Source organism: Colius striatus, chromosome 5 (assembly GCF_028858725.1).
Source record: "Colius striatus isolate bColStr4 chromosome 5, bColStr4.1.hap1, whole genome shotgun sequence".
NCBI classification, from domain to species: Eukaryota; Metazoa; Chordata; class Aves; order Coliiformes; family Coliidae; genus Colius; species Colius striatus.
In genome coordinates, this window is record NC_084763.1 from 4,526,060 (window position 1) to 4,767,738 (window position 241,679).

Here is a 241,679-nt window from a genome sequence, read left to right on the forward strand (position 1 = left end):
GTTAGAGGTTAGAATGCAAAATGATTAAGACAGCCAGAAAGCAGCTATATGCTGGGGAATCAACATTTTAGTTGATAAAACAAGGCTGTGCTGAAGTCTGTGAACACAGAACATGCTGTTCTGTCAATAAACCCTTACCCTCTTTTCCTTCTTAACTCCAGCTCCATTACAAGCTCACAGAATGGATGTTTCGTGGTAGCGCAGCTTTATCTATCAGTAAGTTGAGGTAATCAAGCTCAGGTTCAGCCATGAAAACCTCTGTGACTTCAATAAATTGGAAAAAGCATAAGTCAAAACAGAACACGTCCTGCATTTGTTGTTGTAATGTGGTTGAGTTGTAAAGAAACCCTCATTTAGGCAGCTCCAGATGCCAGGTTACTTGCAGCAGCCGACAGGTTACATCACAAAGAAACACACATTAATAGAAAGTTTCAAAAGCCTAATATAGCTATGGTCTGTGCATTTTAACAGAGCAGTTTGTGCTGTGCATTCACCCTGCAGTAGCAGATGCCTTCTGTAGGAAGCTAGGAGCTAGGCAGCATTCTTCAGATGAAGGGCATGCTATTATACAAATACATACTCCCATAAAAACATGATCTGGGACAACTAAACAAGAAATTAAGGAATAACTTGTAAGGCTTATAAATAATTGAAAAGAGAATGTTCTAAAGTTCTGATGTGCCATAAAAGCTGAGTTTAGAAGGTGAAGAAATTATTTCAATTAAGCAGAACAAATGTCAGCAATGAATGCCTCAGCATTTTAATGAATTCATCTGTAACACCACGGTGCACGCTGAGGCACAGAGCCAGTGGGGGTATACATATACAGACAAGTTATTTCTGAATATAATTTGAACTGTATAAGAAACATCTACTCAGACTGGGGAAATGTTTCTTGAAACAAAATCTGCAAGAGCTCCAGAAATTTCTGATACTAAAGAATTATGATATACAAAGGTGAAGCAGAAAATGGATCCAAAACCAGGGAACCAGTTTGGTCCGTGCATCTGAAAACCACTCCTTTAACTTGATTCCTAATGTATATAAAGCAGTTTGGCAACAAAACAGTTCCACTCACAAAAGACAGCACTTAGCATCCCACAAAGGAGACAAGAACTGAACTTCCTTCCTGGAAAATGACGTGTTAGAAAAGTTACTAGTCAGGTGAAAGACAATATGCCCCTCTAGCAAAACAATTGAGAGGGCAAAGGAGCCCTATATGCAAACATAATGGGTAAATACAGCTGGTACCAAAATTATTTCTCCTCAGCAAAGTGACTGGAAAAGAATTAGAAGACAGTAAGTTTTAATTGAAACACTATCAATCTGCTGCCTGTTCATAGCAGTACCTGCATTTCAATGACTATCACTGCTAGGACCCCAAAAATCCCTGTCAGTGTTTCAGAACACAACTGGTCACCCACCAGTGGTTTTACTGCTCTTGAAGCCATTTCTTATCCTACCTCTTTCAACAAACCTGACTGCCTCAACCTTAACTTATGACCCATTTCAATTCAATATTGGATTTGTTGTTAGCTTTGGTAAGTAGCAAATACATTACATCACTGGTGATTAAACAACCAGTGACGGTGTCCAATACTCCAGCACTCTGAATCCAAGGAAGCCAAGGTATGGGCTGCATCATATGTATGTTATCAGTACATCGTATTGCACATTGTTTATTGGTTATCAGCTACAATAATTGTTCTATTTGGTTAATTCTTTTCCTGCATAAGAAAAGCAGCCTCACATGCTCCAATGATCAGCAGCACCAGACACAGTTCACGTTATGAGCTGTTGCCTGCAGATGTTACACTCGGCCTTTTCCCATCCACGTGTTCTCCTTGTACAGAGCCATACAGATCTTCCACAATCTGTGTGTAGTCCTTTGATGGATTGTTGACATCGTACTTAACCCTTTATTTAACTATTTGAAGGCCTCTATTACCTCAGTTGCACATCTCTACTAATTAGATTTTGTGGGTTTGAAACCTTCAATTATCATGTACAAATAAAGCCTTAATTAGTGTATAGCTGAGATGTGAAACACATTCCTGTGGTTGGTTTAGGTCAAGATTAACAGAAAATATAAAGTAAACACACACACTGTTTGAAATTGTTAAGAGATGGAATCTCTCGCCATCTCCAGCCATGAACCAAACCAGCAGTACTTCAGAACCGGCTTACAGGCAACTTTGTGTTCTTACCTGCACTCCTGGGGAGACACCACAGGATGGATCATGTGTCTGGCAGCTTATGGCAATTCTCAAACTCCTAGGAATGTTAAAATGGGTTTTGAGTTAGGACAATCAAACTGACAAAGAAAATCTGTAAGCTTGAAGTACTTCAGAGGAACATTTAGCAGTATTATTTAACCTTATTTTTTATCTTGTTATTTTCTATGCAGTTTGGCAAAGCAAAATTACAGTTTCTAGATCACAAAGATAAATCTCCACTTTCTTGCTCCACAAAGAATTCAACTGGACCATGAGGACATAGTTTTCATAGATCTCACACCTGTCCTCAAAAAGACACTTTTGCATGACTGCTTACTGTCATAGTAAGGCTCAGGAGAACGCTCAGGTGTCTCCCTGTGTCCTTCAGACACAGCAGAAGAAATGTCTGCAAATAATACCTTTCTACTAAATTATTTCAACAAGTGAGCAATCCACAAGAAGATATATGTAAAGAGTTCCCCCAGGAGACTGTCAGGTGAAAGTTAATTCATGAACTTATGGAAAGAGATATTCACTAGACAAGATTAGGTCTGTTGGAGGCTTCATATGGGACAACTAGAATACCAAAGGCTTGTAGAAGAGAGAAAACTGAACTCTGACTGGAAAGCAGACTACAGCAATGACAAATAGGCAATGGTAGAAGCTGATAGGAAATCAGCACAACCAAAAAGCAAACAAAACACCGTGCAGTTGCTCAGCAATTTGTAAAACTGCAACTTCTGGCAAAGAAAGTGAGCTGTATGGACAAATATTTTGTATGGATCTGGCAGGCTGCAAATCAAACTCTCATTCTGAAGATTCAAGTGGTGAACAAATCAGTCAAATCTTTGAAATAGAAACCAAGAGAAGGTTTAATTACTGCACAGACAGAAGAATCAATTGTGATGTTTAAAAACACAGGGCATGAGAAGCATAGAAAAACCAAGACCAAAAGAGAGACTTTTAAACAGTAACTGACACTGAAGATCACATTTAGCAATCCAAATTCTAATTAATGATTAGTATTTTAAGTGATAGTAACACAAATGAATAAAATTTGAAGTGATGAGCAAGCAAAAGGGAACAGTGACCCACGACTTCACAGTCAGCTTTCTACCAAACCAGAGTACTTGCATGAGAAAGAGAGAAGTCATATCTGGGCAACAAGGTTTTGCACAACTAGATGAAGCACTGAAGCAGAGAAAAGCCAGTTTGTTTGTCAACCTGAGCACTGGAAACAAGAGCAACTTGTTCCACAGAGCCTGGAGAGTCACAGCTCAAGTTGGAGTTTAGAGACCAACAAGCCATATTCAGCTCCTGGTTGTGGAGCAGGAGAAGTCACAGAAAATATTCCAGCAAAAAAATGGACTAGCTGAAAGTAACATTGGAGCTAACCTTTTTAAAAGAGTAGGGAAAAAAATCATGATTTCAGTAATCATAGAAAAGTGCAAGTTGGAAGAGACATCCACAGGTCATCTAGGCCCATCCCCTGCTCAAAGCAGGGCCAGCTTCAAAACTAGACCACGTGTCTCAGAGTCTCAGTCCACCAAGATTTGTAAGTCTTGGAGGTGAGAGACTCCACAGCTTCTCTGGGCTCTGTTCCCACGCTCGAGCACCACTTCTCGTGAAGAGTTTTCCCTTAATCCCACAGGAATTTCCATTGCAGCTACTTTTGCCCATTGCCCCTTGTCCTTTCACCATACATCTGAGACAACTCCATCTTCTCTACAGCCCCCCTTTAGGGAATGGAAAAGATGCAAATAGATCCCTAGATTCCACATGTTGACTGTCTCGAGGCTAAACCAATCCATGCCCTTCAGCCTCCCCACTACATCTCATGGTCCATGCCCAGACTCTATTAATGGCCCTCCACTGTCCTCACTCCAGTCTGTCTCTTAACACTGGAGGGAATGGGGAAACACTGACACTAGAGACTAATGGTATGGTAGTGTTGATCTCCAAGGAGTAAGGCTTTCATGGAGGTAAGTTACCAAGTACAAGTGGTTCCCCTTTATCATCAATAGAGACACACAGGTAAAGGAAGCAGCATATCCAGTGGTGTCTAATCAATTCACATTTGAAATCCCAGTTGCATTGCCTCCTGGCACAATCACTCTTTACACAAGGATTTCATACATTGCAAAGGCAATTAGTAAACCTGATACAAGTGGAAAGCACCTCAAAGCCTCCCAGTACCTAACTGCACTCAATATCACATCTTAAAAGCCACAAAACCAGAAAGAAGAGCTGGCTGGTTTGAGGAATACAGTGTATGGGGAGATACAGGATAAAGGAAAAATAACTTACACCTTTTCCCATGTATCATGGATTTAAATTCTAACAAGAAAGAGGGAAAAAACCATCTATAAAGGACTTAGTAAAAGTTGAGTGACACTGTTCTAATTATACTGGATAATCTTAAAGCAAAGAAGTCTTTCCATATTATGCCTTTAAAGGGTTTAAAGAAAAGAAGAAAGCCACAAATTACCTTAAGAACTGAATCACTCTGAAGATTAACGATATTTAGCCAGAAAAGACTTCAAAGACACAAAGCATCCTTCCCAAATCCAATTCACTCTGCCACCCAGGAACAAGCAGGTTGGTTCTGCTGAACAACTGGCAAGGAGAGTACAGATTTCCTTGTTTATGGCAGTCAAACAAGCTGAAGCCAGTAGATTTCCACAGCAATTCCGCGGCGCTGACTTATCCGCAGGAAAGAAGCGAACTGGCACCTGAGTGCCAAAGGAGTGTTCTAAGGACAATGTTAAAGAACTCTTCTGAGTTCAAATCCCTTCCCCAACATCCTGCTGCAAGTCAAGGAGACATCACCAGGAGGCTGCTCTTCTCCACAGACAACAGGAACCAGCTGCTGGGCTGAGAGGCACCTGGTCGCTTTGGATCTTCTGGAGGATCAGCTCAGGATGCTGGGTCTCACTAAAGCAGTTCAGTTCCCTTCCTTAAGAAAGCCCATGAGAACAGTACCAAAGCTTTGGTAGTTGTCGGTTACCTTGACACCACCCATAGTATAAGCCAAGTAAAAAGCAAAGAAATAATTGACTTACTGAAATCTGGAAAACAACCGCCCCGTTTCTAATGTTGTGAAGTGAACAGAAATAGAAGTGTGATTTTTCTCTTTTATCCCCCCATCCTAGAATCAGATCTAAGAGATTTCTCACTCTTTGTCACACAGTTTTAGATGAGAACTTTGTGGTGAAGGCTCCGTTCTTTGAACAAGCCTCATAGAATCATAGAATGGTAGGGGTTGGAAGGGACCTTTAGAGATCACCCAGACCAATCCCTCTGCAGAAGCAGGTCCCACCTAAGTCAGGTCACATAGGAAGGTGTCCAGGTGGGTCTTGAAGACCTCCAGGGAAGGAGACAATCCTCACATTTGGTTGAGGACTATGTTTGTTATAACATCCATCCCTCCTGTGTGGCCTCCCACTAGATTCCAATCTTGGGCCCTTTCTGACCCTTTAGGATTACTGCATTTAACTTCACTAAGGATGCAAGTTCAGTGGGCTTCCCACATCATTGCTCTTCTCCGCTTTTTCAATGACTGTCCTCACTTCTTCAGAAAGGCTTGAAGTACAGATTCATGATGTCCCCCGTGAGAGAGCTATAAAGAAGGAAATAATGTTTCCACAGGCAGATTATAGACTGGAGAAGTTAGGGCTGGATGAAAAGTACCTCTGACTTCTTAAATCTGTTTAACAGCCCACACCAAAAATCCTGCTGCTCTGAGCCAGCCAACCAAAAGATATATAAAGGATGGAGGGGAAGATACTGTAATCACTAAACAAAAGAAACCTGTAAATACAGCCATGGAGTGCCTCTCCAACAATGCACTTTCATGCAGATAAACTCATCTCCTTTGCACAATAACAATCCCTCGAGATTAATACTGCAAACGATATGCCACTGTGGGAATAAACCAGCAGATTAGAATCAGAAAGGATTATTTATGTAAAAGAACTACATTGTTTATTATTTAGTTTGTAGAGTAGGTTCTGGAAAGTCTCTGAGGAACGATAAACTCTGCACCTTTATGCTAATTTCTTATACCACTGAAAGGCAGACACCCAGTGACTGCTCTGTTTCAGGCATTTTTATACTGTGTGGCATTTTCCTTCAAGTTATGGCAGCAGTTCTCATATCACATGGAGAAAACTTTCTGTCCTTCAGAGTAACAAAACACTTGAAAACATAGAATCACAGGATCGTTTAGGCTGGAAAAAAAACCCCTCAGGATCACATCCAACGGTTGACCCAGCACTGCCACATCAACCACTAAACCATGTCCCTAAATGAATGCCTCTAGAGCAAAAAAAATACAAAATACAAACCCAAAAGACTCACCACACCACGTACTTATTCCAGCTGCAGGAGTGCAACAGCATAGCAACACTGACAACTGGCAACCTCCTCTCCAGCTATTTCACCAAGGACCACACAGTGATCAAGTACTGGCTCTCAGTCTTGGTACAGGCAGGTACATCCTGAATAGGTTCATGTCACATCAAATATTTCCACAGAACATAAGATATGTTCAAACTGAGTTACAAGAAAGGCCTCAGATAGAAGGGCTATTTCAAGCAGGGTCCCTGAAACAGTTTTCCAGGGATGGAAAACCGGCTCCTTATTAAAAACAAACTGAAACAGACACAAAAGGCTGATGTTTCTCATTAATGGGGCTAAGGACTTTCAACACTGAAAGGAATGATGTTTTCTAGGATCCTTGTTTTTAATTCAGTAACATTTCAGCAGAGCCTGAGATGACTTTGACACAAAAGCTCTAACTTTGTGCAGTACACGAGGCTAGAGATGGCAATATTGGGTCTTTAGAGAGCTCCTTCTAAAGTTGCAAAATTCAATGAAAAATAGTGCAGTTCTTCCTTTTTGATAGGCACAAGTATTCTCTTCCATCCCTAGAAAAAGCTATAAAGTGATATTCTGTGACAATACCTTGAATTGATATTTCAAAGGGCTTCCTTTGAAAGAATGATTTATAGTTCACAAAGAGCAACGGGTCTTTTATCAAAGAAAATGGATTCCTTTTCTGAACCACAATGAAAAGATTGATGATATCCCAGACCACATCTCCATTTTTGAGAGCTGTGTAGTCTGAAAGACAACAGTTACAGTCAGTACTTCACTGCAAATAACTCACATACTAATTAAGAGTGAAGTTCTCATAGTGGCTCCTGGAGGCCAGAAAGGGATATTATGACACAAGCGAGTTTGTGATGTAATATATCTTATCCCCTCGGTACATATTAAGAATAACAAGAATGGTTTTAAGCAGTAAGTGCACATGACAAAACAGCAAAAATCACATAGATCAAAGGATCTCAAATGTGTCAGTGTGTTGGTTTCTTTTCTTATCAGGACTAAGAAGATGCATATATGTAAAAGTGTGCTCCGTGTATGAATGTGAAGATGCTTCTAGCTTGATCATATCCCCTTCCTCAGTTCAGTAATGAAATGTCTATCAACTCTTCATTTGGACCACAGACTGTATGGACAGGCTTTCCAAAACTACTGGCCAGTCAAGGGAAAAAACATGCAAATTGTGTTACCTTCAGAGCCATTTAGGAGGAAAAAAAACCCCAAAGGAAATTACCTTTCTTTGTCAACTGACTCCATCATTACTGATGTTTCAAAGCAGTGTTTTCCCAGACAGTCAATAGCTAATATCTTAAGTGATAGATAACATTTAGCTAGCCTCAACAAAATAGAGAATACATGTGTTGTTACATGTATAGAAGAGAGGTAAATGCAAGAGGGTACGGAAGAAAGCAGCCAACCCACATTGGCATTTGCTGTTATGTCGGCACACATTGTCCTCAAGACACAGCAGATCTGTGGAGAAGCAAACAGCTTCCCAACTGGATGAGACTTGCTAAGGGTGGCACCTCTCAATCCTCCACATAACCAGTATAATTGATCTAGTTTCATCATCTTGTGTCCATCTGCTAAAGCCTTATAAGTTACCGGAGGTGGGAGACTCCATCATCACTTTCTTGTATATATCTCCTCCCTCCCTCAAATCCCAAACCGTTTTCTTTGGCTTGTGAGCTCATGGCCAAGGCTGTATCATAACCCCTGGTACTGAACAACTGAAGAAGATCAGACTTAGCAGGAAGCCATAGCACTTTATAAGAAAATAACACACAGGTTTTTGTTAGCTTAACCAGCTAGACACTGAGAAAGAAGATAAAATTAAAACGGAACACTTTTCCCAAGCTTCTCATACCCCTAGAAGATCCAAAGACAATGCTGTTTGTTTACCAGTGCCTGTTTTTATAATGCTGTGCCACTCTCATTGTGCAGGGGCAGAACCACAGGGGGATCAGAATCCTGCTTCTCTACTGTTCCCTTTGTTTTCTTGTTCTGTTGTTGTTCTTGTTGCCATCTCTGTGCTTTGTTCTTTTGGGTTAATGTGGCATGTCTCCAACACAGCTTTGGAAAATAACTATAATGTGATTTGGGTTTAGTATCATTAAACCTGATTAGCAAGGAGAGCTCATGAAAATCCATAATTACCTCATGAAACAAAAAAGACATGGTTTTTTTTTGCCAGGAAACTACAAAGAACTTCACTTCCATTTAACTATATGGGCTACTTGAGAAAAGTTCTTGTCACGTTGCTTTCCCTCTGCACTTCTCTGTGCCTTGTAAATACCATATAATACCAAAATCTGCTGAAAACATCAATCTTCTCTCAAAGCTGATTTCTAATATAAAACCAAATATACAGCCTCTGTTTAAAAATAAATAAGGAGCCATGGAGAGCATAATGCATCTTGATGGATGTGCTGGTGCTTTGGGCACAAGGCTGGACTGTGTCACTAAATCTATAACAATAAAAACAAATTTGCAGCTGAGCAAAAGCACAATGTGGCTAACATCCACACAGCTAAACTGTTTAGCATCCTTAAACACAGGCATTGCAGAGGGTATCTTCCAGCAGTTTCAGGACTCTCCCCCACAACCCCACTTCACTGTGGATGTATTGTTTCTTGAGAAGGGGAGACTACTGCTCGGAACGTTGGGAGTAGAGGCATAAGAAACTTTAGTCCAAGACGTAGACCAAAACATGTTCTTCCACACACTCAATTTCATTTAACTTTTACTAGAGGACAAGCTCTGCCTGTAGGTTTTTTGGTGTGTTTTTAGTTGCAAATTAAGCAGAGATCAGCCTTTGCATCAATTGCTGCTTGAAAGGCTCTTTCTTACCAAGGTTTTGTCCCCCACTGCATCAGGAAAGGGTTTGGGACATCTCCACTGCTGTGCTCCATGGATAAGCACTCCCACAATCCCATCTTTTGAGTTTTGACAAGCCCAGCAGCATTCTTGTTTGATTTTTCCAGTAATATGGTCCTGAGAGAATGAGCTTGCCTGGAGTTGGCGTAAGCAAAACCTGGCTTTCCTTTGCACTATTATTTTAAGACATTCCCAGCCTCTGTAGAGGCTTGTGTGTCCATAACCCTGGTTTTAAGCTAGTGGGTGTTCTTGAGCTACAAATACCATAGTCTTCTTACCACAGAGCTCTCATATCTGCTCAGCACAAGGTGAATATTTCCCCATCTTCCAGACAGGGACAAATCAGCAATGCCTGCGCAATGCTTGCACCTGTGCACATGCTAAATACCATCCAGGAGCTTAAGTGTCCTCTCTTCCTCAATGACAATTGGGTCTTCAGCCTGGAAAGCTGCCCTTGAAGTGCCCTAACATGTAAATTTAGAGATGCAGGTGGAAATACATGCTGTAAAATAATGTTTGAGGAACTCTCCAGCCCTAGGCAGTGAAGGTAAAAAACATTGACAATTTCAGTAGTGAAATACTGAGTTTAGGAACTGGACCAAAGTCACCTTCATTGAAGAAGTAGTAAGCAAACTGTGTTGCTTGTCTTCAAAGCAGGTAAAATTCCACTCACACATTTGCCCCCTACATGCAGCATGATCATGATATATAAATCATATGAAAATAACAAGCTTACTTCAGAAGGTCTCAGGCTTGCCTCTCCTGCACAGATTTATAGGGGCACACAAATACAACTGATAAAATACCTAGTTAAAACCCTGTGCTCTTCTCCTCCATTCCAGTCTTGATTAACCAAGGAGAAACTAAAACCTGCATATTAACACTCTGGCCAATCTCTTTTTCACTCCATCATATCAGAACCTTACAAACTGGAAGCCAAGTTACAGCTTAGAATCATGGAATACCCCGAGTTAGAGGAGACTCACGAGGATCATTTTGTCCAGCTTCACCTATGACAATAACCCTCCATTTTTTGTCCATGGAGGTGGTCACAAAGTGAGGGATAGGCTGGCCTGGTCTCAGTGATTCATCTAAGTACAGATGCATCATCATCTGCCTCATCACATCCCTGTCCTTCCAGTTTCAGGCTTGTCATCTGTTGTCTAAAGGCTTCTGGGGAGGCAAGGTAGGCAAGGAGGAGCTTCTCCCACTGTCACAAGCAGACACTTGTTACCCTCTGTGCCTTAAGTCACTACCTTCTACCTGGTGGGGAGAGGGTACAGGTGTTCTACCTACTTGACATTTCTTCTCCAGAGAGAGCAGAGTTAGCCTCCTCCTCAGAGCATCCTCCCAGATGCTCTTCTGCCTGTCCCCTTCCTCCTGAAGCTCAGCCACCAAGCTGAGCAGATATTCTACCTGGGCACATCTCCATTAGGCCTTCTACCTACTGCCCTCAGACACCAGTAGAAACCCCTGGCATACCCTGCCAGACAGAGACCAGGAAGACTGCATGTTTGTTCCCTCGGAAGCTCTGTCTGGGTAGCTGCATCACTCCCAGGGGGTGTGAATCCCACAGAAAACACAGAGGACAGTTTTCTGCTGGGTGGTTACCATTGCCTGAACTCCCTGTGGGTGGATAGTGATTGGTGCCAAGGGACTGGAGGCAGCCTGGCTGGTGAATCTCCCAGCACACTGGTCTCCTCTGGCAGCTAGTAGTCCTTGCTTCCACCTGGCCTCTCCACAAACACAGCCCAAGGGCTTCGGGCACCCAGAAACCTTTTCAGACACCCTGTAGGTAGCTCCTAAGTCTTGCACTCCTCTCAGCATGCAGCTGCTGGCATCAGCTTCTATATTCACAGAGCTGAAAACTCTACCATCAACTAACACAGGAGTTGGACAAGCGAGGCAAAGAGTGTTTGTGTGTTGAACCACCACTGAACAGCTCCACAGCCAGGACAGAGCTGTTAAAGATACCTTGGAAGCTGTATGGACACTTATGCATTAAAGTACCTAATACTTAAGAACCTCCATCTAAGTTCCAGTGAGACCAATAGAAAGATTGCAAAGTAGAAGCTGAATCAGGCACTACTTCACAACATTCAAGTGCATGTTACAAACCTGTAGAGCTTTATCACACAAACTCAGCTGATGGAAACATCATTTACACTTGGCACTTCCCTGTCACCAGGTAGTAGTATAAACGAGTGAAAACCCCACCTACTAGATTAATGGTGAACACAGACAAGGGACAGTCTCTTAATTTAGTAGCAGTGGAAAGTCTGAAACAACCTTCAAGTGTCACCAGCAAAGGCAATGCAGGAATTCTCCCTCCTTCACGACACAGTTCTGTCAGTCAGCTGCAAACAGCAGTTACCAGTCCTTTTCTTTATTATTTGTGAAGAATCAAAACTTTCTGAGAATGATAAATGCCTCCTTGAAAAATGCAATGCTCAGTTCTGCTCAATTTGCACTGTTGGGTGTGGGGTTTGAAAGAGAACACAGAGCTTCTCATTTAATTCACTGACCAGGGCAAAGACATATGTCCTCACACCTTCATTGAAATAAACAGGAAAGTTAACATTGTTAGCAACATTAAGAAACACACTCACACTCATTTAAATTGTTCTGAAACAAAACAGAGGCAAAAAAAGAAGATGCATTCAGAGGCTGACCTTTGAGAATTCTGGCTTCATTAACATTTCAAACAGCACAGCACAAAATTAAGACAGGAAATAGACCTGCAATGCTATTTGACTGCAGCAATATATATCATTAACATGCCCATAATTAACAGGATACCAATGTTTGTCCCATTGTCTCTGCTAATAATGGTGCAACACGCAAATGGGATTTCTCCTGGCAAAACTGGAAGGGATATTTAAGTTTATTCTACCACTTCAGCATACTGAGTAAAGTCAAACGAGCCCCTTTGTGCTCTTTGAAAGGAATGTCCTCCATGCCTATCCTCACAGGGTCACAGCCTGTATAGGGTTGTATGCAGGTTTGGGGTGTTCAACATACACACACAGAGATGGCATTTCTGCTACTGTTTGCCCAGATGTTTCTGCAACCTGTTAGACCTCACTGCTGGAAAGCATTGCTGTGATATTCAGTGTAGACTCAATATCTATCCTTTGCGGTGTTTGTATTCCCAAGCTGTGGCACCTGTAGGCATCTTCATCATAGGCTGACAGGTTGTAGGGCTTGCAATCTGGTAAACCCTAGCCCTGTTTTCTAATAGAGATATGAGATGCAGTAGAAACTTCTTGACAGTGTCCTGTCTCTTCCCAGTGTGCAGCAAAGGGCTGGGTGTGACAAACTCTTCAAGTGTCACTGCCAGAACTCTACGGTTCTGTGATTAGATTTTCAATCTTTCCCCTGTTACACCTTTTCTGTGCAGAGAGGCTGAACTAACAGGGAATGCAGTTTACTGTCTTGTAAGGGACTCTTTGTATTAAGGCATCATTTACATTATGAGTTTGCTTGCAAAGTCACAGAAGAAACAGACTTAGGTGGTTGATTTCTTCATCATACAACAAGCACACACAAAAAAGTCCCACCATCAAGCCATTAGACAATTACTGTTGTGTCACTGATTATGCCACCAGACTACTAAGGGTTAAGGAAATAGGGCTGAAAGACTTGGTAAACAGAAGTTCAAGTGTGGACCAGATTTGTTGATCCCAACAGCAAACCACAATTAAGATGTAATATTCCCTCAAGTTTTTCCTCCCCTCCTTCCTGTTTATCAGCATTAAAAAGGCAATTTATGCTTTGCAGCTCTCTAGATCAGCCAATGTATTTCACAGCAGGCAGGTAAGATTAAACTGTCCATCACAACAAGCTGTCCTTCTCTCTTCTTATATTATCAAAGCCTATTGAGATTAAAGTCATAGGAACTGGGGGAAATGCATTCATTTGCTTCAAGTTTAGGGGCTTAGGAAGTTAAATTCCTACACATCTATAGTCATCTTGCCCAGAAAAGGCAAGAAGTTGTCTCAATCGTAGTGAAAGAGTTAGACAAACGTCATATGCATTTGCTGAACTCATGAAAACCATTAAACATTTCTCCCAGTGTGCCCTAAAACAGCAGAAAGAAAAGAAACCTTTTTGGGACTGATCTGTTTAAAGACCAAAACTCTTTACCCCAGCTGCCAAGATCAAGGCAAAGGGGCTTTGAGCAGCTTTTACTTCCACTGGGCTCTTGCCCACCTGTACTGCACATATCAGTCAGCACAGTGGTCTGAAGGTGAGAGAGACTTCAAAGTCATCCACTGCTCCACACACCAGTGCACAAAAAACCCATTTTTGACTAGGAATTGATGCTGTATCGATTACAAATGATCAGTAACACTGATCTCAATAGTACATGTGCAAGGTGCTTCTAGATTCATTGTTCATATGCTCCTTCTTAGGTCTGAAAATAGGAAAAGCCACTGTCTTTTGCAGTCACTTCATATTTGTTCTCCAGACTGATATTCCTGTTGTCCAGTTCATTAACACCCTTCCAGCACCCATCATACAGGCTGTAAATCCTTAGGACCAGAATACATACAACATAGCACTCCTTGGCAATTACTTAAGCTGACTGACTTGGAAAAAAAAGCCTTTGTGCTTTCCTTGAGTTTGAACAGAGACTCCAAAGCCAGGGATGATCACACTAGGAAGCAAACCATAAATACCCCAGGATTGCCAGTCACCTCCATGTAGCTGTTGCTTTTCACAGGCAAGACTGAGTGCTCCAAAGGGATTTGTGTTTATCCAGAAGCAAACTTTCAGAACACAGTTCTGAGTGGTGCTAAACACCCAGGGCAAATCACAAACATCCATGCCCCAGGACAAGGCAGCTAGCTGATAGGTACAGGTAAGTTAGCACAAGCTAATTGAAGTTACAAGACTCCCTGGAGCATCCTGACACCACCGCAACAGGAACAACTGAAACAATAAATGGCTGCACAGAGAAAACTGTTGCTGGGAGCTCTCCATGGAGCTGTGTGTCAGAGCCCAGGTACAAACCACAGTTTTATTTGTAGTGCAAATAAACTCTTTCTTTCCAGAACTGTGCTCGAAAGCAAAGAAGTGACCCTTCCCAGCTCAGAGCAATACAGGCAAAGGCAGCTCTCTAGGATGCCCACATCTCTTTGTGCTACCTCCACAGACCAAACTCTACCTTTGGATGCTTGCTAACACAAAGCCCTACTAACACACAATTGAAGAAATTTAGGAGAGCATTTTCTTAGAAGCCTGTACTAGATACCCTTCATCACTCCTCATCAAAAACACCTTTCTTCTCCATATACTGAAGCCCCCCCCAACTTAAAAAGCAGAACTGCCTCAGGACAGATGTGTCCCTACAAAGAAACCACAGAACGCAAACTTGGTGTCCAACCCTTTGCTGATGAGTCACATCCTCTGGGATATGACAGGCAAATAAAGAGACATTAAAAGCTTTTGTGGCTCAGAGAACAGAGTGAAAAAGCAGAAAAGTGAAAGAGTGAAGGGCTGAAAATATTTGCTCCTCAAAAGGGCCGATTTTTACATTCTCTGCTTCGCTCATATTAAGCAGCAGCATGAAAACTTGTATGTTCAGATGTACGTTTCAGTCGAGAGGAACAGGCTCAGTAAATTCAGCCGCCAGGAAACCGCTGAAGACAGGTAGGCACAATTCTTCTTCCAGCTCCACTCTGCTAATTGATTAAGTATATGACTGCCTGTGGTTCATTTTTCTCCTCCTTTTTACAAGAATAACTCCAGCTACACATCCTCACGAAACTCAGCAGCTTTAGAGTGCGGGAGCTGGGGAGTGAGGGAAGGCAAACCTTCCAGTTCTACAAACAAACAGGAGCTGGGTGAGGATCTAACCTCGACTGCTGTGGCAGTGATTTTTGCAGGGTAAGGCCTCTAGACAGTACCTCTATCTAGATGCTTCCATTTCACAAATGGAAGCGAAAATACACGTCCTTTGGCTTTGCCCCCTCTCCTCTCAGCAACTTCACTCCCACTCTTAGGCCTGGTAGTCCACGCTGGAGACTCCGTTCAAGTCTTCTTCTCTGGGAACAAGCTGCTCCTGTGGCAATCACATTCAAGTTGGTTGTTGCTGTTGTGCTTAAGCTCAACATTGACCTGAGGTGCTCAAATACCATGCCAGCTCCCTCTACAAAATATACTCAGCCTTAGATTTCACTGTCCCTGTAGCAGCAGTTTTCCTTGAAGCTGTGCTCTGTAAAACTCAGACGAGAGCATCTCCCACGGATTCCTCCATCCTAGTCACACTTTCTAAAGGGAGCACTGCTAGGACATGTGTACCCCTGTTGAGATGAGACCAGCTTTCAATACCAGTACAGCAAGATGTTTTGGTGAAAAACATTTTCAGCAGAGGATTCATTTTCCAAAACAGACAAGGTCTGATACTGCAGGAACCAGCTTATGAAAAGCCCAACCAACAGCTAACTATGAAGAACAGGATACTTCTTTCTTGGCAGGGTTCAGCAAGTGACACGTTACTCACTACAGGACATGTAATTGCTCATGCAATTATCCAGTACTCATAAATTCATGGGGATCTGCTACACAGCAGAGGGACACATGAGATGAAGAGAGAAGCTGATGAACAGTAAACCACCTCTTCAAATTCCCAGCAATGTCAAATCCAACGAGCAGGTGCGATGCCATAGCAGCATTCCACATCAAATCACAACAGCCAGAACACAAAGACCTCAAAGATCAAGGGGCACATGCTAAGGGTGGACTGAAACTTACTGCTGATTCTATTTACTCATAGAGTATCTTTCAGCAGCAGCCATCACAGTAGTCAGTCTACCTGGTAAAGTAGACAGACAACAACAGAAGGGAAAAAAAATAACACAACCACCAAAATAAATCAATCCCCAAAAGAAAAATGGTTTCCAGGAAGACATGTTCCTAAAAGAAACCCATCAGTAAGAAAATATATCCCCATCCAGCCCTGTTAGGAAACAGTCCCCATGCAAGAATGTTAATGGGCAATAACCAACCATTTTAATTCCCACAGACTTCAGGTGTTCAACCCTAATCAAATATCCTTACAGCAACATAAGGAGTGAACAAGAAAAACAAAGCCTGTGTTCTGACAGACATCCATAGCACTTTCCTGGTCAGGTTAACAGCTGGGCAACCAGCTGGGATGTAGCCAGGCTTGTTATCCTGCAGCAAAGCTGCTGTAATTTTGCAGGCACCAAGAGAAATCAGCAAGATTTATTTGAGACACCACAAATATTTTGTGACAAAGGAGAAAGAAAATCCTGATTTCTCAGGTGATGAATGGAAGGGGAAGGAGCATGGTGCAAACAACCTGCAGACATCAGCAGCTAAGCAGTCACCAGCCCTCCCTACCTTCTGTGGGAGCCACAAATTAATCCACAAGGAACTCATACACAGGAGCAGGGAATCCAGTCTGAGCTCTCTAGCTCTGAAATGAACTGTAAATGATTAATTAAAGGCCAAATAGTATTACCTTTACTCACATTGCCAGGTATCTTACACCCTGAGTGGTCCCTTTGGCTTCAATTAGTTGCTGTCCTGATGGGTGTTGACTAAACAGCAGATAAACGCCCAGTCCTGGCAAATTCTGACATAGTGAGCAGATACCTGGTTAACTCACTCAAAGTGAGCAACACAGAGCTTGGAAAGCTCTCAATACTACCCTTCTTCTTTGAGAAACTTGCTTTTGTTGCCTGAGATAAATGATGAGGTATGTCAGCAGGTCTCTGCAAGACCTGGAGGAGTGACCTGGGAGAGTTATACCGGGCAAAACTTCATTTTTGTGTGTGTGTTTCAGTCTGAACTTGTAAGGAGGTAAGATAGGTGCCATTGCATCTGTTATGCCTCAGTACAAAGCCTGTTCAGATGCCTCCAACTTGTTTCAAAGAGATATTTTAGAGCTACTCATCTTATACCCACGTTCTGCACCGGGCTGTGTCCATGGCAAACGTAGCAGAAAACAAAAACACCTAAGAAATTTCCAACACCCCAGGAAGGAAAATTCATGGGAATCAGCTGTTATAGTTAATTTCAGACCTTTCTGAGTAACTTCAGTAAGAGGAAAGAAATCTTACTTGTCATGGCTTCTTGTGGCACATCAAACACAGACTGGATGTTTTGTATTTATTGCACAGCCATTCCAATTTGTGCAGAAATAAGACACTGCTTTGCATTATTTCTTTGCCCCCATATCTGTATTTATGCCTAGCATTCATCTGGTACCATAGCAAGACCAGGCTGATGTAATGTTCTAGAAAACTTTATGTCTTTTGATTTCAGAGTTAATAAAAAAGAAGAGAGACCAATTTATTTTAGTTTCCCCTCCTCAATTGACAGAGAGGTGTATCTGTGGCCCCTGCAAGCAGAGGCCAGCAGAAGCTCACTGAGAGAGCAAGCCTGAGGGCAGCAGCATTACAGGCAAAGTTGAATTATTTGATGAGAAGTTCCCCTTTTCATCTGTAACTTCAAGCAGTATCAATTGCTCAAACTGCTTTTGTCACTATGGATGACCTTGCCAGAACAGAGTGGACTTCTTCAGTGGGCGAATGCCCAGGATGGCTCCAAAGGTCCCAACAAAGCTCCAGGCAACAGCTCTAAAGCAGGAGAGGGCCAAGCACGCTCCTGAGAGCTCCCACAGAGACCAGGCGGTCACACACGCTTGTTTCCAGCTTTACCACTGGGTTTATTTGAGAGTTGAGTAAGAGGATTTGTCTCCCCTGTGGTAAGCAGGGAAGCTACACAGGAGCTCAAATTACAGAACTTGTAAATATCTCATGAGCTTTTTTCCAGCTGGAGCCTCAGCTGGTTGTCAGCCAAGCAGCAGGTACCTTTGCTAGCAAGGTTCAGGGGAAAGAGGAAAAGCACCCAAGTGAAATAAAACCAAAAGAAGCTTGGCTTATCCTCTCATTTTCTTTCCTCAAATCTTCCCTGGTTGCAGGTTCACTGTCAGAGGACACACTGCTTATAAACTGGGGACAGCAGCCCTGCTAACCAGCAGCTATTGATTTCTTTCTAGGACTGAGCCAGCAGCCAAGAAACACACGGGTAAAGATCTTGAGGTCACACTAGTGCCAACACCTGAGGTAAGGGGACACAGCTGATAGAAATGTGAAGCGTGGGTAGGCACATCTGCAAAAGATCATCAGAAGTTGAGGGCATGAGAGGGGAAAGCTTGAGTGATTCAAAGCATGAACCAGGCACTTCCTAAGAAGCCAGTCATGAAAATAAACGAGCCCGTTTTGACTCTCGGCCATTTATAATCACAAAGAAGAAAGAAAGCCTTGTTGCTTTTGAAGCCTGGAGCTATTTAATCATGCCAAACCTCACCATTCTTTAAAAAACACAAGAAACCCCAGGAAACCGTCTCCTTTTCTCAGCTGATCCCTCCCAAAACCCTGAGCCTTGGTCTGTGCACATGCAGCTTGGTTCAGAGCAGCAAGGCCCAAACAGCTCCAGCAATGACAGAGCATCCTCCTGATTCACACAGGACTTGGGATGACCCAGGAAAGCTCACAGAACAAGACAAACACCACCAAGATTTTACTAATTAAATGGAGACCATCAAAAGCAATTTAAGTTTTTAAAGAAACCTTACAGTGTTTATAAAGGGAAGCTGATGCTGTTCAAATAGCTCCTGAGAGGACCATACCAACGGCAAGTTTGCAGCTCTGTCTACCAGATACTCAGCAATATATCTATGTACACTTATTAAAAGGGAAACAGTACACAGACCTTGGCAGCCTAGACATCCACCATGGATTTAACACATACTGTTCCTAACTCTATTTATTTGCTCACATGCCTAGAACACCCCCAGCAAAGCTCAAAAGGCTTCAAGCAAAACCTTCTAGGGTGCAATACCGCTGCCACAGGCAGAGGTAGAAAATAAATGACTTCAGGTGCTTTGGGAACATTAGCGGTGCTGCAGGCAGAGGAAAATAAATACAGCTAAACAGTAGGAAAGAGATTACTTTTGCTCCTTCAGGCTTCCCACTGAGGAAGTGGATGGCAAAAACAAGATTGGAAAAGGCTCCCAGAGTTACCAGCACCCCTAAATGAGGAAACTATCCCCTTTCCTTTTAAATTCTTCATCTCACTCTGCTAACACTGTGAAAACCAAACGAGCCATGGTGAAAACCTGCACTGGTGCCATGGCCAGCACCTGAGCTGCCTGAGAACAACCAGCTCCAAGGCCAAGACAGCTTGGTCAACAGGGAAAAGTAAGGAACAAAGTTAAGATTTCTCTGAGCTACAAAACAAATGCAAAAGGGACTGGAGGCTCACAGACCCTTTGGAAGCAGCCAGTCTTATAGGCACTATCATTCTGGACATGGGAGATAGCCACTACCTGTTCTCACCTCTCCTGCAGGGACCTCTGCACCCTTCTCAAAGAGGAACCTCTTTTATCCTGTTATATTTCATACTCAGAGACCAACTTATAAACTCAGTTAGTCTTGACTACTAGCAGCACAACAGCACAACACTTGCTATTTCAGCCTGAGCAGCACATGGTTTTCAGAGAGATATGTAGCTCCTGTGCAATTGCCATCGTGCAGGCATACACAGGCTGAGTGCAACAGAACAAGCAGCCTAACACCACCCATGTAATGAGAGCAGTGCAAACCCCAGCAAAAGCCTCAGATTACAACATACCTGACCAGGTTGTGTCCTCTCCATTTGGGTTAACTGAGCACAGACACAGGGAAGCAGTAAGCGCAGAAATACCTGCATGACCCACAACTGCAGAAACCAGCTACTCCAGAAAGCAAAGTGGGCAGGACTGAGCCAGGGTGCCTGGGGCATGGTCAGGAGTGGGGAAAGACCCCAGGTGAGACCAATTGGGTTCCCTGAGGGGCTGGCGAGGTCCTGAGGGGAGACATTGCCTCCACCTGGTGCTTCTTGTTTGCTGCTCATGGGTTCGAGCTAGAAGGATTCCAAACAAAGTGGAGGTCATTGCTTTTTGGAACTGGGCATGGGGAAAAAGGCCACCCTCCCTGCTCTGTCCCCAGGCTCTGTCCTCGTGGAGGTGGCTGCTGAAGAAAGTTCTCTGTTTGCCATGACTGCAGATTGGGAAGTATCTTATTCAGTTGGTTGTGGTTGCATCCCTCTAACCTCCTTCAAGGCTTTAAATTCGAGTCCCCCAAATTGGCCTGGTGATTCTATTTTACCAAACCTTTTTTTACTTCTTATTAATCAAATGTATCTTCATGATACTAAGAGTGTTTTCCTTTCTTCCTTGCCAACTATTTCCAGCTCAGCAAATGTACTGCACTTAAGAACTGCTAAACTGCTCTAAGTCAATGATAATCTGCCAAATTGCCCCATATCAAAGGCTTTATGAGTCCATTAAGTACCACTAAATGAACAAGAGCTTTTGGGCAGTGCTGGCAGTATGAAAACTCACCAAGAAAAATTCTTTGTGTGCTGATAGCCATCCCTGCCTATCTATCTGAGTGTCCAACACCCTGCCAGGGCTTGGCTGTGCCCAGGCATTCAGAGATTTTTCTCTCTTCAGGCTTTTCAAGTCAGGTGATTCCATGGAAAATTGAACCACCTTTTAGAATGAAAGAGTGAAAACATCCAGCCTTCCATGCCTTAGAAAATATTCCTACACAAACCTCGAAAGCCTAAGCAGAGGGTAAGAAGAACCAAATCGGTTCTTCTCTTATAAACCTCATGCTAGGACAGCTGTAGCTGGCAGCACGCTCACAAGCCTTCAGCAGAGAAGGCTCACTGAGTGCTGCAGCGTGCTGTAGTGCTGTTGCAAGCAACAGAAAGACCAAAGGAAGCACGTGGCCTTTCCTGAGTTTCTTCTGATGCTCCTAAGGTGTTTGGGTGAATCATTGAACCAAGGCACACCAGCAGCTTTGCCATTAAAATCAGAAGCAACTTTGGAAGTTAAGAGTTGTATTTGATTTTTTTTCCCCCAGCCTTCTTTATGGAGAGATTTTTGGAATTGCCCTGTAAAAACACAGCAAGGGATTTTAACAAGTAGCAGATTGCATTATTAACATGAATGAATTTTAAAACTCCAGATTTACTTTTAACTTCTTTGCTTGTCCATTATTAATTTCCCTGCGTGCTGTACTTGGCACAGCCCCGTGTAGAAACACACTGAAGTCATTTGATATGAAGATGCAAAAGGATTGGATAGTTAGGGCAAGTTCACATCCATCTGTAAAAGAAAAATCAGTCTTGCAAACTCTCTGACAACTAGAAATGAAAGAACATCTCTCAGTCTATTCTTATCTGGAGAATTCAGAGCTACTGAAGATCTAGCAAGTTTCAGTTGGCATGAGCCTAAGTCAAAAGTGTGTAGAGCTGTATGGTTCATCCTGCCAGAAGCAGCCAGACCCACCCTTACTCAGAATAAGGTACATCATGGTGTGCAGCAGGACAGCCTCTGGGTATCTGCAGAGGAGAAATGTTAGATACAGAAAGCACTTTGCCTGAGGTCACTGCTCCTCTGGGAGATCTCAGCAGTCACCAGTCCTCGCTCCCAAACTGGCTGTGACTCCAGCTGACCCCTGTCAGTGAGAGGTGCTGGGCTGACACCCTCTGAAGCCTGGAGGGTCAGAGCAGTGCAGTGGTAGGAGCCGTGGGCTGAGAAAGCCCAGACATCGTGCGGTCGGCACCCACTGCTTCCAGTTCAAAAGCTGTCCCCAGCTGTGGAGCAAGGCTGGTTGCTGGAATTTCAGGGCTCCCCAGATGCAGTGTCACAGCAGGGCACAGGCACGTGTGATCATCCAGCAAGGTGCTAGTGGATAAGACCTTCTGTAACTCAGAAAATTAAGGTTACATTGCACCATGTTGCTAATGCTCAGCAGTGATGAGGCTTGATCAGGCTGTGTGCATTTAGGGGTGAAAGGGGTTTTATATTGTTATGAAAAAGAGAGGGAGTACTGAATTTATTACAAGTTTACTGTTAAAACTCATGTAGATGTCCACTCTGCCCTTGTGAGACTGCATCTGGAATCTTGTGTCCAGTTCTGAGCCCGCTCAGTTCAAGGACAGGGAGCTGCTGGAGAGAGCTCAGCACAGGTACACAAAGGTGATTCAGGGAGTGGAGCATCTCCCTTGTGATGAAAGGCTGAGGGAGCTGGGGCTCTGCAGCTTGGAGGAGACTGAGGGGTGACCTCATTCATGGTTACAAATCCATAAAGGGTGGGTGTCAGGAGGATGGAGCCAGGCTGTGCTCAGGGATGGCCAATGACGGTACAAGGGGCAATGGGTGCAAGCTGCAACAGAAGGGGTTCCAAAGAAACACAAGGAGAAACTTCTTCCCTGTTGAGGTGAGGGAGCACTGGCAGGGGCTGCCCAGATGGGCTGTGGAGTCTCCTTCTCTGGAGACATTCAAACCCAGCTGGATGAGTCCCTGTGTGACCTACTCGAGGTGGTCCTGCTCTGGCAGGGGGGTTGCACTGGATGAGTTTTCCAGGTCCCTTGCAGCCCTTGAGATTCTGTGGTTCTGTGAAGCCAACAGGTAGTTGTATTGAAACAACGTGGCTAAGAGCAGGCTGAATTCCTCTGCAGCAGCCAGAAATTGGGTTTTTTTCTGGGTAAAAGAAGGTTTAAAAAACGATTCATGTGGTAACAGGAAGACTTTATGGCATTTACAGAACTAGCACAAAGGAGAAATCTCTGGTTCAGGGTATTTCCAGGAGGGCTACAGAGAACTGCAGGGACAGAGAAAAAGGGAAAAACAAAAGCAATAAAAACATACATAGTTAAGGTACCTAAATAGTGAAAATCCTCAGCACTTGGAAGATATAAAACTCTTCACATTCACAAGGGTTTAAACAGAGAAACTTAAAAAGGTATTTTATACTGGGTATCATGCCAAAGTAGAGTAAACATTAATTAGTCGCTGCTCAAGAAGGGTGCTCTGAAAATGCTAATTAAAAAGGGCTTTCAATTAACAGAACAGAATTTGTAGAGAGATGCTTAGGAAAAAATTAAGCCTTTGCTTTTGAAACAGTCATAAAGTCTCGTCAGACCATATTGCTCAGTCATGATCTGCTGGAGCTCTTTTGTGGGGAAAAGGTGATCCAAGCCTCTCAACGCTGGAGATTTTGTGAAGACCCCTATTACCAGGAATACAACACTATTAAGCTGAACTTGTATCCCCAGGTAAGTCACAGGAGAGAGGCATCAGCATTTTCTAGTCTGAACATTAGATCTGAGGCAGAAGTGTCATTTGGTTCACAAGGGTTTGAGCCCAGTCTGAAATACAACCCTGCCATTCTGCAAAACACATTCCACCCCTCACTCTTGACATGACTATGGCATAGTCATACTCAGGTACCACGAGACTTGAGAAGCAAGTCCATTTGCAGACAAGATGTTCAAGAAGCTACATTCTGCTGTATGCAATGTGTTAGGAGAAAATAAGTTGCAGAGCTAAGTTCAGGCACTGTGAAGATGTTGTAGCTCTAATATGAAGGGAAACAGGACAGAGGAAGAGAGCATCTCCTCTCCAGGCAAAAGCAGTCTCACTGATGAATTAGACAATTAATAGCTAAAAGAGAGCAGATCAAAGGCTGAAAACTAAGATCAAAGTATTAATACAAGCTGCCCAGGCAGGTACCAAAAGCACAAAGCGTAGCACACAGAGCAGGGCAAGCAGGGAAGAGAGGAGCAAGGTAGTTTGCTTTTGACCTCTCGAGAAGAGAAGAGAAGAGAAGAGAAGAGAAGAGAAGAGAAGAGAAGAGAAGAGAAGAGAAGAGAAGAGATCAGAGCATCAGGCTGCCATGCAGAAGGGTACAGGAAGAATCACAAGCCATGAAGTCAGTATGAGCACTTTGCATGCAGGAAGCAATAAGGGTCCTGTCTTTGCCATCTCGTAGCCAACCCCAACGAGAGCCTTGGCTTTGCAAGCAAAAGGCAATTCATGACCTCTCCTGATGACAAAGAACATTTGAGCCTCAGGACACTGGCACGCACACGTACATGGACTTATGCCTGAGAGCTGATCACCTCCCAGGGCAGGCTTTAGGAAGCTTTACTGTGGAAGAGCAGAAAGTTTGATTTCAAAGCTGTCAACGGAATTTGTACCTGAGGGCTTGACACACAAATATCCTTTAAACAATAATGCTGACCTGCACTAGACTGTTAATAACACATACATACCAGAGGAAGGAAACACACATCTCCCCCATGCTGCCAGGGCAAAAGGCTCTATGAATGTCCTCAGAGGCAGCAACAAAGGTTACAATGAAGCATGCACCTCCACAAAGAGAAAGTTAAGCGGGATGTTCAAAGGAGAAAAAATAAACTCACATAGGTCTTGGTTCTGAAGTTCAACAGTCCTGTTTGAGCCAGATGCAGCTGCTCATTGGCCTTGAATTTCATACACAAGAGGAACGACAGCTAGAGTTGTCTTGCCAGGTAAGCATCCCTGCTAAGGAACCCTGATTAATCCATCAAATTATGACAGTGTTCTAAAAGGATGAGAAAGGCTGCAGACTTCACGGTGCAAGGCTCCACACTTGAAGGAAATCATCTCTTGTCAGCTTTCCGCAGGCTCGGTCAACCCCGCAGGAACTGTATCACACAGGTTGAAATGTTCTTTCAGTTCTTGAATGCCCTTGTTGGCTGGGTCCAGAGGAGGGCCTGGGAAAAGTTATGGATGAGGTATCGTGAGCTGACTGCTGCCCTGGTGCATGGTCTTGCCTTGGAGTCGTGCACCCAGGAGAAAAAGCTGACCGATGGAGAAATAGGAGGTGAAGCTGAAAGCTTCTACATGTGGTCTAGGTCAGGAGGGTGTTATGACACGGGAATCAAAATGTCTGCTCAAGGGGATTAGAGAACACAGCAGCGTGGCACATGGGTTGTGCTTGCAGGGAAGCCAATGAGTGTCAGTGCAGCCTGGCCTGGCTGCTGGGTTTCCTCCAGAGCAGCGGTGCAGCCCCGAGCAGCAGAACCACCGCCTGAGCTGGTGACTTGGGGCTGGGGCTGGATCCCCAGTGCTGGATCCCTAGAGCAGACTTAGGAAAAGAAGGAAAAGGTATGAACAGAGACTATCTAGCTGGACTGTACAGAGTTTTGAACAGCCAGAAAAACAGTCTTTGATTGAATCCTACACTCTGGAAAAACTTGTTTTTTTCACAGAAGGAACAGCATGACCCCATAGTGACAATGTGCATGTTTCCCTCTTTGGCCTGGACAGCAGACAACAAAACACTTTTCAGTGCAACAGCCTTTACCTGGGTATCTTTTAGTCCACCAAAGCACGAGCATCCCAGGTTTGTCAGTTGCACTGAAGTTCATGATGAACAATCAACAAACCTTGGAGAAAAACTCAACTTTTTCCTTTTTTTTTCCTGATAAAACAAAGGGGCAAGTTCTTGAGTGACACCTTGGCCATAAAGCCACAAAGAAAAAGCATGATGTGAATAAAGGCAGACTTGACCTGTGCTTGAAATCTAATGTTCTGCCAAGAAATTATTGAAGGTTTCTCAAGACACCTTTTAGCAAAGATACTACTTGTGCCAGAGGTATCAGATGCATCAAGATACAGCAAGGTATTCCTATTAGATATCCTCTGACTACAAGAGGAAAGCGTTGGCCAGCCTGAAGAGAGCTGTTTGCCAAAGGGGACCCTGCTCTAGGCTCTCCCTTGCAGTTTATCAAGGTGACATGTTGAAGCTTCGAAGCGGGACCTGGGTCTCCAGTTTCCATCCTTTCTTGGTAGCCAGTTTACAGAGGCTGATTGCATTTACAGCTTTGATGAGCTCTGTGCACTTGTGAGAGCACAAGCTAAATTATATCTCAACCCCTGAAGAAGCCTTTTTGGCACTTGGGTGATTTACACCCACTCTAACTGGAGGATCACCTCTCCACCTCTCAGATACCTTCTTTCCCAGATGACATGCATGAAGAACTCTCCCCTGGCTCCATTGTAACTTGCACATAATGAGAGATCTGCTCTGGGAGCTCTCTCAGGTTGAAGCTATTTAGCTCCCTCTGCAGTGACTGTGGGACAAAGCAGTATGGGTCCTACACCAGTCCATGTGTGCCCCCCACATAGAGCTAATAGGATGCTCATTGCCCTCCCATCTTATTCTGATGCTGTAACCCCACATCCCTCCATCTACAGCCTCACTCACACAGCCCCTTATCTCCTCAGCAACACACAGACACTTGCCTACACCAAAAGCCCACGGACCTGGGCCTTGGGAGCAACATTTCCACTCAAGTTGATCTGTGGGCAGCCCTTGCTCATGTGGAGAGCCTTCTCCTGCAGCCTGACAGATACAGATGGTTGGGAACTGCCTCTCCTTGTGCTCTGAAGCCCTTTATGAGAAAGATGAGGTCTAACTGCTGCTCTTGTGCTGCTGAAGTAGCAAAACCCTTGGCAGGGTGACTGGCAAAAGGACATCACAGCCTTTTAGAGACCTGTTATGTGAGCTGCCTGAGGCATGTTGGCTGAGAAGTACCCCTTACTTAAAAAGACATATTAAAAAACCCATTAAAAAGGTGAGAGTTCTGAAAAGTACAGAAAAGGAGGTGCAGCAAGACATCTATGACAAAAATGGGGTACCGAGGACAACAGTAAACTCATTGGAGACTGGATTTCTTATGACACATGAACATCACATGTTTTGTCAGTAGAACCTGTCCCTGCATCCAAGCACAAAGCAAACCCCTCAAATCACCTGTAGTGCCACGAAATAACTTCATCCCCTGAGCTGGGATTAGAAGATGCTTTGTATCACAGAAAGAAAACAGAGTTTTGGCACAGCACACCAATGCACTTACATGCCTTGCCTGAAGCCAAAACATCAAGCAGGACTGTGGTAGGCAACTTGTTAGATGACCTTGTTTTGAAATTTGGTTTCCTGGAAAGGATCTGTGGTGCTCTGCAGGAGACAGAATTCACAAGCAACTGCATCAGAAAGTTGCTGAAAACATAGAATAAGAGAATGGTTTGGTTTGGAAGGGATTGTCTAGATCCAACCTGGCCTTGAACATTTCCAGAGATGGGGCATCCACGACCTCTCTGAGCAACCTGTTCCAGAGTCTCACCACCCTCACAGGGAGGAACTTCTTCCTAATATCTAGTCTAAATCTACCCTCTTTCAGTTTAAAGCTGTTACGCCTCATCCTGTCACTACATCTCACACATCTGTCAACTGCCCACAGGTCAAAAGGGTGGGCACCCAACTAGGCTGCCTGATGTTCTCATGACTTTGTCCAGTGAGAAGCAGGGCTATATCTGTGCTTGAGAGGAGGTGAAGAGACTGTTATACTGCCACGTTTGATGTGAAAGAGCCTGAAGCATATCCAGTGACACTGCATTTTGGTTACCTTTAAACTCTGAGGACCATGAAGTTCATGCTGGGAAATAAAAACAGCAGAAGAAAGAAGCTTCTGAATCCACATCAAAACAGTTGAAAATGGGTTTTTTTTCAGATTTTGGGGAAGTAGAGAGCAGAAGAGCTCACAGTGCAGCTCTCTTCTCAGGAATCTTTCAGAGAGAAGTGGATCTGGCAAATTAATGTTACTGGGACGATAACATTTCTATCACACTGGGAAGGAAAGGGAAATAGCCCAGTGGGAAAAACACAGATGGGAAAAGATGTTAAGAGATCTTCACTGCAGCACTTTACCTTCTTGTGATGCTCTCCTCACATCTCTATGTACCAGTGCCTTTTGATCTGTGTGTCCTCCTTTATGTCAGTTCACAGCAGGCTGTGAGGAGACACGCAGCGCTGAGCAAACCCGCCAGCTCACACGCAGACTGGAAGGAGACAGGGGATTCAAACTGCAGGGACCAACACAGCAAGAGTAAAAGGTGCTCTTATCTACTGACATCCAGATGCTATCCATAACCCCAAAACTGCAAACCACATGGTATTTTTAGCTGTGCTTCAGGAATGCTCGTGGATTTGCCCAAGATGTAAAGATCTAAAGGTAGATGGATCAGGTATTTGTGCCAGGCAGACTGATGGGGTATTCATGCCAGCTACTGAAAGGCATGTTTGCCAAAATAATAAGAATCTATAACTGGTCATGTTTCAGAGAAGAAAGAACAGCAACAAGCCACTGAAAGGCCATCTAGAGAGAGGAAGAGGTGCTCCAAACCACCAGCACTCAGCCATGACAGGATCTTTACACAGTGTTTACACCCAATAGCTCAGAAACTTCTTTTTTGTACTTTTTCAGGGGTTTTTTGGTACTTTTCTTATAAACCTGGGAGAGTACCAACCATGCTGAAATAATCTCCAAGTATGCTGCACAGCCTAACCTCACCTGCCTAACCTTTGCCAACCTGTCAGCCTCACCAGGCTGCACAGACATTGCTGTGCAAAGCATCCTTCTCTACTCCCCACCAGCAACCTGCTTCCTGGACTTGCGTGCACCAGGAGGATCTTCTGGGAGACATGTTGCTTGGGAGCTATAACCAACACACTGCACTAACACCCTCTGTCTTGAACCCAGACTCCTGCCTGATACTAAAATATTTGGTACTATTAGCACAGATGAGAACCCTTATCCCAGGAATTAAGGTTCTTGTGCAGGAGGATAATTTCACACCTCACCCTGGGTAGTGATATCCCCAGGTAGCAGAATTTGTGCCATTTATCTCACTATCTCCTAGTGCAAGTGAGCTGCTGTGCTGGTGATCTGACAGGTGACTCACACTGAGCAATGCCTGAACCTGCTCTGCTGAGAAGCAAGTTCCAGCTGCTTGGCTGTGTATTGGCCTTCAGCTTTCCACAAAATGGTGCCCTACATTCTGGTAAAGCTGCTATAACTATGTGAAGAAGAAAATGCTGATGTTTTCTCAACCCCTGATTCCCCAGACTGGCAAAAGAAATGCTGTGGGTTTGCTCCCAGGAGAGCAAGGTGTTCACCAAGCGCTGTCCGAACCCCACCAGCATCCCTGCAGGCTTCATCCCTTTGTATTGGTCTCATAAAACAGTGCTGTAAAGGAAAGAAAGACCTTGTCCAAAACAAACTTCTGTTGTTTGGGGATAAAACAGTCACTTAGATCGAGAAGTATTGAACATTTTTGATAGTTAATAACGAAAGCATTTGAAATCTCATTGCAGCTTCATTGGCTCAGCATCTCGAAGGTTAGCTCAGCCTATTCCTCCAAAGGCTTGCTAGGGCAGAATTAGCCAGAACATACATCATCTCTTTTACAGGCAGCATCATTTCTGGTCTCTTCAGAAACAACCACGTGGATCAGAAGGATTATTGTGGCATTAACTGCTCTGATTACATTCCCTACAGTTTAATAACAAGAGCAGTGAGACTGTAGGTGTATCAACAGGGTTTTGGGTTTGCAAGCAAAGAAAGTTGGGGGTTATTAGAAGAATGTGAGAACAGAAAAGGTTACACACTCAAATGTGCCTCTTAGGGTACAGCTGCCATACTCTGTGGGGCAAGAAAAATGATCTCTCAATATACCATCATGAGTTTTCTGATAAGAAGCTATAGGGAGTTTGTTAGGAAAGCTGTAGATCCATCTTGTCACATCCAGAGTACTTCAGCTGTGAACTTAACTCACAAAATATAAGGCAACCACGTTTGGTAACATCTGCCTTTGAAAGATATTAGCTATGGTCTGTGCATGCTTTATGTTCCCATTTATCTCCTGGTGCCCACAGTGATGGGTTTGGCTGGGATTGAGTTAATTTTCTTCCTAGTAGCTGGCATGGGGGTGTTTTGGGTTTGTGCTGAAAACAGTGTGGATACTACAAGGATGTTTTGGTTACTGCTGAGCAGTGCTTGCACAGCGTCAAGGCCTTTTCTGCTCCTCACTCTGCCCTGCCAGCGAGGAGCCTGGGGGTACACAAGGAGCTGGGAGGAAACACAGCTGGGAGAGCTGACACCAACTGACCCCAGGGCTATCCCAGACCCTATGACACCATGCTCAGCAGACAAAACTAAAGAGAAAAGGAGGGACCCCCAGAGTTACAGCGTTCTGTCATCATCATCATAGTGTGCTGGAGCCCTGCTGTCCTGGGGATGGCTGAACACCTTCCTGGCAAGGGGAAGCAGAGAATACATTCCTTGTTCTGCTTTGCTCATGAGCACAGCTTTTGCCTTATCTATTAGACTGTCTTTGTCTCAACCCATGAGTTTTCTTCTTTATACTCTTCCTATTCTCTCTCTCATCCCCCCACCAGGGAGCAAATGAGTAGCTGTGGGGCTGAGTTGCCAAGTGGGATTAAACTATGACATAACTGCACCAGTTGCTGGATTTTTTTTAATCAATAAAGAGAAACTTACTTCTCATTGGAAATAAAAAGCTAGAAAATGGGGTCTCAGGGAAATGGTGGCTGCTGCCTGTACTCTTGTTCCTTCTGGGTAATGGTTTCCCCAAGGAAGTATCCTCCTCTCTCCATGAAAAGTTGTTGGTTGGTGCTTCAGGGAGGAAAGCAGAGAGGTAGCTGCAGAACCTTACATCTAAAATTACAAGCTACCAGTGAAGTCAAAGGTATTTTTCCCATGCACATTTACTGAAGATAATACAGAGGAAGTTTACAAATCTATTGTTCCAGCTCCCTGTGCTTGTTAAAGTGCAGAAGACAATCTGTAGTTGCTTATTTTGTATCTAAGCAACTGTCAGACTCTATATCTACTAATAAGAAAGGGTGTAATTATATGCCTCTCCTTTAATTAGCAGCAGATGCCTGTGTTTATGAAATAAAAAGTAAGATTTTCTGAAATGCAGAGTCTTGCTTATACATAAATTAGAAGAACACTGCTTTAGGCTCCTAAAAAGCTTTGTCTGGCTGTGGCAGCCTGCTCAGGGCAGGGTACAGGACACCTACAGCCAGCTGCCCGTGAGTGTTACACCACAGGCTCAGAGCCCAGCTGTCCTGACTGCATGGGAGACCTGCAGGGCAAGGATAAATCAGCATTTAATGTGCTTTTTGTTGACACTCCCAGTGCTGGCATGAAGCAGGTGCTTGTCTGATTCCAAGACCAAGAACCACCAGCACAGGGCCTGCTTTGAGTGACCTGTTTCATGGGGTAACTTTCTGCAGGACGTAGTTGCAGAGCAACCAGCACCAGGGCAGAATCCTTAACATGAATCCCTGATCTCAGCCAAGTGCTCCAGCAGCACATAGTGATGCAATGCAGCATTTTTCTTTGGAAGGAATAACAACAGGGGCTACTGCTGAGAGTCCTTCTTTGCATGTAAGGGGGAAAAAAAAAGAGTACCAGCAAAACAAAAGAAAACCCACTCAGAAATGCATGAAGACACATGCAGTCAGAGAATATAGGTAAGAGTAACCTTGTCCAGGGTAGAAAATACTTGTTAGATGAGTCTCTAATTTCCATTATTCAGTATTTTTAGCCTTGTTTCCATGGAAACAGCACTTGTGCTGTGATGCTGTCCTGCAAGGGAGTGAATGGATGCACAAGCATATGTACATCTTGTGAATTCTTCTCCTGGCCTCCAGCAACTCGGAACAAATTTGCCAGAAAAGGTGAGGTTCCAAAGGATTATTAGATGCAAGAAGTTTTGTGAAAGCATCCAGGTTAAGGGAAAAGTGATCTTCTAAGTTGTCCAGCCAGAAGAACTCTCATTAAACAGCAGAGAACCTGCATGAGAGGAGAAAGAGGCCACTCCTGTAACTACTGCACCTCCAGAAGGTGCTTCAGTAGGAAAATCCGTACTTGCTCGGACATCAAACACCCTGATACACTGTCTGCCCCAAGGCACAGATCTGTGGGAAGTCTGTTCTTGGGTGTGGAAGTTGAGGTTTCTGTTTAGAAACTGTCAAGACATCTCCCCTGAAGGTATGGGACACCAACAGAATAACTCACATGTGCCTGGCCATCTTTCAGGGTGCCTTGCCCTGCCACCTGCACCCCTCAGGAAAAACAAAACAAAACAGACACCCAGGTTTGGCCCATCTCTTCACTTCCCTGAAATGAGTTAGCATGCTGCCTCTGAGTCATGTAGACAAGAAAAACAACAGGCTGGATCATCAAGCTAAAGGAGGGAGAACTGCTGAGCATCCATCACCACGTTCCTCCTTTTGCTTACCTTTATATCACTAGTTTTTGTGCCCCTCTGTCACTGTTGGTAATCCAATTACAAGAACTAAGTTAGACAAGACTGCACCCTAGTAGGCTTACAGGAGCATGCAAGTGTGTAACCGGTACCTTTGTCTCCTTGGACTGCACTTGCTCATCTCTAATCCACTCTCTGTGAGCCCTGGCAGCCATTTCTCTGCTCTCTGCAGCCGAGGCTGTCAGCAGAGGCACACACCAGGTGCCCCAGTTTGTTCTCTCCTGGACTCTGCAGCTCTTGACCAGAGTTCAAGGTCACCCCAAGGGCACATTCCTCTAGGTACTTGGTTTTCCCCAGGCCCAGTGTTAATGCAGAGTGTGCCAAGCAGTGCCTCCACGACAGGTATCCCTCAGAGCACGCATGGATGCAGAAGGATCTGGTTGAAGGAGCCACCTGCTATCTGGAGCATTTGCATTTTAAAGCTTTAGAGGTTACTTTATTTAAGAGGATCTTTCTGACAAAGCCTCATCTTCAATATAGTTTATGAAATCATCCATGCTTACGGTTAGCTGTGTAAAAATCACTGTGATCTGCACTAATCAAAGCTGTAGATGAGGAAAAATCTGTGCACACCTACATTTGTTTTCCAAGTGACCTGTACAGCTGCTGAGCACTGTCACAGGATTATCCTCCTCACAACAGGAGCTTTGTACCTCTTGCTACATGCAGAGACAGTTTTAAGAACCTGTGTGCAGGTAACATTTAGTAACAGGCAATAATATACTGAGTGTGCTCCAAAAGCCAGAGCGTTTCCAGTGCTGTCATACAAACGTTATTGCAGCTGTGAGGAAACAGGGATGCTCCAGGGAACAGTACAAGACACAAGAAGTTTTTACTTCTATTACCCCGAGTTTCCATCTCACCTCTCCACAGTGGATGGGAGTCCACACCAAACAGCTGCCACAAAGTCACAGGACATAACAAAATTAACCTAGGTAAATTCATCCTGGGCACATGCTCTTCCTCTGCCATAACCAGCCTCTTACAGCATGTGTGGTTTTGAAGGCTCTACATCAAGGCAAAAACCAGTAAGTTTCCAGTAATATAGTCACCTTCAGGACACTTTGCTTTTGCTACCCATCAGCATAAGCAGCTATCCAAAGTGGTGGTCCTTGGACAGAGAGGAGGAGAGAGAAGACTCCCATACCTGCTATTACCTCCTCTTCAGAGATGAGGAGAAATACCTTCTACTAGCAAGGTTATAAACTGATGATGTAGGTCATGGCCATCAGCATTTCACACAACTCACTGCCCTTCTGCCCCTTAATTAGTGCTAATGGGCATAAGGTGTGATTTCGCTGAAAACTGGGGTGGCTCCATCGTTAAGCACCAGTGACAACCCTGTGGCAAAATACCACGTGTTTAGCACAGCCCAAGGTGCTGAAAAAAACCCCCTCTAAACCCAAACAACTGTCTTCTAGGGACTTGAAAGGGAGCATTCAGATTTCCCCAGCATCGTCACAACCATCTCTTCTTGTAGCACAGCAAAACTTTCTCTTCCATCAGCTTGCATCATTTCATCTTGACCCTTAACAACGCTGTTGAAAATTTTCCACACAAAGCTGATGATGCCGCTGAGAATCAGGGATCTGGCAGCAGGGCAGGAGCTGTGGGACAGTTTGGGGGTTTAATATCTGTCCATAGCATGCCACCTAGTGCTGAGGAGCTGCCAGACACCCTCAGTCGTTTCTTTGCATTCGGGGATTGCAAGTGCACTGCGGAGTTTTGTTTACTTCGAAACAACGAGGGAAAAGATGTTTCAAAGTGGCCATACAACAGCACTGGAAAACAGAAACAAACCAGGCAGGGGTTTTTCCCCACGGGATCTGCATCTGAATCTGTGCTTGATCACATACTCCTTTCCTACCTATGGAAATTAATACTTGCTGGAAACCACTCATGAAAAACTTACTAATAGGACATGAAATGCTCATTCACTAATGAAATACAACTGGTGACAGCAAGAGGAGAAATAGATAAGAAAGCTATTTCTCTTACTTAAATAAGAAACTACATTTGCTTTGAGAAACTCCTGTCTACCACCAGCTCTTGGGCTCTTGCACCTTGACATGCTGTCTCTGCTTCCTATGGGCTGTGAGGTTCACAGACTATCCTTTTAGTCTCCAACTTTGGAGACTGGCATGTAAGCACCTGGCCTAATTCCCCTACTGAGACTGATCACTTAATGAATGGTCCTACTAATTTCCATAACCTAAATTTCCCCTTACAGTCAGCCTCTGCCAACAGTGTCAAATCTACCTGATCTGCTGCAGCTTCCCTCTTCCATCTGGAGACCCTCTGTGCCTATGACCAATTCCTAGCTTGCACTCAGTTCCCCAGATCTTTGTAAGCACTGGAAGTCACCTTCTCAATTAACTCATTCCCTTACCATTACTTTTCCCCTCCCTCCTTGGGTGAGGGGAGAAGTTTGTTTTCTTCACCTTTACACACCTTTTCTGAACTCTCTCTCCCAGCCTGTACAACTAAAGCTCTTTTCCCTTTCCTTCACTGCCATGGCTCTTTCTTCCTGCTGTTAGACCTTAAGCCCTTTCAACTTGAATTCTGTTTTCCTTCCACCACCTAAAATGCTACAATTCATGACTTGATGCTGTACAAGTTCCTTTCTTCCATGCTTCCTCCTCTTTCTAAACTCATTGGAAAAGCTCCCTGTTACCCTGGCAGCTTTCCCTGCCCTTTCCTTCCATTTTCTCCTGGTTGTTTTTCTCTCTCTGACCACTTTAACACCATTCCTCTCTAAATGTTTTTCATCCCCCTGGTGTAACACCTGCTGTTAGGTTTGTAGCTGCCCCACAGTGACAGAGGTGTTACTGCTGACAAGCTTTTCTCCTGCCAGCCACATGTGCTCCTTTTTCCTACTGCTCTCAGAACAGGTCATGCTACCACCACCTGCCATCCACTTCTCTCTGCTCTCACTTCATCACAGCAGTTCTTTAAGCCTAATCAGATAACTTTGCACTGCACCAGGGAAGGAGCCATCTTATGCCAGGTCAGGGGGTGACTACAAACCATGCTATGTAGATTCACAAGGAGATTGTCCAGGAATGCTGACTAAAGGTAGAAAATACCTAAAAGCTATATAACTCCTGCAGAGCAAGAAAGCAATTTAAGATGACCATGAAGTCTTACCTATCCCTTCACCTTTGCAGCACAGCACTCCAAGTCCAGTTTGCAGCTGGTGAGGATGGTGGGTGTGGACGGTGGGTGTGGGCAGCTGACAGAGTTGTCCCTGCACTTGGCTGGTTCTATAGCTCAGGCTCCAGGTCATCAGCCAAGGAGTGTTGATGATACCTAACACACACTTAAAGTTGGCAACGCTTAATTAAAAGCGATTTGCCTGTCCTACCACTAACATGAACTCGGAAAAGAAAACCTTATTGCATGCAGTCACACCAAAAAGATACACTGGCAGTGCAGAGATTTGTGTTAGACGATTCCAGCCTGCCCTCTGCTGCAAGCTGAGCACACAGCGCCGTATCACAGCAAGTCCCCTTCACATAGGTTTTTGTCAGAACAATAACACCATGGCCCAGCCCTGTCTTTCATGAACATACAAACTCGAAAAGTCTTGTTCAAAACAGCAAAAAATAAGAGGTTTGGTAAGGTGTGGCAGTGAGGAGACTTAATCCTCAGTAGGAAACACAAAGGGGAGAAGGAGTTGTGTGGGCCCATCTTCAGACAGGGCTGGCGTTAGTTCTCTAGTTGTTGAAGTAGCTTCGACTGACATGGCAGCTTTCCCCCATAGCACCCTATGTACACTTTCACTGGAACACACTCTGAAAAGCAGGCAAGCTGGTGACAAATCCCAGTTCAATGCAATCACAAGTGTAACCACTGCAGTGCCCAAGACACGGGGCGCTCTTCTACTTCAGGCAACCGCTCCACTCCAGTGGAAGTCAGCTTGAGGAAATCCTGAACACTCCAACTCACACCTCACGAGGGATTGCCCTTCTGTCCTCTGCCCAGGCCTCAGGGTGTTACCTGCTGCAGACACTGAACTCAGCGGGTATGGCCAGGCCTGAGGTGGGCCAAGACAGGCTGGAGCTCAGCGCTGGCACAGGACGCCATTTTCCCATGCTCCTCATGGTCCCCATGGTCTTTCTGCATTGTGCTCCTCACGGGACAGCCTCATGGTCTTTCTTTCTGCCCTGTACTCCTCCTGCAACAGCCCCACTGTCTTTCTGGCCCGTATTCATCATGGAACAGCCCCACAGTCTTTCCACCATCATCAGGCAATGCCATTTCCCCACAAAAACTTTTAAAGCCAACCTCCAGCCTGAGCCCAGACCGAGCTGTGCCGTGAGGCAACTGTTACCTGAGGTTAGAGGTAGCTACTCCAAGTCAAAAGTTACTTTCTACAGAAGATGTCCAGAGTGAGATCAGTCCCATTTTTGTCAGAGGACAGAGGGTACTTGAAGGTAGAGGTTACTGGCAGGCCCATGCCCAGAGGCTGGTAAAATCGCCTCAGCCTCCATGACACGGAAGCTGCAAAGGGCTGCCCAGCCTGTCCCACCACGCCCGGCCCTGGGGGCCAGCCCAGGCGCCAGCAGCTTCCTGGCATGGGCAACAGAACCCCAGTGCCCAGGAGTGCCTTATGTTACAGGTGTAAATGCAGCCAGACATCACCATAAACAGAGCTGAGACAGAAGCAATACCAACACATTCTCATAAGAAAGGTGTTCCAGTCCCCTGATCATCTTAGTAGCTCTGTGCTGGCCTCTCTCCAGCACTTCCCTGTCCCTCTTGAGCTGGGGAGCCCAGACCTTGACACGGGACTCCAGATGAGGCCTCACCAGGGCAGAAGAGAGAGGGAGCAGAACCTCCCTTTACCTGCTGCCCACACTCGATGCATCCCAGGATGCCACTGACTTAGTAAAATCAATGGCCAGCTTCTCCCAAGGATTTAGAAACATCACTCCATGCTATTAAAAAAAAAAATAAAAAAAAAGAGCTGCAACAACTGAAATACAGTTGTTACCATCGGGGACTACCACACTCAACTAGGGGAATTAGATTCAAGACTAAAGGCATTATTTGGGATTAGTAGTAACTGTAACCTTATCAGTAAAAGTTACTACAGTTCCAAATTTGAGTCCAGATTACAAAAACCTCAACCTGGATATCAAGCTTTTGGCTATTTCTCAGAACATAAAAGCATAAGGGAAAGTACTTAGAATAGTTGGGGGGAAAAAAAAGTTATGGGTTTTTTTTTACTCCAGCAGTACTTATCTATCATGACAAACTCCTAAAAATAATAAACACTATCTCAAATACAACTTTCAAAAGGCTAGCAGAGTAGCTACCTCCAAACCTTTCCCAGAAGCAACACCAAAAAATACATTAAAAAAATAAAGTTACATTTATAATTAATAAAGTTAATTAGTTCCATTTAAAATTAAATCATTTTAACTTAAATTTCAATTAAACTCCATTTAAAATGTCAATTTTAAAAATTCAGAGACAAATTACATCTGAAAAGCCTCAAATCCTCCCCAGGAGCAATACAAAACAGCAACTCTGAGTCTTGCTCTGCTGTGATAGCTCATGTTTTCAAGAAACAGAACTTCCAAAACTGTTTCTTTTAAACTAGAGAAACCTTGAAAACTCAGGTAGCTTCATCCACTAGTATAAAGCTAAAACTTAAGCTTAGTCTACTTGAATGTTCTCTCAGAATAAATAACACAGGTTGAGATGTGATCCAGTTGAGAAGCAAGCACGTTTTAGTTAAAAGCGGAGTACAGCGCTCAGCTAATACAAAGAAAAGGAGCTGCTTTCCAAAGAATTTCCTTGCTATTGTCAGCTACCTGACAAGAGGCAGTTTCAGAAGGAGAAGGTCGAAGTACTCAGGGTACTTGGAAATAGCAAAGGACTACCTTCAGTGTAGTTCAAACTAGATCCCACAAATCAGCCCTAAAAGCACTTGAAATAATCCTTTATCCTATTCAGGGATAAAAGAAATAGAAGGATCGTTAGCTGGCAATTTCAAAATAGGGGTTTGGGAAGAAGATAAATATGGGCTGAAATCACATTAAGACAAAAAAAATTGAGGAAAGCCCTCCTATCCTTCAATAGTTTGCTATTTCACCAGTGATCTGCAATTTGTTTGCCTCTTAAGACTTGCTTGCACTGATTTACGCAAGACAAGATAAACTCTTGACTCCTAAGTTTCTGGCAAACATGACTGTAAGCTTTAGTCTCCACACAGAAACTACAGTAAGCATGGGATTCTACAGTCTTTGTCTAAACCAGTATTTTTAAAAACCCCAACAATAAAACTTCTTGGAGTGGCCATGGGGACCATTTACCTGCTGGGAAAAGTTAACTGCCCTCACAATCCTTTACTTGTTTTGCCCAGCTGCATGTCTTCTTAAACCCAGCCCTCGTGAAAACAAACTTTTGAACAGCTTCTGAAGGCAGATGGGCCTCACCACTTCCTCCTCGTGTACTCCAAGGGAGATGTGCTCCATTAGCTTTGGAAATCAATATTTAGATCTGGCTGTTGTGTTGTACCACAAAGCACCTGTGAACACACATGGCAGCTGATACGCTGAGCTCCTTCACCACAGCACCAACTTGGGAAGGGCCCATAACTTATTTCCAATCCCTTCCAAAACGACACTTGTCTGAAGCCAAAGGACTCGAGAAAAGCCATGGACTCAGGTTTTCTAACTTGATTTTTTTTAATAAACTATAGAAGAACAAGGTAACATTTCAACCCGAGCCATGACAGCTGCATGCGTAGAAGCAGATACACACACGTCTCTGGATTTCTCTGTTCCCTTTAGGGAAAAAAAAGGAAGAAAATGGTCATGTGAAAGCTGCATGTAATGCACAGGGTTCCAGACATACTCAAATAAAAGTAGACTAAAGCAAGCACTAACACAAGTGGGGAAAAAAATGTTTTAACAGTGATTCCAGACCTATGAAATATTATGAAGGAAACTTCAGTTCCAGGAATCTTTATGTTGAACCAAGTCACATTTTCATACAGTGTTAAAGTTGTATAAATTGAGGCACTAGAAACAAATGTACACAGTAGCTCAAATGCATCCAATGTGCAAACTGAAAAACCCACCAGTCATAGTGTACTAGAAATTGAGAACTTAAAAGGTTGCATTAGACTCACACTTGCTCACATTGACACAGTGAAATGAGTGGAGAGCTTCAGGTTTTCCAGTTAGAGTAAAATCAGGTTCTGATTGTTGGTCCCAACAGTTATCTTCCTAGCTTTTTCTCATTGTCCTTGCTTGCCTCTCATGTATTCTCATCAGGTAAAAGAAAACGGAGAGCTTCCCGTGCCACCATATTCAGCAATGTCAATGGAGAGATGCAAAGCAGCTGCCCTTGTGCATGGTTATATCTACAGTGCTCAGAATCATGACAGCTGGAAAAGACCTTTAAGATGATCAGATCCAACCACTCACCTCACATTGCCAGGCCCACCACTCAACTCAACCATATCTCCCAGCTGTACTCATTGACTTCATCCTGTCCCCCCATATCATTGGGCTTCTACAGGGTTTAGAGCTAGATATTCATGTTCTATGAGGAATGCTTAATTTTACCTTTTGATATGCACTTTCTGTGGGGGTCAGGGAGTACTGAAGACAAGTAGCCCTCACTAAGTAACTGGAGCTATTGCAAAGCGAGAACATGAGACAGAAAGAAAGGAGCTCAGATGGATATACATGCTGCTTTCTTTAGGAGGAAGAGTACTGAAGATCTAGGAAGCTTTCCACCCAGATGCTACAATAACCATCACCCTCCAAGTAAATAAACCTCAATCTCTTAATCAGGCACTTAAATAGAAACACAAAGCAGTGACATTTAACATTAGTATGGTCACAGCTATTCAGTAAGGCCAGAACAACTTGCATGAAGCAATCAGGAAATAAACTGTCCCAAGGAACAAAGCAACTCATGTCAAAGGCTAAAGGAATGGACAAGAAAAAAAAGAGACTGAAAGATGGTTAGTAAATATTTGGTAGAAGCCACTAAGCACAAACTTCTGTTCCTCACTATCTGATGCAAAATGTAGTGCAAGGTTATTAATCCCCTAAAAAGATGGATCCAAAAGTAAACATTCCCTGTGCTTTAATTCACAAGATAACCTCCTCCCCCTCCCTCTCAAAAAAATAAGCAGCTCCCTGAGGAAATACATTGATTTTTCCAAGGGAGAAAGAAAAAAATCATTTAAAAACAATCTGAGAAGCTCCAACAATCAATAGGTGCCCTATTTTGAGCCATCACATGTTTCTGACAAGCATTTCTTTGGAAAACAAGGGTTAGACCAACTGATCCTCTAAGGAGGACACTGACCTCCCTTCCTTTAAGCAGTATTCTGGAGATGAGAGCAAACATTCCTTTCAAATAGACATGAACAAGTTTTAGTCCAATACACTTACAAGTCATTGGAAAACTCCACCTGTGAGACTTGATGCACCAACACTTCAATGCTTAATTACAGATTGTGTCACAAAAATACAGAGTATCATGGAAAGGAAATGGAAATCCAGTTGTAAGGCTGAACACTTGAGAAGGTACCTTTAGGTATGCAAGTCAAAGGATAAATGTGAGAACATCCAGACACACAAACCACATCTTTATGGCAATGAGAATGCCAAGTGTTGAAACCATTCTTAAGTAATTTATTTCGTTTAACTGATGATTTACAGGGCTTTCATCATTAGACAAAATAGCATATTTCAACTAAAAAATACAAACTGATAGAGTATAGAAGGAAAAGCTATATGGTTCTGTAGAATATATCACACCCAGTGCACGCACTGCTTCGTTTTCCTCATCCCAATCCATTTGTTACTTGTAAGATTTTCGCAAAGAAATATTTTGGTCTAGCCAAAGTGTAGTGTATGGTTTCAAACCACTCAATTAGGCTCTAATTCTGGCATTAGTCTACAGTCTAAACCCACTGCAGCAGATCTTGCAAAGTGTTTAGTGTAATCAAAACCTGATCTAGACATGTTTTGAGCGGTTAACAATAAACAGGTGTTACAGACTGGATACAGCTCAGTATTGTACATTAACCCAAGCTAAAAGTTTTAGTATACTTATTGCCAATTGCTCCCAATTTTTATCAAGCAGAGCTTCTTTGCAGGTACATTATTGCTGAGGGTAATAAGGCTGTTGAGGAAAAGGGTATCCAGGTTGTTGAGGTGGTGGATATGGTGCTTGTCCAGGGTTTGGATACACAGCTGAGGGCGCATAGGGCAGGTTATATTGACCGTACATGTATGGATTATAGCCCATTGGCATTGGCATCTGGCAGTACCTGTGTGGAAGGGAAAAAACAGAAGCACACTTTAGCTGCAAAACACTGAGATGTTAAATTGCAACTATCAAGTCTAAAAGCTACACAAGACACACAATGAATGTGTTCCTTTCATTTTCCCTTTCGTGCAGCAGAACGCTTCCAAGGATCAAACATGAAAACAGTTCTAATGTGTGGAACAGAAATGTCAGCAGAAGGTGGACTAAAGGAAACTTGCTGGAACTAGACCTGATCTAAATTGATCCTTTTATGTTTAATATCATTGTGAATATGGTCACACTTGCTGAGCCTGCTACTGAAGAAGAGAGCAGCCTTCAGTTCCTCATAGTGACTCCAGAAAGACGGAAAAAAGCATCAGGAGAAAGCACACAACTCAACTGGATGTTCTTTCTGTATTTTTCATCATCTTTAGCAAGATCTCAAAAATGAGATATGCCAACACTTGTGAGATAAACACCAGCAGTGGATTAAGCAGGTGCTGCAAATAGTCCAGAAACCACAACCAAGGAACTGCGGTCCTATCTCCCTTCTCCTTTGAAAAACCCCAGCTACAGAAACTTGAAATGAACCTTCCTCCAAATGGCACCAGCAAATGATTCCATGGTTCAAACTAAAAAAAAAAATCCCCTTGCCTCAAACACTAAACACATCTTCAACTGTAACAATAACTGATTTTAAGATGTCACATGCAATAAATGAGTGTGTTCATTTCACAGGACAACAAAGAACTGCTCAAGTACTCCCATAGCTTACCCTGGGTAACCTGGATAAGTTGGGTAAGGAGGTCCCTGTGCTTGTGAAGGTGCAGTGCTTGCTGCAGGGGCACTGGCTCCTGGCACAGGAGCAGCAGCAGGAGCTGCAGCAGGAGTTGCAGCTGTTCCAGAGGGTGCTGATGCAGAAGAGGAACTGCTTGCTGCAGAGATCACTGGCGGCGGCGGCCGTGCTGGTGGCTGTGGTTTAGTCCCCTAACAAGAGAAAATCAATTCACTTGGAGCTTCTTTATGGAAGTCTTAGAATCAGAAGCTGTGGTTGTAGGATTGGTTTAATTTTTACTTTTATATGGAGTATTATGTACTAGTCTATACAGATAATGAAGCATCTAAAAAGCAGTGAGCTTTCCATTTCAAATTTATAGTTAAAGAATACTCATAGTACATAGACATACCTCTCTTTACCTTTAATACTCATACCTCTCATACCTCTCCATACCTTTAAACTTTGCCCTCTATTTTACTTAAACACATTTCCAAATACACCATTAGAGAGTGCTATTCACAAGTTACAGATTAGCATGAACTTCCAATTTTCAAGCCACTAATTCTGTAGCATGTATTTACCACCATGGTCCTGGGTGCTGGAGTAGGAGTTGATGCAGCAGGCTTACTTCCTCCAGCTGATGTGCTCTGATATGTAGGCTGAGGAATAGAGGGAGCACTGGGTTCCCTAGCAATGCTTTGCTGCAAATCTCTATTAAAAACAAACAAGAAAAAGTACAGCTTAGTTGAAGAATTGTTTGTTACACACTTCAGCAAGCTAAGCTAAACAGACACAACAGAGTCAATCTGGTATTTAAAGTACTATCACTGAGCTAGCTCAAACTAACTTTGGAGTCCAAATTCCTTCCACAGAAGTAGTTCTCTGATTAACTGTTACATTTAATTTCTAATCATGACTTTAGTTATGTTCCAGTTCAATACTGGGCACACATCACTGAACTGGTGAAAAATGGGAATAGAAACGGAACAGTCAGAACATTTCACAACATGGAAGCTTTCCTTAGAACCCAAGGAATCCTCATGGCTACCTAAAGAGGCAGAAGTACATTTCAGTCCTTTTGACATGTGAAGAGATGCTCAAATACAGAAGAAAAGCAGTATCACATTGCTTGTAGATTGCCTTACATCAAGTGATATTGCATGTGAATATCATAAAGCTAACATAACTGTGAAACAGAAGTCTGCTAGATATTTCACCACATCCTTCATATCTGGGTACACAATTATCCAAAATCCACTGGCAAACACCTCAGGGGCTCAGGACATAAGCTTTCAAGTTCTCTGTGCTGTTACCTCTACTGTTGGAATCTCTCTTGCCAAGATACTTTGGTACATTACTTCAGTAAGATACAAGGAGGCCTTGTGTTGTGCTCAAGCTGCCACTGAACACTATGATTTCAAAGCCATCTTGCCAAGAAAACTCTAAGGAAGCAGTTCTGTTAAATATTCAGAGGAAGTTAGTGCATTTCTTAATGCAAAGAAAGTTTCAATACATGAGATGGGTTAGATTCTTCAGAGATACTGTAGGAAGTATTTAGAATTTCAGCACTGCATGAAAATGATAAGTGAGCAACATGTGACAGCTACAGCTTGATACCTGATGTTCTGAAACAGAAGATGGGAGAGACTGACAAAGGTATACACTCTAGTTAGCAACAAGCTACAAGCTTGTTTCATGGCATGCAAAGGTGAGCTGCAGAGAAGAGAACCAGCAGAAATTTGGTAGGAAAAATCCCCCAGAACTGAAACAAAAACTGTCCCCACAGTTACCTCTGCAGCAAAAAGGTATGATGCAAAAAAGTCTGGAAATATTAAACAAATTCATTTTCACTACATGAAGATGCAGCCCATAGTCAATCATGTGCAGGGTGAAGCAGAGGGAAGTCAGGAGGTTGGGGCATCCCTTTTTTCTATAGTAGCTAGCAACAGGACAAGGGGTGATGGGATGAAGCTGGAACACAAAAAGTTCCATTGAAACATAAGAAAAAACTATTTCAGTGTGAAAGTGACAAAGCCCTGGCACAGGCTGCCCAGGGAGGGTGTGGAGGCTCCTTCCTTGGAGATCTTCAAGACCCACCTGGACGTGTTCCTGTGTGACCTGATCTAAGTGAACCTGCTTCTGCAGGGGGGTTGGACTGGATGATCTCTAAAGGTCCCTTCCAACTTCTACCATTCTATGATTCTGTGAAGTCAAAAATTACTCTTCTCTCACTCAAACTGTGGGTTGGGTGTATTAAGAAACATGTTTAGTATAGGTACACTACAAATATCCCAAATCCAACCATTGCCCCTAACCCTGACAAGGTTTTCTGTCAGCAAACAGCTAACACAGGAGGTGGTAAAGATAATCTTTAGCTGAATCTTGCCATGTTTTATCAACACTGAATCTACAGCTTTAACACTGAAGGTCGCATTAAAGAGATGCAAGATAATTAGATCTAAGCCTCAGTCAGGCAGCCTACAGCTTCCAAACTGCATGAAGGTAGGAAGTGAAAAAGAGGTGGAATAGGTTATACACAGTTACTAAGAAGGAATTTAACAAGTACAATGCTCAACTGGTCTAAAAAGGATGAAGTTAGGAAAGGTAAAATTTCAGGGCTGAGCATTCTATCCACAACATGGGACATGCACAGAACAACTTCAGTCTCCCAACTGCAATACCAACCAGCCCTTTTTATAAAGAGCTACATGCTTTGCTACCAAACACTGATTAAAAGGCAGGCCTCTTCAGTTATGCTTCCCTCTTAAGAGGAGAGCCTAAACATCACAGCTAAGGCAAACTACACTAGCCTGATCACATATGGAGGACAACATCACCAGATACATTCTTCCACATGAAAGACAAAATCTGCAACCCACATAACTAAACAATGGTAAGATACCAGTGTATGGAGCAGTGGTGGAATACCATTTCATTTTTTCACTCCAGCACACTGGGCACATGGAAGGTGACCATTTGCTGAAGCATTCATCTAATTTCTCAAACAAGAATGACAGCAGGAGCAAGGTGCAGAAGTCAGAAGTTAACCACTCTATTCTTTCCTTTGAGCACCAAACACATGCCAAAAAGGAGTGAGAGTGATAAGATGAAACAACTTCATGCTGAACTGGATGTAGGAACAGCAGAGTAGACTTCAAAGTAGATGTTTCCATTTATTTCTCCCAACTTTCCTAGCTTCTTAGGGGAGAGGAGAGCAGGGTTGGCATTAAATTAGAATCATAGCATGGTAGGGGTTGGAAGGGACCTTTAGAGATCATCTAGTCCAACCCCCAAGATAAAGGTAAAGAAGAGGTGATAGTCTCTACATACCTATTTTCCCTTTCGCATTTCATCAAGTACCATAACAAACATGTCCCCAGAGATTCATTTCTGGTAAATACTTCACCATTCCTACATTGCTTCAACAAAACATGGAACTCTTACTTGAGCAGCTCATCTCTTTCAGTCTTGCGAGCGAAGACAATGTCACTGCACTTGTTTTGAAACTTCAGCAGGATTTCTGTCAGCTCATTGTAAAACTAGCAGGAAAAGGAAAAACAAACAAAAAACAAAGTGCTCAATCAATACTTTCAGACTCCAGGCCAGCATATTTCTATATATTGATCCAGTTATAGACGTTGTACTGTTACAGTGCCCAGAACAACATGTGTGTGTGTGTGTTTGTGTGTGGTTTTATATCAGAGTAGATTAACTAGAAAATGTATTTAAACTAGAAAAAATAGCTCACTTCTAGTGATTAACTATTTTTAAAGGGTGGGTTTTTTTCTTTTTAATTCACTTCATTTGATTTGAACTACCTTCAGCCAGTTCCAAGCATTTCATTGATATAGACATTTCAGAGTTTTATTTTCTTCTTTTTTCCCCTCTGCTGAGCCATCAATACAACAGCAGAAAGTACCTAACACAGAAGCAGTAATGCACCTTCCAGAAGCCCAGATCAAAAGAAGCAGCAAACTAAAAGCCCTCCTCATCTGTCCTCAAATATGCAGTACTAGTATATAAAACATAAGTTTTCTAAGGTGACTAAATACCATGGGAGAACAGATGAAAGAATTCCTCAGGTAAAATGGGTCATCTGGGTACTTGGGCATCAATTAGCTGTAATGAACAACTTCTCCTATTTTAATACAAAGCAATGTTCAGTAAAGTTTACTTTACAAATAGGAACAAAGGAGCATTTCACAGCTGACAATATCAAAACTGAAGCAACTCCCTCTCCTCACTTCAGCAGGTAAGTCCTTAAACTTAAACCAGTCTGCAAAACTTAGGATTTTTGAATCCTGTCTCATTGTGTAAACAAAAAAGCCATTCTTTTGACCTCTGAAGCGTTACCATACCTTTGTGCCTTCTTTTAAATCTGCTACAAGTTCCACAAAGTTGTCGTTTGCTACAGCTAAGTTCTTCAAAACTTCTTCTCTTAAGTTGGATTCATTGTTTGATTGTTTCATCTTGGAGAATTCCTGATGTGCATTCTTTAAAGGAAGGAAAAAATACAAGCAGTGAGAATAATGCAAGCCAGTGCCATGTAAGATTCTGGATGGCTTAGTTTTGTGATCTCTTATTCATTGCTTCTACCCCTTTTTCCCCCCCAATACCTGCTTTTCTTCACCTTTCATCCAGACACTGTGCTTCTGACACTTGCCATGTGCCCAGTGCAGTGGCTATTACAGAAATGTAGGCACATTAGCTCCCTGGCGATAGGTATCAGCTAATCATCTGTTCTGTCTTGGGCTGCCTTCAGCTAATTCTCAAGCCTGTACTGCACACTCTCTTCTTTCAGAGGCTACACTAATTGGGCTCTCTCCAGTAACACCCTCCATTGATACCCAACAAAAACACACTGGAAGTATTTAAGAAGTGCTACTTCAAATCTGGTTGACAGTGGCAAGCTATTAAGAGGACAAGGAAGTTGAAAACTTACAGAAGGGCCAACTACAGCTCCTTAGTTTTGGGTAAATAGATCAATAAGTAAACTTAAAGACTACTTCAGCTGCCAGAAGCAGCCAAACTTGAACTCCAGGACATTCTCGAGACCCAGATGATTTTTGAAGATGATTTCTGATTCTCCAAGACCCAGGATGATTTTTGAAGTACAGTGTGTTAAAAGATATCTGAAACCAAAGTATTTGATAAACATGGGCCATATGGTCATTTAGAAACTATTTTGTCCCTTTGGGAACCCCAGGTTGCAGTCAGAAGTTGCAAGTATTCCTGTGCACAAATAGGATCCAGCAAGGGTCAAGGCACTGCAGTCACTTGTCCAAGCAGTAAGAGTTTGGCCAGAGGTTTCAGATACCTGTCTCCAGTATTGCTGACTAAGGCTGAATTAAACTTTGGGACACGCTCATTAATTTTTACTTGTATGAGCTTTGCACCCACTGGAAGAACATGTAAACAGCAACTGAGAATAAACCAAAACGTACTACAGAGACCCAAAACATCTTCTAGTAGACAATCAGGACAGATATTCCCAGCAGGGGAGTATCAAGATGAAATGAAGGAAAAAAACAAAACAAACCCAAAAACTTGTTAATATACTGTTAAAGCTTCTTTCAAGGGCAGAACTGGGAGAAGGTAAGTCAAAGAATTTACACTGCTGCTCAGTGATTAGAGGAGTAAAGGAGTAGCAACTGGCCTAGGAGAGAGTAACAAGTAAAAGAGTAGAAAGCAAAGTGAGATTTCTAAAGCATTGGACAAGTAGAGGAATCACTGCTCCATAGCTTTATAAGAAGGAAAACATCCAAGGTGTCATACCTGAATGTTCTTGAGAAGCTCTTCCTGCTTTTTTAGGGACTCTTGCACTTTCTGTGTGTAACTTCCATAAATTCTGTCCAACTCAGTCACAGAGATAGCCTCCTCATTTATAGCACCATCCTGTGCAAGGGCTGTCAGGAATTTGCTTGTCATGTCAAAATTAACAGATTTCAGGTCGTTTTCCAGTTGTTCTCTCTCCTTCTTAACTTCATCCAGATTGGCCAGCAAAGTTTTTAAGACATTAACAACCTTGGCAATAAAAATTGTCCAAACTTAGCATGTTTAGAGCAATTACTGCAGAAGTATGTTCTATTATTTGTTTCCCTCTTGTACTCCTCACTGATGCTGGCAACACTACTGCATGAATGCTTGTTTATAAACATGTTGAAGATGACAAACCAGAGCAAAATACAATGAAACAAAGATCTTGAAGCTTTTCTCAGGCGACATTCTTCTCTGAAGATGTGCTTCCACTAATAACACTGAATTACTAGTGATTTCTACATTTAAAGAATATCAGATACCTTCCAACAGGATCTTCTAAAAATGGCAGTAAAAAACTCTGCCTTCAAAACAGTCCTATGAGAAAAATCATCATGTTCTTGTAGATGAGCCAGGACTTCTTTAGAAAAAAAGTTGCTTTAATTGTCTAATACTTTAAAATATTGGGATATGTTTGTTACATTGACCAATTGTCCCAAGAACCTGAGCACAACACCTCACTACCCTACATAACTAAATGCATCAAGGATTGCTCCTTTTATAAGGAGTCAATCAGTTTTTCTGTCCATGGCAACTGAACTTGCTCACACTGAGTGTAATAAAATATCCTCAAGCAGATTTTAAATCAAAAGACAACTTCTGTTCCAAATGTTAGTCACCTCTTGTAGCAATTGTGACATAAAGAGTAGCTGAGGATCAGCTTCCTCACCAATTCATCTAAGTTCACCTTGTCAGATGAACAACACTTCTACTCAAAACAGAGACCAATTTCTATGCCTTACCTCACTCCCTTGTAATGTCTTCGCTGGGTTGGCAGAAGGAATGGCTGCGTTGAGCTCCGCCTCTGGCTTACACAGGAGGGCAATGGTGTCCCGGTGAGCCTGGTAGCGCTCTTTCACTTGCCCGTCAGCTTGCACAGCTTGATTCAAAACGTTGTGGTATTTGCTTCCCTCTAGTGGCAGAAGGAAAAGGGTGTCCACGTCACTGCAAACCTTGGCCTAGGTAAGTCTTGCATCTGAGCAGCGTCATACTTTTCAGCAAGTGTTATTTTATATTACATTATCTCCCTTGTGATGAAAGGCTGAGGGAGCTGGGGCTCTGCAGCTTGGAGGAGCCTGAGGGGTGACCTCATTCATGGTTACAAATACATAAAGGGTGGGTGTCAGGAGGATGGAGCCAGGCTGTGCTCAGGGATGGCCAACAATAGGACAAGGGGCATTGGGTACAAGCTGGAACAGAAGAGGTTCCAAAGAAACACAAAGGAAAAACTTCTTCAGTGTGAGGGAAGGGGCTGCCCAGATGGGCTGTGGAGTCTCCTTCTCAGGAAACATTCCAACCCCAGCTGGATGAGTTCCTGTGTGACCTACTCTAGGTAGTGCTGCTCTGGCAGGGGGGTTGCACTGGATGAGCTTTCAGGGTCATTTCCAACCCTTACAATTCTGTGAAACAGTTGCCTAGCTGATGCACTGTCTTAATTCTCCAGAATAGCACACAAAAGTGTATGACTGAAGGCTGGTGAGAGCTAGTCCTCAGATTTAAACTTCTCTAACTTGGCCAAACTACAGCTGTGGTCTCAGACCCTTGCTAGCTTCAAAACATCAACACATTAAGCTCATAGAAAATACACTATAGTGACTGAAGAATCTTAAAGATTGGAAGGAAACGTTAGAGATTATCCAGTCCAACCCCCCTGCCAGAGCAGGACCACCTAGAGTAGGTCACACAGGAACTCACCCAGCTGGATTTTGAAAGTCTCCAGGAATGGACCTAAGAAGTTTGACTAACTGCTGAAGAAAAAAAAAAACCAAACACAATACCAAATCAAAAGCAATATATTGATGGGGAAAACAAAAGTTGTTAATATGAAAGAAAAATCCACTAAAATATTGAAGATGTAATTGCAACCAGATTCTTAGAAGGGCAGCCACGTTTCATTACATATGGTTTCTGAAATCTTAGCATGCACTTGCACTCTAGGGGTGCAAAACCCACACTAAATTCTCTCCCATCACATCATGTCTCAACCCCGAGCAATGGCACAGATTGCAATAATACTAATATTATGGTAAAATCTCTCCTAAAATGAAATTTCTGTCTTACAAAACAGTATCAAAGAACTAAAAACTACTGCAAATGACAAAATGGAATGAACATTTTCAGAGCATCCTCAGAATGCAAAGCATGAATCATAGAATGGTAGGGGTTGGAAGGGACCTTTAGAGATCATCCAGTACAATCCCCTCCAGGGAAGCAGGACCCACCTAGATCAGGTCACATATGAACATGTCCAGGTGGGTCTTGAAGACCTCCAAGGAAGGAGCCTCCATACCCTCCCTGGGCAGTCTCTGCCAGGGCTCCCTCACTGAAACACTGAAATAGTTTTTTCTTATGTTTCAATGGAACTTTTTCTGCTCCAGCTTCATCCCATCACCGCTTGGCCTGTTGCTAGCTACAACAGAAAAAAGGGATGTCCCCATATTCACATTGCTGGCATTAATCAGATAGAAACATTTCTGGAAACAAGATTTTTTTTGTGCCAATCAAGATGCACTCACTCACCTGCCCTTAAAGGTTTATAGAGCTCATTGGATGGTGTTCTCTGCCAGCGCTCCTTGAATTTTGTTCGCAGGTCATTGTCTGTACTTTCTTCCTCCTCTAACAATCTCAGTGACTATAGGAGTGAAATGTTACATACAGCATAAGCCATTCTAAAGATGAAACAGCTACAAAACATACAGCTAGTGTAGAAATATTAAGAAAGTGTATACATCCTTTGTCAATTTAATGTGGCTAAGAACAAACAAGCACGAAAAGCACAAATCACCCATATTTCTACTATTAGAATGCTTTCTCCTCTCCATCCTTACAAACAAAACACTTGCAAGGGAGCATCCACATGCAACAGCACAATGTTTGTGAGGACTAACCACTTAAATGGTATGTTTTTCAAGTGCTGTGAAGTTACAAGCATCTGGGGTAACTCTGCATTTTTCCCATTGTTACTTAAAGAAAAAAGGTTCAGTGGTGACATTTTGTAAGAATGTTTTAGTGTGAGCAGTTGCTGAGCTTACTTCATCTAAGATTTCTTTGTTCCTTTGTAGCAGTTCAGGCAGATCTTTAATCAGCTGATCAACAGTCTGAATTCCTCCCTGTTCAATCACAGACTTGGACTTGTTCAAAATAGACTGAGGAACGGTATCACCAGACACATCCTCGATAGCAGCAGGAAGATTGAGGGAAGCCAACACACTGAAATAGCCAACGTGTTAAAAAGCAACTTGTTAGTGACATGTGATGGTTTGACCCTCTAAATCACATTGCTATCCAAACAATCAATCACACAGGTAATTAGGGAGATGGTGGATAATGTACTTCCAGACAGAAGCTTCAAACCAAGAACTCTAAACTTATTCCTAAGGTATATAATGTGGTGTGAATAGTGCACTCCTCAGCAAAAATACATGTCAAAACACTTCAAAAGCTAAACAAACCCTAGGATTTCAGCACTTAAACACAGTAAACATTTCCACTACTAACTACCTGGTAGAAAGACGTTCATTTACATTCCTGTCATATTCAGAAGAAAATCCGTATCTTGTATTGACTCACTGGTACAATCAAGCTGACAACTGAAATGTGAAAAACCCTTCTAGATTCATGATATTCTGTCCTCATTTTGCCTGGGACAGTGATTATTTTCTTCCCAGTAGCTGGTACAGGGCTGTGGTTTGGATTTGTGCTGAAGACAGTAGCAATAACACAGGGATGTTTCAGTTACTACCAGAACACTTGTTGCATCAGATCAAGACCTTTTCTGCTTCTCACCCTGCCCTGCCAGCGAGGAGGCTGGGGATGCACAAGGAGCTGGGAAGGAGAATGGCCAGGACAATTGATCCCAACTAGCTTCAGGGTTATTCAATATCACATAACATCATGGCCAGTAGAGAAAGTGGAGGGAGTTAGTGGCAAGTGCAGATGGCTGCTTGGGAATTAGTCAGTGAGTGGTGAGCAACTGCACTGGGCATCATCTACTTGGGGATATTTTTCCTTTGCTTTAATTTCTCTAAGTTAGACTCCTTTTCATGACTATTGTTACTATATGTATTTGTTAGTTATACTTTATTTCACTTTAGTTAAACTGTTCTCATCTCAGTCTCCGAGTTGTACTTTTTTTACTGAAGAAAATGAAATCCTATTTGTTCTCTTCTGCAGAAAAGAAGTTCTAAATGCCCCTGCTAGAGCTTCAGTTTGCCACACAGCAATAAAAAACCCTGCTGCTGTCATCTGGCTGCAAGGAAACCAGCGTTTATATGTTGTTCCACAACTCCTCTGGAGAAATTTAACAAGGAGCCATACTTACCCATTTGCCAGATTTGTGGCTTCTCTCATCTGGGCTATTAACCTGTTTACTAGATCTGCCTTTCTCTGGTTATAAACACTGACAGATTGCTGAACTTGCAGTGGAACCATCTTCTCAAACAGGTCTGCAATTAAAGTAGGATAAATTAAGTTGCACTGTGAAGGTAAAAGGACACAAACATCTTCATAGCTCTTTTATTACAGGCTGTACTACAGAGACTGATCTAAACAGCTTAAGATACTTTCCCCCATTCCCCAAGATGACTTAACAAAAATAATAAATCTATTTCTACAGGTCTTTAGATTAGATTGCAGTTTTGGAGACTGAAATTGAGTCAGAAATAATTTAAAGGCATTCTATTTAAAACAATTGTAGGATCACAAATCAGATGTTCCTGAAGGCATTGCTTGTAATTTTGATCCTTTTAAGGAAGAAAATGAGAAACAAGAGACAGGATCATTTTTCAGAACTCCCCTAAAACCCAAGCAACTGAAATTTTTCAGCTTTATGGAAGGCCAGTAACTAGGTTGGCTAAGGCTGTACAACGTGGTACCTTTCCTTTATATTGGTGCTCCTTCTGCAATCAAAAAGGTTGGTTTAATATAGAAAACACAGTTGCTGAGAAGATGTGAGAAAAATCTCTAAGAGAAGGCACATGGCAGAGAATGATTTTTCAAACTGTGGAAGATAAAAACTCTGGAAGAATAAACAAGTAATAGAACAAAATGGAAAAAGCAAGTAGCACTTTGACAAACACTGTTGTAAACCTCATGCAATTCAGAAAGAAATGTTTCCTTTTACATGATACAAATGAGCTTTGCAGGCCCTGTGTTTCACAGGGTAACTATCACCCTGTGCACTCCACACACTTTGCTTACCAGTGAACTTCTGACTGAGGGGAACAACAACTGGAGTAGCCTTCACAAGACTGGCTTTGCCAATGGACTCCAAATCTTTCAGGTCAGGAACCCGGTCATGGTAAATGAAGTCATTGTCTTTTTTGGCAGCTGTAAGCGCACGGTTGATTTTGTCAACCAGATCTTTAACATTTATATATTCATCATAACGAGAAGCCACTGTTTTCACCAAGTCTGCTGCATGCTAAAAAAGAAAGAGTAAAAAAATCCAATACAGTTACAATAAAAATCATAACTTCCCTTTCTCCCTTTTATACATGGTTAGGGAAACAAGACAAGCTTCCCGGTTAGCCAAGTAGCTACTGTCAAAGCATCACATCAATAGCATTATTTCCTTAAGAGAATATTCTGCCTCTCATGTATCAAGGAGAAAACCAAAAAAAGGAGATTTTACTCACTGAAGCAGTTCATTAAGGAAAAAACCCCAAAACAGTAATCAAGTTAATAACTCAGCATAGCCCCATGATGACTCCCCAAAACCAAGTGAACTGATCGTGAGTCAGAAGCAGTAACACTTCAAACACCCATCCTCCAAAAAAAGCCACTATGTCATTTCCAGGTTGTTTCATGAAACCCTCAGCTTGCTTTTGCAGCTACTGCATTGTTTCTCAAACCTTACTCACTTGGACACATTCATAAAAGAAAGAAGCCAGACTTGTCCTTTTCAAATCTGGCACTAACACTCATCTAACCTTGTGCTCAGAAGCTACAGACACTATTCTGGAATCCCACTACAAACTGAAGTGAAACACAAAGTCTGCCATCTCTTTATATTTATCTGCTCAGCCTACCTGCTCCTCCTACATCCAATGTAGTGCATGAGAAATGCATGACAAAACATTGTCCTTTGACTGTACCTGTTCAATCCTGATCACCTTTGTGATGTGAATATGCAAAACCAAAACAGTAAGAAGCAAAGCTGGTCGAGGTTTGCACAAACTCACAACGCTTCAAGAAATCTAACTGGTTGGGATTGTGAAGCAGAATCTGACATGAGAAGTGAAGTACATTTGAAGCTTGCTGATATTTTTTGCCACTTCCCATTGTGCCATAAATCACAGGACAATTGCTTTGGTTTGGCACAATACTAGACCCTCACTAGCATTTGCCAGAAACAGGCAAGAGAAAAAACAGAGATGTGCATACATAGCTTAATTGTGAAGAATTGACATTAATCTCCACACCTCTCAATTTAATCCATCTTTTTATTTCCCTTTTTACAAGCTAAAATAAATAGAGTATTCCTTCATCATTTTTTAAACTCCACAAAAGGATACTAAACCTCTCAGTTACATAACTTACAGGAGCAATACTTAACTGTGGAGAACAGGAATTAAGTTCCATCTTAGTAAATATATTAAATAAGAAGACGCAGGATTTGAACATACAACTACATGCTGTTCAGGAAGCAGTACAAGAAGAAGTCATAACAGGATAATTCCCCCTCAGGCTTCAATAAAAAAATTAAAGGCTGGTTTTTAGTTCGTAGTTTAACTACTGAACATGAAGGACTACTTCTTGCAACACAATAGAAAGAATAAATCATGGACACAGGCTAATTCACTTAATAACAGTAAATTTGATATAGCCAGACCTGTCCAGGGTAAGCAATAAAAGAAAAACACATTAATATTCTATTAGAGTCTTAGAAAAAGAGGCCTGCTAGGCAGAGTTCAAACTGAAGAATAAACAATAGACACAACCTCATCTCTCACCTAGGAATGTAGTTATAATAAACAATCTCAATGGTGGGTGTCAGGAGGTTGGGACATCCCTTTTTTCTATAGTAGATAGTAACAGGACAAGGGGTGAGGGAATGAAGCTGGAACACAAAAAGTTCCACTTAAACATAAGAGAAAATTCTTTCACTGTGAGGTGAGGGAGCCCTGGCACAGGCTGCCCAGGAGTCTCGTTCCTTTGAGGTCTTCAAGATGTGCCTGGACATGTTCCTGGGCGACCTGATCTAGGTGAACCTGCTTCTGCAGGGGGGTTGGGCTGGATTATCTCTAAAGGTCCCTTCCAATCCCTACCATTCTATGATTCTATGAATCTGTTATTACAAGTGCACATAAGCACTTCATTGTCATGCAAACATAAAAAGTTTCAAGCCCCATCCCTCAACAAGTCAATAAAATGCGTGATGGTAACTTTCACAATGTCAACGTTACAGTCTGACCCAAGTATGTCAACTCTCCTGCATGTCAATAAATAGGTACTGCACATAGATCCTACAAAGTCAGTTGAAACTGCACTTGGATTTTGGGTATTTTTTTTCCAAGGACCAGGAGAAAGTAGGATTGAAGAAAGTAGTTATTTTTACTTATGTTTTCCCCCTATTGTACTTAAAACATGAGAAGACTTCATTCATTAAAACATCTATACTCAAGTCCTTCTAGAAGCCAGACATAGAGGCAAAAAACCACCCCTATAAAGCCTACAAATACAACATTTTTATTGAGATTCGGGATTTTAGAACAGGAGTTAGGTAAGGACCAGGCAGAATGTCAATGTTTGGAGGACTTTTAACTAATATTACTTCAGAAAATCTATTAACACATCTGTTACATCAGCTATACTGAGGTAAGAAGTTTATACAGACCTAGCAAGTCAAGCAGTATTAAACTTCATCTTTGCAGCTGCTCATCATTTGATTCATGTGATAAACCTTCTCTGCAACTGCTGAATATGTTTACTCTTATTGATTTGAATCCAGCTTCTCAGCATTTCAAGTCTCCCTGTATCTTTCAGAGAAGGAAAAAAGTTACCTACCTGTAACCTCCCAATTTCTTCACCGAATTTCTTCTGCTGTTTTGCCAGGATGGATTGATGATACTCTGCATTGGCCTGCATAATGCAGTGCTTTGCAGCCAGAACAGGAAACACCTCCTGGAAATAAAAATACTGACCAGGGGAAAGTCCAACCATATTAACCACCACAGACAACATGGGATGCAGGAAGAAAAAGGAAGAAGAAAAGGAAATTAGAATCACCCAATTAATGGTTTAGATAGGTTAAATATTGCAGGCAAATGTCAGAGACTTGTGACTTCACATGGGTTGAATTCATCTGTTGCTGCAAAGTTTTTAACAACAATTATTTTAGATGAACTACAATTTCAATTCAAGCCATGGAGACACAGCATTTACTTCAAAGACTGGAAATGCAGGCGTGTATTAGAAAGGAGAGTTGCGAGAAGACACCCAAATGCCACCAAGACAAAGCCAAGACAAAGTGTTCTTAAAAGAAGTGGAAGAAGACAGGCCTTTTGGCTTCTTGTTGGTTGGTTGTTGTAAGGTTGTGGGGTTTTTTCATTTAACAAAGCAATTACACATAAAACAGCAGCAGGTCTATCAATAAAGTAACTTGACAATGATTAAAGCAAAGAGTAAATAAAGAGAACCAATAACTACTGGCATGAAAAGCAATTTAAAAGTCTAAAAATGACTTTTATGTGAAGGCACTTGTCTTTGCAGGATTACTAAGACATGAACAGAACATTATGCTTCAGCCCACAACATAAGCACTGATCAAGGATTTGGCCTTACTTTACATCTTAAATCACAGAGCACTGGAAAACCAGAGCAGTTTAAGACCTCCATATACAAAGACCTGCTTCTTCACATCGGTGTAAACTTGCTGTGTCCACCTAGATGGGAGAACTTGGAAGACAAAGCTGTGTGGGAGGCCTTACAACTGGAGTCTGATGCATCAAGTCAATCTCTGTTTCGGACTCCTAAACCCATAACTCTTCTCATGGATGGTGTGAACACGTGGAACTAACAGACCTCATTAGGGTCTTTCAAATAATCAATTGCCAGCTAACTTGGCACCTGGAACACGGAGCACATCTAGGGCTTAGAAAGGCCCACAAGAACAAAAGACAAAGCAATGGCTTTAGTGTATCTCACTGCTGCTCAGAAATCAAACAATACCTGTGAGCAATTGGCCCAATCTGTAAAATGCCACAATGCATGAAACAAGTATGTGCATACATAAAACAATCCATCAAGTTACAGCCAAGTAAGATCTCAATTTAACTTGAAATTAACCATTTCTTTCCATAATATATAAAAAGCTTCTGACTGGTCTACAAAGGCATTTGTGTCATTTAGTGCTTAAGAAGCAAAACATATACTTTTACTTTAGTACAGTAGCCCTTACCCACGCAGTTTCTATCATTATCACCATCCCAGTCTGCATTAGAAACCAGAAGGTGAAAAAACATTATCTGATTCTTCCCCCTCACCCCCACAAGGAGTAAAAGTAGCTGTAGCAAATACTTTGACAAATTACTTAACCAAGGCTGCATATTAAGTTACAGAACTATTTTCATTGATCATAAGTAAAAATACCTTTAATATTCTTTCTAGTCTATTTTGAGGTAACCTAGTGTATTTCACAAGGGTAACAAGAGACACCACTGCAAATTGGAATGATTATTTGACAATTTAGAAGCTACTATTGAATGAAAAATCACTGCAAATTAGCAACAAGGGATGTTTCCCAAGGACATGCACAAGAAAGTAAGAAGTAAGGAAGACAAACTCCGAGATATGAACTAGATACAAATTTCAAGGACCCAACTATACCAAAAGGAAGACAATCTTATCCAACTTTACATTTATAACACTGCACAAAAGCTTTTTCTACTATTTTGTGATTTGAATGTAACTGAGACATTTGATACACTGAAAACTTGCTCATTTTCAAGTTCTTGTTACACAGTATATACTCAGAGCATGACAAAAATATCCTTATGCATCTTCCCCAACCAACAGCACTCAAATGAACACTCAAGACTAACCTGAGTTAACTGACAAGTATCAAGGTGATTTTGGTGTGAAGGAAGAAGAGTAAGCAGCCCAAAGGACAGAAGACACACTGACTTCCTGTCATGTTTTCCATGGACAGGTAAGTGAACAGTACCACTGCGTTCATGCAGCCAACATGAGAGTAAGTTTCACATCAATACATTGAGACTCAAAGCCAATTAAGCCCCATTAGAAAGTGTTAGTTTGAAACACAGATTTTAGTAAGACATTAAGTACTGAGAAGGCATCTTGAAATGCTCTCATTAACATTTCAGGTCCCTTCACATAGAATTCCTTGCAAATAAACACCCTTCATGTAATAGGATCTTTCTTATTTACAAAAACTACTATCCTTTGCCTTCTAGATTCTTCACTGCATTTGAAATGACAGATTCATTTCCCTGAAATGCAGCAGTATGTCACCTCTTCCTGAGGATTAATTTCAACTGTATTTCATCAAATGCACTGTGAACAATAACAGCTACTCACGATACCAGCAAATCCTACTTTACTTCCATGAGAGTTACTAACCTTGGGCAAAGTATCTTTGTATTGACATTGTTTGTAAGCATCACCATAGTAATCTGCAGCTTGATTGGCTAGTTTAGCTATGATACCATCTTTCATTTTATCTGGGAGAAAGGGAAGAAAAAACAGAACAATTATGATTATCATCAGTTTCTCCAAGTAAACAGGTAAATTCATCTTCCAACAGCAACAACTCTAAGGACATAGCTTTGCATTATTTCTCAAAGGTAGGATCCCATTCTTCTCTCTTGACATCCAGCAGCAGCTTCCAGATTTCCTACTTCCATCACAACACTGCAGGTTCAGTTAGTTGTCCAAGAAACTTTTTGGCAGCTGCTGGCATTTATGCAGGAATAAGAATGATGCTTTACTAATGGCAAGCTGCCAATAAAAGCCACAGTCCCAGTCTAATTCTGGCAGCTTGTTCCCAACCCTTCCCTTGTGCCAGCACAGGCATTTATGCAACCACAGTAAAAGAATTTAGCTGAAACCTAGTTAAAACAAACAGTTATTTCCCCACAGATCTGTTCTCTAACTCAACTCTATGTCAGGACTCTCAAAAACTTGCCAAAACACAAAAGAGAAGAGACTGGTCCTTTCCATGGCAGCCTGCACCATTGTTAGGTTATAGTGAGCAGAGTAACAGCCAGTGAACGTAGGAATAGCATTGCTAGACATAAACAATCACAGTCACTCCTCTACTTCCTATCAGACCTGGATGTGCAGAAGCAGTATTCTCTACTTCACATCCTCACCATGTTCCTAAAACCAAAACTGTTACAATAGTCATGTGCTGCATCTATCTTAATCTCCTTTCATAGTCACCTCTGGCCTGCACTAGCAATTCATCCTTCCAAGAGAAGGCAGGCAGTCCATGCTAACATTGTCCATCCACTGCAAATAGTGTCTCCTCTGCTTCAGGTGGTTTTTATGTCCTGCCAGATTAATAAGCTGAGTGGGGGTGTTGGGGAGGTTAGGAAACCTGCAGAGTAGGATTAATTACCCAAATTACATCAAAAGAATCCCCAAGTGGTCTGCTGATTCCAACATATCCACACATCTACCTACATCACTTCAGGCATGAGCTATGATGAAACACACTTACCTTCTAAGAGGTAAATGCATTTAAGGTATGCCAGAAAGATCTTTTCACTGTGGAACAGAATTTAGATGGCAAACGGAGAAAAAGGAGCTTACAAGATGTAGCAATTTCTTTGTTAGAATATTTTTGTCCAATGCACTACATCACTTATAAAACCAAAGCAAGTAAGATGTATAGAAACTGTCCTTCCAGCCCCACCTAGTGTGTGGCTCTTGCATCTTCTTTCATAGAGCCTGAGCTCTAGGAAAAGAAACAAGTGTGGGCATATTAACCATCTTTCCATTAACAAAGAAATGTTGAAGGACACAGATTTGTCCACGCAGACAGCTTGGAAAGCATCTTTCACCATCAGGCACTTGAGTTTTTACTGACATGTCTTTAAAATACTACAACTACAATGCAAGCCTTGAGAGAGAATAGAGAGCACGTGCAGATTTAAAGACACTAAAGAAAAGAATAAGAAACGGTTCAAAAATTTAACTGATCTGTACTTGCTTAGTGGAGTCAGATTCAATTGAATAGCTCAGGTTTTGCCAAACACCTTCACTTTCCCTCAACTTGTGAATAAACTCAGTTCTATCAGAAATCCAGTTAGCTGCTGGTAACTTGCTAAATGGACCATCTCATCTGAGAAAAACAAGGAGATTGCAAGCAATGTAAACAAGTGTAGGAACAAGCTAAATTTGAGTTCTCGTATCAAACTTCGAAGCTTTTCCACTTGAAAAACAGGTTTCTGAACTTAATCATGTTATCAAACATGATTCTTCACAAAATGTCTTTCCTGACAGGGAAGAGAACCTCTACATCTGGCAAAATCCACAGCCTCTATAGTCAAGATTATTATTAACCTTATTGTCCTAACACTGGAACACTTGAGGTCTTGGGAATAGTCACAGAAATCTTAAGTTCACTGGGTACATGTGGGTTTTGGATGAGCCCTGCTTTGGCTTTTTCATGTTTAGGATAAGAACAAATCAAGCAGATGACAGAAAGGTTTCACACTTTAAGGTAGAAAGGCTACATGAATTTTCAGTGATCTTCCCTGTGAAATAGTTTCCCAGTTAAGATAACCTCATCTTCCTCCAATGCATTCCAAACAATGGGGAGAGAGCAGCTGGGGCACAATCATGTGCCACCTTTATGTCCTTCATTCTGCTTTCAGATACCTGAAACTTCTTGTAAATACAGACAGAAGAGCAGAAGCGTGAAGAATAAAAGGTGTTGTACTGAAGCTAGCACTGTTCCACAGGAAAATTCTTTGAAGCACATGGTTTTTTAATAGTTGTATTAAAATACACAGCCTCTGCATCAGTTTCAATCAGTCTTTAATAGCTTGGGATGTAATATTTTGTTCTACCTGCCCAATTTTGCTTCCCAAGTTAAAAGTGGGTGTTCTCAAAGTTAGACTTGGTCTAAGAGTTCCCCTGTAAAAATTAGGGGCGATCAAATAGAACTTGGTTCCCCTAAATTTTTAAGAAACTTAAGAAATCTAAGTTCTCAGTAAACCACTCCCCAGACAAAGCAGAAAGGGAGCAGTGGCAAAACCCTTATGCACCATTTCCACCACTCTCAGCTCTTTTAGAGAAGGTCTTTTGTTGTCAAGGGGAAAAGGAAAAAACCTAAACCAACAAAAACACTTGGTCAAGATGAAGTCTAATGGTTTTTGACATAAAAACAGAGGGCAAAAAATGGAACAACTGCATTGTCAGGTGAAGCTTAGATAAATTATTCAGTAGCATCTGTAGTTTGTGTTTAACCAACTGCAAAGTGATCTGAAACAGTGAAGGCAAAATAAAATATTTACAAGTTATTGACTTAAAACACTTGCAAAAGTTCATGGAAGTTGCAATGAACATATAAACAGACAAATCAAAAGTTAAGATATACCTCTTGTAGCTTTCAGAAAAAAGACTTCTTGTGCTTGAGCCAACATAATAAGACTGAGAGTTCCAACTGTGTCTGGAGAGATGTCCACTGTGGGTTCTCGGCTCAAGGCTGACAGAACTGTGTCTTTAATGTGTTGGAAAGCACCACTTGCAAACTAAGCAAGAGAAAAATCATGTATTATCATTCATGTTTCCAACAGACTTTTTTCCTCTTAGAATAATACACACGACAAATAAAGAGAGCGCTTTTTTGGTACATGTTATTGTTTAGCCCCTAAAAACAATTTCTTGGGATCTCTTCTTGAGGCCACATATTTATCAAGATGGACTGTAAGTGAAGGTACATTGCCTACATCTAACAGTATAAGAACAGGGAAATTCTAATGCATTACACAAAGAACAAAGATTTTTACTTTTTATGAAGTTTAAAGAACTAAAATTATCAAATATTAAGTTGGAAGTTACTAGTGACCAATATGCTTGAAGGAAGTGGTACAGGGAACACCATGCAATGAAATCCTTCACAGCTGATCACTAAAACATGAATTAATGTCAGGTACTTAGCCAACCCACCTTTGCAATAAGAGAGGAAAAACATATATATGCACATACATGAATGGATATATATATATATATATATATATACACACCTTTAAAACTGAGATACTTATTTGATGTCCTAAGATGAGTAATTATGACTTGCTAAGCATAAGCAAGGAGCCATACCTGATAGTGCTTAGCTGCAGCTTTTAGTCCTTCATCGTTATCTAAATTCTGTTCTGCTGCAATCTGGCTTGCCAGTGCTCCACAGTTGAACAACACACAGGTCTTCTCATACCCCAAACTTGCCAGAGCTGCAATCAAGACAGACTGTTACTCATACTGTTAAGAAAAACTCCAGTGCTCTAGGATCCTACAGATGAGGCCAACGCTAGTAATATCTATACTTAGATTTAACTGTATCAATAGTTTAAAGCCAAAAGAAACCCCAATCATATTGATCTTTTAAACTCCAAGTCTTGTTATCCTGAACCCTTACATAGTCTAACTTAGTACTTGCACAAAATGTTCTGACTTGAGGAACTACAGTGGGGCATAAAGCATAGAAGTGACAGTAGGTAAATCCACACAAAACCCTAAATAATTTGAAAGCCTTTTTAACTAGAGAGCAGCCTTTTGGCACTACAGAAACATACATGCTACTGAAGGATCATCTGAAATAGAAGTGTCCATGCATTAATCACTTTGCAATAACTACCCAATAACATGCTCTTAGTGTATCTTGAATGCAAGACTAACTATCCTTCTCTCATGCAGGCCAAAGATTTTTAGGTGCGCTGTCTTATCATCTGTTGAAATGCAGAGAATTTTTGACCTCTCAAAGCTGTTGTTTCAAATGGAAAATGCTGACAAATATCATGGTCAAACATACTGAAATAGCTAAAGATTTACTTGGTTAAAACTTGTGCTTACTAAGCATGGCTTGTTCAGACTCAACTCCTGCAGTACTTCCTAGTCCCAGAGGATGGAGCCCACACTTTTAGAAACAGTAATACCTGAAGAGGAACCATTTTGAATCTATTAATTGCTTTCAAAAGGTTACTGGCCATATAGAAATGCTGGAAGATACTAAAGATTGCAGATACTAGTTTCCTGCTACTGTTAAAAAGCATCTAGACAGTCTTCTAAGAGAAGAGAGTCCAGCACAGGGCCACCAAGATGATCAGGGGACTGGAACATCTTTCATAAGAGGAAAGGCTGTGGGAACTGGGGCTGTTTAGTCTGGAGAAGAGGAGACTGAGGGGAGATCTTATTAACATTTACAGATATCTAAAGGGTGGGTGTCAGGAGGTTGGGACATCCCTTTTTTCTATAGTAGCTAGCAACAGGACAAGGGGTGATGGGATGATGCTGAAACACAAAAAGCTCCACTTAAACATACGAAAAAGTTATTTTACTGTGAGATGAGGGAGCCTTGGCACAGGCTGCCCAGAGGGGTTGTGGAGGCTCCTTCCTTGGAGGTCAAGACCCGCCTGGACACGTTCCTGTGCGACCTGATCTAGGTGAACCTGCTTCTGCAGGGGGGTTGGACCAGATGATCTCTAAAGGTCCCTTCCAACCCTACTATTCTATAATTCTAATACAGAAAACTCAACTAGTGAATTTTCAATTTCAAAAACTCAGGTACAACTTCCAAGTTACCCCTGAAACAGGAAGGTACCAAAGAGACTGGATGTTCATTTCATTTTACAAACATCCAGAGTCCTTACACAGGTACATAATTAACTACTATACCTCTGAAGTTTCTAATGTTACCACTCCCTGCCTTGCACTGTTTTGACATTAGCAGCCATATATCTTCATGCCATTTTTCCACTCTGTCTCCCTGAGTGAGGAGTTACAGTCCCTCTATTTCACCAACATAATAGTCATTTATATAGATCACCTCTCTTTTGTAGTTTATTTCCCAGAACTCCTCTAAAAAGATCTTGTATAACTTACACATTGTTCCAAAGACTAAAACACGGCAAAGAAAATATGGCTTTAAAATTCTTAAGAGCAAAATTACTTATGCAAAATGACTTTCTCCTCTGGACTGCATCTCAAGTGTGATTTACTACCATGAGAACAGCTGGTTAGCAATATAGATTTTCCTGGGCTCATCTGTTTATAGCTCTACCTATTAACTTAGCCAACATATTTCAGATGATATGCCATGCTGTGAACTGGGTCACTTTCCAAGCAGTGATTCTCAACTACACCCCCACGACAGAGGTTTGGGATTCAGGGGAAGATGGGCAGAAAACAGTTTGTCACCACAGCAAGAACCAGAACTCTCAAGTCACATCTCTGCATCTTGGCCCCAAGGAAGTCCAAGTAGCTTTACACTGAATTTCCATCTGGAGATTCAGGATTGCCTCCTCTCAAAACACAACAGAAATGTTGCTCCCTCAGTAACTGAAAACACTGTGTTTTACATTGGGAAACCCCATCACCAATTCTTATCTGAACTAAACACACACATATGCTGTAGCTAACCCGGAGAGCAACACGTGGATAACCAGTGACACAGCACTTTTAATACACAATACAAGGCTCCTTTTTTTACTTCCTTTCCACTTAGTCTACTTTAAAGCTGAAAAATAAGTTACTCCATTGCTTGTTAACTCAGCATTACTCACATCTCAGTTTTCACAAGGACTGTTACATAAATCTCTGTCCATCTGCCTCAGATTATTTAGCCTAGTATATAATTAACATGCAGACAAGCAAGCTTTCTCAAGCTGCTGTTAACACCACATCTATTCCAATTCTCAAGGTAATCATCAACATTATGATTACTAATTCTTCTTCTCACAATCATTATAAATCCCTGATGATTCACAATTTTAAGTCATAATTAAATATCCTGAACTTCACTATGAAACAGGTTCAATCATCACCAAATAGTAGCCCCAAAGAGGACAGGTAATTGAACTCCAAGAAAAAAAATCCTACAGTATTCTCAGGAAGGTCTCCAATTATCCAAAGGGCATCTCCAAACAGTTAATAAATGAAGCAAGGGAAGGTGTGCAGCATCTGCTTAGGCACAGGAATGCAGTGTCTTGTTACACATACAGTTTACAGAAGTGCAACTTGAGCAGGTGCATTCAGAATATTGAAAACTGTGAAGGCTTCCAGTAGTTGCAACAGAGAACTACATAAAGGACAAAAATGTAAAAATGAGACCAAAAAGAGAGTAAATAACACTTTTCAAGCTTTGTCTGGAGCTTCAAAACAGCAATGGTCATCCTGCAGTGCTAGTCATGATGAACACTGAAGAATGATGACACATGACAGAACAGCTCCCCACTTAAAAGAAATTAGTCTTAGTTTCTCTGCTGGTAAGCGTTCCCAAATCCACTTAATGACACTGAATTTGCAGTGCAGAATTGTCACTATATGACTAAATGAAAATAGAGACTCAAACTCCTTATATTTGCAGGAAACAACTACATGTTTTGTTTCTTTCCAATTGTTCAAATCTGTATGAAAACACTTCCAAAAGAAGGGCTAGGAGAACAACCTCACAGCACAAGCAGATCCTCTCACCCTCTTGAATGACATGTGACATCAGATAAGGTTACTGAAACCAGTTACCATCACTACCTTTCTGGAGGAAATGCATACAGAAGCACATGTCCAGGACTTTATTCACTTAAAACAGTTCAAGCTGGCTCACTAAAAATCTGCTACTGAAATTGAATTTGACCATCTCTGACTTATGTCAGTTTCAGTTGCTTAGAGAAAAAGTCTAAGGAGCAGACAGAACAATTATTATTAGACTGTACAATTGTGCCACTGCAAAACAAGTCTCAATTTGATGAAAGTTATTTACACAGTGTCCACTAACTCATTACCAATGTTGAAGTGATTAATCTGTTAGCAATACAGCTGGACTCATTTGAAAGCTACATTAGCAACATAGCTGGAATCATTTGAAAGCTACACTGAGAGTATCAGAAAGACTATTAACACTTCAGCTATATAAACATTCTCAACATTTAGTATCATTAATACTTTTGCTGTTGGTACATACACATACCCAATTTGGCAGATCCTCCAAACAGTGATCCTTTATCAAAAGCATCTTTCCATGTGAATGTTACACAGATCTGAAAGTTATGAAAAAGACTTTTATTGCTAAAATTCAATATAAAATAGCCAATAAACACCCCAAATTCACACAGTTATGTCATATTCCATTGATGTAAAACATTAAATTCACTTGTAACACTGAAAACATTCTGGAAGATTCAGGAAATCAACAGGAATTCATTAAAAAAGGGGTTTTTCTGTTCTGATGTTTGCTCAAAACATTTCAAGCAGACAAGACAGAAATCCTCCAAATAACCTTTCAGCTCTGCTCATCCTCTGAAGTGACAAATGAATTAGTATTTCAAAACCAATACACCTCTCCCAGTGAGTCTGACAGTCAGGAAGAGTCACAGTTAAAGGAAACCACCCAACCAGGTAGTTCACATTGTTCCAAGTTATTAATGTCCTTGGGACTGGTTAAGAATCAATCTCATTTGTTTTTGAGTGAATTCAATCACAGCATTATCAGGAAACACACTCAGGAAAGAGAAGGCAGGTAACAGTGTCATGTATATTACACTTCAGCATGTACTCATGGCCTGTGCAAATACTTCACAGAATCTGCTTTGAAGTTTCACAATTGGATTCCCTATTCAGCTGATCAAACCAGTTTTAAGAAACTGGTATCAGACCAGAAAAGATAACTAAATTCCTTATTCTCCACAAACATTTTAGAACGACTTAAGAAAGCACACAGCACTGTTTGATAAGGTATTTTCCTCTAGCAGCAATGCTGGTTCAGGAAATTCTGGTCCCCAGTTCTCCATTGCTGCTTCCACTGATCATCTGTTCCCTTTGATGGAACAGTTTACAGAGCTGTAGAACTTGCTCCCAAAGTTTTCCGTGTCTCTGAGCTTGCAGATCACCACATCAAAACACTTGCACACTACAAACCAAGTGCAGTTCTTGGCTACAAGTGAATGCAGCTACATGCAAAGCTTCAGTCACTTTCAACTGCATTAAAACTATTCCCTTACTTGTAAACTCTAAATCTGAAAGAAATGTCTTCTTGTAATCATAACACTACCATTTAAATACTATTTGATCAGGAAAGAAATGGATAGTGTGCTATTTATAAACACATCTAAAGAAAATCTACATCTTCTTCCACCAAAATACAGATGGCTAAAGGTCTATTCCAGTCTCCACAGGAGGAAGACCTCAAAAGGCAAGAGTTCGGCTGAATTTCTCCTTAAGAGACAGAATTCTGAAGAAATACAGTAGAAAAAAGCAGCTTAAGAAACAACACAAATACATAAAAGTTATGTAACTTTATAGGTGCAGAGGCAAGAAGAGGGAAGCTTTGAAGGGGGCTTATTCTTTTAGCTTTTGTGAATTAAACATCTGTGCTACTTGCAAAAACAATGATATTCTACCTGTTACAAAAGGGTTTCCCATAGGAACTGTGTTTCAAAAAACCTTTACAACACAGTATGAAATAGGCTTCATGGAAAAAGGGAGAGATGAAGAGCAATCAGCACAGCACAATTCTTTCACATGCAGAGCACAGTGACCACAGCCCAAGCCAAAATGTTTCCGAATCTGTAGTCATGGCCACTAGAGGTGAAGTTTCAATACAGACTGTATGTGAGCACTGACAAGAAAATAAACAGATTAGGAAAATAAGGCTCAAAGAGACTAAATGTCTTGCCCAAGAGAAATACTGTTTACTGGATTAGATGCAGACCTGGAAGTCACACATCATTGCTACCATGATTCAGCTTCACTGTTTGGCAAGTCTTCTTACCTGATTTTCAGAGAATGGAAACTTTGGTTCAATTGAACACAGCTGATCATAGTACCTACAAAAAAAAGGAAAAAACAGGTATTAGATGAATGGAATCAAAGTTTTGGTTTTTACATCTACGGAGAAGGCAGCAAAATCCCCCACACAACTTTTGGGAAGCTCATCTGAAACAACAATGGAGTTGCAGGACAGACAGAAGTTTTGCCTGAAGGGGTTTTTTTCAGCATAGGAAAGAGTTCAATAGAAGGAAGCCTTCCACAGAGAACATGGAAACCCTATCACAGTCTGCAGAAGAGTATCACAGACAAAGCTAATCTCTTCTGCTCTCTGAGGGTGGATTAGAAAAGCATGTCATTAAAAGGGGTCCCAGTATACATACAGAAAGACCACGAGTCCAGACGACATCAAGTCATGGTGCAAAAGTAAACCAAGTACAGCATTTAATGTAATCTTAACAAGCTACACTGCACTCTGTTGATGTGAACATTACCTCCCACTTCCCTAAAATTTCTGACTCATTTGTTCCAACTTCAGTGTCTTTGAAATTGGTGTTGGTTGGCCTCGCACAGCATCAACTGGAGTGCCTAACCTGTGACAAAAGTTTTCAGTTGTAAACTTAGTTTTCATTAGAGTGTATTGTAGCAGTCACAGTGAATGAAAACCACAAGTTTCTCTGTGTATTTTGTCTATTCACAGTGGAATATCTTTCAGCCAGACACATAATACAGCATAGCCACTCAACAAAAACTACACAAGCAACAGCTAAGCAATTTGAAGCTGTACCTGCACCACTTGTTAAAACAACAGGCTGGATGCAGAATGGAAAACCTTTGAACTGCCAACTGTTGAGAACACACAACACGTGAAGCTTGTTTCCTATACCTTTCCTGTAGCACTCATCATGTGACCATACACCCAGCATTATATTGCCCAAATGCTTTTTTAACAATTGATATTCCCCATATCCAAACCACCTTGCAGTACGAGTTCCACAGTCTGTGAAACAGAGGTAATGTTGTTCTCATTTCCTGCCATTACATTTTTAACTATTAATCACTATTGATCTAGACATGAGGCAGATGTACATGGCATATGTTCTCTCAGCAATAAATATCTGTTTAGAAACTCAAGAAGGATTTTCAAAAGTCACATACAACACAGCATATGTAATGTAAATATAACACAGTAGCACTTTCTTCAGTGAATTATATTTGACTAAGTATATAACAGTACAGCTTTCTGGCTTCAACTGAGCCACTGCAATATACAATACACTAAACCAGAAGCTATACTAACCTGCAACAGTAATATAGCAGGACTCCACTAGTAATTCAGTGGAAATAAATTCCTCCTAAGGCAAAAAAAAACACCAAAACACAAGTCTGCACATAGTTAGTGTGACACCTATTGAATCAAGGATCACTTTTACTTTTAACAATTTACCAAATATGTCAGGTACAGTTTAAAAAACCAAAAGGAAACTAAACCTTCATGTGGATTTTAATGCTACTGACAATTTTTTGTCTACACAAATCAATGAATCTGTATCCTACCTTACCATAATTTAACATTAAGGTTGCTAGTACAAGAGCAGCCATTGTGAAGTCAGATTTCAAATACACCTCCAGTGAGACTTAACTTTATGCATCAAGGTGTTTTTCAGAGAGAACTAAAATACTGTTAATGAGTCTGATAATTGGCAACTATGTAACAGCACAGTAACTATTAGCTCCCAACATTTATATAGCTAGCACATGAAATTACTCTTAAAAATAACGTCTATTTATTCTTTAATAAAATATTTTAGTTCATTTTCTTCATCTTTCATTTGATGTTGTCTGAAAAGAGAGAACAGACATAAAGCAAGAGTCAAAAAAAAGTTAAATGATATTTAAGTGACTTCACATCCAAATCTTGACCTATAAAAGTGCAGAACTGCATCCCCTTTGTAATAAAGAAATTCAGCTTTGCATACTGATGATTGCTCATCAGTTTGAAGTTTGATCTCGTTTATCCCACCACCACTTATTTCTTCTTCCCTAACTTAATCTGTACCAGTGGAACTGATTAACTTGTGATTAACACAAGCAGTGCAAAGATTATTTCAATACTAGCACCAAAGATCTCTTTGGCTGATAGACTTCCATGTACTTCCTTCTCTGTCTTTGCCTGGTCTCAACAGTAATTTTCACAGAGTATCTCAAAGAAAAAGAGACTTCTCATGCTGCCTCCTCCTGCTTTGACTTCATTTGTTAACCAAAAGCCATGGAGAAAGCCAAGTTGCCTTCCCACATTCCACAATTACCCTGGCAGATGAGGACAGGAGGGTAGTGGCAAGAAGCAAAGCTTGTTGCACGGCCTTGAGAAGCTGGGCAAGCCTGAGCATCGGCTCTTTGCAAACAGACAATTCTTTGTATGTCAGCAGAGCCACAAAGAAGAGAAAATAAGCCCAGACGCTATATGTGCCTCCCAAAAATACACGTCCCTGCATTTAACATCAGTGAATACCAACAACACAGGACTTCTTGTTTCGTTGACTTCAAACAAGTTCAGAACTCAGGTTACTATTTTCTTTTCTATTTTAAGCATGTGGTGTCATTTCTTCTTATTGAAGCACTTGAAATTCTCCTCAAGATTGAAGAGCTCTGCAAAACTCTGCAGTCCAAAAAAACCTCACATAAAATCATTCAGCTTAGTTTAGCAGTAGCTAAATATATGCAAATATAACGGTATATAAAAATAAAATGGTAACTAAAGATGTGTACCACAGAACAGGGTAAAATCAGCAATGTGAAGGCAGGAAATAAATACTCAAGGAAAACCCACAATCTAATGCACAAGTCAGCCACCCGTTGAAGGACAAAGGTAAACAAAACTTACAGTAATCTAACTATCAAGACACAAAGAACAGCAATTGTCACCCAACAGAGTGTTTGTCTGCTATGGTGATGAACTACAGAAAGCCACACAAACACATCAACTGCCTCAGCTCCAATCACAACTACAGAGAGGGCAGATGTCAGCAACTAGTCCTCCAAGTACAGCAATCTTCTGTCAAAACAGGCATTACAGCCTCCTGAACACCAGTAAAAATGAGTTACAGCAGTCAAATGCGCTGGAAGTCAAGCTTTACATTAGAATTAAAATATATGTATTGCATTAAGAACCTCACATCTTGCTCCTCCTTCAAATAATAATAAAGAAAAATCCCTTCAAATGTACCTAAGAGAGAAGGCAGATCTTGCTCTCTTATACCTCAGAGAGGAAAACCAGAAATGCAAATTCCAGCCCTCACAATATTAGACCATTCAAAACAAACCCACTCACTCCTCTCTCCTTTTAAACATAAAAAAGTAAAAAAATAACTGCAACAGTTGTTAGCAAAATTAAACCAATTAAACTCAGACAAGCACCCTTTCCCTCCAGAACACAGAAATTAAGTCCAGGTTAGCTTTAATGTTAAAAGAGGAGGCAAGGGACCTCTCAAAGCTATAAATATACTCACAAAGAAACACCCCAAACATTAAAAAAACCCAATAATCACACCACTAAATCAAATCTGCTATGACACAATTTAATGGGAAACATCTGTAGCAAACTCACCTACATCACCCTTCAGAGCATTCAGATTCTCACACAACAAAGCAAGCTGGAAAGCAGGCTGAGGTGTTTCCCAGTTACACTAGGTGCCTCAGATACTTCCCCAGGAGCTGCACTGGTGTTCACTCCTCAAAGCTTTACTGGTCAGTGTTTGCTTAGGAAATTTGGCCACAGTTGAGTTAATTTCTTCCATAAAAGAAGAAATTCTGCAACAACTACCCACCAAAACAAGGTTTCTAAGGATTACAAAACCGTGGGCAAATCCTGAGTTAATTAGCAGATGATTATCCCTTCATTTCTTAACAGTTAAATGGTTGACAGGGCTCTACTAGGTACTACAGCCTATAAGATGCCGAAAAGAAGTCAACACACGCAAAAGGCACCCACACTATAATGAGCTCTTCCAACTTGACATCACTAACAGACCAATTTGAACTCCACCACTAACAAAAACCTTTCTGAAGTTGTTAATTAAGCAGAAGACTGAGTAGAACCCTTGAACAGCAACAGGAAGCTACTGGAAGACGGAGAGGTAAGGGCATTTTCAGAGGAAAGGCATGGCACTAGGATGCTTCTCCTCTTTCAGTTATAAGCTCAGCTGGGTACTTCAAGCTTCTGGGTGTGCAGACAGTCTCACTTGTTCTGTGAGGCATACTTATTTAAACAACAGAATACATCAGGATATTTGTACAGAATATGAATAAACTTACTTTCAAGCAACCATCATGAACACAGATGGCCAGACAGAGGCAAAAAGCACTCATGATTTGTTAGAGATAATGGAAAATGTACATCTGATTGTTTTCTTTTCTCTAATTTACACTTAATTCAGACCTTCCTCTTCTCTCACTTCCACTGCAAAGGGAGCAAATATTCTCTAACAATACAATTAAAAATTCTTGTGTTTTATCAGAGGAGCTCTTGTGGGCCACGGATATTGCTTCACGTTCACACATAAGTTGGCACCAGTGCAGTCATTTCAATCCATTCTGACTAACTACTACAGCAGCTGGGCCAGTTGAAGTCATGTGCTGAACACTGATCAACAGAAAAGAGAACAGACCCCTGCATATGGAATTGACTCAAAAGGCAAACTAGTAATTATGCAATTGCAAGTGGTTTCCCTTCATTATTCTCAGACAAAAACATACCAGTTCCATACTATGGCTAGAACTAATTTAATTACCCGCTGGCACTAAAACAGGGAGGTCCTGCTCAGCCCCTTGGCTTTCAGCAACACTACTTCTATCCTCCTTTGCATCAGCTCTGATGTTCATCTGACCTCCCACTGACCTCATTCAAGTTGCTCATCTGTCTGAAATCCATGCACACCTTTTGCCATCAGAAATGGCATATGAGAAGGACCAGAAACCAAGAGAGGGACACCTTCCTTGTTACACAGGCAAGTTCTATAATTCAAGGAAAACTAATGACAAACCTGACTATCAGGAAATGAAGCTCAATCCCAGCATTGAAGGGAAAATAATATGTCTTTCAGTTTGGCTAGCAGAGTCCTTGTCTGGGTTGGTAGATGCTCATTATTTCCCTGACCTTCAAAAGGCATACACAGTAGGTACCTTCAAAAGCACACACAGCAATGAACAGGAACACAATGGGAAACTACAAAGATAACTGCAAAACATACTAAGTACAGTTGCAGCTTTCCTAGCCAAAACACCCAGTGAAGGTTGATAAGCTCAAAACACATCAGAAACTCCTTTTACAAATCTCGCCCTTTTTTTAATAAGTCATTTGCTTGTCATCCACTCCACTTGCAAGTTTATAAGTAAGAAATTCTAGTGAATATCCAATGAATCTCTGCTTGTTCCTCATATTACAGCTGTGTCATGTCTACAAGTATCATTTCTCCCTTGTGCAACCGCATCTGGAATCTTGTGCCTAGTTCCAGGCCCCTCAGTTAAAGGGTAGGGAGCTGCTGGAGACAGTTCAGTGCAGGGCCATAAAGATGATGGAGTGGAGCATCTCCCTTGTGATGAAAGGCTGAGGGAGCTGGGGCTCTTGAGCTTGGAGGAGACTGAGGGGTGACCTCATTCATGTTTACAAATCCATAAAGGGTGGGTGTCAAGAGGATGGAGCCAGGCTGTGCTCAGTGATGGCCAATGACAGGACAACGGGCAATGGGTACAAGCTGCAACAAAGAAGGTTCCAGAGACATACAAGGATGAAGTTTTTCATTGTTCAGGTGAGGGAGCACTGGAAGGGGCTGCCCAGATGAGTTTGTGGAGTCTCCTTCTTTGAAGACAGTCAAAACCCACCTGGACAAGTTCCTGTGGGACCTACTCTAGGTGAACCTGCTCTGGCAAGGAGCTGGACTGGATGAGCTTTTGAGGTCTCTTCCAGCCCTTAAGATTCCGTGATTGTATAATACCTCTTTTTCCATTCTTAAAAAACAATAAAGTTGCACCCACTATGTAAAAACTCACATCCTACTACTGCACTTCTTTGGTCCCAGCTTTGCAAATGGAAGCCTGTACTTAGCATTAATCTAGTGAATGAAACATAGTGACCTTAGTGAGCAGATGAGCTACAAATAAACAAGCTCAAAATATCTCCAACCTAGAGAAACACAACAACAGGATTACCACAGTTAGGAAATACTACTATCCCTAAGTCCTTTTTAGACACATAGGAAAGAGCTTTTGTAGGTGATGAAGCAGTCAGCCCTAAAGCAGGCTTTATGTAGTTTGCCAAGCAGAAAGCACAGGTTAATGTTTTGCTATGATAATTCCACCACAACAGAGGCATCAGTAAACTTTCTGATCACAAACTAAATAAGCAGAAAATAAGGATGTGACTTTGCAAAGAAATTAAGAAGTTGCTTACAGAGAAAGCAGAAGGGAAACATGACAGTGAAAAAAGGCAAAGCTGAAAAGAAAGGTATCAGCTGTAGCAGCAAAATGGAACACTGACAGAAAACAAGCTGTCTTCTGAGAGACAAAACAGTCATTTCTATCTAGACTGAACGGGACAAGGTACAGATACTCGGAAGGGGAAGTTGTAGAGGAGCGTTCCTCCTCTCGACGCCTCACTGGCGGCCCTGTCCTGGCAGCACACGACGCCCAACACCCGAGCCGCCCCGGGAGGGTGGGGAGCACACAGGGTACTGACGGACACCCGCCGGCCGGGGGCGGGGAGAGGGGAACGCGGCCCGCAAGCCGCCGGAGCCGGCCCGGCAGCCCCGGCCGCTGCCTGCCGGCCAACCGTCCGCCGCGCTCCGCCCCTCCAGCGCCGGCCGCCCACACCTGGTGCCGCCCGCACCTGGTTCCGGCTCCGCCGCGCCCAGGGCCTAGGCCCGGAGCTGCCGCTGCGGCCCCTCAGCGCAGGGGGCCTGGGGACGGGACGGCGGAGGGAGGCGCCTGTGCCGGCCCGGCCCGGCCCTACCTGAGCAGGGTCTCAAGCGCGCTCTCGTGCTTGTCGAGCGGGCGGCCGAGCGCGCTCTTGCGCAGCTTGCTGAGCTCCTCGGCGGCGCGGCAGTGCTCGGCCTGCGCCTCGGCGCCCGGGTAGCTCTGCTGAATGAACTTGCACAGCGGCTTCGCCAAGTCCACCTCCGAGGCCTTCTTCAGCTGCACCGAGATGAAGTTCGTCATGGCCGCCGCGCGGAGGGGGGAAGGGGTGGGCGGGCAACCGGCGCCGCCGCCGCCGCACCTCGGCGCTCCCGCTGCTCTGCCCCGGCCCGCCGCGCGCTGCCTCCCGCACCGCCGCGCTTCCGGGATGGGCGCGCGCTCGCCGCGCCGTGACGTCACGCCCGCGCCGTGTCCCCGCCCCGCTCCCCGGGGCCGCGCGCAGCTGCGGCGGCAGCGGCCGGGGCTGGGGCGGGCGCTGTGCCCAGGGTCAGCGGACGTTCGGAGCCCGCGGAGCGCTCGAGGGCTGTCTCTGGAGATGTCTAGCGAAAGACATGACCGCGGAGGCCGGCTGTGGAAAGGGACACTTGGCCGGCCGGTAACAGAGACTGTGACACGGCCCACCGGAAAGTTGGTGAGGTGTCACGCGTTAGAGGAGGGCTAAGGGTCCCATGCCCAGCCCACCCTAAAAACCCAAGGTTTAAATGCATCGATAGCAGATGTTGAAATGGCTCTACTGGCAGTAAAAGTCACCGATTCGCGTGTTGCTGCGGTGACAGATCCGTCAGACGCATCACACTTGCGTTCTGCTGACTCAGCCCAGCCGTGGCTCCAACAGGCGAAACAGGCAGTCTGCAAGGCTGGCTCGTCTGAAGACCAGGAAGGAATATTCAACCCGTGTTCTCATTTCCCCCTTTCTTCTGCCACTCGTACCAGACAGCTAAGGCTGTAAGCCTGCTATTTTCTTGTGACGCAAGCCCCGAGGTGATGGTACCATAAAAAGGAGTGGTAAAAGTGCTTTCAAAGTTATGAAATGGGGTTTGGTCTCGTGTCGTAGCAAGTTTTGCTGTACAGTAAAGCTAGTGATCCCATTGCAAGTGTACTGTGCTAAGCAGAGCCATATTCTTTGTGATCTGATGGACGTCTGAAGTGGAGGCATCAGACAGAGCCCCAGCACAGGCTGCCCAGGGAGGGTGTGGAGGCTCCTTCTCGGGTTTCCAAGCCCACCTGGACATGTTCCTGTATGACCTGATCTAAGTGGACCTGCTTTAACAGGGGGGTTGGATTAGATGATCTCTAAAGGTTCCTTCCAGGCCCTAGCATTCTCTGAACTGTTGCTTCCTCATTCTCTTCCAGTATTAATGGTGCCTGGATACAATCCAAGGATGCTGTTGCAGCAGCAGCCAGCCCTTCCACGGCACAGGCATAGGGAAGGAGTCAATGGAGTTGTCCTCATTCTACTGCTTCCAGTGCCCAGCTCAATTTCCCATAGATCAATCAAAACTACATAGAAGTTGACTTAATTATACATTAAGCAGGGAAAAAAAGGGAGTTTTCTCAATGCATACAGAAAGTAAGCTGTCTTGCCTTACTCATATCTGGATATGTGAGTTCCTCACTGCTTTTTTCTCCCCCCAGGTTTTATTGCCCACATACACTTGTAAGCATTTGATCTCTTAGCCTGAGTCAGCCTTGCACTGACTGCACTTTCCTGTCCCAGGGAACACCTCCACCCTCACAAAGCTTAGATTCTGATCAGTCTTAAGGTACAGTCAGCTGGGTAGTCCCAGGGAACACCTCCACCCTCACAAAGTTTAGATTCTGATCAGTCTTAAGGTACAGTCAGCTGGGTAGCCACCTGCCTTTGCTTCCAATATCAAGACCTTATGGGGTATAGTTAGCCTACACATCGTTACAAGATACATGGCTGTCTATATACGGAAGATGGAAGCCCTCAATACCTTCCAGCATAACACCCATAAACACGGAAGGGGTGTGAACAGGGAAGGGCAAAAACTGCAGCTGTGAGATCATAGTTCTACTTTGGAGTTGTGCTGACCTTTAGATGGCTGTTGCTTAACAAATGCAATGACTGGTGTTTTACATTCCCAGACCATCCACCAACACAAATTTACCTTTGTTTAGAACAAGTTTCCAGAACTTTCTTTCTTTCCCACAGAATCTTTAATAAATCAGTACTCTGGAGACTTTGTTCTGTTTATTACAGTTATAAATTACAAGCACTAATGACTTGTCTCATTGTTACCTCTGACTGCTTAAGTAGTATTTCCCAATTTAGAGATGAGGAAGCCACATAGTCAGTAGTTATCAGTGCAGGAGGCATAATCTACATCCTCTGACTCAGAGTCCTATGGTTTAAACATCAGACTATACTTCCTTCTTCAACAAATTTGTTACAACATATAAGGGAACCACCTTAAACCAGGCTTTCCTTAGAACGTTTGAAGCAATGCAACATTAAAAAGTTACAGCCACATTTAAGTGCTACTGAGGTCACTGATATATTAACTTTAGTATAGACAGATCATTAGGTGTCCTCAATTCTCTTAAACAACCATCATGCATCTGTAGAGCACCACAGCTTTGCAAAAGCATTTCTTGCTCTCAGTATGCAAACTGGCTTTTCTGCATGCTTCATGAGTTTTGCCTACAATTTTTAGACAGAAAACTTGTCACTGAACTCTGATGCGCTGTTTTATGCTTGCTTTCTGTTCACAAATTCTGTGTGCAGATATTTCATTGATGCTAGATTTGATTCTGCATTTGCTGTATCTTATTGTGTAGATCTTGATCACGCTACTTTATCCATACTTTTATCACTGTTTGACCCTTAGTTTTGGGGGTGATTATTGTCAGTTACTAGAATGAGGAAATGTAGAAAACCCCCACATCTTGAGTCTAAATTCCAGATGTGGCACAGCTCAGGACAAAGAAATGAGAGGCTGGAGAGGTTCCAGTCAATACTGTCCTTACATTCAGGGTAGGTGCCTGTAACCGTAAGCTATATACACTTATTATATATAAGCTATATATAAAGTAAGAATAGCAACAACATCTGATTTTTCCTGAAGAGGAGAGTGCTGACAGAATGGTCTGGAATAAGAAGGGCATCACATGTATAGCTAGTGGCACAGAAGAGAACCTTATAGATTAAATTAATGGTAAGCAGGAGCATAAGTGGAGATCAGAGAACGCTAAAGAGAAGAGAGAGGTAAAGTAATAGAAACTTAGATAAGCTATGAAAGAGAGAGAGATTATACAAGCCTTGGAAATTGTTGACCTAGGTAGATAATTTTGCTTGCTGCATTGCAGATGGACTTGAGCAGAGCAAACAAGGAATCCAACCAGCACTAGGGCAGTATTTTCCATACACTGTTACAAGAATATTAGCTGTTAGGCCAGTGCAGCCTAGAATTTTCCTCAGATCTCAGCAGACTTCAGGCTGGGGATCGAAGAGCAGCTCTGCAGAGAGCGACCTGGGAGTCCTGATTGATTAATAAACTGACCATGAGCCAGCAATGTGCTCTCATGGCCAAGGAGCCAATGGCAGCCTGGGATGCATCAAGAAGAGTGTGGGCAGCAGGTCAAGGGAGGTTCTGCTCCCCCTCTGCTCTGCCCTGCTGAGGCCTGATGTGTCCAGTTCTGGGCTCCTCAGCTCACGTGGGATAGAGAACTTCTGGAGAGAGTCCAGCGCAGGGCTACCAAGATGATCAGGGGACTCGAACATCTTTCATACGAGGAAAGGCTGCGGGAACTGGGGCTGTTTAGTCTAGAGAAGAGGAAACTGAGGGGGATCTTATCTAAAAGGTGAGTATCAGGAGTTTGGGGCATCCCTTTTTTCTATAGTAGCTAGCAACAGGACAAGAGGTAATGGGGTGATGCTGAAACACAAAAAGTTCCATTTAAACATAAGAAAAACTATTTCACTGTGAAAGTGACAAAGCCCTGGCACAGGCTGCCCAGAGAGGGTGTCGAGGCTCCTTCCTTGGAGGTCTTCAAGACCCGCCTGGACACATTCCTATGTGACCTGATCTAGGTGAACCTGCTTCTGCAGGGCAGTTGGACTGGATGATTTCTAAAGGTCCCTTCCATTTTTACCATACCATTCCTTTTCTATTCTATTTTGTTTTCATTAAAGGCCATTACTGTGGCTCAAATTGCTTCTAATGTGTGGTAGGACATCCAGAGGACATCAGTCTGGCTCAGACATTGACGGGGAGAGTCTGAGAGACACTGGGTGAGCCAGTTTGCATCATGCGACTGTGCTTCTGTCGACAGCTTTGCAAAAGCTGTATAAATCAGGGCAGTGCACTAGTTGTCATATATGATTCATCCTGTCATGAAGTACCTGGACATAGCTTGACTAATACCAATACCTAAAATGTCACTGTAAGGAATTGAGGATGCAAGTTATGTTCTACAAGCTCAGGAAATTATCCCTAATACTTGCTTCATGAATTCTGAGGTTTCTCTCCCTCTGAAGTTCCAGGAAGTTCTTACTATCACATATGCAGGCTGAAAATTTTGTAGTGAAAAAAAAAATACCCATTTTCTTAACTGGTATTTTCTTCTGTAGAATCAGACACTCAACTGATCTGTTCATGTACGTTCCAGTCACGCTGACAGGTGTGAACTTTAAGGTGGAGTTCCTTTCAAACTGATGTGCCTGGCAGCTCAACGCTGTTTTCTCTCCTTTCAGACACAGAGATGTTGACACAGGCAAATATTTCAAGGAACATGAGATAGTATATTCCTGCTTCAAATATGATGTTTAAATGAATGCTTAATTACCATTCATTCTCCATGCAAGCACTGACAGGCTTATGAGTGGTCACTTTCGCAATCAGCTAAAATTGTGGACACTGCCTACAAAATACTTAGCTAGGAATTTGACAGTGACAAAGCATAACTGACATTCAGTTGCCCTTGGAATCGCTCTAGGACAGCAAATCAATTTCATAAAGTAAAAAGCAAAGACTAAGCAATTGTGTACCGACAGAATCCTTCATGCTTCTGTAACTCTGATAACACTGGCTGTGCGTGGCTCTCTTTCAGGCTTGCATTTTGGTGCATCCTTTCTTTACCCCGATGCCTGCATTTGTTTCTAGCATCTGTTTCCTCCACTTTTCACAAGGTTCAAAGACCATGCTTCAGATTAGGTAGCCAGATGTGAGTCATCATAGCAGGTCAATTCATTTTCCCATGGCATGTTTTGTTCCACCTCATGACTGTCATCCTTTTTCCATTTTGATCTGACCAGTATTACCTGTTTGGCATGGCAGTTTATCAGTGACTAATGGGGTACCTAACAGGGATGAAGCAGCTCAAGAATTTATTCTTTGCTATGCAGATGATTCAATAAGACTTTTTATTCAACATACTTAATGTTTATAATGCTAATTATTTAAATGTCCTGGCTTACTGGCCAGAAATGTAAGCAGTGACTCAACGGTAACTGTCTCCAGTTGGATAAAACTCATGTAAGGTCTAAATAGATGCACATCAAAATACGTGCCCAGAAAACAGCTCAGTGAGAGATGGGAAATTTTCCTTGTGATGTATCATTTGTAAGAGCAAAGATAAAAATTAAAGATGAAAACTTAATGCTCACCAGAATTTTCTTTTCAGAAGCACTATAGTTGTACCCAGTCATTCGCAGTCTTGGGCTGTGACAGCATGTCAATACCGTATCTCATCACTAGCAAGCAAAAGGTTTGCTCCAGTTCATTTCCCCTCCTGTTTTATGTGCAATAATGAAACGTTTGATAATGGTTTATTAGCTGAATTATATGCAGGGAAACGAGGAATTAAGGATGGTGACTCTTTAGGAAACGGAAAAAGGGAATGCTGTTAAGAGTAAATGACTGTGGGCAATTATTGCAAGCTTAAGTGATGACTTGGGATAACTGTGAGAAAGCATCAAGCTCGGGTGTCCTGGTTGAGTGCAAAATATTTAGGGCTTGTACATGTTTCATGAGGAACAGAGAGAGTGTGGTTTTATTTGCTGTAATTCCTAATAAGTAACTATAGGTGCATTTGAGGGTCTTTGCAAAGATTTAAAAACACTTTCTAAAAGTAAAAAAATCATGGAAGGTTTCTATATTAAAAATCCTATCTGAAATCACAGAATCACAGATCTCAAGGGCTGGAAGGGACCTGGAAAGCTCATCCGGTGCAACCCCCCTGCCAGAGCAGGACCACCTAGAGTAGGTCACACAGGAACTCATCCAGATGGGTTTTGATTGTCTCCAGAGAAGGAGACTCCACAACCCATCTGGGCAGCCTGTTCCAGTGCTCCATTTGCCAGAAGAACTCTCATGCCAGACCCAGGAGAAGAACCAGAGATTTCCATTTTAGTAGAAATCATTAACATCTCTGCCATTAGCTATCCCTGTCTCTCCCTTTTTACTTCTCTTCATGTTCCCAAGAATACCTGTACCAGAAAATGAAGAAATTGCTGGACTGGTAGTATTTGCTAAAGATCCTTCTGTGTGCAAGCCAGTGTGAAAGCAGTTCGAGGTGTGGCTGGCGTGTTTTCCTTGGTAACTCCTCATGTGTAGTGCTGAACAGTCCTATGGGAAACATAGCAATTAAGGTACAAGTTGGGGCAACTCTTAGGATAGCTGGAATCTCTCCAGGGACCAAACTGGTCTGTGGCAACTTCAGAATAGAGATAAAACATTTTTCTTGCATTTGCTTTCTGCTCTGTACTACACCTGAAAGGAACTAAGCTGGCTGGTAACTGTTTCAGTTTCCTAGTGTTGTCAGTGCTGCAGAGGAAGAACACAACTGCATGAATTACTGTGCAAGCAAAGAAAAAAAGTGCTGTCTGAAGCAACATGCAATTGTAAAGAGCTAACCAATGAAGACAGATGGAAGTGTGCAAGGTTACTTATCTAACACACAGTGTAGAAATTCCTGATGTAGCCCTCCCAGAACTATTTCTCAGAGCAGAAGCCTCTACAAGTGCTGCCCTAATTAGCTCTGTGTTACAGCACAGCAGTAGCCCTCATGCCTTACTGTACAACCCACAAGGAACAAAATGCACTTTTCACCTTCTCTCTTAAAAATTCACTTAGAGAAGGGAATGAAAACAACTTTTACAACCCATTACCATGTAAATCACATTTCCACACTTAACCTCAGCACTGCCTAAGTGAATAGGGGATACTGATAGAAGCAATAGGGATTTTGTTTTTTCTAGCCACAAGATAAAAAAAGACATATTATTCATGCCATGCTTTTGACTTACTTCTTGAGAGTAGTAGTGTGTCTCTTGACTCTACTACCAACTGTAAATGCCACGCTGACAAAATTCATCTCTCCATATCAAAGGATGATATTTGCTATTATACATTAACATTGGATTTTCTCCTTGTTGCAGGATCAGCTCTCTACTTTGTGGCCACTGAGATATGAAATAAAACACAGTGACCAGAATGCATTTGAAATTAAGTCAGATTTTCTTGTATTATAGGCTTTTATCAAAGTGGGAGAAAAACAGCGCTCATAAAACCAACTGCTAGTTAATGGTTATGGAAAGAAAGTCAACCTGCAATTAAAGTAAGTAGGAGTAATGGTAGCTAAAGTTAATTAAAGCTGGAAATATTTAAAATATCAGTAACAGTTTTATAGTGAAACCATACGCTGAGTTTTGGCTTGATAATTCTCAGGAGGCCCGCTGCTGTACAGCCCTTCAGGCAAAACACCTGCTGGGATCTATATGCTTATAAAGAGAGATTACAGACACATTTTAAAGCTGATAAAGACTGTCTGGATTCAAAGGCCATTGCACAGTTCTGTGTGATAGAGTTTGCATTACCTTTTGATGGTGGGAAAAGATTGTTTGGACTAAATAGTCATGTACATGGACAACTGGACACAGTTACAGCTCAGGAACAGTTTTTGTGGTCATCATGTTCTTGGATTTTTATGTAATGATCATGTCCTGGCATGGAAGGTACAGAGTATACATGAAACTGTTGTGTGATACAGGTTCTGTGATCTCAGCTGCAGTGCATCATTTGACTGCACACTGCCTGAGGCCAGAAACCCTGACTGTCCGCTGTCAATCATTTAGGCACGCTCTGAGGCACTGCCAGAGTAACCCAGTTAAGCAGAGGATCTGTGCCCACCGGTATCTGTAATGAGGTCTGGGCTGATCTTGAGCCTTGGAACAGGCTGCCCAAGGAGGCTGTGGAGTGATTTCTAACCCTGCCTGGGTGTGTTCCTGTGTGATCTGATCGAGGGGAACCTGCTTTAGCAGGGTATTGGACTGGATGAGCTCTGGAGGTCTCTTCCAACCCCGACCATTCTGTGATACTGTGATTCTATGATCTGCTCTTGAGTACTGCTGCTAGAACAAACACAGGGCCACGCTACAGTCTGCACCTACCGGCACTTACCTTTACCTCTGATGTGCTGCTTCAGATATTCCATAGCATGGGTGGGCTATCCAGCTGCCTGTCTGCTAGGCTGACTGCACCAATACACCAACAAGGTACCACAGAGGACACCCCACCATATGCCAGAAGGGGTAAGCGCTTGGTGACTGTTGGAGCCAGACTCTGCCTTGCATCTGCAATGACAAGCAGAAAGCAGCATTACATCTGCAATGACAAGCAGAAAGCAGCATTGGCAGCAGACAAGCACAACCACAGCAGCTATATATGTTTTTTTGCTTTGGCTCCCACCTGCAGCTGCAAAGCTTCCTGCAGCAGGGCCAGCTGAACACGAAACCCCGGGATGCCAAGCAGTGCCCAGCAAGACTCTCTGGAGCTGATTCTGACACTCTGGCTACGACTTAGGCTACTGAGAACAGCAGAAGTATTTTGTACTGAGCAACACTCCTTAAATAAAATTCCTGGCCTGGCCTGGCCAGGGATAACCAGACAAATACTGTGCTTCCTGAAATGGTGCCTTAGAGGCAGCTTCTGGTTTGCACAAACACACATCTTTAAACATATAAGGTTGTACAAGTATGCACTCAAAAACGCTTTCAAAGCCAGAAGGTCTTATTTCTTTTGCTTGACATAACTACAGCATATCCCTATGTACTGACATCCCCCTCACAGCCTGGAAGCACCCTGCAGTGTGAATGTGGATAGAGTGACCTCGAATGCAGCACAGGCATAGGCAGCATGCCTGCTTCATTCACCAGGCTCAAATTAGCGTTTCTTGAAGCACCATCAAGGTATCAATTACATTCTATCAGAGAAGGAACATGTTGCCAGTCTAATCTGTCCCAGTGAAACTCGGAGAACACAGTCTTTGTGACACTTCCAGGACCCCAGGGAAAAGAAAGCAGTGCTACAACATGCCAAGAACATTGTAACTTCTCTAAAAGTCCTCCCAGTTAGCAAAATCTGATGGATCAAAGAAACAAAAGGAATGACCAGGAAGCACTGTCATCACACATCAGAAAAAGAAAACTGGGATAATAATACATTCCTATCCTCTGCTGAAGTATGTCTCAATATTTTATTTCCAAAAATACCTATAACTGGAGCTACTTTTGACAGTGTCATCATGCCCCAGGATTGCTTTCATAAATATGGGGAATTGCAGCCATTGCCAAGCTGTGCTTCAATCCTATTTTTGGGCATACTTCGGAAGTTCATACTTGAGCAGCACTCACTGCACTCAAAGGAATTTGTGCTTAGGTAAGGACTGACACTAAGCCTTGTCAGAACAGGATTTTCTGGATTTCTGAATCCCAGCTCTAGAGGTGAAGTTTTAAAACTAGTCCTTAGACTTATAATGGTCCACAGCAAAACCACAGAGATGAATAAAAGTGAACTGTGGGTGGAAAATCAAACTCCGTGTTGAAATTTTAGATGTTGTCAGTCAGGTCCATCTCAAATTTAAATCTGTAGCTCAGATGGACTGGTTCTACTGCTCTTACTCCTCCTTTACCACGTAGCTTTCTGATAGAAGGAGGCTACAAGTTCTTCTACATTCAGTACCAGGTGTTTAAAACATTTAAGACAGAAGAACCCTGCCATTCTCATACACATAAAGAAGCACGTATTTTTACACTTCAGAAAATGACAGAGTACATATGGAGGTAAGAAATCTGTTCATTTTAACTGCAACCAGTAAATCAGAGACCACAAATACACCATCAAATCCACAGGATGAGGACTCTGGGTGCAGTCCCCCATGCTGGATGGGAGCACCATGGTGTAGCTGCATAACCTTGGATCGGAGGGTTGGGAAAAGCTGGTGGGTGAGAAGAAGCTGTGAGGAGCCCCATTGGGGGCCTCACCTTATTGCTTGAGAGCTGCATTTAAGTCCCAGCTCTCACCCTGGGCCCCTGTCTGAGGTACACTGAGGCTGTGCCTGAGCCCAAGTCATGTACTTCACCGAGATGCATTCAGCTTGACTTGGGACCTCTCTTATGACTGCAGACCCGTCACAGGGGACCTCTCTGCTTGCCTTCCTCCAGCACAGGGTCCAGTGAGGCCCCTGCCCTGACTTGTCCTGTTGTCACCCTTGGCCAGTGGCTTGCCTTCCCTCCCAGAGCAGCCTGTGGTTCACAGGATCTCATGTGAATCTAGAAGAACATCTGCTTGATAGCAAGATCCTTGAATAAAAGTTACATTGTTGGGACCTAAGAATGAAGAGTCCTGTTTTATTAAACAAAACAAGCTACTGCATCACTGAATTGCTAGGATTTTAGCTGAGGTTGCACAGTCTTTTCCTTCCAAAAGGATCAGACTACAGCTCAGCATTTAAACAAGTTTTAAATCAGCCAATATAGTTACCAGGAGCGGGTATCTAAACTGAATGAACTAAAAGTCTGGTTAGAGGTGACCACAGTTAGAGTGTGTGGCATGACATCCGTTGGACACAGCACAGGAAACATTTGGATGCGTAAATACCCATATGCAGAATGGTTTATTTCAATGGGAATTTGTTTCTAAATAGGCTGGTTATTGTCTTTATAAGCTGGCAGTGAATACAAGAAAGCTTCTGCCATGAGTCATGCAATATTAAATAAAAGAGAGAATTAATAATTGAGGCAGCACAGACACTATGTTTGCTCTGTTAAAAGCAGATCGAAAAGAGTCCCCTTCTGCTGCTAGGATTTGCATATTACTTGGGATTTTACAGGAAAAAAAGTTATATTGTTGCCTATATTGTGCCATGTTTTTCTCAATTAGCCTATAGCGAAATAGTACCCCAGACCTGCCATGTGGATAAGTGAGCTCTCTCAGTGGAGTGACAGAGGCTCCAAAAAGGGAACAAAGAAACTCAGTTCATAATTGGACTCTAAGAAACTTTGTCCAAAGTGCCTCTGCATCAAATCTGTACACTTCTCGAACCATTTCCTTCCTAGAATGTAGAAATCATGAAGCACCTGAAAGCTTTTATTAAAATACTGCTAGACTGGCACCTCAACATTGTTTTATGGAAGCCCTAACTGCAATATTACGGATTAGGGTAAATGAATATCAAATTCCTTATATATGTGTGTCAAAATGCATCTGCAAACACCAAACAAGTGCGTGGCTATAGAATTTGCTGGGATGTATACTGAAGATCTACGTGGGTTCAATAAATACCAAAGAAAAGTCAGAAGTTGTTCTGAACAATTCTTTGAAACAGGTGTGGGGTTTTTTAAATTACATTAGTGTATATATGTTTATATAACAATGCATCTTTTCCGTTCTGACCACAGTATTACATTTTAATTACAAGAAACTTTTACTCATTTTTAGTACTTCAATTAAATTATTGTTTCCACGTGCTTTCTTTAAAAGTACCTGTCAGTACCTCAAGCTCTTCCTGCAAATTAAAAAAAGATGAAAAACACCAAGCCCAGTCCCTGATAGTGGTGTGAGCCACAGGACCTGAATGCAACCTTAGTTTTCAAAGCTTGCCTGAATTTGAGTCAGATTCACATGGGTTTGTTACTTGTTTCCCAGCTAGGTAAGTATATGTGACTAAATGCTTTGTTTTCTTCACAGAGTGAGCTATATGTTTATCGTTAAACCACTGTGAATTAAACAACATTGAATGTAAACAGTCAATTTAAGAACAAGACACATACACACAAGGCTAACCTTACCCTCCTCCACCATAACCTACCTTACTCTTCCCACTACTTCACCTGATTTGCAGTGCTGTTATTTTCAAAGCTGTATATATGGCTATGATTTCAATTTTCACTCTAAAAGGGTATAATTCACTCTTGCTTGAAAGATCTGCACAAGCCAGCAGTGTAACGAGGGAGGAAAAGAGCAACCTCCATGTCCTTGGAAGTGACCTTCACACTCCCTCGCATCAGCTGGTGCAGAAGTACCACACAGCATGACTCAGCCTCTCTCACAGGAGGTGCAAAGAGCCAGCCCCAGTGACTCCACTACGTTGCACAAAGAGGTCTGCAGGATTTGTGGCTGCTGCTTTAGCCCCTGACACTGCAGATCCACATCTTTTCGCAGGTGAGGCACAGAAGGTCAAGACTTGCGGGGAGAGGAGAATATCTGAACCTCTCTTCTTCCCAAACCCTTGGTACTCCTGCACAGAGTGGGCCACAGTTCTGAACTACAAAGCAATTTAGTAGTGCATACACCCTTGTATGGCACAGACCTGTAACAGTGGGTATTTTGGTCAGAGCTGGTGAAGGTTGTAGTAACTACAGTCTGCTTTAAACTGCAATTTCAACAGCACCAACCCAAATACAAGAGATTCTGAACTATTCCAGACAAGGACAGTAATTCATTCTTTTCAGAGTGAAAAAAAAAGCATCCATGATTTGTTTTGTTTCTTCCAACAACACAGATGAATGTTTGCTTTTTGCATCTGCATACTCATTTACAGAAATTCCCCCAAAACACCAATTGATATTTGCATCCATATCAAACCCGTAGGTTTTAGAAGGATGAACAGGCAAGAAAAAAAAAATAGGATCTGCAACAACTGCGAGCTTGGCTTCCTTCCTTTGCTGAACAGCGTTATCAGAAATAGATAGTAGGTAAAGTTTCAGCTGCGTGCCTTTGGATGGGAATGCTTGCAAGGATCTTCCACGAAAGTTTACCACGAGAGGGAGCTCTCGAGCAGGCAGACAAGTTTTTTTCATACTATAGCGGAAAGAGCAGGTCAAAATCGAGCAATAGCCAAAAAAAATCAGTCAGCTTAAATCCAGAGTACACATGAATACAATTTTTTATGAAAAAAGACATTTTAAGCTATATGTCTGTAACTTTACGTATGCATTAAACTATATGTGTGTCTGAGAAAGAGTCCTGAAGCTTCTTCTTACCTAAGACAACCTTTCTTGATCAATACTGGTAATGTAGGAGTTGCTCACGTAGTTACTGAATCTGGTCCTATTTATAGCAGGGCTTGCATTACAGGAAAAAAAAACAAAACCAAAACAAGCCAAACCACAGGCCAACAAATCAGATCATACAGGATTTTTTTCTGCCCTTCTAATTCCCATGCAGTGAGAAGCAGAAGTGGGTTGCTTTGTGTCAATGCGGGCAGAGCCTGCTACTGCACCAGCGTTTCTCAGATGAGTATCCACACACCGCCTGGTCTGGAAAGCTGCAGTAGGACCTAGACCATTCTGCAGGGTTTTTCACATTCTTCAGCTGTCTTGCAAGCTTCCTACAGATAATAAAAATGCTTTGACTTGTTTTGCAAGAACAGGGATCTTGCCAGTCCAAGGCCAAATTACGCCCAGCTACACGTCCCTTGATACCGCTGTGGAGCATGCCGCATGCTTACTCATTTTTACTTTCACCTGAATCAAGGTTTTTGGATCCTTTTCTAGTTCTTTCATGCTGCTTTTACAAAGAGTAGCATGCCAGTACAAAAGAAATTGCATCTATATTGAAATAGGTAATAATCTCATAGGTACTTTAACTAGTAGTTGAATCCATTTCTTCAGTTTGCCTGTCTCAAGCCAGCCGGGATTGGGGCAACACGCTGAAACACACTAAACCCACTCAGGCCTGCTGAAGGGGGAGCACTGCCATGAGCAAGTGCTGCCATGCTGTATGCAACTCCCCCATTCATTGTAAAGAATTACATCATCTCTGTTTTTGTTGTTACATCCTGCTGACCTTCAACCTTTGCTTGTTTTCCACTCTCACGCTGCTGGTTCTCACACTGACAACGGGACATTCTGTAACGTTACCTCATTTGCCCACAATCAGTCTCATCATCTGAAGGTCAGTTTACATTACGTTGCCAATTATCAGGTTTTTACTCCCACAAAGTTTAAACAGAGAAATTTGTATTGATGTTGAGCTGTTGCACCCCAAATTTTTCGAGCATGACACAAAAACACATCCAGCAACGTTACACAAAAGACCAGCATATCACATTCCATCACAGAAATTTGAAGACAGGAAAGCATAACTGATCAAGGTGTAGGAAACAAACCTGCTGCCAAATCAGATGCAATCATGCCCCTGACAAAGCACAGCTAAGTACTTCTGCCTCTAGAGACAAACATCCTTGCCACTGTACAGAAAGGCAAGACATAAAGGATATTAAGTTATGTAGCAGTGCTTTAGGTAATTACAGAAGACATGATGGATCAACTAACATGAAGTGGCCACTTACACATTAATTGTCACACCATTCTCTTGAATGTTTTGCATTTCTTCTGCATCTTCTGTAACACATGTATCAAGAAAGCTGGCAAATGAGTCATTAAAAATTTATCAGGAAGAACTACTTTAATGCAGTACCTACATGTTAAAACATATTTGACAATAAGGAACAAATTAATGTCTTGGAGTAATCCAGTAATTTGGCATCAGTCTCACTCCCCTTGCATTCCATTTTTGTAATCAAATTGGCTCAGTATGCAGAAGGAAAATACCAGACTACTAGTTTCAACTTCTGACTGCTTTACAAACAAGCATATCAAAGTGATCTCTACAAAATACGTAATGTCAAGAACATCCATGGCACAAGTCAAAATGCAGCAGAGTTCACCGGGTATATTTTGAACACAGTTCCATCTAATTTCACCTTCAAGGCCTTGTGAGAAAAATGGGCAAAACTAGCTTGGTACATATATTGCAACATCATCAGAAGAATTTCCCTTTGTGAATTGACTGATTTATATTCAGAAGGTATTGCTTCATTCTTAAGTCATCAGTGGCGATAAATTCAGCTTGAAAAGACAAATGTCCTTTTACAATAAACATAAGAAAAGATGTAAAATAAATACTTCTACAACATGGGTAACAACAAATGCCACATTTCAGCTTAAAATAGCATGACATGACAGTATTTTACCTTCTGACAGTATCAGGAAAAACCTTGATGTACTAATCTCCAAGCTGTGAACAAATAAAAGCTGATGGTTACTGCAGAATACACTAAAGGGGGATGGCAGAAGATTGAAAGCTACCACGTCGAAGCTGAACGTTTGCTTCAAGCCACTCAGGGTGAAACACAATGTAAAAGTGCCGGCCCAGCTGCTGAGGAATCAGACAGGAATGCAAGGACAACTTTCTCAGAGATTTCTTTAGTGTCAGCTTAGGTTATGTCAAGTGTAATTTACAGGAACTTTGTGACTCATGTTTAAATTCAGTTTGTTTTTATTATTATGGCCTGCACTTGCTATTTGTGATAAAGACTTTTCAATCAGAGGGTTCTAAAGGGATTTTTAGGGTTATTTCAGTGATGGGATTAGATCTTCTGTACAGGAAGGATTTTTCAGAAGGGGATGCCAGGCTGTGGCAGTAGCTTTTCTGCTGGAATGACTGACAGGCCTGTTACAGAAGATCGATATCTGGCTTGCCAGAGGTCTCAGCCTTTTAAAGCTACTGCTAGGAACGGAAAGAGGGTAGGAGCAGAGCCTGATGCATAGGACATGCTTTCTTGTCGGCCAACGGAATGATGAGTGTGGCATTCTCCTTCCCCAGCCCATTTCTCTGTATGATTCTGCCTTTTTTCCAGAGAACAGGACATTACATGCAGTAATTGTGCAGGATGGGGGCGTAGGAACAGGTTTGGTGTGCAGTTCCGGTTGGGTACGCACCTCACCAGGTACATGTCGTTTAACTCAGCTTCTGCTGTAATCGCTCTGGTTGCTAGCAACTCATACAGAGAAGAGCAAAGGAAACTGTGACTCTGCATTCAATTACTGGTCTTAATTGCTCTATAAAATATTATGCACTGTGCAAACACACAAGAGTAGTGGGTTTATGTTCACATGCTTCCATATTAAAAAGAAGATTGCATTCCAAAGGAATCAATCACCTTAACTCAGAGTAAGAGGCTTTCAACAATCTTTGGTTTGAACCAAAAAATGCCTTCTTTTTTGGAGCCTAGCCCATATCCCTAGGTTTAACGTCTGCTAGGACTTGGCCTCAAGTTGCACCAGGGGAGGTTCAGGTTGGATGTGAGGAAGAACTTCCTGGCTGAAAGGGTTGTCAGGCATTGGAAGGGGCTGCCCAGGTAGGTGCTGGAGTCACTGTCCCAGAGGGGTTTCAGAAGGTGGATGTTGCACTGAGGGAGGTGGTCTAGTTGTTCATAGGGCTGGCACAAACACTGCACTCAATGAGCTTAAAGGTCTCTTCAAGCAAAAATGATTCTGTGACTCTAACTATAAAACCATGTCCTGTGTCCAAGCTGAGGGGCTGCTCCAGATTCAACATTAAGAGTGCTACTCCTGCCTCGCTAAAAACAAAAAGAAATGAGTATCCAGAAGCTCTGTTTGCTAAATCAAAACACTGTTTGTTTGCAGAGGAAAAAAACCCAAATATAATGAGCCAACATTTATTGGTTCCAAAAAAAAAACCCAAAGGGAAATTCTGTTCAGTGCCAGGATGCCAAAGGAAACGGCCTTGATCTTATCAGAACAGTTTGCAACAAAAAGGCTACCAATTTTCTAGTGTTATATCAGTGTCTGTACGGTATGGAAGCACTGCTCATGGCAGGTAGGAACAGGAGGAAATACAACAGTTGGATCCCCTGATTTTACAGCGAGGCATTGACTTGCTCCTGTGTTTTCTAAGATGACCTTTCTTACATAAAATGGAAAGAAAAAAAAGAAAAAAACACGTGTCCCAATGTGGCTTTTTGTCCTTAACATAGCTTTGTGATGTCGTCTTTGGGTTGACAAAATAGTTTCAGCGTTTCAAGTATGTATCTTACTATGCTTTACCATTCTCCTCAGCTTCAGTGCTACTCACAGCAATCAGATTACCTAATCAGTATATTTGCTTTCAATCAAGAACAATTCAGAAAAGTTAATGCCACAAGCTTTACCCCCTGCTTTTGCTTAGGATTTTCTGTCTTAAGGGATTGACATCAACTTGGACTATAATGAAAGATGAACTTTAAATTACTTGAGGTTTTTATTTCAGAAAGTTTGGTGGACTGAAGCCATTTACAGTTCTCAGTACTCCAAGAGTACAGTACCATCTACTCAGTTTTTTTCTATTTAGTCAATCTTAGTAGATCAACAGTTACTTTGGAAACTTTCACAGCAAGAAATGTACTTTTTCAACTCACACCACCAGTGAATCAGATTCTAGTGCACTGAAAAAAATGTAACAGTGCAGTTTTATTTTTTCTCATACTTATTCTCCCATTTCCAGCAGTTCCTTGAGTCCCATTTTCAATAAAAGCAATTAGTAATTCCATACCGAGTTTTCATAGTTCTTTGCAAATGGCATTGCACACATAGGACAAGAACTGTTCAGCTCCATCCAAAATTACGGTTCTTTATATGTGCACAGGGAAATCTATTGTGAAAACATGATGAGCGGTTTATAGTCTTTTTCATAAAATCAAAATAGGCACACATTTCTGTTTTAAAGGCATCTATAATCTTTTTAACCACCTTCATTATTGTAATGCTTAGGGACTGACCAAGCATGAGATCCCAAGTTTGCCACATCACACCAAAATCAACAAAAGGCTGCTTGTAGTCTTGCCTTCTGCTATGCTTGTGGACAGACATCTCTTTTTTTTGCCAGATCAGTTCCATGAACTAGCCCTCTGCAAGGTCACACAGATGTCAGTGCCCTGCACAGAAAGTAAGTGCTGAATTCCTAAAAATGAGACTTATGAGAAACAGGCAAGTAGAACCACTGTAGCACCAATTTAGTTTGGTTTACACTGCTGTGGAACTGCAATTTGCAGGCTTGGTTCCTCAGTCCATTTATACCTGTCAAAATCCTGCCTCCAAATGAAAGGAGTACCTCACTAAGACTCGGTGTTAGGGCTAATGAGGCAAGCAAGACAGATAGACCGTTGTCTCAAAACTTACGCTGAGCCTTCATCACACAATGCTTACCATTGAAAGAAATCCCACCAGTCCTCATCTGCTCCCATCTAGCTTCTGGCTCTCTGCTTCTACTTTCTCTGCACCAAAACTGGCACTTGCTTAACCCTTTAGTGAGGCAATTTAGAAATGTGAAATCAGCAGAAAGCTAATTCTGTGGGGAAAAAAAGTCTCCCTGAATTGTTTACATTGAAGTCAAATAAACTGGACGCCAATTCTGGTGTAAGAAAGGGAAGGATTGGATACATCACAGCAGGGAGGGAAAGGACCATCTGTATCAACAGCAGCTTGCAGTTCAGTGTAAGGTGAAACCTCCCAGAATCAGGACAACAGGCCAACATTGCTGTCCACAGCCATCCACATGGGATGTCACATTTCCCATCTCCTGAGTCCTGTGCCTCTGTCCCTAGGACCTGTGAGCCTGCCCAACTCATGGATACCAAAGCTGTCATTTAGCCCCTTAAATCGACCCAAAGCAGTGAGTGACACCAGGACACGGATCAGGGGACCGGGCCCAAGCAGAGCAGCTTGAGTGCGAGGAGGGGGACAGCGACTGCCGTGTGGAAACCACAATCATGCTGCCCGAGGCCTGAGAGGCCACACGAACACACTGCTAAGGTGAGGTGCGGGACGGGACTGCCTTTCTGCTTTCTAACATCAACGGGGTTTGGATCAGTTTAAACTGACTCTGAAACAGCCCCTCAAGCCACAGCCCCTGCACTAAATGGTCTCTGTTTTAAACGGAGTCCGTTCCTGGCAGTCTGCATGTGGGCTGGCTACGCTGCAGGGCTGACCACAGCCTGCGCGCCAAGCTGCCTTCTCCCCGGGGCTCTCCTCAGGGCTAGCGCCAAAGGGGCTTCAGGACACCGCTTGACAAAGCCGGGAGCTCGCTAGAAAGGCAGCAGCCTCACCTCCGCCTCTACAGCGGGGCTCCGCGTTTTACCGTCCCACAGACCTCTGCTTCCCGCACCGCTTCCTCCCACACGCCTTCCTCGCCTTCCACCGCAGCGGCCTCCGCGCTCACCTCCCCTCAGCGCCGCCCCGCGCTCTGCGGCCCGGCCAGCCCGCCGCGCGGGGCGGAGCGCGCATGCGCGCTCCCGCCGCCTCCACACGACACAACCCGCGGCGGGCCGGCGGCGGGCCCTCGGGAGCGCGCACAGCTCGCTGCCCGCGGCTCGCCGCAGCGCGGGACGGGCCGCCAGGGCGCGCGCCCGGGGCCGGTCGGAGGCGGGCGGCTGAGGGAAGGGGAGACGCGGCGTGGGGCGGGGCTCGGGACGGCGTGCGCCACGCCCCGTGTGGCTGGCTCCGGCCGGGGCGGGAGGAACGCAACTTCCACGGGACGGGCGGGGAAAGGGGCGGCGGAACAGGAGAGTCGTGGGGCTCGCCCGATCTGGCCGCCGGGGGAAAGGGAGCGAGCGGCGCTAAGAACTGGCCGACGCGAAGTTTTGAAGCTGCCTCTCGGGCGAGCAGGAGGGGCCCGGAGGCTGCGGCGTCGGGAGCATGAGAGGTGTACCCCGGCCTCGCCGCCGCTGCTGCGTCCGCTGGAGGATGGGCTGGTGTCCGCGGCGGTGAGAGGCGGCCCGGGCGATCGCTCCTCGGCGCCTGCGGGTGGGAGGACAGAACCAGAGGCGACGACGGTGGCTGCTCCCGCCGGGACCCCCTCAGCCCACGTCTGCTCGGCCTCCGCTGAGGTGCCTGCGAGCCCCTTCTGCTCCGCGGGGCGAGGTTGAACGCTTGTTTTACTCCCCATTTCCCTTCCTCCGGCGGGGGAAGGGGAGGAGCGGTGTTAAAGAGCCCTGCCGGGATCCCCTGAGACGACGCGGAGGCGCCTGGAAAGCCCCGAGCCCGAGGAGGCGGCTCCCCACGAGCCCTCCGCAGCCTGCCCGCCGCGCTTGCCCCCTCCCCGGCTCCCTTTCCTAGTTGAGGCTTCACCTTGCGGGCAGGCCCGTGTGCGCATGGAGGCGGCGGGCGCGGGGCCGGCGCGGAGAGGGCGAGGAGCGGCTCCATGAGGGCAGCGGCCCTGCCGGGGCTCGCCGCCTCGCCGGGCGTTTCCCTCCCGCTGCCGCCCGCCCTGCCCTGGCCGCGCTTCCGACCCTGAAGGCGTTCGGCTCGTCTCCGAAGAAACTTTTCCGCAGCAGCCGAGGATGGAGGCTGCCGGGATGGATTATTTCTGCGACCAGGTGCAGCAGAAGGACGTGGGCCGCAGGATGCAGGTCGGCCAGGAGCTGCTGGAATACCTGAACGACCCGACGAAGTCTCCCGATCTGGAGCAGGACCTGCAACGCCTCGATAAAGTGATCGACGAATTAACAGCGTGGGTCAACTCTAGTAATTTTAAGGTAAGGCTCGTCGGCGAGGCTTAGTGCAGGAAGACCATGATTCATCATGGTAGGGAGGTACGGAGCTCCGCATTACTTTTTAATCAGATACGGGCAGAAATAAAACAACCTTTATACTGGTTTTTATTCCTCTCCCCACACTGGGAAATTCAGACATTCTGGGAGGGATTGGTTAACGTTTTCTTGTTTCTATTCCCGTGTCTTAAAAGAAGCTGCCATGGGGGGTTTTGGGGTTTTGCTTTTATCAATTTTGTGACACGCTTTTTAAGTGTTTTTGTGGCTAATACTAAAAACCCCACACGACTTTTTCACATGTTCGGGTTGTGGTTTTTATACTGGAACAAGATAGGTGGTGATTTATTTTCTTTCTCTTTTTGACTGCCCCTCGCATCTGATGGTCTCTGCGCTTGGATGTAATGTTTTGTGGCATTGCCATTATTTAGGCCTTAAAGAGCGCTTTTTCACCCCTGTTTCTCCTACACCGTGTTTGTTTTCTAGAATTTAAAGAGTAATTTGCTACTCGGAGCTCCCATCGTGAGTTTAAAGTTGTTTATATCGTCTTTAGGTGAGTTTCCTGTACGTGGGAAGTTCTATAGTATCTTTATGGCAGCTCAATGATGACTCACGTTTTGCTTTTTGTGTGTGTTTGTGTGCGTTTTAGACTGAGCAACGAGAAACCAATGCTACTCCTGCACACGGCCCTTAGAATATTTGTAAATATTTCTAGCCTTGGTCAGGTGATAACACGATTGACAACGTGTGGTTTTATTACCAAGGACAATCGCGTTTGCGTTAGGGATCGTATTTTTGCCATGTTTCTTGCCGTGCGCGGCAGGCACAGCTGGGTTCTCTCGCCATCGGGCGGCGGTGTCGGGCTGCTATCCTCCTCTTCCTCTCGCCGTCCTGCTTTGCTAGGTGATTAACTTTCACTTTGGGGCCCTGCAGTTTAGCGTGAAGTTATTGTAGACGGTTTTTTTTCTACTTTCTTAGACTCGAGACAGATGTGGAAGTAACTTGTAAAGGCAACACGTTCACGAAAATCCGTGTGTGTTTTCCTCCTCTCCGTTGATTTCACCGCGCTGTGTACTTGGCAGCGTTTGAGCGTATCACTTCAGGGTTTGAGGTCTGAAAATAACGTGGCTTAACTTTATTTGCACGTATGATTTATTTGTTTTGGAAGCACGTTTGTCGTTAAAGGTCAGGTTAGCTTGAGGAAATAACACGTTGGACAAGATTTTTTTTCTTTGGTCTTAAAATCCCTCATATGAGGGTGAGTGGTTGTTGAGGGATAACTGTTTACTATGAAACTGGCCTTAAAATCCCTCATCTGAGGGTGGGTGGTTGTTGGGGGATAACTGTTTACTATGAAACCTAGACAGGTCTTGAAAAGTACCCTTTTGTGTTAAAGACTAGATACTTCTGTAGTTCAACAAGGAGGTGTAAAAGTTCCTTCCTGTCCTTTTAAATTTACACAATTTGACATAAGTACTTGAAATTTGCTTTTCAAGTTGTGTTTTTCATAGTTCAAGAGGTTCTGCTTGCTATTGGCATGACAGAACTTGGCTGTTAGAACTGCAGAACCCCTGAGTACTCTGCAGTACTCAGTTCTGCAAGAGGAGAGGATTAGAAATTGTGTTTTAAGAACAGCTTGCATGACATTTGCAATCTTTTTGCTACCTGTTCTCTATGTCCACTTGCTGTGGATCTTTGTATGTACAGCCTTCTATTTCAAAGCATATTTATATGATTTACATGAACTAAAGCAGCACAAGGTCTGGGATGTTTTGCTCACGATCAGGTCCAGTCTTCCTGTCAGTGATGGTGACTGCCAGCATTTGCTGCTTGAAAACAAAAATGAAAAGTATTCTGGAGAACTGTGGTTTGCATCTTGCTTGTGTGTTTTAACTCATGCAAGCATAGGTGTTACACGTTTAAATGTTAGATCTGAGTTTGTTGTGTATTACACATTGGGTTGTTAGGTTTGAATTTGTTGTTAAACTCAAGGCCTGAATGATATCATGAAGTAATAAGTACCACAGGCGTACCTGTCTTCTCAAGGAAAATAATCATCTTTTTTATTATTGTATTTCTAACAACTTGTTGGTTAACCTGTCCTCTGTTGAGGAATGGGTATGTAGAGCAAGCAGTTAGACGATTTTTCTTGTCTCCTTCTTCTTGTATCTTGATAAAGGTCTTGCAGGTCTTGGAAGTCCCCAAGTAATTACTTTCTCCTTGTTGACATGGAAGTTTAATTGAACAGCGGTAACGTGTGGCAACTGGTTTATTGGCCAGGACTGCTGAGCTAGATGAATTGGAGTAAGGAGTGGGGAATACTGGAGGAAGTTCTGAGAGGGAGCGTTATTTCCACTGTAGGTGACCAGTCTGGATCGTGAGAGAATAAATGATGTAAGTTGCCTGGGATGTAATGGATCTTTCCTTTGGGGTAAACACTCGATTCTGGCATGCAGTGTGTTATGCTGACTACTGAAAGTGAAGATGTGTGATCTGGGAACTCTATGCTCAACTCTGCTGCATCTGAGAAGACTCTCCATTAAATGCCACCTTGGTTCTGTCTCAGAACCAGGAAGGGACAGATCTGGAGGGAATAGGAGTACGAGAACTGATTTGATAGACTTGATCAGAAGTGAGGGAAAGGAGGATAGTAGATTCAGTAGACAAATATGGGCTTTTTATCAGCAAGGCTGAATTAACTTGTCTCAGATTTTGGCTATCTAAATAGTGCTTTTGCTTTTTGGAAGTTTGCAGCCATTTATAGTGTTTTACTAAACAACATAGCAGTTGTCAACTAAGAAAGCAGGTAGGAGTTCATCTAGTTCATGGAAACAGAAAATGCAATTACTGGTAAATTAAAAAGATGGGATTTAGGAGGTGTTGACTCATCTGAAATGTCAGGGAGTTTTAGTGAAAGTTGGTTGCAGAACACGGAGAGTGACCTAGAGAGAGAGGGATGAGTCATCTTTAAAGGCTGACCTTCCTGCTGTGTTAAGGGAACTTCAGTCACAATGTCTGCGCAGTCAGGGATAAATTTGCTTCCAAAGACTTAAAACCCAGGGAGTACACAGAAGATGTGCATAACTTTAGCTTTTATTTTGGATCTCATTAGAATGAGAGAGTTGCTCACTGAACTGAAATTTAGTGTCCTGGGATTGTGATCTGGTTTATTTCAGATTGGTTGAGACTGGCATCTCTCCTCCAATATAGAGATTTGAGTTGGGTTTTAGGGTTGTTTGGTTTGGTTTGGTGTTTCTTTATTTTTTTCCCTCAAAAATGCTTGTTTTCCCAAGGCTGTGAGATATATAGTGGAGGAAAAAAAGATGAAGACAGTGAGTTCTAAATCCTTAAAGAGCAGCTCAGTTAGTTGCAAAGTAATAATAGTTGGATGACGATATTACTGTTGATACTGGCTGTTCTCAAACTCTGAAGTATTGAGAACAGTGCTACTACTTGCAGTCAGACTCTCAGGTGAACTTCAAACACTAAATTAATTCCCCATTCTGAGGGTGTCAATAACAGTAGACGTTGGCTGGCCTTACTGGGTTAACCTGGATGTTCACCTATGTGTACATGAGTTTTAATTAAGCCATCTTTTATGTCTCTCTTGTACTCAATAGTCACTTGAAATACAAGATTATCTGACTTTGTACAGTAGCTCAAAGTGTTTTGTGTCTGACTCAAATCTGCAGATCTGGTTTGAACTTGAGCTGAAAAGATGCAGGATGGAGAAATGCAACTTGTCAAGTAGAGCTCTGTGAGTCTGTTCTTGGCTGTTGGCATGTGGCTTTTTTTTTTTAAGCCCACCAAAACTGAACAATTACCCTCATAATTTTTTTGTTTTGAGCAGCTTTCTGTTCTTGATGCAAATCACACCTGGTAGGAAGTAATACAAACCTATGACTAAAATTCTGGTTTTTGTAACGTCTGTGATTGTGAGTCATCTTTGGATTTCTTATCTCTGTATTTTAGCTTGTTTTATTCCTCAGCTGCAGTAGGAAAAGAATAATGACTGGTTTTATGTCAGAACAGCAGACTGTTTGCCATGCAAGAGAGAAAATTGGATTTCAGACTACCTGTTTCTGATAGTGTAGATAATCTGTCTTTTAGGCCATTCCTTGGCATTCTTCTTTGTTCTGTGCTTCCTGAAGAGTGAGTTTTTCCTTAGCTTTGTCTCCGTACCAAATACAGAAAGGTAGAAAAATGTAACAACGTTACAGGTACTTTACTAAAATACCTCCCTGGCTGGGAAGTATTTGTTTTGGCTTATCTTCAGTTCAACAAAAGGCCAGCAGGAGGAGCTTTCAGTTTCCAGAAAGGAAGAGAATATTCGAAGTGTAATTTTGCAAATGCCGAGGACAAGTGGTTAGGATGTTTGTCTGAAATCGTTGCAAAGGGAACAGCAATTTTGACAGCATATAAATGTATAAGGTGGAAGCTAGAGTTTAAAATTATTTGAACAAAATGAAGATACCGAGATCTGAAAAGAGAAGTTTCAGAAATAAAAATGTCAAGTCCTGCATTTGAGAAACAATAACTGAATGCACAAATGCAGGATGTGCACCGTGTGATGAAGTAGCAGCCTTGAGGAAAAAAAATGTGTAGGTTGCTTTGGATCTGAAGTTGAACACACTGCAACATTTGCCTTTTGGGTAGCATATGCTGGCTTAAGTTGTAGGACTGTAAGTTCCAGGGCAGAAAAATGGAATGAAAGAGCCACCTCAGCCTTTATATTTTGGTTACTGTATAGATCCTGATATTGCCTTAGTCTTTGTTAGCAAATAGTAGTACTTTAAATGTCTTTGTTGGAGGAGAGGTGTTTGACCTCTGTTGAATTACATGGTTCCTTTCAAGTTGTTTGTTTCATCTTGGCTATGTGGGAGCTACTTCCCATATTTCACTGTAGCAAGAATGTAGTTTGACCTGTCCATATATGGATCCAGTTTTAGTTTTCAAGCTCAGTGATTTTTTTCTTGAGTAATAATTGCGCTTTTTTTTCATGTATTATTTATATTCTGTTTCTAGAATGTTACATAAACTATTGAATGTCAGTCAAGCAGGCCTCCAAAAGACAAGGGAAACTTGCAAGAAGCTTTAATTACTTTCAGTTTAATTAAAACTAATTTTGTTCAGCCTTTAATTAGGGGTGTGGAATACATAGTCTCAAACTCTCAGGCCTCTCTTGCAGAGGTAGAATTGACAGTTCTCAAATTGTTTTGCAGCTTCAGTTTGTGTAATCCAGCCTAACTGTAGTCCTTGTTGAAATAGCACCTCTGCTTCTCCTGTGATGAGGCATCCTCACTGTCGTTCTTGAGGTAATTCATAGAATGGTAGAGGTTGGAAGGGACCTTCAGAGGTCATCTGGTTCAAGCACCAGTTACCTTTTCATTGATGTTGAATTCATTTTCCTGTGTTCAACAAGCTGATTGGACTGATGCTACAGAAGACTTAAGCTCATCAGACGAAATATGCCTGCAAGAGTGAGAACGGGGCCATCCCTTTAGCTTGCAGTTGGGTTGATTTGGGTGTGAGTAGAGCCCCTTTCCAAGCGCTGTGGAGCGCACTAGAGGTTCATACTTTGGAACAGAATTCACCACAACCAAGGCACGTGAGCTGTATGTAGTTCAACATGTGTGTTGCTGATTTAAGCAGATTCTTTCCTTGGCTGGTGAGTTGTGATGGTGTGTTGTGCCTTCATGGCTGTGGTGCTAATGCTTGTGAAGGCTGCACAGTGAAGTGACTCAGGGAAGAGATCAGGCTGAGAAGGTGTTTTCTCTTGTTCATGTGTTGGACTGGTTTCCAAAGGTAGGCTGCCATTTGGCTGTGTGACTACTTGTCTCCTCACAGTAGAGGAGCTGGTGCAGGGGCTGTCATTAACTAGCAGAGAATGGGAATCCCTCTATGTTTAATACTATTGAAATAAGAGGAAACAAGAAAGAATGTGAGACCTTGGGCACAAAAATAATGGTATTGTTTTGGAAGAACTAAGTCCTAAAATAAAGCACTTCTTTGTTTTGCTCCATCAACATGCTTAGAAGGGCTTTCAAGTGCAGTTTTCTTGGTAGGGGCAAAAAAAAGCTTTTGAAAAATTACTTCTTCTAAAGAGAAATACCATACATCTCATGGTCTTCCCACTGAGTCCTGCTTTTAAAGAAGCTTTGTCTTCAAACTGTTTCCACTGTAGCCTGTAAACTTTAAGCCAGACCATCTCAAAAAGACAATATCTTTAAAAAATCAGGTGTTGCTGTACCATATACTTCTTATATGCTTACTGTCCTTGGAACAGTATCTATGAAAATCTTTTGACAGTGGTCAAGGAGGGAACTTTTAATATGCAAATGAAGCAAACTGTAGATATTCCCATAATGAATCAAGCTAGAGGCAGTACACCAGACATGTTAGAGTACTGATCCACAGAAAAATCTGGAGAAAGCTCTTTTAATCTGAATTCACATCAGTTAGAAGATGATGGGAGATGATGAAATTACAGAAGGCTGTAAACCTTTTTCCAACAACCATTTTGGTGTTGCACTAATGTGTTCTTCAAATTTATTAAATGTTTATTACTTAATGTGGGACGGGCAGGAATGTTCCAGTTCCCGTCTTGGGGAAAGGGCAGAAGAACAGACATGTATGTTTTTCTTTAATATACTTCACAGTTTTTATCACAGCACCATGCTTGCTTGTTTTGGCTGCTATACAGGAGAGGTCAAACTAACAAAGACCTCCCAGATCTATGTCTGTGGGGAAGGACCTCTGATGAAACCAAGCCTTTCCAGTGCTGGACTACACTTCTCAGTCTCTAGATAAACATGACTGATTCATTTAGTAAACCTCTGGTAGTGTGGTTACTTGCACTGTGATGCTGAAATGATTTGTAGTTGGCCATCACAGAAGGATTATAAAGGAATATTGTAAGAAGCTTGGTAGCCTGTACCCCTTTTGAGAGAAGTGAGGGTTGCAGCTTATGTGTAGTTTTAACAGTAGCAAAGGTTTTGATACTGTCACGAGAATCTTAGCTGTACTCCAAATTATAATTGTAAAACATTGCTTTGAAGTCAGCAGACTTGCATTTTTAGATAGAGGAGGCTCTCCATTTGCTGAGAAACTTGTGACTCAAATTGTTGAGCTTGAAGAATGTTAGATTACTCCCTCTCTGCTTACCACGTGATGTGATAGACCTTTTAAAAATAAACAAAAATTAAAGATTGTACACATTTGTGTTGTGTGTTGTTTGTATCCTTAGAGATTAAAGGAGCAACAGAATGGAAATAATGTGTTCTCAACTAATATATCTGAAGTTTAGATGACGTGTGTGGTAGCTTCAGCAGCCAGGACTGTGAATTTGGCTGCTGTCAGCAGAGGCAGCTGCCCAACTGATGCTGAGTGGGAGGATTGCAACAATGCATTTTCTTATACATGAGAGACTGAAGTCTGAACGTGACTTGGCTGGGACTGAAGAAACACCTGGGTTGAAGAAATGATCCAGGAAAGTGGAAGCTTCCTTCTGTCTTTTGGAACTGGGAGCAAGTTTTGGTATCTGTGAAAGCTTTTGGGTTAAGGGAGGGAGTGGAATATTACTACATTCAGCCAAGTGGGTGATGTAGAGAGAATTGGGGTGAGAAACACTGAAGAGAGCACGAAGTGATGGAGTATCTCGTGAAATAGAACAAAGGTGTATTCAAGGAGATGAAGAGAAGTAGGAAGCTTTAAGAAGTGAAGCAGAGGACACTGCACCCACATATGTGTTTTAGTTTCATGTTCAGGTACCTGCAAAGTGCTTGTGATGATCAGAGAATTGAGAAAGTACATCTTTGGGCTGGGCTGACAGTACTTAAGAAAAATATGTGATGATGTCCTTGCCTGTGTCTTTTTCCATCACTGCGGCACTGGAACAATGCTTGTTCTTACAGGGCGTAGTTGTTTGGCGTGCTGGTTTGTGTTTGTCAGCTGGTATTTAGTGATACCACAGCAATCCCCATGGTGACAGGAAGTCCATGCTTTAAGTTCATTCTTTTGGAGTTCCGGGTAGTGACCTCTGTAATCCCCCATTAGATTCTCTTTCTAGTTTGCAGGCTGTGATCTGGAGAATCAATGTTTTCATATACGTGTCAGAGATCCTATGACCAAATCCAAGGGCATTCATGTTAAGGTCATTTGACAACTTACGTAACTAGAGATGGTTTCATGGCAGCATCCTGCCTGTAGATGTTATGCACAGGGCTGGGGAATTACAGAATCATGGCAAGAATGCTAGTAAGCATGCTTGGTTAAAGAGCTATAGTTTGAAGAAGAGTATTTCTTTTCCTAGGAGAAAGTTAACTGCTCAGAAGTTGCTCACGAAAGAGTGATGGCAGAAAGTATGTAGGAGGAACAAGCCACAGAGCAAGAAATAGGCTCAATTCCTAATCAGTGGCTCAGTTCATAATCATATTTTCATTAGAACATATCGATTTCAATAAAAAGTCTGGTTCTTTCCAAAGCAGATAAAATATTTTTCAGTTGGCTCGGTGGTTTTGCTGTGATATGAGAAATCATGGATGGTCCTGAACCTTGGCTTGTGAAAGAGCAGCTCAACTCCAGTTCAAATAAGCCTCAATTTCTTTTCCATTGTGAATCTCAAAAGCAATATTTAAATGCATCAAACAATAGTGAGCTGATGAATCACTTTCAGCAAACAAAAGCTCTTTCTAGGCAGCAGGCAAAAGGCTCAATAAATGCAGAGGAAGAAACAGACCCAGTATTTTGATCCCAAAAGAAATACATCAATCATTGAAGCTGGTTGAGCAAGGATGCTAGTGAGAAGTTTTTCTATTGATAGCAGAGAGCCTGCCTTGGTACATGGTCCTACATAGTGACTGAGAGCTTGCAACCTTTATCTTGCCGATCAGTTCTGCCTCAACTTGTGTTTTATTTATTTTTTGCCTTAAATTTTTTGGTTGGCTGCTGCTCATGTGATTTCACATCAGTTGTTGAGGACTCCTTCCAAAGGGCTGCTTGAATACTGCATAGATGATGCCTACCAGGAGATGCTGAAACTCAGAACATTATGTGTCAAAGCAGAGGCGTGTTAAGAGCAATTTACAAAAACAGTGAGAGGTAGTTTTTTCGGTATACTCTATAGTGGTATGCTTCAGCTGACATGTTTTGAAATGTGAAATGAGAGCCAGTTTGGGCCAATTTAGAGCAGTTTCCCATAATTTCTTTCCTGAGGTCACATCATACTTTGTTAGTTTGTACATATCATGACATACCTGTTATCTTTTTGAAGCTGCAAGATCGTAGAGGACTTCGAGCTAAAGAATAACCATCATATTGTAGATAGAAGATTGCTCCTTTAAGATTGTAGTAACCTGTTCCCTTACCTTTTACCTGTAAAGGTTATTGTTTAGTAGCTGTCAGAGATGAGAATTTCACAGCTGTGTTTTGTTACTTTTGCATTTCTTCAGGCCAGGTTTAGTCTTGTATCTTTCTGTGACTCAGGAAAGCTCTATTTGATCCCATGCAGTCTGAACTATATATTTTCATGCAATAAGGGTGTGACTAGACACAATTATTCATCAGAATTTTTGACTTAATAGTATTTACTGTAGTGGCTTTTGTACGTTAATTATTGAAGTAGAACCCTTATAACATTCTTTAAACAGGTCTTTGAAAGATAAAAAGAGCCAGCACCATATCGACAAGTACTTGAATGGTTAATGAAGATAAATGTGACTTGTAAGAGGTGATTAACCTTCACCCATTCACAGTGAGTGATACAAAAGTATGGAATATGCAGTCATTTTCTTAGTGGGTGCTCTTGACCAAAATAAAATCCTTTTACACAAATTAAATACAAGGAATCTGGTTCCTTGTTGGCAGTAACAGTCATGGTAGGATGAATAGCTGTTTCTCTGGTAGTCAGCATGCCTATGACCCTTAGGTCAAGGGTTCAAATAGTGCATCTGGCCATAGTTTTTACTGGGGTGAGGCTTTAAAATCAAACAATCCCTGGCCATGACCCCAACCAAAACCAAACTGACCAATTAAAAAAAAGGCAAGATCCCTTCCAAACCCTAGTTGCAAGGCACTAGAGGAATTAAGAAATACTCTCCATCTTACTCAGAACTCTTCTTTGGGATGTTGAATAGATCTGTATTGAAAACCAGCCATGAGTTACTTGACTTCTTAAATTCTATGAGTGACTGCTGTTTAGAATGGTAGGAGTCTTCATGAGACATTTCAGAAAGATAATCCAGTATGCAGAGAAGAGAGAAACTCTCTGGAAGTACCTTCACAGAAGGAAAACATGCAACTTGTGCATTAATAGACCCCGAAGTACTTGCTTGGAAAAAATGTCTTAGAAGTTATCACTGGAAGACAACTTCAAGGTGGGGCTGGTAGTCAGGGGGCAGAAGCTTAGGAAAACAGCTTATATTCAGAATGAATTCCTGTCTTTCAAACATCACTTTTCAATCTGGAATTTTGTCTTGGGTATCATGTAGTTTGGCAATCTGGAAAAGAACATTAAAGGAAGGAGCTTCTGGGAAGCCTTGACATTAGCATAAAAGCTGACCTTTTTTGTCTAAGTTTTCAGTTACAGTTTTGTTTTCCCATCCTAAGCCATAGATGCAGTGACTTGTTGGCAATACAGTAATTTAAGGTGGTGATGCCATGCACTTCTATTTGCTGTTCTCTGGTTTTTTGTGTAATAAAGTTGTGTACATTGCCAAGTAATTTTTATTAACTTGGACTTAAGTACTTTTTGCCTCCAGTTTAAAAGGAGATCTGTCGTACTAATACTGAATTTATTAAAATCTGCTTAATTATGTGGTTGTTTGAGATCTAGATTTTGTGGGGAACTTATTTGTTTAGTTTCTTGTGGAAACAAGGCTCACGTGGTGCTGTGTGTGTGGGCCATGTATATCATGCATCTCCAGACAAATATTTTTGGCTTCTTGTCTAACGTGGACAATTGTGACAGATAAGGATCTTCAGGAAATGGAGTTGTCCAAGAAAATGTGGTTCCAAGTTTTATGAAAGTAATAGCTAATAGAGTACAGTAATTCTGCTCACGTCTTCCTGGGGAAAAATTTTGCAGTACATGTCATAATACAGACTAAAGAGGAGGAAAAACCTCTTAAAAATGCCCAAGCCTCAGGAGGTCCTTCCTTTGTTACTGACAACTTCATGGGTAGCAAATTGAGGTAACTACAAGGCAAAAAATGCAGGTTGTGGTGTTCATAGTGAACTGTTATAGGAAATGAAGAATCAAGTTATGGAACAACATGCAGGATAGCTCAGGGGGAAAAAAAAAGTGGCCTGGCTTGTTAAAAGAATTAAGCTGATCATTTCTGTTTGTGTGTTTATCTGTTAGTGGATATAGTCCATTCATAGCTGGGAACTTTCTCACAGTCCTCACAAATTTAAACTTCCTTTTATGTCTTGATTTTATGTCTTTCTTAACAGAAATAAATAGATAAGTAAAACTCCCCTAGCTTAACAAGCAGGTGGACAAATGGTGTGGTCTGAAGAGCTAGGGAAGACAGTATTAGCTTCTCGCATTTGCTTTCTTTTGGGAGTTTGAAAAACAATGTAATGACCTTAGTGGATGAGCTAAGTAGCCAGATTGAAGTAAGCTCTTAGCATCTGGGAATCTGTTTAAACCATGTTTTGTTGTTTGTTTTTCTTCTCCCAGTCTGTATTAGTACTTCTGTTTGGGGGCTTAGTTTGTGTAGCATTGTAAGTTACTTTTTCAGAGTCTCTTAACTGCCCTCTCCCCCTTATTTTTCTCTTCAGTTTTTATTGGCGAGGCATTCTGGTTTTTTCCTTATGCACTTTAGGAATCTAGCAGAGGAGGAAGAGCCTATAGCCTTAATGATATCTGTTCCAAAAGAATGTTGGTATTCGGAGTTAGACCTCTAGAGTCCTCTCTTAAAGAGGATGAGGGACAGTACCACAGTACTAAAATATGATCCAGAGAGAAGGAGCTTCCAAACCCTTAATCATTGTAATTAATCATCTTAATTTTAATGATTTGTGGTTGAAAATACTAAGCCATTGTACTTTTAATATTTGCTTTCCTTCTGTTTTAAGACAAGTATTGAAAAATCTGAACTGCTCAGGTGTATGTAAATATGCTTGATCTATGACAAACATATTTTGATAACTTTGAATGAAAGCTTTCAAGAGATGATCAGCTTTCTGATTGGAACTTTAGGTTTAGATACAATCTGTCAGCATGTATATGTCTAATTTATTTAGAAGACATTCTAAAGAATTCTTTAGTGATGTTTTGTATATCTAATGCTTTTGTTTCAACAGGTGGCATTACTGGGATTAGATGTTCTAGGTGCCTTTGTTGACAGACTATCAGGACGCTTTAAATCCTATATAGGAACTGGTAAGTGAAATCTAGCTTTATTTTTCTTAAGACCAGAAAGTAAGAGGTGGTGGGTTTTTTTCTCTACCCCTCCCTTAGCAACTGAAGTGGAAAATACTGAAAGCTTTCTGATCTAATTGTAATTATATGCATCTTACTGCTGTTGGAATTGAAATAATTGGATATTGACTGGTAGATATTAATTTGTCATGCAGTCACTGATTTCTAGGGAGGTGGGATGTATTTAAAGCTTCTAGGAATCTTTTTCAGTAGTTATTTTCCTGCTGTATAGTTGCTTACCAGTCCCTGAGACCGGTAAGATAAAAATGGCATCAGAACATCAGTGTTTCAACTATGTTAAAGGTAGAAGGTTTTATTTGCAGTTGATGTTAATTACAGCCTTATGCCTCTGAAGCCTGGGGTCTCAGAGGACTACGTGGTCCATCTCCCGTTAGATAAGCGGACTGTAGCTTTTAGTAGTCTGACTTTTTATGGGATGAAAAGAAGTATTATCTGTTATTCTTAGGTGAAATATTTACTCAAATTAATTTCAAGTTAATGGATCTATGTGTGCCTGAATGTGAAACAGCTGCTCTGGGACATTAGGAGGAAACTGCACTGTTCAGCTCATTTTGCTGCTGTCCTTGAAAAGAGACAGTGGTACTAGGGCATTAATTTTGGTGTTACATCACTGGCTGTTTTTAACAGAAGTTTCTAGCTTACTGTCCTTTTCTCAGATTTGTGTGAATTATCTTACATTTTGTTCCCACATCCCCAGCCATCCTAAGCTTCCTCTCCTTTATATGTTTACGTTTGTATTTAAGAGTTAATTGTCGAAACTTGCAGCTTTACAAGTAGCAAGTGTAGTTTACTATGTTATTAACTGAATTGATTGGAAGCATATTTCAGGATGCTGTAGAACTACTGTAGTAGAGTGCTGCAGAATGTAAACCTATTTTGTTGTGGGAGGGTTTTTCTTTGGCTGGTTAGTTTTGTATTGGAGCTGTGTAAGAGAACTGGAGGCGTATTGTGCTTTGCAGAATACTGATTTCTGAATAGTCTCTATTTGTAGCTATAAACAGTGCTAGTCTTCAGCCTTTTACTCTGCTTTATTTTACATTTTAGTGGTGTGCAGAACTTATAATTACAGTAACTTTATTAAAGGTTGGAAAGATTTTTAAAATGTTTTCTGGTTTTGGGGGTTTAGGTATGAAATGTTTGAGAAGAGTTGGAAAACACTTTTCTTGGTAATGGATGAGTTTGAGATCTAAGCAAACAGAAGACTTGCATCTCAGTACTTAGTAGCACTTATGTCTTAAAAAGAAAGACTACTGGCACTGGGTGACCATGATGCATGTGTAATATCAGTATACATCTGAAGCTGTGTGTTGCATCAGTACTTGTTAGAAAAGCTAAGTGGTAGTGCCTTCAGCTGAAATTGGTCTTGTGAACGTCTCCAAAATCAAGACCTTGAGGTGCATTATTCTGAATATGCAGGTCTCTCTTGTCCATGACTAGCTTAGATAAAAGCTCAACAGACACTGAAATGTTAGTCTCAGTAAAGGCAGAAACCAGTCTTTATTTTAGATGACTTTTTAGAAGAATGCTTTACAGTTAAAATTATCTTCAGTTGGTAGCCGGCTCTCCAAGTGCTGTAACAAGATTTGGATCACTTTCAGGTTTTATCAGTGAAGCAGTAATACAAAAACTTTATTGTAAATGTCTGGGAGTGTGGATAGTCTGGAGTTTGAGAGTAATTAGAAGCACACTGGTGAGCAAGAAAACTGCTTCCTTCAACAAAACTTAACAGAACGTGGTTCTGTTGACTCCGCAGATTTGGCTTCTGACGTAATCAGACAATGACTCCAGTAAATCACACTGAAGATGGGTGTCTGGCAGTGATCTGTTTGTAGATGCCAGAGAAGAAAAAAAGGATATGACAAACACGCAGTGACAGCTCCTTCAGAATGATGTTGGAGATGTCAGTGGCCTTTCAATTTAGGGCCAGCTGAGGCAGATAATATCTCCAGTGTCTCTCATCACCTTGTTTTCCTACAACTTTATCTTGGTTAGTTTTTGAACTTACATATACCTTTGGCTTCTACAGTGTTCTGTAGTAATGCTCAATTAAGCAAAACACTAATTTTGACTCACTACCTGGTAACTTGATGTTTTCTAGATCTTGTGTTAGGTGTGAGGCATCATTTCTTCTTGACTGCCAGTCTTCATTTTATAGATTTCTTCCATGCCTTTCTGCTGTCCTTCCCTTTGCCCTGGCCCACAGTCTCAGTCTAATTGTTTCTTGTACACAAATGGTTCCATAGTCTTTATTGTTTTCCCCTTTCACCTACTTGAACTAGGAGACAACTTTCTCATAGCTCCATTGGAACTTTTAGTAGTATTTTATATGGCAGGCATTTACTTTATTCTGTTTTGATCAAAGAAATGTGAGTATATTGTTTTTTGAAGACAATAGAGCTTTTCCAGACTATTAAAATATTACTTCAAAATAATCAAAATATAATTAACTTTTCCTTTATTGCAGTAAGTTATTGTAGGTACATTCATTATCACCCAAGGTGAGGATTGCACCATGGATAGAGTGAAGGAAGGAAAATACCTACCTACTGCTTTCTGCCTATTTAAAATACGAATCCTATTTTCTAGGTGAAGTTTCACTTTTATAGATATATTTTGTCATAAAATACTTGAACTTTTAGTGTATTTTAGTCTTGACTAAAAAGCATTACATTTTGATGAACCTGAGATCATAGAATCATAGAATGGTAGGGGTTGGAAGGGACCTTTAGAGATTATCTAATCCAACCCCCCTGCTAAAGCAGGTCCCACCTAGATCAAGTCACATAGGAACATGTCCAGGTGGGTCTTGAAGACCTCCAAGGAAAGAGCCTCTATACCCTCCCTGGGCAGCCTGTGCCAGGACTCCCTCACCTCAACGGGGAAATCGGTTTTTTCGTTATGTTTAAATGGAACTTTCTGTGTTCCAGCTTCTTCCCATTTCCTCTTGGCCTATTGATAGATACAAAAGAAAGGAGTGATTCCCCATCCTCCTGATATCCACCATTGAGATATTTGTAACTATTGAGATCCCCCCCCGAGTCTCAACAAGACTAAACAGCCCCAGGTCCCACAGCCTTTCCTCGTACGGAAAATGCTCCGGTCCCCTTATCATCTTGGTGGCCCTGCACTGACCTCTCTCCAGCACTTCCCTGTCCCTTTGGAGATGGGAAGCCCAGAACTGGACACTGGGCTCCAGATGAGGCCTCACCAGGGCTGAATAGAGGGGGAGCAGAACCTCCCTCAACTTGCTGGCCACACTCTACTTGATGCACCCCAGGCTGCCATTGGCCTTCTTGGCCACGAGGGCACATTGCTGGCTCATGGTCAGTTTATTATGAGCCAGCACTCCCAGATCTCTCTCTGCAGAGCTGCTCTCCAGCAGTTCAGTCCCCAGCCTGTTACTGGTGCTTGTGGTTGTGTGTTTTCATTCATGGTGGAAGTATAATGGCATATTACCCAGCTATAACATGACAAAATAACTCCTAAACTGCTCTCCCCCCACCCCCCATTTAATTTCCTGTTAAGTCATGATGGGGGTAAATTTCTTGAACTGCATAGAAAAACAAGTGATGTGAATGGATATTAATTTCCATGAGTATTATGGGGTTTTTTTGCTAAGTAAAAGACATGAATGCTTCATTATTATTTCCATCTTTGCAGCCTTACATATATGCTATAAATTAGACTTGGTCAAAAGGAACACAATAGTTGCAGGACAGATGCTTTTTGATACTCTGAAGATCACGTTAGTGATCTTTGTATTGAAGTCTAATGCCTGATAAGAGACTTAATTCAGTTTCCTAGGCAACAGTCTCATGATGCAGTAACTTTCTTCAAGGTGTTATCCTTCTATGATTAAGCACATTGCACACTCTGCAGCTGGCATCATTGTTTTGGGAACCTCGACATGCAAATTTGGAATCTTCATCTTAGTGCTTTCAGTGAAGATGCTTTGAAGTACTTTGCAAGCAGTAACTATCAGGGAGTTAGTTCCTAAGACTATATACTGAAAAAAAGTGAAGCAGATTAAGGAGTGTTTGAGTGTTATATCTTTCAGTATTTAAAACTACTGCTTGTTCTGTGATTAAAAGAGATTAGATAAGAGCACATAATTACCCTGTCACAATCTCTCTTCCCAGGTGATGGCATTAATTATTAAAAGATAATATATCAGAAAGAAAAGAGAACTAGTTTTATGGGCAAATGTGGCTGGATGAGAGAGTTTCTGGGCAAAGTCTCTACTCCTAGTTTTGTTTTCTAAAGGGAATTAATGTTATTTTGCGCTCTTGTTATTGTCAAAGGAACAGGAAAAGAGAAAGTATTACAGGTAAATGGAATCTGTTTTAGTTTTAAGGTTGTGTTACATACTGACTTCTGCACATATTGCACTATCCATCAGTCTATAATTGTCACTCACTGTCACATGCAACCTTAGAAGATGTTGCAAAATATATTTTGCTTATCTGCAAAACAAAGGTACTTGACACTCATAAAAGACCACAGGTACATGTTAGGTATGTACATGCATGTATAGATACACATTTTACATACAAAAGCCTCATATGTAAATGTGTGTGTAGTTGTAATAGCAGTCTCAAAGTCTTGCTGTAAAAAGAAACCAGTGGGCAAAAATCATTTTGAAGATCAATGTAGTGCCCTATGCTTAGATGTGAAAACAATTTGAAGTGTTTAGATTTTTTCCCAGGTGACTTCTAGAAGTGGTGGGAGAAGGTTTGAATTAGACTCTTCAGAGTAATTTAAATGCTCTTTAAATTTATTGTCATAATTAAGCATGCAAGTGCCTTGCCTGATTTACTTGATAGCAGTTGTAAAGGACTTGAAATGTGGATTAATTTTCTGAGTGAATTTGGATTAAAAGCATTTGGTACAAGAACTTGGAAAATATTTGTTTAAGTGACATTTAGATAAGTAACACCCAAGTTAATTTTTACTTTCTCCTGCATAATCATTGACATTTTGGGGTGGTAAATCCTCAAATGTGCAGATTAATCAAGATGTGACTCTTCAATAAGTGATTTTAATGATGTATGGAGAAATGCTATCCTTAACATCATGAAAACCACAAAATATTTTAGCATGAGCTACCATGACCATATAGCATGTAGAAAAATATTGGATGTTCAGGTTCTAGGGACTGATCAATTTCTATTCTTGTTTTTGATCTTTATTGATTTCATTTAAATGTTGAGACTAATGGCATGATCTGCTGTAGAATTCCAGATTGTAAGTGCGTGCAGATCACCTAATATAAATCCTGGAATCGTTTAGGTTAGAAGGGGTCTTCATCTGGTCCTGGTCTGCTGAAACCTCAGACCAGAGAAGACTGTGAAATTAAATCATTTAAGAAACTGACATGCTCAGATAATGTAAAGCAAGCTTTTCTATTTATGTGACAGAAGTCTCAGGGATATTTTGTTCCATTTAAAGGCAAGTCAGGTGTTTGTCTGATGCTGCCTTTTGATTTTGTTGAGTGCTGACCTCAGGAAAAGCTGTGTTAGGTATGTGTTGTGGGATTTTCTTAAACCAAAAAAAAATGAGGACTCTTACAGAGTTCCTTTCTTTTTTTTAGGAAAGGCTTTTAGAAGATACTTCATTATTTCTATTTTTTGTCTTCAGAGTTGATGTTTTGAATTGCTTTTATGTTTTAAAATTTAATAGAAAGGTCAACTTATTGCAACATCTGTGAAAATCCTGCAAGAGTAGAGAGGAAAGGCTAGACTAGAGTAAGGAGAGGTCAGGAGGTTTGGAGCTGGGAAAAGAAGCAAAAAAGGATACTGGGATGGACCCGAGAGTCCCAAATGTTGTCAGAAGCTTTAGGTAGGCACATGTGTTTACCACTTATTCACAGGAAGGACAGATAATACAATTGAGGTATTTCTCACTATAGCTCCCCCCAGATGTGTCTACTATTTGGGAAAAAAGGGATGAAGGTATCAGGAATGCAAATTGAAACATGTTTGGTGGACATCCATTTCTGGTTGAGTATTCTGTAACTTAATGGCAACCAGCTTCAAATTATTTCCTATTGGAGCTTACTCTGGCAGAGAAGATCAACTACTAAACTTAAAACCAGCTGGCAGTTCCTAGCTTTCAACAGCCTAATTTCATTTGTCTGATGCAGACAGAATATATTGTGCCTTACATGGAGGCTTACAGAAACTTGAGATTTTGGGGGGAAAAACAAGTGAAGCCTGCAGACATTTGGGCCCTTCAATACCTTACACAGCAGACTGTCCCTCTCTGTCAGAGCTCCAGGAGCGACAAAGGCTGGTGTGTTCAGCAGCATGCACTGAAATCTGCAGGCTGTGTCATAGCTTAGTTTAACTCTGTGACCTCATCCCTGGTCAGTGGCTTCTAGTAGTCTTTGGCTGTGCTTGTCTTGGTGATTTGAGCGGAGCCCTGGTATCTGCAGCTCCAGTCAACTGACTCAGCATGCTAATTAGTCACAAAGGGGCCGTATTACCACAGGGCTGGCACTTGCTGTGCTGGAACAGCTTCTCACTGGTTGTTTGTTTCCCTCTGTGAATAAAGCTAGAGTCGCCTTCAGCTGCCCATCAGTCAGGTTCACCTACTAGACCTCACGGATAGCGTGTAGTACTGGTAAAGGGTCAGTCTAGAAGTGCTGAAAATAGTCATGGAGAGTACTGTGGGGAAGAAAGATGTAATCAATAAGTATAGGTTTGATTGGAAGTTTATGGGAGGGGTCAGCTGAATACTCCAAAACACCCTTTTTGAGTTCTCAATGTTTCTTCTGTGTCTACAAGATGAGCAAAAAAAGCCAAACCCGAGTAACTCCACAAAAACTAAACCACCAAACAAAAGAAAAACACCTCTCAGACACCCCCACCAAAACAGCACCCCACACCAATAAAACACCAGCAAAAAGACCTCAAAAACCCCTTCTCTTCAAGCTGCAAACTAAGTAGCTGCCATAATTCTTTTCAGAGGAGAAAGAGAAGAAAAGATAGATGAAAAGTGGAAAAACTTTGTAATGGTAGCTAAAGATGACAGTGGAATATCCAGAACAAATAGAATGAAATATTCAGATTAGGACAATTAGCAAATGTTCAGATCTAGCAGGAGGGGAAATTCCAACTTGAGCAGTCCACTTGTCCAGTAATAATCATGGTACAGAAATGGCTGCTGTTTTTAATGTAGGAACAGAGGACTGAGGAGACTTCTTGAGTTACTGATTCTGTTCCCTTTCTTTTGATGGCAATTCTATTGTTTAGTTATTACTAAAAGTCAGTAAGTGCTGTTAAAATTCTTTCGGATGTCCTTTTTAAAAAGTGGGGCAATACAGTTAATTCTGCTCAAAGTAGAAAGGGAAAATGATTTTTTATAGCAGTCAGCAGCTGTGAGATATCAGGCAGCAACTATAAAATCCTCTCAGGTGTTCAGAAATGTAACACCAAATGAAGCAAAAGGTGATTATAGCTACCACTATATCTTTGTTGTTGGAATATGAGTAGCTCTCCAAAAGACTTGAGGTGAGCATCACGCTGGTTTTAGAAGTTTGGAGTAAATGGCATGGTAATTGCAAACCTGGCTGTAGCTTAACTAGCGTGCAGGAGCAGAAAGATGGTCTGAGTGTTATGGTCTGTGTTGAGTAAGTTCCACCTAAATGATGTGACTGGTGCTTGTAGCTCTTAGAAGACTGTGAATCAGATGAGAAACAAAAGCTAATGCAGAAGGTTGAGCTGCTGACAGGTCAAGGTTGCCATTAGCATATGACAGTGCTTTTTCCAGATGATGTTTTCATGCCTGTACTAACTTTAAAAGCACCATCCTGCAGGAGATGTCATCTCCACCAGTTGCATGTCATTTCTGTTTTTCTGTGGGAAGGCCGTGTTCCTGGTCTCATCACCCCTTGTTTTGAAGAAGAGGCACCGACAGTACTGGGGAGAAGAATCTCCCAAGCCTGTGTGTAGGCTCCAGATGGAGGACTGGGAACCAGTACAGCCAGCTGTCTTGTGCAGTGCTCATCTAAGTGCTCATTCAGATAACTTTCCTAAATACTGTAACATTGATTTATTTATCAGATGTAATTACCAACTTCTCTCTGGAGAAGGAAGAGAAAAAGAAATGACAAATCCTTTTGCTATGAGTGAATTCTGATTTTTTTTTTTAATACAGGAAACCATCGGCTATTGTGCCATTTCAGTTAAATGCTCTGTGAGGAAATTTGTTTAAATGAGTAACTTTTAGCAATACTTCTGCTGAAGTAAGGGTGACTTTCCACAAGATACACTGTGTGAATAGGAGGATTTAGAACTTTTACATTCGTTTTAGTTAAACAGCAAAATCCCACTGATTTTTAAACAATCCTTTTTTCCTGTCCCACTCTTTGCCACTTGCTGTTGGCCTAGTGTTTGAAGATTAAGTACCTCAATTTTCAAGATGAGAAGCTTGCTTTATGTTTAGCCTGTTGGAGGATACTATTTTCTTCTGTTTCAGTCCAATGCATTTGGTTTTGGTCTTTTAATACATTTAAGACTTAAAATGTGTTGACCAAGTTAAAATCGGCTTTTGTTTGAGTGAGATGTATCTTAAATCCCTTTCAGGAAATATCCTGAAGTATTAGAAAAGCTTTGTTGGGTATTTAAATGTTTAAATGTTTGGGTTTTTTCCTCTCTCCTATAGTTCTTCAGCCTTTGATAGATCGTATGGGAGATGCCAAAGACCAAGTTCGAGAGCAAGCACAGAATCTTATCCTGAAACTGATGGATGAAGCAGCACCGCCCATGGTATGCTTACCTAATGTCCATTCAAATGTAGGCTTCCAGTGAGCTAATGACTTATGCATGAGCTTGACTTGGAATATGTCACAATGTTGTGGTGACTTTTAATGATGTAAATGTTCAAGACATTCTTAATGGTTGGACAGGATGTATTCTTCAGCTAAAGATGAAAATCTGGCACAGTGTTTCTGCAGTTTTTGCGTATTGTAACTAAATTCTGGGTACATGTTTTCATCTCATGTGTCAGGACATGAGTTTAAGCATGTTGAAAGCATCCTCCTGGGTTTAAGTTGGCATAATGGGAATAAATAAGTTTTTTTAGTTTCAAATCTACTTTAGTTTTAGCTTTGTACTTGGATGTGTAGAAATAGTCCTGCAGCTGAGACAGTGTGTTCTAACTTCAGAAATCTGGTTTTCTAGATGTATGAAAAACGTGCCGGGTGAACCGTGGGCAAACTGGGGTGGGGATAAGTTGCCCTGTGACTTGTTCTCTTAGTTTTGAGTTGAGTTAAAGCTCTTTATAGTTCATAGCATTTTGTGGCATTCAAGTGGTAAATCTTACATTTCTACTCCTTGAGTCTGAAAGATGTCGGATTGTTGAACAGGAGTATATTGTGTAGGCAATGATATGTGGAGCTCTGGTGACTCTGGTTTTCAGTAGGAACTTACTACTTGAGTTTTTAATTTCTGAAGGAAATCCGAGTTTGAAGTGAGAAGTTAGTAGAGAGCATCTTATTATTTGAAAACAAAAATGAGGGTCTTTTCTGTGCTGATTGCTGGCATGGATTATTCCTACATACAGGTTTCTATCATGTACGTGTTTGTGCCCAGGGAAAAGGATTTTTGCAGGCTTAAGTTGCAGTGAGAAAATTGTTCTCAATTACTTTGCTTGCCTGATAGGAAAAGCAGGTAGGATGTTAGACAACTACAGAAATGTATTTCTCTCACTTCTAGCATGAAGCATTTAACCACAGATCTAACTGGGATTTGGGCATCAAACTCTATGCACAAAGACGTGCCTTTACCTTTCCATGACATCCAGCCTTGACGCTGCTCATTGACAGAGACATTACAGCATTTTTTCATGCCTACATGCAAGTAGGTCATGAGTGACTTAGTCTTGTGCTCAAGATGCTCCTGAGTACCTGTCATGCAGACTTGAAAGTAACCTACCTGTACAGTAACACCATTTGGATAACTGCATGGCAGAGCATCTTGGAAACGCCTTCATTTGAACAATTGCTGAGAAAGAATGTAGTGATAGTTGCTTTGTTGTTAAGCCCTCATTGAGAAAGAATTTTAGGTTACTGATCCATCTCTCAGTTTCTGAAGAGATATTATTGACACTGAGGTGGTGCAAGGAAGCTTCCATCCATCCCCTTTGAACGTTATTTGCAGCATCAGAAAGAAGATTAATGGGGTCCAAGAAACAGCGTGTATAATTAGGAGAAGGTATAGCTCTTCTGGTAACTACCCTGGGGTGGGAGAAACCTAGCTTCAGTTGTCTGCTCTCAGGACATGTACCATGAAAAATTTGGATGAAAATCATCAATCATCATCACAGCAGAGACCAAAACTGAGAAGTCTTTTCTGTGCCTCCAACACTGAAATACAGAGTTTTAGGCTCCCTTTGCCGCAGAGAAACATCCCTTTGGAAGAGCTGGGTGGAATAACTTTTGGGGGATAAATCCTGTAAGTCTCTCTTTAATCAATTCATCTTGTCTGTTCTAGTGTGTTGAACAATATTTAATTTGCCCTATTGTCAGTTCCCTTGTCTTGTTTTAGATGTCTGGGGTTTTTTAGTTGTTCAGGAGGTTAATTGGTTTTTTACTTACTAAATGAATGAGAAATAGATGCAGCTGATTAGGGGCAGGAAAGTATAGAAAGTGTGAGTAGTATAAATGCATGAATGGGATGAGAGGTTAACACCAACTGCTGCTAGTAAGTTCTGAGAGCTGAAGTTTCTAAGCAGCCATTTGAATGTCTCTGTTTAGAATAATTCAGTTTTTAAAGTCAGTGTAATTCGGTGAAAGACAAAAATTTCTCTTCAGTTAGTTTTGTTGGTGTAAATACCCTACAGTTCTCCCTCTCTACCTGTGTTTTCGTACACCTAGCAAGAAGATTTTCTTTTTCCCATGCTTGTCTGGGACAATGGGTTAGTTGGAAGGATGTTTTCTTCTGTGAAATCCTGTTCTTTGTTGTTAATCTGTGTAGTGTTGGCAAGACGTATCCTGTTTGTCTAAGCTTTGTTTTCCCTAAATGTAATGAAGTATAAGCAAACAAACAAGAAACCACAGCTGGGAACAAGGCTCTAAGTGGAAAATGTTACATCTGCTCTAAGTGTGCTACATGATGAATAAAGAGGATGCAGTGTTCCCTGCTCTTACGCAGGGTTTTGTTGATCAAGTAGTTGTTTGTGAGGTTTTTTTCTTTCGGAAAGCCCCAAAGGATTGTGATAATTGTATCTAATCCAATTCTAGCAGATATATATGGAATTGTTACACTTTGCATTTGCACCACTTGAGGGTTAGGAATGAGGGTGGTGCTTGGGCTGCAAAACTGTGCTATTGCCAATGTGCAGCCATCACTAGGCAACGCTCCCGCCGGATGCTGCCGGCTGGCTGCGGCTGTCATGGCAGCGCTGCAGCTGGGGCACTTGCAGTTGCAGACTGTGCATCTGCTCCCAAATATCCCTGCGAAGCCTCCCCTCGCGTAAGCTTTGTGTTCACACTTTGCACGTCGTAACGTACAGCTAGAGAACGACAAGGAGATGGAAAGGTAAAAAGAGAAGCTTGAGGAGGGAGAGATTTCAAGGCAGGCAAGGAGAAACGAGTGCGCAGGGAGGTAAAGGAGGGTTCAGTGAGGCAGAGTTGTACTAGAGGAAGCAGCACCAGCGCAAAAGGAGAAATGAAAGCAGAAGGAAAATGGAAGCAAAGGAATTGGAATGAATGGGCAAGAAATAAATGGAAAGTAAAGGTGAAGTGGACAGCAGGAGTATGGATAAGGCTGAAAGTGCTGAAATGGATGAGAGGGAATTTTGGCAGGGAGACAGAACATGAAGCAAAGAGAACATAGCAACTTCTGCTTGAATCAGTAGTTCCTAGTGTTCGTGTTTGTTTGGTATGAGTTAACTGTAACAATTATGTATGTTTTTAAGATCTGTTTCTCAAACAATAAAAACACTTGTCTAGGTTTCTGAAGGATGTTTTTTAGAAATCGGTTTTAATTTGGAATAATGTGTCTTGTATTCTGTACTCTGCATCTCAAAATGCTATCTGGGAAGTGATTTTACTTTTCCAGTGGACCTGTCTTGTTATTTTTTTTGCATCTGTTACAAATGTAATTATAAAATATGGATATAATGACGTAGTTCTGTGCTCCTGGTAACCAAAGACTATTATTTCTGTTTTTATAGTACATTTGGGAACGTCTTGCTGTTGGTTTTAAACACAAGAATTACCGATCCCGAGAAGGAGTGTGCTTGTGTCTTATTGCTACCTTAAACATGTAAGCTGTTTATTTCTGTGGAGATGTAATGGTTCTTACCCTTCTTCTGAATGTCATTGTTCTCTGAAACTAATTCTTCAGGAAGTTTGATTCAATTAAGTTAATAAACTGGAAAAAAAAAATCTAACAACCTGTGAGCTTTCTGAAAGAAAGAGTGAAGGTACAGAACTTGGATCTTACTTAAAACTTGACAAAGGATTAGTAAGAGAAAGTTGGAGCTTGATAGATGTAAGTTTGTATTTGATCATTGCTAAGCTAAAAGTTCAGTTCCACCTACAGAAGTATTTTCTATTGTTCTGTACAAAAAACCCCTATATAACGTTTTCTTTTTTTAAGTTACGGTGCACAACCATTAGTCCTCAGCAAGTTGGTACCACATCTGTGTACAGCACTTGGTGACTCAAACAGTCAGGTAAGGATTTCATTACTTACTGCTGCATCCACTGTGATACTTTGACAAAGAAACTTGAGCTTTTAAGAAAAGATGGTAGTCTTGTTTGTATGCAACAAATGGTTATTTTCTATCATGAGGAACAATAAACCCATTTTCTTCTGACTCAGTCCATCCATTGGAAGATGAAAGCAGAGCTGCAAAGGCCACACTGATGCAACGTGCTGGCCTCTTGAGTTTTATCTTCAGAGATTAAAGCTAGTCATTACTGAAAATAATTTCTTCTTATAGAGCATGTTGAAAGAAAAGAAGAAAGAAATACTGACAGGAAGAATTGTCTCCAGAAGGATCCCCTACATGAGACCATGAGTCTGCCAAATTTGCTAAAGATAACATTATCATGTGTAATAATTTCCTAAATGGAACCCAGATGGCATCTGAGGACATGCAAAGACTGTAGTTAAGATTGGTTAATTGAACAAAAACATCTGCAGTGAAAATCAGGATGTAGTTCATAGTGTCAACATCTGAACTTCAGAATACCTTGAAATGGAAATGGATAAGATCTCTCAATTTATCTGAAGTAGTCAGAGAGAACAGGCTAAGAATACAGTAAGGAAGAAGGTAGCATTGGCAGGAGATGGGCAAATAAACAGGATGAGTTGTTCCACATATTTTCTTGGTGCAGCAAAGTCTTTGTCTCTTCCATGTAATGTTGCATTGTTCTATTCTAGAGAAAATCTGTTAAGGACTTGTCTTGTTTGCTGATCATTAGTAAAGATGCAGTTCATATCTTGATAGAGCAATTGTGGATTTAATTCACACTGTCACAAAAGAACAATACTGAAGTCATTCCAGTAATCCTTTATAGAGGATAATGGCAAATACTAATATGCAGTTTTGGCAGTTTTTATTGTGATGACTATGATTTAAAGTTTTTCGAGACACTCAGTCTCCTGGCATAAACTCTTCTTTCCCCCTCCCTGATCTTTTCATATTCACAGTCTTTGTGCTGATGTGATGCCACATAACTCCTGCTGAAGGAAATATAGAAAACACTGGTGGCTTTGACCCACTCCTGTGGGCAGTCAGGTCATTACTTGTCCAGAATAGGCTTGCTGCATGTAGAAACAGATGAAAGCAAGATGAAGGGTCAAGACTGAGTGCAGAGACTAACTTTTGGAAATATGGTCTACCGTGAGAGAGTCCTAAATAAAGCACTTGTTTGTTTGGGTTTTCTTCACAAATATTATTCTTAATTCAGTCCCAGAAATTTCCTCTAGAGCTATTCATTCTAGGATTTTTCATTTACCATCTGGAGACACTCCAACGTGGAACAAATACCATCTTGAAGTAACAGTTGTATTTCCTTTCTCTTCCACCACACGACAAGGGGTAATGGAAAGAAGCTGGAATGCAAAAAGTTCCACTTAAACATATGGAAAAACTCTTTTATTGTTGAGGTGGGGGAGCCCTGGCCCAGGCTGCCCAGGAAGGGTGTGGAGGCTCTGTCTCTGCAGATCTTCAAAACCCGCCTGGACGCATTCCTGTGTGGCCTGATCTAGGTGGGACCTGCTTTGGCAGTGGGGTTGGACTGGATGATCTCTAAAGGTCCCTTCCAACCCCGACCATTCTATGACTTTAAGTGGTAGATGAGTGGTTTGTCAGCAAATGGTGTTTTGGTTTCTGTAACCATGAAATTAACCATCTAAACTGCTTTCACAGGTGCGAGATGCTGCCATCCTAGCCATTGTAGAGGTTTATAGACATGTGGGAGAGAAAGTGCGACTAGATCTTACCAAGAGAGGAATTCCTCCTGGAAGGTGAGTTAGCTGTTGTGATTTCTTAATCTTGGCTGTTCTGAATTACTGTTCACTATCAGAACTTTCAACTCACAAAAAACTTGGTTTTCAAATGATAATAGTTTTTATTTTGTCTTGTAGTTTGTTTTGCCTCCGTCATGATGTTGTTAGTGCTCCTTAATTTGTTTTGCTGTTGTCTTTTCTGCCTGGAAGAGGCATAGTGGTTTGTGATGAAAAGCAGCCTTAGGTTCAACAGTCAAAATCCTCTGACTTTAAGAGAAGCTGAGATGGACAGTAGTAGAAAAGCATCTCAGAATGAGCAAATATATCCTGTGTGGAGTAGGGAAATGATTAGAAATGATATACTTAAATATGCATGTCTTACTCGAGAGTTGCTGTTTAGCCTCAGTGGGGAAGAGTTACAAGTGAACCATTTAATGTTTTTCACGTATTATTCATGTATGAGAGTGTGTGTATGCAATGAAACTATGGCAAATCAACAAGCTGCTGTTTTCTTGAAGATAATCATAATAGAAGAGTTATCCTCCCTTGCTTCTTGGCTATTACATCAGACCAATGTTTTCCACCTTAGGTGTTTACTTATGGTTATATGATAGAGAGGTGCTTCTCCAAATAACTGCTTCCCAGTTCTGAAGTTGCAGTGGTGGGGTTCGGTGAGAGAGGAGTATTCAGGAGGAGTGTTCATTGCTGTGACCGATACGTGTGGCATCACAGGACATGGGATGTTTCTTGCAAAGTTACAAGGAGGTTTTGAAAATGGATACTTCATCAATCCTTTCTCTTCTGAAAAGCAGTTCTGTACTTCAAAGGTTGCTCTGTGTTGTGTGTAGGTCAATTTATGTTAACTGAAAGTAGCCATTGTTACATCACTACCTTAGTAAGGACTTGTTTAAGAAAGCTAGATAGAATATGACATTTTACTTAGTGGAAAGGGCTGTTTATACAATTAAATCTGTCAAATCCCTTATTAAAAAATAGCTATTTAAAAATGTGGTCATCACTTCTTTCCAGTTAACATACCACTTTACTCTGAGTTTGCATCTCCATTTTGATAAAGCTGAATGTCTCTCCTGCGTAGTGTCAGACAATACCAGAATGGAAATCTGTGCCTCATCAGACCCTTCTAAAAAACTATTAGCCCTAGTTTTTAATGATGATTTTTAGGGTATCAAAGTATCATAGGAAATTTTTGTTGAATTTATTGTTTCACATCCCAGGCAGAGTTCATCCTGTTTGGACAAAAGCTCACCCCGCCTATGGGACTGGAAAGTTGTACATTTTGTCTATTTTATGGCTGTGGCAATTTTAGACTTAAATTAAGAGATTATGTGGTTGCCACAGAAGTTTAAGCTGTATTATTATTAGAATATTGAAAAAAAGAGTTGCATAGCAGACAACTGGAACATACTAGAAAAGATGCTTCTTGGATTAAGATAGGGTCTGGGACATCTTCTGGAACAAAGAATAAAAGATCACAGGTAACAACAGCCCTTGTTTGTCATAGGAATGTTTTGAATGTTGGGCCTGATGATAAGTTTAGCTTCAGCACTCACCATCCTGTTCACATGTCCATGTGGCAGAAACTGAGTAAATCTTGGGAGGCAAATAGGATTAAACGCCATAGGAGTTTTGTATCCTCAAGGCAATCAACAGCTTCTGATTTAGTTGCAGTAGATGCCAATTGTTTCTACCCTCTGAATCAGTAGAATGCAAAATGGCCTGATCTGAAAGCAAGCAGAGTTGTACCATTTGCATAAACATAAAGAAGTAAGGCTCTACTTAGTGCATGTTAAACGGGTTGTTGGCACTATATCTCGACAGCTTTGCACCTGATCATCAAGGCATGTGTGACAACAGGAGTCCAGCCTCAGTGCTGTGTCCCTCACTGTAGTTTTCAGGTCGAGACAATGCAGGGAGATAGGATTTACTTGGGTTGAAAGCACAGTTCTTACAGTCTCTCTTCTTACTCCTTTACACATGTAACAAGGCAGCTGACAGAGCTCAGGAAAGACAGATTAGCTCTATGGTAGCTCAGTGTTATTCCTTCAGAGGCCAACCTGATATAAGACATTTCTTCCCTGTGCCTGTCAGAGGTTTTCCCTTGACTTGGATGCGTTAAAATTGTCGTGTGATTGTCCAGGAGCTATGATCTGTGTTAAAAAAAACCCCCAGAGTTAGAGTATCATCGTTGTTTTGAGTGGAATCTGTGTTCATATTTATGTGTCTGGGTAGGTTTTAAGGATTTTAAGTATTACAGATAATCTGTAGTTCAGACATGGCTGCTTTCAGTTCCTGAGTTGAGCCCTAAAGAACTGCACTGCAGCTCATTTGCTGTACACTGGTGCATTAAAAATTGAGTGTGAATATAAATATTAGAAGAAAACGCTGTTACTTCAGTATTTGGTGTGGATGTGATTTAACACTATGTAGACTTGTTTAGTTTACATAGCAAATAAAACATTAGAGATCTGTGTGGTGCTGCTTGAATGCACTCTGCCCTCAAGCACTGAAAAGCTCATGTCTGTTGAAAGGAAGGCAGGAAAGTTAATCATTGTTTGGAGAAATCGGTCAACTTTCTTAAATATACAAATGGTGTATACATGTTGTGTCTAAATAAACCCAAATGGAGTTAGTGATTTACAGTAGGCTGAAAAGATTTTGCTACCTGCACCTGGGATGTTGATGTTTGTGGGAAACACAGGGCTTTTCTGCACAAGGTTATTGGACCTTGTTGGAGTACAGGTAGTTAGTAAAAGAAGATGGGTTCTTACTTTTGTAGTTCTACTTATTACTAGTCTATTTTTCTTAAGTTACAGAGATTACTTTGTGAGATGGTTTATAAATGAAATTCGTGACTTCTGCTTGCTAGTTTCTATTTATAAATGTCAGAATAATGTCGTGCTTTATATCTGAAGCACATTTCTGTTCAAGAAAAATCCGATTCAAGTCAGTGGTTGCACCTTTGGATATTGTTTTCCTTTTTGTTCAAGTTGCAGCCAAAGGGATTTGACAGTCTTTGGTATCAGGCCCATAAGTATTAGTGTTAATGCATTTGTGAATACTTGAAAGCAGGTGTTATATGTGTTGTTCTGTGAGCCAAGAATAGTGAACAGATTTTGTTCTATATGGGCCAAATTGAATTTGTTCCCCAGTGGAATCTGTGTGGCTGGTCTTCTCTGAATGGAAATAGTATATATGTCTCTGATTAGCAATTGCTTAGTCTGAGTGTTAAAAGCATTTCAAGGTCTTTCAGGAAGTCGTATGTCAAGGTTCCCCACTGTTACTTGGGAAACAAAAATGTATAAAACCAGTTATTTGTTTATTTCTTATGTCTAGGGCAGAACTCTATATCCTGAGGAGAAAGTGCAAGGTTTCATATGGGCCATTTCCTGCTTTAGACTCACTCTGAACACTAAGAACAGACCAGTTACCGTGCTTGCTTCTTCATTATCCTCCTGCTGTTGACAGGGAAGTGGTGCTCTTTTGCCTTTTCATCACATGGTCCAAACTTTAGGTATCCCCCTCTGCCTGTCATGCAAACAGCTGAACTGCATCAGGCATGGTCATAACTAATAGCTTTTCGGTCTAGAAGTATAGTGCGTGTGGTTTGCTACCATCCGTGTTTCCATGTGTGTACATGGCAGCCCAAGCAGTGGCTTACAAGGGTCTACTCTCACTGAAATTCATCACCATAGTATGTTAATCCTTTGATAGAGACCCATCACCTGCCATAGGAGAGAGTTTAGCAGGTTGTCTGGAGCTGCCATTTGAAGTGCTACAACCTCATATCCTCATTCATTCATTCACTGAGACCGCAACAATCATCCAGGCAGTGCAGAGGTAGGCTGCTGTCCTCAACATGTGTGTTTTCATCAATGGAGGTGTCTCCTTCCATGCATGATGTTGCAGAAGGCCTTTCTGGAGAAAGAAGACAGTGTTTCTGTTGGCTGGTGATACACCATTTGTACTGACCAATAACCTCATGGATTCATTATGCATGGGGTACTCGGGCTTGCAGATAAGAGATCAAGAATTAATAATACTGCTCATCTCAAAGAACATTCCTTATTGCTGCTAGTGGTGAAACCAGTCTTCACTCTACCAGCCCTGTGAACTGTCTTGGATTCCTCCTGGCCAGGCTCTGTCTTGCTGGGAGCTAAACTCCTGTAAACATTCTTAAATTGGTCGTGGTTGCAGTAATTTTAGAGACCTTAGCCCATGCTGCCTTGCTGCCTGTGACTGTGTGAAGAAGTATGGGGAGATGGTAGCATGAGGAGCTGAGTGGGAGGAGAGGGAGGAAGAAGTTAGTTGCGAGAGGCTTTGCAAAGTAGTAGTTAGAGTTCCTGTAAGCTGTGCTAAAAGACAGGGTTGGATCTACAGTAGTGTTTGACCATTTTGTCACCTGTGTTTTACTGGATTTTTGTTTTGTAGTTAGGACCAATACTATAGAGTCTGCCTCTGGCTGTAACAACATGCTTAGAAGACTTCAGGAGTGGCAGTACTGTGTTTTCTCTAGCCTGCATCACTAACTACATAGCATCCACTGCTGACACATGTTTTTCTAAGGTTCATAGTCAGTAGTTTATCAGATATTTCACCCAAAGCAAGAGGCAATGTGTATATTACGTATTTCTAAGGAAGCATTAATGTTTTTCTCCTGTTTCAAATGCTCATGAAAGCATTTATGCTAACTTGGAAAGGACAGGAAATACTTTGAGTTGTCTAAAGTATGTGTGCCAAATGCATAACATCAGCCTAACAGGATAGAAATACTAAAAGTGCCATTTTCAAGGGAATGTGTTAATTTCTCTAGTTTTCACCGTTCAGTTTCTCTCAGGATTAAGTTTCAGCCTTTCAGTTATGTCCTCCTCATTAACTAGATGAACTGTTAATGTAATGTTCAGCATGGAATCCAGCCACCTTGGCAATCACTGGTAAATAGTGGAAATGTTTCCTGAGGTACCTACAAAGCAAACCTGTTAGCTGCCTTTTATGAAAGAAGGAGAGCATAATGCATTACTACCTGTATTGATTCTTGTGTGAACTTTCCACTTTGAGAACTAAAAAGCACACAGCAATGTTAATGGGACTCCATGTGTCGTTAGTAAATGCTAGTACCCAAACAGCTTCATATATAAAAGCTGTATTTTTACTCTTTTTTAAGCCTTAAGTGCTCAAAAAAACACCCAATTTTCAGTGTAAATTGCCTTTGGTTTACAAGTTGACCTTTTCATTAAAACAGTGAAGTTTATTATTAAAGCAGCATAGTGTGACATTTGTGAATTGCTGCCAGTTGAGACATTTTGCTATGGCTGCAGTAGCTGGAAATGTTGGGGCGGTGCAAAAGGCAGAGGCCAGTAGGTTCCAGAGGGAAGACTGAGAAATATGGTAGAGGAAGATGACAAACTACTACGGAGCTACATGTAGTATTGAGATAAGTTGAGATGGTAGAATAACTGCTGGCTTGTGTTATGGGTTATTGAGTTGCATGACTGCATGGGTTTGGAGTGCAGTGGGGTAGGCGTTTTTGTGGAATTCTCAGTTAAATCCAGGTAGTTCTTGTGTTGGGCCAGGAGGAATTTGCTCTGTAGCAGATGGCTTTGAAGTATTTGGAAAGTAAAAATGATACATTGTGAGAGTCCCAAAGTGTTGCACAGTGTGTTTAGGGGGAAGTCAGGCTTTTTACGCTGCTGTCAGGCTGAGTTTGATTTTTATCACGTTCTTCATGATTAGTTGAGGTACCAGTGACTTAAAGGGGTCTGCAGTGTATCAGGGAAAGGTAGATTGTGGGAGTGCACAGCCTCTCTACTGGGATCATTGAGTGATAGCAGGATGTATATAAGGAAATGGTGAAGTTAGTTCTTTGCATGCCCTTGACTTTGTTCCATTATGTATTGTGAGAAGTTTCACATTCAAGCATAGCTTTTAACCATTTTTCTTGGTTTGCCTCAAACTAGTTTAGATGGTGAGTTGTGAACAGCTGATTTCAGTACTTGCTCTTTTAGCTAAGAGTGAATTGAGTAATATCATCTCTACTTGTTGCAATGTAGCTGAACTGTACCTGCTGGGAGATTTGCATGATTTGTAGCTCATAGCTGTGCATTTAAGGTCAGGACTCAGTCCTGCTAGTTTTGTAGCTAAGTGTTCACATGCTTGTTAGATATTCATGTATTCTGAGTAGTCTAAAATGCAGAGAAGTATTTGGAGAAAGGTAAGAAAATATTCACTGTTGTTTACAACTGAGCAGTGTATTACATCAGTACAAACCTATTGCTAGCGTGTGGGCAAGGTATTCCCTCTGAGGTACTGGCACTGCTGTTACTGAGTTCTCTGCAGAGGTGGTGAGAAAAGGCTGTTTAAGTGTTTTACTAGCTTTCTTGCTTGGATAGCATTTGCTACCTTGTGGGACTAGATTGCAAATCCAGGGGTGGGGTTCTTTTTGCTTTTTTAGGAGTGCTTGTAGTGTTTTGGGGTGGTTTTTTTGATTGTTACTTTGCTTTTGGCTTTTTTTTTCCCACACAGCTAAGCGCTAGCAGCGTGTTTTGTATTGTGAGGTTTAAACCAGTGGGATGTGTGTTGAACATAAATAAAGTGATTCGTGTACCTTAAGTTCAGAAAAAGAAGCATTTCTTTTTTTGCTGTGAAAATGCTGATTACTGCAAAAGTATTTGCTTGACAGAACTGAGAAAACTGGAGAACAATTAGTAATTTTCTCAGAACAAATTAAATCGTAATCCTTACCTCTAGGAACATTCCACATTTCCAACTGTTGCCTTTTAGTGTTGCTAGGTACTTCTACTGAACCCAGACTTAAGAGTTTTAGTTCATCATGCCAATAACAGTGCTCAGTTCTGTTCTTTGCTTAGTTTTCTGTGTATTTGTGTGAAGATGCTCAACTAAACAGAGTCCTTTAGGAATTGTTTCTTGATACTCTACATCCCTTTTATATTCTGTATTACTGTATTACATTACATATGGTAATGACCTGGTTTCTGTTTTTACCATGAACCTGGTTGATTTCAGAGATGTAAAAACAGTTTGTTGTTGTTGTTGCTCTTTACAGGTTGCAAACAATCTTTGCAAAATTTGATGAAGAAAGAAACTCTGGAAATATGATTTTAAGTAGCATCAGGGGTGAGTATGAAGGATAATATGTTTATGATCAGCTTCAGTTTAATACAACATAAATATGTAATACTGTCATTAATGATGTGAGATGAATGGAAACATGTAAACACTAAGAAAATGAGACAGAATTTCTATACTGTGTTAGTGGAAGTATTTGCTGGACTGCAGTCAGAATACAATTGGAAAAGGTGTTGAAGCTGCATGGAAACAAGCATTGAATCTTTAACAACTTGCATATGTGCTCAGTAGAGGACAAAAGAATGCTGGGAAGCACGAGAAAAAAGATCAGCTGAACTTCTATCCCATTTTACAGTATGTTTCTAAAAGAAAATGGTAATTTAGTCACAGATGTGTTTTAATTTCTCAGTTAAAACGAAGAATAATGACTAATACATGGAATTTGAAATACAGAAATAGGTGACTGCAGCATTCAAAGACTCTCTTAAACATTGAAGTTAAGACCTTACTGAATTTACCGTCTTTATTTTTGGTGTATTTCCTGAGAAGGAAATCTGTTGTGCAGAGAATCCTTCTTGCTGTGTTCTTGACACAGTATTTTTATAGTATGAAAGAGCAAAACCATCATTCTTAAAACTGTAAGAAAAAACTTTGTTACATAACAGCACAACAAGGGAGATGTTGTGGCAGTGGTGTTAATACAGGTGTTTTGAAAGCTTCATTGTCTTCTGCAAGGATTCAGTACATCCTGGTTCTAAAGGGGAGAGTTTTCTGATGTTGGTTTTCCTTTCAAGGCAACTATCCTGGCTGTGCTAGATCTGAGAAATCTAACTATGCAAGAGTAGAAATGTCTTTGAGGAGTGCATATGATTAGTTAATGTACTCCCATACCTTTTTAAATATTCTCACTCTTGTCTAGTTAGCCTGGAAACAGAAGAGACTCTAGCTTCAAAGGAACATGTTTTTACAACCTTTTCTTTGAAGTCTAAGAGTTTTTATGCTGCTTTCTCCTTTGAACTAAAACATTACTATTGTTGAAAATACAAAAATAGATTTGTAAGGGTTAATATTGAAATAAACCCAAAGAAAACTTACTAATTTGGAGGGGGGGAAATGGTTTTACCTATTGTTCTGTTAGACTGCAAATTTACTCATTGTGAGAGGATAAACCATTATCTGATGCATTTAAAGCTAATACTGCTCTAGAGGTTTGAGAGGTTCAAAGATGCTTTTTCCCTGTATTTTTTTCTGTTGGTGGTTCTCAGGAGAACAGAGGTTATGTGAGGGAACCTAAATGCATTACAATTACACAAATGTAATGTAAATATGTACAAAAAAAGAAATACAACAAGGCTAGACTAATTTAAAGACCACTTCTGAGTTTCTTGTCTTTATTAGGAGAGTTGACTAATTTTTCTTCAAGCCATTTTTATATCATGTGTAAAATGCAGACACTAATGCTGATCTACAGCAGTATGAACCATGTGTTTAGTGTCATAGGAAGCAATTTCTGTGCCAAAGTTAGTATGATTCTGGTTTTGGTATCAGAGAGGCTGAATCCCTCTACTATGTTGTTCTTAATATTTTAGTTGAATCTATTTTATCTGTTGCATTCACGTTGATTTTGATTTATGTTACTGGAAAGATATTTGTGCATTGTCAGTGCTTGATATCTGAAAGACACTTTGTACTTAATGCTTGCACTCGCAGATGGAAAGTTACTGTTGAATTCTGGAGCCTTGTTAGGAACTCTTCTTTTAGGTGCTTTATCAAATATCTCTGGACAACGTCCAAATTTTAATGTCTAAATTAATCTGTTACAGTGTTGAGGAATTTCTTTTTAGTATTTTGAATGTTTTGGAGGGGATTAGAGAGAGAATAAGGTAATGTTTCCAAAGAGGGGAGGGAGGAGGCAAAAGAAAGGTCAAGTTTAATGACATGAGGCTGGTGCAGCTCCATAGTGGACCTTTTTACCAGCAAAATAAATGGTCTTTTGTCAGATGGAGTTACTTTCCCAAATAAGTTAACTCTACTGATGAGGGCTGTCTTCAGTGTGTGGTGGATGGGGAAGGACTTGCTAATAGAACCGGGGAAGATGGCAGCTTTATCTGAGTCTTGAGTGACACTGCTGTGGTAGTAAATCTTAGTTGCGTTGACCTAGTTTCTGAGAATGCAGAGATGTGACTTAGGATTCTTGTATCAACTAATGCTAATGTCAGTTGTCCGGTCTCTCAATTCAAGGAGGAAAGAAAAAAATGAAAAAGAATTTACATCTGAAAACTTGCAGCTTGAAACAATCTTAATACAAAAAACTGATTAACGACTCCCATTGTGTTTGGTTTTATTACTAAAGATACATGCTTTTTACAGATATTACAGTGTTTGTACTGACATGAGTAAACATCTGACACTTGAAAAACATTGTATTGGTATGCTTGGGGATATGGGAGAAATAACAGGGAGGAGAGGAAAAGATGCTGAATGTGCAGTTTCACACAGGGAGTAGATACAATCTGTTGTTAGCCCTGGGACTGTGTTAGAATGGACTTAGTGACAACAGTACCCTTAGTCTTATGTTACCATCTTCTTTTATTCAGTGTGGTCCCTGATGAAGCTTTGAGGAGGGCAACAAATTATCATTAGAGGCTGACAGATCCTCTTGTAGGGTAAAAGCATGTTGAAAGAAATATAGATGGAATTGCTGGGGCAGGATGTAGCAAGGAGTTTAGAAAGCCAATGGATGAGAAGGCCTCATGTCTTAACAAGCGGACTGGACGAGAGTTTCTTAGTGGTTTTGCATGATGAGGATGATTTACAGGCTTAAATAAGATCACACACAAACTTGCCTCTCCAACTGACCTTTGATTTGGTTTTCTATTTATAAATTCTTCTTCCCTTTTCCCCATCTTCCTTTGCCCTCAGACATGGGCAGTAAAAATGGACAATATTTCTTGTATGTGAATGATGTGAGTGAGTTATGTGAGTGAATTAGCTGCTCTGAAAACCCTGGCATTTGTTTCAATTCATAATCATGTTGCATATTAAGCAAATAATATCAGGATGTTTGCCTGTTCAGCAAAATCTTACACGTGCTGCTAGTATTGCCTTTTCACTCCACCAGAAATATAGTTGTCCTTGCAAAGGCCTTTAAAGCACCTCCCCATTTTTCAGCAAATGAATGTTAATTTCTATGGAAACAGAACTGGCAGCCAACCTCAAAGCTGCAAAAGCACTTGTTTCTGCTGACTGAGGTTTGTAAACGCTGTTTTCTCGAAGTGAATTTCAACAGGCTCCTGTGTTGCGTAGTAGTGTAAATTCTGAGACGGGGAATTAAAAGTAAGGAAAATATTGAGCTCTCTACTTAGCAGCGTTCAGCAGACAGAATGATTTGAGCAGAATGTAAATTGTACATCTCTCCTCAAGCCATGCAGTTTTCCCATTTTCATGTTATGCCTCGTAGCGTGAGCTTTACAAACATCAACTACCACAGGCAGCATACAGCAATGTCAGTAGCGCTGTGCTACGGGTGCTAAAGTTGCACTGAAAGCATTCCAAACGAAAGAGAGGCCAAATAAAAATCCATAGCAGAAGTGTTTATCTGTTTTTCCACATTATGCTTTTGTGGTTTTTTTACTGGGTTGTGCTGTTTGGTTGTTGTGGGTTTTTTAACAGTTACTATGGAGACAATGACGACATACTCCGACAGAGCTCACCAGTGTGGCACAAAATTAATGTATGTAAGTTGGGGAAATAGGGAAATAGGTGATCGTTGTCATAAATCTTTTGGAGGGTGTTCAGCTAGATTTGTTTCTTTGGCTTGTTCAGTTGGAATGGTCAGAATGTAGCCACATTATTTTCATTTCCCTCTGTTACTCTTCCTGGTTTGTCATTTTCAATGGGGAAATTTACCAGGCAGTGGTGTGTAAGGGTCCATTTAAGCCTACTCGGAAGTGAAGGGCCTCAACGGGGTGATGCTTCCACTGGTTTTTAAGGAACTTGAATGAGTTTTTGAGTTATTGTTCCGGGGCCCCGTGCCCTGGGCTCCTGCCACACATGGTTTGCAAGCGCTGCGCACATCGGCGCGTCATGGCTGGGTGTCTGTGTTTCAAACTTAAGCAAGATGAGATCAACTGGAACTCCGGGGTTGGGGCTGTTTTTAATGAGTTCATTGGATTGCACTCTTTCAACATTCAGCATGTCACTGAAAACATGAATTTGGGAATACGGTGTAAACAAGTTCAGATTTTGGGTAGGTTTTCCTTAAGAGTTTCTGTACTGCTGTCAAATGCTTTCCAGCATCTGTTGCGTGAGGGCTTTGGAAAGCTGTTTCTCTTCAAGTTGTGAGAGGGTTTCAGCATGCTCTCGCCAAAGAGCACCTCTCTTCAGGGAGCTATCTTCTGCTTCCTGACGTTGGGTTTATTTTACTTTTTGCTGGACTTGTGTATTCTTCTTTCGGAATGCCTGCCCAAATGAGGGCAGCCGCGCAGAGAGCAGCGAGGCCTTTCTACGGACATCTTCCCTGAGGAGTGACATCTCCCCTCGTGGGCTGCCCGCTCGCAGCGGCCAGGGCTGCGGGAAGGGCCGCGCGGGGGCGAAGGGACCCCGGGGGACACGTGACGGCCGCGGCGGGGGCGGGCGGGGGGAGGAGCGCGGTAAGAGTCCCCGCGGTGCCGGGGCCGGGCCGGGGGAGGCGGGGCGGCCGTTCCGGCGCGAGGCGGGACTGCTATTTTGAAGCGGCGGCGGCTGTTGCGGCAGGGAGCCGGCACCCGCCGCGCCTGCCCTCGCGCGGCACCGCCGCGGCATGATGGCTGTGGGGGACGGTGAGTGCGCGCCTCGGGCACCCCGCGCTTCTCCGGCCGGCGGCTGCGCGGGGCAGCGCGGCGGGGGGGTGGGTTGCGGGGCTGCCCGGGGAAGCGGGGTCGTGCCGCCGGGCGGGGCGCACAGGTCGGTCGGGGCCCGCCGGGGCCGAGTGATGCCCTCGGGTGATGAGGAACGGGGGCCGCCGGAGCCGCTGCTCTTCTTCCGCCTCCGAAAGCAAGGCTTGGCGGTGTTCGGGCTCCTCTGTGACAGGTTGACACGCTGAGGGAGGTAGCAGCGGTGTCCCGCGCTGACGGGCGGTCCGCGAAGCTGCAGGGTGCCGTGGGCGCTAAGCACAGCAGCCCTTTCTTAAAATGTGAACCGTGCGTAGATTTCGGGGATAGTCCGTCGTCTTAATTGTTCGCAGCGCTGTCAGTTTCCACTCTGCGTTTGCACGGCGGCTTTCAATTTACCCCTCTTGTCTTGGTGTTGCTCGTGACAGCCAGCTCTGCAAGACAAGGCTGAATTTAGGATCCCGCTTTGTAAACAAGCGCGTGTTCATCTGCGCTGCTCTGTGAGGAAATTCATAGTAATCCTGCGGAGCCGTACAAGTGCCTTGCTCCTACGGTTAGGAATATATGTTTAATCAAGACAAGGGATGCTACTACGTTTCCTTCACTGCACGGTGTATTGTTACACAAACCAATGAAAAGTAGGTCAGGAAAGCAATACAGGCTATATTGCTGTGTCTTGATTAAAAACTGAACCTGTGTTCTATCTTGATCATATCTTTTGATTTTGGTTGACTGCCAGGTTCTCTGAGCTTCAGAACTTAACGACTTTCTGGATGTGCATTATTATTTACAGAGAAACTCGAGGAGTGTTCAGTTGACTTGCACCAAGTTTAGAAACGTGATAGGAGGGCTGTGCTTGTACAAGTGATTATATATGTATTTATACTTTCAAATAACGTTAAGGGTGATGGTCTTAAAAAGATCACGTACTTAGAAAAAGGTGAATCTTTTATCTGAATTTACTGAAACATCCATAGTACAAGTCCTGAGAGAGGCTGTTTGTGAAGACATCCTTAAGGATATGTTTTCCCCTTAGTTCTTTGATATGTTAGAGATGGAAAGAGATGATGAGTGTGGCCAGAGCAGTGAAATTAAGGCTGCATCGTATAGTTTAAAAATAAATGTGTGGTTCTCTGATGTTTTTGTTGATATGCCAAATGCAAAGGAGGCCATGGTCTCTGTGGAACTGAACATGTAATAATCTCTTTCTTGTTGAGATTCTTTTCTAGGAATATTTTTCTTAGGCTTTGTTTCCTTCCCATGGAGCAACGCAGTTCTTCATGGCGTAAACATGGGTTGTGGTAATTTGCAGATTAAGGATGCAACTTCTAGCATGTTAAGAAATAAGTATATTCCCTAGGCAAAGCTGTAGGATTTTTGTGGTTCTGTAATGGTCGAGGTTTATAAAGTGAGGGTGGCTGTGGAGAGCTCCTCTGTATAATTTAATTCGTCATTAACAAAGGCACCAAGAACAAAGTACTGTGCAGGCAGTCAGCTGACATTCTGTGTAGGAGCTTTGAGCAATTATGCCAGATGCAATTAACAGTGTGTAGGATGATTATGTAGCTGTTGGTCCCTTAAAACTCCTGCTTACCACATTTACAAGGAATTCAGTCTTCTGATGTTATGTTCTAGAAGTGCTAGGGAAAACAAAACCTTAGTTACTGTAAAGAAAACTTTTGGATCTTTTTTTCCCTGAACTTAATGTAGGTTTTGTAAATCTCATGTACATCCTCTTAACATGCACAACATCAAAGGAGGGTTTATTTAGGTTGTTCTAGGGTAAGTGATTTGAGAAATGATTTTCCTTGACAAATCACCACTTCATTGTGGCCAGTATGTATTTTGAACTAGGCTGATTTTCTGGGAGATATTATGCAGATACTTCAGAGACCAGGTTTTGTTCTTTCTTTTGTTTGGTTTGCTCACTTAACAGCCTAGACATGTTACCAAATTGCACAGAGCATGTTTAGAAGTGCAATATAGAGGTGGTAATTGAAATATTTTTATCTTGAAAGCAGGACACTGGCTTGTTTTAACCTTTTGGATATTTTTCAGTGTTCTTGAGCATAAGCAGAAGATTAAGTAAAAACATGGTGCTTAACAGTTGAGTCTTAATCTGATTTCTCAAGTGAAGATCCAAGGGAAGAGCCAGATTTTCTGTTTGCCCCCACGTTAACTGTCTCAAGTTCTCCAGTCTTTGTTGGGAGGACATAGAGGAGAAAAAAATAGTACTGTGTCTGTGGCCCAGAAAAGAATTGGACTGTTACTTCTTCTGTACTGAATGTGTGCCAGTGGGAAAGCATGCAAGATCTCAGCCTTAAAGGCATGTCACATACTTGTGTGAATGTAGGTCTGTATTTGAGCTGCAAGTTTGTGTTCCCAGGCTGCTGAGGAAAAGCAGTTGGGACCCATTCCTCTCTCTGGATTTCTTGTCCCTTGGAGAGGATAATGCATTTCTGCCTTCATCCCTTGATAACCAGATTAGGGTGTTTAGGAGGTCGCTAACAGAACTGCAGTCTTGTGCATTCCCTTCAGTGCTTTCTCACCTTGTTGTCACTCTGTGCTAAGCTACTTGGTTCTTTCCTAGGTAAGGGACTGACTTGTTCCTAGCTGAACAGGGTTCGTAGAATAAGGACAAAATGATCTGCCTAAAACTATGAAGGAAGGATTAGACATCGGTTTTCTTAAGATGCACTAAACATATTGCATTACCAGCCATAAGGTATTTGAGGGCTATCTAAAAGCATATAATCAGCTTTGTAAGAGGACATACTTGGTGCACACATGTATTGCACTAGTATGTACTAAGCGTGTTATTTGGAGTCATACCATGAATGAGGGGAACGGACAGCTTTGTCAGTGGGTTCTTATTTAGATGGCATACAAAGTGAGGATGTGTCATGACTTTAAGCACTTGTCAGATTGCAACTGATAAAACATATGTGACTGGTGTATGAATAGGAATTAGCCTTGTATCTTACTCATGTGCATATCAAATTATGGGTTTTGTCTTCTTTCCAAATACTTCATTAATGCATGCATGGCCCTGGAGCACAAGAGCAATTGTCTTCCATTGCCTGATGTTCTGAGGGAAGGCTGTCTTAAGTCTTTAATCTGATTAGCAGTTTCTGTAGAATGTGGGGTGTTGTGCAGCTTTAATACTTTATTTTTGAGTGAAAAAAGGATGGGAGTTACTAAAGGTATAGAGGTCTGCGATCTGAGATGTTGGCCAAGTTTAACATATATACATACATGTAATTGCACTGCCTTTGTAATTCTGATTGTGTTTCTGATTTTTCCTTTCCTCTGGTAGGAGGAAGGAGGCTTCTTAAACCAGTGGAGTGCTGTGAATTGTGGGGGGTGATGAAGCAATTATGATAGTGGCTGAGAAATTGGGCAGGATGTATCTGGGGCTTTGTACCATTCAGAGCTGTTGCAGGTAGAGGGGAGGAGAAGATGATAGATAGTAGCAGAAGTTTTTTCTGAGGCGTAGAAATGCTTCACTGGTTCCCTTTTCTGTTCTTCTCTGAGCCTGTTGCTTTCAACATACTGACTGTGCCTGTGCTGGCTCCTTGAACTGTAATTGCTCCACACCTCTCCTATGTTGTTAGCAGTTGGTGGGCACATTGCTTTGGGAAAAGGCTTTACTCACTGTGCCTGAGAGAGGAAGGGCAGATACTGGGAGTTGGAACTCAGTTGGTATTCTGAAGCAAACCAGTGCAAAGCTTCTTTTCACAGTAAGGTCATATGCTACTCCTGGTGATTAACATAGATCCCGAGTAGAGTTTTGTCTATAAAGCGCAATCACCGTTGCTAATAGCAGTAAAAGAATAGTGGGACAGTGAAACAGCTGAGTGGGAGAGGGAGGGAATGTGTAAACAAGCCAAGGGCTATATGAAAAGACAGTTTCTACTCAGAAAATGAGTGAACACACAAAGGTTCGACAGTGATGTGAAGAAAAAAGTTATTCAAAGCAGCGTGCAACTTTGAGCATTTCTTACTTAAAACCAGAGCTGTAAACCTATGACAAACAGTTATTTATTTCAAAACCAGCACACATACTGGAGTGAGAGCTGCACTTGACTTCAATTTCTTAAGTATTCTAGAGTAATAAATAGAAGTATGTTTTGTCTTCCTGTTTCTAAATGACATTTTGCAAGTGTCATGGGAATTTGGTGTTCAGTTCTGTGGAATTTGGGGGGGAGTGGGGGTGGTTGTTTTCATTAAACATGAAACACCAGTCCACTAAAAAGATTTCCTGATAGGTTTATCAGGCATCCAGAAGGGTTGGTTGCTTTTGTAGTCTACTTCCATTTGTTTTCAAGAGAAGTTACATAAGGAAAAAAACCCCTTTTGGTGTTTTGGTTGATATCCGTGTTTGTTTTGAAGCATGATCATTCCACAGTATTGCTGATATTGTTTTGTTGGTTGTTTTTTTGCTTGAAAAAAATCCAAGGAGAAATACAAAGCTTAGTAAGGATTTTCTTTGACAGATGTTACCAGGCTTTCACCTGATTAATTGGGTATTTGCCTTGCAGGGTTAATTTTCACCTTTGTTACCTATGAAATATTAGGAGCTTTTCTTTACTGTTAGACATTATTGTTAATAAAGTCTTACTATAGTAAATGTTTATCATCAAGGAAGCTGTAATTGTATTGTTTCAGGTGTCTAAAATGCCTTCAGAGGGGAAGCTGCCACTGTGTAGTGTTCACCTGCATCAGAAATGACACTCTATATATAAACTTTCTAGAAGTACTTTCATTTTAAAGAACCGTGTTTTGAGTTTTCTGTGTTCTTTTTTTTGCCAACTCCTTCATCAAAATGTACTTTTGTAGTGACAGCCAGAAAGAGCAGTCCTTAAGTTGGTAGAGGCTTTTGAAAACCAGCTGTGCCTGTGGATTCTTCTAAGAAGTAACTGCAGTTTGAAACTCAAAGGAATCGCACATCCATATGGAGTATAGACAACAGCAGTTTAATGGTTACTGGTTTAAAATTCGTCAGGTGAAGGTTCACATGTATTTAATTGATGTGAAAATTCTTCTCTTCAACTGAGAAACACTTGAAAGCCTTCAAAATTGTGGGTAGTTGGAGCCAGAGGAAAAGTGAGAGCGAAGCTTTTAGCAGCCTGTAGAAGAAACCTGCTTCCTTCAAATCAGACATTTCTGCTGTTGTAAAATGTCAAGAGCTCCGTGATGGTCCATGGCCACCTAAGCAACTAACAGAAGTAGGTTTCTATTAGATGAAATATCATTTTGTCATTGCAGAGGCCTGATAAAAGTCCTTTGGTCAATCAGCTTCTACAGTATGGGGTTTACTATTGGACTTAAAGGTGAAGAACATTCCTATGTAGATGTTTTTTTGTCTAAAATTCTCTTTGTGGTGTTGAGCTGAATTCTGTAACTAGGACCACGGAGGGAGGCAGTCAATGTGTATTAATTGGGGACTGGATGATCTTCTCACAAAAGAAGAGAAATGGCAGCTACTAAAGCTGCCTGGCTATATACCACACATAAGGTTTTCCAGATCTCATATGATTTTTCTAGCTTCTAAGAGGGAAGGAGGAGGAGGGTTGATCCTCTTAATACGGCCTGTTTTGTCACCTCCAGGCAAATTGCAGCATATAGACCATTACCAACCCTTTTCACTCTGTGCTGGGATGTGCATATTTTGATGTTGAGAGATGGATATTAGTTTTCTAATTCCTGAACCATAGGGATTTAAAGTAAATTTAGACAATTAAGTCTCTCTACGTGTTACTTGCTGTGTGTTTGTATTCCACTCTCTACTTTTAGAACCCATTTTATTTGTGAAGCTGCCTTGCCAGTTTACATCTTCGACATACAAATTGAGTTAAAGACAAAGAAATTGACAACACTACAAAGTTAGTGAGTGCTTGCTGCTCAAATAATTTCTCTGATGATAGAAGTAAAAGTGTTACTGTCAGCCTCTAGTGAATCACAATTTAAGCTTGCTAGTTATAAACCTTCTTACTGCCCCAATGATACATAACCCATGGTCCTCAACTGTCACGTATACGTGTGATAGATGCTGAAGGTGAATGAGCAGTGTCCTTATGGCTGCCTCTCTCACCTTTGATGGAATTGGTAGTTTGAAAAATCAGATCATTAAACTCTAATGAATTGGAAGTGTTGGAAATGTCACAGATGGTTTCTCCTTCAAGGGATATCACTTGTTTGATTGACCTAGCTATAGATACTAAAACAATGGTCTTTTTTTTTCTTTGAACTGAAATACATGGATAATGCTCATCATATTATTTTAATTTATAGTTAGTGAATTCTAAATACAATGTGTTTTGTGTTTTCATATTAAATCTCTTGGGTTTAGCCTAGGTCATTATATTACTGAAGAAAATACTGGTGCTATGGAGAATAGGTTCAAGTGGTGAGGAAAGAAATAAAGTGATTTCTAGAGCTTAGGCAGAAGAAGACAGTAGTGAAACCAGTCCTGCTGAGCTTAGACTAGCTGCTGAGTGACAGTGTGTTTCGAAAGTGAATAGCAAGGTTTATACTTCCAAAAAATATTTGAAGTTTCAGTTTTTTTGGAGGGCAACTTGTAGGACAGCAAAACATGGGTGCTGAGGTAGGCATGTTTTCCTTTGTGCTAAAACAAGAGGAGTATTCCTGTCAGTTACTGCATTAGAGCTACTGAGTCAATCTATTACATGTTTAAATTATCTGAAGTGATCAGTCTTTAATTCCTCTACTCTGTCTTGGTGAGGCCTCATCTGGAGTCCTGTGTCCAGTTCTGGGCTCCTCAGCTCAAGAGGGACAGGGAAGTGCTGGAGAGAGGCCAGTGCAGGACCATCAAGATGATCCAGGGTATAGAACATCTTTCATATGAGGAAATGCTGCGGGAACTGGGGCTGTTTAGTCTGGAAAAGAGGAGACTGAGGGGGGATCTTATTAACATTTATAAATATCTAAAGGGTGGGTGTCGGGAGGTTGGTACATGCCTTTTTTCTGTAGTAGCCAGCAACAGGACAAGGGGTGATGGGATGAAGCTGGAACACAAAGTTCCACTTAAGAAAAAACTATTTCCCTGTTGAGGTGAGGGAGCCCTGGCACAGGCTGCCCAGGGAGGGTGTGGAGTCTCCTTTCTTGGAGGTCTTCAAGACTCACTTGGACATGTTCCTATGTGACCTGATCTAGGTGAACCTGCTTCTGCTGGGGGGTTGGACTGGATGATCTCTAAAGGGCCCTTCCAACCCCTACCATTCTGTGATTCTTTTGCAAAACATGTCAGTGTCCTTCATACACTTCCCTCATCCAAAAGACACGTGTTAACATTCCAGTGCTGGACATATTGAAGTGTGACCATAAAGCAATAACACAGTGCAAATGTTGAAGAAAAATAACAGTAGTTACATATTTTTTTCCTTAATCTTGCTATTTAGTATTGAATCCTATTTTAGGTGTTGCCTTGTCATGAATTCTGGAGACCCTGACTGTCTTTCTTCTCCCCTTTTAGTGTTAGAATTGTGCTTTGATTACTAACAGGTTATAGACTATTAGGTGCTGATTCAGAAGGCTATCAAACATGCCTGAGGATAAATAAAGTGAAATAGATGATTTCTTAAGTACAGTGATATTGATGACATCTCCAGCTTTTAGTAGGTTGCTCTGAGTAGTGCTTGGGAAATGTACAAGAGAGGAGAACAGCAAGAATTGAAGACTGGTGAAGGGAATTTACTACTTCTAATGAATTTAAATGAACTGTTGAAATAATTTTACAGGCAGTGCAAAGGTAAAAAATCGAGCAAGATCTACAGAAAGAGTCTTCAACTTCACTAGGTAAAAATGAGAAAATAACTTAGATTTAAAAGAAGCTATTCCAGGACTAGAATTTGGGGTGAAGCTTGGGAGTGAAATTAGCTGAATTACTTACTCTAGCTTGTTGCAGCTTTGTTGGAAACCGGTATTTAAATGTTGGCTTTCAGCCAGACAATAGTAAAATGAGCTGTTAGACTATCTTTTCTTTGGGGTCAGGAGAATACTACTGGAACATGTTGTGGCTTTTCTGAATTAAATATTTTCTAAACATACTCTGTCATGAAACTATTGAGAGGAAAATGACACATTATTAGGATCGTAATAAGCCTGTAAGACATGTGGCTAATTATTCTAACAGGTGCCGTCGACACTCTTAAACTTGGTATGCTAAAAGTCTCTACCAGGTCTTGTGTCTTCTTGCCAGTTTTGGGGTTTTTTTTGTTTTAAAAGATATCCAAACACAAATAAACCAAACCATACCTGTTGATCCTCTACAGTGTGCTGTAGCTGACTGTTGGAACACGAGAGCTGTTCTCTGCTGTGCTTGTTGGAAAAAACTTTATCAGAATTTAGGATTGGATCAGCAACATAAATGTAACTGTTAAGTGTTTGCCTAGTTCTGGTTACTGACTGCTATTCCCCCTGCATGCTGCCTTTCTTACTCTTTTTTATGAGACCCTAGTCCATTAGAAGTGCCTGAAAAACTAGCATGTGAAGGGAGATGTTTGACTTCGTAATAGAGTACAAATGGGGTTTTTCATATTTGTATTGTTGAGCTTCCATTATTGGTATTTTTTGTTATCCTTCCCTCAGTCTCTCAAAATGAAGTTTTGGTGGAAAAGGGGCAAGAGTTTTAGATTTTGCTTGTGAGCATCAGAAGATGGTAGGGATTGGAAGATTAGAGACCATCTAGTCACAGTACTAAAGCAGGTCCACCTAGATCAGGTCACACAGGAGTGTGTCCAGCGATTATCATAGAATCACAGAATCTCAAGGGCTGGAAGGGACCCTGAAAGCTCATCCAGTACAACCCCCCTGCCAGAGCAGGACCACACAGAGTAAGTCACACAGGAACTCATCCAGATGGGTTTGAAAGTCTCCAGAGAAGCAGACTCCACAGCCCATCTGGGCAGCCCCTTCCAGTGCTCCATCACCTCAACAGGGAAGAAATTCTTCCTTGTAGTTCTTTGGAACCTCTTGTGTTCCAGCTTGTCGTCCTGTTGCCCCTTGTCCTATCATTGACCATCACTGAGAAGAGCCTGGCTCCATCTTCCTGACACCTGCCCTTAGGTCTAAAGCACCTCAGGTGTGATTCAGCTGCCCAGACTTAGGCATCTAGTGCCATTTGAGGTGTCTTGCAGTATCCACGTGAGCCACACAAGTGTGAAGGAGACCTGGAGGAGACCTTTGCCCTTCTGGAATGCTAGCTGGTGGCCAGGTGTCATACCCAGGACTGTCTAAACTGGTTTTAAATAGCAATGCATAGACAGATGAGTCCTGTGCTATGTGTCAGGACAGAAAGACTGGAACTATATGGAATGTCTGATATTTAAGGGGCAAAGTGATGCAGAGCGTTGGCTTGAAGTATGGATTAGAAAGATCAACTACCATGATGAATCTGTAGTGCTTGCAGCTTCATTTTCCTGTTTGATGAAAGAGCTGAGGGCTGCACCAGTTCTCATGGAGTTGAGCTAATGATCCAGTCCCAGGTGTGCAAAGTTGCTGGTGTGGGCTATGTATGTAACTCAGTGCAGGGAGACTGGCAGTGGGTGTTTTGGTGGGCACAGAATGTGAGGGTGACGTGGGCAGTGTGAGGAATTCATCTACTCGTCATTGTTTTGCATGGGCACGATTTTGCAGTTGTGTCTTTACAACAGTTTGTGATGTGAAAGGGGAACTGTTCACAGCAAGTCAAAAACATTCACTATCTGTTAGCCATGTTTGAAAGGCAAATAGATATTGGAAGGGCACTTCTTCAACAAAAGCTGAAGTCCAAAAGCAGTTTTAGTTTTTGCCTCTTGTCAGTCTACTGTAAAATACTGCACCTTGGTGGTGACATCCCTAGTAGTGTTAGATGTCAGTGCTGGTACAGTACAGAGATTTGTTGTGGCTGGCACAAAGAGGAGGGAGAATCCAGGGGGTGTGTGGTGTCACTTGTGGATCATTTTAAGATCAGTTCACTTCTGACTGGCTGCTTTGGAGCAGCACGAATAGAATACAGATCTATTTTTACAGCTGTGTTAGATGATACTATTTTTCTTCTGTTATTGACTAGGACTTAAAATATATTTGTTGTTACTGCAGCTCAAGTCTTTCCCTTAGTTGGTCTTAGGATTCAGAGAAGTAATATGACACTAATATCTAAGATACTATAAAGTGATTTTCTAGGTAGAAGTTTTAGGTCCTCCTTTGTCTCTTGATACACTTGTAATTACTTGTGTTGCTTTATAGCTAAATCACAGTAAATAGATTGTTTACATTGCTTTAACGTTGGGAGTACTAGAATGTCTTTTGAGTAGCAAATGTGATTTTAAATGCTTATCCTTTGATATCTCTGAATACTTAACAAATAGAGAGTATCTGTTTTTTAATCTGGCTCCCAAGAGTAATGCTGCAAGACACGAAGACTCTGCAGATTTTCTAGGTGTTTTTAGTTCAAATTGCATGGTTTGCATCTTAAGAATTTTGGTATTGAAACTTCTGTGATGGTTCAGAGTTTGGGGCAGTTGCTGACTGAACAGCTGTGTCTGCATTGAATCTTAGAATTAGCAAATGTGATAAACTCCAATCTCATGTGTCACTCAGGTTGTTTTGGTGGGTTTTTTTACTGGAAATACTCATTTGACTCTTCTAAAAGATTGTGTAGAAATGCATAGCTATTGGCTGATACCAGTTGAGTCACTGCATAGCACCTGCAGAACACTCCTCTGGCACAGGCCTCTGTGAGAAGAGAAAGCTTCAAATGCCTGAAGTTACATCTTGTGTATCCAGCTTTCTGACATAGGAACAGTCTTCTCTTGAATTTTTGTTTTCTTCTGCTTTGAAGTTGTTTAACTGGAAGAGAACTTGAAGCAGGGTGAAAACATTTGCTGCTCATCAGATTTCCTCAGGTGGTTCCAAGCTCTTCTTCGTGGGGTATGCTTACCTTCAAAACTCTCCTAACCCATTGTCGTTTAAAATGAAGATACTGAGTACCAGAACAGTCTTGTGAGATCTGTCTGAAGTTCAGCATATATCTTGAATTGTGGTTTTTGTTTAAGATGTTCTGTACATTGCTGTCAATTCATATGGCTGATTATTCCTAGTTTTTGGATGGTGCTTTCTCAGCTGACAGGTGCATTTGCACGTGTAAAATGTGATAGGCTGAAAGTGTTTGGCCTTCAAAATTGCCTAGAGTGAAAATTATCTCTTCCAGAAGAAGAGAAGCCTTCACTTCCTGCAGATACATTTGTTTTGAAATACTAATTATATTTAGACTTGTATGGCTTCTGTTGTAGAAATTACTGTGATTTGCAGACTGCATTAAACTACCACTGCAGTCACAGTTTGACACTGACAATACAACTGTCACCATGCTCTGAATGGTGGCAGTCAGGAGCTCCAGTCCTGGTCCATGGGCTGAGCAAAGACTGAGTAAACAGTTTTGGCTCTCTTGGCTTGAGCAGAGCTGTACCTTGATTATGCTCTGCAGAGTAACAGTTAGACCTTGAGCTGGGATTTTCTGTGCTGAAGTATATGGAGATGCTTTTGTAAGAGCTTCAAGCAAATCTGTCATTGAGCATGAGTGAGAGCACATGGAAAACACATGATATTGGAAGCCAATCGAATGCTATTCTTGAATTAACAGCTATAAATACAGACTTGAGGTTTCACATATTCACAGATACTGTTAAGCATCTTTCTGAAAATGGGATGTCCCTAAAGATCACTTGGGATTATGTTGTTGTTAAAGCCTGGGGAAATAAAAGCAAAAGGCCCCAAAAGGGTGAGAAAAACCTCTGGTTTCTGTAAAAGACAATACAACATTTTTTCTGCTTATGTTTATTTAATAACAAACAGACCCAAAACAAAAGAAACTTAACTGCATTTCCCTTGGGACTTAATAGGCTTAAACCAGATTTTTTTCACCCATTAGTCTTACACATTTATAGTACTGTGCTGTAATTTTGGGTAGTTCATAGAAACTGCAGTTTATAATTTATTTTAACATAATTCCTGAGAAGTACAGCTAAGAGTGCCCATGGATCAGTGGTTAATAGCAGTTCTGTGCTTCCCAAAAACACTTAGGCTTTTTTGAAAAATTATTTCAAAGCCTAGGTTTCATGTGGACTGGGAAACTGTATGAAACTGTTTCATGGTGTAGGGTTTTAATCCAGTGTTGATGTTATAAATGCATGAAAAAAGTCTTTTGGAATAAGACAAAGTCATTTGACAGTATTGCCAAGACCATTGTTTAGTATGTTGTCCTAAAACTTATCCATTATGTAGCTGGAAATCCTAGAATCATAGAGTGGCAGGGGTTGGAAGGGACTTTGAGAGATCATCCAGTCCAACTACCCTGCAGAAGCAGGTCAACCTAGATCAGGTCGCATAGGAACGTGTTAAGGCGGGGTTTTGAAGACCTCCAAGGAAGGAGCCTCCACACTCTCCCTGGGCAGCCTGTGCCAGGGCTCCCTCACCTCAACAGTTAAATAGTTTTTCCTTATGTTTAAACAGAACTGTTTGTGTTCCAGCTTGTTCCCATTACCCCTTGTCCTGTCACTAGAAAACATAGAAAAGAAGTGCTGCCCAACCTCCTGACACCCAAGGTACATGTAGATATTGATGAGATCCCCCTTCAGTCTCCTCCAGACTAAACAGCCCCAGGTCCCGCAGCCTTTCCTCATAAGGAAGATGCTCCAGTCCCCTGATCATCTTGGTGTCCCTGCACTGGCCTCTCTCCAGCACTTCCCTGTCCCTCTTGAGCTGAGGAGCCCAGAACTGGACACAGGACTCCAGATGAGGCCTCAGCAGGGCAGAGTAGAGGGGGAGCAGAACCTCCCTTGCCCTGCTGGCCACACTCTTCTTGATGCCTCCCAGGATGCCATTGGCCTTCTTGGCCACGAGGGCTCATTGCTGGCTCATGGTCAGTTCACTATCTCCATCTTCAACGCTCCTTCATAATGAACAACTTGACAACAATAGAATTATTCCATCTGAGCCTTTGGTTCCCAAAGTACAGTGTTGTTTGGGATTGTTTAGATTTTTCTTGACTAGGAGGTTTTGCATGAATGAGCAAATGCTCACTTACTGTTTTTAAGACTGTACTGCCAATACCTTTGTTTTTCCCAAGGTTTGTTGTGCAGTATTTGCATACCAATGCTGCATTGAGGTGCTATTGGGGAGTAACATGAAAGTCTAGCCTCTTCTGTTACCAAACTGAAAAATGCATCAACAAAACCAGTTTCATTTGAAAAGCATGTTTTCACTTTCAGTCGGTTTTATGATACCAGATTCATGTATCAGTGTTGATCTGTTCCTGCTGTTTAAAAATCTACGAGGTATTTATTAATGCTATTTTTAAGTGACCTATAGTGTTGCAGGTATCATAGATACCAACTATTACTATTTACACTTCTATTACAGTGTTTAGTGCATTCTGGCATTTGAATTACTGTTTTTCCCTGCTAAAAATCTTGATGCCTGGTTCTATTTAAGATACTAAGAGTAAAAGCATCAGGAATCAAAATGCGTTCTGCCTCAGCCCCTATGCTGAGCGGGAGTGCCGTTTCCATGGCAACACACAGGGTAGTGGGGGGAGGCTGGTGCCTTTTCCCTGGTTCTGAGAGTTTACATATCCAAACACAATTATTCTTAGCAAGATTCTCTTAAAAATCAGGAGAGAAGGAGCTCATATTAGTGGAAATGGTCAGTGCACATCCAGGTGTTTCTTGCAGTGGTTTGTTTCCTCACGAATTGTGAGGATTTGTCAGTGCACTGCACAGTTTTCTGCTAATGCTAGAAAAATGTACTAACTACAGCTGCAGTGATCTTGGGTGTGTTAAATGCAGAGTGCTTCGTGTTTGATGCTGCAAATGCTGCTGGACAACACCTTGCTTTACCCTTTTAATGAAAGCTCCTTTCCTTTGGGGGGCTACATGATTAAACAGAGTTGACATTTCACTGGGAGCGAGTTCTGAACGAGCAAAGGGTAAATAGTCACCGTTCCAGAGATGATAAAGCTTTGCAATGGGTTTTGTTTTCTTTAGAAGTGACAGGTTTTCGAGCAGGTTATGTGCTAAATTGGTCTTTGGTTCCTGTAGTGCAGCTGTGCCTCAGCCTCGCCCATTTTATTTATTATGGAAACCACAGGCTGTTAGGTTTTCTCTGCTCAAGCTTAAGGAGAAATCCTTCTTTCCTAAGTGGACTGAGAAACTGGTAACCTTCTACTGTCAGAATATGTTGAGCTGTCTTATTTTAAAGGCTAAATATTTAATATTGATACTATTATTTCGTCACTGGAGATGGGATTTCTTTCTTGATTAAAACCTCACAAACCTGAAATTGTAGCAAAGAGGAGGGCAAACCCCTGAGTATTGTCTGCCTGTCTGATTTCCTTTTTTTCCCCCCTTAAATGAAGGCTTGGAATAGTGGCAAATACCGTGTGTGGGAATGAATTTATTTGCATGGAGGATTTTCACCTTTTCCTCTGGCGGTGGCTCCCAGAAGATGATGTCACCTTGCAGCTCATTGGTTGTGCGGCACCTAGTGCGGGGAAGGGAGAGAAAGATGCCGGCACAAATCTCAGTGGTGGATCCGGGGTGTTTGCGAGCAGTTTTTGCTAGAATCTTTGATTAGTATTGAGAATTTACTGCGTGTGGCCATGTGAGGTGCTGGGTCCGTCCTAGGGTGAGGGGATTGAAGAGCTATCAGAGGAATGAGGCGGCTGATCTGCAAGAGGATCTGTGATTGTAAGTTGAAAAATCAGGGTGGAAGGAAAGAGACAGGGAGTGCTGGTTAGACACATTGTGGGAGGATGTGTAGCAGAAAATGCATGCATGAGTAAAAGAAGAAAAGGGAGAAGCCTTTTTCTTTGGTAGACTGGAATGATAATAAATGTATTCAAGGGCTTTCCTGTAGGGAAAACATTCAGAAATGGGCAAAAATATTCAATCTGTGCAAAGATTATTTTCCTTTTGTGGGAATGAATGTCTAGGATCCATTTTTATGCTCAGTTTTACAGTTATTAATTATGAAGGCAAGATAATATTTCACAAGCACCGAGGATAGAGAAAATGCTGTTTTGTTTCTCATTGTCATTTTATTCCTAGGTCAGAGACAGAGGACAGAGTGGTGAACGTTGGGTTTTATTTATGCATCTTGTGTATTTCTGTGAAGTGTGAAGCAAATAGTTGATTAGGAAATAAATATACATCCCTTTTAATAGTTTTATTTAATGTATTCTTTTCTAGACAAAAGCTTAGATGATGAAGAGTCAGTGGATGGAAATAGGCCATCATCAGCTGCTTCAGCCTTCAAGATCCCGGCACCAAAAAAGCCAGGAAATCCTTCAAACAGTGGGAGAAAGCCAGGATCGGCTGGTGGGCCTAAGGCTGGAGGTAATGTAAAGCTATTCAGATTCTAATGGGTGTTCCCAGAAACATTGCCTGAACAGGCACAAAACAGAGAACTTTGGAAGGTGATGTTTAATTCATGACTGCAGTATTTTTGCAGAGCTGAGAACAGTAAGGACCCTGTTTTATGTAATTATTCCCGTGTAAAGGTGTGTGCATGGCTGTTTCTGTAAATGTACATTCAGCTTTTAAAGGCCTCTGTGTAGTCAATAAAACTGTCTGGAGATAGCAATCCTGTCTGAAATGAATATATGGGTGTCTGATACAGAGAGGTGTGGATTCTATTTTTAATTACACTGTGAAATTCAGTAGTAGGTCTGTGTAGATGAAATTTTCACTGTATGTCTGCAGTGGTTCACATGGTGAGAAAGGATTAACTGTCTACCACGTACCTTAACAGATGTGTATTGCACCTGAATGACTTCTGTATTGTTCCTTCAACTGCCAGAGTGGTGAAATCGGTTGTCAAAGATAAAAAAGGAGGGCCAAAACCCTTGCCAGGATTTGCTTGCATGGTAGACTTCAAAGCAGCATAATCATGATGCTTGCTAATTATAATCTTGGAACATGGAAAGCCGCATTTTTTTAGGGCGGGGGTTAAGGTAACAAAAGCAACTGTTTCCTGCTAAAGAAGTGACAGCTTTTCCAGGGATTCATATACACATCAGAAAAACACAGAATTGAGTAGAAATATACTGTGCTTCAGGTGTGGCTTTATTTTTTGGATAAGTGGTTCTGTCAGTAAGGGATTTTTGCAAGTCTAAGGATTTTTTTCGTGTTCCTATTCATGTAATGTTCCCTTACATGAACCAGGAAGCAAAGAAGATCACATGCCAAACAAACTGCCTTAAGGATTTCCATGTTACTGTGACAGACCTCATGTTTTGTCAATTTACTGGTTTTTTTTCCTAATAAGCTCTTCAGAATTCTTAGTAAGATTGTCATAGGGCGGGATCAACACTGCCATAGTGTAACTCGAAATCAATAGCAATATGAATCCAAGTATCACCTAAAAGACTTCCTAAAAGAAGTTAGCTCCTGAAATTGACTGTTACTGTTGTTGTTATGATCATCAAAATAGTGGTAATAATAGCACCTCCTTTAACATCAAAGGTAGTGATTTTTGCATGCAGGACTGACATACATAGAACCAGAAATGAATGCTCAGGATTCCTGGGTTTTTTTTCAGTATATGCTTGTAATAATATTAAATATAAATGTGTTTTAATGTCAGATGGTTTTTACAATGTAGACTTCATATGCTCTGCAGTAAAAGCATGGAGATGGGAGAGCAGGAGCAGGGAAATAAAAACGGAATAATCACATGAATGATGCTTTTTTCAGTTTCTTCTTACATCATTTTTCCTCCTTTTCCTATATTGACACACTTGAAAAAAATAAAATAACAATATATGGGATAAGGACAAAATTTGAGCATCACTAAACCAGTGCACTTGGGTCACTCCTTGCTTCCAAGTGTCTTTTTTCCACTCTGGAGAATACTGAGGAGTATTCACATGTGTATCTTCCAACGTTTTCTCCATCCCCATACTTTTTTTAAGATTACCAGTATTTCAACTAGTTCTGTCTAGTAACAGTCTTGCTCAGCAGATTGAAGTGTTGAATGTCTGCACTGAGAGCCTTACCTTTCTGCATAGTATTTCAGATCCTGCATGTACTAGCCTAATGAAGAATATCAGTGTAGATGTCAAATGGATTTTGTAAGTCAATGAAGTCACAGCCTCTTCCAGAAGGCGAAGAGTTTCCCTTAACACTGTCCATATGACCAGTGATGCTAGGTCAGAGAAGAGGTCTGCACAGGCCACTGTCCCATGTGACAGTAGTCAGAAATGGCTACTAGAGAAATGTACATGAACAGGGCAAGTGTCTAGAAGCACAATCTTGTTAGAGCACAAAATGCTAGTTTTAGAGTACTTCACCTGGGATTTTTCTGCAGCCTCAAGGTTACCATCTTCATGGAGCAAATCTGTGGTTCTGGAAGCTGGCTGCTCTTGCCCATCTAGGAAGAATTTGCCAGACCTTACAGTCCCAAATCCTTCTGCTCACCCCTGTGTTACAAGCCTATGGGTGTGTCATTTCCCACCTTTCTTTCTCAGGCACTGGTACAGGTTATTTCAGGGTCATAACTGCTCATCTCCCAGTTGTGCTACCTCTTGGTCCTGCTTGCCTGAGTTTTCTATATGTACTAAGAAGTTGCAGCTCAGCCTTGGAGGAAGAAGTAGCAGCTGCTCCATTAGCTGTGTAGCTTTTCCTTTTCACAAAAATCTCCAAAGTCATGTCAGTGACCTGCAGCTAAAGCACTCATATGATGAAGTTTCTTCAGGCTTGTGTGACCAGGCAGAATCGCTAGTGCAGCTAAATGTTGTGTTGGGCACAGGCTGAGATAACTGCAAGGTCCACTGATTTAAACTGCCCTTTATATTCCAGAGATCCTTTTCCTAGCATATTGCTTTAGGTAGGTGTCTTTTCCTGTCATCTGTAGGATGGCAAAAAAGAAATTACAGCTTCTTCCTGGTTCCAAAAGGAAGTGGAGACTAACTTTTCTTGAGGCTAAGAAAATTAAGCCTTCTTGCTTTAGTTTCTGCTGCTCTTTGCAGAGGTATACCTCAGGTGCATGTGTGCTTGGCTTTTCATTAGCTACTCCATGAAGGTATTAATTAATTATGGATAATTCCTCCACTGACCAGATACTCTGTTGAAGTGAAAGGGCCCATCCAATATGCAAAGCCCCAAGTTTTTACTGTGTTAGGCACTTAACATTTAATGTAGGAAATACACTTTTGTGGCAGTGGAAATGCCAAGTCATCATCCAGGAAGGCAGGTGAAACAGGTATGTTAATTAGCAATAGCACTTTCCTGCTTGGGCTGAGATTCTCTCTCCTTGTGCTAGAAATGACTGTGCAAGATCTCTTCCTGTTGATGGTAGGATTGCTTGTGTGTTTGCTGACAGGTGTGATCTGGCTTGTAGAAGTCAGCTTGCCAGAAAAAGTATCAGAACAGGCAGCCTCAGTGATATACTGCCGTGAGATAAGAGATCCAACAGGCTGTTTCCCATCTGACTTGACTGCTTGGAGGTGTTCAGACACTGACTTTCCTGCTTGTGATGAATGAGAAATGATAGGTCTTCAGTTTAATGGGGCACTACTTTGTTTGGCATATTTCTTATTTCATGGTCAATACACTTTACTAAGTTAATCCTTTGCCAGGAAACACACAGCCAATGCACTTACTCCTGACACACTTAGCTTTCAGCTCTTCATTCATTCCCCTTTGCTCTAAGACCTTCTTACGGACAATGTGCATGGTGTGTGTTCTGCTCTTCCAGAAATGGATACTGATTGTCTCTTTCTTGGCAGTACACCAAGCAGCTCTTAGATTGTGAGGGACACCCTAATTTATAGTAGAAGACATCTTCAGTTGAATATGTTAGCCAAATGAGCCTTTTTCTTTTCCATGTGCTCTTCAAGGCCTCTTACCGATCTTTGGCACCTTCTCTTGCAACTGTGAGATCAGGTTCCAGGCCTTCTAGGGAATTGTTCGTTTGTGTTACTACTCAGAAGCTTCATGTAGTCTAGATGTTAGTAGGAAGCCTCAGTCTATTCCTCAGCAAGAAGACTGGCCTCCTTTCTTTTCCCAAAATGTCAGTTTGTAGTCTTTAAAATGGATTGAATGTAGGAATGGTGATGCTTCCATAGAGCCACGTGGCGTTTGGAAGACAGGCTTGCTGGTGAAACCCAGTCCTGACTAAAGTTTGTATTAACTTGCTGTTGTATGTTTTATGACAGCCTCTCTCTGTGGGGCTAAAACATTAATCACAGAATCAAAGAACCGTAAGGGTTGGAAGCAACCTTAAAAAGATCTAGTCCAATACCCTTGCCAGAGCAGGGCCACCTAGAGTAGGTCACATTAATTTGAGTACTGTAATTTAAAGTAGCTTCCTAGTTTTTGCAGTTGTTTTCAGTGGGAAGATATTGCATTATGGATATTTACCTGTGATTCATTGCCTTTTAAAGATCTATAGCATTGGTCCGCTGAGTTTATTACACTTTACTTGCTGTTGAACGCTGATTCTGTCGTTACACTTTTGGAAACAACTGATACTGCTTTAGGATGAATCATCCAGGAACAAACTAGCAAAGGAATGATATTCATTTAAATGTCAGGATTTAATTGCTGTTTTCAAATATAATTTGGACTAAGACTGCTGTTGCTGCCAGGTCTGAAGAATATTAAGTGAAACCCCAAGGACACATAGCTTTATTTTTTTGTGTTAAACATATGTATGTGCACATAGAGTTGGTTTCCAGCATAAAAATTGATATTGCCTGTTTTTTTGCCTTAAACTGTTAGGTTATCTGGTCCTCAATGAAGGCTAAACCTGTGCCAGTTTGATTCTGGCATGATTCAAAATAACCCTCAGTTTTAGAATGGTCTTCATATTAAACTTTTGTGGAAAAGAAGCCCCCGGAAGCTGGATTGCTGAAAAGCCAACACTGAAAATGTTACTTTTTAGGTAGAAGTAACTGGAAATCTTGGGCGAATCAGGTGAAGAGTTCTTGCAAAAGGAGGCTGCAAGGACTGTAACAACATGATAGATGGTTTTCTGAACTACAGGAACATTCTCTTAATTGTTGGAGGCTATTCGCAATTGAGCAAATTATGTTTTATCGGTATCATGATTCTTGTTTTCTCAGTAATAGCAATTCAGCTCTTTAAGTTAATTCAGCTCATAATTGGCCTTACTTTAGCTATTTCCTAGCTGAAGACTTTTTGAAGTGTTTTCAAGGCTTTAGCAGGGAACAGTTTGAATGAAGAGGCTCTTCATAAAGAAATGTGTCTCTGAACAAGAGATCCTTGTCTCCTGAAACCTCAGCCAGATGAAGTTACCTCGTTAGAACTACCTACTCTAGTTTGGAGCATTTGTGTTCAAAGAGGTTCAATAACAGTGCAACTGTAAATACAAATTGTTAGTGAATGATCTGGAAACAGGGTAAACTCAGACTTGCAGTATTGATTGTCTTCAGACTCATGAAGACAGTTCTGTGTTTACTTGCACAGAAAAAAGCTTCATAGTAATCAATGCCCAGTGTTTGGGTTGTTTTAACTTTTGGGTTCCACAGAAAAATAAGTTCAGGAGTCTTTATTATTTATTTAGCCCTGTTTAAGTGACTTTCCTTGTGCTACATTTGTCATGTAAAATAAACCAGAATTTGTTATTCTGTTTGCTCTATATCAGCCCTGATGGATGGCTTAAAACTGCTCTGAGATAATCTTGGTCAGCAAAGCATCCCTGACATCCTGTGGCATGGCTTCCCTCTCTGGTTCCAGGTTGTTGTGAATTTCAAGGATGGGTTTTTTTCCTGAAGATCCCAGCTGAAATCAGCCTTTTTGTCTTTCTGAGCAGCCTCTGAGATAAGCCTTGGATATCAGAGCCTGAATCACAGGATTTGTTACAGAATGCCTGTTTGCTTCCTTTTCCCCACAGTGAATGTCAATCAACTTCCATCCTGAGCAATTCTTGCTCACAGTACTGCTGGATTGCAATCCTGCAGTCTGCTTTTTTAACCCTAAGCCAGAGTTCAGGGCAGCAGGAGGACTTCCGGGTTCTCTGAGAGCTGCTGAACTTGGTTGTTGTTTAGTGCCCTGAATGGCACCTGTGGAGAGAGTTTCCTTGCCTGTCATCAGTGATCTGCTTTCCTTGGCCACTGTAAAGACTTGTCCAATCACTGATGCTTCCATTCCTCTAACACTTTTGTTTGCAGCTAGCTTAAGGAGATGGTTGAAAAATCAATCTTAATGGGGAATCTGAATGAAATAAACGTGATAAATTCTCCATAGCTATTTATTTACACACACCTATACATATACCTTCAGAAAATGCCTGTTTGTTAGTCTCTCTGTTCTCTGTGCATCACACAAAACCAATTGGCAGACAGATGAGTTGATTCTGCAGTAATTTCTAGAAGCTTCCTTTAGATTGAAGGTTTTATTACATTGCTATAAGCACAATCCTCTTACCTGATAGTCTTCTCTCAAAAGGCTCATAGAATAGAAGTCAACTTACATATGTAACCTGTTGATACCTCCATCCATCTAGTCCCAAACATCTTAGCAGTAATCACGGTAGTAACAAGCAGTGATGAGAATAAGGAAGACAACCCAACCCTTGTTTAGTCTGCTAACACTGAATACTGATTTCTGCAAGCAATCGGAAGGGGAAGTAAGGTGTTTCTCTTTTCACATGGCTGAATCCATAAGGAAAAAGAGGAAGTAGGGAGGAGGAAGCTGGGCTGAAATCAGCTGACCCTGCCAGTTTGAGGCTCATGGTCTTGTAGTGGTGTTACAACGTAAGCAAAGACAAGCATTCTAGAGCATCATACGCATTTTATGGTTTGAGCAGAGAATTGTGACCAAAGGTGAAAATATTACTTGCAATAAACAGGTGAAATAGCCTTTCAAATATAAGAGGAAAACAATACATTCAAATGAAGTCACTTTGAACTTGTGTCTTGTGCTAGTGAGCTTTCAGAAGTAGAAGATGAAAAATGTGTTGTCTCAACCATGTAAAAACTGTTTAGTTAGCAATAGGCAACATTTTTGACAGGTAATATTAGTTCTAATTGTTCTTAATACAGTATCTATTTAAATTACTTCAGAGAATAATACACAGTTGATAAGAAGTGACAACAATAATGAAAACACTATTTTCCTGAAACTTATTTCACCATAACTCAAAAAAAGCCACTGTAATCCAAAGCAACCTGTTTGACAGCATAAATTCTAGATGATACAAATGAACTGTTTGCATTTCTGGTGGTTCTCGGTAATGTCTGTAGTGCAAAACAATAGGTGCAGTTTTCCATACTCAGGTGTAAAACTAGGAGCCAAGTAAAGCAGAATGTAAATATTGGGTTGTTACAAAGCTGTGTTAAAAACTGAGAATAAAACTGTCATACCTGTAAAAGTAGCTCAACTTGAAAACTCACCTGTTGAAACTGAATGAGACAGGATCTCTAATGTGTTTTCTGTTAAGTATTTGTGAAAAATGACTGCCAATAGAGAAAAGAAATACATGAGTGCTTTAAGGGATGACTGTGAGCATGAACATTGTGCATGAGTTGTAAGATGACTGTATGAGCTTCCAGGGGAGTGGAAAGAGACATTAATCATCAGTGAGATAAGCCTAAAAGAAATGGGATATCTATATTCTTGCTGCTCATAGGACTGTTGTTTTTCTCCACACTCAGGTTTGGTCTTACCTAATGTATGCCATTCAAACCTCCTGCCAAGTAAAGCACTGTTAATTTGTTGTGTAATTGTATTGTCTGCATGCTTCAGGAATGCTTTTGAATTGAATTGATCCCCACAGCATACCTGTGAAAATGAGGGGTAGTATAATTGATCTATATTACCTATGAATCTGTGCTACTTAGGAATTGAGAGTGAAGTTGTTGAATCTGAAAGTTCCGTATTAGGAATCAACTTTAGGTACTACTGACCAGATTTCTCAGAGGATGTAGTGTACACAGTGGTGTGTGTACACTCAGATAAGATACCACAGTATTACAAAGGAGTTTTCAGGCTTAAGAGCATCTCTAGATTCAAAGGAATGTGTGCTGGTGCAGTCATCTTCCATTTCTTGAGTCCATGTAAGAATTACTTTGTGCTTCTTTTAAGTACTCAAGCTCTGTATTTGCTCCTGACTGTCATGGCACACTTCCAGGACTGAGATGTGCTATCCTAATAGCTTTGCACTACTTTGTTCCTTGTAAGCATAGCTCACTCCTAATTTCTTCATGTCCCTCCTGCTCCTGTTCTTTCCTGGTGTGAGTGATTGCATGGAGAGACCTGCTTAGCATCTCAGTACTTAGAGACAACACACTCACTTGCTGGGTGGAAACTTCTGTTCATGTGCAATGTCTCTGGTGTGTAGGAGGGATGTTATAATGATACAGGCGGGACCTGCATGTCCACCAAGTTTGTAAATGTGGGCAGATCAAGCAAGGAATAGAAGGTATTATAAAGGTATTTAAAGGTATTTTGCTGTTTTGTTCAGTTATGCACCTGTTCCAGCTTGAGTGGCCATGTGTGTCGGGGACAGCGTCCTTTGGCATTGCAGGAGCTGAGGTGGACAAGCCAGTTGACAATGAGTGTGTCACTGGGGCTGAACATGACAGAATTGATCTGTCCGTTTCCTTGAAGTGGGCGTTGTAGGGGAGGCTTTTCTGCTCTAAGTCACGAACTGTCTTTTAAGTTGACTTAAAACAACCCGAAAGCTTTGTCAGTGAAGGTTCTGCTGGAAAGAACAGGCTTATTTGGGTTTAGTGTGGTGTCTGTGTTTCATTTCTGAAACTTAATTTGGAAAAGTCTGGTGACTGCTTTTGGAACATCTAGGTTTACTGATCTTAATTTTCTGCCCAGTGTCTTAGTCAAAGGCAGCTCAGCTTAAGTCAGAGGCATTTTAGCCTAATAAATTACTAACTGGAGTGACTTAAGAGACTGGTACATGTTCCTTCTCCTGTTGCTCTCGCCCCTGTCTCCCCTCTGTGAAGGTAATAACTACCATTAGACAGGTATTTTGAGCAACCTAGTAAGATAATCTCACAATGATTCTCTTAAAGGCAAGGCACGTGCTTGCAAAAGCACTAGGAATATAGACAAGTTCATAACAGCAGAGGTGTTTGAGGATGGGTAGTTGCTTGTTTCCAGGTGCAATTGTGTTTTTCCTAGAAAACAGACACAAGGAAGCAATAATTATGTTCATTCAAATTTTTATCTAAACTAAGATCAACAAAGCATTTTATGGTTTCCTTTTTCCTTAGTTTTATTAGCAGAGCTGTGGCAATTAGCAATACAATCTGGTTCTTAACTTGTTAAGCAAAGCCAGGAAGAGACGTTAACAGTCACACCAGAACAATTAGTCATTGACTGGTCCAATTTATGCTGTGAGCAGAACTTCCTACAAGTTACTACACAACATAATTTGTTTTAAATTAGTCTAATTATATCCATCCTGGAGGATTTAGCAGCATAACTGTCTAAAGGTAAATCTACCTTGTTTACAGAAAGCCACCTTGTCTGAGGTTGGTCAGCGTGTTTTTTATTGGAGCAAGTGCTACTTCTCTGTTGCTCTCAAATGTTTTCCTAATGTAAAGAGCCAGCCTGAAGGCAGCTATATGAAGTGACTCTTTGTCACCTGATGAGAGAACACCTTGTGCTTCATCCAGATGTTTGAGACTGAAGAATAGTTCTCTGCTTGTCTTACAAGAGTGTTTTAATTGAGTTTTTTGATAGAAATACAAAGATCAGTGTTTCAGACATGGAAATAAGAATATTTAGGGTATTGATAGAATTAAGGTGCAACCAACTGTTCCTTAAATATGTCAAGGTGTGTGTATACAGTATATCCAATTGCTGCAGATGACCCAGTAAATTAAGATGGAAAGGGCACTTTCAAAGATTCTCAATCTCCAACTACTTTTCCAAACCTTCAATTCATATTTTAGAGAAGCAGAATTGTGAAAAGTACAGGTGGAAAGGTGTTGTTCTGATCTGCTTTATTAACTGTAGCAGTAAGTTTATGATAGCTGGAGAGATAAAGAGATTCCTTACTGAGCTACTGAGTTTGAGCCTATGCAGAGGGATTTATCGGAATCATCTTTGCCGTCTCAGAGGTGGTAATTCAGATCATGAAGTGCTGGTAACTTTCTCCCCTGCCTCTCAATAGATACCATTTAAAAACTAAGCTGTCAGTTCTATCAAACAGTGGTAAGGGCTGACCCAAGGATAAATAAGTAGATTTTTGCAAAGACTATCTGGGAGCTACAGAAGCTTTAGGAAAAATCCCAGTTTCAGAGAGTAACAAACAGCAGCGGGTATGTTTAAAGAAAGAATTCAGTATGACCATTGCAAGGTCTGTCACCTTGGACTGGGAGTAGAATCAGGGTTGTTGAGCATTGCTCTGTCCATTGCAAGTACTTTGCTGAAGAACTATGTTCACAAGCAATTAAGTTTTGCCTTTATTGAAAGGGATTTCAAAAATGGGTTGCTGCAATAGACGGATTTCTCTGTAGCTTGTGTGGATGCACTGGTCTTTTTGTTTGGATTGGGTTTGTGTCAGCAGTTTGTTTAGATTGTGTTCCTCCTTGTGTTTAGTGAGATGGGTTGTCCATTCCAATATATTATTGCCTTTGCAGTTGTTCTTCCATGAGTTTGAGTCTTGCTCTGTTCCCTTCAGTCTATCTGTACTACCTGGAGTAATTTCCTTCTCTATCTCAGTGTATCTCCAGTAACTTGTTTGTACCTCAAGTCATCTGTTGGGTTATACTAGCACAATGTTTATACATTTTCCCTCACAGTGGGGAAATTGTTCACTGAAACCATTCTTCTTGGCCAGTTTATTTTATTCTCAGCTTAGCCACTCCTTGTTGTGATTTACTCTTCATCTGTACTAGTCCTAGAATGAGGAAGATCAGTAGGAGTGAGTGGGAGTTGCGGGTTAGCTTATTGTACAGAAACCTCAGTGCTTGTGCTTAGTGTGTCTGCTTACCCTATGCTGAGCCGAAGCTGCTGTCAGTTCCTAATTTACAGCTGGTTTTTCATTATCCTATAAAACCAAAAGCATAACAATACCTTTTTTCCCCCTCTTTTTTTTTTTTAATTTAGAACAATCTGCACCTTCTGTTTCAGTGTCTGGTGGATTAGTAGTGAAGCTTTTGAATTAGTTGAGATGATGTAACTTCAGGTTTTGGGGTTTTCTTTTCAGGAAAAAATTGTAATCCACATAGTTTTCCTTGACTTGCTCAGTTAGATGTTGTTACTGCTTTAGGAATTACTTTTTCTAGTAGATTTTTGGCTAGTTAAGTTTTTTCTCACTTATTTTTCCCGAGTATATACTGCATATTGATTGTGATGATTTGGGTGCTAGAATTATTTTGGAGGGACAAACAAGGTTATGAATTGAGCATCCAAGTGACTGTACTGTGTAGTTTAACTTTGTGCCCCTGCATTTAACTGTTTCCTTCTAAGATTTCTCTCCATAAACTTCTCTGACCAGAGCATCCTCCCTTCTAGGATCTGTACGAGTTCAGTTGCCAGAAGGGTGTGTTCTGGATGTGAGCAGAACTTTTCTTCTCTTCCTTCTCTTAGCCTGTCAGGTCCTCACTTTGTTGAAGGGTTTGTTCCCTCTACTGTCTGGAGGGAGCAGAACTAGGCAGTTAATTCTTCTTTCTCTTCTGGCTGCCACTGGCAATTATGACAGATGGTGTTGGAGATACACATGTAGAACTGTGTTATGTACAACATCTCTGTACAACATCCTTGAGCTAAGCCTGTCAAAATCTGTTAGATGTTCCTATATCATACTGTAGGCACCATGTCCAAATTCTGCAAGGTAGAACTTGAGTGTTTTGACACCAAGTGGCCTGAAAGGCAGGTTCTTAGTAGATTTTGCTCTTAGTAGAGGTGTTGAGATCTACTAAGTTTGCCATCAAGTTTGTAGTAGTAGCAGACTCTTATGTTTCTAAACTGCACAAGGACACTAGCACAGCAGACACAGCCCCCTTCACTGTAGATAAGAGATTGTGAACTGTGACACATTTGTTTGAGTGCTGCCACCAAGAGTTTAATTTGTCAAGAGTCCTAGCTTTTTGGTTTCGTTAACCAGTCAGCATTAACTGCTCTTTCCTTATGTTTTTTCCTGTGTTCTGTAGTTAGTAAAACGCAAGTCTTCTCTGCCATATGCCTCCATTTCAAGCTGTGCTCTGCAAGTTCATAAAGACTTTGTGCCATCTGTCCTGTTGGCCACACTCTGTCAGAGTTGACAAGACCCTTGTTCCCAAGTGCTCATTTGGTCTAGGAGATGATTTTTTTCCTCTCAGTACTGGACTGATTCTCTCCATGCAGTTAAACTGTCTTCTTGTATTGTCTACCTCATTTGATTCTTGAAGATAGTTAAGGGTTCTGCCAGCTTTCTCCTTAACCACAGCGTGGATCTGATGAACTTATCCTTTGATTTGAGAACCAACTTGAGGTCATTCCTTTAAAAAAGGACTTTTTTGGTAATCCTACTATTTGCCAGAAAATGTAATCCATGCACTGTTTACACATTATCATATTTTTCTGAAGTTGCCTAAGTTTCTATCCCAAATATGAATGAAGTTTAATGACCACAAGCCAGTGTGAAGCTAGCAGATGACCTGTTAGTGTTCTTCCCTGATAATTGTGCTTGGGATTTGGGACGTGTTTGTCTTATGTGTGAGAGTAGTTCCATCATTGACCTCATACAGAAGTGACTCCCTTTCACTTACGTGACTGTCATGGAAGCTTTTGGAAAGAAAAACGTTTTGGTATGTTAGTTTTGTAGTAAAGATTCTGGAAGGTTCCTTGAGGTGACACAGCCCTGGAGCCCCCTTGTTAGACACTGTGGGGATGAGCACTCAGAGCTGGAAGCTGCCAGTCAGTGGAGTGGAGGTTTGGATCCAACACAAATTCCCCTCACTGTGTCGTTGCTTTCTTTGTTAAAGTTCTTGGAGCTTTGAGTCTGAGAAATGCACTTCATATTTCTTAACTCTTCATGAATATAAACCAGGGAGTGTGCACAAGGTACATGAATCATGTAGGGCTACTATTCAAGGTAAAAAACTTCCCTCAAGACTTCCAAATGTCCGGAACTTCCCGGATCGATTGTTTGTGGCACGTGTGTTAAGGTGAAAATTCATCCTGAAGAATCCCATTGAATGACAACTCCTGCTTTGCTAAAAAATGTGGAGTTTCTATGCTGTATCTGGGAACATTTGTACTGTCAGGGTGTGGGTCTCAGAATTCTATGCAAAGAGCTCCTAAAGGACTGTTATACTAAACATGTTTCCAGTTAGGCACCATAACAAAAAGCAGTCAAATTAAACCACTAACTTTCTCAAATTTGAAACTACTCAGAGTTATTAATTTGTGGGAGGGGAAAAATGACTTTTCTCTTACTCATAGTGAAATCAGAGTTCAAGGTCTTGCAATTTTATGCATAATAATGTTCAGGATATTATTGTGTTACATGTTTGAATACAGGTATTGAGAGAGACTCACATCAATATGTAGACTTTGACATACATTACATGCTATTCAAAAGCATTTTACTTTTTTTTTAGGTTCCTCTAAAGAAGGAGGAGCTGGAGCTGTGGATGAAGATGATTTTATTAAGGCATTTACAGATGTTCCTACTGTACAGGTAAGATGCTGTATATACTCCTGCTTGTTTTCACATATGTTATTTGCAATGCAGTGTATAAGCCTACTTTTAAAACCTCAGTCTTCTAAGCAAGTGGTGTTACTATTGTTGATTTCCATCATGTTTGGAGCATAAAAGACTGCAATTTCAAGAGATGATCAAGTAATGATGTTACAGGCAAGTAGTTTCAAAAGCAAGAATGGTTTGTTCCAATGTGCCTGAATTGTCATGGTGAGTGTCTGGCATACATGTCCTCATCTCTACCAATACTTAAAGCAAGTATCTCCTTATTTCAATACCAATGAACCTGTTGGATTCTGAGTTCTTATTTAAAACTTGAACTTTTAATTTCTCTAAGTGTGGGAATTTCACATACTTGGTACTTCCAAATAGTCATTTAATGTGCTTTTGTCTTTCTAGACTTGGTTTTAATAGCTTTGCCTTGAGCAGCTGAGGTGTGGAAGGCAACCAAAAATTTAGTAAGGCATAGTTCCCAAACACCAGAAGGATTTTGTTTGACTCCCTTTTCTTGATACATATTTCTGTTCTATTTTTATTTCCCAAGATGACAGCAGAGTTGTTTGTTAGATCTCCTTCTGTAGGCAGAACAACTGTCTGCTTTTATGAAGGAACACACTATCTCCATGATGCCTGTCACGTCAGGGAAGTCTTTGTCTTACTCTGTAAGACCTTTAGGTTTCTTTGTCTCTCCAAACTGTGTTGCAAAGTTCTTTGGAGGCAAAAATATGGAGCACTTAGTATTTTTTTATCTTCATTATGTTGAAGAGAACCATACTGCAACAGCACAGAAAATGTGCTGCTCTAGTTCAAGTTTGCAATCAAAAGCAGAGTTCTCTCATCACTCAAGTTGATTAATAAAGTTGCCAGGACAGAAGTGGGATAACTGCATGTTGTATAGCAGCACCCTTGATTCTCTGTGTGACAGCTGGGTGGCCTAGGGAGGTGGGTCATTCCTAAACTGCAAGAAGTGGAAGATAAGCATTTCAGTAATACCACCTGAGGTGAGGGGGGGGGGGGGGGGAGAAATGTAAAACTGACCCCAAAATAATATGTTTATTTCATGCATGACAATGTAACACAGACCTGCTGACCCAAACAAAAGACAAGTGGTTATTTTTTAGTTTATTCTTCCAAACGGCTACTTTTCATCCAACTTCATGCTTCTGGTTGTGGATCTCTGATCGTTCCAAAAAGAGACAGTTCCCACATTCTAAGACTGTGTTAATTAATGAAGAAGAAAGAAATTTCTGTACTGGAGTCTGCAAAGAAAGAATGTTTATGACCTGTAATTTGCCAAGTTATTGTAAAAGCAAAGAAGACTTGTTTAGACGGAATGGGAACTGGGAGTTGTTTGTACATTATTGGACCCAGTCCTGTCTTTAATTACATTTGTGGCTTTCAGTTGTGGCTTCATTGAAAGTAAGGAAGGGAATTGTCTTGTGAATAACCAAATCCAGCACTGAATCCAAATTAGTGCATCTGAATTTATCAAATACATTGAAGTTACTTATAATGTGTATATATTGAACTCATTCTTAAAAGCCTACAATGGTAGATGTGCCTTTCCAATAGGCTGTTCCAATATAATTAGGTTTTTAGGAGTATCATGTTGCATACTCATGTCTAGTTTGTAATCTCTGTATTGGAAATACTTTCCTGTCTTATTTGTGTTTTGAGCTTTTAATTTTTCTATCTTTGATGTTGCACTTACTTCTAATGATGTGAGTGTGTGTTGCCCTCTAATGGATAACAGCAGTTAATGAAGATGGGTGATTTTGGCATGGATCTGTGTGCCAAAAAGAGAAGTACTGTGGTGAGAGTTTTGTGCTTTTGTATTTAAGATTGCAACCATAAGGTTTTCATAACTCTTGTTTATTTGCCCTGTCTTAAATTGAAGAAAAATCTGTGTTCAAGTTATTAGGAGTAACTCCTCTTAATAGCTAAAATATGTTTCAAAGCCAAGTCTGATGTGGGAACTTACCAATTAAAATAAACAGAATGTCATATAGATATGGACAGCCTTGACTACTTGGGATTTTTCAGTGGGGCTACAGTTCTAATTCCATGACAAGATGAAATTATGCCATTTATTAACCTCCTCATTACAATGGCCAGTTGAATAGCAGAAAATGCATAGATGCAATTCTGCTTGTGCCAGGTAATTAAAGGAAAAATTCATTTCTTTGCCTAGGCATGCAGGTAGGGGAGACCTAAAGCCATGCTGCATGTTGCTTCTGTGTTTGTCTGTTGCCTAGCATCTTCTAACCCTATGGCAGTAACCATAGCACATGGCCTCTGATAACACCTAGGCTGACAAAAAATGTCCTGTTTCTCAGGATCTGCTCCATGGGACAGCTTACAACATGTACTTTTACCTTGACTGGAACCTCAACCTGAGTTTCAAGTGTGCACTAAATAAATCCCAGATGCCGCCAAAAGGCGTGATCCTGCTTCCCGTGTTGATGCACTTCTCTTCTTTGCAATAAGCTTGTGGAGACTGCTGAGCTGACAGGGGAATTTTTGCATTCCTTCTTGTTAGGGTTAGCTTTTTGTATGTTAAAGCCTGAACTGGGAAGGAGAGAGGGCAACGTGGCTAACGATTAAGGGGCAGCCTGGTGAGATTGAATCGTGTCACAAATTCTGATGGCATTAGGGTCACTAACATTAAGTTGCACCTTACTCAACCAGTGACTACTCCCTTCCACTTACAGAGGAAAATAAGGGTTTAATTTGATAATGGAAACTTAATGTGATAAAAATACTTAGTGAGACACTTATAATATTGATTTGTAATTATATAGTATCTACAGAATGAGTGTTCAAGTCACAGAATCCCAACGTGATTGGGGTTGAAGGGCCCTCTGGAGATGATCCAACCCAACCCTCTGCTAAAGCAGGTTCCCCTGGATCATAAGGCTCAGGAACATGTCCCAGATGGGTTTGGAAACTTCCCAAGAAGGAGCCTCCACACCCTCCCTGGGCAGCCTGGGCCAGGGCTCCCTCACAAGAAAGAAGTTCTGACTTGTGGAATTAGTATTGCATAACAACCATATGCTACCAGTAGACATGTGTTTATTAAATGGTAACACAGAACTCATGTTTGATTTTGTGGGCATTGGAGTAGAAAGCCTGGTATGCTTGGACATGCTGTTTTCATTACATGATTGACTCTTCTTAAGCTCAGCATCAGATGTTTATTGACTTGTAATGAGGAGGAAAGCAGTAATCCTGAAGAATACCTTGTCAGGTTTTATGGATGCAGTCGTATCCCTTGTGTAGAAGCAAGCCTTGAACAGCTGTGTGGTAATAAAAACTGCAGTCTAGTTGGTAGAGCATATTCAGAAATGGTTTTCCACCTGGTAGTGATGCTGACCTGAGTGTACTAATTAGTCTGTTTCTGAAGTGATTCCTACCTTGTTTATCTTACAAACCACATAGGCAGGGGTTTTAGAGCATGGATGTCTTTCACCTCCTCAATATTCCAGCTTGAAACAGAGAGACTGTCATACCCACGTTCTGTTGAAGCATTGGAACAAAAGTAGGTGTCAATAGCCACGAAGTCCCATAGCTGTTGTAAACTAATTTCATTTGATGTGCTCAGGAAATTGGAAAACTAGACTCCATGTGGAATAACTCTTCTAGTAGTATAAAGTTTCCCAGGAAAATAAGATATTCTGTAGAAAATGTGTTCCACTTAACTGTAGAACCAAAGTGAGGTGTTCTTAAAGCTTTTTACAACAGAAGATAGATATATACATGCAGAACTGTTGTATTGGAGAGACCTGTGCCAAAGCTCTTCAGCAGTTCACACAAAGCAAGATGTCCTGATTTCCTCTACTCACTATGTGCTCTTGCACATGAAAAATGTTGTCTTGGACTTAAATGATGAGGGGAAAATCAGGCACCACTACTTAGGTGCTGTGTAAGTCATCATGCTGGGCTCCTGCTTTCACACTAGAGGGGTATGAGTTTCCTTGAAGTCTTGAATCCTTGCTGCCAGGCCCAGGAGGATTACTTTGATGTGTCTCAGATGGCACCAGAGGCCTGTGTATGGGCAAATGAGTTTTGCCCATTCTGTGTGTGTAAGCAAAAATGGGAAATGTTTAACTGAAAATAGGCTTTTGAGAAAACTCTGGCCAGATCACGTTTCTGGCTAGTGATTTCCTTCATATCCTCTTAAACTTGGTCTCAGTCTGGGGAGAAAAATCTCAGAAACAAACCAGAAAAGCCATTAACTTTTGCCTATGAGGTGGAAGCAGAAAGGAGCATCCTGTAGCTTACATACAGGAGAGTGGAAGGGAAGTCATTGTCTTTCTGATGGTAAGAATGTATTGTCATGACTAGTCTTTTAAATCTGATACTTCAGAAAACCACTGTTGTAGGAGAAGAGTTATCAATAAATGCATATATTACCATATAGTGACTGGTCCAGCATAACATGGATCAGGCTTCAGTTCTGCTGAAGTTACTGTGTAGAGAGAACTCAAACTGGAGGCTGCTTCTTCCATTTACTTATTGCATAAGTTAATGAAGGATAGACTTGGAGTGGTAATAATACATATAGAAGCTATTGAAGCTTTTAATTGGTATTTTCAGACATTTTTGTTGTAATATTGACTAGCAGCCCAGTTAGGTCCTCACAGAGCCATGCACTCTAGTAATGTGGAATATGACCTGTCCCAAAGAGTTATGTCAGGTTCAAATCTGATGGTTGAGTTTCATAGTGAGTGTGAAAATGAAACTGAATTGCAAGAAACTGCAGCAGATGATGTAGAACCTCTGCTCCTGTGCATTTATTTTCTTCTAATAGAGTTTATGAAGTTTTGTGTACTGTTAGCTCATTGCAAAGGTGAAATCTTAAGCTGAAGGCTGATTCTTCAACTTCTCTTCTAATGAGTATTCACTTGTCAGTGATGTCTTCAAAGATTTGCTCTGAAATGCCCATTTACACTTTGTACACACTTCCCTGGAACTTTGGGGGTGAGACTTTCAGAATGATAGCTGTGTTTTCAGTGTTCTCAACCTGCTTCCCCAGGTTACCTGGGATATTAACTATGTAAACATTCCGGGTTTTCTTTCCAATTCTTAGATCTATTCGAGTCGAGAACTTGAAGAAACGTTGAACAAAATCAGGGAAATACTCTCAGATGACAAACACGATTGGGATCAACGAACTAATGCGGTAAACTTCTTACCTGGTTTTGGATTTGGGTGGGTGTCTTTCACCAAGCACAGGCAGTTAGATGTTTAAATATGTTTTTCCTTGAATCATACTCCAGATAAGCAAAGAAATTTTGATTGTAAACCTTGAATTTCTGTATACAAAAGAAGTTTGAGGAAGTATTTTAGGCTGAAATCCACTTTTACTGACTTTTAAGTGGAAGCTTTTCTAAAAGCCATTGTGTATCTTTCTGTTACCACTTACACAAACCTAGGTTCTTCAGGTCAACTGCTAGCATTTCTACTCTTATGTATGACTACTACAAGTTTCACTTGCAGGATTAAAGTCATCGTGTATAGGTAGCATTTATATATGTCTTACCATGTTTATGGCATCTTAGGCTTTGGAAACAGATGTGTGAACAGCTGTGTCATTCTGTGTTTTTGACTGGGATCTGAGACTCTTTAGCTTTAGAATTTAAGTCACAGGAATTTTTTTTTACAGTTCTTTAAATTCCTGCCATTTATTGATGCTTTGCTTTAAAGACCTGCCAGTGTACTGCTTTGCAAGGGAGCTGTTACTTTTTCATTTTGAAGTCACACACACACACACAGAATCTTAAGTGTTGGAAGGGACCTCGAGAACTCACCCAGTGCAACGCCCCTGCCAGTGCAGGGCCACCTAGAGCAGGTCACACAGGAACTCATCCAGGTAGGTTTGAGTGTCTCCAGAGAAGGAGATTCCACAGCCCATCTGGGCAGCCCCTTCCAGTGCTCCCTTACCCTCACACTCAAGCTTTTCCTTGTTTTTCTTTGGAACCTCTTATGTTCCAGCTTACACCCACTGCCCCTTGTCCTATCATTGGATAAGATTGGAGAAGAGCCTGGCTCCATCTTCCTGACACCCACTCTTTATTGTGTTTGTAAACATTAATGAGGTCACCTTTCAGTCTCCTCTCAGCTGAAGAGCCCCAACTCCCTCAGCCTCAGAAGAGACATGCTCCACTCCATCATCATTGTGGCCCTGCACTGAACTGTCTCCAGCAACTCCCTATCTTCCTTGAACTGAGGGGCCCAGAACTGTATGCAGAATTGTGTATTGGTAGTGTCCTAAACTAAATGCCTTATGGTTTTGTTCCTTCGTAGCTGAAGAAGGTTCGGTCGTTGCTTGTTGCTGGAGCTGCACAGTATGATGGATTTTTCCAGCATTTACGGTTGTTGGATGGTGCTTTCAAGCTGTCAGCCAAGGATCTCAGATCCCAGGTGGTTAGAGAAGCGTGCATTACAGTAGCGTAAGTATAGCTATGTGCATTTGCCTACACTGATAGGGTTTAGTGTGAATTGGACTCTAAGATACTTTATCAGGGTTGCAGGAGAGATTCTCTTGGACTAAAAGTAAAGTCAGTGTCTGAAGCTGTAGAGAAAAAGAAACTTTTAGAGGAATGGGTTCTCTTAGGCAATAAATGTAATGGATAGTCTTGTAACAGAAGGCATATGAAAAACAACTTACTATCCTTACACTGAGTACCTGGTGCAAGTTGATAACAACTGCCCTAAGTACTACTGTAGTATTGGAGATTAGGTGTAGGAGCACTTACTCTTAGGTGGTTGACAGAGGATTGTACTGTGACTGCTTGTAGTAGCAGTGAGCTGCCCTATAGTAGCTTGGACATGATACATTTTCTTGAGGTTGTATCTTTCATGTCCATGATAATTTTAGAAGCTGTGGCTAAATTGAAGTAAGATCTTCACACTTGCCATCTTGAGACTCACATTGAATTCAAGGTTGAGGGGAAAAGCTTTGCATATACACTGGAACAGTCTTTCCCAGTCATGTATTTTCCCTGTCTTTTTCCGCTCTGGAAAGACATCAGTGTAACCACTGATTTTCAGTCATCTGGAGCAGATACGCCCCAGAGTTCACCCTTGCTCCTCTGATCTCTTGATTCCTCAGACCATGGGTACCTGTTGGAGCATATAACTGTCCTTGCCAGGGAAATCCAGACTTTGAGAACGTAAGGGTGTGCTTTCCTAAGATGAAGTCAGGGGTAGTGTGAAAAGTACAGGCTAAATGTCCTCATGCAGGCCTGAAAGCCTGGAATTTTCCTTAGATCTATTTCTTGTGTCACTTCCTGACAGCAAATTCTTTATACATATTCTCTCTGCATGGAAGAAGTGGTTGTTTTCACCACTGGGCAGTTAAATTATTGTGTGTTGTATGTGTTTGTATAGTTATTAAAACTGAAACCATAACCTTTCATAAACAAGGGAACTGTGTTTTATGTTTGGCTAATTATGATAAATCCAGTAGTAACGTTTGTCATTACAAAATGAAGTTATTAGTGTTCAGCCTCTTAATGTGTCTACTGAGTAACAGAGATGTTCCACAATCCTGGAGTTCCAAGGGGGCAAGGACATGGAAATCCCGACACATGTAATTTCTGTTGTTTGGGAAGAGAAATCTTTCAACCATAACAGCCAACTTTGTTATTTTAAAGCCAAGAAATTAGGTTTTGTTAACAAGTTGTGTTTCTTTTTCCTAAATAGCCATCTTTCAACTGTTCTGGGGAACAAGTTTGACCATGGCGCTGAAGCTATTGTGCCTACCCTTTTTAATCTGGTTCCCAACAGCGCCAAAGTGATGGCAACTTCGGGGTGTGCAGCCATTAGATTCATCATTCGGGTAAGTGCTCCTGCCTCACTTGCCATGCTGGGGATATTCAGGTAGTGACTCCTAGCAGAGATGGTAACAATCCTGCAATACAAGATTGTGAATCAGTCTTTAAGGGACAAGTATTTTTTTCTCGGAGATGGACAAATGTTATTGGTGATTCAAACCAGCTGATGGCATTACTCTAGTAAAGATGGAGGAATAGCTCTGAGAAACAAGCTTGTTTTCATGATGATTTTAATTGTAATGTGTTAATTATCAAAAGGCAAGTGTGTTTCAGAGGGTAACTGGTTTTAACTGCCTTTGTGGAGGTAACAAAGTTAACCTGGGAAGATCATTTTATTAAGAAATCCCAACAAAACAAAGCGATTTGGTGTTTCATTTTTAAGAATATCCATGTTTGAAAACTGGAACCTTGGAGTTAATGGTGAAATGTGAAAGAGACAAGTTCATGAAAGAGGTTGAATAGAGATTTTTAATCCTCTAGTTGGAGTTGTCCAAACCAAGTCCTTAAAGCAATAGCATATAGAGGAGGTGAATGCTGTATACAAGCTGCTTTTTATTGATTCTTCCTTAAGCATCTGCTACTCATTGGTATTTACCTAGATTTTTGAGACTTGTACTGGGTTTTTTGTGTTAGAAGTGAGAAGTGGAAGGTGACTCATGGTTTCTGCATTAAGAAGACCAGTTATTAATGCTAGACACTTCTGCTGTTCACTGTGATCCCATCTGTGATTTGAATTTCCTAAGTTGCTGGAAAGCTGAGTGGTTTAGTCACTCCGAGCTTTTACTGCCATCCTCAGTATGTTTTGGAATCTGTACTTACTCAGTCTACCAGTGCCTCTGAGGAGTGTTCTCTGAGACTTCTGCATTACCTTGGCATCAGCACTTGGGCAAAGATCCATTGGCATGTTTTCTGCAGACTCTTAAAATGTACTGTGAGATGGCTAATGGCACAGAGTCGAGAGTGGAGGAAGCAATACACCAGACACAGGGTGATTAAAGTTTTAAGACAAAAATACCACTTGCAGTAGTATGAAGGAAGCTCAGGGATATAAGAGACCAACCTGATCCTGTTCTTTACAGAAGCCAAATCAAGCACTAGAAAAGCAGCATGAAGTAAAAATTGACACATGATATGAAATAGGCTTTCTTGGTTCAGTTCCGTTGGAGGCAAGCCTAGGTGTCAGCTACAGCTGCTCTGGTTTGGTTTAAACCTTTGTTATTCTTAGCTGTAACTTAACATACTAGATTGGAGGTATAGAAGCTAGGAAATCCTATCAATAGTGTTCAAATACCCAGTCAATAAATGGCTTGTGCAAGGTGTTCTGACCTAAAACTCATGTTTCGGTGGAAAAAGAAACAGATAAGTAACAGTCAAGTGAAATGCAGCCTCACACTCCTTGGGACTAAATGAGAGTTGGTCAGGGAGTGTGAGTTGAGTTGAATATTTAGAGACCAAGCCATTGCAACTTGTGGAGTCAGCATTTTGCTTAAAAACTCCTACCAGAATCCCAGTGATGGCCAGTTCAGATCCTGATGCTTTAGTACTTAATTGTTGTGAGAGTGAATCTATGTAAAAAAGGGGAAACGTTATGATACCAGTGATGCTGGAGAGCTCCGTCTCATTTTTGTGCCTTGGTTGAGTTTCATGTTTCTTCTCCAAATAATTCTTACAAACTACTCCAATTTCTGTTTCTTGACCCTTAGTAGTATCAGGAAACCAAAAAAGAGGAGGAGAATGTTGTGGTGTGATGGCATGGTGGCAGAAAATCTTTTCCAGAGGGAAGTGGGATTCAGGTTGGACAGTTGAGCTACTAGATGGGCTGGGAGGAAGCATGTATCATCATAGCTTCAAAGGGGTAACCGAGGAGATGTGCAGTCTTACAGGCAAATAAAAGCAAGCCTGAGGCTTTGATTCCTGTGCAAAACACTTTCTAGAAATTACAATGTCAATAGCTCCAAAGACTTGGAACATAAAGGTTTCTCCATCTGGAAAATCCTTTTATTCTTCCCCCTGATGCTGCCTGTTATTCCCTTTGTGGCGGTCATACGCCACTTCGCAATTTGAAAATGACACAGAACACAAATCAACCCCCTAAAACCCAATTTGAAAGTGTCTCAGTACTAACGAACTGAACTGTAAGACTCTTCCAGATTTCTGGATTAACACTCTCCTAATTCTGCAGTTGGCAGCACTCAGAGAGACAACAATTACCTGTGTGCTGTTGTGGTGATATGTGTGTTCATGTCCTGCAACAATAACCTAAGGAGCACATATGATACGTGAGGTACTAAGAATTGCTCAGTACTCTACTTTTTAAGCAGTTTAGACTACAGTTTCACACTGTTTTGAGGACTATTTCACAAGCTCAAAGAAATTAACTGAAAATGGATTTGTTGAACCATGTTACTCCTGGAAGGAAAATATTTGTGTGTACAGTTAAGATCAGCTGAGGTAAGGCTGCTTTAGTTCTGAATGAAGTATTGCATTCAGATTTCACGTAGTTGTTCTTCCCATGAGGATATTAGGTGTTTTCATATAGCTTGTGTGCATAAGCTTGCTTATATTACATGCAAAGCTTGTGTCATTTTATTGATGTATTTTGCATTAAAAGGAATTAGGTGTTTGCAGCACTGATCGATTTATGGATCCCTAGAAGAATGCCGATAGTTTCAGATAGATTGATATTGCTTTTTGCTCCATAACTCTTGATTTATTTTTTGTTTAAAGACTGCCATGTCTATTGCTTGTTTTTTTCTGTGGCAAAACTAAAATAGCATCAGCTTACAGCTCCTTTGAGGAGACCTTTACTTTTGAGCCTTCATGTGTGATTTCTGGCAGCTATCATGATGTGGTGTGTCATGGTGTGGTGGTTGATGTCATTGGAAGTGCTTTTGCTTTGGCGAAAATAAGGATTTAATGAATCAATGTGCTCTCAGCAGTCTCTTATTTCATAGTATTCTGCATTTAGTTTCAGTAAGCATTTTATATGATTGCAGTTTGTTGTGTTGCTAATTCTAATTGACTTAACTAGTACGGTATGAATTCAGGAATGCTTTTGTCATTAATGACTTTTCTTTTCTTCAGCATACCCATGTGCCACGACTCATACCTTTAATAACAAGCAACTGTACCTCAAAATCAGTTGCAGTTAGAAGGTGAGTACAGTATAAACAGCAAATTGTTAAAACTGTTCCTTTTAAAATGTGATGGTTGTATGTTGAGAAGAAAGAGATCTGAACAGCTACGGCTGTTAACTCTTGAATACACAAAACTGTTACCCTGTAAACTACAAAAATGAATTTCCAGGTGACATCAGATGATGTTGAGGAATGGTACTTTCTGTCATATTGGATGGACATAGATTGGATCCTTCTGCAGAATGTATTCTTACTTAAAATGTTCCAATAACTTGTTGGAAAAGTACCTTCTGATTTAAAAGCAGAAGGGGAAAAAAGCAAGCTGTGGTTGAATCTGTGTTGTTAAGTCTAATGACAGTGAACAGCACTGGTGGTGTGAGGCATGGGGAGAGCATGGAAGTTAAACATATCTCTCTGAAGAACCAGCCTGAGCCATTTAGTTAAGTGTTGGGGCCAGACTCAACAGGCCTAGTGAGATTGTCTCTTGTTGAAGCACTACAGCATACTACATGCAGTGTGTGCCATCATCTGGTCCTCCAGTGCCAGGAGGGCTTCAGAACTTCTGTGCAGCGTGGTTTGAATATGTGGAGCTAGGCTCTGCTACTGTGCCCAAAATAATAAACCTACCACGCTGGGGACAGTGGAGTTGAGGCAGTGGCAGCTACTTTAAATAGCACATGGTAGATCAGTGTGTCGTTACTTTTAACAACTGAGTCATGTCTTCAGCATGTTGCTTTTTGCAAGAACGTGACACTTGAATAGATGGATTTGCCTTTGGCAAAATTAATTGGCTTCTGGCAGCGTGTCATCTGCTGCACAGAATTTCCCAAAAGCCCTTAAAGGTGTTTGTGTACTTGTGCTAGCCCTCAAATTGATCTAGCTGTTGGTATGCAAGAAATAGCTTGAGTGTCTAAACTGTTTGCTCTGAATCTCAGCTTTCTGTATCCAAAGCAAGTATTATCTTTACCCAAGTTATACTGACTTGTCATAACTTCTGGTTTGACTGGAAAACAGTTCACATGGCTTCAGTGCCTCCACTTAAACGGCTTTGCTGAGACACATAAGACTGACATGATTCCTTTGGAAAGACAAAGGAAAACTAGATCAGTTTCTTGCTGTGTCTTGTAGATGTCCGAAGGATTTGGATAGAATAAAAACAGAATTTGCCCCTCTAAAACAGGATGCAACACAGCAAGTAATACGTCCAGGCAACAGAGTCTGCTACCTTTTTGACCCCTTCCTAATCTGTGCTGCTTTGATTTGTTTGCAGGACCTAGCTTCAGACATATCTTTAAGTATGCCTTTTGCTAATGGCTGTCTGCCCAGTTGTCAAGAGTTCTGAATTAATAATGCATAAGGTTACATAACTTTGTGTGGTGCCAGCAAGTCTTTAGGAGTGTTTCCTGTATGCAGTGCCCTGTGCTAATGGTCTCATGTTTTCCTTCACGCTATGTACTCAGGAATGACAGATGAAAGGGTGGGGGTAGCGTTTGGGACAGAAATAGTGCTGCCACAGGAACATCAAGTTTTGACTTACTAGCTCAGTTTTTAAAGTATTGATTACTTTGTAGGATTAAGGTTTTATAGTCTGTACAACTTCTAGACTTGTAATTTCTGTGCTAATAAAACTCACATAGCATACCTGTGCTGTGATAGATGGTTAATTGAACCCCATCTACTTCTCTTCAGTTTAGGATTACTTAGCCTGCGTGTTTGCTTTCTGTACAGAATAGTTTAGCTTTGCTAAGGTGACCAGTGTTCTTATTTGACAAGTAAAGGTACTTTCTGTGTATTTGTTTTCCTGAGGAGGAAAGAATTAAGTTACTATTTATTCCACAAGCCTGTTAGAGAAATGAGTGTTGATGGTAACCACTGCTTCTCTCTTTTTAGGCGCTCCTTTGAATTTTTAGACCTGTTGTTACAAGAGTGGCAAACACATTCGTTGGAAAGGTATGGGCCAGTGTACTTTCTCCCTGAGAATAAAATACTACTGAATTTTAAGATGCAAGCCTTTTTATTGAGTTCTTTAATTATGTTTGGTTGATTGGTCTTGGTCAACCTTTCTATCACAGCAGACCATTTGGCTCTTTGAAATGCAAGAGAGGAGAGCTGTACGCTCCAGCCTTGACTTTACGTTGTCTCCTCTCCTTACTCCCTGCCTCTTATACTGTGTGTGAGCAGTGCATACAGTGTTGCCTCAGAGTTTCACTTAAATGATGTATCCTCTGTAGCAGAGATGCACTTTGCTCTCTCATTAAAGGAGGAAATTTATACGCTTGCCATCAGACAACAAGTAGGATTAGGCTAGAGGACTTTAACTGGTAATTATTAAGAGCACACTGTAGCTACTGTGGGTAGATGGGAAAATAGTACATGCATCAGCTCTGGAGAATGTGTACTGTAAGCAAAGAGTGAGAGCCAAAGGACTATGGGGCCTCCAGAGAAGGATCTGAATAGCTCATGCAGCCGTAGTCACCTTTCAACCCCTCATGGTGCTCCTGAGAAAGGGAGCAATGGGAGCATTGCTTGATTTACGTCAGAACATCCCAGCCCCTCAACCAAAAACCAAAACTGCAGTCATGTCTTGAGTGAAAATGTGTTTATCATCACAATGTTTGGTTGTTCTGATGGGCTATTCTCTAAGGACCTTCAAACCCTACCTGAATGAATTCCTGTGTGACTTACTCTAGGTGGTCCTGCTCTGGCAAGGAGGTTGTACTGGATGAGCTTTCGAGGTCCCTTCCAGCCCTTGAGATTCTGTGATGCTGTGATGTGTTAAGGTTTAGAACTCATATGCCAAAAGCTTTCAGAGTTGAGTTTCCAGGAAACCAAACTATTAACTTTTTCCTCTTTCTTACTATTAATGCAATAGGGGAAGTATTTGTTAATTTCAGGAAAATAGATGTATTAAAAAAGGTACTTTAAGTAACTTTTTAAGGAAGAAATAGATGATAGCTTTGAGATTGAAGGAGGTAACTTACCTAAATCTTGAATGATGCTATGTTATTACTCTGCCTAAGCATTTGTCTGCTTCATATCTTAGAACTTTTCTCTCTCCTTGTTTTTACATAGAAAAAGGTTAATTGAAGTATCAAACTTGAATGCTTAAAGTAGAATTTGCAGTAACAAAATAGTCTGAACAATGTCTTTTTCTTCTAGGCATGCAGCTGTCTTGGTTGAAACAATCAAGAAGGGCATTCATGATGCTGATGCAGAAGCAAGAGTGGAAGCAAGAAAGTGAGTTTTGACTTAATTTTTCTCTAAGAAATTGCGTGTTTTATGTGAGTGATAGAAAGCTTTAATAGGAAGTGAACAGCTAAATACGGCTCCAGGCGAGGACACAAGTTAGACACAAAGTTATTTCTCTTCCCAAGTTCCTGAGTTAATACCTAGTTTCTTTTGCAACACAGATTCTAAAAGTTAAAACCCTTAATACTGTCATGCAGCATTTGAGGATTCTACTGAAACAGAAGTCAATAAAGATTGATGTTGCTGCATAATCACTCTTCCCTCACCCCCTCACCATTAAACAATCGTAGCACTTGGCTTAGTGAGTAGTCCAGACAACAATTTCTGTTGCTTCTCCATGAAATCAGTAGGTAAATGTGTGAATTTCAGAGCATAGACCCAGTAACGGGTTTCTTTAATGTTTTGGTGAGCAGTGCTGTATGCATTATGTATTTTGTCTGTGTTATTTTCCCTCCTCTGTCTGGTTCATTCTGTAATCTTTCCTGCTGACTATATTTTGAAGAAAACATAGAGCAGTTACATGTGGTTATTCTCTTACTTCACAGGGCTTACCTGGGACTTAGAAATCACTTTCCTGGTGAAGCTGAGACTCTGTACAATTCTCTTGAGCCTCCCTATCAAAGAAGCCTCCAAACCTACTTGAAGAATTCCGGCAGTATAGCATCTCTGCCTCAGTCAGACAGGTCATCCTCCAGCTCACAGGAGAGCCTGAAGTAAGGGTCACTTGGCCATTTCTGAGCCTATAAACAAATAAAAACTGTTTCACAAAAGTATATGAGCCAGACTTCTGTGGTGTACAAAAAACCCTGCAGTTCTGTCTTGTCACTGCAATGTAAAGAAAAAGCCTTTAGTGGGTTTTTTTATGATAGTGTTAGCCCAGCAAGGTGAAAAATCATTAAGAGCAATCATTAACTGGCTTTCAGCAACCTGGGATTCACACATTTGTTCCTTTATTCCTTAGCAGCTTCTGTTACACCAAAATCTCTTCAGTGTTCTGTGATGATGATGCCCAGCGTTCTCATGCAGTGAATAAGGCTAGGAAAGGAACAATGGTGTTACTCTCTTCGTATCCCTTTTCACTGGGAAGCATGAGAATGATTCAGACTGAAGATAGTTGGGTTGTTTTTTTTCTCCTGCTTTGACAGTACTGAGTACTTACTAGCAGTATTTTGCAGCTCTGATAATTACTGTTTGAGAGGGATGTCTGTGCTGTAGCTGATGGTTTATTGAGATGTATGGACAGTCTTGAGCTGTCTAGACTAAAGCTTGCTTAGATACCAATAGCAGAAGATAACTACTGGTGTTTTTAGTAGAAAGATGCAATAGTGGTAGTATGTGCTAACTTTTTCATTAAAACCCTAAAAAGCTTCCTTAAAGTATTTAAACCTATTAGATTTCCATTCAGATGCTTCATTTCAAAGCCACAGAACAGGTCTGTAGTGTAGCTGTTGCTAACACTTGGTGAAGTTATAGGTTTTACACCTGTTTTCCTCGTTACTGCAGACACCTCATCATTTCTTTCGTAAATGAAGCTCTTTGTGTAGCTCCCACTGTTTTTGTTACACAGCTGATTTAGGAGATCATCCCTGTGTATAAAAGCTTGTACTGACCACTTTAAACTTTTCTATGACCAAATCTGGAATGCCTGAACTCCATGTTAGAAGGTATGGCTGTGGCTGAGCAAAGGCTCAGTGCTTTGTGGTAAAGGTGTCATGTTATGGAATACAATTTGTCTTTTACCATTCTGCATGTCATGTGCTTATCTAAAATACTCTGAGAAAGCTGAAGAGGAAAGAACAGGAAAGGTTTAGTTGTGTATCTTTCATTGTTGCCTGTTGGATCTGGTAAATGAGACTTAATGGATGTACTGACTTTTTTTCCAGTCGGCCTTTATCTTCTAAGTGGTCTGCAGCGAGCCAAGCAAGCCTTGCAGGCAGAGGTAAGGTGCCTACAACGTAGTGTAGTACACAGCAATTGTTCTTCATGTTCTTAGAAGTAAAAGTTATAAATTGAGCTTTGCATTTTATTCTTTTAAGCAACATACCCTGTTTCCAAGTTGAATAATGGTGTGTGTCACTACAGACTGCACCTGGAGCTTGAATTGCTTCATACTTGCCATTTTATGTATTTCCAATTGTTGAAGTACGAGACATAATTTACTATGTATTGATGCTATTAACTGAGCATTTATCTTTGAGCTTTGTCATGGAACAGTTGCTCTCAAAGAAACAAATCATGGTTCTGTGATCTGTTCATGGTTATTAGGCTTATGGCAGTTGGTAACGAAGGACTCGCTGTACATTTCAGTTATTCCCACGTAGCTGCGGCTCTACATAAAAAAATCCCAAACCAAAATACAACAAACCCACAAACTTACGATTGTAAGACTTGAATTTTGCCCCAAGTTTCCAGAATTGAGTGTCTTTCTTTATTCACATTGTGTCTTTGTAATTCTTGTGATGTAGGTCATTGCTCTCCTTTTTCCAGGTGGCCTGTGATTTTGAGTGCTTGTTTAAAGCATGCTGAAACAGCTCAGGGGGAGTGAAGTTCTCAAGACATAAACTAATGCTAAAAATTACCTGAAGAGCTAATATTCAGTAAATAATGAGAGGTGACTATAAAAACACTTCACGGAAGATTAGCCCCTAAAGCAGTTCAGGGCATGCGTTCAGCTGGCCTGTGGCTTTATCTTAATGTTTGTGAAGTGTTCAGTAATGTAGGAAATAGCACCAATATGCAGAGTCCTGTAATTGGTACTAGTGTGTGTGAAATAACATGTCACAGAATCACAGAATCTTAAGGGTTGGAAGAGACCTCAAAAGCTCATCCAGTGCAATCCCCATGCCAGAGCAGGACCACCTAGAGTAGGGCATACAAGAACTTGACCAGCTGGGTTTGAATGTCCCCAGAGGAGTCTCCACAGCCCATCTGGGCAGCCCCTTCCAGTGCTCCTTCACCTCAACAGGGGAGAAATTCTTCCTTGTGTTTGTTTGGAACCTCTTCTGCTCCAGCTTGTACCTGTTGCCCCTTGTCCTATCATTGGCCATCACTGAGAACAGCCTGGCTCCATCCTCCTGACACCCACTCTTTATGTATTTGTAACCTCAGTCTCCTCCAAGCTGAAGAGCCCCATCTCCCCCAGCCTTTCTTCAGAAGAAAGGTGCTCCACTACCTTCATCATCATACTGAATGATGATAAATACTACTGTACAATAAACTATTCTGTATCTGAATTTCTTGATAACACCAGGTCTAGGTTTGTTTCTTAACCTCAGTAAAACTTTCTTCACTATTAATGTGACATAGGCTTTTTTCATGTCTTTCTCTACTTGCCACAGTAGTAGAAAACATTAACCTTATCAATATAATCCATTTTGTTCCTTATCAACTCGTTTCCTTATTTTTGGGTTGGTTTTTGTTTTTCCCACTTTAGTTTCAGGCAGCAGCAAGAGTGTTCCCAGCCCAGGAACCCTGCAGCGTTCTCGCAGCGACATCGACGTGAACGCGGCGGCGGGTGCCAAGGCGCGCCACGCTGCCGGCCAGGCGGCTGCTGCTGGCCGCTTGTCGGCTGCCGGGCTGCCACCGGGCTCCTACGCCTCCCTAGGTAAGTAAGGGAAGCACCTACACAGGACTGGGGAATGGGTTTGGAAGTTTGGGATCAAAAGTACATCCATGTTTGAAAAAGAGATGTTTTTAGTAGCATTGGAATATTGCAAAGAAGCAGGTGTTACAGAGTTTAGCCAGCTTGGTTAGATGTTTTATTTCTCTTGTGCTGGAAGAATGGCAGATGCAAAGAATCTATCCATACTATGCTCTTAAAATGTGTTAGTCTGACATTAATCTTCAGTATTGGAAGGAGTGGCACCTTAACAGCAGATGGGTGATGATGGCTTCTTTGTTTCTAGAAGTAATAGGGAAATAAGTGCTAGTTAAGTCTTGATTTCTGGTTTTGTCAGCTGTTAGCTGAGTATTCCACAACAGTGCTACAGAAATACCTTGGCAGTGACTGGTAGCTTCCTCACATAATACAGAAGTGTCTTACACTGTAACACACAACAGTGTTTTCATAGATTTCTTCCTGAGAATGCTGATGGAACACTCTGTAAGTGACAGTCTTCATTAATAGGATTCATTGGTACTTACTGTTACATACAGAAAGTGCTACAGATAATAAGACAGCAGAGAAGTATTTGATGGTGGTAGATATTCAAACCTCAACTAAGTGGGAAGGATAAAGGAATATGAGCATGTTTTTGTTCTTAGTGTATCCATACTTCATGAGTAGCAGTGGGAGAAGCAATGTTCAGTGTTAACGAAACTCAGTTTTTGTTCTCTGCATAATGTGCCAGCTAGATCATGAGGCATGTCCTAATGACAGTATTGCCAGAGGTACTGGAAAGAAGCTGAAACACCAAGTTCCATTTAAACATAAGGAAAAACTATTTCCCTGTTGAGGTGAGGGAGCCCTGGCCCAGGCTGCCCAGGGAGTGTGTGGAGGCTTCTTCTTGGGAGGTTTCCAAACCCACCTGGACACGTTCCTGTGTGACCTGATCTAGGTGGGAGCTGCTTTAGCAGGGGGGTTGGACTGGGTGATCTCTAAAGGTCCCTTCCAACTCCTACCATTCTGTGAAGAGAGACAGAGAAACTATGTAGTTGTGATTTGCCTTGTATTTGGGGAGATGCTGATACACTTAGGCTATAGTTTTCCAGGTTTTTAGTTGTGCTTTTTGAAATTTAAGTGGAAAACTATTTAGAATAAGTTGATTCTTTTGTCATCAGGGCCTACTTGAAATGGTTTAACATCATTGATTGATAGGATTAAACTTTATGAGCATGAGCAATGCTGACTAAAAGGAATACTTGGTACTTGAAATCACAGTTTCAGGTATAGGCTCTCTCTAGTGTCTTTGAGGGGATGGATCAGAGAAACTGCTGGCAGCAGATGGGACACTAAAGCTGCCCAGCTTTTTGGGTGGAGAAGATATTCTTCTGGTTATCACTTGAGGAATTCTCTGTTTCTTCTTCAACTTGAAGCCTAAAAGCCTGAAATAAGTGGGAGGAATTATCCCCAGGATTAGGGTTGTGATCAGTTGTGATCCCCTGGTCTGTGTTGGTGTGTAACAGGACACATTCTGAGTCTCAGAGCTGGAGTTGTGTTAATCTCTCTTCTTGATGCTGCTGAAATGGACTACTTGGTGTTAAGAATTTCACAGAAAATGAGCTCATTGGGAGTACTGTTCTGCTTTCAGAACATGTTAAGCAAGATGTGATTTGTGCCCAGAATTTGTTAAGCAGGGATTGAGAAGGTCACAGAGGTCTTGAAGGAAGTCAGTAGTGGTGCTTTTAATGCAGAAGAATAACAATAATAAAGAAGTATCTTATATTCTCTTTTGATGGCTTATAGATTTGGTGAGTAGGGATGAGGGAGAGGAACAAACAGTCAGTAAGATCCAGGTCATATTCTTTTGAAGGATTTGAGTAGCTGGGAAGCTTGACTTAGCTGACAGATCCAGTGACTTCTGGAGAAGGACACAATGGTGGTTTGAAATGGCAAAAGAATTTGATACTAGCAATAGATAGCAAAGCCAGAGCCTATTACAGATGGTGGAAAGACAGTGATAGTCAAGGAGACAAAAGCTGTTTCTGCTTGATTGATCTTGGCTTATTCTGCTAACAATGTTATGGTAAGGTAATTTAAATGATACAGACATCTCCTTATGTATTGATGCAGAGAGTGTGTTTGCCTATGGATTAACCATGCAGTCCACCCCAGAATATTGTTTGCTCTTAGTTTTCCAAAGGTACTCTTAAAATGAATGGAGCCAGAATCCACACCAGTGCTGTGTTTCAGAAAATGAGCTCATTTGTCAACTTCTCCCCTGTGTTGGTTTCAAGGAGAGAGTTTATGCTAAATCCAAATATGGCAACTTAAATGACAGAATTCTTAAGACAGTGCTGACTGTGTTAATAAGACTAGAAAATGTTACTGTCTCTCCATAATGCTTTGCACGTCTTTTGAAGTGTTGCAGTCAATACCAAAAGCTCCTCTGGAGCGTGATTTTATTACCGTTTTAACCCTTATTGACAGAGAAATGTTCTCCTTAAGCAGCTGCCAATACTAGAGTCAGAGGACCACAAGTTCATGAGCATAGTAATCCATAGCTGTCAGCACCCACTGTTTCCCTTTTATTATTTGAAGAACTCTTACTTGCTTATTTATCTTTTGTCTGGGGTTTTTAAGACTGTTCTAGAAGCATGAGGACATTCTCTGCTGAAATTGTTCTAGATGTTGGCAGTTTTTGGCATCCTCAAGTATTAATGGCCTTTTTGAGGAGACTTACTGTAATTGTGTATGTCTCGCACTAAATAGTTCAATTGATTGTTACTGTCAGAATATGTATGCACTGCCTTCCAGCTCAACTGCTAAAGCTTTAATGCTAAACAAGACTGGAACTTCCTCCCATTTGTCCTCTGTCTTTATTGTGATGTCTTTGTCTCTCCTGTCCCTAACCTCAGGGGGAGCTTCACACTCAGTAGCAAATTATGAAAGAAATGGAAATGCTGGGGTGCAGTAATGATATAATTATGCATTGATGCTTCAATAACTGTTGACACCAAGCATGAAACTTGACAAGTAATTTTGCTGTAAGGATTTGCTCAAATCTGAGTAGTATGGAGAGATCCAGCATCCCTGTGCAGTACTCTGTTCTGTAGTTTTGTAACTTGCACTGGGATAAACTAGCTTTACTTAAGGTAGCTCATACATGCATGAATTGGATAAATGTGTCTGCTGTAGTTAATATTAATGTGTTTTCCTTAATTAATGTTTTATGACTCTGCTGTGAACACCTTTATTCTAACACACTAAGTTTTCCATGTTTCTTTGCCTGCTTTTTCAACAAAGAGGATACTTCTGACAAGATGGATGGTAAGAAACTGTTTAGTCTGTCCTCTTATTCTATTAAATATTTATAATAAAGTGTCTTTTATGTAAAATTATTGATGATTAATGTATTTATTAACAAAACACTATGCTGTTTTCATTAACCCCTATGTCATCTTGATGTCTCAATGTATATGTTGTGTTATTGCTGTACGTGTCAATGTTTTTAGTGATGGGTCTGTATCAAGAATAGAAACTGTACCAGAAATTGGATGTCACTGATGGTTTTTCCCCAAAACCCTTATTAATTAGAGAGCAATTCTGTAAGTAATACATGCCTGTCTCAGCTCTAGTTCCATTGGGTTTCCTAGTTTTATCTATCAAATGATTTGACTCTTGGCAGAGCAGCAGATGCTGGAGTGCATCAGTAAGAATTTTACTTAAAAATACAACTAAAATCTTCTCTTTCATAAGTCAACATCCATCCACATGTAGCCTAGCTTCATAATTTGAAGTGCCTGTAAATCCCATAATACCATGTAATTCTCCTAAAGGCTAGTTTAAGAAGGACTTACCTGGTCCAGGTGTTCCAGTTAAGTTTCAACACTCACTTTTTCTTAATTCACGGTGTTAAACACATGCAGGGAGTTGGCATGGGTTTTTATGCAAAGTGCAAAGCCTTTGAGAGTCAGAGTTCTCATAGCAGTTGTCTTGTTTCAGGTATGTGCAAGTAATGCTTTCTATATAATTAAGAGACAAAAGTTAAACTTCATGCCTGATAATTGTAGTTCTGACTTATTGCTGGGGAACATTTACCAAGTCAGTTATGTTTCCTACTTAATTCATATTAGGTGTGTTTATTAACAGTGTCTGTTTTGGAGAATGTGTAGTTTACCAGCAGCAAAGCAATATTTTACATAGAAATGAAAACAGTAAGACAGTACATCTGTAAAACCCAGAATCCTGAATCATTTACAGCACAGATTATCAATTTCATGAGAGAGAATTCAGGGAAGAATTTGAGCCATTTTGGGGTACTGCAGATGACAAGCCTACCTGAATAAAATGGGGGAGGGAGTTGTACAGAGTAGTAATGTCTGTCCAGGTTGTTTCCATGTTAGGTTTCCTTATGTTGTAAATAACAGGATTTCATGGTAGTTGTCTGTGCCAAAAACACTTAACCTTGAGCTTTTGCACATTGTCGCCAGCCATAAAGGTTCTTAGGGCTGTATGTGCAGGCTCTTCTTTCTTGTGTCCAGCAGTCATATCTAGTGGTGTCTCTCACATCTGCCTAAAGAGAATGTTAAACAGTTCATCAGAAGAGCAGGGTTTTCTTTTCTGGAGGATATCTGTAGAAATGACGTGTGAGACAGAAGGACAGCTTACCTTTCCAGCTGTAGTTACAATATAGCTGCTCTGATCTAACCCTCACCAGGAGGAACTAATTGTTTTGCCTTTTCTCACTTATCTTGAGAACATTTTTGCCACTTCCTTCACTGATGCCTTGTTATACTCCATATTCCATCACTGTGAGTGAACAAACCTGAGAAAACTGGTTTCATAAACCAAAACCAGGTAGTATTCTATTATTTATTCTTTGGAGCAGACAGTGAGCCTTTGGCCATCCAAAACAGGTGGAGTAGAGAGGAAGGAGATGAACCACCCTTTTAGGAGCAGCTAGCTGTTGGCCTGGCTTAGCTGTGACACAGAACCTGCCTTTCAAGATCCAACTCTGGAAGAATGTTGCATTTGCAGGGAGTAGTTTAAGGTTTGGGTTAGTGGGTTTTTTGTACACAGACTGGCAGATTTAGTCTGGAAAACTGTGAAGCACTCCTACATACATGCTACTCTAACTGGTTTTTGTGAAAAAGCACTGAAATGTACACTGAATTAGTTTTTTAGGGTTTTTTAACAACAGTGCCTTGGAGATATGAGAAAGCCGAAGTCAATGTTGTTGAGCAAGTTGGGTCAGGCCAGCCAAAAACACTAACAGACATTTGTATCATTTTAGTTCTCAAGGCAGAAATGGCAGCAAGTGAAAATAAAAATGCATCTGATATTTTTGAGGCATTTTTATCACAACTAATACATATTCTATTCCATGGTCAGGTTTGTTTCAGGCTCTTTAGGTAGCTCCCCATCAATTCCTAGGGACTGATGTTAGGAAAAAGATTTGTCCCACTTTCATTTTGTCATACTGGAGCCTCGTTAAGCTTTGCTTACTTGCTCAAGTGTGATCTGGTTTCAGCCAGCTCATATTACTTCCACTTCTCTGAGCATCTTGAGCACGTAGATCTTGAAGGTAATCGTGGATTAAGTTCAGAGAAATCTTCCTTACTGACAGTTCCCATCAAATTATCACTGTCCAGTGTGGGAAACTGTGTTGTACCTCTGAGATGATTTCTAATTCTCTGTTTTATAGGTTCAGAAGACCTTGCACTAAAATATTTTCCTTGTCTGTTTTGATCTGTAGATGTCATATTGTTGACTTTTAGGTGTTTATTTTTTCTACTGATGTTTTTGTGGTGGTTTTGTAACAAGTTTTGCAAGGCAGTGCTATATATTGTGTTCCTGTAAATCACTAGCAGTATAGTGTGGATGTTTCTTGATCATTTTGCTTCAGTTCAGTAATGGGAGTTGCAACACAAAAGCTTTAGACCTCTTGACACGATAAAATTGGTCAAGACTTGTGAGATTAAACTCAAAAACGATGCAGAGTTGACACAGTACTGTTTGGAATATCATGTATTTTGTTATTTCTTCTGTTTAGGAACAGCTTCTGAAGATGGTAAGAAAACATTTTGTTAGAAGAGCTAATATTTTCAGCTTCATATTTTCATTGATACAAATCAAGCTTTACAAGTAGAATGTGGCCTTCCTGGGACTTTGTGGAGGTTCTGAACTCCAGATAGCTTTATGCATCTAATACTTGGTTGTCATGTAGTGTTATTTTAAGAATTCTTTTGCTTTTATTTCACTTCTCAAGTACTCATCTGCAGTAGAAGCATCATTGCTTAACATTTTTAGTATGAAAAAAACAACCCCAGGAGCTTTCTAATTTTGCATTTGTTTTTTGGAGCGAAACTCCTCACAGAGTGTTTCATCAAATGTGTTCATGCTCTGGGAAGCAGGTGCTACTATTACTCATCTCTTTGAGACTTGGGAATTAATTCTCAATACACTGTTAACATTTAAACCTGTCATTAGTGGATGGATGTAGAGACTCCAAGTGAGTTACCAGTTCATTTGCTTCACAAATATCAATTGGTTTTTTCCCCATAAAATGGAACCAGGTGATAATTTAATGTTGTTGAAATAGTGGCACTCTGTATTCCTAAGTCTTTGGGCCAAATTCTGAACGCAGTGACGTGCTTTGCAGCCTCCCAGCACTCAGTGGGAAAACATTGCCATTGCACGGGGATAACTAGTAGAGTTTGGACCAGTTAATCTAACCCATCTTGCTACCGTATTGTTTTCTAATAGTTTAGTGAATAACCTCCTTTATCCTGATTCTCTTCTTATAGACTCTCATCTATGGCTATTCCCTCTACTTGGATGAATAATATTAACTTCGTTGGGCTCCAAATTCTGCTGTGGAAAGCCTAAAGGGGCTAGAGCTAAATAACAGTCTGTGTACCTAATTCTTCTGGGTCAAATATTGACTCTACATGTCTAGAGAATATTTTAATCATGCTGTTGCTGAAAGTGGATTATTTGTTGAGCTAGATCCACCCTGTAAAAGCTTTTTGGGTTTTGTTCCTGCAGCTTCTAAGAGTGAGGGTTAGCATTGTTTTGCTTTTTGTTTCCTTTTCCTGGAGACTGGCTTAGGGAATGCACAGCTCTGCTATTGTCTTTAATGAATAATCTTTCAGTTGCCTATAATTCATCCAACTGGAGTCTCTCTTTCTTTTATAATCTCATTGTATACTCCTGATGATATGAGGAACACGACCAGCAGTGCAGGAAGGTTTAACCCAAAATCAAGATGGTTTGGCATCCCAGAGAGAAGCCAATGGATCAATACTCAGTTTATTCTGTGTTTTCCTCAGTTCTTCTATCTATTGAGGAGAACAGTATTTCCTTGAATCATGTTGTCACTGAGAACTACTGAAGTGTACTTAAGTCTTGGCAAAATGCTGTAAATGGCTTGGGAAATCTGTTAGAAGTCTGTATGACAGCAGCTGGGAAAAGCGGCAGGACCTTCAGTATTAAGAAAGCTTGTATTGAGGTTTCTAGAAAGAGAAGTGAAGTTGGGAAGAAACCTCAGAACCATTGTCAAAACCCCAAATTTTTGTAGTTTTATGACAGCAAACACAGATTTACAACCATGAGTGATCATGAGAGGACTGTAGCTGATACAGGGACCTTAGTGTATCCGTTGCCAGTTACACTGAAATACACTTCCCTTCTATAATATGATGAACCTGTTTTATGTAGGAAGCAAGAATGAGCTAGCTAGTTGAGGGTCTTTAAGTGATAATGTACATTGTTTACTGACACATGTACAACTGTTACATCCTTCAAGGTGTTCAAATTTCTACTAATTATCCCAAGCCAGATTTCACCAATTGACTTCCATTATGCTGCTGCTTCTTAGCTGCAGAAGCTTAAGAAAATATTAGTAAAAGCTGCTGGTGCTTTGCTTTTCACTTAACTGCAAAAGAACTGATTTAATGCCCTTTTTTCTTCTCTAGGTCGTATCCGAACAAAGCTTTCAACGCCTTCTCTCAGTATGGGAAGTAGTAAAACAGATTCCAGAGGACGGAGTAGAACCAAAGTGGTGTCACAGTCTCAGCGTATGTATTCTCTGTTTGTCAAGTTACACCTGCTAAAAGAGGCCAAATGCTTAAGCATATATTCATTGAGCAATGGTTACAGTCAAAGTTAATTTCCAACAAAGCTACATACTGAGTTGTTGTTCTGTGCCTTAGGTTCATCATCGACTGAGAAAGATGAAGGTATTTTTTTCAGTGTTTTGGGTCAGTGGTATTTGCATGCTTTTCTAATTCATGTTGTTTTTCTCTGGACAAAACACTAGCTTAGGTCTTAGTTTGCCAGTCAAATCAGATAATGCAACAGGAAATTAAATCTACCCCTAAGTTGTGTCTTCAATTATAACTTCTCAACATTCTTTTCCCCCCCTTTCTGACCTCTGCAACATGAAATAGCAGTGAAGTTCTGTCAGTTTCATATAACACGTGGACAAGTAAGAAAGAGGAGTCCTCAGTGTTGCCTGCAAAACTTAATTCCTCAAGAAGTCTAACTTTTAGACCAAAATACCTACTTGCCTATAAAGCTAGGCACTATCTCTTAGACATATTCCTTTATTGTATTACAACTGTTACCTTAATTCTTCTTTGGAGTAAGAATACTAAACTAACTTTACAATCAGTTACTTACTTTATGTTGAATCAAAGAGTTAAAGCAAGCAATTTACTACATGTCAACACATCTAGAGTTAATTTTCTATTTGTGTTTAGAAACCAAAGCAAATGCAAAAAGTTCTGAGCGCTCTGTCGTGAATTGGAAAGACCTATTGCCCCCATTATCTTGATACTGACTGACCTGCAGCAGTTTGTTCACACATTTGATGTCTCCAACAGACGTCTTCTGACTAAGCTCTGTAGTGTTTTCAGATTCTCATCTTTATCCAAGTGGAAAACAATGGAACGAATAAAAGGAAGACAAATTATGGATGAAATTAGAATAAACTAACCAGTCCTAAAGTGTGTCAGGACAAACCCAGTCAATTATGGAGACTATGAATTTTCCACTACAATTCTTTGTCAGTAACTATATCCATTTTCTTCTAATATAATCCCTTAATTTTGTATTTCATGGCAGAAACAGTTACCTTCATAGCAGTAACTACATTAATCATTTATAGATCTACTTCAGAGGTCTTTTACTTCAGGTAAAAGCATTTTGGGATGCTCTTCTTTTGGGAGTACTTCTCATTCAATTTTATATTACTTCCATTTCTCAACAAATCCAGCTGGATCTAACCTGATCCAGTGTTGTTGGTTGTGTGAAATAAACATTCCTAAAAAATCCAAACAGATGGATACAAAATAATGAAATCCAATTACAGAAGTTCTCTTGAGTGATTTTTTTTGGGGGGGAGTTTTGACAATGCTCTAATACCTCTAATGTTTGTGGCATAAGAGCTTGTCTAGTTATTGGCTGTCACAAAGGTTGTGCAAAACTTGTTCTATGTTTTCAGTGTTAGGATGACTACACTATATCTTAAGCCAAGAATGCTTGGTTTAATAATTTGAAAGGGAGGAGAGGTAACAATCCTATGAAATAACTTTTTATGAGGAGCTGCAAGGAGTATCTCTAATGCCCTTTTCATTGGTATTGAAAGTTCATTTTCATCCATTGCAATAAGCTGTTTGAAAACACCTTCATGCTTTGCATAATGGTGGCAAATTCTTCAAAACTTCAGCTGTTGGATGAACTTGAAATTTAGGTGGCAATGTTTTGTGATAATTCTTGTCATATTTATTAACCTGACTATATTCAGGGAAGCAAACAGAAGCTTTTCCAGCTCCTTTTCACTAATAATGGCAATTTTTTCCAAGAGAATTCATCTTTGCACGATGTTAATGTCTAAAGAGATAAATTGAATTGATAGTGCAATAACTAGGTCTGTCCACATCTGATGATGTGTGAGAATTTAATACATGAATGCATCATTGCAGCCTTTCACTACTACTTCTGCTGAGAACTGATGGCTTCACACAGCTCCTTTTATAACCTGTCAGTGGGGGAGAACAAGAATTCTGAGATGTTTTAAGGAAGATAAACAGGGCAAATACAAATGGACAGGCAAAGGAGGATTGTCAGGCACTGTGTGTTGGTTACATGGGTGGGGGATGTTTCTCTGTGTGACTCAATTCTCAGAGCATTGTGGGGAGCGAGATCCTTGATGTTTCCATACAGGAATTTGTTTTAGTTTCCCAGCTTATAGTGGGAAAACAGCTTCATGTGACATTTAAGCAACACTGTAACACAGACCCTTTTGTAAATTGAGAGTTATGACTCTTTAGCTCATTTTGTGAAAGACTTGCAAATGTGAATGCTTTGACAGAAGACACCTTTTTAGGGTTTTAGAAACCCTTTGCTGCTCTTATCCTGTTGCAGCATAAAATAAATGCATTTTCAATCCATAGCCCTTCTTCTATTCCTAACTTTGGGGGAAAAAAGTTCCCTTTTTCCCTTTCCCTCTCTTCGTGATTGGCTGTCAGGTAATTCAGCCAGGTGTGCTAAAAGCTGCCCTTATGATCTTAGTTTGGAGAAAGAGCAAAAAAAAATTTCTGAATGGAAGCAAATTCTTGCTTTTAAACTCCAGATGAACATTGAAGTGGAAAACCTGAAATTTTATGCAAGTCTTTTCAGTTGTGCCATTGTGAGTTTGTTTTTTTGGTCATCCACCGCACCTGCAGCTCAGTTCCTTTACTGTGTGTCCCAAAAAACAAAAGATCTTAAAAACATTTTGGCCTTGTGTGTAATTTTTGTTCAGCTGTTGATCTTCTTGAACCCTTTTGGCAATGTGACATTCATTTAAAGTAATGTGAAGGCTACAGTTTCATGTTTAATTGAAATGAAATTCTTCAGTGCTATCCAGTTGTTGATTAGAGAAGCTGAAGAATTGTAATTTGCTTGTGCAGCTTGGCTTCATCTGCTTTGTACATGTAGCATCTGAGTTAAGTTCTTCAACTGTGGGAGCTACTTAAAAGCACTGCTTTAGCCTAACCCCCTTGTGGCTTTTTTTTTTCCTGTGTGAAATGACTAAAGCTTTCTTATTTCCGTTTGCCATCCATTTTTTAATCTGCTCTGCTCCCTCCCTCTTCATGGATTATAAACCCCTACCCTAATCCTGCCTTTACACTTGTTCAGGATCACAGTCTGCTAACCCCATTGGTGGTAAGAGTCTACAGAATTTGTGTATACATCATTGTTTGATCACCTGTTTGACATATCTCATTTAAGGACCCTATTCAGCAGAAATACTGGCTCACTTCTTTTTCAATGCTGCATTTGCCTAATTGGCTGTAATCCTTACGCAGAAGGCAGTAGAGGTGAGAGAGTTTTGGCACTTCGGAATGCTGTTTTAGTCATCTTTCTTTCATCTGTCAGTTCACTTAGATCTAGGACTGGTGGTGGTACTGCTAACAGTATGCCAATACCATCGTATTTTCAGGATATTAAGCTTCGTTTAGTTTATTTACACTATAGTGGGTGAGAAGGCTTTGCAGGTCAGACAACAAGATAAGGTGTTGAAGTGAGAGATGGTATTGCTTCTGTTTGTTATGAGAAGAGAAAGTTTTTCAGCCTTTTGATTTATTGAAGAAAACCTTTTAAAAGTCTCCAGCATGGTGGAAAATGTCACAATACTTTGACTGTTTTAAAGAGAGAGAAAATTCAGGAGGCTGGGCAGCAGGCACAGTAACGTTAGGTCTAAGCTGAAATGCCCTGATGCAGACCACAACCATTTCATACATTTGCCTATTCTTTATTTGCTCCAGGAGTTAAGCTTATTTTTTTCCAGGCTGTGCAATATTCTATTTATCATTTCTGCTGAATAGGCCCAGAGTTTGTAAAAGGGATTTTAATAAATAATCATTTCAAGTTTGAATTCAAACAATGACTCTGAAAGTATATGCATGGTCCATGGTTCCAGTTTTCTCCCTTCCACACAGCATATCTTCTCTTTCGTTGGGGATTTTGTTTCTTTTCTCATATAGTCAAGCTTTAATCAACTTGTACCTGTTTAAAACATGCCTCATTAAGAACTAACCCATGAAACTCACGTGAGATGTTGCATGTGAAGTCTGTAGATCTGACGGCATAGCTGTGGTCACACAGTTACCTGGGTATTGGGACAAGAGTCATGAGAGATTTGTATCTGTATGTGATGAACCTTTGGTTAAAATTACTTTTTGCTTTGTGTTTGGTCAAACTCCTTGAATTCTGCAGCTGTCAACTCATTCTATAGGTTGGTTGTAGCTTGAGAAGAATGAACTCCTTAGGGCTTAGAACTTATATTTTCTAACTGCAATAGCAAAGCTAGGGGTCAGCAACCAGTTTCTGCTAGTGAGTACAGTGTGTTAAAAAGCCATTTATAGCACATATGTAATGTGCAGTTTTGATTAATAGAAACAGAAGATACTTAACTAAATGTGCACATTTTTTAGCTTGTGGGAAAGCAATTGAATAGCCCCCAAAGAAACGGACACCAAGTATTTAATTGTCTTCAGTGACACTGTATTTGACTTCTGAGAAGTCCTTGAAGAGCCCCTGCTTTTTAAAAGCAAGGGAGAACAGATAAAATGTTATTAAAAGTATGTTCTTTTCTTAAAACACTGGTTGCATTGGAAGAGCTGGGATAATGGCATCACTAGTAGAAAGCTGCTACTTCTTCTTTTCCAGCAGTTCCCTCTTTTCTTCACTTACTTTTCAATAATGTGATTAGTGAAACCATATCATTTACAAAATGAACGCACCAGTTGTTCATGTTGGGGACATTGGAACTGTTGGGGAAGACTAGAAATGCTGTTTATGGTTTCTTGAGTGTGTCTAGTCCTAAATACTGTGTCAACTGTATTATCTCCCTTGTGTGTAGCACTGTGAGAACTTGGGCCAGGGGTTTCTAATTCTCATTTTTCCCTTGTATGTTTTTCCAGACCATTTCAATGTACCCCCACTTTGCCACTAACTTGAAGCATTTCTTTTCTTTTTCACCATGGTTGTTTATCTTCCATATGCTGTTACTTACATCTGTTCATTTTGCCTTCAGCTGGCAGTAGATCTGGGTCTCCTGGAAGAGTTTTGACAACCACCACCCTTTCCACCATGAACACAGGAGTTCAGAGGGTGTTAGTGAATCCTGCAGCTGCACAAAAGCGAAGCAAAATCCCACGAAGTCAGGGATGCAGCAGAGAAGCTAGTCCTTCTAGATTGTCAGTAGGTAAGAATCACTAGTTTCTTTACAGCCCTTCCTACTTGAAATACTGGGTATCTACATCTTGCATTTAATTGTAGGTGTATGATAAAGTTAGAATATGTATTGATTAAAACCTGAAACGTGTCTGTTCTGTGAGTCTGGTCTTTGTACAAGACAGTTCCAAATTCAAGATGAAACTTGATTTATTTTGCCATCAGAATGCAGTAGTTGTTCTTTTCCTCACATCCCTGTCTTCCTTGTTCCTCTCTTTCTCTTCATTTTTATCCCCACCCTCAAAATACCCACATCCACTGAATGAAAGTGTGATGCTGTTTTGAGAAGATTTACTTGGTTACTCTTTAGTCTTCTGTGTGTGTGCATGTGTATGCTTCTGTGATACAAAAATGAACATCATACCTCATAAATCTCACAGTAGAACCTGATTACACTTTATTACAGTCAGTTGATGTTTAATGGCATTACTGCTGTTCTTTGTGTTTTGATTTTTACCTTTAGTACGTTAACTTTCTGCTGTTTTCCTTGTTTAGAAAGCTGTAGGTGTTTTTATTTATGTTACTGCAGAATAACTTGGGCACAAATTCTGAATCAATACTCTGATCATATCTTCTGTTGCTTGTTTTCTCTCCGGCCTCTTCAAGAGTTTTTTCAACCTTTCTGTAAAGAGTTGGTAAATCCCCATTTTTAGCTGTGCCAAGGAATAGTTTGGTGGGACTGACTACACTTGGTGTAATCCAGCACCATCAGGAAACAGTTACGACTACAAAACGACATCATCATCAGTGTCTTTGTCTTAGAAATACATCTTTGATCTTACTGCAAAACCAGAATTGCGTTAAAACTGCAACTTTTCTTATGTCTTCTCCCTTCTGTGCTGCTGTTGGTCTGTACCCTGAATCATACTAGCACGAGGCAGCCGCATTCCTCGGCCTAGTGTGAGTCAGGGCTGCAGTCGGGAGGCCAGCCGTGAAAGTAGCAGGGACACGAGCCCTGTCCGCTCTTTTCCACCCCTTGGTAAGTACTCAGAGCCCCTCATTGTGCATGGCTGTCTTTGCCCTTCATTATTTGCACCTAACGAATCCATGCCTCCCTCATTTAGCTTGTAGCCAACCACAGTGATTTTTTTCCCCTTCCTTTGGCTCACTCACCACTTGGATGCAAAATTGACCAACGTGTGAATGGGTTGCACAGATGAAAAGTAAATGCTTTGCTAGTGGCAGTCTTAGCTGAAGTACCGAGTCTGGGAAGTTACATGATATACAGCATTTAGATACTTCTTTAGGAAGAGCCATTGTGCTTATGGCAAGCTTTTTGAAACTGTTTGTTTCTCTTCTCATGGCAGCACTCGTTGCCTGAGTGCAGTTAGAGAATCCAGTTCTTACTGACCAGCTAGAGCAAAAAATGCAGCATGGCTCAGCCTCTGTCTCTCTGCATCAGCAGCCAGGGTCTACTAAGTATTCAAAATTGCTCACTAGTCCATGAATCATTCCAGTGTATAAGAAGAAAAATAAGCTTTGTTTTGTATCTCTGTAGATATATTGTCTTAATTGTATTGTGTGACAAAATAACACTTTTCACTTGTTGCTGTTCAAGCAAGTACATGATGGTGCAGGTAAGGGAGCAATGTACTGAAGCAGGACTGTGTTCTAAGGCCTCTTTCCATTTGCTGAAAATGAACAGGGCAAGTAGCAAAGTCCTTGTAGGAGCAGATGAACAAAGTACAGTTCTCAAGTTTACTTTTAATCAGTGTACAACTAGTGATAAATAATCACTTGTTACAAATAAATGTGGAACTGTTGTTGCATAGAGGAGAAGAGGAATGGAAAACATTTAACATACAAACAGAGCTATATTCAGTCTTCATTTCTGAAGCTGCCATGAGCAAAAGCTTTGTTTTCACTTGGTATACTTTCAGCTTACTGGCCTGACACTTACAAGATATTTCAGGATTGTCAGCTGTTGTTTGTTACTGAAATGTCAGCAAGGCCTAGGAACAGTACCTTATAATTACTTTTAACACGTTGGATAAGAACTAGGGAAGCTTCTCATGTCCATGTATAAGTCTTTTTACATATTGTGGGGTTTTTATTTGTTTTGATTGTTTGGTAAGACAAAAATGTCTCTGCAAGACTGTATCTCAAACTGATGCTTTTGACTGTTATCCTTGAATTAGTCTTTAGTATGTATCCCTGTTCTCCAGTGTGGCCTACAGTTAAGGACTTAGTGATGCTAGCTGTTAATCATAGTCTGAAAATAGTCAATCTCTGATTTCTATCCCAGATTGAGGTACCTGACTGTACTTTTCATTAGTGTTGGAAATCTATTACAGTCTGTTAAAGCAGTATGGTTCCTGTCAGCCATGGTTTGTTTTACAGGGAAAGTGCAGATTAAGTGAATGAAAGCTGTTTCAGTAACTAATGCTGATCTGCCCAGATGCTGTTTAATTGGGAAATTAAATTACAAGTTGACATTATACAGGATCCATTAGTAAGCTTGTGTCTTTTACTAAAACCCCACTGGCAGGCTGTGTTTTAGTACACACTTTTGCTGCCTCACAGCTTGATTTTGCATGTGTGCAGGGTCTGATTTCCATTTTATATTTGATCAGATCCTTGTTGTCTTAAGAAATCTGTATTGAACTAATACTGTAACATGAGTCAGTGGAATGGATGCTACTTGAGGTTTTATTTTCATTGGAGTTGATTTTTTTAAGTGTTTAGATAGGAAAACCAGTACCCAAACAAATAGAATTGGTGGAGTTCTCTCACAGCACAGAGAATGCAAAGTGGCATGGATAGGAAATGCAGTGTTGTTTAAAATAACCCCAAAACAGCTATAGCTGCTAAAAATGGTGATTCCTTGGATCCCTCCTGTTATGTTGTCTTACTTTGAAAGGTTTTGAATACCATTCAGTGTTTTCTTGGATCATTTTTGTGTTACGGGATGCTGTCAGCTTCTATCAAAATCAGTAGTTTTAGGGATTTTTTCAGAGGTTAAGCAGGAGATGAAATAAGAGCAATTCAGCTCTCCCTGTGGAGAGGAGACACTTCTACCTGGGTTTGGAGGAGGAAATGTAATTTGGATTCCATTTGCTTCTCAGCACAGAAATTTTTGCTTACAAATACTGAGCCCTTTGGGGCATGAAGTGACCTGAATGTGACATAATTGCTTCTCTGAATGTTTTGATATGGAATGTTTATGTATCATTTCCCATCTCACTGTAAGATTAAACTGAGACATGACAGGCACTCTGAGAAGAAAATGATTTGTAATTTATATGGCAGTACCTATTTTTCTGTTACATTTCGTTAACATTAAATATCAGACTGCTGTAATATCCATCTTTTATCTAAGAAATGATGTGCTTTTGAGATAATTAAGAGTGTGACTTGGATTCTTCTCTTAAATGAAGCACCAAAAGTCGATATTTGTACAATTCCTGCAGTGTGAGGGGTGCAAAGAATGTTCTTGAAAACATGCATTGGATTTGTGGTATGTTTGATCCAATATAGTGCTTCAGTCCACTGTATTAAAAGCTCCTCTGGCATGTTTCAAATATATATGGGGACAGGATCATCTTGAGTTACATGCTTGGAGTTGGAGTTTTTCCATTTACCTGGAATTTTCGGGGCTGGTTGATTTAAAGCAATAGCAAGGTTTATCCCTTCATTGCTTGTGTTTGAAACTCTTATCAGCTTTTCAATGCTGAGATGTACTTTCTAAAGAACCAAGTATTCCACAAAGCATTAGTTGCAGGCTAAGATTGCCTAGCCTGGACACGTTCCTGTACGAGCTGATCTAGGTGGGACCTGCTTCTGCAGGGGGTTGGAATTAGATGATCTCTAAAGGTCCCTAAAGGAATATCTAGTCCAACTTAAGCTTATGCAAGTTGTCAACACTTACAGCTATTTGGTGCAGCAGTCACCTTTTGCAGATGATGTTTGGTATGACTTTAGGATGTGGAGTTGAGTTCACTCTACAATGGTAGACCAGTGTCAGTGGAACATGTTAGATAACCCTGAGGATTCTGTGTGTGTGTGCGTGCATGCATGTGGATCCACGCTTTTTTTTCCTTTTCTGAACTTAAAACATGCTTTTAATCTGCTCTTAATCTTCAGAATTAAAACCAAAAATCATGCATGAAATATCCAGTGTACATAAACCTCTATAATTCTGTGTAATTGTATTCTGTGTAATCAAACAATGTGTCTGTAGCTTTTTCTTGCTGTGTAATACTCCGTTTCGTGGGCTAAAGCTGAACCCTTTTGATCAATATTATCTTGTGCATCTAAGCAACTATTACAGCACTTGGATTCCAGGGTGAGAGATAGGGTTTATATGATCCTGTTATTGCAGCTTCCAGACATCACTCCAGATCCACTGGTGCCCTCTACGCTCCTGATGCTTATGGGGCCACAGGTGAAGGATGAGTACACTTTGCTGTCATCTGTGCAGTCATCCTGGATATTATTTTTCCCCCCACCCACTTGGTTATTCTCCTAGTTCAGTTTTAAAACCCATCATTTATATTAATTTGAGTTTTGTGGTTTTAATAATCTAGCTAGATGTGTTTATGTTGCTAGATTTTTGTCTCCACCCACACTCTGCCACGTTAATCCTTCTCTCCCTTAACAACAACAATAATTTCCTTTTTACTTGCAGAGAACCTTTTTTAGTTTCCATTTTTCAGTATTTGTAGAGCATTCTTCATGCATGTAGTTGTCTAATCAGCATTCTCAGTAGCCTTCCTATTGTATATGCTTTCCAAATGAAAATAAAAACCCAAAATGAAGAAGACATGAAGTGGGGGAAATAGAGAAGTTCTTTCAGTTAAAACCATTGGTTTGTGGGAGGTTTTCCCCTATGATATTGGAATAGAGTATTTGTACATGACTCTGCTTGTTAGCTTCAGTTCTTATTCTTCACTGTGCCACTAAAGACTTCAGAATGAAAATAACCAGTATTTTAGCCACTACATAATTAAAATGTTACCAAATGCTTCTCTTCTGCTTGGGTTTTTTTAAGTGAATGTGGTGTTTTTGTCCCACATTGCTTTGCTGATTCAGTTCTTCATACTTATTTTTGTTGTTGTTAAAACAGGTGCTGGCTTTGGAATTAGTCAGTCGAGTAGATTGTCGTCATCAGTTAGTGCTATGAGAGTTCTGAACACTGGGTCTGACGTGGAAGAAGCAGTAGCAGATGCTTTGGTAAGAATCTTTGCACTTGTGTGGGATAGAGACTCTTAAAATGTTTAGCATTTGTACATTGAAGTATGCAAAAGAACTTGTTCTTCATTATTTTATTGGCTTGTAGATGGGGAAAGAAAGAGACACTGAATTGCTAGAGCTGCAAAGCATTGGAATTTTTGTTCCCTGCAGAAGTATTGATCTCTGTAGGTGTGAAATGTACGTTTTTCATGGCAGACAGGGAGTAGCCTTGGATTACTCTGTTGGAGTGGCCCAAGGAGCCACTTGAGCAGGTAACACTGAACAGCAGTTTCCAACAAGAGCCAGACAAACTTCTGGATAGACTGAAGGCTTTTCAGAGCTAGGAATGATGACAGCTAAAGCACTCTACCTGTCATAGGCCTGGGTTCTCTTTAAAGCTGTGCTGTCTGACAACATGCCAGATGGATGCTGAAGAGATCAACTGATGGCTTAGCAGGCATCGTTTTCCTAAGTTCAGTTTTTGGTTCCTTCTGCTTTGACTGGTACACTGAATTCACAACTTGTTATGCCATCCTCCCTTTTCATCTCTGCTGTTCTTTAAAAGGATGAGTTTGGCTTCTCTGTTTCCCTGCCCCAGTTAGCCAAACACATCATGTATTTTGCTCTTCTAACACGGATATCAACAAGCTGAAATATTTTGCAGTAGTGATGCTACGAATCAGATGCCTTTTTTAAATCAGATGTTGTATCCTATTTGAATATCATGGGATATTTGTAAGTACCTGTTATCTAGTTAGCAGAGTGTTTCAAGGAATTCATTATTACTCTGTTTTAACAAAGATATTATTTGGAACAGTAGTAAAAAACCCAACAAATCAGACTCTAAAAAACACAAGTATAACCTGATAGGACTGGACAGAGAGAAAGAGAATTTCCAAGGAAACAATCTTCAGAACTCTGTCATGTTCTTTTAGTCTGACAATTTATTGATTTCTTGGTTAATACTCTGTTTTTGGCACATGAGTTGAAAATTTGTGTATCTTCCTTCACTGGCATTAGGGATCAGGAGATCTCTGAAATCTTGCCCAGGAGGTCATGGGGAGATTGAGCGTGTTCTGATACTGTAAACTTGCAGAAAGTCCTCAGCCTTGATAGGGATTGCTAGTTTGTGAGCTGGAAGTCAGTCTGGGTTTTGGAGTAAGAAACAATAGAAAAACAGTTCATGAAAGACAAAAAAATTCTGGCTATTAATTTGAAAGGCTGTCCTGTGGATTTATCCACAGTGGTGCTACATGAAGAGTAGCTTTAGTACTTTTAGCAGCTTCATAACTTCTTCAGACTTACGTAGCCAAAGTATGTAGTAAGAATACAAATTAAGAAGGAACTTGTGTTTCCAGTGACTGCTTTTGAGCTTGAATGTGTCCTGCTTTGTCAACTAAGTCAAGTTTGTTCTTGGAAACAGGTTTCCATTGCCTGGATCCAGGAGAGCACTATGCTTCTAGAAACGTTAGAGGAAAATTAGTTTGCCTGTTGTAGCTAGAATCTGCCATTAGAAAGAAGGATCAATAACAGCAACATTTTATTAGTGTAGTATTTGCATGCCTGGTTGCCTGCCATGCTCTAAATACACAGGCTGTCTTGCACTTATGGCTCCATTCAGGTGACAGCCTGGTTATGAGCGCCCTCCTGTTCTGTCAGAGGCTGAAGCCCCCACCTTCACTCTGGAACAGTGTTTTTAAAAGGCAGAATGTAGAGCCCTGAGAGATGTAATATCAAAATAACACCAGTAATACAATCCAGAATGCTTTGTATTGTATGAGAGAGACTTGTCCAGTTACAACATTGCTCTAACCAAAGGGCTAGGATGTGGTTTGAATAGAGGATGCATGAAGTGTAAGTGCAGAAGTGTAGCCATCTTTATGTATTTTTATGCCTTGTGTTTAACACAGTACTTGGCATTTCAGATTCTGTGTCCTAAACCCCAGGCTTTTTACTTATGGTGACCTTTTTAAGTATGCTCATCTTCATGACTTTTATTGTGTTACCATGCATGTGTGCTTGTTCTGTTGACAGGAAGCTTGATTGTTACATCACATATTGACTATTTGATATTGCAATATCCTATTGAGTTATTCTGTAGTCAAATATGAGAACCCTGTGCAAATGGCAATTAAAGGGAAAACAATCACATAACTACATTGAGTATGTGATGAAACTGAATCTTTAATTACTAGCTTCAGCTTCACAATTGGACTGGCAGAGTTATTTTGCAGAGGTGTATGTTTTCAGCGTGAATAGCTCTTTTTTTCCCCTCTGGCATGTTGTGTCTTTTTTTTGGCTTGTTTTTAGGGGATTTGTGATTTTTCATGATGTAATTAATTTCTGTAGGACGTTGACCGCTGAAGTAATTGTTGCAATGCCAAAATTGCCAGATTGAAATGAAGATAGAGATGAAAAAGTTGGTAGGAAAATCAAGTGAAGGTTTTGTGCTTGGATAGCAATTGACTGCGTGTGTTAAGTCTTCATGCTCAAAGATCATTGCATAAGCCACTAGGTATTGACAGAGAAGCCTTTGTGACCAACCAGGAGATATGTACTATTTCCTTGGGAATGGCAGCTTAGCAAACTACTTGTTGGTAACGCACGACATGCTAATCAGACACTGAGCTAAGAATGACATTTACCATTAGACTGTATGTTTGCCAGTGGCAGGTAGTTTTAATAGTCACAGTGCTGCTATGCCTTACCTTGCTGTTCTCAATTTCTGTTTCTTTTCAATAATTTACTGCTAACAGCTCTTAGGAGACATACGGACTAAGGTATAGAAACTCTTTTTCTTCTTCAATAGTTTAATGTTTCTCTATTAATGTGCTTGATACCAAGTCAGTTAAAATGACAGAATATGTAGGTTTAGACCTGAATCTTTTTCTTCTGTAACATCTCCAAAGCTATCAGTGAAATAACTAACTTTCAACAGTCTTTCTCACTCTATCATGCAATTTGGCAGATTTTCACAAGTAAACTTCAGTTGAACATTTCATCACACGAATGTCTTCTCTGCTTTGCTTTGCTTTTGTGTTGGGGATACTGCACAAGCCATACTTCTGGAAAATCTTTTTATTAACTCAGTTTGACCTGCTGAACAGTCAGAGCTATTTGTCACTGCAGGAAGCAGGGGTCACACTGATGGTTTGAGCTCTTGGGCTTCCTGCTGGTTGTGGGTACGTGTACAAAGGTTGGGAAGCAGTGCTAACACGAGATGTTCTGTACAATAGAAGAAGCCTGTGAGACGAAGATACGAGCCCTATGGCATGTACTCGGACGATGATGCCAACAGTGACGCATCAAGTGCCTGTTCAGAGAGGTCCTATAGCTCTAGGAACGGGAGCATACCAACGTACATGAGACAGACAGAAGATGTGGCTGAAGTCCTCAATCGTTGTGCCAGCACCAACTGGTCTGAGAGAAAAGAAGGGCTTCTGGGCCTGCAGAACTTACTGAAGAACCAGAGAACTTTAAGGTGAGAAAAGATGTTAGAGGAAAAATGCTTGATTTCAGAGTTAAAGGGAGGCTGATGTTCTGAGGAATACAGAAAGCTGGGGAGAGGGCAAGTAGAGTGTATGTCTGTGAAAGTGAGGTGGGGGAAGGGATGAGAAAGCTGTTGTCACTTCTGGCCACTAGTGTATTGGATGTGTTTAAAAAATGGAAGAATCAAGAGCATCCTTCATCTACAAAAGATTCCTCAGGTGCTTGCACCTAGCATTGATTTATGGCCTTTGTTGTTAGATGATAGTTTTCTATTGGATATTTCTTTAGAAGAAACTGTTTACTACTGGCTGCTAAGAATATCTTTTTCATTATCTGCCCTGTTAAAATAGCCAGGAATGGTGTAATATATGAATGAGTTTCAAGAGACATTTCTAGGTGAAAAGCCTCATTTTAGACAAACTATTGCATGTTGATCCATGTGTTAAAATACTTTTCCTTGCTTAGTTTACTGGATTATTTGATTCAATGTTTGCAATTGATTTCAGACTGCTATGCATTAGCCCTGTGTTGGTACTGGCAGGGGAGTTGATTAATATATTGTTGTTACTTTGGCAGTCGTGTTGAGTTGAAAAGGTTGTGTGAAATCTTCACAAGGATGTTTGCTGATCCTCACAGTAAGGTATGTTTAGGTTTTTCTTACTTTCAGTAAGCATTGAAAACATAGATGACTAGAGAGCCACTTGGGGCAAAATATGTCAGCAATATTTGTGCAGGTGATGTTGACAAGCTGTTTTCTGTAATCAGTTAATGGCATCAGCTTTCAATTCATTGAATTTGTCATTTTGAGCAAGATAATTCACCCTTTTTTCAGGATAATAGAAATAAAGGTTAATTTCATCTAAAATGCATCAAAGTGGTTCAACAGGTGGTGCTGAAAACTATTTTAAAGAAGTTGTGTTGTTCATAAAGACACTTAAACATGAGTGAGAGTTTTCTTTCAGTTGGAACCAAAAGACTCTGGTGCCTTGCCTTAAATCACTAAGGAAGTGGTCTGACTAAATTGTACATGAATCTGAACTGAAACCAAGTGTGTACTTATTTATTGCCCAGGGTACTTTTTATTATCACAGTTATGATGTTCTTCCTTGGATTTCATAGGTAAGGCTGGCAGTTGAGACTGTTGAATCATTTTACGTTAGTGTTACTATTCCATAGATTAGATGGAGATTTTACTTGGATATAAAAGAAGTGCAATGTTTTATTCACTTTTACGTCAGTAAAACACAGTATGGATGATACAACAAGGAGAATAATCCTTCCGGTTTTTAAGACCATTGAAATACTTGAAACCGAGTTACTTTTACTTGGTAGTTCTTTTAACAGTTTCTGTGGGAGGTGGGTTATCAGTACAGCTTTATAGATGGTAATTTCCCATAGCAAAGAGACCGCAGGTAAGCAAGGAACTGAGTGAAGTTAGAATGATGTCATGTAAAAACCCATGTAACTTGATATTTTGTCTGAACTACAAGGCTTCTGTGGAAGCAACCTTATCTTTGAATATAACAAATCCCGCTTTGTGTCCACATTACAAAACTGATACAATCATAACCCAGGAAGATTCAGAGCAAATCAGTTAATTCAAAAGTGTTGGCTTTTCCCAGAACTCTGAAAAACTACTTGGCTTATGCTATGCCTTCTCTATATTTTAAGCCTTACAGCAACGTAAGGAAGTTGCTCACATGCTGCAGAAATCCAGCAGCAAGACTTAAAGCCAAGCAGTTACAAGAGAAACTGAAGAAAGCATTCCATAAACAAATCCCAGTTCAGTCAGAAAAGAAAGCAAATAAAATGTTGAAATATTATTGGTTTCTGAGTCGAGTAATGACAAAATTGGGAAGAGCAACTTGGTTGAGTTTTCCTTGTGTTAGTTAATATTGCAGCTATTCATATGGAGATTTGTTTTTTCTAGTGGAGGTGCCAGGGAAGGATAATGAACATGTTCCAAAATCTAGTTGCATGTGTGAGAAGAGCATTTTTCCTTTCCATTGAGCCTTTAGGAATGTTACTTGGAATTATTCTGTGTGTTTTCTTTTGTTTGTTGGACGTTCTGACATAAAACAATGTTGCTTTGGTTTTACAAACCTGACCTGTGTTATAGCACCTGTGATACACCTGTTGTAGTAACTGAAACCATGACTGCTTTTTGGTGTTGCAAAACTAGTAAGAGTTACCAATATATTATCAGGAGGATCCTTTAAAGTATTAAGACTCCATGAGCTATAATTCCTCTCACACATGGCTACCCAAGTTACGTTGCAGACTATTGTCAAGTGTCTGTTGGAATGACTCTGCCATCACTTTTGGTTTTGTTTTAACGTGATAACTGGATGTAGGGAATTATTAAAGAGAAATATCATTTGGAGGAGAGAATGTGAGAATGATTTGAGGAGTATTTGTTGGATATGCCAAGTGCTTACTTGAAAAACACATCGAGTATCCCAATAAAACTAGTAAATTTATCATTAAAGTTTTTATATACCTTTTTTTTTGCTTTATTTTGTTTTATATTCCATACAGGAACTTTGTATTGATGGTCACTAATTTGTGTGTTTTTATCTTTTTCCCTTTTTTTTTGTTGTTTTGTTTTTGTTTTCTTTTGGTTTTGTTTCATTTTGCATGCTGTCCCCTGTGTTGGAACTCTCTTTAGAGAGTAAGTTGGTTCAATATTTGTTGGAAGCCTAACCTTACTTGCATGAATGTGCAATTAACCCTTTTTCTCTATTTTTCTTCCCCAAAGAATTCATGCAGTGTCAAGCCTTTTGCAATCATAAAATGCTATATACAATTCTGTAAACTGTGTGGTAAAGTTTCGAGATGTGCTTTATCTACTAATGAACTGACATTGTTTGGTTATGCATTCCTGCTTTATATTGTGGTGGTTGGCACATCTGAAATCATTCACTTTAAAGACAGATCGCTTACTGTCCTTTTCATAGCTGTTCATTGTTTTCACTGTCAAATTACTTAAGACTTCAGCTTTAGATGCTTGATTTCAGAGTTGTGATTTGCATCACACAGGAACTGCAGAAGTTGCAGTACCTACGTACATTGTTCAGCATACAGGTGGCTGAGTTCCATTTCCCATTCCAAATTCATCATTAAATGCTCTTACAGCCTTCTTAAATTCTTCATGCTTTGGCCTGAGACTAGCTGGTATGATTCATGGTTTGCTTGTTTTAAAGTACAACAAAATGACTCAACTTACTGGAGTTTTCTCCAGACTGTGGTAAACCTAAAATCAAACAGAACTTGAAAAGAAGATTAAGTCCTCAGTTAAGTGTATTTTTAATAGCTGAAACATTGGCACAGGAGCTTTAGAGTGATTTTTGCCTTAGTGATTCATAGCTCACTTCACAATAATTTGAATTTCAACCACTTCACATGTTTAGTGTCATAAGAAGTCCACATTACTCCACCAAAGAAGAGGTTTTAAGCAGTTTGTTCAGCTTGCACGTTTTCATGACAGATGGTTGTGTCAGTGTCTGCAAACTGGAAGGAACAAATGAAGTTAGAAAATCCTGCTGAGGTGTATAGTTCCATTGGAAGGGTTTTCAATGCAGTTGTAAGATCTTTGTAGCACCAGAATCTTTTTTTTTGCTATTTTCCTGAGTCTGGATATTTTTCCCAAACTGCAGGGCTGTGAAATCCAGAGACTGTTACATTACATTACAAAAAGTACTTCTTGGCTTGCCCCTGCCTAGCTCTTACAATTGTGCCCACTAACTCTGCATCCATGAAGTGACAGATCACTTCACTGCAGCCAAAATTAGAAGACTCTTCCAATCCCAAGCATAAACATTTATTCCCAGTACCAGAACGTTAGGTTTTACACCTCAGACTTGACCACAAGTCCAGACAAAGTAGCAGAGGAGTGAGTAATTCACTTTGTTTTACAGTTCTCAGTGTAGTTTGCCCCAAAAGAGAAGTTAGTTGTAGTAGCCAGTGCTGATGGGTTTTGAGTATTGGGTTGTTTCTAGTGCAGCTTTTCAGAGTTTCAGGTATCTATTAAGAAAATCTCCCTCATCTTTATTAGATCCTGAAAGAGTCAGAGAATACCAGGTTGGAAGGGACCTCAAGAAACATCTGCTCAACCTTTCTTGGCAAAAAAGAATCTGAGTTTATTTCTTACTTCTGATGTAAGCTTTGAGGCAGTTGGTTTTAAAGATACCTGTATGGATCTTTTTTTCCTTTTTGGTGTGAATTTGCTTACTCTGGCTTGTTTATCAACACGAACAAGACATCTCATTTTCTCAGTGATGAAGGCATGCAGCAGCATGCGCCAACTCCTCCATACTTGATTGGTGCTAAGCCTGATGCCATGGGTTGGTTTCTGCAACTGTGTGAGATATGATGACAGTTTGGACTGATTCTACAAAGCAGCAGAACTTGACCTCGTGGCAAGCAGGGTCAGCTGCAGGAAGATGTGGGGCTCCAGCCCCTTCCTCAGCAGTAGCTACTTCCAACCTTGTGCCCATGTCATAAAGAGCAGGCAATATCTCTTCAACCTTAGAGCAATAGTTCTGCTTCTGTACCCAGCTAGGTGCTGGAGCTGGAATGCCTCTCACTTGTGAAGGTAGCATTTGCAGTCCAAGCACCCATTTTTCTTGCCAGAGAAAGAGAAACCCTCGTGTACCACGCTAATATAGAGCATGTGCATCCTAATTGCACCACTTGAAAAGACACAGAATTAGTGAGATAGTAAAAAGGCTGTTTAAACCAAGTGACCTATTTGTCATGCCCTGCTTTACCTCTTCCTTCCAAGAAGCCCTTCTTCCTGGTCTGAGTGCTGAGGTGACTATAAATACAACAATATTATCCTTTTTTTGTTACTGAATGCGACCTTTTTGACATGATTTGTATTTATTGTCTCCAATGTCATTTGTTGAGAACAAAATAGGTAACAGCTTTTTGAAACTACAGAAGTACTTCTGTGTTTTAAACACCTGCCAGTCTGAAATGTGTCGTGGCTTTTTTTCCCCCTAGTCTAGTGGATGATTTTGTGTTTAGATACCTGCAGCAGCAGGAGCATCTTGTTCTGCTGCACAAATACTTTATGTGAAGAAGTTGGCCAGCTTTCATGACTTTGCTCTATTAAGTAATGCAGATGTTTACAGGGAATGTTTTGCTGGAGAATTGCAGCAGGATTTTTGTTCTGGAGAGAAAGGGTTTTTGTAGTCTTTGAGGAATACGTCAAAACCATGATGAAGCTTGAAAGGGTAAAAAGATGAAGTGACCAAATTGAGGTTGCGCCAGCCATCACAGTAAGCATTTCTTTTTCTTGACGAAACTGCATGGAATACCTAATTGTCAAACTTCTCCAGAAGTCAGCTAACATTTCCAATGTACTCCTGTATCAAAAGGCAATGAAAAAAGCAAGGCAGATTTCTTTTTTGTTGTTCTTTTTTCTTTCTCCTGCTTGGCTGCAAAAACACTGCCTTTCTCTGCCTCCGATTCCCTTACCGCTTTCTTCTTTGTTTCTAAGTTCAGCATACGTCAGTGTCGTTTCCTCTTTTGCCCCATCCTACCCTCTTTCCATCTTCTGCCTTTTAGGTGTTCAGTATGTTTTTGGAGACACTGGTGGACTTCATCCAGGTCCATAAAGAAGATCTGCAAGACTGGCTGTTTGTACTGTTGACACAGCTGTTGAAAAAAATGGGTGCTGATTTGCTTGGGTCCGTGCAAGCAAAAGTTCAGAAGGCGCTTGATGTCACAAGGTAATGAGTCCCTAATAATGATTTAGGAAAACCAAAGCAAGACTCAAAAACTCCCCCAATCCCTCATGTGATTTGGGAGGTTTTGTGGGTTCTTAATACGTTAGTGGAGCCTTATTAAAATACATGTCTGAAACAAGATCATGAAACTTCAGTGAGCTTCACTGCACAAGTGTTTTGGTTTCCTAAATGACCCGTAGCCAAAAGGGTTTGAGTTCTTAATGCTGAACAGATACTAAGATGCTACTTGACTGATTCCAAAATACACATCTGAACCATGGATGTTGTTCTGCCTTAGAATCATAGAATGGTAGGGTTGGAAGGGACCTTTAGAGATCATCTAGTCCAACTCCCCTGGTGCAGTGCTTGTGTTTAAATCTCTTTGGAACATCTCCCAGTGTTACCAAGCTTTTAAGGAGTTACAGCAGTAATGGATTTGCTTCCCTCAACTCTTCCCACACTTCACTAATAGCCTGATCCCAAAATGTTCCTATGTGATTTTGAGGGCTGTCAGAACTGCCTATCTCTGGCCAGTTCTATTTCTAGGCTTTTAGGTAAATCTGGAGGAGCTCAAGGGATCTCCTTTTTATCCTCCAGTCTCTGAAGTATAAGCAGTATAGGTCACTGCTGAAACTATTTATGTGGAAGATGTGCTGTGAAATCTGGGGAAGGATTATAGTTTGTAGTGTGAGGAGAGGGGGAAATATCATCTGCTGTAAAAAGCCTTCCTTAGATTTCCGTCTCTTGTCTGTTCTTCCACCAGTTCCTGCTTTAGTGGGGGGGTGGAATAGGTGATAGAGGTCCCTTCCAACCCCTACCATTCTATGGCTGTGACTCTATGCAGCACATCTCTTTGAGAGTCATACCTCACCTGCACAATGTAGGAGAGTGCAGGCTGCCCTAGGTGGAACAGGATGATTCAGAGAGCTCTGGAGGCATGTAGTATATACCTTTAGCAGTACTACTGCATATCAATTTGAGAGGTATGTAGATTTAGGATCATGATACTATTATTATCACATCATTCCTCGTTGCCTGCATTATCTATTCTAGTTGAAATTGCTTCAAAGCAGGAATTTCTTAAGTGTTATGTGGTTTACACACTAGGTGAATGTTCTTAGAAGTCAGACACAGTATCAACAGTTGTTTGTTTCTTTCAGGAGCACTAAAGCCTTACTGAAAAGGAATGGGAGCTTGTTTAGTGTCTTTGTAGGTATTCAAAGCAAATTTCGTGGGACTTTATGAAATTTGATGTTTGTTTTGCAGAGAATCTTTTCCAAATGACCTCCAGTTCAGTATTTTAATGAGATTTACTGTTGACCAGACCCAGACACCTAGCCTGAAGGTAAGTGTGTGTGTGTGTGTGTGTTCAGACTTGCATTGCAAGCAGAAATCTCCACTGATAGACGTTTGCCTGTCTTGAATTTGAACTGTTCTTTCTGTTTTGTATTTAAACTTAAAACAAAATAAGGTTTTCAATTAGTGGATTTTGTTTTTGTAAACTTTCAGACAGTCAAGCCAGCACTACAGGACCAGCTTCGCTCTTTTTGGAGCTCCAAGGTTTTTGTCTGAATTATTGTCTTTATTCTTAACCCTATATCCAACTCTTACAGTGTTTTCAATAATTGATATTTGAATGCACTTGTATGCTGCTACTAACCTCTGCAAGAACCTTTGAAGCATGCAGATGTTCCATTTTAAGCATTACACTAGTATGAAAACGTTTGCTGCAAGAGAGATCTAATAAAACCACAGTACAGTAAAAACGAGCAACAAAAAATGTGGCCGCCTAACATCAAGCTGGTTATGCAAACTCACTCTCTCAAGTCTTTCCTAATGTTATGTTTGTGATTTCCCAGAAATGTGTTCCTAGTTGATACTGTTCTCTCTGTTAAGCCTGATAAGTCTTGAATATCAATTAAATTGTTTTAATTGTAAAACAAACTTGAGTTAGTGTATTAAAAATCAGCTCCCTTTGTGGTACACTTCACTGAAAGCTATGTGTAGTTTTAGAGCTACACACTTTTTTACATGAGGATCTGTAGTCAATAGACTGTTTCCTCAAGTACATCTACAGTTCCAAAGAGAGTTGATTTTAGGATAAACACATCCAAACCAAAGATGTACAAGTGATGTCAATGGGGAAATAACAAGCATATGTAACTGGCATTTTCTGCTCTATCCTGCACGAAATACGTTGTACATATTTTGATACTGCACAAGAAATATGGCTTTTCCCAAGTTACATTGAACATAAAGTCAAATGAATATGCCTTTTTTGTCTACAATACAGTAAAACTTACATTTTTAAGCTTTTGAGGACAGTTGATACGTTGACCACTGTTGCTTCGTAGAGCTGTGTTTAAAAGGGACTGCTGTCATTTATTGAAGACAGCAAATGAGGTAGTAAAAATCAGTTTGTTGTTTAAATAAATCCTTGGAACAAATTGGGCTTGGTTTTGTTTTACTTGGTTTTCTTCCCCAGAGGGTGAATTTGGTGGTTGAGACGTTCTCTTTTTCCCCCCTATACAGTAGTACAGCTGCTAAACGTACATTGATCATGTTTTGAAGTTGAGAGTGGAGATTTGGAACAGGGCATAGACTCCTCCTAGGCTGAGTTGGGGCCTAAGTTCAAGAATATTCATTCTGTGATCTAGAAGGAATGAAGAAATTTGAAACACTTAATGGGAAGACACTGAAAATGATTTCCAGAATTTGAGAGAGACTTCAGAAATCATTATGCTGGTAAAACTGCCTCCAGAGAAAATCATCAGTCAGTTTGAAATAGAGACTGTTTATAATGCAATGAGACAGTAAAACATGTAATGTTTAAGAGAAGGTAAACTCTTTTCAGAAGAAAGTGGTGTCTGCCCCCTAATTCTATCATGACAAGGTAACTACAGCTTCAGGATCCAGACAGTAAAGTTACTGAACGTAAATTGCAGGAGTATCCATTTCATATCCACTTTATGGAATGTTTTGTCTAAATCCCATCCTAAATGCACTCAGATGTGTAACAGGTAAATCAATACTCTGAAGTCTCTACTCCATTTCTTGAAATCTTCTGCTTTTGTTCTTCCTCTGATAGATGGCTGTTTGGTTGCAGAGTGTCCCTTTGGGCTAGATATGCTGAGACAGGGTTTTTCAGCATCTTTGAAGATGTTCAGATTTAAGAAAGGGGGTGATAGATCAGAAATTTGCTTTGTGGAAAGATTCCCTTCTTTTCCTTCTGGTTCTCATGTGACAGTAGTAAATAATCATGATCCTTTCGAGTAAACTGCCACTGTTGTTGTTACTTACCAGTGCACCTAAGTCTTAGTCACACTTTTAAGTGGCCACAGAGGTAGATGTGATAGGTAGCCAGTAAGTGGACCAAACACAGAGATGGTACAATTCTACTGGCATCATCCATGGAGCATGCAGCACTGTGAATCATACAGGATCTATCCAACATTCCTTTGCTAAACTTTTACATGTAGGTGTAGTGAATTGCTCAAACAGTTTAGAGGTGCCAGATGCTTCCGTCTGCTTTGGGCCAATGTATGGGTGAGCAAGGGAGTCAAATTTTCTAGATGGGATAGAATCTGTGGAGCTTCTTGTTTGGGTGCAAAACATACACTTTCCAAAGCATGGGTGTTGGCTTGAAATACGCTCCAAGTCATCACTTGGATTGTTCTCAGGTTGAATATCAAATGGCTCACACTCAGTGAGGGTTTGATTTTAAGCACTGTGGCCCAAGTTTGGTACGAGTTTCTACGTGTTCTTTCCTTAGAAAACATTGCCCTGGTGACAGAGCTTTTTGCAGAGACAGGTCTTGCTGATCATAGAATACTTTGTTTTCTTTCAAACAGTGACACATTCACAGAGATGAGAGCACTCTTCAGAGTTCCTTAGTGAGTGTTTTAGTCATTTGGTTAAATAATGAGAGATAGTCTAAGTATCCAGTACCTTAGGGGCAGACACCTGACATACAGCAATCTGAAAGTCACTTCACATGATTATATTCAGTTGGAATAAGGCAGAGTAGTGTCTCACATCCTAGGAAAGCACTCTAAGAGATGGGCTGCTTTTTCCTGGTTTATGTAAAGCAGCTTCTCTACCTCCTTCTTTCTTTCTTCTTGTAATGTGAAATATTTCTTTTGTCTTGCTCCTTACACTCCATCTCAGTTTTTTCACAGGACAGGAAAACAGTTTGCCTTCAGGCACTGACTGTGTAGCATCCTCTCAGTGTTCCCTGAATCTCTGGAGGTAGCTGCACATAGTTTTATGCCAGAATTTGTCTTCTCATTATCTGTGGAAGATGTTTATGAAGCACTTTAGTACCATTTATACCTGATCTTTTGTGAGTGATAGTGCTAATGATGCCTTGATCTGTATTTCATCTCACTTACACAGCAGTGCTATTCTTAGGGAAAATATCTGTATGTGTTATATGCTGTACAGGACACATGTCTCAGTGTTTATAGTCCAGCTGAAGTACAAGAAATTCAACCTAGGGTACAAAGATAGTCAAGACAGTATTAAATAAAAAGACAGTGGTTTCAGATATACAGCAAATATTTACTGAAAGAATTCCTGGAGCTGCTTACATGACAGTCAGGAATTGTGTCCCTCCTCTCAGAGATTAAGTGGCTTGTTGGAAGAGGACTGTGTTAGACCTTTCATTGCTACATCTAAACTCTGTACATACTTGGATGAGATGCTGTTAGGGAGTGTACTTCAAGGTGGAGATTCTGATCCATAGTAGTACTATCTCATGATATTTGAGCATAAAAAGGTATCCCTTCTCTCTAAAGCAGTTAGTGAAAAACACTGCCTTTCAAAACAGTTGTCAAGCTTGGCTTTGGGTATCCGTCTCACTGTGAAGAGTTTGATGAGTGTGAACTCTCCAGTCATCTTCTGATTACAGGTTTTCTGTCTCCTGAGAGCTTCAGTCATTCAGAAGTCTGTGCCATTTACTCTGTGAGAGTAGTTTAGACAGTAAATAGTGCTGTTCTCTTAGATACCAGTACTCCAGGATTTTTTAACTGGGAGAAAGGCCTGTGGATGTTCTAAGTATCAGAGTTCTTTTTGTTTAAGGTGTGATATGTATTTAAGTCATAAACAGTTAAAGATAGTGCTGTTGATCATCTAGAAGTGTTAACTATTGCTTTATGTTTGGAAAACCATATAGCCTAAGGTGATTTTTGTTGTAGAGGTGTTTGTGGGGTATTTTTCCTTTGGAAAGAATGTAGCAAATAGTGTGGACTTCACTGCATTTGTTGGTCCTGATCTGCAGAACCTGAGAACTTCCACAAGTTGTTGTTATGTTGGTACCTAACTTTGGAGGAGTCCAACTTTAACAGCTGCCATGAAAATGAAGTGTTCATTATTGATCTACATGTATCAGGAGTCACTGATGTGTGTGTTGGTGTATCTGGAGTTTTTACATTGGCACGACCAAGGAAAATTTCTACATAGCTTTGCTCAGAACAGTTGTATTGAATCCCTGAACAATGAAACATACACCCAGAACTCTCTTTTTCTTCTTTCTGATTATCATGGGCATAAGTGTCTCTCTCTTGGTAGATATTTCTGGTTCACTTGAATTGTAAGTGGAAATAAAGGCAGCTAAGTCAAATAGGTGGCCTCAATAAAGCTTTACCGTTTTTGTTGGGATGTATTGTGTGATAAATCCTTGGGGCAGCAGGAGTCAAGGAAGTAAATATTTAAAGGAGATATGAGCATAAAAGCCCTGTACTCAAAGCTGTGCAGGTGCAGTTCTGGAGCAACTAGAGACTGCAGTCTGGGATGTACAGAACAGATTCTCTTTTAATGAGCAGGAGTTTGCAGAGTAGCAGAAGGATGCTCAGATAATTGAAGGGGTAAATACATGTGTCTGGCTTTTGAATATCTTCAAAGGAAGAGTGTGCATATGACCCTTCTGTGATTCTGTGACCCCTTCTAAGTCTTTTGTAGAAGTTCTAGTCCATATCTTTTTAGTATTTAATGGGAAGATTGGTGTGGCTTATCCCCAGCAATAGTGAGTGCTCAGATCTGGTGCTTTAAGGAAGGATGGTGACTGTTAACTACATAGTAGGAGCTAATAGGAACTGACACTTGGTTCACCAGATGATGTTCTTCTTTCATTTTAGTACTTGAAAAAAATTCTTAATGATTCTGAAAGCAGTTTTCTGTGAAATATGAGCTTCTGCATATGCAATGATTTCTGTATCTTTTAGTTGCTATCAGTGAAATGTAAGACTTACATTAATATTGGAGTTTCTGTGGAATAACTCACTTCTTGAAATGTCACATCCATCTGTAGATTGATTTATTGTGTAGAGTTTTGTATCAATGCTGAAGTGATGCCTAATTGGGGGAAAAAACCCATCTTTAGGGAATGAACACTGTCCTGTCAGCACCTTTGTTCTTGCAGAAAACCATTGCTGTTTTCCACCTGACTCTCTCTCTCTTTGCAGGTCAAAGTCGCCATCCTTAAATACATCGAGACTCTTGCACAGCAGATGGATCCAGGAGATTTTGTCAATTCAAGTGAAACTAGGTTAGCAGTGTCTCGTATCATCACCTGGACCACAGAACCTAAAAGCTCAGATGTTAGGAAGGTATGTTTGTTCATATGTGCTTCGAATTGCCATGTATTGCAAGTGCCGTGGTGGTTTAGGGAAGCTATTGCTTATTGTCTATTGTCTAAACAACAACAACAAAAATTCTCTTCAAAACCAAACTTCCTTTTCATAGAGAAAAAATAATTTTATATCCTTCTCAGCAAACACTCCCAAGTTTGCTGATAAGAGGAGACAGCAGCAGCATCTCATTGATGGTTACAAATATCTCCATGGTGGGTGTCAGGAGGTTGAGGCATCCCTTCTTCCTGTTGTATCCAGTGATAGGACAAGGGGTAATGGAAAGAAGCTGGAACACAAGAGGTTTCATTGAAACATAAGGAGAAACTATTTCCCTGCTGAGGTGAGGGAGTCCTGGCCCAGGCTGCCCAGGGAGAGTGTGGAGGCTCCTTCTTGGGAGATCTTCAAACCCACGTGGACACGTTCCTGTGTGACCTACTCTAGGTGGCCCTGCTCTGGCAGGGGGTTGGTTTGGATGATCTTTCAAGGTCCCTTCCAACCCCTGCCATTCTGTGATTCCATGATTTCTCTTGATAAAGTATCAGAAGTGACAAAGTAAAACTTTGCCAAATATATGATTAAGAACTTTAATGCATCTTGAGACTCTGTTAGGGTTGTATTTTCATCCATGTTAATATATTGAGTTCAGCTTTCATAATACAAGGAATAGCTTTTTTCAAGCATTTCCTGATGTTAAAATCTCTTGAGTGGGCATTTTCTGTCACTTTAATGTCACTCCAGAGGTCATCCTAAGTTATACTAGTAACTCATTCATAACAGGAATGGTAGGTTTGGGAGCAAACTTGGTTCACCCAAACACATAGGATTTTCTCCCATCCTATGTGTTTAACAAATTACAGGTAAATAATTGTTGACCTTTTGGCAAAAGGAAGTTAGTGCTTTAATAAGCATCAAGATTTGTTCTTGTAATGCTGCAGTTCCAGTGCAGAACTCTTCTTTTCTATAACTGCTGTGAAATGAAAACTAATACTTGAGCTACATGGATGTGCCAGAGATACAGAATAACCATGAGAAAGATAGCAATGGAGTCCCATTATAGAAGGCAAAAATCTTTCAGGTTTGTTTGCAGTTGGATGGAATAGACTTGTGTTGTTGTTAGTGTCACCAGCTGTTTTGTTTTAGCTGCCATTATCAGCATGCTAGCACTTTTTGAATCAGAAAACATACTTCATAGCTGTTAAGTGCAGGCATCTTTGGCACAGAGAAGTAGCTCTTCTTTTTCTTTATCACTGTTTCTGCAGTTGGAAGAGTTATAGAAGTTGATGTGTTTAGATTTACTTTGGTGTTTTCAATTATGTTTGACTTTTGGCAACTTGATCATTTCTGGAAACACTACCAAAACTTACTTCTTTAAGGAAGGATGTTTTGTGGGAGAGGATTGAGAGAAAGTAGTGGAAGCTGTCTCCCACCCAAACTGTGCAACATGAGAACAAAACTAAAAGTAACTTCTTGTTGTCTTGAATGTTTGTCATATGTAATATAAAAACAAAGGAGAGTGTATATTGGAGATACTTATTTTTAGTCTTTCACTTGTTACGTAACTTCATAAACATGAGGAAACAGGAATGGATTATATCCTGTGGATTTTACCGTGTTCTAGTGACATAGGTGAGACCATAGGCCAGGAGGAGAATTGAAGCAGCACTATCTCCTCAATCTGTAAAGTTTTAGTGCTAAGACACGTGGCAAGCTCCCTTATCTGATGGTTCAGATCTCTAATAAGCATTTTTATGTCAATAAGTAACTGAATCATGGAAAGAATTGCCACAGTTTAATCATCTGGAACACCTGAATTCTATGAAGCTTTCTCATTTTATTTTTGCTTTCCATAGCACAGCCATTAGAAGCAGCTAAATGCCAAAAACATTGAGGAGCTCTTGAAAACTAAATTTCCCCAGAAGTGTGAAAGAATGGTTCTGATGGTGTAAAATGTTTTCATTTCATAACAGGCTTCACAGCTGCTACCACAGGCTTTTTCCTTTCATTTAGTCTAAGAGACTTACAGCATTTAGTATGTTTTCTTGAAATGAAAACTGTGTTTCTGCCTAATTGTTGTGTTTGAGGGGTTATTTTTAGTAAGAATATTTCCAATACTAAGTATTATGAACAATCCTTTTCTTATTTCATCATTTTGGAGTTGGTCACTCAGTGCAGTTCAGTGACAGGGGCTTTTTCACTTTCTGGAAGGTAAAATTACGTGTTTCAGAACTTAGTTTCTTTTCTAAGGTTAGAGAATAGAATCTTCTTAGAAGCAAAGTATCTGTAATCCTTACTGCACAGTTCCAGAGGGGTTATTTGTATGACCAGTTTAGTCAGCTCATGCTGATGAGGAGAAAAACCTCCAAATATCCTAAAATGGTTTTTTTTTTCAAGGAAGACATTAAAAATAGATAATGGCATAGTTGAAAACCATCTGTGAGTCTGGAGCAATTCTGATACTTCAGGTTGAGCTTCATTGTGGGCAGACTGGATGATACCTGTTTCTTTTCTGATGACACTGGACTATCTATTCTGTTGTCAGCTTCAATAGACAGTGTGGCAGAGTGTAGACATGAGTAACTGGACAGAAAAAGCAAAGTGTTAATTCCCAAGCCTTTGCTCAGTTGCTGAACTTGTTTTCATTTTGCTTTGTATCAATTTCTGCTCTAAGACAGACCATAAGGAATAACAAGGACAAGAGAAATGTTAAAGGCAGGTTGTAGAGGGCATTCAGGGTGTTTACTTGAAGGAAACAGGTATAAAAGGTAAAGAAAACAGCCAGTCACGAGTGTGCAGAGATAATTTGTGGCCATCTATCATGCCAGTATTTTTGTCATTAAACTCAATACTGAGATGTGTGCTGGTATGTGTGCTCATACCTTGGCTTTCTGCTTTTAATTAAGAAATGCTACAGTTCATTGCTCTGGAAGCGAAAGGAGGGAAATAAATATCTAAAACCATTTTCTAAACTACCTGCTTGAAGTGTGTTGCTGTTTAAGCAAGCTGCCTCCCATTCTGTCTAACGTGAGGCACTGGTTCTCTCCAGAGCATGGCAGACCTCGATGGTGAGCTGTATAAACTAGACATTGTTGGTTAATCTTAGAATCAGAGTTTTGTACTGCAAAGAAGCTGTTAAACAATTCTGGGGAACTTACTCTTTAGCCTTTCACTGCAGTTGCTGTGTTGATGGGTTTGTTAGGCTATTCAGCAAGTGGTCATCAAACTGTATGAAGTTACTAAGTCGTGCAGTCAACATTCCTTTGCTAGAGGGAACCCAAGCCTTGTTTAAAAGCCTGTGTTGTCAGTTAAGAGCTCTGATTTTCTTTTAGTTCAGATTTTTGGCAAAAAAATACCTATAGTAAAACATCATGTAGGATGAGGGTGATGTTAAAGGTGAAGTATTAAAATTGAGGGTGTGGGAGATGACATCCATTAGACTGGATGGGACAGCCATGGCCTCATGGGCAACCTGTGTCAGGGCCTCCCCACTCTCCCAGGGAGGAACTTCTTCCACATACCTAGTCTAAATCTGCCCTGTTTCAGTTCAAAGCCATTACACCTTGTCCTATCGCTCCGTGCCCTTCCGTCACCTGTAATTACCACTTGCAGAAGTCAGGAGAAGGAATTGCAGGCCTGTTTCTGCTTGGTGTCTTCCATTTCTCCCTTTATTTTTTTTTTTTCAACTTGCCAAACCCTTTGTGAGTTCCTTCAGTACTTTTTTTACCAAGTAGGATTCTGAGGTTGGTGGGGCTGAGGAGCATGTTTGAAAGCATTGTTAAAATGATTGTGCGAAGTGTGAGCTCATTGTTGTGTGCCTGGGTTTATCCAGATCTGAATTACCAGCTTCCCAGCAAACATGAATCACTTCTGTTCCCATCTAACATCCTTATTCAAGCTTGATCAAGACTTAAGTTATGTTTTGTGATTACCACTTGTTACGGCATCTCTTGCCATAAGAATCCCTTACTTTAGAAACTCAATCAAGTCTTCAGTCTGTATTTTCTTCTTCTAGGCTGCACAGTCAGTGCTGATTTCCCTTTTTGAACTCAACACTCCAGAGTTTACAATGCTATTGGGTGCTTTACCAAAAACATTTCAGGATGGAGCCACAAAGCTTCTCCATAATCATCTCCGGAACACGGGCAACAGCAGTCAGGTTTGTACACCTCTTACTGTTCATTCTGAAGTCACTGGTGTTTTGAGCATAGGTCCTCTTCAGTAGACTCTCATTTGTGTGAGAGAGCAACAAGGCTGGTAGAGTAGGGGAGGCAACTCAAATCCTATGTCTAAGTCTGAGTAGAAGATAGTACTCTTCATGGAATGCCTTTTCTTTATCCTCCAGAGAATGTGCTGTGTTGCTTCCAAGTCGTGTAGGAAGCTTGAATGTGCTTTTTAATGGGTAGTTGATTGTTTTCACTGTCTTGAAGTTGTTCCTGATTGAAGTTACTGTTAAATCATTAGACAAACAAGAAATCAAATAGAAATTCCTTAAGTGATGTAATAAGTTAAAAGGGAAGCTGTACTACAGTATCTCTTCTCGCCTCTCCTGCTTCAGGGATCAATGGGAAGTCCTTTAACGAGACCTACTCCACGCTCCCCAGCAAGTTGGTCAAGTCCTCTCACTTCCCCAACCAATACATCACAGAACACTTTGTCACCAAGGTAATGTAGTGACAGATGCTGGGAAATGATGGCCCTCACTGCACAGGTCTGGGAAGGGCTATGCAAAATGGATTTGCAAGAGAAGAGTTTGCAAACCTTAGGTCAGCTGGATCATCAAACCACACTTAATATTGGGGAGACTAATTTAGTAGTAGCTCATAAATGTTGTGGTCTCCAATTTTGTGGTTCCAACATTGCCAGTGAAGCAATCAAGTTGGTGTGAAAATTGTGTGCTTTCAGTCCTCCATACTTTGGATCTTCTCATCTAGAGAGAATGGTGCAAAAATCCCAGTTGTTTCATATTCATAAGAGTTAAACAGAGAGCAAGAAGTTTATTTCTTCAGGCAGATGCTGCTACATGATGTAGCCCTTCCCTTAGCTGGCTGCTCTTTCTCTGTAAGTGACAGTGCACTTACTAAGATGTACCATACATAGGAGGCTTTTCATGTGAAGATGCAGCTTTTTTCCTTGATGTGTTTCAAGAAAAATATTGATTTTATTAGTATTTCTGGAGTCTCTGTAGTTCCACGCTCATGTTATTGAAAAACACAGGGATCACAGAACAAAACCATCTGAAACCCTTTGTCCTTCCTCTGTGACCCACAGTGCATTTGATTATGACACTGAAAATATGAATTCTGAAGATATTTACAGCTCACTTCGTGGAGTCACTGAAGCCATTCAGAACTTCAGTTTTCGTAGTCAGGAAGATATGAACGAGCCTGTAAAACGAGACTCCAAAAAAGATGATGGTGATTTGGTGAGTATCTCAGCTTGGTGCATCTCTGTATCAGCAAACCAAGCCAATGACCAATCCTTTGCAGATGGTGAAGCCTCTTGTTTGGTAGGTTTATATGTTAACACTTCTGAAATGGGACCTCTCTCCTAAATGAGAGCTTTAGAACAATGCATTGCTAGTCTGGAACCCCGTTTTGGGAATGCCAAAGCTAAGTAGCACGAGCTGGTTGGTTGTCTAAGATGTGAGCAGATTAAAAAGAGATTGTCTTGCAAAGCACCTGCATTTCAGTTTGAGAGGCCTACACTTCAATATCTGTTTTTCCAAAGGCTTCATTTTATTCTGTACAAACCCTGTGGGGTTTTCAGTGCTGCATGGCAGCATTTTCAACTTCTGTCTCTGTGGAATTTGGGGATTTGTTGAGCTTGACCAGTACATTTACGTCGAAACATGTTTTTAGTTACTTGGCATCAAACTTCTGAGGTAAAACAAAGCCAGCTGTTTCCAGTTGAAAGTTTGGAAGTTGGTAAACTCATTGCCATTTTTGCTGCTTAGACAAATGAGTGGCTATTTGAAACCTCCCAAGTGCTTGTGTAACATGTGTTGTTCCTGCAGGTTTGCAGTGCTGCTGGGATAGTAGAGCTCCGAGCGGGCAGTGGCGGGAGCGAGACAGGCCGAACAGCTCTGGATAACAAAACGTCCTTACTCAACACAATGCCTCCCCACTCTTCCCCACGCTCACGGGACTACAACCCATACAATTACTCTGATGGCATCAGTTCCTTTAACAAGTCTGCTCTGAAAGAAGCCATGTTTGATGACGATGCAGAGCAGTTTCCTGATGGTAAGTTGCCGATTGCGTTCTGTGCCGCGAGGAAGACTCCGATTTTTCCACGTTGGGGTTCAGCAGTGGATGTGTCACCAGTGCCACTTGTAGGTTTAAAGGGTGAAAAAGGGATAAATACTGAACTACAAACTGGTCAGCCTCATCTCCATCCTTGGAAAGGTGATGGAACAACTCATCCTGAATGTCATCACTGAACATGTGAAGGATAAGATGGTTATCAGGGGAGTCTGTTGCCTTCTATGAGTGCATAACCGGCTGGCTAGATGAGGGAATAGCAGCAGATGTCATCAGCCTTGACTTCAGCAAGGCTTTTGGCACTGTCTCCCACAATATCCTCATCAGAAAGCTCAGGCAGTGTGGCTTGGATGAGTGGACAGGGAGGTGGATGGAGAGCTGGCTGAATGACAGAGCCCAGAGGGGGGTGATCAATGGCACAGAGTTGAGTTGGAGGCCTGTGGCCAGTGGAGTTCCACAGGGATGGGTTCTGGGGCCAGTCTTGTTCAACATCTTCATCAACGACCTGGATGAGGGGACAGAGTGACCCTCAGCAAGTTCCCTGATGGCACCAAACTGGGAGCACTGGCTGATTCCCCAGAGGCTGTGCTGCCATTCAGCGGGATCTCGACTGGCTGGAGAGTTGGGCAGAGAGGAGCCTCACGAGGTTCAACAAGGGCAAGGGCAGAGTCCTGCAGCTGGGAAGGAGCAACATAAGCAAAAACTATTTCAGTGTTTCAGTGAGGGAGCCCTGGCACAGGCTGCCCAGAGGGGTTGTGGAGGCTCCTTCTCTGGAGGTCTTCAGACCCGCCTGGACACGTTCCTATGTGACCTGATCTAGGTGAACCTGCTTCTGCAGGGGGGTTGGACTGGATGATCTCTAAAGGTCCCTTCCAACCCCACCATTCTATGAACTCTGTTGTATATTTTTGTCAGTACATCCTTGTCCTGGTTTGAGCCAGGATAGAGTTAATTCCCGTGAGGAACCAGGAAAGGGCACAGCCTGAACAGCTGACCCAGGCTGGCCAGCAGGTATTGGATGCCATCCTAGCCGTCATGCCCAGGGTACAGGTGGGGGCTGGCCGGAATAAGCTCTTGCCCCGGATTAAGCTCTTCCCGGCGCGGCGCGGGCTCTGGGTCGCCGGTCGGGAACGGTCGCTTACGTCGGGTCCCGGGTGGTGAGCAACAGTATCACTCACCAGTTTTCTTTGTAATATTCCCTTGTCTTTGTTATAGTTGTTACTGTTCAATTTCCCCAGTAAACTGTTCTTATTTCAACTTAGGCGGGCTCTTTTTTTCCCTCCCTCTCCGATCGCCTCCGCATTCCGTCGGGAGGGGGAGGGGGAGGAGTCGCGGTTTTCTTCCCCTTTGCTCCGGCTGGGCAAAACCACGACAATCCTGTGGCAATATTATCAATATAAACTTATCAAGTTGCTATTTGATTGGAACTTGGAAAAAAGATTGGCAGCAAAGAAGTAAAACTGAATCAAACTGTGTTGGGAATTAGGTGATGGATCAAGTATTTTGTTAGTTATGTGTTTGCATTGGACACAGGACATTGGCATTTTCTATTGACTAAACGTTCTCTTCATGAAAACCAAAACAAAACTACAAAACCAAAACAAATGAGCTTTTACCAGGGTGATGTTTTACCATGTAAATGTCATAACTTGGGCAGTTATTAGTAGGCTTCTAGAGCTTCTTCCTCATAGTTCTCAGTATATCTTTGGGGGATTTGTTTTTAGTATGTTTAAATGTTGGAAAGGTTCCAAAGCATCATTACATCAGTATTTTTAAAAGGAGTAAGTGGTTTTCATAGTCATTGTTGATATTTCATATTCAGTTACAGATTAAAATCAAGTTGTAAGCAAACAAAGTACTTGCTAGTGAGGGACAAATGGATTTCCCCCCTTCTTTCATTCAGCAAAGGTGTGTTAGAGAAGCTGTGTTTTATTCAGCTATTCTATAAATTGGCATGAAGTTTACATTAAATTAAAATCAAATCCATGTAAAATGCATTTGTCTTTATATTGAATCCTTTAGGTTGTAAAAGACCTTAAAGATCAAAGAGTCCAACTGTTAACCCAGCACTGTCACATCCACCATGTCCTTAAGAGCCATGTCCTTAAGAGCCACATGTCCATGTCTTCTAAATACTCCCAGGGATGATGACTCTGTCACTTCCCCAGGCAGCCTGGTCCAGGCCTTGACAACCCTTTTGGTGATGAAATGTTTCCTAACAGCCAATCTCAGTCATCTCTGTTTGTTTTCTCCTCTGTGTATTTGTCATCCACATGGAGTTTATAGTTGAGATTCTGTATTACAGGGATCCTGTTACATGGGATAAGCCTCTTCGTAGATCAGATTTAAAAGGGTACAGAGCACTTCTCACTTTAGGCATTGCAAGCATAAACCTCCTGCAGTAAACTAGCTTAAGGGGGGGTCTTGCAGTGTCATTGTTGGGGTGTTCTTGGTGATTGTCCACTTGTCCAGCAATGTTGGCTGCACTGAAACTGTAGCCAGATTGCACATTTCCTTCTAAAAAATCGGGGAATAAAAGTTAAATCATGTTAGAAAAGCCATCCTAGAAAATACCCTTTAGTCATACAGCAGGCAGTAACATTTACTCACAATGATCTGACAGCTGTGTGTGTGTGTTCCTTTCGACAGAGCCTCCCATGGACCATTCTGATTTAGTTGCAGAGTTACTGAAAGAGTTATCAAACCATAATGAGAGAGTTGAAGAGAGAAAGGCCGCCCTGTACGAGCTCATGAAGTTAACTCAGGAGGAGTCTTTCGGTGTTTGGGATGAGCACTTCAAAACAATACTACTGCTGCTGCTTGAAACACTTGGAGATAAAGAGGTAAATTGAGATTAATCCAGTTTAAAATGCCAACACCACACATGGTTTACTTTCAGTGGCTTTGAGATTTGTATGGCTTGTAGGGAGAGCACAAAATCCAGCTGGCCTTGGAAAAGAGACAAACTGTGCAAAGAGAAAATCGGGTCTGAATGCCCCGATGGTGAAAAGGGCATCAGTAGAACTCAACCTCCTTAGGTGTTCTTATTTCTTGATACCTACATGATAGCTTAAATACAACATATTTCACTGGGATTCAGAGCTTGTCTGTTAACAGCCTCTGCTGGAATCTAGAATACCAAAACATCTCGTGTGGCAAAGCGCTTAAAAATATATTCCTAAAATGCAGTAATGCTCCTGGTGAAGAAACAGCCTTCTGTGTCATCATTCTATACAAGGAATGTGACTTTGATATTACAGAGGTTCAAAAAGACACTAATGCTTGGTTTTATAGTGTAAAAAAAAGAACCCCACCATGTCTTGGCCTGGTGTGATGCTGAGGGTTTTATCAGGACTTGTGGAGAGTAAAATCTCTTTGCAACTGAACTTCTGGGTAGCACAGATAACTCACTTAGGTTAGCAGCTTGGTGATGATGTGCCACCTGAATTACCTGCAGGAGGAGAGATGGAGAAGAGTGAGAAATTGAAGTGTTATTTTCTAGCTTTGTTTGTCAACAGTAGGTTCAAACTACAAGTATGTGTAGTGTATGATCTGATAGCTTTCCATTATCAGAGACTCTTTATGCTGCTGAACAAATCCTAATCATCTTTCTGTTTCAAGGTATGTAACTCATTTCTTTTAATGTTAAATCTTTAGCATGCAATTAGAGCTTTGGCTTTGAAAGTCCTAAGAGAAATTCTAAGAAACCAGCCATCAAGGTTTAAGAACTACGCAGAGCTCACAATCATGAAGACGTTAGAAGCGCATAAGGATCCTCATAAGGAGGTTGGTAATCAGTTATCCTGTTCCTTTCAAGTTACGACAAACTATTACATAATGAAACAGCTGTCCAAACAAATACTGTCTGAGAAATTCATCAGATCTTACTGAGGAAGTGACTTGTTTAATAAAGGAGCATTCAGCTGTTACTAGTTAACATGGACGTGCAAGAAAAAATGAGCTGCAGTTTTACAAGCTCTCAAATGCTTGATACCAGCCCCAACAACAGTTGCTCTGGGTACTGTCCAAGAGGACGTGGTAACCAGTGATGTGTCAGAGCTCAAGGAGTAACTGAAGGGAGGGTTTTTATTCCTTATGTGGCATCTTCAGCCAGATACACGTCCTGGAGCTCTGCAACAAGCTTTTGCATTTCATTAAGGTTCATGAATGAGAACCGAGGCTGAAGGACAGGGAATTGTCAGCCCTTCCCATCTTTAGCCATTTCTGTACCATTCAGGGGCATGGCTTTGAACGTTGTTAGGGGAGAACACACAGGCACAGATCAGAGGGAAGAGTTGCTTATGACCCTGAAGAGTGAGGGGCTTCAGAAGTAGAAGGGTAACTGTCATCTTGCTCAGAGGTAGCTGCGATGCACACAGACACAGTGAAGGGATAACGCACGTAAATACAAGAAACACAAATGCAGTAAGCACCCCAGTATGAAACAGTTCACATCAGTGTCACTGATGCTACAGGAGGAATCCAAGTTTGTTGTTATTAAATGAGTACATCTTCTCCCAGCCTGCCCCATGCAAGAGCACATAATCTATATGGAACTTACTGTGGAGCTGTGGGTTTTGAAGTTACACTGCAGTTCCTCCCATACTGATCACTTCTGTCTCTCATCTGACACTTGTTTCTCTTTTCCTGCACCCTTTTGTTTCATACACTGTATTTATTACAGCATCTTGTTCCTATCTCTCCTCCTCCATTACTGTGCTTTATCTCTCTGTTAGTTTTGTGTATATGAGAGAGAGAGAGAAAAGGAGACAAGGGTGGAGAGAAGCCGTTAGAGAGGTTTTTGTACATCATTATACATCACTGATGGACAACTGATGGGATCTTGTAAACAGATTTACAGACAGCTCTTCATTCCAATACCTCTGCAATATTATAGAGCTCTCAGTAGGAAATGGTTATGCTCAAGGCCATTGCTGCTGGGTAGAAGTCTCTTATAAACCATTTTTCCATGACTTTCACTTATTCTTTCACTAGGTGGTGAGATCTGCTGAAGAAGCTGCTTCCATGCTGGCTACTTCCATTAGCCCAGATCAGTGCATCAAAGTTCTTTGTCCAATTATCCAAACTGCAGATTACCCCATTAATCTGGCTGCAATCAAAATGCAGACTAAAGTCATAGAAAGAGTATCTAAAGAAACCCTTACTCAGCTCTTACCAGAGATTGTGCCGGGTCTAATACAGGTAAGGAGAGAAGAAAGGAAGAAGGAGAAAACAAACTGTATATAAAAATTGCCAAGAGTTTTAAAGAGTAATATCACGTGGCTTTCATGAAGGGTTGTAGTTAAGCTTGGTAGATACTTGCTTGTAGTTATAAGGGAGTTCCTTGTTGTTTGTATCTTTCTCCAATTTGTATATCTGCTGGAAGGCAGAGGCAGGCAAGGGGTCTGCTGAGAAAAGGATGTGAGACACAGCCATGCCTGGGGTACTAACAAAAAGACAAAAGGAAAGTCACTAAGGAACAAGAGGGGTGTTAACAAAACAATTAACTACTAAGGGAACTCTTCTTTCAGAGCAAAGAAGCTCTAAGTTGAGTGGTCTTCTGCTTTAAGTAAATACCCGTATAATCTGGAACAATTTCTGTTATGTACTCCCCTACTGCATGACAGCCTCTCTGTTATCAGTGTAACTTAGGAACAGGATTGTGTGAGACTTAATTTCAGTCTGGGAAGCATAAGAAAAAACTAAACTACTTTACTGTTGAGGTGAGGGAGCCCTGGCACAGGCTGCCCGGGGAGGCTGGGGAGGCTCCTTCCCTCAAGGTTTCCAGGCCCGCATGGACACGTTCCTGTGTGACCTGATCTAGGTGACCCTGCTTCTGCAGGGGGGTTGGACTGGATGATCTCTAAAGGTCCCTTCCAACCCCTACCATTCTGTGATTAATCAATGTTGATTAATGTGCTGCCTGCTTTTGGTATGTTTGGGTTTTTATATTTGCACATTTGGGGCTTTGTTGGAATGCTTCACTGGGCTCCACTAGCATTAATTTACTGTAGACTTCAACTTATTTATTATAGTGAATAAGTAAATAGCTTTCTGAGCCTTTTAATCATTAACTGATAAGGTATCAATGTTAATTTTATTGCTTTCTAGGGTTATGATAATTCAGAGAGCAGTGTTCGGAAGGCGTGCGTTTTCTGCCTGGTAGCCATTCATGCAGTAATTGGTGATGAACTGAACCCCCATCTCAGTCAACTCACTGGCAGTAAAGTAAGTAAAAGATACCATTTTAAGAAACCTTGGTTCATAATTGTATGTATGCCTTTGCTTTCTGGTTGACATTGCTGGACAGTTTCATAACATTATATGCTTGAACGAGGGTATCTCGGCTACTGAAACCCTCTGAGGATTAATGTAGTTTGGTCATCAAACATTCAAAGCTGGAAATCCATACATCTTCATTTGTGCAAGTGTATGAACTGTAGCATTAAGATAAATACTGAATTATATTTCAGAACTGTAGCATTAAGTACTAAATTATGTTTCAGACAGCTCTTGAATGGGTTTAGTTACGGGTTGTGTCTCCAGCAGGAGTGATAATGGCTGTAACTCAGCTTGGCTTTTCCCATCAGGTTTTCTTGACTTTTTCTTCATGCAAGTTCTGATCAGAAAGCAATAAGTGTAATATGTGGATGTTACCTACAGCAGTTTTAATTATTCTCCCTCTTTGTTATTTTGAATTCATGAATCCTTACAGTAACTCCAATTTGTAACAGTAGTAGTAGCCAGCCTGTGATCCAGCACGTTTATTTACTGACATCTCCTACATGAAGCTTTTTGCATGCAAGCAGGTGCATGTTAATTGTGTATCTCTGTTCTTGTGAATCAAACAGGACAATTAGTTTTGTGTATCTTCAAGCAGTTAAATATTCTCTGGCAGTGATAGTGTTGAAAGTGATTCTGGATGCTATTGGAAGCTTCACTAAACATCAGCAACTCTTAACTAGAGGTTTAAAGCCTCAACATTAACTGAAAAGGAAGAAAACTCCAACCTGCTTAATTTAGCACATTGTAATTTGAGGAAAACATTTAATCTGTGTTAATCTAACTACCTTAGATCATTCTTTACATCCTTAAAGAACTTTGAGCAGTGTCTTTGTGACAAATGTTGCTGTGTTTGATGTTTTCATTGGAAAGTATATTACTGTGTAAGCATGGTTTTGCTTTGGGGGGGGGGAGGAAAGAAAATGATTTTGTGTCTTGTTAGTTGTACCATTCCTGTAGTCTCTACAGTTTGCAAACACTAAACAATGTGACTTTCTGACTTCAATTTGCAGATGAAATTATTGAACCTTTACATCAAACGTGCACAAACAGGCTCTGGACCAGGGGATACCACAGCAGATATGTCTGGACAAAGCTAAGGAAGCTGACAAGGGTTAACCAGGTCTCCTAAAGCAAGGGCAAGGCCCACTTCAGTGAAAGGAAAACTCTTACATACAACTTTTGGAACTTTTGGGGTTTTTTTTTTCCCCCCTTCTGTTGGGGTTTGGTTTATTTTTTGGCTTTTTTTTTTGTTCCTTTAACCAATGGCTGTCCTCAGCCTGCATGTGACTGTTGCAATAGAATTATTCCAAATCCAAGGAAAAACAGTATTAACAGCAGTTGATCAAAGCAGAATAAATCCTCAAACCAATCTAATCCATCAGTTATGCTGTTTGCAATCCTCTGTGTCTCCCCATTAACTTTTGCCAGTGTTATCGTATTACAAAGGTTTCTTTTGAAATGCTAATGACAAAACTATGCTTTCAGCTTCAGAAGTTTAAAATATACATTCTGTTGCTTTTGTTCAGCTGCAGGTAACATTACTTTTTTTACTGCTCTTTCATTTGAGTATCATGTCCTTCGCTAGCAACAAGAAGTGATGTGAAACAAGGTTGAACTAGTCTGAACTGCAGTGAGGCTCGTTCACTGTGTTGGTGGTTCGTCTTATCTACAGCTTGTTTGGGATATTCTGGAGATTGAGAAATAAGCCTATAAAAAACAAAAAAAAAGCTGGATGGATCCAGTTCTGTAAAAGTGATATTGTTCATTGGTTGTATGTTTGTTGCATAAATAAGAATTTAGTGTGTGCAGCAGAGGGCTGGTACAACCAGTCCCTCTCCGTGTGGAAGACGGCCCTTTCAGGGTAGCGTTGCTGACCCCGGTGATAGTGTGGCAGTCTGCTTTTGAGCAGCAGAGTTAATGGTCACTTGATGGACGTGAACCATCCTTGTCACCTTTCGTTCTTCAAGCAGGATGCTTCAGAATGGAGTGCTCTGCCCAAGCATGCTCAGTATGTATTTATCTTTATCACTAGAATGTTTCCTCTCAACCTAATTGCTGGAACAAGTAGTCTCGTATCGTAACTTACATGGGATTTTGACAGTGGTGCAGAAAACCTATTTATTCCTTACCTTCCTAAAAGCACCAAGATTTTCTGCATTGAATTTAAGTGGGGGAGGGGGGAGGGGGAATAGTCACAGATGCTATGGAACTCACCACCTTTTAATTTTGGAAAAGAATATATATATTTTGGATGAGTTGGGAAAGCTGCACCAAACGATTTGCATGGTTGTCTTGATCAGCATCCTCAAGACCCAGCTGGGTTAAGGTGTGGAAATGTTTCCAGGCTTTGTTATTCCTTTTTTTTTTAAAGAAAAGAGAAGAGTTAGTTTATTGTGAATAATGGTTCTTTGTATTTATGAACTTGATAATGGAAAGAGAGCAAAGATAAGTAAATGTGTCCCTAAATGTCTTTTTTTCTCTGTTTTTTTTTCTCCTTCCTTTTTTTGGCTGGGTTGTTGGTTTTTTTTTTTGGTCTTTGGTATAAGCAGCAAGCCAGTTAGCTGAGGGCTGGGATGAAGCAGTGCCCTTCCCAGGAATGATGGAACTTTTGTTTTTTTCCTTTTGACTGTGATGCTGTCTAGTTGTTGGGAGTGTATCCTGATAAGAGAGGAGATAGCGATGCCAAGGATGATGATCTATGCTAGGCTACAATTCTCTCTACCTCTTCAGGGTGACTTAATTTTTGACTGAGCTGCTGCATATAGCACCTGGTAGAAGAACCATCTACAGAAAATCTTTGTTTTGTTTTATTTTTTGTCCCAAATTATCACATAATGTGTATTGAGAACTCTTCTTCCTTCAGCCAAATATCGTAAGAAACTACTTACCCACTTTACTTGCCAGGAACCCTGAAAAGCAAAACTGATTCCAAATTAAGTCAGATGCTTGCAGTTGTTGGAAAGGTTGTTTGTCACTTGAGCTTGAAGTGAATGCAGTAGAAGGAGCTTAAGATGTGGTTGTAAGGGAAGCAGTGCCCTTAAAGAGATTTATTTGGAAGAGAAGTTGTAGAAATATATATGTAAAGACTTAAACCCAAGACTATGGTAACTCCTCACTAGCCCTTTCTAGCAGCTACATCAAGAAAATAGTATGTCCTCTTTGTTTCCTTTGTTACATGTAACATCCCTGTTGTTTTCTACTGTTCAATTACATTGTGTATTTATAGTTCTATGCTTACCATTGTGCATATACTGGCAATAAAATGTACATAACATTACTGAAAGAATTAGCAATGTATACATTCTGGTTTTCTGTTTGATTTGATCACATGCTATAAGAAAAATAATAAATGTGATTGATACAACATTGGTTTTAAAAAAAAAATCATATTATCTTAATCTTCATGTTTTCTCTGTCCAAGTGATGGTTCTTTATATAGCTCTGTTACCGTGTCTGACCTGACATTTGAGAAAATGCTGTGAATATGTAGGTATTCTAGACACAAATGCTTCTTAGAAATGGAATAGAATCTTTATGGAGAGCCAGTTCCCTTCCTCTGGGCAGGTTTTGTGTTCACTGGTTCATTTATTTGTACATTACACATTGTTTGCATTTCATTTTTTTAACATTTAAAAGGAGTATTTTTCAGTCTACAGTCTTGTAGTTGGCATTTTGATTATACCACAGGCCATTTAAAGAAGAAGAAGAAATGGCACAAATTCTAAGCTTAATAGTCCTGTACGTTATTCCTGCTTTTTCTACAGGTCATGTTTCCTTTCAGAGGATCATGTCAAGGTGACTGCTGTTTGTCATCTTTGGGAAGATGCTATTTCATACTGAAAAAATAAGTTATTGGAACATAACAGCTGGATGAACCTGATTTGTTTTAATGTGTAAACAAAAGTTGATAAGAAAGAAATGGGCTTTTATCCCCTGAATGACTGAAGTTTTGCCCCAGCTAGGGGGAGAGGAAGATATTTACTCAAAGATTGTCCATCAGTTTTGCTTCCAAGTCATCTTTTAAATGCTTTAAAGTGTGGATATCCCATGTATTAAAAATCTAAATGAAATATACTTAAATGAATATTAAGACTAGGTCTGTTTCCAACAAAGATGAGGCTGCTGTGGGGGATATAATCTGTTTGTATTACATGAAGCCATCAAAACTTGGAACAAAACCATTTCCACTGCAGCCAGTTACCAGGTTGACTGCATTTCCTCTGCTGTAAATGGGCTTTGCCTGAGTTAAATTCCAGCAATGATTAGTCATGCTTTATGATACTGCTGGAGGTGGTTTCTCTAACGTTACCTTACAGATCTGGGGAAAATCGGGACAATTCCAAGTTGCTGATCTCTCAGAAAGGGTCTCTGTAAAGATATCAGTGCAGTCATTGGTGTAGTGAAGCATAGTTCTTAAAGGCTGGGTTTGGGCTTAAAAAACCAGAAAGGAGGACAGAAAGCTACATGCAGATCTTGGTTGTGCATTGTCCTGAGTTGGGCTGCTTGCTCGTTTTGAAGTTAAAGGTTGGAACAGATTGAGTTGTGTTTATTATTTGTGGTGTGAGTCCCTGAGTAAAGAGCAAACCTTTGTATCCCAAAACACACCATCTTGGTAGTTTCTGTGAATGCTTTGTGAATGTCTGAGTGAATTCCCAAACACACCCATATAAAAAGCCTGTTGAGAATGCAGGCTCCAACTGCTCACAGGCAGCAGAAGAATTCACATCCTGAGTGTGACACTGTCCCCTTGAGAACAATCATGAAAGAGGAAATAATCTCAAGGAATAAATCTGTTGTGTTACACCACAGCTACTCTGTATGACAGGCCAGTGAGAGTGGTTCAGCTTGTTGTGGTAACTTCCACTGTGTCAGGTTGGGGCTTGGCAAACACAACACAATGAACATGATTGTGATGGGGTTAAATGGGCAGCTTGAGAACTCAAGGATTATTGGGAGAAAGAAAACTGTTGTTTTCTCCCAATTACAACAGTGAGCTGATCAGTTTTGCAGTTGCAATCTACTTCTAGGTGAGATGAAAATCAAGATTCATATTACATTACCTGAAGAAAACCACCTGCTTCTTCCCCCTCTCCATCTTGTAATTGTTTCCCAGCTCCTTAAAAGCACATACTTGAAAAATTTGCTTCATGTATCATAGATGTTCTCTTAAACAGATGATGTTTTTTCTTTGTTTTTTGTTAAAACACTCTCAATAAATGTGGGAAGTTGGAGAAACTAATTGTGCTAGGCTGACAAAGGAAAGAAAGCAAACTTCATTTACTACTCTTCCATATCATGGATACTCCTGTATATTTTAGTATAATTTAAGACCTCAGGGTTCCCAGGCTTGTGCAGCTTGGATTATGCCAGTTAAAGAAGCTTCTTTATTTGCTGATAGGGTTTTAGGGTAATAAACACATTTACTGAGGAGTTCCCTACCTGGCAAAGTTTGCTGATGAGTGATTTCTGCTGGGGCAGAGTCACAACTACATTTCTGACTTGCTTTTGGAAACTTGGAAATGGCATTTTTGAACACTGTGATTTCTATCAAATGCAAAAGTTCTGGAACTCTTGAGGTATTTTAGGTAGATGGAAGTGATCCTAAGGCATGTTTTGAGCGAGTAAGAAGGGGAAAATGGATGGATGTATATATTTCTTCAGTGTAAAAGGCAGCAGATGTGCATATAGCTGATTGCTGTCCAGACTTGTTACCATTGCCAGTAGGTAGTAAGGGAATTAAATTTTATTTTAGACAGAAAAGTATAAGTTTTCCATTTTAATGTGTTTCCTCCCAGGTTGTGATATTGTCTACCAGTGCACATCTTTGGACCTTTATAAACTCAGTACTGCAGTCAGTTCTGTTCACTCTCAGGCCAGATTCAAAGGAAGTGCCTGTCTATCCAAGGAGAATAGATACAAGTGAAAACAAACATGTAGATGAAGTTATGCAGTGGATGGGTATTCTCAAAGAGTTAGCCAGGCTGCTTTGATATTCCCTCACCTTCTATTCATGTCTGCCCACAGGTGCACCTTGTGGGAGCTCTGTTCCAGAGAAATGAGATGGAGGAACAGTCTGACTGACTGATCCTCCCACAGAACCCTGTGATCAGAACCTTCTGCCAGAGATGCTGGCCAAGGTCAACAGATGTGTGCCCAGTAGGTGAGGGAGGTGGTGGAATGGCACCACAAGGCCACGTTTCTCAGCAGTTTGTTTAGCCTGAGTGTGTGTAGCTCATGTTAAATTACCAGAGAAGACAGGGAAGCTGTGACTTCAGCTTGGTTGGAACAGCTGAAGTGTGAGCCTGTAGGAGAACTGGCTGTGTCTGTTTCAGTTAGAACTGCAGATTAGCATGTTTTTAAACAGTCTAATTACTCTTATCTGCTGATCTGAAATAATACACTTGAAATGTCACTGTAAAGGGATTCAAGTGCAAAAAGCCTCTCATCTGGTAAAACAGTAATTTTTGGCCTTTTATTTTTTGTCCTTTCAACACAATTTAAACTGACGTTGGTAAAACGTTTTTACACCTATTAAATGTCATTCTAGATAGCTGCATTTTATGTAGAGGATTTCTGAGGTGTTTGATATGGTTTTTGACCTCTTGGATGACAGCTGTGGCCATGTTGGCCAGCTAATTAAGTGAACTGTTTCACCCAGTCAGAATTACCTGTTTGCCGTAATTCCCATGCATCGCTGTTTATCTGTGTTTGCCTAAGAGAAGTCTTCATTGGGTGTTAAAACAACCCCCAGTTTATACCTCAGCACCTTAATCATATCTTCTCAGATTCCTAAGTGGGTTTTGGGAGGAATATGACTCCAGAGGGATAAACTCCAGAGCAGGAAGACCCTGCAGTGGAGGTTCTGATTTCTTTTTACAAGGGGATAGATCCCTTGAGGGAAGGAGCATACCCTGTGTTCTTCAGAAAAGGCCAGACCACGTGATTCTGGTCGACTGATGCTTGTTCACTGGGAGTAATCCTTATTTCTCCTTTACACAGTCAGTTCTCCAAGTGCCTCGTATCAAGGAGACACTGCAGCAAGTCCAAGCACAGCATCTGCTACGTGTTAATGTATTTCATCAAAGTGATCAGAAGGAGCCCCTGAGGTGGTTACTGTACTCAGCCCTGTTACGTATCAAGCAGAGGGCTGTTCTGGTCAGGTACCCCATCTGTGGTGTTAATGTCCTAAGGTTTCTGCAGGAATTTAGGAGGTCTACCAAATGCTTTCTTTATGGTTTTGTCCCATGTCCCCTTTGTTTTTGTGGTCAGCCCTGCTTCTCAGGACTTTATCACATAGGAAGGACTGGGAAATGCAGCAGTCCTTAGAGTGCTTCAACGTTAGGCAGCCCCAGAGCAGGATATCTAAAACCATTCAACAGTCCAGAATAAAGATGCAGGTGGCCATGGGGAGTAGTGCAGACATTGCTGCTTATCCTTCACTGCACTGAACACACACAGTGTGTTGCTGTTTGTAAATGAGCTGTTATCAGCAACTGCCTGCTTGTGCCACCTTCAGTGGACCAGGCTGGGTCAAGTCCTAATGCATCAGGAGATGTGTGGAGAACTGCACGTGGTGATGGATCACATGCAGGAGACTTTTATGGCTTGTGCTTGTTACCCCTGTCTAAGTCCATTATAGTAGTAGCAGTGAATGCAGTCTCAATAACTGCATATAGGGGAGGCAGAGGGGTGGTATATCCAAAAGTGCATAGACAGAGGGGCTAGAAATCTTCTTTAGCACCTTTTCACGTACATGTATGATGGATTCATAGCCCATCCAACCAGGGAGTATCATCTAGATGTGAATAGCTCACTATTAATGGCGGTGATTTAGGTGGACAGGCTCACTGATGTCTGGTTTGACAAGTGTTTTCATTCCAAGGTTAGCCTGTGTTTGGCAGCAGCTGTTACATGACCAAACAGGACACATAAGAATAACAACACTTTATCTATCCCATGCTTTATTTTGGGGCACAGTATGTAGAGATTGTTCCTGCATACACAGAAACCTGTCTGCAGGTTTTAAACTGGTCTAATATTTTAACCACAGCAAAAAACCCATCACTGGACAGCAAAAACCTCCTTTCAATACATTTTTCAGAATATATATCAAATTGACAATGTCTTGTGTGGTAGCTGATGGGGTTTTTTCATGTGGTGTTGCCTGTAAACTATTTTTTCCTTGCTGAAAGCAAAGAGCAAAGATGACATGCTGTGTACATACCCAGTGACAATACCTACAGTTAAGTTCATGTGTTGCAGTTCTCCACCCCTTAGCAAAACCTTAGCCCAGCCACCTTAAATTTCAGGTTGGACTTTGCATGCCATACACAAGCCTTAGAGGAAGAGATGTTTTAAATAAATAGTGCCTTGTTGTTTGTGTATACAGTGCTCCTTTGCTGAGATATGCTTTAGTACTTACTGGGCGGATCATAAAGCCAGAAACAAAAATAGTCCCTTAACAGTAAACAGTACAAGGTAAAAAAACTCCCCTTATTTGTCCCCAAACTTGCAAGACCGTGTAAGCACATACATTTATGTCTGGTTAGTCAAGGGCAGTCAAGGGCAGCAGGTGTGGGGAATATACTAATCTTTGTGAGGCAAAACACCAGTATTAAATGCAACCTGGGAAGTTTATCCTGATTTTAAGGACTGAGCAATACACTACTGAATTTTTACCCATTTACTGTTTCCAACAAAGATCAGTCAAAACACAGGACTGTGAAAAAGAAGAAAGAACATAAATACTGATACTGAGTTTACCAATAAGTAAGGGGTGGGTGTGAGGAGGATAGAGCCAGGCTGTGCTCAGTGATGGCCAATGATAGGACAAGGGGCAACGGGCACAAGCTGGAACAGAAGAGGTTCCAAAGAAACACAAGGAAGAATTTCTTCCCTGTTGAGGTGAGGGAGCACTGGCAGGGGCTGCCCAGATGGGCTGTGGAGTCTCCTTCTCTGGAGACATTCCAGCCCAGCTGGATGAGTTCGTTTGTGTCCTACTCTAGGTGGCTCTGCTCTGGCAGGGGCGTTGCACTGAATGAGCTTTCCAAGTCCCTTCCAACCCTTGAGATTCTGTGATTGAAAAACCAAAATAATCAGTTTGAACGGTAACATCTTTGCTCCAGTGTTGTCTAGTACTTCACAAGGAACTTAAAAGCTTCTGAGTGACAAGCCAAGCATCCTGTCAACTCTTGGAGGGAAAACAGGCAAATTTTCCTCTCCCACAGTGCTTCTACATGGGTCCTGATTTTCAAGGACAACAAGTTGTCCATCTTGAAGTAACAAAAAATCTGGGGCTTTTGGTATGTTTGCTTTGTGTTCTTGAAAAATACCCAAATTAATTCTAGAAGGGCTATAACCAAGCCTGCTGTGGAAAGGTGACAAACAGGGGTGCAGTTTTAGTCTGTGTCCAGAGATGTTCGTGTATGTACATGTATTAACAGAAACCAGGCTACTGAGTAGTCTGGGAATCTCAGTTCCTTTTCCTCACTGAGTTTTCTTCCTGGACATCACAAAAAAGGAGGATCTTGTGCTTTTTCCATTTAATAAACAAGTCACAGAGCAAAACAGAGGCCTGTCGTCTCTGAGGGAAGCTCACGGGAGCCCCGAAGGAGGGTTGTGGGAGTGGTTTGTGGGATGTGTAGGTCCTTTTCTGAGGGAATAATCTATGTAATGGGAAATGGGGCTTCCACATACAATGCACTGTATGAGTTAACACCTTTGCCTAAATCTAGAGCTGACTGTGGTTTTATTTTACAGCTTGCCAGTAGATGGAGCAAGCTGGATAGCAGGACACATACTCTTATTTCTACCATCACTGACATCAAATTGGTTATTAAAGTAATGCAGCAGGGATCACTGGGACTCATCCAGCCTTTACATCTCGTAGGAGGGTGCTTAGTAAGAGCAGGCCAACCTCGGAAGGATTCCTCCAGCTCTCAGTGCTGGAGCAATGATCAAATTGTGTACACAAGCAGGTCTGTGTTAAGACAGCCCTTCTTGAGGTACATGGGTGCCTCTTAGAAGGGAATGATCTCTTAGAAGCACCAAGCCAGCAGTTCCAATTCTTGTCTGCTTTTCTGGTCATAGTGGCTTGTGGGTGCTTCTTTCTCTTTCCCATATTTACAGTTCCTCTGCTACTACTACTCTGGCCTTTGATTTTTGTTTGTGGTGTTTGATGCTGAATAAGCATGGTAAGTTAAGGAGGACTGCCTCATGCTATGAAAGACCCAACCATGCTGTTTGTTTGAAGGTTTTTTCACTGATGCATATTGCTCTCACTGGAATATGAAAGAATTCCTTTTGGTTTCGCAGAACCTCGCTCTTTGATGTTCCGATTTTCTTGGCTGAGTGTTGTGACAACATTGCAAAGCCTTTTAAAAGTACCTTTTCATAGAATGAGCTGCTGGGAACAAGCAATGTGTGCTTGTGTGGGGGTGGCATTTAAAAAACAACCCAACAAACTACTACTGTTAAGTCAGTAGTCCTCCCTGTTTCGAGCAGAATGGGTGCCCTCTGCAGGTGACTTCTTACAGACGAGGTGACTTCTTGAGTGAGAACTCCCTTTTATTTCCCAGTATCAAGCTCTTAGCAGGCTTGGCCAGTACTATTTTGTGTAGTTTAGGCATTACAATCCTGGCTGCAAACCCTGGCAAGCAAATGCCGCTGGGGACTGGGAGAGTAGGTGGGCCCAGCCAAAGCTTCACCTACCTGCCTCGGTTGGAGAGGCTGCCACTGGCCAGTGTGCTGGCAGCAGCTGTCAAGGTGTGAGGGCAACTCAACTGCAACTTTAATCTGAACCTGTGTGTTTGTTTTCTCTGTCCTGTCTCCCGTTGCTGCAGTGACCATCTCTTAGCCGAGAACAACGCTTCATCTCATCCCAAAATGCTTTTCTGGCACAGCCAGCCTGAACATTATTACCACCACCAGTATCCCACCAGTAACAGCAGCTACCTGCGGTAAGAAAACAACGGGGGGGGGGGTTAATAATGGTGATAATTGTGATGCTGTAACAAGAATGCAGACAGGCACAGCCTTTGCTTATTCACAAGTTCAAGCCTTCAAATAGGGCTGGTGTTTGTAGACCCTGTGAGAACAGTTGGAACAGCACAGTCAGATGCAGAGGAGATTTCCTTTCCTGTAGCTCCGTGGTCTTCACACACCAGGCCACTTGGATTATCTGCCCAAGCCCAGCTGATCTGCAGGGTCCAGGACTGCAGGCTGCGTGTCCTATCAGTCCAGGCACACAGGTTAAATGCTTTGCCTTGACATTCTGATGCAAGATACAGCTTGTTGCATCAGCATATCCCTGTCAGCTATGAACCTCCTTTACCTCTTTGTGACCAAAACATTATTTGTGTACAGTATTTAAATTCTTCTTACACTTTAAACTGATGATGCTTTGACCAGAGCTCGGCTCATAGATCCCAGATAATGGTGCTGTTAATCGAGTTCCCATTTATAATGCAGTTCACTCCCTGAATTCAACTGCAGCTTATTACTTTTTTGGCTAAATACAATGTGTGTAAACATGCTAGTGTTTAATCATCACCTCGACGTGGCTTTCTGTGGGCTGGTCGTCTCACAGCTGCAACACAAGGTTAGTTCTGCTCTTACAGAAGTGCTGGGTAGCATGTTTTTATTAGAAGTGTGTGAAGGTTTAGGTTTAAAGAGCCAAGGAATTGAGGCTGTATTTGGGTTCCAAGGTGTGAAATGAATAAAAGTGCAGTGGAGTCTTATAAAGTCAGTCTATTTCAATACAAAGGTCAGGGTGATTGGATATTTAGATTGGCTGACACAAGTATGCAGCAAACACAGCTCTGCTCTATTGCCTCGAGTAGTACACCAGAAGTGAAGAAAGGGGTGCTGGAGTTCGCTGATGCCATGCAAAAGGAGCCAGGCAGCAAGGGAAAGTGAGGATGCCCACTCCCACCTCCAGTCCCCACTTCCTCAGCCTCTGTTCAGCTTGAATGAGGCACATCCTCTCCAGGCTCACCAGGTCCTCTTCATTGCTCCTCTGTTGCCTCCCCCTCAGCTAAGAGCCCCTCTGCAGTTACTTTTCCCCCCCAGTTTCCAGCACCTGCCTTTAGATTTGGATGACAGTACCCATCTTGGTGTTGGAATACAATGCAGGGGAGGCACTTCCATAAATTAAAGGTGATGTACAAGAGCCAACAAGATTGGCTCTTGAGGGAGATGACCATAGGCAGAAAGAATACAAACCAGTTCAGGCACTAGGCTGCAGTCTGCTCGTAAATATATAGAGTTGCTTGGCTCTGTCCTCAGTGCTTTTCCCTTAGTGAAGTACCACATGCTGAGGGAGCTGGGGCTCTTTGGCTTGGAGGAGGCTGAGAGGTGACCTCATTAATGGTTACAAACACATCAAGGGTGGGTGTCAGGAGGATGGAGCCAGGCTGTTCTCAGTGATAGCCAATGACAGGACAAGGGGCAATGGGGACAAGCTGGAACAGAAGAGGTTCTAAAGAGACACAAGGGAAAACTTCTTCAGTGTGAGGTTGAGGGAGCACTGGAAGGGGCTGCCCAGATGGGCTGTGGAGTCTCCTTCTCTGGAGACATTCCAACCCACCTGGATGAGTTCCTGTGTGACCTACTCTAGGTGGTGCTGCTCTGGCAGGGGAGGTTGGGCTGGATGAGCTTTCGAAGTCCCTTCCAGCCCTTCAGACTCTGTGATTCTGTGAAGGTTTTGATACAATCAGCAGTTGGATTCAGGGGAGGACACCAGACAGCGTTAGCGAAGAGCAAGTGAGAAAAAAGTGTCCCAGAGTCCATTCTTCCATCTGTGCAGATGTATCTGCAAAATAAGGCTCCCACTGCATGCACTTGCTCAGTTTTGCAGTCTTGTCCTCAAAACAGGCTCATATGCCAAACTTGTTGGGATGCTGCATGGGGCTCCTACTGTCTGTGTTGCAGAACAGCAGTTCCATTAGAAAAAGGTACCATATAGGCACAGTATGTGGGTTTTCAGTGGTTCCTGTTTGGTTAACCCAGCCCAGTCTCCTGTGGAATACAGATGGCACCAAAAGCATGACAGTTCTTTCCAGTTAATTCTGTCGCTTATAAAGAATAAGTGCAGCTTGACTTTTGCAATAGAAATCTCTGTGCTTTATTTGCTTTGTCTTTAAAACAGAGCTTTACTGTCCCTGAGTGAGGCCAATACCTAAATTTAGCCACAAACTAAACAGTTAAATTAGTGTAATGATGAAAAGAGATTGGAGTACTTGGAGCTGAATTGCACTGAAA

The 241,679-nt window shown here is 41.1% G+C and overlaps 2 protein-coding genes and 1 long non-coding RNA gene across 7 annotated transcripts; 1 reads left to right on the top strand and 2 right to left on the bottom strand.

Moving 5' to 3' along the window:
* Window positions 1–41,186: 41,186 nt before the first annotated feature.
* On the bottom strand, window positions 41,187–75,915 carry PDCD6IP (programmed cell death 6 interacting protein). 2 transcript variants are annotated; one of them, XM_061996264.1, is made up of 18 exons: window positions 75,594–75,915; window positions 68,592–68,646; window positions 66,792–66,861; window positions 62,933–63,060; window positions 62,208–62,361; window positions 59,222–59,322; window positions 56,648–56,764; window positions 53,840–54,062; window positions 52,962–53,085; window positions 51,673–51,850; window positions 51,161–51,272; window positions 49,384–49,553; window positions 48,380–48,628; window positions 46,963–47,097; window positions 46,049–46,143; window positions 43,186–43,315; window positions 42,602–42,813; window positions 41,187–41,848 (listed from the first exon to the last, which is right to left on the bottom strand). In XM_061996264.1, exons 1-18 carry the CDS (start codon window positions 75,797–75,799, stop codon window positions 41,680–41,682), a joined length of 2,628 nt encoding a protein of 875 aa, XP_061852248.1. In that variant the 5' UTR covers window positions 75,800–75,915; the 3' UTR covers window positions 41,187–41,679. The 2 variants fall into 2 exon arrangements, with proteins under 2 accessions (XP_061852248.1, XP_061852247.1); XM_061996263.1 differs by having other exon boundaries at window positions 56,648–56,779.
* A 4,491-nt stretch (window positions 75,916–80,406) lies between these two features.
* On the bottom strand, window positions 80,407–94,872 carry LOC133625461 (uncharacterized). Its single transcript, XR_009818730.1, has 4 exons — window positions 94,748–94,872; window positions 83,980–84,152; window positions 81,186–81,310; window positions 80,407–80,840 (listed from the first exon to the last, which is right to left on the bottom strand). It is a non-coding gene; the product is annotated as an uncharacterized LOC133625461 (long non-coding RNA).
* A 307-nt stretch (window positions 94,873–95,179) lies between these two features.
* On the top strand, window positions 95,180–230,784 carry CLASP2 (cytoplasmic linker associated protein 2). Of its 4 annotated transcripts, XM_061996435.1 has the most exons (40): window positions 95,180–96,175; window positions 108,494–108,572; window positions 117,297–117,400; window positions 120,810–120,901; window positions 121,238–121,313; window positions 123,018–123,115; window positions 130,179–130,249; window positions 150,321–150,467; window positions 163,646–163,725; window positions 168,836–168,928; window positions 170,053–170,198; window positions 171,454–171,589; window positions 174,669–174,739; window positions 176,612–176,671; window positions 177,881–177,958; window positions 178,516–178,683; window positions 179,854–179,909; window positions 181,404–181,574; window positions 184,875–184,898; window positions 187,624–187,641; window positions 189,548–189,649; window positions 194,656–194,826; window positions 195,727–195,834; window positions 199,921–200,027; window positions 203,264–203,508; window positions 204,093–204,156; window positions 206,185–206,187; window positions 209,088–209,251; window positions 210,515–210,593; window positions 210,758–210,808; window positions 215,710–215,853; window positions 219,887–220,030; window positions 220,430–220,536; window positions 221,143–221,296; window positions 221,888–222,116; window positions 224,784–224,977; window positions 225,792–225,920; window positions 227,130–227,336; window positions 228,246–228,362; window positions 229,430–230,784. In XM_061996435.1, the coding sequence occupies exons 1-40, from the start codon at window positions 95,981–95,983 to the stop codon at window positions 229,514–229,516; spliced, it is 4,569 nt and encodes a 1,522-aa protein (XP_061852419.1). In that variant the 5' UTR covers window positions 95,180–95,980; the 3' UTR covers window positions 229,517–230,784. The 4 variants fall into 4 exon arrangements, with proteins under 4 accessions (XP_061852419.1, XP_061852417.1, XP_061852416.1 ...); XM_061996433.1 differs by lacking the exon at window positions 210,758–210,808; XM_061996432.1 differs by lacking the exons at window positions 184,875–184,898; window positions 187,624–187,641.
* Window positions 230,785–241,679: the final 10,895 nt, after the last annotated feature.

Coding starts and splice junctions, on each gene's coding strand:
- PDCD6IP (XM_061996263.1), bottom strand. CDS start 75,799: ATGACGAACTTCATCTCGGTGCAGCTGAAGAAGGCCTCGGAGGTGGAC. Junction 68,647..75,593: donor GCGCTTGAGACCCTGCTCAG/GTAGGGCCGGGC, acceptor TTTTTTTTGTAG/GTACTATGATCAGCTGTGTT. Junction 66,862..68,591: donor TTCCATTCTCTGAAAATCAG/GTAAGAAGACTT, acceptor CATAACTTTCAG/ATCTGTGTAACATTCACATG.
- CLASP2 (XM_061996435.1), top strand. CDS start 95,981: ATGGAGGCTGCCGGGATGGATTATTTCTGCGACCAGGTGCAGCAGAAG. Junction 181,575..184,874: donor GGGCTCCTACGCCTCCCTAG/GTAAGTAAGGGA, acceptor TTTTCAACAAAG/AGGATACTTCTGACAAGATG. Junction 210,809..215,709: donor GCTCTTTTTGGAGCTCCAAG/GTTTTTGTCTGA, acceptor CTCTCTTTGCAG/GTCAAAGTCGCCATCCTTAA.